Below are 248,356 nucleotides of genomic sequence, written 5' to 3' on the forward strand. Positions count from 1 at the left end.
TCTGCAATTTGGAAATCTATGACAATGACCCAGAACACTTTTATAGGGACAGGCAGAATAGAGCACAGCTGAGCAAATATAAAAGAAGTCTATGAATTCATAAACAATAACATTAACATTTTGTACCAGTAGAGTGAGTACATAATCTTAACGGGGAATGTTGGCAGAGACCTTGGGGAGTGTATGCTCAGCCTGGATAAGGCTGTGGAGAATTTGCAAACTTTTTTTTTTTTAATTAAACAGCATGCAGCGTAGCCGACTGACCAAATAAATCCAACTTTCCCACACCATCACTTGAACCTGCTTTGGAGATTCGAAATTTCCCCAGGAAGTCAGGTCTTATGGAGCATTTGCAGAATGTATTAGTTATTCTGCTGGTTAATGGCAAAAGCTCTAGTAGTTCTAAACCCTTTCAAATTAAAGGAATAAAACTAATTTCCATCCTTATAAGCAGTTAATAAGAAATATTATCTATAGAGCACTCCACGGTGTAGTAAGTGCCTTTTTCTGAATCTCTCTTTTGAAATTCACGACAGGGAAGTTGTATCTATCAATCAACCATAGTAATCTAGTGCTGGTATGTGGCAAGTTCAGTGTTCTATTACTATATATAGAATCTTGTGATTGTCACTGACCTCAGCAAGTTTACAATACATGTAAGAAGGAAGGTTGTAAATGTTTGATAGATACTTGGAGAAGTGAAAATGAAGGAAGTATCAGGACCAGTTGGAGAAACCTCAACCAAGAAGAAATATAATTAAAACTGGGAAGGATACTAGGGCTGCAGCAAAGAAGTAAGGGCAGATGAGAGGTGGGTAGGGAAGCCCATAGCAAGGCAAGATTATGTTAATGTGGAAAATTATAAAGCAGTTTTTAAAAAGTTAAAGCACCCAGCACAGGGCCTTAACAATAAGAATTCCTAAAGACAAAAATTAAAAAGAAGCTGGGCCTTAACTATGCAGAGAACCTTCCCCAATCTTATGATCAGATAGTCAACACTTCTTTTGTGGACGACAGAAGTTTCTTCCCCAGTACTTCACCAAAAGAGGACTATCAGCACATTCTCCTAATCTGTGAATTGACAAATTTCTAATGTTCTTTAGTCTATGAAAAAAGAGGCCACTGAAACATTTTAAATAGGCATATGAAAGTAGTGTTTAAGGAAAATTAGTATGGTTCTAATAGGTGACTTAGAGTGATAGGAGAATGATCTGAAAATATAACTACTAGACCTTGGGTGCATCATCCAGGTAAAGGAAATGTGACCCATTAAGGAAGTTTCCAGTAAGAAGGAGAAAAAAAATGTAAATTGATACAAAGTAAATTTTAAAATAAGAGGGATAAAATCATATTAAAAACGGGAAGAAAATTATTTTACTCTATGATTTAAAAACAGACAAACGATGAGAAAACATGTTAGTGACATAAATGGAGGTAAGAGCCAAGGAGGTTAAGAAGAAAAGAGAACTTTTTGTCAGATAATATCTTTCATCTCCTCTGAGGTGAAGAACAGCAGTTAGTTTTTTAGACTGTTACTGGAGAAAAAAAAAAAAAAAGATTTCCTCTCAAAGAAGACAAATGCCCAGATTGACAAATGTCTTGATTGCAGATAGGTACTAGGGAAATCAGAATGACACAATTTGATGAAAGAAGGGATGGGGCATGAAGCTACTGCCCTGCTCCCCAGAAGGAACATTCCTGAATCCCTAAGTGTTAATATTAAGTATGTCTGTTTACACAACGCTGTGGCTATTACCTCCATCTCCACACTCACCAATATAGCCTCTTTTCTAGTCAAGGAAGAAGAAAACATTGCAATTCACAGATCAGAGATATGAGGACAAGTGTTTGAAAGGGTTTTACAAAAGCTTTTGGCACGTTTTCCAGATGATTATTATCTAGTGGCCCTAGTAAAAATTAATACTAGCATTGAGATAATATGTACTGCATATGAATTCCTTTTGTCAGGGAGAGGATGAACACAGTTATTTGCACCCTGGTTTTCATACCACGGTACTCTTCTATGCAAATATTTTTAAAAGTAAATTTATTAAAAATATATTTTTTTAAAAAACTACAGCTTTAAAAAAAAAAAGTTGCATTGTTCTCAATGCTCCCGTCACTATGTTCAATTCGAATTTTCTGAATAAAATAGAGATGGTTAACAGATAACATGTCTTAACCTCATGTGTTCCTTGATATTTACTTTGGTCCCAAAGCAAAACATAAAAGTGGATTCACAGCCTTGTGTCAATATGTAGCTCAAGCGTTCTTAAATTCTCCTAACTTCCACCGCCACCTGCACTAGAGCTTGCCCCAGGATGGACTACGCTTCCCAAGAGCACACGCCCGTCAATCACACGAAGTGTATTGTGGTAATTGTAGTACTGGGAAAAATTTTCTCCCAGCCTTTGACTCACTCTCTGATTTAAGAGCTACCAATTAGCTGGGGCCATGTCGGTGAGGCCGTGGTCCAACCAGGAAAGCTGGTGTGGGAGCTTCGGACAATGATTGGCCAATAGATGACCTCAGGGCGGGAGCAATGAGGAAGGCGGGGCGAACACAGCGATTGGGAGAGAAATCCGCGACCGCGATCAGGGATTGGCTGCGCTCAGGGTCAGGGAGGCCTGGGAAGGGGCGGAGAAAGAAAGCTAGAGCAGGAAGAGCAGTGGCGAGGCGGCGGCCGCTGAGTCCGTGGTGGCAGAGGTGAAGGCGACAGCTCCAGGGGTTGGCAGCGGTCGCGAGAACAGGATGCAGGTCCGGGTCGGGCTGACGCTAATGCTCTGTGCGGTGCTACTGGGCTCGGCCTTGGCGTCCTCGGGTCAGTATATTTCCCCGCGGCCTGAAGGCCGGAGCCGCCGCCCCCCCGTCCTCGGTCGGTGGTCAGGGCCCTGGGGGCTCAGGGACCAGGGCTCCGCTGTCTCTAATCACACTCAGTACAGGACTGTCACTCGCTCTAACCTTGGGCTTCGGTTAGCCTGGATATTGTGGGTGTTTAGGGAGCCGGAGGAGGGGAGAAAAAGAAGGGGCGGTTACACTGCCCACACCTCTTTCTCAACGTAACAAACTTTACGTGGCTTCTCACTGATAAGGAATTGACTCTATCGGAATGAATCCCCACAGCTGGCTTAGACCCCCAACATGACCCCGGCCGGGGCTTCCTCGACCCTTGTGGAGCCTGGAACCCTCCGTTTAGGTTTTGTAATTGACACACCTGGAGCTGTCACTTTGGGCAGAGCAGGGTCCAACAGCACTGGGTAGGGGTTGACAGTGGTTTGGTGCGTTTGCCTAACACCTGAGGTGGTCCTTAGTCTATATCTTTTTTAAAACAGAGACTTAACGATGTAACTGTAGCCACTCTCCAACCCGCTTTTTGAAACCTTCCTGAGAAAGTGGTGACCTCTGTCAGTGTCTCCGAGTTGCCCCATGTTTGTTGACAGCGATTTTTATCACTTTGGGGGAAGACTTGATCCTCATAAACTGAACAGCAAATAGTTGCACCCTTTTATATAGATACAGAAATTCATGGGCTTTTGAATTTATTTTCAGTTATCTAATTTATGCTCTGGTTTTTAAAATTGTTTCCTTTTTGATGTTTTGGTTTGCTTACATCAGAAAACTTCTCTTGTGGGAATGTTGATTTTAAAAAACATGATATTCTAAGTGTTGATAAACAATTAGTATAGGAAACCTGGAATTTTAATCAGTGTCAGTGAACAAGATAGCTGGTCTGTGGCTTTAAATTTTTTTTGGAACAAGACAGAATATAAATGTCAACTCCCATTAATTCAACAGAAGATTTCCCAGCTGGTTATTCAGATCCCCAAATTATCTGCCCTAGTTGTAAATCGATGCCATAACATCATCCTGCTTCTAAAATAAGAGACCTCAACCAAAATTCTATCTATGATATGATTTGAGATACCATTTTAAAAGTAAGAACCATATGCACACTACTTCACTGCCAGCATACTTTGAGGTCCATTCTACTCCAGTTGTAGTAATGGTCTGTGTTCATACCAAGTCTTTTAAGACTATATAGTACATAACTCTTGAAGCACCTCTAGCAGTTGTTTGATCAAAAAAGTAAGTAAGTGAGTTTAATGGGTAAAGTAACTGATGGACTGCTTTCAACAGAATTTCTCTTAGGTTTTGTTAAGAATTTGGTTTTAGGTCTGGAATAGGTCAAGTATTTGTACAGAAATATGGTCTGTAAGTGATTCTTCACACTAGAGTTTGAGAACTGCACTAATTAAAGACATACATCTCTCTGAATTCAGTTTTTAGAGTTAAAGAAAATTAAAGCATTCAAATTGCCCTATGTTTTCTTTTGACTTTGTTTCATATGCACAGAGCTCCATGTCAGTGGAGATGATATTTGAAGATCAACAATTGGGTCTCTGGGAATGTTATAATAAAACACTGTTGACACTGAAGTGTTAACTTTGGGTGTATTGGTGTAAGTAAAGGTTCAGGAAATGTCTATGTTTGGGCTGGGGATGTAGCTCAGTTGGTAGAGTGTTTGCCTCACATGCACAAAGCCCTGGGTTCAATTCCCAGCACTGCAAAAAAAGAAATGGCTGTTTTGATTTCCATCATTGTGAAAGCTGTGCCAAAACATTTCCCTGGTAAAGGCAAAATCTTAGCTGAGACTAAAATAATATAAATAACCAAGTAAAAGTTAATAAAGACCAGTTGGCCCTTCCTATCAACAAATTCCAGCAGATTTAGCCAACTAAAGATGGAAAATATTTGGAGGAAAGTGTTTGTATTGAGCATGTACAAGCTTTTTTTCCTTGTCATTGTCTTCTAAATAATGTAACAACTACTTACTTAGCATTTCCATTCTACTAGGTATTATAAGTAAGAAAGGGTGTAAGTTATATACAAATACTATGTACTTTTATAAAGGGACTTTTAGCATCCTCAGCTTTTGTTGTCCCGGGGTTTGTGGGTGGAGATTCCTGGAATGAACCCTCCATATAAAACAAGAGACAACTGTGTTGTACTAATTAGTGTAAATATAATAAAACGTGATATAAAGTTTTATAAATTAAGTGCTTAGATTTTTCAGTTGGCTTTTTCATTCATTAAAGTGCTTGTTTTATACAGAATTTCAGCCTAGTTGTAAGAGTTTAGAATTAAAGCTTTGCTCCTGTATAAAAACCAGTTTTGGGGTAGTAGCTTTAACGGAAATGTTAATTGTTACCCAGGAAGAGTTGCATTTATAACCAGGTAAAATAAAGTTAGCCAACAAAGAAGATCTTGATCCTATTAATAAAGACATAGAAATATGATACTTACATTAGAAAAGCTTCCTTTCCCTGTGAATAAATAAAGAGGATTAAAAAGTTTTTTCTGAAGATATAAGTGAAAAGGTATAATGTTTCTCATTTAGAAATACATGCTTTCTTGGGGCTAGAGGTATAGTTCAGTGGCAGAGGATGTGCTTAGCACACAGGAGCCCTGGGTTCAGTCCCTAGCGTAGCACGCACATACACACACACACACACACACACACAAAAAAAAAAAAAAACTTTATTTTTTGCAGAAAGATGCAAACAATATTTATTTATGATGTACAGTGTTACAGAGTCTTTTAAATTAGATCCACTGCCAGGTATTTCAGATAATAGTTATATTAATACCATAAATTCAGAGAGTAAATTTTAAGAAGGATATTGAATTTCATGGCTTTCATTTCTTAGAACATGCAAATGAACAAGACAGATGGTGTCATCCATTCCCTTTTGACAGATTGAGAAAATGGAGGCTGAGCAAACTTTTGACACTCAACCATGTCTGTCCAAATTAACTAAGTGATGAAGCCAGTGTCACACTTAGTTTTTAAGAGGCCTCAGCTTTGGGGGAATTCAGAATCAAGAATATCCCAGGATGTGTACAGATCCTAAGCAAAGTGACAGAGCAGAAGACAAGGGTATCGGTTCTCTTTTCACTAAACTTTGTATAATTGCTTTTCCTTAAAAAGTATCCTGATACTTTGTGGCTTTGTTAGCTGGTATAATGAATATTGATCTTTTTTAAAGGAAAATGTACAGTTAATGAAATAGTGTGAACAATTGTATTTTCGATATGATACTGGTAAATGAGAAATCCATAGCTCTTTATTGAATCCTTTCACATTTTGTTACTTGATGTCTGTATTCTGATTTAAAGAAAAAAAGTCCTATTTACTTTTTGTTTATAGATTACTCCAGTGTTTTTCATCTTTAGCTGCTTGTTACATATGGGAGTGCTTAGGGCATAAACAGCTCTTTAAAAAATATATTATGTGAATGTAAATATCAGTTTGAAAGAGAAAATAGCTTATGCTTTTACATGGCTACCTGAAGTAGGCTTTCCTAGTTTAGTAACTGAGAAAGTTCTTTTATTTATCAGCAATCTTAGTGTGTATTCCTAGTTTGTAAAGAGAGAGGAAAAGAGAAGCATGATGCAATTCACATGAAATAACCCTGATGTCACGGTCGGGTCATGTCTCTTAGAGTTCAGAAACACATTTTGCTCCTGTAACGCCTAACAGTTTGTAGTTCTACAAATGTGTATGTCCTTAAATTTACTTATAGGTGTCTACATTACTTACCTATTGGCTACCTTTTTGACCTGTTGTGACAAGGTACTAGATTCAGTAATTAGTAGAGTTCCGTCTAATCCAGAGTTTCAGTCTTTGGGATGTATCATACACATTTGCACACCTAATGACTTCTCTTGATACATTAACTACATAATACATCTATGCTTAACTACATCTACACATACAACTCTGATATAATTAATAATAGAAATGAACTTTTCATTTATCTAAAGATTTGCTGAGGATGGAACTTGAACCATCTGTTAGAACTTGGCTTAAGGTTATATTTGGAAAGAAGTTAGCAGGAAGGATAATTGTTAATTGACATCACTACCTAAATGTTAAGTGCACTGTGGGACCAACATGCCATACCTTTCTCCCACCTGCCAAAATCCAAACATATGAGGAAAGTAAAGTAAGTGAATATGAATACTAGCTATAATTTAAATGTTTTTGGATTTGAGACACTTTCATAGTCAGAAGTAGACTGGTTTTCTCAGATATTCAAAACAAATGAGTAATTGTAAAATAGAGTTGTAAATTTTTGCATGATTTGATTATATTTCTTTAAGTTAGCTTTAATGACAATACAGTTCAAAACATGTTTTTGTTACAGTTGTAACTTACAAATAATATTTAAAATAGAACTATTTGAAGTAAAGAAAACAACTAAATTTTCCAGTAAAAATCAAATGGTCTCAGAGCATCTACTGGTTAATTCCTCCTATCTTATGGAGCAGAAAATACTGAATCTTACTTCTACATAAAATAAGGTAATCTTAAGAACAAGAAGGAAAACCTAGAGATCATCCGACAGTTTTGTGTTTGTTTTTTTTAAAACTGGCAGTGAATGCAAAGATCAAATATTTGCTTCTGGATATTGAGTTATTTCATGTGTTTATATAAGACCAGGAAAAAGAATAACAAGCAGCCAGAATAACAATAGTGCTGGGAAACACAGAAAGAATAAAAGGAAAATTATGTAATCTGACATAACCAAAGCAATGTGGATGAATTTGGAAGAAAGGTGTAATTGGTGTCTGGATTCATTATTTATTTAGTATAAGCTGTCAAGTTTCTTAATAAATAGCTCTCATGTGGGTCAGTATACAAATAATACAATACTACTTTTTATATCTATCTGGTTATCTCTTCAGTGAAGTAAAACAAATTTTAACATATTTGGCAACTCTACTGATGATGATGATGATAATGATGATGATGATGATGATAATGACGACAATGACCATGACGACGATTTCCCATTCTTGGCAGTATTAGCAAACAGTTAAATGTTGATTAACACTAAAATAAGCCAATGTAACTCCAGATCCTGAGCAGAGAACAGAATAAATAGAAGACTAGAATATGAAATTGGATATTTATATTTATGAACTGAATAACTCATTCTCAGTAACAGACTATTTACAGAAATTGGATGGAATGTAAAGAATCTGGGGTTTGTTCATTTTGACTGGAATACAGTTGGTTTTCCTACCTGGAGAAAGAAAGAAGTTACCCCCTCAACCTGTTTTTTTCTTTTCACTCAATATTTTGAGACCAGATGCTGAATACAACCAATTTTAAAATAATTGTTTGTTTTATCAAATGTTTTATTTTAATAATATTTGTAATTTCCCAACAGAAAAGATGACCAATTGTATTAAAATTTCTTTACAGATGAAGAAGGCAGCCAGGAAGAATCCTTGGATTCCAAGGTGTGTACTAAAATTTGCACAGGCCAGTATTTACTGCACAATTTAAAAGCGTGGAATTATGTACTTTACCGAGGATATGAAATCTGTGTCTTTTGAGTAAAAGAATTGAATTAAAAAGAAAAGAAAAAGATAGGCAATATCAATATTAGTTATAACTCTTCTAGGGTTAAAGAAAAATCACTGACCTACAAGAGAGTATAGTTGATATTTTCATTAAGAATGTTAGCTAGGGGGCTGGGGTTGTGGCTCAGCAGAGAGCTTGTCTTAGCACACGCAAGGGCCTTGGTTCTATCCTCAGCACCACATAAAAATAAATAAAATAAAGGTATTGTGTCCAACTACAACTAAAAAATAAATATTAAAAAAAAAAGAATGTTGTCTATTGCCGGGCGTGGTGGTGCACACCTGTAATCCCAGAGGCTCAGGGGGCTGAGACAGGAAGATTATGAGTTCAAAGCCAGCCTCAGGAGTGACGAGGCACTAAGCAACTCTGTGAGATCTGTAAATAAAATACAAAATAGCGCTGGGGATGTGGCTCAGTGGCTGAATGCCCCAGTTCAATTTCCAGTACCAAGAAAAAGAATGTTGGCTATTAACTGTAATTTCTACTTGAACATTTGGAGTGTGTATCGGAGAAGCTTAAGGGGGTAATATTTTTGTTGCTTAATTAGAAATTGGTTTTAGTCCGGGGGGGGGGGGGGTCTTTGAGTTTTGAGGACTGAACTTTTGCCCTTTGTTTCCACTTACATGACTTTTCAAAGAAAAATGAGTTTATGCACTTATTGATTGTTTAAATGAGTAAAACTGATTCTTACATGTCCAAGGAGGACACTGTATGAGCTCTAATCTCTAGAAGAAATGTAGATAAAAACAGAAAATTTTAATACAGTGTTACCATAGAGTAAGTATAATATATGATGAGAACATGTAGAGGGATAACCTAAGCCGGACTTTTGGAATTAAGAAAAGCTTCCTGGGAAAAGTAGCATCTGAGTTGAAATTCAAAAAAAAGAATGAGTCAAGCAAGTGATGAAGGCATGTCATGAACACCAGCCAGAGCCTATAGGGATGAGCTGAAGGAGACATAGCTGGGTTTGCAAAAGTGAAGGAAGGCTAGAGGGAGTCTTGGTTCTGTTGATAACTAAAAACACTTTATATTCTCAGAATTCTTTGCCATCAGATGAGTCAGTAAAGGACCATACCACCACAGGCAGAGTAGTTGCTGGTCAGATATTTCTTGATTCAGAAGAATCAGAATTGGAATCCCATATTCAAGAAGAGGAAGACAGCCTCAAGAACCAGGAGGGGGAAAGTGTCACAGAAGAAATCAGCTTTCTAGAATCTCCAAATCCAGAAAACAAGGATCATGAAGAGCCAAAGAAAGTACGGAAACCAGGTAGTCGGGATGTTTTTTTTTTTTTTTTTTGCTTTTGCTTGATTTCGGAAAGAGATAACTAAAGTTTTAAAATTAGTGAGTGTAGAAAAGTGCTGAAGAAGTCTGATTTTGTTAATTATTAACCGTATGTAAAAGTATAGTTTTATGGCATTTTCTAGATTTTAATACATTATTCACTTAACAGATTTGACCTATGTTACATGAACTGAATTCAATAGAGGAAATTCTATATGATTTATATTTATATTCTAAAATTTATTTTTGTATACCAAAAATAATAATTTAAAACTATCAGGGTGGAACACAAAATAGAATAGAGAACTGTCTATCATGCTACATCAACTTTTTTCAGAATTGTTAGAATAACTAGGTAATTTGTATTAGATATTTATAACTCTCCAGTTTAAGCTTTTATAAACATGTAAACTACAGTCTGCTTTTTTCTCCTTTTTGACCCTTCCTTTAAATTTAAAATTTTCTTTGTGTGAGCTAAAGCCTATTCTTCTAAAAAAATTTTCTGCTTTGCCTTATCCTTCCAGCCTTCTGTCATTTAGTTTATTATTTCAGAAATCACCACCATAGCCATTTATTATTTCATTGTTAACCACTCTCAGGAACTGATCTAGATTTGAACTTTTAAAAATTTAAATTCATTTTTTTATCTACAAATGTACCTACTCATGAATAGAAAAACCATCTTTAAAAAAATTTAAAATATTTTAATTCCATCAACTAGAAATAACAGCTATTAACATTTTGAAGCATACACTTATGGGTTGTTTTTTATAGTTATATGAATACTTTTTAAGAAAACTAAATTTGGGGCTTGGGTCGTAGTTCAGTGGTAGAGCATTCACCTAGCACATGGAAGACCATGGGTTCAAACCTCAGCACCACATAAAAATAAATAAAATGAAAGATATTGTGTCCATCAACAACTAAAAAAAGAAAACTAAATTTTGCTAAAATGTATATACTATATTATGGCCTGCAATTTGTACTTAACTGCTTGCCATGAACATTTTCCCATGTTATTAGTCATTTACAATTGGATGGTTAATAGCTATAAAAAAATATAAATTTACCGTAGCTTAGAAATAGGTTGTGTACTGTGAGATCATTTTAAATTTATCTTTGTGCATATCATAGTCTTAGAATCTTTTTTTTTTTTTTTTGTACTGAGGATTGAACCCAGGGTTGCCCTACCATTGAACTATATCACCAGTCCTTTTATTTTGAGACAGGGTCTCACTAAGTTGCCCAGGCTGGCCTTAAACTTGGAATTCTCCTGCCTCAGCCTCCTGAATAGCTGGGATTTAGGTGTGTGCTACCACACTAGGCTTTCTTAGAATTTTTAAAAATAAATTTTGCCGGGTTAAATGTAAATCAAGAAAATATATATGATACATAATTACTTTTCAAAAAAAGAGAATCCTGTTCACTTCCTTTGAGACTAACATTTTTCTCATACCTCAACCAAATATGAATTACTATTTTAAACTTGTGCCAAGTATTAGTTTAATTCATTTCTTTTTATTTTTTATTACGAAAAGTTTTAAATACTCACAGAAGTGGAGGGTATAATGACCCCTTCATACCTATCTGTCGCCCAGCTTCAGCGTCTGTCAACATTCTGCTGCTCTAGTTTCATCTTTTCACCCCATGTACCCTTGCATTTTTTTTCTTTTCTAGAGAATTTTAAAGCAGATTCCACATGTTCTTTTACTGTTGTATGTATCTCTAAAAGTAAGATTTTTTTCTAACAAAACCATAAAATTAGTTTTTATCCTTTATCACCTAATACCCAGACTGTTCAATTTTCCCACTTGTTTCAGATGTTTTCTTATAATTGATTTGTTTGAATCGGTATCCAGACTAAGAGCTTAAGTTTCTCATAATCTGTAACAGTCTCCTGCCCTTCTTTTTAAGTGTCATTTTATTTGTTAAAAAAAATAGTGTCTTTTATGCTATATAATTTTCCACATTATGGTTCTAGCATGTTGTATCCTTGTATTGTTATTTTAGTTTATTCTACTATTTGCTATATATTCTAAAAACTGTGAGTTAGCTCTAGAAGCTTGGATATGTTTGGTTCTGCTTTTTATTACACGTATACTGCATTACATTGGGAGGCATATAATAGTATCTAATTATTCCACTTTTAGTGATATAAGTTTCATCAGTGAGATCAGTTGGCATTAGCTTGATCTAGCCATACCACATTTTCTCTGACCTTTTGCCTAGAAGGCCACCATTTGTATTTGTTTTCTGGATCCTGTCTTTCATTTTGGGTTACAAAGCAATGATACTCTCTACCATTCCTTCTGGATTTGTTACTTGGGATTCTTTTATAGAGAACTTTCCCTTTTCAGGTAATTGGGGCCAGCAGGATAAATTGTTGATTATTTTTCCCTTGAAATGTTTTCAAGTAATAATTTGATTCCCTCCAACAGAGACCAAAGATGTGTGTTTTTTTTTTTCTTTTTGTTTCATTTTTATATTGTTTGTTGCTTTGCCTTGTTTTTGAGCATTGTCGGGGACATAGGGGAAAACAGATAATAAAAAACAAAGTGTGTTTTTCTATACTCATTAAACACTTCTCATACCAGATATGTGGGAATATTTCTGCACATATCAAGCAGGCATTTGACATCATCTGGGTGTCCTCTCGTTTAACTCAGTCTACCTGGAGCTAGCATCAGATCCCACAGATTGAGAGCTGAGTCCATAAGAGTATTTCCCTCCTCCCACTTCACGTGCCAGTTGCAAGCCTTAAGTTGTTGTGCCTGAGCTGATTAGCAGTCGTAAACTGGAATTCCCATGATCTCCTCTTTGGGTTCAGGTAATTTACTAGAGCAGCTGAAAGAATGCATAAAAACACATTTACCCATTTATCATAAAGGATCTTATAAAGGATATGGATGAAGAGCACAAATAGACATGATGCAAAAAGTGAGTTATAAAAGAAAACACAGCTTTCCTACCCTCTCTAGGTGTGCTCTCCACTAGGAACTTATGTGTGTTCAACAATCCAGAAGGTTTCAGAACTCAGTCTTTTGAGGTTTTTGTTGAAGATTCTTTATGTAAGCATGGGTGATAACTCATTTTCCACTATTTATGTATAGCTCAATCTTCAGCCCCTCTGAAGGGTGGGACTTAAAATTCTAACCCTCTAATCACATGGTTCCCCTGGCAATAAGCTCTCATAACTGTCCAGGAGCCCCCAAGCCTCCATTCATCTCTTTAGCATACAGAAGATACTTTATCAATCCAGAGATTCTGAGGGTTTTAGGAACTGTGTGATGAAACTGAGAGGATTGCCAAACATACATTTCAAAATATCACAAGGATCATTACAAATTCATAGATTTTTATGTATTTATGTTTCACCATATTATAGTCATTCTTTTTGTTGCTCAAATCATCCTATGTTTGGCCTTTGGAAACCCTTTTAAATTTATTCCTTCGTTCTTTTGACTTTCATAACTTTTTTCACAAATTTTTAACTTTCTTAACTTTTTTTCAGGCAGGCCAAGAAGTCTCCAACTCATCTTAATACATTTCCAAACCCAGAAATTAATATCAGTGTTTCTCCAAGGAACCTGAGTTATTTTCATGAGTTATATTCCACAGTTTAGGCCTCAAAAGATGTGTATGACCACTAAGTTTTGGTAGATAGTGTTAGGAAATATTCACACTAATACTTCCAATTCAAATTAAACATTATTGGTGAGATGATGCAAAGGGTTGGGTTGACAAATTGAACTGAGAACAGTAAGAGCTCTTATCTTTGAATATTTTCAAAAAAGATAATTGTCACAAGACAGTCAAAGCAAAGAGAAGTTCATGACTGCCAGAGCTGTGCCCATATGCTTTCTTGTCTCGATTTAGGATGAGCTGTGGCCCAGGTTTTAACATATAAGACCTCTAAGTGATGCATGTGGAATATCATTTCTACAAAAGGGCTGTTTTAATCATGAGACATTTGTAGTATGTTCTTGATAATTGTGTAATTTTTTACATTTTCTGGGTAGTCATGCCTGTAGTATACCTCCCAGGTTTATGCATAATAAGCAATCTAGACAGACCAAATCTATCTTGCTAAAACATTCAGTAAGTAAGCATTGTTCCTGTAATACTTCTAATGTGCTTGCCAGAATGTCTCTCATTAGCATGTTTCTAAGGTAATTTGATCAAGTCATCTCTATTTCTTGAGCCAGTAAGAGGACAGAACAGATTGCAGAACTAACACTAGCTTTTCTGTCATTCCAGACCTCTATTTGTTTCCTTTTATGTTTGTGTTAGTTTTTGTTGATGCTGGAATTCTTAGTACCTGATGACATTAATGTTATATTGCTTTGTCCTAATCTATATGTATGTATAGTTTCAAAATAACAGCAACAACCTTACCACTGACCATGGGCTACTGAAAGCAGTCTGAGATTTCTTTATATTTTTTTGTCCTTAGTACATGTTTTAGTAGGGATTTATAAGTATTTTAAAATCACTTGAGTAATTCTCTGTTATACGAACAACTTGACAAATGTTTAAATGTGTTTTCATTTGTTTTAGTCTTCATTAATGACAGAGATTCATTTTTAATTTCTTCTTAGTATATGAAAAGGCTTATATTCTTTTTAAAAAAAATTTTTAGTTGTAGTTGAACACAATACATTTATTTATTTATTTTTATGTGGTGCTGAGGATTGAACCCAGTGTCTTGCACATGCTAGGCGAGAGCTGTACCACTGAGCTACAACCCCAGCCCAAGGCTTTTATTCATATATATATATATATATATATATATATATATATATATATATATATATATATAATAGATTATTTATGCATGGCTTTGTTTGTATGCAATTCAGAATGCTTTAGAATTGGGTTATATGACAATTACTTCTAAACTTACTGTTTTTGTCAACCTCATTTATGTTGCTGCCATTATTAAGCTTCCTGAAACCCAAGTTTGACCTTTTACAATCAGTCATAACCTCTCCATCTGCCTTATGAGATGAAGTGCAACTCCTTAGCATGATTCACAGAGTCTTCAAAGTCTGATATATCAGCTGCCTTCTGTAACCTCATCTGCAGCTCTTTCCCCAAACATCCTTTCTCAACGGGACTAAACCCCTCACTGTTCCTTACCTACACCCTTCAGTTTATGCCTTTGGCCTTTTTTCAGGTTCTCTCCCCTGTGCTTAAAATGCCTTCCTCACTCCTTAAACAAATCCATCTACCAAATTTCTGCTCATCCTTAAAGATAAACTTATATTTCCCCTTTCTAAAATAGTTCCTGAACTACCAAGGGATGATTGAAGAGTTTCTGGATATGAGAGCTTCCTGTCTGGCCTCCCTGCTTTCACTCTTTCAGATCCCTGACTGCAGCTGCACTGATCCTTCTTTCTGCTCAAAAACCTCCCATGGCTTCCTGTCATACGCAGAATCCAAACTTACCTTTACTACCTTTACATGATAAGACCCTTCCTCTGTCCAGCTTTACTTGCATGACTCCAGCCACACTTGCCTTTTTACTGTTTCTTGAACATCTTACACTTATTTTCAACTGTATTAGAGATCCCTAAGACCACAGCCCCAGACTCAGTAATTCACAATAAAGACTCAAAGTACTCAGTGTGTAGTTGTAGTCACAGCTGTGATTTGTTACAGGAAAAGAAACAAGATCAGCCAAGGAAAAGGTGCATAGGGTGAAGTCTGGGAAAAACTGGATGCAAGCTTTCAAGAGTCCTCTCCCAGTAGAATCACACAGGATGTGCTTAATTTCCCCAGCAAAAGTTGCAGTAACACATGTTAGATATTTTCTATCAGGGAAGCTCATTGGAGATCCAGTACCTGGAGTTTTTCTTGAGGACAAGTTAAATTGGCACCTTCTACCTGGCATATGCCAAAAATTTCGGACTCTCAGAAGGAAAGCAGGTGTTCAGCATAAGCCTTACTGTTTGTACAGTTTGGATGAGCCATTCTTATCAATTAGAATGGTGGGAACTCACCAGAATTCTAATTTCACAGATTAGAAGGGCAACCTTTATAAGCAAGCCTTTTCAAGGATAAAAGTTTAGACCTGGTACTTTAACTCTTCTCTGCCTGGTCTGCCCCTTGGTCACTGACCAAGGTGTCTTTACAGCAAACTTATTCTCAGTAAGTCCCAGGCAGTAGTGAGGCCAACCCTCTGTATTGATTTCAGTTATGCCCTTTAGTCCTCTACTTAGCTGCCTAAGTCCTATACTTAGCCAGTTGAAACAAATCCTATTAATTGTAATATGTCTATCTTAGAAAGCCAGATGGCTTCCTCCTCAAGTTTCTGTATTAATCCTTCTTTAACCTGTCCCAGAGCATCAGTTCAGGCACAGCATGACTGGTAGCCAGTGAGGTGAGGCTGACCTGAAAGTCTTCCAAGACTGAGGCAGTGTTATGAGTTCAGTCCCACAGGGTACCTGTGTTAACCCTGGAAACAATGAGTTTACAATTGTTGGGCACCTCAAGCAAGACATACATTAGGCTACAATGTGGCTTCCCACCATGGGCAGCTTATCCTAGGTTTCCTACTCCAGCCCAAATAATTAGTCCAGTCCCTGGTTTCACAGGGACTGCCAGTAGATTCCACTTGTTTTGCTGTGACCTAATTTATCTAACTCATGAGTCTCAACCACAGCTGCATATTTTCTGCATGAAAAGTGCAAGAGCTGGGCCACCTTCTATTTTTCATAGTCAGCCCTGTCAGGTATAATCATAGATTCCACAGTGTGAATTCAGTCACTTTCCCAACAGCTTGGAAAGACACACAGAGTTTTCCTTTAGGAAGCAGTAGAAACTTCTGGAATAGTTTTGAAAAACAAAAATCACAAATGCTATCTTACCTCCTTCTTGATTCCCCAGATCAGGGGTTTCAGTTTATATTCCTCAGTTGTTACAAAATCAGTGTTTCTATTAAGAGATCATAATTTACATTTTTTCAGTCTTCCCCTAATCTCATCCATAACTTTTGTCAGAGAAGCAGGTGTACTAGAGGGTCAAAAACATCTTCAGAGAAAAGCATTTTTATACAATGTCTCCAGAAAGTTGATGTTCAGAAATTTTTTAAAGCAAAATTTTGAATTTTCAAAACATTCAGAATAGGTTTACATCATATCCTCACACCCCTTTCATCCTTATCATTTATCCAAGGATCAGCCTAGAAAAGAACAGTTCCTTTCAAAGGACAACCATACTTAACAAATCAGATTTCATGGAAGTGTGTGGAACAGGAAGGAGTGAGGGAAGCCGTGTTGGGTGTTAGTCCATTTTTGTAACTTCAGCTAATAAGGAAAGCAAATACAAGAGTCAGCAACAGTGAGACATGCTTTGAGAGGGAGTCAGATTGACCTCTTCAGAGTAGAGGATTTCTGTAATGGACATTCTCCCAACTTGGAACTTTTGGCAGTAATCACATGTTCAGAAAGCCATCAGTCTCCGTATCAGAAATACCTAGCCAATCTGCAGCTGAATTTCAACAGGTCCCTTCAGAGAACAAGCTTTTTCTGTGGGCATTTTTATATGACTCAGACAGTCCTGCCAAGCAAAAAGAGAAGTGTCCTGAATGAACAGGGTTGCAGATTCTGAGTTCTGTTCATTGAGCCTTTGCTTGCATTCAGCTCATCCTGAGGCTGATAGCTTACACCAGGCAGTTTAGGTCAGGTTTTAGATCTGGAAATTAAGGTCAATAAATTCAGGATTCAAAAAAAAGCCAACTTTTCTTCAGTCGTAACAGAGGTGAAATGCTCCAGAGCCAGGAAGTTCAGTTGATAAGCAAGGCTTTTCTGGGCTCCTTTGTCTAGTCAATCTTTTTTTTTAATATTTATTTTTTAGTTGGACACAATATCTCTATTTTATTTATTTATTTTTATGTGGTGCTGAGGATCAAACCCAGGGCCTCGCACATGCTAGGCGAATGCTCTACCACTGAGCCACAACCACAGCCCCTGTCTAGTCAATCTTAAAGAGTCCAAATTGTCCCACTCAAAAATATACTCATCAGGCTGGAAAATCATCAGCCTTTAAACATCATACATCAGCTCTCACCAGAATTCATCAGGAAATTAAAACCAGTTTTTGAAAACTCCAAAAGTATATCATTTATAGAGCATCTCTTCTTCTTGTTATCTCCCTATTTCCAGACACTTCAATAAGGAAAAATCCAAATTCCATAGCAGAATGATCAGCTACAGAGACTATTCTGTTTCTAGTACTCAGAGCTTAATAACACAGCCACTGATGGCAGAAAGCAAGGAATTTATGTCCCACTGACACATTTCTTTTTTGTCACTTCCCTTGAGGATTCCTCTAGTATTTATGAAATCATAAATGTTTAACATTTTAATTTTTATCTTATATCCAGATATATAAACCATTAAAAATATCCATTTTTTCCCTTATACAGTTTACTCAACCTCTCAGTAGTCACTTCAGCATTTGCTACCTTAACCTTATAGCTGCCAGAGACAGGCTGCAGTGCAGTGGAGGGAGGGAGGCTACAACAGCAACAGCAGCAGCTAGGCTGGAAAAAGCTGCTGGAGTGTTTCCTCCTCCCACTTTCCCCAACCCCACCCCTGTTTAACTAAAATTTTGCTTCAGCCTTGCACTTGATGTTTCTCCCCCTACTAAAAGAGAAGAATGCAAATTTTTAACATTTAGGCTTACCCTGGGGAACTTTAGGGTCCTTTTTCCTCCATTGGAGGGAAGATAAAAACCAAAGACATCACACATCACCTGGGCTACTCTGCTTTTCCCCTCAGTTTAACTGTGGGGCTGTGGGGCCGTGGGGCCAATAGCAGCCAAAGCAAACCAACCTTTCTGAAGTTGGTTCTATCATTTTCAGATCCCACACGTACTTTTACCTCTGATAACAGCCAGCCACTCAGCTACAACCTCGTATCATAGTTGACTCTAGCCGCCTGGACACTGGAGAATCATTACATGCCATCCTTTATCCTTCCTCTTTCAAAACATACTTTCACCATAGTTCAGTGAGTCTGGGTCATGATCAAATCCCACTTCTGTTGGCAGCTGTGCCCTTGGGTTCCCAAGACCATCCCAAGATTTGATAATATGTTAAAAGGAAATAGGATATGATTATTATTGGGTTTTTTTTTTGTTCCACGTTATTTTTTATTTTTTTATTTGTTCTTTCTAGATATATAAGACAGAAGAGTGTATTTTAACATATTACACATACATGTAATATAACTTCCCATTCTTGTGGTTGTACATGATGTGGAGTTAAACTGGTCATGTATTCACATAGGAAAGTTATGTCCAATTCATTCTACTGTCTTTTGATTATGATTTATTATAGTAAAAGTATGCAAAGAAAAATCAGCATAGGAAAAAGATACATGAGGCAAAAACAGGTATGAACATAAACTGCACATTTATACAAGCAATTTAGGCACAGTAAGTAACTTTCATAAGTTAGAATGGTAGGAACTCTCCCAAATTCTTAAATTCCCAGACACCATCCAAGGGCCTACCATATAAGCAGGCCTTTCAAAGGATAATAGACCTCTGTGTTAGCTATTTTCATAACAATTAACATTTGTTAATTCCTCAAGAATTTGTATTTGTTAATCCTCAAGAGAGGATTGATTACATTGTGATATTCCCTGCTATAGAGTACTTGTAGCCATTTTAAAAAGAACATGGTTGGTTACAAATACAGTTCATCAATCAGAGGCAGAAATCAAGATTTATTTGGCTTGCAAAAACAAAGCTCCCTAAGCAGGCAATAGGTAGATGGTTAGGGGCTTTTGCCTTCAGGAGGTCCAGCTCTTTCTTTCTCCCCTGTTCAGCCTCCTTAGTAGATTGACTTCATCCCCATGTTTATTCCACATGGTCAGTCCTAATAGTAGCTGCACCTATAGGTCCTAGATCCTTAGGAATGCCTGAATTAGAAAAGCAAAAGCCCTGCAGAACCACTAGTAGAACTCTGCCATATCTGTCCTTTCGGTCTCTGGAAGAATGTCAGTGATAAAGTAAGTAAAAACATCATATTGTAAAACAATTCCCTGCTATATTTGGACCTGGAATGTCCCACAAAAAGCAATGCAACAATATTCAGAGGTGAAAAGATTGGATTGTAAGGGCTCTGGCTTCATCAGTGAATTAATCCATTTGATGGATTAATCATTTGAATGGACTTACTGGGAAATGAAGAAAATGATAGGGAGGCGGGAGCAAGAAGTAGGTCACTCGGGTTTTGGCCTTAGGGACTGCATCAGTCTCTAGTGTCCCCTGCCCCCACTTCGTAGCTGCCATGAACTGATACAGCTTTCCTCTCCCATGCCCTTTCGTCATGATATTTCTTCAGTGAAGTTGGCACCATTAACTGGGACCTTTGACACTATAAGCCAAAATAAGTCTTACCTCCTCCAAGTTGTTCATGTCAGGTATTTTGGTCACAGCAGCAAAAAGCTGATAAACACATTCACTTAGTATGATCCTGTATTATTAGAGTTCTGTAGAGAAACAGAACCACAGGCAGTCTGCTAACAAATCTCTTGTTCAGGAGAGGTTGGTCTTTGTTCTAATTAGTACTTATTGATTAGCTAAGGTTGACCCACATTATAGAGGGTAATCTACTTTACTCAGAGTCCACCAATTTAAATATTTTCTCATTGAGCACAGGATGCACACCTGTAATCCAGGGTCTTGGGGGCTGAGGCAGGACAAGTGCAAGTATGAGGACAACTTCAGCCCTAAGCAACTTAGCAAGACTTTGTCTTAAAAAAAAAAAAAAAAAGGCTGGGGATATAGCTCTATGGCAAAGTACCCCTGGATTAAATCCTTAGTACCACAAAGTATTAAAATGAAATGTTAATCACACCCAAGTGTCACCTTCCAGAAACATTGAGAATAATATTTGACCAAATATCTGGGCATCATGATTTGATTCATTAAGACACAAAATAAAACATCACAGATCCTTTATATGAAAAAAAGGCCCTTTTTTTTTTCGTGTTAAAAACATAAAAACACAAAAATTTCTTTTCTGTTAACTATCCTTACCTGTGGAGAAAAAGAATTTGAAGTGGTAGATAAAGATGACTGATTTTTCTTTCATTTGTGCTATTTCTGCTATCCTTTAATAAAGCCTTCCACTCACCACTCTACACTTTAATTTGGTACACATTTCTGTTTGGATTATCTCCTAAAATAAACACATTATAGTTTTAAAAACTAAAAAAAAGAATAATTAAATAGAATAACCAGCATCATGAAATATTTCAGTGGCACAAAGGGAACTGAGTTTAAATTTAACTAAATCGGGTTCCAAAGGAAGCAAGTTGGTTGAGTAACAGAATGGCATTGTTACCGCTGTTTACCAGTGGCAAGAAGCAATAATGCTGAAGTATAATACCAGAGAAGCACGCCAAGGCAAGTGTAGAGTGGAAAGTGGAAGCTTTATTAAAGGACAGCAGCAAAGACCTCCCTGGAGGAAGAAGGGGACCCAAAAGGCTGTAAATCCATGGAAGGGGGAGGTCTTCTCTTTTTTATAGCTAAGGTCTTCTTTTAGTCCTCCCACATTCCTGTCCTTTGTTTCCCTCAATCCTGCAGTGATTGAGGGAAGGCCAAAAGGTGGGAGATAGGTGGACTGGAGGAGTAATCTGTGCAGGAAGGGTCTGGGGTGGTTTGATGAGTGTCTCTCTGTTTGCTGGGAGCTGCTACTTTCAGTTCCTTAGGATGGGTTTGGGCCTTGGGGACATTAACATTTCAATTTCCCCATTGCTGTTCTGGTTTCCTGAACTCCATTCGATAATGGTCTCCATTTTCTTTATCTTAACTGGATATTAGACCTGATTTACCTAACTACACTAACTACCTATCTTTAAATCTGGCTTCAGCATGTCTACCTTTTGCTTAGTAGGGATGGCAGGGAAAGAATGACCTTTCACCTAATAAGCAAAAAAAAAGGTAGAAGAGAAGGGAAGCATAGACTGGGCCTGCAGTGGGTCCAGGCTTTAATAGAAAAGACTTTGACTATTGTTTCTTTTGTTTGCTTTTATAAGAAATTATTTGTGCAAGAAAACTCTTTTAGAAAATCATTCTTAGGGAAAACCAAGGCATGCTCACTCCCACCAGGGCCTTTGAAATTTAAATTACCTGTCAAGCCATTGTGTAGAGAACCTCATTGTTCTTAAATAACATTCCCCCCCCCCCCCACCGAACAAGTTTTGGGCCAGTACTTGTTTCTGTTTCAACTTTTAAATGATCAGTTTCTTTTCATACAGAGTTGAGGTTTTTATGAACTCTGATGTTTTGTTCATACTCCACATCATAGTTCATTTTTCTACTGAAAAATACATTTTCATCTATAAAGCAATGACTCCCTTAATGTAGCGTGTTTGTTTACAAATATAGTTTTTCAACTGTGTTTAGCAGTTCACAACTTTACAGGCAAAGTAATCTGCTTGTAACATTGGTATTTCCCCCTAAGTATTACTAGGACAGATTCCCAGGCAACAATAATACTGCTTCATTTGGCCTAGACCATTTGCTTTATTTTCATTCATTCATTCATTTATTTTTAAATTTTTTACATTGAAAGATAATATTGTATGCTTTGTTATGTATAACAATGTTTTGAAGTACCCATAACATTGTGAAATGGTTAAATCTAGCCAATTTTTAACCAGGGCTTTGCCTCACATTGTCATTTTTATGGTAAGAGCACACATCCCTCAAACATTTTTCAAAATAATAATATATCATTGATCATAGTCTTCTTGATGTACTTTGTACATCATATACAATAGATTTCTTGAAATTTATCCTCCTATCTAACTATAATTATATATCCTTTGACCTTCCCCCCACCACCCCAATCACAACCACCCTGGCCTCTTGCAGCCACCATTCATTCTTCTCTCTACTTAAGAGATCAGCATTTTAGATTCCACAGGAGTGAGATCATGCTGCCCCATTTACTTTAAATCAAGTATGACAACTGTGATTTCCCTTAAATCATCTACACAGGTGTTTTGTTTCAGTACTCTGGGGATGTGTGTGTGTGTATGAGATGATCAGTTTGTTGATGGAGCTTTTATCTTGATGTTTTAATAAAATTGGTAAACACTTACAATTGTCTTGAGATTTGTAACTTTTAACACAAACTGTTTTTCAGTTATATTTGACTACAAATACATTTGAATTAGATGCTACTGACTACTATGTTTTCAAAAAATTATATATAATTTAAATATATACATACATACACACACACACACACACACACACACACATATATATATTAGTTGTGGACACAATACATTTATTTTTATGTGGTGCTGAGGATCAAGCCTCATGTGTGCTAGGTGAGTGCTCTACTACTGAGCCACAACCACAGCCCCACTACTATGTTTTAATGAACGAGATTGCCTCAAATAAGCAGCATGAATAGTTCATTTTCTTCTATTTAACAGAACACTGATCTAAACTTATAGATACAATATTAATCTTTAATAACACTGTAAATGTTCTCAAAGTGGGAACTTTGCAAAGTAAATTTCTTGTGTTTATTCATATAGATCAAATTAACTTTTAGGGTTTGGCTTTGTTTTGATTTTACAATAAAAAATGAGGACAGGGTATGTTTATATTTCCCAGACATTTAATTCAATATATATAACAGCAGTCTAGCCACATTTGTATTTTTCTCTCAAAACTATTTCCTTCAGCATTCAAACATGCTATATTTTACATTAAAATAAAAAGCCTGTACCCTTCCAGGTACCACCCTATTTCTCTACTCCCTTGATAGCATAATTTCTTGAGAGAGTGGTCTGTAATCACTGATTTCACTTCCTGTATTCCTATTCTCTAATCCAGTTCTAAGAGTCCCCTCCCAGACCACTAAATCATCCCTTCACCAGTCACGTTGTAATTGGTGGATACCTGGTCATTTCTTGGTCCTCATCTTAGTAATGCCTCACCACTATTTGTTCCCATCTCTGAAGATGCTTTCTTTACTTAGCTGCTGATTCCTTTATCTGCCTAATATTGAAACATGAGACTCGGGATTCAGCCTTCTGTCCTTGTACCTGTCTACACTACTCTCTTGTTATCTTTAATTCCCTCAGTGTTGATAATACCCACATTTCTATTTAGGGCTGTGCCAAAGTTGATGTGACCAATCTCCTCTATCAGTAGACCTTTGAGTTTTTTGTTTTGTTTTTTTAAGGTTAATTTTTTAAATTGAATTGATGATTCATTTAACAGTGGAGTTTTATGAATGCTTCTATGTTGTGGAATTTCTTTTCTTTTTATTTATTCTTTCTAGATGCATGTGACAGTAGAGTATATTTTAACATACTATATATACATAGAATAAGAATAACTTGTTTCAATTAGGATCCCATTATTATTGTTGTATAAGATGTGGAGTTACATTGGTTGTGTATTCATATATAAGGATAGGAAAAATTCTGTCTTTTCTGTTCTCATCCTCCTACCCTTCCCTTTATTTCCTTTTGTCTGGTTCAATGAATTTCTAATTTTCTATTCAGTCTTATATTTTTAAAATTACAATACTGTACAGATCTCTCTTACATATAATCTCTTTGAATACTTGTGGGAGCTTTCTGTAAGTAAGGATCCTAAAAGTAGGAAAACTGCATCTAAAGATATGAATCTTTTAAATCCTAAAAAGTATGACTAACTGTCCCTTCTAGAGAAGTTGTGCTAATTTATGTACCTGCCAGCAATGTGAATAAACTTATATATTTAGCTGGACAACTGAGTGTTTTCAGTTTTGTTTTGTTTTTGTTTTTTGTTGTTACTGTTTTACTTTTTAAGCTTGCTTGCTTGCTTGCTTTTGATACTGGGGATTGAACCCTGGAGAGCTTAACCACTGAAGCGCATCACTAGCCTTTTTTTTTTTCAGTGATGAGACAGGGTGTCACTGAGTGCTCTGGGCCTTACTAAGTTGTTGAGGCTGGCTTTCAACTTGCAATACTCCTGTCTCAGTCTCCCAATTTGCTGAGATTACAGGTGTGAACCACCATTCCTGTGCACAGGAATACCATCTTGAATAATTTTAATTGAATTTGCAAGAGCAGATTTCTACTAGTTTAAATATAAAGCAATACAATAATTTCTTATGTGCCACAAATTAAGGATCTTACTCTTAATTTTAATATTTAATTTATTTCTTATTATTGATTTTATTATTTTTTAAATACATGACAACATGGAATACATTATAATCCTTATTACACATATAGAGCACAATTTTTTGTATCTCTGTATATAAAGTATGTTCACTTCAATTTATGCCATGATACATGTACTTTTTTTGTATTACAATTCTTAATACACATATATACCACAATTTTTCATATCTCTGTTTGTGTAAAAGGTATGTTGACACCCAATTCAAGTTTTCATATGTGTACTTTGTATAATGATAACCATCACATTCCACCATCCTTGCTAATCCCCTTCCCCCAGAATCTTACTCTTAATGTTAAATAGATTGTCATTATCATAGACCCAAAATATGATTTCTTATCTAGAAAATCTGAAGTTTTACACAAAACTACAGAACTTACTTAATGACATATTTTCTCCTTTCATTTTAAGTGTCAGATTTGGTTGCTAGCCATCACTATTTTAAATTGCATAGATAACCAACTTCGTCATACCAAAAGAGTGAATACCTTGTTTCTAAAACTGATAATTATTCTTGTACAGGTTTTTAAAAGAATAGCTTTGAAATCATTGCAAACTCACTCCATGGAAAAAAATTAATAGTGAAATTAACACTATTGTGAAGAATTTTTACTTGAGATAAGTGATTTGAAATTAGGACATCCCAGTCAGTAACTTCAAAATTTTTAAGACAAGTTTAAAAATTTTTAAGCTGCATGTAGTGGCACATGCCTGTAAGGTCAGCCTGGGCAACTTAGCAAGACCCTGTTTCAAAATAAAATTTTAAAAGGACTAGTGATATTGTTCATTAGTAGGGTACCCCATAACCCTGGGTTCAATCCCCAGTACCACACACACAAAAAAAAAGTAGTAACAGTTTCCATATTGTAATTTTGCTTGGAGAATTAGCTTAGAGACTCAACATTCTCTTTCTAGTAATTTGCTAATAAACACATTATTTTAACAACTTTCAGTTTTGATTATATTGAAGCAGGTGCATCCTGGAGGTTCTTCCTGCTTCAGCTAGTGATGAATCAGCAGTAGGCTAAAAACTATTGTTGCCAAAATCTTTTTGTCTAATTTTTGCTGTACAGTTTTATCACATGAAATAATTATTTCATACAAAAGTATAAGCTTGGTGAACTAGAATTTCTATAATAAGCTATTTGTTTTTAAGACAAAATTTTCTATTATAGAAAAAAATAAATGTTCTTTTAAACCATCATATGCTATTTGATTTGAAATTCAGTTTACAAGCTGCAGTTCTATAGATTCTGTCTTTCCAAAGCAGATTTGGATCTAGTAGCAATGCATAGGAATGCCCTTTTCAGAAATCTGTATTCAGAATGACTTCTCACAGATTGTTGCTAAAGGATAGTTTGCCTGTTCATTCCATTAGAGATAATTTCTTTAAAACATGGACAGATCAAAAGTGAAGAAGTAATTTGCCTCTGGTCAGTGATTACTAGGATGATGAATGACATCTGCATGGTGGTAAACCATTTGAAATTCATTTTATGTTTCATAATTTACTGAACATATTTTTTAAATTACTATGTTAGGACATGCTCTTTTTTACACTAGAAAGGAAAGAGGGATGCTTTCCAACCTTTCAGAGGGAGAGTGCCAAGAATAACAATAGCAGCTATGTGATCTCTTGAATTCTTATTACCTTAAATGAGAGGCATCATGTAAAAAATTTAGTGGGAGCTAGATTATGGTTTAAAAAAAAAAAAAAAGCTCTGAACATATGGTAAGTGCTCTACCAAAATGTTGTGGGATCACTGACAAGTATGTGAGTGATTAACTTGCATTGGGGAGCATTTTCCTTGTATACTTTTATATTATTAAAGAAATTTTCATGATACTCAGAAAAAAAGGAGTTCTACTGAGCAGTGGAATTGTTTTCAGTTGTATTTTGCCTAATTTTTGCTCACTTGTTGGGCAGGAGTTTTATGGCACACTTTTCTAAGGTTTTATCTCAAAAGTTTAAGCTAGATCTAAATGTGAGTTGTCAGCTAATTATGCTCATTGTGTTGACTCAACCTCAGGTCCTAATCAAAATCAGCACTGGTCTATTATGTTCCCCTTTACCATTCATATATCATGTATCTTCACCTTCAGATTCTAAGAACTGAAAGCAACAGTATTGAATCCATGAATACCAAAATTGTAGTTCATGTTTTGATTTTATTTCTTTTCTAGCCTTGACTGCCATTGAAGGCACAGCACATGGGGAGCCTTGCCATTTCCCTTTTCTTTTCCTGGATAAAGAATATGAAGAATGTACATCAGATGGAAGGGAAGATGGCAGACTATGGTGTGCAACAACCTATGACTACAAGACAGATGAGAAGTGGGGCTTTTGTGAAAGTAAGTATTGCTCAACAGGAGGCATGTGCACATTGCTTTATGTTTAGGGCAACATCTTGAAGGCCTGTCTGTAGCTATTCTTTTCCACCTTGGTGAGAAATGGCCAGCTGACCTGTTACAGCCTTAATGAATGGACTTCAGAACTAGAAGCATATGCTGCCTTTATTTTCAGACTACCACTCAGAAAGCTGATTACAGTCATGTCTTATGAAAAGGTTTTTAGTTTGTGTGCACAGGTAGTTCCATAAATACTTCAGGTAGGTTGCTGCATTAATAAACACAAAACATTTTTGGCAATAAAGGAAATAGACTGTTATGATGACAGTTAATAGTGATTAGAAGAAAACTAATGCCTTTTAAATATTTTGAGTGGAGTATTCTCTGCCAAGATAACATTTGACAAATATAGTGTATTAATCATACTAAGTATAAATAAATGTTATTATAAAGGGGCCAACCTCTACAGGCAAGCTATGTTTTCAGAAGAACTTTCTAATAGAAAATCTTGAGCAGAATCACTTTTAATACCAAGTAACATTTTTAGCATAATGATTCTGATATAATATTTGTGTATTCCTAGGAAACAACATCAAATATAGTGCATCTTTGGGTATAGACCAGTATGACTGGGAACTCCAGTTTAATACATCAGATTTTTCTATAGTACAAGAATTAATTTCTGGGGCTGGAGATGTGGCTCTAGCAGTATCGCACTCGCCTGGCATGCGTGCGGCCTGGGTTCGATCCTCAGCCCCACATACAAAGATGTTGTGTCCGCCGAAAATTAAAAAATAAATATTTTTTTAAAAAAAGAATTAATTTCTATTTGTTTAAATATCTTAATGAAGTATATGTCTTGATGATCTCTATTTTACAGTAACAAAATAATTTTTGAAAATTGTAATTTAACAATTCTGTGATTTTCAGTGTTTTAGTAGAGAATATGAAAAAAATTAAGGAACTTGAACATTAAATTTGGATCTGTATTTAATAAAAATCTAATTTTTCTAATTTTTCTTATGTATTTAAATACTTGTCTTTATAAAATATAGATTTCAGATAAGGCCTATTATCCTTTGACTACAACAGCTTTTTTTTTTTTTTTTTTTAGTTGTAGATGGACACAAGACCTTTATTTATTTTTATGTATACTAAGGATCCAACCAAGTGCCTCATACATGCAGGGCAAGCACTCTGCCACTGAGTCATAATCCCAGCCCACAACAACAGCTTTTTTTTTTTGACAAGTGTTGTTATCTAGTATCTTTTTGTTTTTATTTTAGCTGGCCTTGGAATATAATCTGAAATCTTTGTGGAGTTATTTATAAAATGTCAGCATTAATAACAGAATGTACACTTGAAAAGCAGCTTAGTAATGCTTTCTCTAAAAGAAAGTGATTTTTCAATGGATTTTGTAGTTTTTAAGTCATGTCAGTAAAGTCCACTCATACTTAAAACTAGTAAAAGATCATTTGTTGTGTTTGTATGACCTTCCCAAAGAAATAATAAATTCCTATATTTGATAAATAATTTGTATAGCATTAAAATCCATTTAAATGCATGTGACATTTTATTTTAGCTGAAGAAGAGGCTGCTAAGAGACGGCAAATGCAGGAAGCAGAAACCATGTATCTGACTGGAATGAAAATCCTCAACGGAAGCAATAAAAAAAGCCAAAAACGAGAGTAGGTAGCACTGTCAAGTTCATTTTTCTCCAGGAAAGCTATAATTGAGAAAAGTAGCCAAGTGCTTTTTTATAAAAACTGTATTGCCAGAGACCGAGATTTCATATGTTCCCAGAAAATGACATGATTCATACACATTCATATTATGACTTTTATCAGATTTTAGTTTGTTTATATAAAAAGATTTTTAAGTATTGATCAAAGGAATGAACAATGAGAAAAGTGGAAATAACTGACTAAGGTTGTAAATAGTTTCTAAGAACCAAGAGTGCATATAATATTCAGGATTCAACATGACTTAAAACTAACAAAAGGAATTGTCATCAGGTATATTGTTTGTTTTTTGGTTTTGCTTTGGAATTTTCAACTGCAGTTAAATAATTTGCATTTTGAAAGAATATAAAAGAAGTAATTACATACTAACATTTTTGCTTTTCATTTTTGCTGATTGTTGTAGCCTGTGCAGAGTCAAAAAGAAAATTGCAATAGCTATTATTGTATTATTTATTGAACATTATCACATTACAATTCTTATTGCAAACTTTTGTAATAGATGTTTTAATAGACGTTTCTATAATTATTGTTAGTGTAACTAGACTATTCCAAGATACTCGGGTAATAGGGAGAACTGGTACCTTGTCAAAATATCCAGAAAGTTTTCTACATATATAAATAGCATGATTTATTAGAAATAATATCAGAAAATTTTGTATCATAAAATGACATTATTTATACTTCATTTTAATAGATTTTGTAAAAAAAACTTTTAATAGCAGTTCCCAAACACTGCTAATTTGTTTTTTACTTGCTTATATTTAAAGAGCATATAGGTATCTTCAAAAGGCAGCAAGTATGAACCATACCAAGGCCTTGGAGAGAGTGTCATATGCTCTTTTGTTTGGTGATCACATAACACAGAATATCCAGGCAGCTAGAGAAATGTTTGAAAAGCTGACTGAGGAAGGCTCTCCCAAAGGACAAACTGTGAGTGCACTTTCAATGAAGAATCTCTCTGCACACAGCACTTGTTAATTTTAACAATAGTTTACCCTCTATACCCTGATGTTTTTTAACAAGACTGAAAGATAACTTTAAATACAAGTTTTTTGGCAGATTATTTCACCTAACTTATGTATTACTTTTCCTTAGAGTGAGAACACTTATGATTAGTAAAGGTGTTTTTAAGATTACATCTTGCCACAATGACATTTGTAGTTTTTCCAAATTAGGTCTCAGAGAATGAAACATATAGGTTATTCTTTTCATCTGAAACTACTTACCCTTGCATTTTCACCAAAGTTACAAAACTGAGAAAGTAACATTACTTATGTACCACCAAGACCAGAGCATACTGTGTTAGAAGTAGGGACAGTTTATGCAGAATGTCCTACATCTGCATCTTAATAATGTTCTTTTATTTCTGCATCCCCTATATTTCCTATAAATTGGATATTATAGCTAAAGGCTGATTAATTCAAGTAAAATGTTTTTGGCTAAACTACATTGTAGAGGATGTTCTATATTCAGATTGCATTACATCAGTTGATAATATGTGTTAATGTTATCAATTAAAACATTAGTAATGCTAAGATTAACATCTGGGTTTAGAAGTCCATCACAGTTATTTAAACGTCTTTTTAACTCAGATTTATGCAACTTTGGGATTTGTCTAAAGATAAACCAAAATGTCTAATCACAGAATAAGTCTTATTTCAGACTATTTAAACAATAACAGGAAACGTAATCATTATTTTCTATATATCTTAATACCTAATGCATCTGTAGCTCTTTCTAATTCTCAGTTTTAGTTTTAAAAAGGTTATATTTTGATTTTTCCCCTTTGTTTCAAAGCTTTTTTTCCCTTTATTAAACTAGTTTTTATAATATCATACATATATTACATATATTCTGTCTTTAGAGGCATTCTGTTCTCAAGAATGGTTTTACTTATAAAGCAACATTTTACTCTAATAATTGAACCCTACAATGACACAACAGTTTATACATTGCAAAGCATTCTTTCCATGGTAAATTCTAGGTGATGCAACTTGCAAAGCTCCGAAATCATAGTGGCTTGACACTACCAAGAGTTGTTTCTTGCTCACACCATGTTTGATAGAACTCCTACTTGCATCACTCTTCCAAATGATGACTCCTGGTCATAGGCTATTTCCATCCTGTAGTTTCACCATCAGGATCATGGGTTTCCAAGCCATCATGAAGGAGAAAGAGATGGGAGAATCTCTGGAATGCTTTTAAGGGCCAGTCCTAAAAATAGTTTCTATTCCTTCATGCCATGTCCCAGGTCCTACCTAACTATACAAGAGGCTGGAAAATATAGAGGAGCTTATGGATTTTGATGAGCAGTAGCATTCCCTGCCGCACTTGCATTATAACTTTCATATCATGAAGGATGATCCATAGAAGGCAAAGAGTAGAACTTTACCAATGCATTGTGTTTTGTGGTTTTTCTTAGAAAATGGTAATATACTCTACCATTGCAGAGTGACCTTTCTCCATTGACCCTTTGCTGTCTTTTTATTCCTAGGATAGTTTTATCTTGGTAATCCCTTGTCCATGTTCATAGAATGTCTCACTCCATAGAGAGAGATGTATGTTGATGTAACAACATGAACGTTGTTTTGTCTTCATGATGGCTCTTCATGAAGAAGAAGGAGAATCATATTTAACTGTGTTTGGCTTTGGTTTTCTAGTTTATATTTTATTAAATTGTCTTTAATATTCAGACTAAATTCTGACTTGTTTAAAGTTCCATTGAATTGTGTCATTTAAAATCCTGAATACAAGCTGGACACAATGGTGCATGCCTGTAATCCCAGCATCTTGAGAGGCTGAGGCAGGAATGTTGTGAGTTCAAAGCCAGCCTCAGCAATAGCAAGGCACTAAGCAACTCAGTGAGACCCTGTCTCCAAGTGAAATACAAAATAGGCCTGGGGATGTGGCTCAGGGGCACTCATCCTGTAGCTTCACCATTAGGATCATGGGTTTCCGAGCCATCCTGAAGGGGAAAGAGATGAGAAAATCTCTGGAATGCTTTTAAGGGCCAATCCTAAAAACATCCCCAGCCCTATTTTGTATTTTACTTGGAGACAGGGTCTCACTGAGTTGTTTACTGCCTTGCTATTGCTGAGGCTGGCTTTGAACTCTCCACATTCCTGCCTCATTTTTAACCAAAAAAAAAAAACCTGAATACGTATCTGAGGCTCTTTAATTTCATTTTTATGAATACTTGCATTCAATTTGTTTAGCATTTAAAGACTCTTGCATTTTTTCATAGTGCATAGAATTGTGTCTGTCTTGGATAAGTTTTCACCAAAGAAAGAATTCTTATTTTCATCATTTTATTTCAGGCTCTTGGCTTTCTCTATGCCTCTGGACTTGGTGTTAATTCAAGTCAGGCAAAGGTAACACTATTTAACTTAAACTTATTGTATATTATAATTTGAAGTGAATAAACATATGCCTATATTCAGTCAAGTGTTATTTTTGTTCTTTCATAGGCTCTTGTATATTATACATTCGGTGCTCTTGGTGGCAATCTAATAGCCCACATGGTTTTGGTAAGTAATGACTTCAGTAGAAGGCTAGTAGTGGTTTACAGTGGCCACAACTTTTCCATCCTTCAAGACTGAGATTTACTTAAAACCGTATATTCTGTTAAATATCCTTCACTTTCTTGTTAATGAAGATAACAAATTTAATCTCCATATGGATGAAAATTTGTCTGAGTTGGAATTGTCAGAGTAATTTTTAGATTGGTTTATTGTAGATTTTACATTTAATTTGACCAAGGATTTACTGTACAAAGAACAGTGTCAAATAAAAGACTTAAGAGTATCTCATTGTGTTACCAGAAAGCATTGGTCACTTAAATGACTTAGTGGTAAATATATAATCTTTACACCAAATTCTTTTTCTGCTCAGATGCTTAATCTGCCTTCAACTATAAACTGACTTTAAGTCATATGACTTCATTTTTTTTCTTTTTGTAGTTGTAGATGGACAGAATGCCTTTATTTTATTTGTATATGGTGCTAAGGATTGAACCCACTGCCTTACATATGCTAGGCAGGCGCTCTGACGCTGAGCTACACAGCCTCATCCCTCATATGACTTCTTACGCATGTTACTGTGTTTCAAATGAAGATCAGTTAACTCTTGCAGGAATGTAAAGGATTGAATAAGTGGAAATGAGAGTGAAAGTAGGGAAAGGATCTAGAGACTTGGTCATTTATGGGATATGAGACTTAACAAAAAAGGAAAATGTAGTTTCCTAGCAAACTGGATAGATCCTAGATCATTTTACCTGTGTGTATTCAAAACTATTTAACTGTTTATTGGGATTCCAAATATGAATAATGTATAGTGCTTACCCTGAACAAGCTTTTAATCTAAAAAGGGAGACATAAGGAGGCATTACAGTACTCTACACTGAATGTGAGAGAACACTGGTGTTGAAAGGGAACAGGATTTACAGAGATATTTCTGAGGAAAGAATCAAAGTGTTTTTGCTTTTATGGATTTTTTTTAGTAACATTTGTATTAAATAAATGGAAGAAGCAAAAGGCCACCCATGCAGTGATGCAGTAAATACAGAGGGATAACAACCAGAGAAAAAGTGGCATTTGCAAGGGAATGTAAGCACATAAGCTGTGCGGGAAAATGGGAATCATATAAAAACTGTGCCTAGGAGCTTCTTGTTCTGTTATAGAGCTAAACTGCTAAAGGAAATAAAGTGGAAAACAAAGGTGATGCTCTAACTTTCTGAACATTTCTAATTTCAATCATGTTTTTTTCATTTGTGTAGTCTATAGTAACATTTATTTCTCTAACAGTAGTTGAAAAGGTCCTTTCTGGTGAATTTTCAAGAAACATGAAACATTAAATTTTTTGTATAGCAAATATATGTTAAATATTTTATAGAAACATTTAAAACATTAACTATATACATGTTATTATACAGTAATGCCCTAATGATAAAATTAAATAAGATTAAATTGGTTCTAAGAAATTTTCTCTTATGATTTAAGTGCACACATAAAGTTCATGGCATTTATTTTGATTGCTGTAGGGACTTTATTGCATAGTTCCTAACTATAGTGTGCTTGTTGGAGTTGCTAAATAAAGGACCTTAGAACAAACAAAGCTAAGCACACTCAGAATGTACTTTGATCAAAAGACAGCAGAATTACATTCTGAGTGTGCTTAGCTTTGTTTGTTCCAAGAAAAATGTCACTGAATCATTTGAAACTTCTGTCCTCTCACTTAAAGGTGTCTTTCAGGGTTACAGGTACTGGGCTGGCATTGGAGTCCTCCAGAGTTGTGAATCTGCACTGACCCATTATCGTCTTGTTGCAAATCATGGTAGCTATTTTTTTTCCTTTCACCTTCCAGGAAAAAAAAAAAAATTAAATTTAAATACATTTATTTTTATTGTAGTATTTGAAATTTCATGAATGGCTGTTTTAAGTAAATTCATTCTTAAACCTAGTTGATTGAGAAATATTTCTTAAGAATTTTGCTTTGGCTTCTACTTTTTAAATATTTTGTGGGGGAAATAGGTCTGATTTATTAATTGATGACTATTTTGTAATGTGTAGACCGCTATAGAAACAGTTTCTTTAAAATCATGTTTGGCAACTGGAATCCTTCTGACTTTCCTTTCTGTTCTTACTTTGTCCTCCTATTTCAGTTGCTAGTGATATCTCACTAACAGGAGGCTCTGTGGTACAGAGAATACGGCTACCTGATGAAGTAGAAAACCCAGGAATGAACAGTGGAATGTTAGAAGAAGATTTGATTCAGTATTACCAGTTCCTAGCTGAAAAAGGTGATGTACAAGCACAGGTATGTGTTTATACATCTCATGGAATATCTGATTAATATTTTAATATGGGGAGGAGAGGCAAGCATTTACTTCTATAAGTAGCGTTCTCATCACTCTGAGCAGTTACTTGCTACGTATTCGAGTCACATAAGGAACATTAAAAGAAATACTAAGGGTCCCACACTATGGAAAGATTTCATTTGGGTTTATCTAGGATGGGGCCTAGGCGTTGATAGGTTCCTAAAAGCTGGCCATATGACTTGCCCCGTGCCCCACAGTGGGAAATCACTGCTTGAATGGAGCAGCATTGACCCTGATGATGAGGCTTTTATTGGAATCAATAAGAACAAACACTGTCAGTTTCCCTAAACAAGAAGTCTCCAGAAGCTCTATAGAGCTATTTACTATTTATTTATGCTTCATGGGGGTTTTATTTATTTATTTATTTATTTATTTGTCAGTGAACCTTTAATTAATTTATTTATTTATTTATATGTGGTGCTGAGACTTGAACCCAGTGCCTCACACAGGCCAGGCAAGTGCTCTATCACTGAGCCACAACCCAGCCCTCATGGTTTATTTTGATGATAGTAAAATAAAAAGAACTTCAGCATCTTTTACCTATTACAGTTGTAGTTATTTCTGATTTAGAACATATAGAAATAAGTAGTAGATGCTTATTAAGAACAATTAGTTTAAGGCTAATGGAAGGAAGTCTTAAGTTGCTTAAGTTGTTAAAAAAAGAAAGAAAAAACTATAGTGAAAAATAGATCCAAATCTTAGCTCATGGAAATTGCTACAAAATTATCTTGTCTGATTAAGCACCTTTCTTTAAAAATGATATATTTTAGCTTAAATTTTCTGTTATATTTATCTTTATTTTCCATGTTTCCATGTTTACTTTCCCTCTTGGTTTGAGTGTTGTTTGCTGTTGTATCTCTTCCCCTCCACTAGCATGGTAGTTGGACATCCTTTGGGCACTCTTCCATCCTAAGCATGTAACTTGCATCCTAAGCACTTTTAACCATTGGCTAGGACACCACCAAATTCTTATAGCACTCTGTGTTTATATTATATATATTTTTAAATTCACAAGGTATTGTTTTATACAGTTCATATCAATTTAAATGTATTCATACATTTGCCTTTTCATTGCATTTTATTTATTATTGTATCTCTGAACTTCACAGATATTTGCTCTACTTAGCTGGAAATCACCCTTTATTGCCTTTTAGCATGTTCACTGGGGATAAAATTAAGTTTTAATCTGTCTGCAAATACCTTTATTTCACTCCCACTTCAGAAGGATACTTTGTAATTTAAAGAGTAACTTTTAGCTCTTAGAAAATTTAGGTTGATAATTAATATATAAATAGCAAATTAGATAATGATGTGAATTATTAGATAATTATATTTTTTATTAATTTTAGAGTAATATCAGGATTTAAGACTAAATGTGTAGTTTTTGGTTTTGTTTTCTTTTGGGTTTTTTTGTACTAGGGATTGAACCCGGGGTGCTCTACTACTGAGCTACACCCTCAGTTTATTTATTTATTTGTTTGTTTGTTTGTTTATTTATTTATTTATTTTGAGGCAGGGTCTCAATAAATTGCCTTAAATTTGAAAATCATCCTGCCTCAGCCTCCCTTTAGCTGGGATTACAGGTGTGCACTGCTATGCCCAGCTTAAATGTCTAGTTTTTTGAGTTAGGAACAGAAGCTTTTTAATCACCAAATAGTTTCTGGTTGGTCTGATGTTGATAAATTATATGCTAGTTGCTACCACCTGCTTTTGCCTTGTTTTCACTGATTTTCAGGTTGGTCTGGGACAACTGCATCTGCATGGAGGGCGTGGAGTAGAACAAAATCATCAGGTAACTACCCTGTTCCTGTGGCTTTACACCTCACCTTGTATCAAGAAATCATGCTCCAGAAGTATTTTTTGCTAGTCAGTGCCAATATCAAGTTTGTGTCATTTAAATACGTATCATAAATAAGCTTTCAGGATCTACCTAATCCCTGAGGAAGCAAAATAATAAAAATGTAAATATGCCTCAGTAGCTGTGGGATTGGAGATAAGATTGCTTGTAGAGAATGTAAAATAAGAACAGAGTAAAAAATGAGCCCTGAAAAATTTAAATGTTTAAAAGGTCAACTGATAGGGGCTGGAGCTGGAGCTCAATGGCAGAGTACTTGCCTAGTACATCTGAGGCACTAGGTTCAATTCTTAGCATCACAAAAAAAATAAATGAATGAAGTAAAGTCATTCTGTCCATCTACAATTACAAAAAAAAAATTTAAGTCAGCTGATAGAATAAAAATCAACAAAGAAGACTTAGATGGCACAGGTAGAGAGTTAGGAAGAAAACCAGGAGAGTGGCATCTTGTAAGCCAAGCTAAAAGAGTGTTTCAAAACAGGAAGGAGAATGTGTGGACTATGCCAAATGCTACAAAGAGGTGGAATAAGATGAGGGGAAATTTTTATTGGTAATAATGTGAAGATCATTGGTGGCTTATAGGCTTTCTTTCTGAAGTACCATGGATGGAAGGCAATTAAAACTGATTGTAGAATGAATTAGAGTGCCTATAGACAATTAATTTGAGAAGCTTGGCTATGAAGCAAAATGGCTACCAGGAGAAAAATTGGAGACCTGAAAGATGCATCTTATGTGCTTGGGGTTGATTTGAAGGGGAAAGGATCAGAAAGAGGGTTAGAGTAAATCAGCAAGAGAGAGAAGGAATAATCAGTGCTACAAGGTCCTTGACAAAGATGGACAGTATAGTTGACAGTGGTGATGAGGGATTTCTACAGATGCCAGTATGTTTAGTTATAATTTTAGGTAGTATCTGGAATTTTTCTCTAAATAGTACAAAAGGAAATTATATTTCTTTAAAGAACTATGAAAATACACTCCATACCTTGTAAAGACCTCTTAGGTTATCAGTAGTGAGGTAGATAAATAAGTGAGCTTCAGTCAGGTGTTTTTAGGTAGGCTATTTACAAACATTACCAGTAAATAACACAAGTCTTCTTGGGTCTGAAGTTTAAGGAACACAAGAAATTTCTTGTAGCTATAATTATAAAGTGATTTAAAGATAAATAATACCTTGATGTAGCTATCAGGTGAAATAAAACTTCTGGATGCACAGATTTTCATTTTGATATATTGAAAACTAGGTGTTCTTGCTCTTAAAGCCACAGTGATATAACAAATTTTGTTTGTTTTAGTGTTCCTGAAATAATATGCTTTGGCTAAAATAGATTCTATTAAAAACTAATTATTTTCATAAATTCTTATCTCACAGAGAGCATTTGACTACTTCAATTTAGCAGCTAATGCTGGCAATTCACATGCTATGGCCTTCTTGGGAAAGGTACTGTACATTCTGTGAATTTGTTATGTAACAGTAAGAGGTGTTTGCATAGTAAACACATACTATATTCAGGAACTACTATTTACCAAAAATAAATTGGAAATAAATTCTCCAATATAAATAAATAAACTGTCCAGTGCTGAGGGTGTTGTATCTTAAGATAAGTGCTATTCTGAGGCCTTTTCTTAGGCAGCTTAAACATCCTGTATCATTTGTTCATCAGTATGTTAATTCCATGTTGAAATTAGCTATCATTATCAGAGCACCTACTTTGTGTTTCTTATGTGAAACAATAGGGAATTTATCCTTTATCCATACATTTTTGCTAAGACCATCACAGTTTCCTGTTGGCCTTCATGCTGAGACAGAGTTTGTTGGAATTTATCTGCAGGCCTTTTGATTATCTTAAGTATGACAGTCATGACCCACCTGTCAATTGAGTTCCTTTTTTCAGCAAGGCAACATTTTTATCTAAAGACTTAATAATTGATTCCATGTCATGAGCTGTATCAAAACTTTTATTATTTTGAAAATTAACACACTATAAACTAATGGGTATTTTCAGTGGAACCAAATCTAAAGTAAGGAAGTTCAGATAGACTGTATCACAAAGACTTTTACAGATAGGAAGATCTCAGCAGCCACATGATCACAACTAGTTAATTGAGGCCTGGAAAGTTCATATTTAAATATTCCAACATTGTAGCATAGAAATTGGTATTTCTCCAACTGTTTTTGTTAGGCATTTAAGAACTTGTCACTCTCTAGCCCTTTTGGCTCTTGCTCTGAATTACTAATTAACCCTTTCTCAAAAAAGGAAAAAAAAATCCTTTATTTGTTATTTTCTTAATGTTTACATGGATAAAAAACATCCTTGGCCATTCTGTTTTCCTTTCTCTTGGCTTTTTATTCTGTTCCATATATGATTTTTAATGGTTAGTGTATTAAAACTTTTTAAATAACCTTCTAGTTATTTCTTGAATGCTGAACAAAGACCCATCATTTAGCTTATCCATGGGAAGCAATGGGTGAGGAGAGGGAGGAGTAGACACTACTGACAATCTCCTTGTCCTTGTTCAGTCACTCATCTTATCCCAAAGGTTCAGCGTCCCTGAGTAGAATGAGAAGGAAGATTCACCTAAACGTTAAAAGATTTCTTCTCTTGAGATGGATCTTTGAGCAGATGTTATATATTCATATTCATAGATAAATCATAAATTTGATATGACACCAAATATACAAAAATATTAAAATGTTAGCACGTAAGAGTTCGCATTTAATTCTAGTATCTTATAGGGGATTCTAAACTTTGTGAAGAGATTTTATGTGACCTAATAGAAACCAAAGTGAGATAAGAGAGAATTATAATTGAGAGAGGGTGTTTTAGTCAGCTTTTTCACCACTGTGACTAAAAGACCCACCAGAACAATTGTAGAGGAGGAAAGGTTTCAGAGGTCTTGCCCATAGAAGGCTAACTTCATTCCTCCAGGCTCGAGGTAAGGCTGAACATCATGGTGGGAGCATGTGACAGAGGGAAACAGCTCACATGGTGATCACAAAACAGAGAGAGAGAGTCTTCATTCTCCAGATACAAAATATATGCCCCATAGCCAAGCCCCCAATGAACCACTTCCTCCAGCCACACCCCATCTGCCTCCAGTTACCACTCAAGTTAATCCCATTAGGGATTAGTTCACAGATTAGGTTAAGGCTATAACCCGATAATTTCTTCTCCAAACCTTCTTGCATTGTCTGACATGTGAGATTTTGGGGAGACACCTTACATACAAACCATAACAGAGGGTTATAGCTCTAAATAAAAACTGGGGTATGTTTTCCAGATGTATTCAGAAGGAAGTGATATTGTACCTCAGAGTAATGAGACAGCTCTTCACTACTTTAAGAAAGCTGCTGACATGGTAAGATTTAATGATTTTTGTTTTAAAACGTGTGCTATATTGTTAATGTTTAATAAATAAGTTTATTATATTGAAGGATTAATCATAACTATTCATGCCAAAAGTTGATTAAAAGTGCCTAGGTCAGTATAATTCAAAGACAAAGCCTTCCCAATAAGAAGTAATTTTTAATATTTTAATATTTAACTATATTGTTAAATATTGATTCTATTTAAGTTTCTTTGAGAAGTTTTCCTGATCAGGGAAATCTTGATTATTCACATTGGAATTGGGAGTTATATAATCTACCTTATTTGTACTGCAACTTGAAGTTTAAAAACTTACATAATTGGATTCATTTGGTAATCATAATACATAGATTAAGCTTTCTTTAACCCAAGGAAAACTGCGCATGAATACCTGAGACCCTAGGTGCCTCTGGCATACACATTTCCTTCTCTGTCAACTGCATGCCACTCTACTAGATGTCAATTGAGTGCTTCCCAGAGGAGCACTGTGACTCCTTTTTTAAGATGTCTTTTATTGCTGTAGGTTCTGGGTGGATTCTAGATTATTGTCCTTTGAGTCTCAAAACCATGATTAAGTTAGTTCCATGACATATTGTTATTATATGATATTCTTTCTTTTTGTGGTGCTGGGGATTGAATTCAGGGCCTTGTGTATACTAGGCAAGTGCTCTACCACTCAGCTACATCCCCAGTATTATATGACTGTTGACTCTACCCTATGACATCATCCTTCTTTATGGGGTAAAAAGTTGGTGATGAAAAACTACCACAAACGTGTGACCTTTTAGCTGGGTGCAGTGGCACATGCCTATAATCCCAGTGGCTCATGAGGCTGAGACAGGAGGTTTTCGAGTTCAAAGCCAGCCTCAGCAGTGGTGAGGCACTAAGCAACTCACACCCTGTCTCCAAATAAAATACAAAATAGTGCTGGAGACGTGGCTCAGTGGTCGAGTGTCCCTGAGTTCAATCCCCAGTACCCAAAAAAAAAAGAGACCTTTTAATTCTGAATGATTTTTTTCCTTTGTAAGCAAATTATTGATAGTCCCCAAATATCTAAAAGTCAGCCTTATGATTAGTCTGATGAGAGGGAGAAAGATTGTTTCGAAATGAAAACTGTTAAGACATGTTTTGAATGTGCTTGAAAATAATTTATTTTATAGTTATTTATTCTTGCCTATTTTTAGTGAATTCTTTTTGCTTTTGTCTGATTTCTCTCCTTTGCAGGGCAACCCAGTTGGACAGAGTGGTCTTGGAATGGCCTATCTCTATGGGAGAGGTGTTCAAGTTGTAAGTGTTCTATCTGGCATTCTGACTTTAATAAGCAGTCAGCTGATAACGGAAATATTTCTTAACTAGCCCAGTCAGCCCATGTAAGACTGTTCCATGGTAACCAGATCTCAGCCTTCCTTTTCTTTTTGTCGCTGAATTTGGCTCACACCCCAGCTTGACTATCTTCTGAGCATGGCTTCATCTCTGACACTGTCTTAAGGGGCGAAGTGTTTCATTCTTCATCTCTGCTCTCTACCCTACTCACTTTTCCCATTTCTGCAGGACTTAGGCCTCCCCCTTATCATTTTCTTTACTTAAATCTAAAAACACGCCTAAGTCTCTTGTTTTGGAGAGGGAAAACTCCTCATTCTGCCTTTTGCTCCTTCTACCTACCACCTCTCCTTTGCAAATAATGAATTTTACTAAACTACTACCATCACTCTTCAATCTTTTTGATTTATTTCTGGTTTTTAATTTGAATTACTTTCTCTATTGATTGACTATTCTTTTAGTGTAGTTCCTTCCTTTGCAGGTTTTCACTTTTATTTTTCATTTCTTCATGAAATATCTTTATTGAGTATATTTTGTAATGCAGACTTTCTAGTTGTGATTTCTTTTAACTTTTGTTCATCATAAAAGGTTTTTATTTCATCATCAATTCTGAAGTTTAATTTTGCTGGGTATAGTATTCTAGACTGGCATCCATTTTCTTTTAGAGCTTAGTATATATTCTTCCAAGACCTCCTATCTTTGAGGGTCTGGGTTGAGAGATCAGCTGAGATCTGAATTGGTTTACTTCTAAACATTATATGTCGTTTTTCTCTGGCAGCCTTTAAAACTCTATCCTTATTCAGTGTGTTAGGCATTTTCATAATAATGTGCCTTGGTGTGAGTCTGTTGTGATTTTGTATATTTGTGGTCCTAAGCCTCCTGTATTTGATTTTCTATTTCCTTCTTTAGGTTTGGGAAATTTTCTGATATTATTTCATTGAAGAGATTGTGCATTCCTTTCATTTACACCTCTGAGTCTTTATCCCAATAAATGTTAAATTTGGTCTTTTTGGATTATCCTGTATTTCTTATAAGTTCTGTTCATGGTCTCTTAACATCTTTTCTCCATGATCAAATTTGTTTTCTTTTTTTTTTTTATTGGTTGTTCACAACATTACACAGCTCTTGATGTATCATATTTCATAAATTAGATTCAAGTGGGTTATGAACTCCCAATTTTTACCCCAAATGCAGATTGCAGAATCACGTCGGTTACACATCCACAATTTTACATGATGCCCTATTAGTAACTGTTGTATTCTGCTACTTTTCCTATCCTCTACTATTCCCCCTCCTCTCCCCTCCCATCTTCTCTCTCTACCCCATCTACTGTAATTCATTACTCTCCTTGTTTATTTTCCCATTCCCCTCACAGCCTCTTATATGTAATTTTGTATAGCAATGAGGGTCTCCCTTCATTTCCATGCAATTTCCCTTTTCTCTCCCTTTCTCTCCCATCTCATGTCTCTGTTTAATGTTAATCTTTTCTTCCTGCTCTTCCTCCCTGCTCTGTTCTTAATTGCTCTCATTATATCAAAGAAGACATTTGGTATTTGTTTTTTAGGGATTGGCTAGCTTCACTAAGCATAATCTGCTCTAGTGCCATCCATTTCCCTGCATATTCCATGATTTTGTCATTTTTTAGTGCTGCGTAATACTCCATGGTGTATAAATGCCACATTTTTTTTATCCATTCATCTATTGAAGGGCATCTGGGTTGGTTCCACAGCCTAGCTATTGTGAATTGTGCTGCTATGAACATCGATGTCGCAGTATCCCTGTAGTACGCTCTTTTAAGGTCTCAGGGAATAGTCCGAGAAGGGCAATAGCTGGGTCAAATGGTGGTTCCATTCCCAGCTTTCCCAGGAATCTCCATACTGCTTTCCAAATTGGCAGCACCAATTTGCAGTCCCACCAGCAATGTACAAGAGTACCCTTTTCCCCTCATCCTCGCCAGCACTTGTTGTTTGACTTCATAATGGCTGCCAATCTTACTGGAGTGAGATGGTATCTTAGGGTAGTTTTGATTTGCATTTCTCTGACTGCTAGCGATGGTGAGCATTTTTTCATGTACTTGTTGATTGATTGTATATCCTCCTCTGAGAAGTGTCTGTTCAGGTCCTTGGCCCATTTGTTTATTGGGTTATTTGTTATCTTATTGTCTAATTTTTTGAGTTCTTTGTATACTCTGGATATTAGGGCTCTATCTGAAGTGTGGGGAGTAAAAATTTGTTCCCAGGATGTAGGCTCCCTATTTACCTCTCTTATTGTTTCCCTTGCTGAGAAAAAACTTTTTAGTTTAAGTAAGTCCCATTTGTTGATTCTTGTTATTAACTCTTGTGCTATTCGTGTCCTTTTAAGGAATTTGGAGCCCGACCCCACAATATGTAGATCGGCGCCAACTTTTTCTTCTATCAGACACAGAGTCTCTGATTTGATATCAAGCTCCTTGATCCATTTTGAGTTAACTTTTGTGCATGGAGAGAGGAGGGGATTCAGTTTCATTTTGTTGCATATGGATTTCCAGTTTTCCCAACACCATTTGTTGAAGATGCTATCCTTCCTCCATTGCATGCTTTTAGCCCCTTTATCAAATATAAGATAGTTGTAACTTTGTGGATTAGTCTCTGTGTCCTCTATTCTGTACCATTGGTCCACCCGCCTGTTTTGGTACCAGTACCATGCTGGTTTTGTTACTATTTCTCTGTAATATAGTTTGAAATCGGTATATCACTATACCGCCTGATTCACATTTCCTGCTTAGAATTGCTTTTGCTATTCTGGGTCTTTTATTTTTCCATATGAATTTCATGATTGCTTTATCTATTTCTACAAGAAATGCCATTGGGATTTTAATTGGCATTGCATTAAACCTATAGAGAACTTTTGGTAATATCGCCATTTTGATGATGTTATTCTGCCTATCCATAAACAGGGTATATTTTTCCGTCTTCTAAGATCTTCTTCTACTTCTCTCTTTAAGGTTCTCTAGTTTTCATTGTATAAATCTTTCACGTCTTTTGTTAGGTTGATTCCCAAGTTTTTTTTTTTTTTTTTTGAGGATATTGTGAATGGAGTGTTTTTCCTCATTTCCGTTTCAGAAGATTTGTCGCTGATATACAGAAATGCCTTTGATTTATGCGTGTTGATTTTATATCCTGCCACTTTGCTGAATTCATTTATTAGTTCTAGTAGTTTTTTTGTAGACTCTTTTGGGTCTTCTAGGTATAGAATCATGTCATCCGAAAATAGTGATAATTTAAGTTCTTCTTTTCCTATTTTTATGCCTTTAATTTCTTTCGTCTGTCTAATTGCTCTGGCCAGTGTTTCGAGAACTATATTGAATAGAAGTGGTGATAGAGGGCACCCCTGTCTTGTTCCAGATTTTAGAGGGAATGCCTTCAGTTTTTCTCCATTCAGAATGATGCTAGCCTGAGGCTTAGCATAGGTAGCTTTTACAATGTCGAGGTAAGTTCCTGTTATCCCTAGTTTTTCTAATGTTTTGAACATAAACGGATGCTGTACTTTGTCTAATGCTTTTTCTGCATTTATCAAGATGATCATATGGTTCTTATCTTTGAGTCTATTGATGTGGTGAATAACATTTATTGATTTCCGTATATTGAGCCATCCTTGCATTCCAGGGATGAATCCCACTTGATCATGGTGCAAAATTTTTTTGATGTGCCTTTGTATCCAATTCGCCAGAATTTTATTGAGGATTTTTGCATCTAGGTTCATCAGAGATATTGGTCTGTAGTTTTCTTTCTTTGAGGTGTCTTTGTCTGGTTTCGGAATCAGGGTGATGTTGGCCTCATAGAATGAATTTGGAAGAGCTCCCTCTTTTTCTATTTCCTGAAATAACTTGAAAAGTATTGGTATTAATTCTTCATTAAAGGTTTTGTAGAACTCCGCTGTATACCCATCCGGTCCTGGGCTTTTCTTGGTTGGTAGTCTTTTGATTGCTTCTTCTATTTCATCGATTGATATTGGTCTGTTCAAATTGTGTGTATTCTCCTGACTCAGTCTCGGCAAATCATATGACTTAAGAAATTTATCGATGTCTTCACTATCTTCTATTTTATTGGAATATAGGTTTTCAAAATAATTTCTAATTGTCTTCTGTATTTCTGTAGCATCTGTTGTGATATTGCCTTTTTCATCCCATATGTTAGTAATTTGAGTTCTCTCTCTTCTTCTCTTTGTTAGCATGGCTAAGGGTCTGTCAATCTTGTTTATTTTTTCGAAGAACCAACCTTTAGTTTTGTTAATTTTTTCAATAGTTTCTTTTGTTTCATTTTCATTGATTTCTGCTCTGATTTTAATTATTTCTTGCCTTCTGATACATTTGCTGTTGTTTTGCTCTTCCTTTTCTAGGGCTTTGAGATGAAGTGTGAGCTCATTTATTTCTTGGTTTTTCCTTTTTTTGAGGAATGACCTCCAGGTGATGAATTTCCCTCTTAAAACTGCTTTCATTGTGTCCCATAGATTCCGATATGTTGTGTCTGTATTTTCATTTATCTCTAAGAATTTTTTGATTTCCTCCTTTATGTCTTCTGTAACCCATTGATCATTCAGTAACATATTGTTCATTTTCTATGTGATGTAGGATTTTTCCTTCCTTCTTTTATCATTGATTTCCAGTTTCATTTCATTATGATCAGATAAAATGCATGGTATTATCTCCACCCCTTTATATTTACTGAGGGTTGCCGTAAGGCATAATATATGGTCTATTTTTGAGAAGGAACCATGTGCTGCTGAGAAAAAAGTATATCCACTTGATGATGGTTGATATATTCTATATATGTCAGTTAAGTCTAGGTTATTGATTGTGATATTGAGGTCAATAGTTTCTTTATTCAACTTTTGTTTGGAGGATCTGTCCAATGGTGAGAGAGGTGTGTTGAAGTCACCCGTAATTATTGTGTTGTGGTCTATTTGATTCTTGAACTTGAGGAGAATTTGTTTTATGAACGTCGCAGCACCATTATTTGGTGCATAAATATTGATAATTGTTATGTGTTGTTGGTGAATGTTTCCTTTTAACAGTATATAATTTCCTTCTTTATCCCTTTTGATTAACTTAGTCTTGAAGTCGATTTTATTCGATATGAGGATGCCCACCCCTGCTTGCTTACGAGGACCGTGTGCGTGGTATATTTTTTCCCAACCTTTCACCTTCAGCCTCTGTATGTCTTTTCCAATCAGATGTGTCTCCTGGAGACAGCATATTGTTGGATTTGTTTTTTTAATCCATGTTACCAGCCTATGTCGCTTTATTGGAGAGTTTAAGCCATTAATTTTTAGAGTTACTATTGATATATGGTTTGTACTTCCAACCATGTTTGATTATTTATCTTTTTTTTTTTTTCTAATTTAGTTTGTTTCTCCATGATTAGCTTTCCCCTCTTCCTCTGTCTTTACCGAGGCACTTCCCACTGATGGTTTTGGTTATTGTTTTTCATTTCTTCCTTGTGTAGTATTTTGCTCAAGATGCTTTGCAGTGCTGGTTTTCTGGCTGCAAATTCTTTTTGCTTTTGTTCATCATGAAAGACTTTTATTTCGTTGTCATACCTGAAGCTTAATTTTGCTGGATACAGAATTCTTGGTTGGCATCCATTGTCTTTCAGTGTTTGAAATATGTTGTTCCAGGATCTTCTTGCTTTTAGCGTCTGTGATGAAAAATACGTTGTTAACCTTATTGGTTTACCCCTGAATGTAATCTGCCTCCTTTCTCTTGTAGCTTTTAATATTTTCTCTTTGTTTTGTGTATTGGATATCTTCATAACAATGTGTCTTGGCATTGGTCTACTGTGATTTTGGGTGCTCGGTGTCCTGTATGCATCTACAATTTGTATATTCGTTTCCTTTTTTATTTCTGGAAAGTTTTCTGTAATTATTTCATTCAGCAGGTTACTCATTCCCTTGGTTTGAATCTCTGTGCCTTCCTCTATCCCGATGACTCTTAAATTTGGGTTTTTTTATGTTATCCCATATCTCTTGGATGTTTTTCTCGTGATTTTTAACCAGCCTTTCTGAGTTGGCTAGACTCTTTTCAAGATGATATATTTTGTCTTCATTATCTGACATTCTGGCTTCTACTTGCTCCACTCTGTTAGTGATACTCTCATTTGAGTTTTTAATTTGGTTTATAATTTCTTTCATTTCTAGAATTATTGTTTGATTTTTTTTATAATCTCTATCTCCTGATAAAGATGCTTAACTTCTTCTTTTATCTGTTTATGTAATTCAGTTTCAATGTATTCTTTCACTGTTTGAATTTGCTGTCTTGTATCCTCTTTAAGGTTCCATTCCATCTGTCCAAGGTATTCCTTTAGTTCCTTATATGACCATTTTTCTGATGGCTCTAGGTCCTCCTGAATATTTAGGCTGTCCTGCATTGTTTGTACTCCTTTTCTTCCTTGCTTTTTCATGCTGCTCATGTTACTTCTTGTTCTGTTTGACTGCTGAGTTACTGTTTACTCCTATAAATTTATTTGATGCTTGGGAGGAAGGGTATTGGAAGGGAAGGGAAGAAGTCACTAAAGAGAATGAGAGTAAGCCGGTAGAATTCAAGGAAGGGGGAATAAGAGAATTGAAAAGACAAAAGAAAAAAGGATAGAAAAGAAAAAAAATTTTTTTGAAAAAATAATAATAAAAATTAAAATTTAAATTAAAAAAAATAAAATATAAAAATTTTAAAAAAAAATTTAAAAAACGACAAAAAATGAAAATAAAAACAAAAAACCCCAAATTAAAAAAAACAACAAAAAATTAATAAATGCAGTCTTAGAGTTTGATTAACTTCTCTTCCAGTAGGTGGAGCTGTGCCCACTGGGTCAAGCTTCTCCTCTCAATAGGTGGGAACCAATCACTGTGCAGCAGCTCTTCCTCCCAGACTGGGCGGGTCTCCAATCCTGAGTGCCTAGGGTCTTCTCTTGTGTCTAGTCGCTTCCCCACTTTCCCTCAAGCCAGGCCCCACTCACCGGTGACGCTCACCACAATACTGGCTACACGCCAGGTCTGCTGGTCCTGGGAGCTCTGTTTTCATGAACGCCTGGGCACACTCTTCCTGTTTGCCTCCCTCAGACCCTAAGTTTGTAGAGCTTGGGGCTGAGAACCCCCAGCGAATTTGCTTGCCCTCCGGTAGCCACGCCCCCAGTAGCTGGTGCAAGGGACCCCAGTTGTCAGCACTGGTGGGAGCGGTAGCCAGGAGTTCCGTGCCGCGAGTCCCTCTCCACTCCTGATACCCTTGGTCTGGCTATCGAGCTCACGGGAGATCTGGGAGGGGCCCTTAAGGTTTCCCCGCTGTGTGGAGAGGGAAGGCTAGGGGATTACACACCTGTTGCTGCTGGTTTCAATGAATTTATCTCCTCCGCCGCGTTTTGGTGATGTCAGTTCTCTGCCATGGTGGTATCCCATGCAAATAGTGACAGTTAGTTCCCTTTGCCGGGTGACCAATGCAACGGGTGGGTCCTGTCTGTCTCTCCCAAGCCCCGTTTCAATCCTGTGGCCACTGCCTATGCAGGCTCGGTTGGCATTAACCACCGTAGGATCAGAAGGGCCGACAAGTTGTTTCGGCAGGATCGTTAGTGCTGAGTCACAGTGGTTTGGCTGTGAGAAGCAGGCGCACGAGAGCTTGAATGCAGCCGATCCCAGCTCGGTGTGTGTTCTGAGAGGCCCAGACTGTTCGCCCCAGATCCACGTCAGCTCTGCATTGCCTAGTGATCCTGAGCAAATAGCATTTAGACAGTTTACGACTCCCTATGCCCGCACAGCTGAAGAGGTCAGAGATTTGATCTCTCCGCGCTCGCTGCCATATTACTACCTAGGCATTTTTCATCAAATTTGTTTTCAAGATTGTATATTTTGTCTTCATTGCCTGAAACTCTTGTCTGTTGGTGAGATATTCAACTGAATTTTTTTTTGTTGTTGTTACTGGGAATTGAACTCGGGCATTCTACCACTGAGCCACATTCCCAGCCCTATTTTATATTTTATTTAGAGCCAGTGTCTCACTGAGTTACTTAGTGCCTTGCTGCTTTGAACTCACAATCCTCCTGTCTCAGCCTCCTGAGCCACTGGGATTACAGGCATATGCCACCGCACCCTGCTCAATTGAATCATTAATTTACTTTATTGATTTCTCCCTTTTGAGGATTCTACTTGATTTTTTTTTGTTTTTCCTTTTTTTTTTCAGAATCTCTCTTTATTGAAGTGATCTTTGACTTCCTATGTTTTCCCTCTGATTTCACTCCTTATACTGTCCTTTACTTGACAAATCAGTTTAATTATGTACATTCTAAACTCGTGCTCTGTCATTTCTTCCACTGTAGAGTCTATGGATTCTATTATTGGAATATCTTGGTTTGTTTGAGGCAGTTTGTTCCCTTGCTTTTTCATGTTGTTCATGTGTCTACCCATCTAACAGTGTGGATCTAAGGCAGTCAGGTTTCTACCCTGTGGACTTACAGTGTACCTAAAATTTTCCAGTACCTCAATGTTTAGGGGGAGACAAATAATAATAACAACCAATGCAAACAATATACAAAATTAAACCAAATAATTCCTAATATGACATCTATAATGTTAATTATCACAATAAACAGAAATGATATGATCAGTTATTACCTACAATAAAAACAGCAAGTTGGCAAAATGGTTTACAGTTTCAAATGGTGGACAAGAGAACAGAAGTGATATAGAATGTGATGATTATTAGGGAGGAAGAGAGAAGATAGAAGTGAAAAATAAAGGACAAGTGAAAGAGAACAATAGAGATTGGCTGTTAGTAGAAGAAAAGAGAGAATCAAGGGAAATAGGTAAGAAAATATATAAAGTAAAAATATTTTTAAAAATAAAAGTAAAAGAATACAAAACTTAAATACACTAATCAAACATCCTAGTTCTCAAAGAACTAATCCATGGAAAACAACTGGCTTCACAAATGCTAGAAATGAGAAGAAAATCCGAATATGTATAAATGTCCATGTACTATAAATGTCACAAACAGATGAAAGAAAAAAAAAATCTTGATGAAAAGTTAAAAGAATTCTTTCCACTGGAATTGAAAAGATTCTCAGCTTCTCTTCTCAGCAGTTTTAGGTAGGGTCATCTGGACCGCCATGCTCCACCATCTGGATTGCTGGAGTGAGAGGGGTAATCCCATAAGTAGAATTCCTGGAGGCAGGGTTTAGGTTTACATGGACTTAAGGCTCTTTGCAGAGTGCCAGTTGGTCTGGAGATTTTTAAATCAGCACACCTCCAACGCCCAGTACGTGCTTCTCCACACTGAAGACTATACCCCAAGGAATCTCCCCTGGGTTCCACTCATGTGGTGGGAGTGTGCGAACCTCACATTTTCAAACTGTATATCCTGCACCCACCTTTCCGAGTTTCCGGCCAAATAGATGAGTCTATTCTCCCAGCCTGTTCTACAAGCAGCAGAATGGAGGGGTAGGGGTAGAGGTGCGTGGGTTGCCACAATCAGTTGTCCCCTGTGTAAACCTCTTTCCACATTTGATGTTCTCCTGTTCACTGAAGCACACTTTATGATGTGCAGTGTGTTTACTGGGCCTGTATTTTGAGCCAAACTCAGGTTTGCCAGGTATTGGCTTTCTTAGCTACTGGCCCCCATGCCTCAGCTGCAAAATGCTTCCTTCCTTTATCCTCCACACACTGTCTGGAGAGAAGGTGGCTTCTTTACCACACAAAGATATTGTGCAACATACCTGTGGAGCAGTGTCCTTGATCTTTAAATGCTCTGTACCCAGACGTGCCTCAGACCTCCCAAAAATGTAGGTTTCTTTAATTCTCTTATCCCTCCACTTTGCTCACAGAGGGACCACCCTGGCTGGTGCTTTTGGCCCGACCATTGCAGCAGCTCTGCTTCTGGAGATTTCTGTCTTATTTTATTATATCCAACCTCCTGAGTCCCAGATCTGCTTTGAACATCCAGTTTTCCAGTGAAGTCCCTCCACCCCCTGCTTTTTTTGTTTGTTTGTTTTTGGTTTACCCACCTTGCAGAGAAGCTGCTTTATTGGTTTCATGCCACAGAGGAGCCAGGAAAGCAACCTCCTGTATCAAGAGTGATTATTTCTTACTTCCTGGTCTGGCATTCTTCTAGTATTCATGCTTTCTGAGAGCAAATATACAAATGTTTCACAAAAACTCTATTTTTTACAGTCCTAAATCTTAATCCAACTCTGTGACTTGAAGTATCTATGTATTATTAAAAAAAAAAAATTAGAAGGTCTTCCTTTTAATGACTCTTCAAAGTTAGGTTTTTTTATTTGCTCATTCCTTACAGTGAATGAATCACCTATATTCTGAGTGTATCAGCCTTTTGAGCTTTTTATAATTTGACATCTTTTTCTGCAGAATTATGATCTGGCACTGAAGTATTTCCAGAAAGCTGCTGAACAAGGCTGGGTGGATGGGCAACTGCAACTTGGTTCTATGTACTATAGTAAGTCGTAACATTGAAATTTATCATGAATACACCAAGATCTAAACTAACCTATTTTTCACTAGATGGCAGTATGATATGGAAATGGGAACTACACAATTCTGGCTAATTAATGTTCTCCCAATTCAATTATTTGTGCATTTTATTTTTCATTGTAAAATTATTTTAATGAATATTAATCTATATTAGCCAGGTTCACATATTTATATTTAGAAAATATAAATATTTATAAATATAATAATAAGGTATATTAATAATATAATAAATATTTATATTTAGCAAATATGTTATTCTGGTTAATGTAGATTAATATATATTAACATATGACCCTTTTTTTTGGTTGAACCCAGGGGTGCTTAGCCACTGAGCCACATCCCCAGCCCCTTCCCCTTCTTGCTGAGTTGCTTAGTTCTCACTAAGTTGCTAAGGCTGGCTTTGAACCCATGATCTTCCTGAACATAGGACTTTCATTAGAGTTTATTCTTCATAGGGAAGGCTTCTCTGACACTTTAACTAAATCTTATTTAAGAGTCATGTGATTTTTTTTTTCTTACAGATGGCATTGGAGTCAAGAGGGATTATAAACAGGCCTTGAAATACTTTAATTTAGCTTCTCAAGGAGGCCACATCCTGGCTTTCTATAACCTAGCACAGATGCATGCCAGCGGCACAGGTGTAATGCGATCATGTCACACTGCAGTGGAGGTAAGGGATTTTCTAACAATTTGTATGGAGGAAATTATTGGCCCAATAGGAAGGCCTACCATTTTAGTTCTTGTTTCCCTTGCATGATTGTTTTTCTACAGTACAAAAAGACTCAGCCTATTAGCATTGATATACTGAGGGAAGACCCTGGGGATCCATGTGTAACTATTGTACCTATTTAGTTTGTCTGTTCTTATTAACATCAGTGTTTGTAAGAGCAGATGTTAGTGTGTGGTATCTCTCACCTCAAATAGCATCTGATAGCATCAGAAAAAAAAAAGTATTGTTGAATAAATACTCCAAAGGGGAATGCTAATATCTCTTAATTGGAAATTTTCCTCTTCAGCGCTCTGAAATGCTATGAAACTTCAAAGTGACATTGATAAATGCTTAGCAAAGTTTCTAAATCTTTCTGTGCTTTAGTGTCTTCACTTGTAAAAGAGGGCTTCTAAAAGGACTTACCTCATAGGATGGCCCTTCATCAACCTCTTAGGAGGAATAAATATGTTAATATCCATAGTATATGTAAATCATTAGAACATCACCTGTTCAGAGTAATGGTATATAATGTTCTTATTTTTATAAGCCTGTTTTTCTCTTAAGGGTAGATGAAGGTGAGCTACTAGAGATTCAAAGAGCAAATTTAACAATCAGTTGTAGTCAGGGTACAGAGTTATTTTTTGGCATGTTATTTTTCTTCTTTCCTCTTCTAGTTGTTTAAGAATGTATGTGAACGAGGCCGTTGGTCTGAGAGGCTTATGATTGCCTATAACAGCTATAAAGATGGTGACTACAATGCTGCAGTGGTCCAGTACCTCCTGCTGGCCGAACAAGGCTATGAAGTGGCACAAAGCAATGCAGCCTTCATTCTTGATCAGAGTAAGGTTAATTTTACTCCTGCCTCAGGCCTAAATGCATTCAATATCTTCTTAAAATAAAGCAAGTAATAAAACACTGGATTTTCCCAACATTAGATCCCCAGAACTGGCTCAGTAATTAGTCTCATTATCCGTATTATAAATAGAACATGTTTCAGGAAGTTTTGACATCCAGAATTCACTGGCTTATTTGAACTCAGTGCGTTTATTCCAATACTTATTTAATCTAGTACGTATTGTTGTGGGGAGGTTGCTCAGAAAACACACCAATTCCCAGTTTTGTTCAAATTGAAGAGTCTTTATTTAGCCAGCCGGCCAGGGACTGACCCCCACAGGACCTAATACTGTCTGTGTAAGGAACAGCCCTGAGCCTGAGCATTTTAGGATATTTAAAGGCAAAACTGCAAAAACCACATCCAGGTTTACGTAGGTGCAAGCAAGCAGGTACAGAAGCTGAATTAGGCAGTTAGTGAGACAATGCAATGGGTACATTGATATTTCCCATGAGACTTTCCAGGTTGGCATAGCAGCAAGCAAGCAAAAGGGAAGTGAGTCAAAATGACCCTAGTTCAGTACGAGTTAGAGAATGGTTACTAATGTCTAGACAATCACAATCTCTGACAATCAATCTCTGGTACATTGCCCAAGAAAAATGGAAACCAGAGAGAACAATTTTACATTGTATAAGAATTGTTACTTTATGTTGCCAAGTATGTTATGCTAGGTAACTCTTAATGGGTACAGAGGCGGGGCTTTCCCATGGGAGAAGCATTTCTTACATGATATGGACTCTCAGGATAAAATGGAGTCTGTTTGGTCATTGCCCATATAGCCTGGCCCATAACACTTACCATGCTCTGTGTATTCACCCTAGATGCAAATGAAGCATGAACGTCTAGTGCCTTTTCTTAAATGCCTGATTCGTATTTCACTTCTTGTTCTGTAGGAGAGGCAACCATTGTTGGTGAGAATGAAACTTATCCCAGAGCTTTACTACATTGGAACAGGGCTGCCTCTCAAGGTAAGTGATAAATTCTAGGGCATACATTTCACCCAGTGACTTCTCTATTGATTTTCATCTCCCATGAACATTAAATCAGCTCATTCATCACCTTAAAATTAAGCAGAGATACTAACTGTGGCTTCACTTATTTGCATCAGGATCAGTATTTATTCTCAATCGTAGTTCTAGTGCCAGGATTTGTAAGTGGAATTGTAAAGTCTCTGTATTGGACATTTCCATCCTGCTGTGGTTCACTTTTGGTTTCTAATTTTAGGCTAGTTTATTGTATAAAATGAGATTTGAATAAAATTCATAATAGAATATCATCCTGAAACTCATAGAGACTAACTTTTCCCCACTCTTTTTCTTTTGAATATTTGTTTCTCATACATAAATCTGCTCAAAATTATCTGCCTGTTTCTTCTCCAGGCCTAAACAATGGTCATGCTAAACCATTTTTAAAATTTAAATGACAGGATAAAATAGGGCATGAAGATTTAAGAGGAGTGTTAGTGAAATAGAATACTAGCCAACTTGTTTCACCTCTCCCTATTACAAAACATTGTACAGAAAAGCTGCACTTCTAGCTTAAATTTTTACTGACTTGATAGCTTGACTAAAGGCTTTTTTCCACAGTTTGTATACTACAAATTAAAATTCTTTGTCTTATATAAGCATGTTAATGAAGGAGAAATAAATTGATCTGTCTTAAACATACTTTTATTTACTGGCAGTTTTACATTTAACTTTTGTTTAAGGATATACCGTGGCTAGAATTAAGCTTGGAGACTACCATTTCTATGGATTTGGCACGGATGTAGATTATGAGACTGCATTTATTCATTATCGTCTAGCTTCTGAGCAGCAACACAGTGCACAAGCTATGTTTAATCTGGGATATATGCATGAGAAAGGACTAGGCATTAAACAGGTGAGTGGCTTCAAAACATCTTTGAGTAATGTAATTATGATAAGGGGAAACACCTGTATTTGTTGGACACTAGGCTTTCTGTGAAATTCCATCAGATTTTAGGCTAGTAAGTTATGAGACCGATTTCTAATATTTCAAAGACTGCCTTTGACACTCTCATCTTCCAGCAAACACATATTAAGACCTATACTGTTATATTTAGAATATTAAAGTAAAGGTAGATTCATGACTCACAATCAGTGCTGCCTGGGTTATTACTCCTTCACAAAAAACTCTCTTTAATCAAATTCTGTTATTTCTAAATTATTTTGAAATGAATTAAAACTTTTCCTACTGATAAAATTACTGCTGCTTCTTACACCTTTCTCGTGAAATCTAACACTCTCTAGAACTATGGTATTAGCATTTTTGTCTATATCCTCTCAAAAGGACTTTGAAAAACTATACTTCTTATACGTTTTTAAGTTTGCTTTTAAATTTTTCTTAAGTTTCAAAAGGGTATAAATTACAGCCATTTTAAATATTAAAATAAATACTCTTGAAATAAAATAAATTCTTGAATATCCAGTAGACTCTAAATTTCAAAATAGATACCCAGTGATCCCAGTGTTGATTTTTTTTAAAAAATATACAAGCGAGTTCTTTAATTACAAATTATATTTTTCTTATCTCCCTAAATGTATATTTTTAGCCCTTGCTTTCATATATAGAATTACATACTAATGTTATATTTTTAGTGATTTGGTCTTTAACTGGTCACCTTGTCATACATATCTGAAATAGTATATAAATTTATTTTTAATTTTATTTTGTATGATCTGGGTTAAGAAAATTTGTAAGATGTTACTAGTCACAGTTGACTAGTTATTAATCTGTTATTAATCAAATAAATAAAATAATTATAAAATTTTACTCTTTTGAGTGTTTTTAAAATCAGTTTACATATAATTGAGACTAGCACTAATTCTTTTTATTTTTCTAAATGTAAATGTTTTAAAGTTATCTTAATATTTACCTTGTTCACATAAATAAGTCTGTAGGAATGGGAACCGTTTTATTACAACAGAGTCACTTAATTCTTTAAACTGCTTTCAAGTGGTATACCAAAAATCAGAGTGATCTCTGATTAAAAATTATTTTTTTGCTCTATCCATGACAACTTTGATTAGGAACCCCCTTCATTAATGTTGAAAAGAAAGAATTAGAAACCAGAGACTGGCAAAAAAGAATGTGTTTCCTGATCCCTGGAGGCATTCATTTTCTTGGTTTTTTAAAAGAGTACTGAAAAAGCTTTGCCAGTATTTATAAAATGATTTTATTATACCCTTACTCTGTCACATAGGGGTATTTTGTTGACCTAATATCTTTAAGGATTGAGGGAAAGTTGTTAATTTCATTTTGCTAAGTTATCTTAATATTACAATTTTATTACTATTAAACATTTAAATGTAGTATTATCAGAACTCTGGAGTGCAGACTCAGTGCTTTGTTTCCAGAAGATCTGTTCCATGCAACACATCAGAGAAGCCTCTCTGCCTTGTTAACAGTCAACCTAGTCATACTTGGTTTTTATCAGAAAAACAGACTTAATTTTTTTAATTCAAATAAAGTTTGCTATGTGTTTAATGATCACATATAAATCATGCTTTTGTGGGATATATTTAGCAATAATCTGTTTTTATAATAGATTATAAAACAGGAAAATTAACATACTCTTCTCAGTTTAATTTCTAATATGATATATAGCTAATATTATAAATTCTTATGAATAAAGAATATATATTCTTGTTTGGGGCTGTAGCTCAGTGGTAGAGTGCTTGCCTGGCACCTGTGAGGCACTGAGTTGATCTATAACACCACATAAAAATAAATAAACAAATAAATAAAATAAATGTAAAAAAAAAAGGAATATATATCCTTTCAGTGAGAGTGAGGGAAGGGAACTTAGGTTCAGATTTTGATAATAACTAGCCTATACAAAACTCATAATAATTCCATTACTTTTTGTAATCAAAATTATGTTTTCCTATTTTTTATCTTTTTTTAAAATGAAAGAAATATCCATATTGCTAAGTGTTAATCAGTCCAGCAAGTAGTATAGCTAGGAAAATGTTAAGTATTAAATAATGAGTTAGCTACAGCTAGAAAAAAATTAGTTAAGATGTGATTTTAAAAATTGAGTCATCCTCAGAGTCTATGTTATTACATAACATTTGATCTGTTATCTTGAAAAATACAGCAGTCTAAAAAAAATTTTCACGTTTTGTTTGGGTTTTGGAGATCCACTCTAGGGCTTCATGCAAGCTAAGCATGAGCTTTGCCTCAGAGTTACACCCCTACCCCTGAGTTCATTTTTTTTGTTGTTTTTGGGGGGATACCAGGGATTGAATTCAAGGGTACTCGATCACTGAGCCACATCACAACCCTATTTTTGTATTTTATTTAGAGACAGGGTCTCACTGAGTTGCTTAGTGCTTCACTTTTACTGAGGCTGGCTTTGAACTTATGATCCTCCTGCCTCAGCCCTCTGAGCCACTAGGATTACAAGCGTGCACCACTGCGCCTGGCTAATTACTATATTTTTTTTAAAAAATCAGAGGCACTAACCATAGTGTTACTGTTATTTGAAGGTAGTGTTCTTTTTAACTAATGACACACCCCAGGACAAGAATAAGGAACAGCTAAAGGTAAATGCTTATATTTAAATATATGAGAGGGGAATTATTTTTCATATATAGCCTTTTTTTTCTCCATCTCATGAAATTCTTTCCTAAGAGTTTGGTAGTTTTTGACAATAGTCAGGGCATGGAAAAGGTTAGATTTTTTTGAAGTGCAAAATATCACAACTCCCACTATCCCCTTTTCCTATATATCTAAATTCTCAACACTGCATCCTGGGTCAAAATTAATATTGATTTGTTTTACCCTTCACAGAAATATGTCTAAAACAAGATGCCCTGCAATGGGTTCATAATTAGTCCATGTAGGAGCCTTCTCTAAAACCAGTATTTCAGGATTTCTCTTTATGTGGTGACCCTGAAGTTTTTATGCCACTGGGCAGAGCACATGAGAAAGAGGTGAGGTAGGAGAAGGGTGTGCCTTTCTTTGCAAAGTGGAGAGAGGTTGCCATACACACAGGCCAATTCCCAAGCATGTACTTGATCAGAGACAGCCCATATGTCAGTTCAGGAACTTAAAAAATAGAGGTCTTGGGGCTGGGGTTGTGGCTTAGCAGTAGAGCACTCGACTAGCATGTGTGGGGCCCAGGGTTCGATCCTCAGCACCACATAAAAATAAATAAAATAAAGATATTGTGTCCAACTAAAAAAAATAAATATTAAAAAAAAAAAAAAAACAGAGGTCTTTAACAGTGTGCATATATGGAGAGAGGAGGATGTTCCTCCCAATCTGGGGTCCCTGCTATCTTCACGTTGTTAACTCCATGCCTTCTCCAATAAAACAAGCCAATCAGGTGTGGCTTAAAAAAAAAAAGAGGGGCTAGGGATGTGGCTCAAGCAGTAGTGTGCTCACCTGGCATGCGCGGGGCGCTGGGTTTGATCCTCAGCACCACATAAAAATGAAGATGTGTCCATCGAAAACTAAAAAATAAATATTAAAAATAATTCTCTCTCTCTCTCTTTCTTTCTCTCTCTCTCTCTCTCTCTCTCTCTCTCTCTCTCTTAAAAAAAAAAAAAGAATGTCATTTATACCTTCTTTAAAAAAAAAAAAAAAATAGACCTTTAACATTGCCCACACAAGTACCTCTTGGAAAATCTTGAGTGTGAACTGGAGATTTGAAATGAAATCAGAGTTGCTTACACCAAGTGAAGTTTTAAGTAGGAAAAAACATCTTGAAATCTAGACGGTGTCCTTTGAATTCTCCAGGTTAACATATTTTGTTATTATATGTTATATAATATATGTTAACATATTATACACAGATACATGGCTATAGCCAGCATATCACAACTCCCACTATCCCCTTTTCCTATATATCTAAATTCTCAAATAGGATGTTACTTTGGTGGAAAATAAGCAAAGTTTTCTAAATTTTAATTAAGTTTTTCAATATGATGCAGTTAGATAATTAAATTTTACCCAGTAAAGCTGGGTTTTGGTTTTTTTTTTTTTTTCCTTTAGATAAGGGAAATTTGTTTTAGTTGAAGTAAAACAAATTTTCCTAATGTATAAACTAAATATAAACAATTTCACTTATTTTAACAAGAAATAAGTTTGGGTTTGTTACCTGTATTATAGGATATTCACCTTGCAAAACGCTTTTATGACATGGCAGCCGAAGCCAGCCCTGATGCCCAAGTTCCAGTCTTCTTAGCACTCTGTAAATTGGGCGTTGTCTATTTCTTGCAGTACATACGGGAAACAAATGTAAGTGGTTCGTGTCTCTTTTAATTAAGATATAAATGATATCACTTTCTTGGTCCTGGAGGTTTGTTAAAAAGTTGGGAGGCATAGGGAGGAGTATTGTATGTTGGATCTCATTTCCAGCTCTGCCTAGGTAAAGTACCACGGGACCTCATCAGATGAGGGTCAGATGTAGACATGAAGCAGTAACAGTTTTCATGTAGCATTTTACAGGGGTTCCTAATGTTAAAGCATTTTTCTTTGATATAGGTGTTTTCCAGTTTAGGGAAAAGAGACTTAACGGCAGTTTGAAACAGTAATTAAACTAAATTCAGTAAACATTAAATGAGCTGACTTCCTGGGAAGGACTTGAACCAGTTCCTTTAAAAAAATAAAGTGCAGGGTTGAGAAGAACCTGAGAATCTGTACAACCTCTTGTATCTCAGATTCTTCCAAAAGTGAAACATATGTTAAAAATGCCACCAAAATTTTTTCTCCCTAAAAATAGCTTGAATTATTTAAACAGGCTAGCAGTAGAATCTAAACAGAAGATGGGTTACCTATTCTCTTCAAAGCTACCTACTTTAATTAATGATATTTGCGTGTAGGTGCTTTTGGGTTCTGTCAGTTTTAAATTTTGCTCATAGTACCAATAGTTCCTAATAGCAAATTACAGAATTTAACTCTGAATCCCAAGATGTTGAGACTCCTTTTTTAAAACAAAGGCCATTTAACTTTAGTTCATTGAGTACCCTAAAAGAATGATGTTTCAACCTTCTGTTAATGTCTTTCAAAATAGTTTGATATAGCATTTTGGCCTCAGATTTAAGATCGGCTCCCCACCCCATTACACAGATAGAGATGCAGTCCATGCTGCTCTAGCAGCAATAAAGAGAAATGGATTTCTCCCTTTTGCCACTCTGCTGAGGTCCTCCACACATAGGGCTCCAGAGCACTTAACATGTTAGATTCTATTCTCCAGGTCATTTAAATATGCGTAATATCAGTTGCTATAATTGCTTTGATGAACCAGAGTATGTTATATACTCTGCCAATTGAAATGATCTTTTTCCTTTAGTTGAAAAGCCCACTAATTCTCTCAGGACTAATTCAGACTCTTGTCTCCCACAGTTCTCATCCCTAAGTATGGTCTAGGATTTGATATTGCAGTATGCCCTAATCAGTATATTATATGTGCTGCTTTTAATATAGAAATATAAAGACAAGTAAATATCCCATAATGCTACCACCCAGATATCCCAACTTAAAAAAAAAAAAAAAGTACAAGAGTAATCAGTGTTAAGGGACAAAGTCAAATAGGGCAGAAAAGCACAAAATCTTTATTTCAAGCCCCTTTTCAGTTGTTTCTTATAATTTTTTTCCAGAAAAATTTAGCACCTATACCTACAAATATGCATTATGGAGATCTTATAAATGTAATGTTGTTAAAATAAAGAATAGATCCCATATTTAGTAGTTTGGGGGTTAGTAGTAGTCAGAAAATATCAGGAATAACTTCTCAAATGTGACAACTAAATCTCATAGACTAAGAACAAAACTGTTAGTTCAAATTCATGGGTGAATTTTAGTTAAAGCCTAACAGAAAGCATTATCTATTCAGTTATTAGGTATTGAATTCTTGTAGTCTTCAGATACATGAAAGGTAGTGGAAACAACTCAGCTGTCACTGGAACGACTCTTCAGCCAGGATGCCAGCATCACAGAGAGGTTACAGACAACCAAGATGCTCATGTTTCCCCCTGTTCCTTTATTGTGCCAGTGTTTCTTTTAACGTTTCCTGTGGAAGATAGTTGGAAATTGGTACATTAAATTACCAATAGAAAAAAAGTCCTCTTAGACATTGTACATAGCCAACTCTTACAATATCCTAATTCCTGAGACATATTATTGTGAGCATCCGTTGAAGGCTTTTAAAACCTTTCTTTTTAAACACATTGAAAAAGCAGTTAATTTAATTCAGTGTATATCTCTAATTTGTGGTGTAATTTTCACAGTTCCTTGCCTGGCATTGGAGTGATAATGATTTTTTCATTATTTTCATTAAGATTCGTGACATGTTCACCCAACTCGATATGGACCAGCTCTTGGGACCCGAGTGGGATCTTTACCTCATGACCATCATTGCATTGCTATTGGGAACAGTTATAGCTTACAGGCAGAGGCAGCACCAAGACATGCCTGTGCCCAGAGCTCCAGGGCCACGACCAGCTGCACCCCAGCAGGAGGGGCCACAAGAGCAGCAGCAACCACAGTAACAGCCGCCACATCCAGCCTTGACCAGTGAAAACTAAGGAACTTGTTTGCTGAGAACACTTACATTTGATATAGAACTTGGGATCAGTGGCCACTTCCTGGAAGAGGCACAAGGAAGCATTGAATTCCTAAAGCTGCTTAGAATCCGATGCCTTTATTTTCAGGGATAAGTAACTTAACTAAGTTGAATGTTTGTTTCAGTGCCATATGGAATAACAACTCAGTGGCTTTTCACTTTTATTTTCTTTTTTTCTGAAACATATGAGACACTCAGAGTAATTTCTGCTGCGTTCAGCTATTTATGTCAAATCCTTTAGGTCATTCTTTCAATGTGCATAAGTTCTTATATCAAACATCTTTGTCTTGTGCATTGACACTAAAAACTGATCAGTGTAAAAAGGAAAACTCATATATTTAAAAGTCTGAAAGTAAACTTACCTTTTAAGTAAGTTAAAAAAAAAAGTCTTCAAAGTATTTTGGAACTACAGTAACTGAGAAATTTTTACCACACCACATGCAAGTATACATATGCCTCATATTTTTTATTTTAAAAGGGAAGGTTGGGAAGTTTCTTATAGGTGATTGTCATAATTCACACCATGCTGTTGTCCTTCAAAAACTGAAAGGTTTTGTTAAAGAGTTCTATGTGAACATCAACCCTTTGTAATAGAATATATGTAAAACTCTGTGAACTGACTTATTGCACTAACGTGAATTTTCCCCACCTACTCAGTGTAATTCACTTGCTTGTTTTGAGTGTACAGAGCCTTGACCCAGAAGCCAGAGGTTGGACTAGCTGGGAGAAATTGGAAAGCAACATTAAAGAAATTTGGATCAATACCAAGATCATAGACATACTTTCCCCAAAGTTGAAGTATTTGTTCCCAGGTTTTATTTTAAAATACTTTACATTTTTTACCGCTCAAAGAAGATATCAGCATCTTGAATTCTTCAAATATGAAATAGCATTGTCAGGATATGGCATACAGTAACTGCCCTACACTCAGAGAACTGAAGATGGATTAAGCACAGTGACAAAGCCAAGGCCTGTATGGACTACTGTGTATGTTCAGGTGGCTTTTATTTCTTACAGTTTTATGTTACGGTAAAAAGTTAACCATTTGCTTAACTGTCATATTTACCACCCTCTTACTGTTAATGTTAGGAAATTCAAGGCTACTACACTTCATGGTTACCTAGTTAAATAGATGGAGAAAAACAAAAATAACAAAAAAAAAATGAGGACTTCGTGTAATCTCTCATATGAAAGAATTAAACCAAATTTGAATTTTGTTTTATGGGTAAATGGTGGAATTTGTCATCCATTATCTATTCTGAGCCTACATTAGTAAGTGAGCAGTCCACTGATGTCAATCTTTATATATTAACTCTTGGACTGTTTTCCTATAATCCCCCATCTGCCAGAAAACTTGAAGAGTTTGTTTCTTGTAGAGTTATAATGCTTTGGTTGTTGAAGTTGGGATTGTATTTAGAATTAGATTTGATTAGTCTATAATGAACATGAAGGATTTAAATGTGAAGTTATATACTTTTTTGTGTGCTTAGAATATTAAGGGAAACCTGGTAAGCAAGCTTTCCTCCCAGATATTTGCTTCCAAATTTGAAGAGGTGGTCACAGAGAGGACCATACATATAAAAGCGTATCTGTAAGAGGTACAGAATGTTGCCCTCAAAAGTGTAATGTTGCTTTGGGCTGCTCTTATAAATATAGAGACCCGCTTAGTCTCTTGCACTTAGAAATTCGAGTGCAGGTGGTACACTTTGTCAAGGTCTTCATTGCTCCCTCTGCCCACTTCAGAATAAGTGTAATCTATGTAGCAGCCCCACACACTTCTAACTTTAGGAGGCACTGTTTTAATTTAGAAGCTGAAGAAGCTGGGCATGAAGGTACATGCCTGTAGTCCCAGCTACTCTGAAGGCTGAAGCAACAGCCTGGGCAACATAGTAAGACCCCCGCTCAAAAGAAAAGAGTTGTTGAAAAACCCTGTAAGATAACTTACCAACTTCCAGATTTTTCTTACGCTATCCGTCTAATTTCTTCTTGGATTACATTTTTTTTAAATCTGTCTTTACTTCCCTCCATTAGTATATGGAGAAAACATTTCTTAAACAGCATGCACTTGGGCTGGATGGGAAAGTGAAGTCTTATTCTTCATGTAATAATAGACTTCCTGTTAGTTTACTCCTTGCTGTGTCCTTTTTTATTATTAATACTGCAAATATCCTTTCCTTAGTTTGCTTCTATCTCTTGTTTTACCCTGGGCCACTTGCTTTCAGAAATTTGAATGGTAAAATAACTCAGTTCTTATGGCTTCTTTTAAAGGCTGTCTCAAAATACTTTGCTTCCTTTTTCTTTTTGTTCATGGGACATGGTACCTAAGCAAATAGGGATTGGGTTTGGTTTTCTCCTAAAAATAATGCACAATACTTATGTAATCAAATGGCATCCATTTGAATAAAGTGACAATAACGAAAGCTAGTTAATGTCAGTGACATTAAACTAACTCCAGGATTCAGGAGTTTTAATGTTAGAATTTAGACTTACCAGATAGAGTGTGGCTTCATTTCTCCACGGTAGCCCACCTCTCCTGATACCTTTTGTAGTCTGTCTTTCAGCCTTCGAAGGTGATGACATTAGCGCTCTATTTAGCATCGCTTCTCTTGTGCATATGCTTTGTTGGTTAGCCAATGGTTTCAAAGTCTTGAAACCATCCATTCTATTTTATTTTGCAAAGGTGGCACTGGTGGTGGGCGGGGGGGGTTCCAAATTTTTTCCTTTTTGTGTTTGAAGTTTTTTCTGTTTTCTGGGTGAGGCTTACTTTAGTTTTGATTAATAGTCAATGGCACAGAAAACGTAAATCAGAATTCATTATTTAGTATTTAAATCAGATTAACTTTATGAATCATTAATCTTGATGTTCTTGAGGATTTGTTACCCTTTTGCATATAAGGTAAATTTCTGGGACTTTTACCACTAAACTGTTTTGTCTCTGTACCATTGGGAAGCTTTAGAAACTTCCACCAGTAATCTGGTGATGATTTGATGGTTGATTTATTTAAGGAGCCTCCAGGAAACCTGATTACTTTATATATAGAATTTCATTCATTTTTGCCTCTTTTCTCTGCTCTTCATATTTGTTCTTCAAACCATCGTTTTGGAAGTATGCATGCTGGCCTGTAGATGAAAACCACAATTCTTCATGTGTATAGCATGTGTACTAATGTCTAACTACATCTGCAAAAACTTCCTCTACAGAGGTTTGGACTAACATTTCACATACACATTTCAAAAACAAGATGCTTCAGGTACATCACCCATTTACCTGCCAAGAAGACCAGGGCTAATTTTGCTCCAGTGACAGCTGGTATTTGTTTTGAAAGTGAACTAGTATATATTACACAATATTTGGAACAGAGTATGCAAAAAATAATCGGAGCAAAAGAAAACTTCTATTTTTATGCAGACTTTTTCATCAGTCATTGCTCAAATATGAGTGAAAATATGCAATTAGCGAATGCCATATTTTCTGAGGCACTACCTGGTTTTTAAATGTGTAGTATTCATTGAAAAGAAGCTAAATGTATCCACCCACTTGGTATTTTAAGAAAATTTAAAATGACCCCAAATAACAATATTTGTATCTTAAGATGACTGTTTGCACAAGTAAAAAGTCTGATTTTGTACACAAGAAGGATCCCTTGGTTATGTGCAGTGAGCCATCTCACATGTACTGTTTTTACTAATTTGGATTGACCTACAAGATAACACTATTTCTCTTTCATTTAAAAAAAAAATGTTGATACGATCCAAGTAACCACTATAAATATTTAGAAGAGGAAGTTTAAAAAGACCATGCTGGCATTGTGAAGGAATACCATGGTAGACTTTTTTTGTGTGTGAATTTATTTTGTATTTAATGAAATGCAGTATAAAAACTGGTGACGTGTAATATAATTGTGTAAACAGAAACCCTGTTAATAGAGAGATGTACAGATTCGTTTTATACTGTATCTTGAAACTTGTGAAATAAAGATTCCACCTCTGGTTTTCCTGTACCCTGTAGTGTACTGCCACAAAGCACCATTCCAGCCACTCCTCTTTTAACCTGAATGATCCAACTTTTTAAGGAAAGTTTTTAGAAATTTAGAAACTTCTGTAAAACATTTGGTGGGGGCTGGGGGGGTGCATTTTTAATCCGTCTTTCATTTTCAGCTCCTAAGAAGATCTGAGTAAAAAGGAAATGGAAAATGAAGCAATATTAAACTGGGAGTGAGCTTTGTACACAAAATGCAAGTCATGGACTGGAATGTAACTCGGCAATAGAGTGTTTGCCCAGCATCATGCATGAGGACCTGGCCTCAAATCCCAGCAGTACGGAAAAAAAAGGAGGGGAGGGATTAGGAATGGATTACAATTTTGGCCCTCACCTTCATAGCAGCCAACTCAAGTGGCCAAGGCAAAATGTTCCAGCTTAGAAGATTCAGGTCCTTGGATAAAAAGTCTGGATAATGCAAATTGTGGCAAGTTGGATCTCAAATTTTCACTTCAAGGAGCACAGCCAGCCTGCCCCAGATGACCTGGGGTAAAATGGAAGTGATGGAGATGCTGGACATGAGAGGTGTACCGACAGCAGTTTGGCAGTTCAGCCTGCAGTTGGGTATGATGCCTACTTACCACTTAGCCCTTTTCTGAGGAGTTGTTAAAAATGCAGTGCTCAATCTTCGTTGAAAGAAACTTGATGAGAAATAGTCTCTTTAACTTCCTTTGTACTACTCATTTAGATTGCCTATACCAGCTTTGAGATTAGCTTATACTAAATTACAACATATACTTAAATGATATAAAAGTAAAATTTTAAAAGGTAAATTCTGTAGTAGAAACTATGAAAAGCAGAAGAAGGAATTTTTTTAGTTTCTGGATATTTTCCATGAGTAAGCAAATGAAAATAAAATGAAGTTTACTCTCCAGTTTAAAAGTGTCACAGTGTCAGGAATCTTTCACACTTATAGTGACTTCTGTCACTGCCTAAAAGCCATCAGATTGAACAAGCTTATAATTGGATACTGAAAATTCTAAGCCTGATTTTCCTTAGAGGTTCAATTCTTCTTTGGATTAAATTCTTTTAAACCTCAGCTAGTGTTAATTCTTAATTGTATACTCAATTGCATTTCTAAAAGCCCTACATGTTTTTTCTCATGTAAATTGAGTAGCTCCTCCTACTTTAGCTGACTTTCAGAACATTCATGTAAATATTTGTTGTTGCCCAATCCAGTCTCCTTTTATCTTCTTGCTACCGCTAGAACTTTGTTGAAGTTAGCCTCTCAGGATTGGAAATGATTTTTCATGTGCCTTGTAAATCTCTCTAAGTAAGGGTTCTGACTTTGAAAATGAAGATTTCACTGAGTTTTACATGATTCAAGATTTAAATGTGAACAGAAACCTCCTTTCTTGGAAACCAGATTTATTTCAGGACGTGAAAAGCACAGCTGTGAGTTTCAGAGTTTGTCCATCTGTGTTTCCCCACTCTTCCCCCATGGCCTTGCCCTTAGTATGCTTTTCTTTTAGGAACTTTTTTTTACAACTTATTTATTGTTTATTCTAATGTATTATATATGACAGCATAATCCATTACAATTCATTAGTATGCTTTTCTAAGGAAATTTTGATTAATTAAACTTTTTTCCCCTAAATAAAATCTTAAATAAATAGGCTAATCCTGATTGTGTGTGTGCATGTACCCATGATGGTGAAGAGTGGAGGGAACTTTCTAGTTTTGTTCCCTTTATGCACTAGTGTAAAATTTACTTGAATTTTTCCAACCTACACATATATGTTCTTTTAACATCTTAAGTCACACATGGAAATTTATTGAAGGACCGAGAGAGGTAAGAACAGTACAGTATTTCCCTGTAGTACTTTGTTGTTTTTTTTTTTTTTTTCCAGTGCTAGGGATTGAATCCATGGCCTTGCAGATGCTAGGTAGTCACTCCACTGTTGAGCTAAACCCTCAGCTAGCTTAGTAGCCCCATTTTGATTCAAGTATGTGCTATAAGTGGAACTGTCCACACCAGAACTGTTAAGAGCAACCTTTATTTTTTCAAAAGCAGAGAAAGGGGTCATTAAAGACAAGTTTGTATAATTGGTATCTGTATTTGATCACTCATTTCAGACTTAAAAGAAATTAAAGTCTCATAACAAAATTGATATTTTTTGTGTACTCAGGTTAGCTAAAGCACAGAAGAATCAACTAGATCTCACCAAACACAATATAAGAAGTTCTGAATAGGACATTGTCTTATAGCAGTGAAATAGAGGAAATGCCTAGAACAGACTTGAAATCCTAACTTTAATGGCAGAAAAAGTAATTGCAACTCCTTTGCCTATTACCATTATTAGGGGCTTTTTAATTGTGTCACCATGCCTGGACAAGAGTCGTGATAAATGGGACAGATGCGTAAGATACAGATCCAAATACAACCTCCACAGGCTACAGTGGAGTCCTGCATTTCCAGCTGCTGCTCCTGTGACGTTTGATCTTAAGAGACTGGTGATCACTCCTAACCCCACTAAATGGCCCACAAAAGTAAAGAAGGGAATCGTAAGGGGAAAAAAAGCCCTGGGCTGAGTGACGTGGGTAGCTTAGGCAAACTGTCCACTTCATATGGTTCTCAGAGGCAGTGTGAGTCTGGGTACACAGGGTGGTCATTAAGGCCCTAGCCAGTCGCAGAAGGTCTTACGTGCTAGAAGTAATTGAATTGACTTTTTTCACTAACACCAGACTTAACAGGCCTTTATGGTGGAAATAACAAATTTGCTGTCCTAAAATCGTTAACTCCAGACAATTTACAGGCCAAGTTTCCCTTCATGTGAAAAAGGTTGATCTTTAATTTATTACCTAAGGTTTTTTCCTTGCCCTTTATCAGCCTTTATTATACTCTAGACACTATGTTCAAGGCACTAAAATGTAAAGTGAATTTAAAGATGAGCATGAATGAAAGAATAAATTGAAAGAGGCTCTTATCCTCTGGGTCATCTTCACCACTGACTAAACACAACATCTGATGGGCACTAAGTGCTTTACATGCATTATTGAATTGAAAGCTACTCCTTGATGTCAGCACAGTTCATGTCATTCCCACTTAATAAATGAAGAAGCAAGTTCAGAGAGGCTAAGCAACTTGCACAAGATCACACAGCTAGTGTTAGTCATAAAACTGAAATTTAAATAAAAGACTATCTTGACTATAAATCCCTCATTCTTAACCTATGAGGCTCTTCTATTGTCCTTAATACAGAGTGGTAAGGTTTCTAATGGAGGTCCAAACAATGCCATGGGGAAAGAGCAATAGCGAAACGTAAATGGGGCACATTTTGTGTCCACTTGTCCATGCTGGCAGGCTGTTCTACTTTTACCATGCACTTCTAAAGCAGTGTCTGCAGGTATTCTGCGCAGCTATGCAATTTTAAAGGTAAAAATCCATCTGAAGCAAGAGAGGTGCACCCTGACTAGCATGGGGTGAGGAGCCATGTGACCTGAACCTAAACCTGTTTTTCCAAAACAGCTCCCACACTGAGGTGTCTGGGATGGGATGGGGTAGCCAGAACAGACTGGCTGGCTGCTTTTTGTGCAGCTGTCTCAAGGCCGGTGAGATTGCCTCCAAGCTAGCATCCCAAAAAATCCAGGTGGAGAACCCAGCCTCGGAAATCTCAAATATCATTTCCACTGCATCAATCTGTCACTCAGACCAGCTCAGATTCAAAGGGTGCCCTATGGGAGAGCAACAGACTCCATCTCCCTGTGGACGATCAGCCACAGAGGACAAGGAGGAAGAATCTGGGAGATGAGGCTGCCACCATCACCAGTCCATTTTCCTCTGTGGCATCAGCAGCCTTGGTAGTTCATGACTTGGTCATGGAGATGTCAGTGTTCGACTTGCTTCGAGATAACTTCTCTGTATGTAACCGGTGCTATGAATTGGAAGGCAGGAGTGCCACAGTGAATCGGACTTCAGCCCCATCCTCGAGGACTTCCTAAACAGTGGCTTGGAGGAGCTTTTCAAGACCAAGGCTTTTTCCCTGATTTCAACATTTAGGAGTTTCTAATGTCACTTACCAACCCAGATTGTCTACAGATTTAGAACTAGACCTCCCACATCCATTTTCCTGAAATAGCTGAACTAGTGAAAAATAATTAATGGAGCTAATGGGGGGGGTGTGGTTTATGCAGTGTTAACCGTACGAGTCTTCCAACTGCTCCTGCCCTAAGGCGTGCCATGCCTCTTTTCCCCACATCTGCCCTCTGGCCAGGTTCACTCTCCTCCCCCAGGTCTCTGTTCAGACTTGCCTGTGCCTGCAGTAAATCAGATCCATCTGTTATTCACCCCTCTGTTTTTTCTTTATAACCCTTCTTATCATTATTTACAATATTTGTTTAATCTTGGTCTCCCTGTTGGTAAATCCCAAGAGGACAGGCACCAGTCTGTCCTATTCAGCAGTGTGTGTCCAGAGTTTGGCAGAATGCCCAACACACATTTTAATTTGATTAATGTTTGAATTAGCAGATGGACTTTCCAGTAGAAATCACATTATGAAAGATGGTGAAGCCTTCAGAGTCAGCTCTTGCGAAATCCTGCTAAATACAAATGTACTTCAAGTGTTTAGATAGTATTGTGTGACTTGGCCGTTTAATGTAGGATCTTTCCACTCCCTGCCTGGTTCTCTCTACTGCAAGCAAGCAGGAGAAATCCTTTCTCAGAAAACAGCTCAAAGGAGGGAGAGGAAACCCAATGCATCTGGCAGGTGCTTTCACCCCTTCTGGGAGAAGGAGGAGCCTTGTTCCAGAAATAGGGGCAGAAGGGCATGACATTGAATTTGGCCATTGAAGTGCCAAAGACCTTTGCAAATTGAAAAGCGAGAAAAACACTTGAGTACTTAAACCACTGTTGAAAAGAAACCAAGACAACCTCTGCCCTCTTAGCTACATGTGGCAATCTCCCTCAATACTGCCTGAATGCTTACTGCTCCCAAACATTTATACCAGGAAAAAGGCCCGGGGGGGGGGGGGGGGGGGGGGGGGGGGCTGCTGCATTAGCACTGGGTGTGCACATACTTACACAGGACATGAGCCTTTCCAACACAACTTCCTTCGCCCAGGAAGTGGATGCTGTCATGAGATCAAACCAAGAAAAAACTCAGGAGGAATAAGTTGGAGGATTTGCTTAGGTTTTCTAAAGTCTTACCCAGTAATGATATTCTGGCTAAAATACCATAAAAAAAAAAACCTGAAAATTAACAAGTGTTCAATATATTTTCATTACTGAAAGTGTCTCACTCCTATCTTAGGATTTTGTGATTGGAGAAACTACCCAGCTCTTTTCATTCTATTTTGTTCTCTCAACTGGTTTTGTTTATATAAGGAGAAGGGCAGAGTACAGAACTGAATCCACAACCCACGCAGTCTCCTCTTACTCTGTCTAGCATTATTTCAAACAAGGGTAAACAATAAATTGCCCTGGGTTCTAGTATAGATGCTCTACACTCATGTGTGTGTGTGTGTGTGTGTGTGTGTGTGTGTGTGTGTGTGTGTGTTGACTCTCAGCCTCTTGGCTCACAGGGCTACTCAATTTAAAGGTAAATGTGGCTCCTCTGAAAAGTGTGGCTGTAGTTTCCAGAATATCCTCAAGAGGGCACCAAAGGGCTAGAGCTGAGAAAGGAGCTAGAAAAACTTTTCCAGAACTTTTTTTAGAAAGACTTTTTTCTGGGGATAGATGAAATCTGAGGGTCACGTGCTCCTAGCTTCCCACAACAAAACTAGACACATCATCTGGATCTCTATTTAACATCATCCCACTGGACGCATTATCTGGATCTCTATTTAACATCATTAATGCTTCCTCATTGCATCTCATGAGGACCAATGCTGGCTGACAGCAACCTGACAAGTCATTTTGTCAGTCCAATTGTGTGCAAGGACATGAGAAACAGATCCACAGGCTTTGTAGCTGCTCCCACAGGGAGCTTCCCAGACCCCCTCGAGGTTCTCCCACATTCCAGTGTTGCTCCTTCCATACTCGTGAGAGGGAGAGTTCCATGTGGAAAGTGTCACCAAAAGAGTCTCCAGCTGAAAGTAACTCAGAGGTGGGTCCCTAGGGGCAGGAGGAGCGTCTGTTATGGGAAGTGACCCCATTCTTCCAGGAAGAATCTCCAAAGTGCTTGTGCTGTTGTAGTTTGCATTGCCTTCACTAGTGCGGTAACAATTTTCCCTGTATTAGAAGTCACGCATTTCTCTTTCTGCATGCTGTTAGTCAGGTTTGCTCATTTTTCCTATTAGATTATTGCTTCTTGTTGATTTCTATGAACTTTTATACCTTCAGGAAATTGACCTCTTGCTTGAAATTAACTGCCAGGAAAAATTTGCTTTTGGGGGAGGTAGGAGATATTAGGATTAAATTTGGGGGTGCTTAACCACTGAGCCACATCCCCATCCCCTTTTTGTATTTTAGAGACACGGTCTTACTGAGTTGCTTAGTGCCTTGCTAAGTTGCTGAGGCTGGCTTTGAACTCGAAGTCCTCCTGCCTCAGCCTCCCCAGCCGCTGGGATTACATGTGCAACACTGCGCCTGGCTGACATTGGCTTTTTCACTTTGATCATGCTGAGTTTTGTCTTGCATACTTTTTTGTTTTTGTTTTTGTTATATAATCATATGTCTCAATCTTTTCCTTTATGGCCTCTGGGACTTTTGTCTTTTTAAATGTATGTTTCCAAAAAAGGAAAAGATGGAAAATAGGAAGAAAAAAAGATAGAAAATAGGAAGGTGGACTGGGGCTGGACATGGTGCCCTGGGTAGGCTAATAATCTTTATTTATTTAAATGTATTTAGAAAACAGGGAGAAAGAGGACACAGGGCTCACCTTCCTTAGGATGCCACTGACTCCTGAAGCAAGCTCCTTGGAGTCCTCTCTCCACCTTCCAGTCACATGCCATTCCCTGAGAGGGCTCTTGTACATGCAGCTTTGTTCATCTGGTTGCATTTCAAAGATCATTTGGGCACTTTGCCACCCAGGGATGGAGAGCTATGAAGACCAGGGCCTCACACAAACTGGGCAAGGTCTCTAGCACTGAACCCTCATCTGACAGTCCCTGCCTCTCCCGCTCCGAGTGTGTCTTCTCTCTCACCTACTCTCCTCCTGATGAACAATAGAAACTATCTTCAGTCAGACACAGGAAGCTGGTTCAACCCCATGAAGGTTGGCAATGGTTTTGAAGGAAGCAAACAAGCTTAATGGATTGCTAAAGGAAACAGCTGGGTGTGGTGAGGGAAAGAGCTTCCTCCAGTCCTCCTAAGAGCAGAGGACATGCCGAGCCATATGTGACCCCCACATATCTTCTGTAGATAAAATGTTTGGCATTAACCGGCCCTCAACTGGAGAAGGACACACAATGATTTTTAAATGACTCTGCTTTCATCGTTACCCCCTTCATTCCTCTTTTTCTCCAAAGATATTAATTGTAATTACATATGAGAGAGGTGCAGAGTTATTCTAAAGTGTTATTGGTGTCAAATGAGTTCATAAGGGGCGATTAAGAAGTAGACTTACTAAATGACAACACAAGTGAGAATGTTTTTAAACTATTAAGAGAACACAATTCAAATGTTTCCGAGTAAGTTAAGAAAGAGGCATTCCTTGGAGGCTAAGCACAACTATTCATTCCATGTCCCACTTCATACACAGAGCAGATTCTCAGAGCGGTTCTGAGTTCCCATGCTTCTAAGAAGATGGCCTTTCCTGGCCCAGACCCCGGCAGTCTCGAGACTAGGATTCCAGGAGCTCTCCAACAGTCACTACAATTTCTGCTTGTTACAAGCCTCGCAGTTTTGCTTCCACATCCATGTGCACAGTTCTGGGGGACATGTCATACCAGTTCTAACCTATTCATAGCTCGGAATCCACCCCTGGGACACTGAGGACTGGACTAACGGAATGTTCTGTTCCTCTCTTTTCCATTGTTCACATCCTGAAGGAACACTTTATATGCTTTTTCCCTAATTCCAACTCCCTCCCCAGGAAATTTTAATACCACAGATATATCTGGTCATGTACTTTATGCATATCTGTGCATTACAAATAAAAAGATTTCTTTGCCCTCACCAGGAACTCGTTTTCACCCTTGGGGGAACAATATGGCCTCTGTTGAGCATGGTGCAAGAGATGCTGCTGCTGCAGTACCTTTTTTTTTTTTTTTTGGTACCAGAGATTGAATCCAAAGGCACTTAACCATTGGACCATACCCCCAACCCTTTTTTGTGTTTTATTTAGAGACAAAGTCTCACCGAGTTGCTAAGTGCCTCGCTAAGTTGCTCAGACTGACTTTGTACTCCCGATCCTCCTGCCTCAGCCTCGAGAGCCTCTGGGATTACAGGCATGCACCACTGTGCCCAGCATCTACAGCCCTCTTGTAATAGCAAAAGATTAGAAAATGATTTAAATGTCAATCAAAGGGACCAGTTTCATAAAGCATGCTACACCCAAGGAATACAATGATGTGTAGACTCCAAAAGGAAGAACTCCTCCTATGCACTGATATGATGAGATCAAAATATGCAAGAAAAAAGAACAATGTTTACAAAATGGTGTCCTTTTATAAAAGGGCAAAGAAGAATGGTTAAACTCGTTTGCATGTGCCTAAATTATCATGTATGGAATGAGTGACCTTGGTGTGCTTACAGGAAAGAAAACTGGATAACAACAGGGCAGAAACAGAAGATAAAATTCTGACTGAGTCCTCTGAACCATGGGTTTGTGTTAAAAGTTCAACATCTATATTTAAAGATAGCATTGATGCCTTTGGGTGTGTCTTTTTAAAATGTTAGCCTTGCAAAATTAGTAGTGTTCCCCCTTGATATGGCCAATCAAAGGATTCTCTTGTTGGTTGGATTTAAGAATCTGGTAGTACATGTCTTTTGGCTTCTGTTATCCATTTCTACAATCTTGGAGTAGGGTCTTTGCACCTTGGGGTTTTCCAAAACACCTTCCAAATGAGCTGAGCTCCAAATGAAATTTCCCTAACTCTCCATTTGTAATTTCTCTGCTCAAACACAAGAGTTAATTCCTACAGAGCCACATGTTGATTTTCCACACTACAGATTATACAATTTTCCACCCCTGCCACAGTAACTTTATCTTTGGGCAAGGAGTCATTGCCTGATTTGATGAACATTCTGAAGCCAAAATTTCCTCCAGATATTCCTGCCATTAATAATTCGTTTTTTACACACGCAGAATCATAAGCCATTAAGGAGCTCTTTTTTTAAAGAAAATATTTATTTATGTATCTTTTGTCTTGGGCAGATACATTAGTTTGTTTTTATGTGGTGCCGAGGATCGAACCCAGTGCCTCATGCATGCTAGGCGAGCACTCTACCCCTGAGCCATCACCCCAGCCCCGCTAAGGAGCTCTTTACACAGGGAATTTCTGTCATTAATGTTGTCACCCAGTTGGATGGTACTGTGCATTCTGCTGAAGGTTCAGGGAGGCTCCTATCTGAACTTAGTCATCAGTTTACCATGGGTGAGCATTGGCCAAGTGCTGACAATGGACTCGTGAACTGGGGTCTGGTACTATCACTGGCAACAAAACAAGGCTTAGTCTCAAAGCAATGGTCAGGACTTTTTGGTAATAATTAAATTGTAAATACTAATGGGCAAAAAAGGAAAGTCATTGATATTTTCTTCATAGGATGAAGATTCACTGTGGGTATGCTGTGCTGCAGCGATTATTAATAGCTGAGTGGCTGAAATGCAGGAGACAGGGTTTCTAGTTTTCTAGCTTGAATAGGTGCCAGTTTAAGCCTATTTCACTTCCTCAACAGGGTCTTTATCTAATAGCTTTTGCCAAAATCCTTAGAGATGATCAAATTGTAGTATAAAGGGTTTTATTTTAAGGGGGATTGGGGATTGAACCTAGTACAATAGTCTACCACTAAACTATACCCCCAGCCCTTTATTTAAAATTTTATTTTATTTTGAGGCAAGGTCTCACTATGTTGCCCAGGCTGGCCTTGAACTTGCCATCCTCCTGTCTCGGCTTCCTATGTAGCTGGGGCTATAGGCCTATGCCACTGTGCCCGACAGTTTGAGATATTTAAAAGACAATTTTTGTCAAATTATAGGGATGTGTCACTTAAAGTTGGGATATGTTCCAAAAAATGCATCATTAGGTGACTTTGTCATCATGCAAACATCATAGAGTACACTTTCACAAACCTGATAGAATCAGTCAATCACTCAACGTGGTCTTAGATGCCATCAAGAGACATGAAAAACAGAAGATTTACAAGGCTGAAGTTGGAATAATATGGCATATTGTTTTACAGTACATTTTTCATAAGTAAAAGGAATATACACTTTAAAATAATGATCAATAGTATAGTAAATGCATAAACCAGTAACAGTCCTTGCATTGTCATTAGCAAGTGTGATGTATACTGTACTTAACTCTGTGTGCTGTAGACTACCTGACGGGTAGCATAGTGAATTTGTTAATTCCTGCATCACCACAGACACATGAAGAATGTGTTTTGGTACACTGTTAGAGGGCTACAGCATCACCAGGCAATAGGAATTTTCTGCTCCATAAAATCTTCCAGGCCACAGTGATATACTCGGTTCACTGTTGGCCAAAATGTTTCACAGTGCATGATGACTGTAGTTGATGGTCATTCCACTCTCTGCAAAAAGAGAAATCAGTTATACACTTGGCAATTGAAGTCTTCCATTCCTTTGGTGTTTATGAAAATGTGTTTAAAATTCCAAATTGGATCAGCATTCAGTAAAAAGGTAAAATGCTATCTTTTCAATTTATTCTGAATATGAGGAAAACAGTTTTTGTTTGTTTTGTTTTTTTCTCACAAGATGGGGAGTTGGTGTCGGAATCACACAAAGAATTGTGGTTCAAGCAGACAGCTCCAGTGATTTAGCTAACCAACATCCCTAACTCAGCTATTAGAGAGGAAGCTGCACATCCTGTCACTATTTAAAATTCAAATCTTAGGCCCACCCTAAGCCAGGGCAGGGCAGGGCACTTGATTGACAGCCTCACTAAAACTGTGGGCATTGCAGGAGGAAAAGAGAATTAAGGAGCTGAAGCCCAAAGAAAGAGAAAGGGGATTCAAAGCAGTCAAAATTCATAGGTTCAGGCTGGGGATATAGCACAATTGGTAGAGTGCTTGCCTTGCATGCACAAGGCCCTGGTTCAACACACACACACACACACACACACACACACACACACACACAAAGTCCCATTACAAACACCATATTTATTTTGTGCTCTATCTTTTTTTTTTTTTGAAACATTTATTTTTCAGTTTTCAGCGGACACAACATCTTTGTTTGTATGTGGTGCTGAGGATGGAACTCGGGCCACATGGATGCCAGGCGAGCGAGCTACAGCTTGAGCCACATCCCCAGCCCATTTTGTGCTCTATCTTATACCCTTTTATTCGATCAGGGATACTCATTCAAGAACCCAGAAAGTCCAGAGCTATAAATGAGGGAAATCAAGTCTTTTCCTAGAGGAGCTGACTATCTAGCTGAAGACCAAATACACTAACAAACACACCAGCCTGTAAACATAAGAGACTGAGATCTAATCAAGTACAATCAAAAGCACTTAGCAAAAAAAAATAAAAGGCATATGTGAATCCAAACCGTGGGTCTCTTCCTGATTTCTCTATCTAAGATAGAAGAATGTGTTGCATTTATTCTCAATTTTTCCAGTAGGAGAATACTTTTTAAATTTCAGGAACCTCCATGCTACAGTTGTTACATTGTAATATGTTCCGTTAATCAACAAGGAAGGACCACAAAAGCATTTGCCATCCCCTCGCAATAATCTTAAAGTCCACCAGGGAGCGTCAGTGCAATATTTTTACCCTCTTGTCTAACTACCATTTTGTGTATGGGACTGCTAATAATTCACCTAACTTGTTGATAGTTCTCCCTCAACCACTAATGATGGAGGGATAGACTTTGAATAGCCATATTGGTAATATCTATGGGCTCAAAGAGAAGTACCAACTTTGGAATCTGAAGATCTGGTTCCAATTCTGCTTCTGTGTTTGCTGGCTGAGTGATGATAGTCACTGATTTCAAGTTGTGATAATGGGCACAGTAATAACCATGCCCTGCCATTCTTATGCTGCAACCCCCAAGCCTCCATGAGTGTCCACAAAGAAGCCACTTCACCTTCCCTGAGTCTTTGTCCAGAACTCCCCTTTCTGTACCCTCCCTACCTCCCAACTCATTCCTCCAGTGCCCCAGCTCTGCAGGCAGAGATCAGAGCCCCAATCTGGAACAATGGGAGGGACCCAGGGCATAATTCAAGGTGGGTAAAGAAGTTTCTTAGTGAGCAGTTAACAATAAGGATAAGTGCTCCTTTGGGAAGCAGACCATAGATGTCCCACAATTGTTTGTTTCTTGTTCCTTATAAATATCCTCCAAGTAAAATAAAAGGTCCAGATCTTCACTGTCTGCTACAAGAGTCACCCAGTCTATGTGGCTACTGAACACTTAAAATGTCACCAGTTCAAGTTGAGCATGCTGCAAGTGTAAAATTCATACCAGTTTTCAAGATTTAACATGAAAAATAGGTGTAGAATATTGTCTTCGTGTGTTCTGGCTGCTATAACAAAGTACCATCAACTGGGTGGCTTATAAACAATCGAAATTGATTTGTCTCAGTTCTGAAGGGTGGGAAGGACAAAATTGAAGCCCCAGCAGATTCTGAGGCTGGTGAAGGCCCACTTTTTGGTTCAGAGGTGGTGTCTTATCTCTGCATCCTCCTGTGATAAAAGGGATGAGAGGGATGTGTCTCAGGCCTCTGTTACAATAGCACTAATCCTATTCATGAGGGCTCCAACCCCTTGACCTAATCCCTGCCCCCTTCCAAAACCAATTGTGACCTTGGTGATTAGGTTTCAACATATGACTTTGGAGCCAGTGTCATGCCTGTAATCCCAGCAACTCAGGAGGCAGAAGCAAAAAGATCAAACATTTGAATCAGCCTCAACAATTTAGCAAGGTCCCATCTCAAAATTGTAGAAATTTTTAAAAGCAAGAGCTGGAGCTGGAGCTGGAGCTCAGTGCTACAGCACCCCTGGGTTCAATCTCCAGTATGGCAAAATACGAAAACAAAAACTTATGATTATGTCAGGGTACAAATATTCAAACAATAGTAAATTATTTTTGGTATGCATGGTACTGGGATCTTAATTCACAGATGCCCAACCACTCTGCTATGCTTCTTTTTGATCTTTATCTTGAGACAAGGTCTCACTGAGTTTCTAAGGCTAGCCCCTGAATTTGTAATCCTCCTGCTCAGTCTCCCAAGTTGCTGGAATTATAGGCTTTGGCCACTGGATGCCAGGCAATATTTTTATTAATAATTTTTATTTGATTATGTTGAAATAATATTTTATATCAGATTAAGTAAAATATATTATTAAAATTAATATGGCTGCTGAACATTTCAAATGATATATGTGGCTCATATTTTTATTGGATATTACAGGTCTTTACTATATAGGTTTTAAGTTTCTGTCTTGGAGCCAAGGCTGTAGCTCAGTGGTAGAGCATGCGCTTAGCATGTTCAAGTCCCCTGGGATCAATTCCCAGCACTACCACCACACACACAAAAAAGTTTGCATCTCTCTCTCCCTCTCTCTCCTTTTCTCTCTCTTATGAGAGATGAACAACCATTGAAAAGGCAAGGCATTTTCCCTAAGGATCACCTAAGATATTTATAAAAAGTAAAAAGATTTCTAACAACCCCTGCCCCCACTCCCACCCCCACATACACCTTGAGAAATTCTCATTCAGCAGATCTGAGGTGAGACTTGTCAATGTCTAAGTTTGCAAAATGCCCCTAAGATTCTGGTTTTCAGAGAAGTTTGAGAGATACTAAATAATTGAAAAAATATGTAACTATATGGAAATGATATCCAAGATAGCAACTGAAATAATATTCCATGATGCATTTTTGTTGATAAGACATAATGACATATGTATGTATGTATGTGTAGAAATACACATATGCATATTTGTGTAGAAAAAGTTCTGGAAGGATGCTAGCTCAGCTGCTCTTGCCTCTGGGAAGTCTAAGGGGAAGAAAAGGTGCACTTTCCATTTTTACTTGCATATTTAAGGGTTTGCTTACACATATTTAAGGGAGGATTTGTGATTTCATCAGTTCCCAAGGGTTTGGGGGAGGGTGAGCAGGGCTGTCATTTTCACTCACAGCCAGGGCCACCAGCCCAGAGGCAATACCTCAGTACAGGGCTGGAACCATGGTCCCTCTCAGGAGCCCCAGTCAGCCTGCAGCTCCTCCCTCTACAGTCCCTGATGCAGGGGGAGCCCCGACTTGGGAAGAAAGCTTTCCAGATCATGGCTTGGCCAGCCACATAGCCAGAACTATGAGGTCACCCAGCACAGCTGCAAACTATTTCAAGGAAACAGGTGGTGTCTCTGACCTCTTCCAGGCTGGGAGTTTGCTGGGAGAGGCCTCTTTCAATGGTGTCCTGGAAGGCCAGCCACAGAGGCCTCTGGGGCTGGGAAAGGGAAGCTCAGGGTAACAGGGTATCCTCAGGGGACGGTAGATAGTACTTGCTCCAAAACCCAAGTCTCAACCCTGGCTGCACATTCATTCACTGGGAAAGCTTTGGAAATGCTGGGCTGGAACTATAACACCAGAGGAATAGGATCACTTTCTGAGCCCAGGCCCAGGCATCAGCATTTTTGACAGCTCCCAAGAGATTTAAAAGTGCAGTCATAGTTAAGCCCTCCCATCTAACCTCTGCAACCTAAGTCCGGGGACCCTCAGCCTTACCTGGAAGCTTGTTGGAAATGCAAAATCTCAGGCTTCACCCTAGCCCTAGAGAATCAGGATCTGTGTTCCAACAAGATCCCCCGATTTTCCTGCGCTTTGGGAATTGAAAACACTGCTGCTTTAGCCACTGGGGGTGGGGATGAACACACTGGCTCTGTGCTGGGGGCTTGCAGACCGGGTAAAATGCTAGCTAGATCCTTCACTTCTCTGAGATGCATTTGCCTTATCCATATAATGAAGATAATAAAACTTTCCTCTTAAATTATTGTTTGATGATGCCCCTGGAGCACTTAATCCTTAGCACTCAGTGAATGTGAGCTCCTATTTTGAGAGGATCATTACTGTGTGTAATCCTGAAACACAACCTGTTCAGTTGGCCAGCCTGGTATGAGCCTGTACTGGCCATGTTTCTCATCTGGGTGGCCCCCTACCCCATCTTGCCAGCTTCAAATGTCTTTTCTCTTCAGGGGCTTATACATGGGGATCAGAAAGTCCATGGCTGGATCCACACTGTCTCCAATTCAAAAGCTGTTTTTCCTGTTGAAATCATGTGATTACTCCATCGTTAGGAAAAGAAAAACAATAAAAGGGTGTAGGTTCTCGTAATTGCTGTGGAAGCTGCAAATGTGGAGTGTTTCTGTGCCAGCTGGAGAGAAGGGCTTGTGGTTGGGATGTGCCAAGTCCCTGCCTCCCAGGCTTCTTGGTTGCAGTTCAATTCTGGATTGAGAGTCAGAGAAGCTGTGTAGGCGGCCTCGTGACAATTTGGGGATGGTCCACTGATAACGATGAGCATTGGACAAGAGCTTTCTCCAACAATAATACTTTTATAAAAAGCTCTTTTTATTTACATTGCAAACATTAAGCATTTTCCAATCCTAAGCATTCCACTACTATCTTGATTCATCATCAAAGTAACCCTTCTGAGGCTAGAATGAGCTCATTTTGTAGGCAAGAAATAGGCTCAGAGGTGTTTGAGTCCAGGGTTAAATAGCTGTGGAGTGACAGAATTGGGATTCATGCAGAGTCCACAGTCCATTCTGGACCATTCTATTGTATTGGACTGTTCTCAACCCAGGAATACCTGGCTTTAGAGAAACTTCCTAGTTAAATATTGAATTGTTTATGCAATGTTGTGCTTTTTCCTCTTAGTGTTGAGAGGGGCACTAAGTTACTCTCTGTTCCTTTGTCGCCTGAGAGAGAGGATATTAATCCACTAAGAACTACTGTTTTGTATTTTATACACTATAATAGGTTAAAATCATCTCCCTTACTTCCTTCCACCTTTTCATTCAACAATCATTTACTGAGGATGTCAGAAATGGATGAGTAAAAAGGAGAGATGTATCTTGTTGTGAGGGACAGGAGTGTGTCAGAATGAATCCTGGCTGCAGGGGAGTGGAAAAATACTTTGTGGTTTTATAGAGCATAAAGGAATTTCAGGCAAAGGCACAAAGCTGGCTTTTATCTCCCTGCTCTTTTTTATTTGTTTATTTTCAATCACTAAAATACGGACTCCTCGAAATAACATTTAATTGGGATTTTTCAGAGTGGACTTGGTTTTAATATCATTACTATGGTTTTAGTTGTTATGGTGGTGCTGGGAATTGAATCCAGAGCCTTGCACATGCTGGCAAGTGCTATACATTTAACTATACCTGCAGTCCCCAAACTTGATTTTGAATTTCAAATGAGTTCAAAATAATGATTTTATAGCATCTAACAATTCTCATCACCACACACCAAGCACTGTCCTAAACACTTAATTAACTCACTCAGTGCTATTTTTGTGTCTCCTTACCATGTTTCAAGTTGCCCAGTAAATGTCTTCATTCCTTCTATCCACAGCACCCAGGACTGTTGTGGCACTAAGTAAGAGCTCAAGCAGAATTTATGTAACAAATGAACCCTGCCATGGGAATACCATGTTATGGAGAATACCTAGAAAATCTAGAAAATCATTGCATTCTATATTATATTAGTTTCAAGTTCAACAAAAGTTCACAGAAGGGAAATACCAACACGAGCCAAAGATGTATTGAAAGACTTAAGGATGTTACAAGTCTTGAGTTGGAAATAAGAAATCTAAATATGGATTCTTCAACATTACTTCAGCATCTTAGCAGCAAGATTTCCCACTTGGAAGAATAATGGGTGGTGGGTGTTGGAGGGAAGGAATTAGGTCCTTGTAAGGGATTTCTTCTGTCCCATCTACCTCCTAACCTCAATACCAACCTTTTTGATTTGGGCTGACATTATCTATAATCTTAGCATGTCCCACAAAGTGACTATGCCATAAATATTTGTGGAGTGACAGAACTTTGTCATAAAGACAAAACTAAACCCTGAATTATAGACTGACATTCATTAAGAATTCATAGAAAGGAGAAGGATGGGTGTGGTAACCTCTTACTGAAGGATTTCTAGTAGATACAGAGTTCGCTGGGCTGTGGGACATAAAAACACAGGTTCTCCCTCTCCCATGCCCCCTAATGTTTTTCCAATTTGCCAGTTAAAGTAGCCCTAGTCCTCTAGAACAGCTAACACTACAGTGCCATTATTGATGGCCATTAGCCACATGTGGCTATTCAAATTTTGATACAACTTTAAATTCATTTTTTTCAAGTTTTGCAACTAACCATATTTCAATGTCCAATAGCCACACGTGTCTAGTAGCTGCCATATTGAATACCTCAGATGAAGAATATTGCCATCACCATAGACTGTTCCGTTGAACAACACAGATCTAGGGAGTAAATCTACTCTGAACTGCTGAAGGTGCAAGTATGAGAGTGAAAGAGACATATTTAACTGCTTTTCACAGATGAAGCAAAATTCCTCCACCTTCTATACTTTTAGCTATCATACCTAAGTACTTAATTAGCACTTTCCCAGTAACAGTTCCTACACTCTCAGGTTGTAGGCTGTGTAGATTTTGTTTTTTCCAATCCAGTGGTTTTTAGTATATTCACAAATTTATGTAACTATAACCATTATCTCTACTTACAGAACATTTTCATCACCTCAAAAGGAAACCTTGTTTCCATTAAGCAGTTACTCTCCATTAAGCAGTTACTTTGCCTTTTTCCTATCCCTAGCAAATCACTAACTGGCTTTCTGTCTTTATGGATTTACCTATTCTAGACATTTCAGATAAAAGGAATTATATACACATCGTGTCCTTTTGTTTCTGGCTTCTTTTACTTAGCATAATGCTTTTAAGATTCATCTACATGGTAGCATGTATCAATCAGAACTTTATTAGTTTTATGACCCGCATGGTTTGGATGTGAGGTGTCCCCCAAAAGCTCATGTGTGAGGCAGTGCAAGAAGGTTCAGAGGAGAAAGGATTGGGTTAAGAGGCTTAACCCAATCAATGATTTAATCCCCTGATAGGAATTAACTGAGTGGTAATTTAAGTGGTAGGGTGTGGCTGGAGGAGGTGGGAATGGAGGCGTGACTCTGGTGTTTTGTATCGAAAGTAACAATCTCTCTGTGCTTCTTGATCACCAATGATGTGAGCTGCTTCTCTCTGCCATACTCTCTGCCAGGATGTTTATCCTCAACTCAGGCCCGGAGAAATGGAGCCAGCCTTCAACGGATTAAGACCTCTGAAACCGTGAGCCCTCAAATAAACTCTTCCTCCTCCACAGGTCCTTTAGTCACAACAGTGAAAAAGCTGACTAAAACAATGACTGAGTAATATTCCACTATATCAGTTCATGTTTTTTTTTCTTTGCATTTTTCAGCTATTATGAGTAACTATGTAATAAATATTCATGTACAAGTTTTTGAGTGGGCATATGTTTCCACTTCTCTTGGATATATACCTAGGAGTCAGAATTTCTGGGTTATATGATAACTCTAAGTTTAACTTTTTGAGGAACTGCCAAACAGTTTTGTGAATCAGCTATAGCATCTCATCTTGTGTACATATAAGAAATATCTCATTTTTCTCTTTTCTTGAATGTGTTTTACATACAGGAACAACCTACTCATAGTATTCATAGTTGGATTGAATGGATGATCATCTACATCAAACATCCATCTACTCTGGAACTGGTGGATGTCCTGTTGAAGACTGGGATAGGGGTGTAGGCCTAGTCTCCTTAGTGCCTGTCAGGTTACCTTATTAGCCTGCCAAGAATTTTAGTCTATAATTCATGTTTACTGAGTACCTGCTGTGTTCCACTTACTAGCCAAGGTGTTGGGGATTCATTGCTAAGTCATGCACAGTTCTGTAGTTGAAAAGATGGTCATATAAGAGCAGATCTCTAGAATTCTGTTGCTCAGTGCCTGGGATAGTTAGTGAAGGCTTGGGTTAGGGGTTATCAAAAGAAGAAATGTAATGCAGGAGGCAGAACTAAATAAAGAATTTTTTTTTAGATAAGGCAGTGGATAGACCTAAATACATGCAGTTCCTGCCCATACGAACATTCCAGAGGTTTGTCTTGGGAATCCACGTTGTTCTTTCACTCATCATCCTTGGACTGAGCTTAGTGCAATGCAACTGAATTGAGCAGTGTGCCACATCGTTATGGGGCAGTCTCATTCTCTGGCTGAAACAAGCTGTCTGTTCTCCTTTGGAATGATGGCATGATCAATTCAAATGGAACTTCTGCTTTAGCAAAAGCCACAGCAATGAGTCCAGGAGCAAAGGCATACACCTGTAATCCCAGCTACTTGGAAGGCTGAGGAAGGAGGATCCACAAGTCCAGGGCAGCCTGGACAACTTAGTAAGACCCTGTCTCTAGTAAAAAATAAAAAAGGGCTGGGGATACAAATGTAGAGTGACCCTGGGTTCAATCCCCAGTAAAAAGAAAGAAAAAAAGAAAACCTCACAACTATGAAAAGTCAGCAACTAGAATTATGTATTCCTGGTTTGATGTCTTCTTGTGCTTCTGACACTGGCAGAGGGATGCATGTGAAAGGATTGTCCTCATATGGCCTCCACCTTGTTATGCTCTGGTGTTCCAACTAGGTGAGGCTCAACCCATTGCCTAGTTGATTCATCTTTTCAATACAAATGAATCAATTGTTTGTTCATTGATATAAACTAGAGAAAATGGAATTCGAGGGTCTTGGGCTGCTCAAAGTACATGACTTTTAAGCTCATCCTAAGGTAGAAGACAAGACTTTCAGACTAGGGCAAGCTGGTTTTCACTTGAGTCTTTAAGTGCTTGTCTACCAATCCAAAATTTCCACTCACAAGTTCTATTAGCATAGAATAGAACTAGGAAGAAATACCTGCAGAAAAATGATTTCATATGCTGTGTTATTTACTTCTACTTATTGCCTATAGGTGTTCAGAGGGGATGCCTTTCAGAGTGGCAGAACAAAGGCCTGGTGACATAGCAGTTGGATTTATTTTTTAGAAGGATTCAGTTCAAATGGGTGAAAATCTTGGGATTTTCAGGGGAAGAGACTGGAAGATGGGAACAATGATCATCCCTCACACTCCCTTTCTGGACCAGTTGTGCCTCTCCAAACAGTATGGAGTGACTGTTGTTGTCTTTCAGATGAAAATCTCTCTATGCTCATACCTAGAGTCACTTGTCTACATGCCTCACAGTACATAAGGACGTCCTTAGAAAGCTGTTTCCTGTATTTCTTATAATAATATACACTTGGAACGGTTCCTATCAAATAATATGCACCACGAAAATATTATAGGTAATTATTATAAATCAGCTTAATTTCCCTAGCTATTAAATTCCTTGTAAATGAAAATCTCACCATCTTGCTCTTTTACTTCTCCCCACAGCACCTATCAGTGTTCTTAATAATTTGTCGACATGGTTAGGACTTTGGACAAGTGGCTTCCCTTTTCCGAGCTCCAGTAGGAATACATAGAGATTGTGTGTAGATTTTAATCCAAGTCCACAAACACTATTTGGCGCCCACTGTTTACAAGCTACTGCCCTGAAACCTACGCCCTATGCCCGGTAAAAATTATCAAAAATGAACATGAAGTCAAGCCTCAAGTGGGAATGAGGCCAGGGGACCAATAATACTGGTACCTTGGAAGTCCCCAATCCCCCAGCCTCCCAGGGGTGTGGGTGGTCCTCCAAGGCAATACCATTTGCCCTCCACTTCTATTTTATTCGAAGCGACACTTTTCGGTGTTTAGCCGCCCCGTTCGGCCCAAAGGGGACAAGAACCGATTTTCAGCGTCCGGACCCGGGCCCCGAGGCGCGGTAGGAACGTGAGGCGGCAGCGCAGGAGGCTCGCGGAGCAGATCCCAGCGGTGCCCGGTGGGTCCCACCGCCCAGCTCCCGAACTGCCCAATCACGGCGCAGCTTGGGCGCGCGCCCCAACCAATCAGGAGCGGCGGGAGCGGCGCCGGGAGCCGGCGGGCGCCCAGCACGCCCGAGAGTCGGGAGCCGGCGGCTGCTCTGCGGCGAGGAGCGACTGTGGCGAGAGCCTTGCGGCTGGCTGGGTCCCTGGACCCCACTAGCCGGCTCTGCGGCGGCCGCCCGTCAATCGACGTTCGAGACCCTGCGGACGGCGTCTCAGGTAACTGCCCCTCCCCGCGGCGGCGGCACCGGCGCTCGAGAGAAAGGGGCCCCGCAGGTGGAGCGGGCAGGGGGCGGCCGGCCGCGAGGTCCTAGCGCCGCAGTGCTGCTCCGCACATCCCGAGTGCCTTGAGCCACCGCCAGGCGAGATACTTCCCCAAGCCGCGGGCGTCCGGGAGTGAGAGGGGCTTAGGTGAGTCGGCCTGAGGTGGGCGGGGGCGGGCGTAGGGGGAAGACCCCTGTGACCTCCGCAGCCTACACAGCACTTGTTGCCAAGGTGTCTTCCCTGGAGACCCAGGTCGTCCAGGACAGCTTCACTGGCCAGAGTGGGGAGGCGACAACAGGTGTCTCTGGGCCCGGTGCCTCTTCCCCCAAACCCCCCCACCCCAGGCCTGGAATCCCAGCCTTGGCGTTCCGCCTCACCTTCGGGGTGTCGGGAGACTGGACCCCAGCCTGGCCCCTCAGGCACGCTGCCCGCTGGACAGCGCCCAGAGGCCTCCTGGACCCGGGGCTTTGGATGGAGTTTCCTGCGCGCGTTGCCAAGCAATTTGCCGGACACCGCCTCTGGCTGAGATGAAGAGAGTTGGAGATGAGACGTACGTGTGTGTGTGTGTGTGTGTGTGTGTGTGTGTGTGTGTGTGTGTGTATGCGCGCTCTGGTGCAACCCCTACTGAAAGGAGCTGCCTGAGGGCTATGAGTGAATCATTAACTATAGTGTTATGCAGCTACTGGCCCCTGCCCACCTCTCTCTCTTCCTCCCTCTCCTTTTCACTCTTTCCCTCTCCCCTTTATGTCCTGTGCCTCGCTCTCCTAATTTATAAAGTGGCGATACGGATTAAACTTGCTTTGAGGATTATAGGAGCCAATGTCTGAAAAACAGAGCAGAGAGCCAGCACTTAGCATTTACTGAGTGCTTTATTGTATGAAGTGGATAGACTTTTAAAAAGTAAATCAGATGTGTCCAAACTGGCCCAACAACCATTTAGATCTCTGAGTAGCTTTCTATACTTGAAAGGAAAAAAATGCTATTATTAGTGTTACTGATGATATCATTTAATGGTAATATATCCTTTGGAGGAGAATATTAAAAAAAAAAAAACCCTCCTCCATTGTGATGTTGAGACAAATGGCCTCCAACTAGAAACCAAAGCTTTGTAACCCTTGAAAAAATTAGTATGAATATTATATGAAAAAAGAAATCCCTATAGTTTGTTAAATGCTCATATTTCATTAGTATGGCTGATTAGGGGTGAGATATTTTTAGGTTTTTGTACTTCCTAATGTTCCCCGAACAAATAAGTAGAGTTAAAATGAGTGAAAGAATAACAAAAGAAAAGCACCACACAACAAAATGCCAGCATCTCTTAGAAACTTGAAATTGCAGTTGTTACTCTCAGGCATTTAATCCTGCATCTGACCTGGGGGGTCTAGTCCAGTCTTTTGCCATGGTTTCATTTTCCTTTCCTTGTTTAATCTGAAGATTAAATATTTGACCCCCTTCATTTTTTAAAAAACTAAAATATCAATATGTAGCAGACTTCCTTGGAGTTCTACCCTGTGACAAACCCATAAGGACCATCCTAAAGGTTCTTTAGGGTGATGGTATTTGCATCTGCCTGCCTTTTCACACTTCCCTAACCATGCAGCCTGGGACCTGGTTGTAGACAAAATGCTCCATTTCTTGTACAGTGTCATTTCTATGTGTCTTAGAATATATACATCAACTTAGAGAAAGAGAGGTCAGGAGATCAGAAACTCACTTCTAGAGAGATGCAAACTTATAAGTCTCAAATTAATGTAACAGGTTTTTTTTTTTTTTTTCCAATTGTTTACTAGGAGACTTTTACTCTACTCTGAAAACTCACTGCTGGGGATGGAGAGAGGTATATGGCATAGGACAAGACTACCAAGTTCAGAGCCAGACCCCACCTGTGAAAATTCAGGCTCTGACTGAGGCTGGGAAACTTGAACAAAATGCTTCATTTCTTAGAGCCAAAAATCTCTTTGCTCTGTCAAGTGAAGACTCTCATTTATTCTTATTTTAGTGGATCCTAAGTATAGTGTTAATAGATGGGAAGCCTAGTTCTGGGGACATAGTTACTGATCTGTAGCATCTAAAGGAGGTTTTGAAAGTGAGAGTAATCAGTTACACCTAGGCAAGATAAAGTCCTGATTGAGAGGTACTGAGTGTCAAATGATGAGCAAGTCTTTTGTGAAACTAGGGCTGCAGTGGAATTGGAAAGGATAGAGTAGAAGAGAGAAGACATCCAGAAAGAGGAATGACCAAAATATCCATGGTCAGCTTAGGCTAAAGAACAAATAACCCCCAAAGATCCGCATGTCCAGAGTAGGTCAATTTTAGTTCTGTCCTCATCTATTTTTATTTAGGGACCCACTGAACTTATAAAACAGCCTCTCTCTGGGACAATGCTAATCTCATTATGGCAAAGGAAAAGAGAGAAAGTGACAGAACAAAACTATGACACTTCAAGTCTGCTCAGAAGTGGCAGCTGTCCCTTCAGCTCTCATGCCGTTGGCCAAGGTCAATCACATGGTCAAGCCCAATGTCAGAGGTATGAGGAAGTGTAAGCTTCCTGCAGATAGCAAAAATGTGACAGAGTATGTGGGAAGGTACAGAAGGAAACAAGGTCAGGGAAGTGGCCCAGCAGCAGATAATGAAGGACTTTGGGTTGTGTGCCAGGGGCTTGGGCCTTTCTATGGGTAGGGAGCAGTGACTGAAGGGTTTTAAATTGGGATTTGATAGGGTCAGGGTTTCCCACTGAGCATACATCTCTAGTGGCAATATGGAGAGAAGATTGATATAGGTGAGATGAAAGGGAAGGGATGGTGAAAGTCTGAATGAATATAGTGGCCTTGAATCTCTCACTGTCTTTCTTTATGTGAAAGGAAATTCCATTACTAGAAAATTTCCATTTTCACTTGAGTGGCTTATCTTCTTTATAAGTCCTCTCCTAAAAGGTGCATGCTCTCAATCTTAAGTTATCTTGAAAATCATTTAAAGCAGCAGTTCTCAGATTTTAGTGTGCATCAGAATCAGGGAAGGTTTGAGAAAAATAGATTGCTGATCCCGTCGTCCCATCACAGAGTTTCTTCACTGATCAGTTTGGGTGGAGCCTGAGAATTAGCATTTCTGACCAGTGCTTAGGTGATACTGATGCTGCTGGTCCAATGACCACACTTTGAAAACCACTGAAGGTAGAAAATAAGATGTGGTTGAGAGAAAGACCCAAATGAAAGGGTCCCAATGGAAGGAAGAAAAAGGCTGGAAGGTTCTAGCATTCTCCATGTAGCAATTTTGCTCAATGTTGGCTCTGTCCATTAGCAGTGGGGTCTGTAAAAGTGACTGAGTCTCTAGATTTATATTAAATTGCAAATGCAGTTCTTCTAGTGAGGAAACAAATCATAGCAATAACAAAAAAAGCTCAGATTCAGAGAAGTAAGCAGTATCCAAGTGCTGGTTTGTCCCCTCCCTCTGTAATTCTGCCCAACCTCTCCATCCTATCATTGAGCACACACCCTTTAGTGTGGCTCCAGACCTCTTACTCAAGCCTGTCCACATATCCCAATCCTGGTCTCTCATGCTTCTTGTCATCCCAGTCATAATTTCTTCTGGAACTGAGTTGCCTATTGGGTGGACACTTGGCTGACTTTTAATACAGTCCAACCAAGAAATTGCTTGTGTCACTTGAGGTAACCTTTATGAATAAACATCTGTCCTGTGTGGTCATGCAAATTGTAGTCCATTCCCTCCACTCCCTAGACAAATTACTCCCTGTGAACCCAAGATCAACCCATCCCAAATCATTTGGCTTATTCTAATAGGTGGAGCAAGCACAACAATTCTAACTGACTCATCACTCCTACAATGAAAGAGCATTTAAAAAATGGTTGTTAAGGAAGAAATATGTTAAGGGGTGTATATGATGTAGGAAATAAAATACAACAAGGGTTTCTTTTCTTTTATTTTTTTTTGTTATATTTTTTCTCAATGACGAAAGTTTGAATTCTACCTAGGGCCCAGATAGAAGTAGTGTGTCCATCCAAAAGGCAGCATGTGGAGGCATTGAATACTTCCAGGGTCAACACTTAAGTGCTTGCTTGAGGGTTAGAATATTTGTTTCAAGGTGAGATGAGTACAAAATGGTCCACTGGAGTGTAGATAGAAAAACTAGACTCTATGCATATTCATTTTGTCTAAAATAATAAATATCATGGTAGGTTCAAAATGTAAAATGAAATGAGATTTGAGAAGACCCTTGTTCTAATTGAGATTTGACAGATAAATCACACCTTGAAAGTGTTTTTTTGAAACAGGAGATTTTTCTGTCTCAGGAGGGTTCTGGGTATCTCCAGAGGTGGATGAAAAAGTTTAGAATCAGACTTCTGTCCTGGAGACCTAAGGCCAACTGTTTGCCTCTCCAGGTAATTCTGAAAAGCCATTACCTCTCCTCTTTCAGGCTTGGCCTCTGTAAGCTCTATAAAGAATTGTAGCAGGTTTTTAGAATACTTGGCTTAAAGTTTCAAAATATGCAACAAATAAAACCCTAGACCTAAAAAGAGTGAGAGCAATAAAAGAAACTAGCCAAGCTGGGTACAATGGTGCATGCCTATAATCCCAATGATTCAGGAGGCCAAGACAGGAGGATTGCAAGTTTGGGGCCAGCCTCAGCAAATTAGAGAGGCCTTCTGTAACTTAGCAACATCCTGTCTCAAAAAAGAAAATTTAAGGGGCTGAGGCTGTGGCTCAGGGGTAGAACACTTGCCTGGCGTGCATGAGGCACTGGGTTCGATCCTTAGCACCACATAAAAATTAAAATAAAGGTATTGTGTCCACCTACAACTAAAAAATACATATTAAAAAAAAAGAAAATTTAAAAGAGGACTGGGGATGTAGCTCAGTGGTAAAGTACTCCTGGGTTAAATCCCTAGTACCCCTCTCCCGAGAGAGAGAGAGAGAGAGAGAGAGAGAGAGAGAGAGAGAGAGAGAGAGAGAGAAACTAGCCAGAAGGGCAGGAGGGTTGCAAGTTTGAGGCCAGCCTTAGCAACTTAAAGAGTCCCTAAGCAACTTTAGTGAGACCCTGTCTGTGAATATAAAATAAAACAACAAAAATGGCTGGTGATGTAGCTCAGTGGTAGAGCACCCCTGGGTTCAATCCCCAGTTTAAAAAAGAAAAAAGAAAAAGAAATTGTCACTATCTCTAATTCAAAAGAAAGTATCACTGTCCCCCCATATATCACTGTATAACATTTATTCAGCAGTTTAGTATGTAAGAAATGTAAAAATAAGATCACTAGTTAAATACTATCCTCTCTTTATGCTGTCTCTAGCAATAGCCCTTTGCTACTGGCCTGGTAAAACCTTTGGAAGGTAGTTCATGTGAATGGGCATTGACCATCTTCCGAGTGTGGGACCCTGAGGAACAAGTTCTGAGGAACTCAGAAGTGTAATGCTCAGTCTTCTGACATAGCTTCTGTTCTGAGAGTGAAACAACATAATATTTGTGCAAAACCATTAATAGTTAAACAACAACAGTAGGCAAGTAATCAAAGAGAGTACCAAGTGCTGTAAATTCAGACAGGAAATCATTTGGAGGTTGTGCTGGGCTGGGAAGGTCCATAAAGGTTGTACTGGGCTGAATGCAGAAATAGGATTTAGCTAGGTAGAAGCACTAGTTTTGTAGGGAATAGATCTAAGTGAACTGAGGTTCTTCATTGGGGGGCAATCCTGTTTCAGGTTCACTGACAGTGTATCTGGAGTAAAAGAATCAATTAGGATAGGAGAAGGGAAGTTTGAGCTAATTACTTCTTAAAGTCTTCCCCCACTTGATTGCCACTTGACCATGGAATCTGAATGTTCTTGCATATAACAGTTTGTATAACCTCCTAACACATTAAGATTATTCATTAGTAGATGAGTGATATTGGATTCTGATTTCCTCTTAACATGTTCATTTTATTAATAGGAAAGCATTTTGAAGATAAGGATGTCAAACCTGTTTATAAATAAAATTTAATCCTACCATAAACTGTGTCATACTGGCAGATGATCAGTCTCTCTACATTTCCAAAGTAACCCAGAAAGGTCAAGTGACTTATTTAAAGTCATGCAGGAATCCTCTGGCATTTCCATGTTAACTGATGCCATCTCCTTTGACATTTGGGTAGTGTCTAGTGTAAGTTGTTTTACAGATCTCCATAAGAAGGGTGAGAAGAAGAACTTAGGACCCTGACATCTAGTTGGGATCTTTCCAGGTAGCATTATATTCCATGGAAAAACTATAACCCCAAAAGTTCTCATTAATTTTAAATTGAAAGATCATTACACTTTCTCTTTTAGACTCAATTCTGGTGCTCACTAAAACAAGGTATGGTTTTAGTGCTGTGGGTCTATGTACACACATCACCTGAATGAAATGACATTAAGTATTTTTCAGACCAAATGCCAACCAGTATAGCAGGCAGGCCTATCAGTTGCTTTCAATCTGCCTGAATTTTGAAATGAGACACCAGTTTGATAGACCCCCTTTACCAGTTTGATTGAATCCTCTGTTGACTACCTTTTGAAGTTAGCTAATTGATTTTTAAAAATTAGATGCTTTAAATAAAAGTAGATTTTGTTTTACTGTTTGCTGTGGAAACTGAGTGTATTTGTCTTTTTTTCTGACTTAAGCTTTTTTTTTTTTTTTTTTTTTTTTTTTTTTTTTTTTTGAGGTGGAGGGTACTGGGGATTGAATTCAGAGATACTCAAATACTGAGTTGCTTAGCACCTCGCCGCCATTGCTGAAGCTGGCTTTGAACTCAAGATCCTCTTGCCGCAGCCTCCCTCCAGAGTCACTGGGATTATAGGCATCGCCACCGCTCCTGGCTCTGACTTAAGCTTTTAAAAGAGAAGAATCATAATATTGTGATTAAGTAGATAAGGCTGTGGTGATCCATAGACAGTGAATTTATTAGCATATATATTGCTTAAATGTTAAATTTCATTCTTTGTTTTGCATTTCCCTCCACTTCTAACTTTGAGCACTTGAAGGGTGTGGGAAACAGTTATCAAAATCACTATCAGTTGCTTCATTCATTGAGTATTACTAAGTGGTTAGGTCCTCTGCCACATCATCTCATGTTTTTTGCACCTCAGTTCACTAAGGTCAGGAATGGTGGTATCTCATTTTGCAGATGAGACTATATCTGAGATTAAGTAATTTATCAGAGATGCTGTGCTTTGAATCTACCTCTGTTAATCTCTTAGGTTTGATCTCGGTCACTATAGAATTTGGAAACAAAAGGAGAAGTGCTCTAAAGAGGTAATGGTGGGGCTTGGGTTGTGGCTTAGTGGTAGAGTACTCGTCTAGCATGTGTGAGGCACAGGGTTTGATCCTCAGCACCACATAAAAAATAAATAAATATGGGGCTGGGGTTGTGGCTCAGTGGCAGAGTCCTTGCTTTGCACATGTGAGGCACTGAGTTTGATCCTCAGCACCACATAAAAATGAATAAACAAAATAAAGATATTGTGTCCATGTGTAGCTAAAAAAAATTTAAATAAATAATATAAAGGTATTGTGTCCATCTACAACTAAAAGAATATTAAAATAATTAATATTCCCAGTGGCTTTGGAGGCCAAGGCAGGAGGATTGAGAGTTCAAAGCGAGCCTCAGCAACAGCATGATGCTAAGCAACTCTGTGAGATCCTTCTCTAAATAAAATACAAAAATAGGGCTGGGGATGTGGCTCAGTGGTTGTGCTCCTGAGTTCAATCCCCAGTATCAAAAAAAAGAAAGTTAATAGGGGCTACCTGTCCACTCTGTCCTCACCCTTGGAGATTCTGTTGGAGGGAAACTGCCCTTATTTTAGGGCTGTTGGTTCACGCAATCAGTAGGTTAGTAGAAGCACACTTCTTTCTCTTATTTCCTCTTCCTTTATCATTTTTGTCATAGAGCAACCTTTAAAAAGAGAGATGAGAGAGCAGTGATCTATTTGAGTAAATGCATTATGACTCTCAGTCACTCACCAACCTAACTAGCTTGGGCAGTGGTGTTGTCTACAAAAGCCAGGCTCTGTATTTGCTGACTTCTCCAGCTGTGCCATCTGTCAGAATCAGGGATCCTGGAGCTCACATACTCTGCTGCTGGTTGATCCCTGAGCAGGCCTTGGGGATACAGTTCTGAAGAGTCAGAATTATTTGCTGTCATGTATCATATATGCTCTGTCTGGATCACAGCACAATGCTCATGGGAGCAGGGATTTTTTTTTTTTAATACTTTGTAGTTGTAGATGGACAGAATGACTTTATTTTATTTGCTCATGTGGTGCTAAGGATTGAACGCAGTACCTCACACATGCTAGGCAAGTGCTCTGCCACTGAGCTACAGCCCCAGCCCAGGAGCAGGGATTTTGGTCCCCTGTAATTTGGTTATCTTTTACCTATGAAAAAAGATCAGGCACTTTACAGGGATGGGTCCTAGCCATAAAAAAAAAGTAGATAAAAGTGTAGGTTCATTTATGCATATATATCTCTACTTACAGGGGAAAAAATAGGGAAAAAATGTGTGTCTCATGGGTAGAGCATGGTGAAATGGTTAAGAGAATAGACTTGGGAATCAGCTGTCCAAGTTTGAATGATGAAATCTTGGGTAAGTTATTTAACCTCCCTATCAGTTTTTTCTCTCTATAAAAGAAATAACAGAACCTGTTACATAGACTTATTATAAAGACTACAGGAGTTATTTAACTAAATGAGTTGTAAAGGACTTTGACATAAGCATCTGGCAGCTAGGGAGTGTTACATAAGTGTATATCAAATAATACATGAAAATAAAGTGATAAGTGAATATCACAGTGTGTAGGTCAGACAACACCATAATAGATGCAGCCACGTGAGTGACTTTATAGGGGTACTCATGATGAATCATGTGCAAGTGAAATCCAGGTGTACCAGGGCAATTAGCCGTTTTAAAGAATCACATCAGACATATGATTGTAAATTGCCTTTTTGTAAAATAAACCTGGGAGAAACCCTGCAAGAAGGGAGAGAGAAGGCAAGAGTGGTTTACTTGATGTTTTGGGCCAGGAGTACTGGAAAGATAGAGCTGTCATCATCTTGGATAGGGAAGGCTTTTGCTGCAGTCATTTTGGGAGAGAGAGTAGTTGGTCAATATTGGATATGTTAAGTTTGACAGGCTTCTTAGACATTTACATGAAGATGGGCATCAGGCAGAGTCAGGTAAGAATTCAAGGCAAGAATTCATCTTTGGGGTGGACTCAGGCTTACAGATGGGACCTATAGCTGTGAAGGAATGAAAATAGTTGATTGAGGAGTGGCATTTGAGCTCCAGTGGAAAAGTCAAGCTGGCTTTAGTTCTCTAGTTGCCCTTTCTTTCACTTTGCTAGGATAAAATGCAATGTGGCCCTTTGGGATGTTGGCATTTTCTTAGTATAGTTATCTTTTGAACCCTATAATGCTGTGGTTAAATACATGGACTTTAAAGTTAATATAATAAGAGTAGCTACCATTTGATGTCTTATTAGCTTTGTACCTTTGGGCAGGTTACTTAGCCTTCAAGACTCAGTTTCCTTACCTGTGAGATGGGAACTGGTATTAAAAAATTTAGTGCACAGGTCTGAGGGCTCCCTAAGTGCTACATTAAAGTGATGAATCTGTTCTTCCTTTATTCATTATAAAATTCTCTCAACATGTTGGAATTGAGGAACAGTGACAACTTACACATTTTTAAAGCCCTTTGAATTTTCCTGGAGATGAAAACCATATTTTAATTTAACTCATACTGCTACCATTTTTCTTCTATTTATTCAAATAAAAAGGGGAGGTCAGGGAGATACTGCAATAAGTTCTGCACACAAGTCCGGCACTTAGGTTTCCTTCATATTTGAAACACTACATCCAAAGATCAACTGTGGCCCATTTTTGTGGCAGTTGCTACATGAATCACAGCTGCAGGAGCATTCAGAGATCTGAAAGCCAAAACATGGGTAGGAAAGGGATATCCCTGGTAATGACAGTGTTTTGATATTATATCCATTAACTTCATGCCTGCTCTTTGCCACCATGAGCCATGTAAGAAATTACTTACTTTCTTCTAATTAATACACTAGCTGATTTTCCCTATAATTTTAGATTCGAGTTTTGTGGTTGATTGGAAAATGCATTTAAACCACTTTGTTTCAGAATAATATTATTTGGATTCTATTTTTTAGAAAGTTTCCTTCTCTAATATGTATATGTAAATAAGAATTCAGGGATAGGGAGAATCACATTCTGAAGTCTTGTCTCTCTATTCCCTAATTATTGTGTCTGCTGTGTTTGTACTTATAGTTGATATACTTTGAATTTGTGGCTTTTCTGTTTTGCAAGAGTTACTGTCAGTGAGACGGCCACCAAAAGAAAAACTACTATTAGTGGTGGCAGGACCAAATACATGTAATGGTGTGGTTTGTTTCTAAATCCTAACAGAGTTTCAGAGAGACTTTTCCCAGATGGCATGGGTGATGTGAGGACTGAAAGAAGAAAACATTAGAAACATCAAAGTAGGAAAAAAAATTAATAGGAAAAACCTTCTAGTGATTAAGTTTTTCTTTCTGGTCTTTCAGGTTGAGGAAGTAAAAGAATAGGCATCAATGATGGGAAATTTCCATCAACTTGGAAAGAACAATAGAATAAATAATTCTTTGCCACTAAGGTACAAGCTTAGGGAGTCACAAGGTCATTGGATCCTGCCCCATTTGTCTGTGGTGACAGCCTCTCCTGCCCCCACCAGGAACACCTTATCTTAAACAATGGAAGTGTCCCTGGGAAGTTGAAGTGCACAGAAATGGAATTTTTACAAATTATATAATTTTAGAAGTATACCAGTGGTTGTGCTTTTCTATGTTTCCCAGATTTTCTTTAGTGAAAATGTATTCTTTTTATAAGAAAACTATATAGAAATTAGAAAAATGAATAGGAAAAAGGAAAAAAAAAACTATGTGGGGATGGGTGAGTCGTCACCATTTAAAGGTGCCCATTTGCTCACATTTCATAATGTGAGAGCTCTTTTGTCCCAATTGGGACATTTCTTAACATATCTACTCTCTAATTTACAATTATTTTAAAAAGGATGGAATATTAATAGTGCATTTCATATATCAAAACCCAGGCCCTGCTCTTCTGGAGCCAGCCCTCAGTCAACAGATATTTATTCAGCTCTCACGTCGTGCCAAGCCCACCCAGTGTGTCCCAGTTCATCGCGTCTGTCCTTGGCAGTTGGAGACACCCACGTGCCCCTGCCTTCAGTCAGCAGACAAGAACTTGGGATGTGTCTTGTTTGTGAGAGGGTTGGTTCACGAGGATAACGTTGCAGTCAGCCCAGCCCATGCACAGCTGCAGCCCAGAAGGCCAACTGCTGCAGCCTGAGCTTTAGTGTTTGGATGGGTTGTTTTGGTTCTATGACTGTGTGTCTGGTTTGTTGGGGGAAGAGGGAGGAGGGAGGGGAAGGATTCTCAGAAAAGGAAAGGCGATATCCTCCACATTAATGAAAACGGAAATAAGGAATTATCAGTTCAGGGTCAGTAGAAGCCACAGTGCCTGGCTTCCTTCTATTCTCCTCTCGAATGCTTTTGGTTTTGAAAAGTCTGAAAGTGACTTGAGCTAGATAAATTGTTCTGGGGTGGGAGCTTTTAACAGGGAGTCCATAGATCCCTAGGGGGTTTTTGTATGGACTTTGTGAAGCACCTTAAATTGCAAATGATGTTACATGTATATCACTTTTCCAGACACAAGAGTCTGTGGCTGGGCTGGGGTTGTGGCTCAGTGATACATCACTCCCTCTCATGTGTGAGGCACTGGGTTCAATCCTCAGCACCACATAAGATAAATAAATAATTGTCCATCTACAACTAAAAAAATACTTTAAAAAGGAGTCTGTGGCTTAAATTAAAACTCAAAGAGATGCAGAGAGCTATAATTAAAAAAAAAAGGAAGGAAGGAGGGTAGAAAGGAAGGAAAGGAGGAAAAGAATCAGTTCCAGGGAGAGGCCTTCAAGTTTGCATTATTTAACTTAGTCTTGGTCCTAACTAGATCACTGTTCCTCGTGAGGGACACATACATGTAGTAGAAGTAGCAGTGCAAGTGTGTGAAGCACCTTGGCACACCCATAGAAACCTGTCCTATAGAAGGTAAAGGAGGTGCACTTTTTCAAATGCTGGAAAGGCGGAGACACAGAAATCTCCAACCCCTGTGATCCTCATGCCTCCTGCTTACCCCTCTCTTAATTCAGTATTGTTCTTGTGCTCCCTTAATTCAGTATTACCTAAAGCTCAACGAGTTGGAGTGAACACAGATATCTCTTTTACTTGATCTTCCTCTGAGTTGTAAGAGAACCGTGTTTTTTCACCACAATGTTGAAGTTGAATTTGACCCAGGCCTCAAAAAAGGTGATAAGAGAATTCCCAAGTAGTTGCTTATCCTGTGCCTGATACACAAATATTAACCTTCCCTAAGGTTCCAGCCTTGATTTTTATTTTACTCATATTATTCTCTAGGTGACTTAATTGAAACTCCCTTTTTTTCTGTGACCTCTTACATTGAATTAGCAATGCTCATCTTTCTTCTGAGCTCTAGACCTGCCTATTTAACAGGACCCATAGACACCTCAATGATTGTTGTATAGGCCCATCAAATGCTCTGGATTTAACACTGAACTCATCCCATCACTACCACTCTTGAATTGTTCTTCCTTCTAAGTTCTTGTCATGATGAATAGTACAAAATTCATCCAGTTTTCCAAGGGTCTTATTTATTCACCTACCATGTAATTACTTCTTCAATCTAAATGAGCCCCAAAGAGACTTTATCCTCATATCTTGTTGATCTTACATCTTAAATAGCTGTAAAAACATTTCTCTATCCCTCATCTTGCAGTGCCTGATGACCATAATTACAAGCTCATTTTCCTACCTTCTAATTCATCTTCCTCATTGCTTCCAGAATGATCTCTAAATGTAAAGCAAATCATGTTTAGTTGATCTCTATTGCCAGTTCAGTTGTTTAGTTGGACTCCTTGCCTCTGTGATGAAACAACCTTCTTAGCCCAGCCTACAAGGCTCTGCTTGACCTGTCTCCTTCTGGTCTTTTCTGCCTCTTGCCTGATAGCTCTTCTTCTGGCTCATTGCTTCATCACACTGAATTACTTGTGGTTCAGAAAAATGACATGCTTTCATTTGTCTCTTAGGCTTAGTGTGAGCCTATTAAATTTTAATGCAGCTGTTTTGAGTGGGGGCCTTATAAGAAACTATTACACTTCAGATTTCTAAGACATGTACAAAACAGATACCTTAGGCCATCTCTGTATCATCTATTCCTAACATTAAGGCTGAATCTTAGGGCTTCTATGAACTCCAGCCTCCTTTCTGAGCCTCAGCTTCCCTTCATACCATGTCTTACTCTTATCTACAGATAAGATAAGACATGGTATTTCATCCCTGATACATACTTCAGGGGTTGGAGTCAGTAGATGATGTTTTAATATGGGATTAGGCAGAAGATCTGGAGATGGACCTAAGGATCGGGAATATCTGTTATATACGTTTGCATAGGAAACAGTGATTTTGCCTGTTATCATGACTGTTTAAATATGGCTTAGTAAAATGACACCTTTTTAAAAAAACATCTATTTAGTTGTAGATGAACATACAATATCTTTATTTTTATGTGGTGCTGAGGATGGAACCCAGTGCCTCACACTTTTGAGGCAAGCACTTTACCACTGAGCTACAGCCCTAGCCCCAAAATCACACCTTTTAATTGACTATATTGTATTATTATGTTTGTTCTTATGGATACCATACTGCCAGTTTGAAATGCTGGGTCTTAGACTCCTCTATCCCTAGAATTTCACTAGATAATATCTACAGCAGGAGATATTAAACAAATGCCTATTCAATGAATGAAGAAATGAATGGGTGATGTTCTGTCACAGTCAGAATTCTAATAACCTGTAGAAACTCTGTGAGCACAAATAATGGCAAGTCCAGCAAGACCTATTAGGTCATCTCTTCTATTTTTTGTGCATGTGAGATTGCATGCCTTTATGGATTTCTATCCATATATAAGCCTCCTATATTGGCTGCCCCTTAGGTACCCTATCTCCAACCCTCTTAGCCCCACCAACTCTGTACTGACATGGTGACCAACTTTGCTGGTCTGAACCATTCAGCCACCTGAGACTACTGCTAAGGGACCTCCTACCATTTCTGGGTTCAGATGAAGCAACACACTGAAAGGTGTGGAATCTGTCCTCCCTGTCTAATCCAGCAGGAGCCAGAAGATGTACCCCAACATTGGGGAAGTTGGGTCACTATTTGGTGAACTCTGACCAAAGGGGAACAAAAACAGATGGGAGCTGCCAAATACATTTCCTCTCCTAGCACCAATGGAAGGTTTTGAGATGCAGAGTCCCTAATACCCTTTCTTAGATGACCAGGCAACAAGCTATGTTTTATGTGAAGCCATGGCCAGCTAGTCCCACTCCATCTTGTATTTGCTTTCCGTGCTTTGTTACTCTTTTCCCCTCACTCTGGCTTCCCTGGAATTGCTGTAAGGTACTGGCATTAGAAGCATGGCCTTAAGCTGTTTTCTAAGGAATCTGGTCTAAGACATATTCATCCCACCACCATTTTCCTGGAAAAACAGACTAGTGAAGGTAGAAGAAGAGGAAGGGACACCATTAATTAGGAAGTTTCTAGTGCTTGAATCCAGTGGGACTTAGATGGGAGTCAGATTTTACTCATTCGTCTCCTGTCATTCCTTATTTTTGCAGCAGTGAGTGGCATTGGCCACCCTCATTTAGGTGAATTGGGCAGGTGGGTCCATTAGTATTAAAAGATCTTTAGGAACCTGTGAACTGCTCCCTTTGCAGATTGGCTACCTATTCCATGATTTCCTATTTTTAAAAGTCTAATTTTAAATAAGTCAAATTTATTTAATTTTAAATGGGAGTGAGCCAGTGGAATATCATACAGCCATGAAAATGGATCATTATGAGATCTATGATATTATTCTATAAATCTTAGCTCTTCTGCTTAGTCTTTGTGTGAGTTTGAGAAAATTGGCCCATCTAAACCTCAGTTACCTCTCATGTAAGATGAACATTAATTAGCATTTTATCTCATGGAGCTGTTATGAAATGCATGAGTGTTTTATCTCATTGAGCTGTTGTGAAGATTAGATAATGCATGTAAAGCCCTCAGCACTCAAAAGATATTAGTTTTAGTTATTAGTATCCTCTTTTTAAAGTACAGTTTGTGAATGATGTGTTAATCCCTGTCTGTATAGAAAATAGATTTAGGGTGATTATTTTGTAGTCCTTAGAGGTTTTATATTGGGATATCAAAAAATATTTTCTTGATCTGGAAACTTTTTCTAGGTAATGAAATTCATAGGCCCACTTTTAATCTTGCCAAAACAGGTGGGAAAGCATAATTTAAAAAAAGTTTCCATTGAAACAGCGTTTGCCTTTTAAGTATTTTAAGTATTTTCCATCTTCTAGATATTTTCAAGACCTTTGCAAGCAAGCTTATGTCAACCTAATAAATTTATAGAAACTAAAGCAGAAAGTTTTACAGTTTTGCTATGGCTGCATTCAGAGAAGTATGACCTAGAAGATTTGAGGAATAGCCTCTTGCCCCTGGCCTCAGGCGAGTTTCAGTTATCTGAAAGTAGAAAAGTGCTTCCTCTGTAGAATCATGTAATGAGGTTAACGGAGTGTACACTGGTAGTTTTTTTTTTTTTAACTTTCTTTTATAAAGTTGTATTGAGTCACTAAACTTTAAACTATAATCGTGGTTTATTATTAACTCCTTGCAATCAAGCTTCCAGGTCAGCTGTTCAACTTTATTCCAGCAATGCTTGTTGCTCTTCTCTGTGTCACCAGTGCTGAGCATTGGAAACATGACTAGGAAGGGCATGTCCCATCCCTCATGGAGCCAACACTCCTGTGACTCTAGAGTCAGGAATGACCCTCTGAGCCCCTTTATGTCTCTCAGCAGTATATACTAGAGAAACCTACCTTCTGAAAACCTCTCTCTGCCTCCATGACTTTGGAAGCCTCTGGTTTTTCTGTTTCTCTCACTGTCTGGCTGTCACTTGAGGCTCCCTTTTTTCCAAGTCCCCTTCCATGTATAGGCATGCTTCGAGAATGAGTCAGCTTCTTTGTCTATCTTTTTACTTCCCACAATGATAACTTATTTATTCCCTTGGTTTCAAATACCATCTTTCATGGATGACTTTAAAAATCTTAACTTTTTACACCTAATTTTTCTGTGGGTGCCAAATCTACACTTTTTCTAACTGCTTTTTTGTTTCACAAACCTTGAATCTCAACGCGTCCCAGATAAAACTCATTTCCCTCTTCACTTCCATTTAATTGTCTTTATGGGGCCACTCCTAATTTCTTTAAAATATGTACTGGGACATTCTCTGCCCTCAATTCAGCTGCTAATGGCACTATGTTCTTCTAATCACTCAAGCTTAATTGCAATTTCTTATCATTGTTGTTCCTTTTGTTCTGTTGAATATAGAATAACCCAAGGATTCCTATAGATATAAGCATTTTGTGTATTTTCATCTTGTGCCCAAAGTTTTCTCTGCACATTCATCATTTTCCTGCTTTTTCCAACATGTGGATGTGATGTGCAGGGCTGCTGGCTTATACATCTCCAGGGCAGAGTTTAGGTAAGGGAGTGTAGTTCACATTGGATCTGTCTGAATGGCGCCACTTGGAGTTGTGCAGTGAAGGATGGAGCATTGGTGAGGGCATCTGCGATGCTGGAGGCCTGAGTGGCAGGAAAAGCATGCAGGGGAGGTGGATCTACCCAGGAGGAAAGTTTCATATCTACAGAAGCAGAAAGGATGGAGAAATCGTTTTTCTCTCTGTCATCTACCTGGAGGAATAAAGCTCTGTGTTTTTCTAGACAATCCATGTTGAGATAACTTCACTGGAGAATAAGTCACCACACTTGGGATTTGTGGCCTGGAGCTATTTTCCTCTAACCCTTGTTATTCTAAAACGAAGGTCTGTGATCTTGCAGCTGTATGATAAATAAAGATAATTTTACACTCTCATGTCATAAATGGACTTCTTTGGACATGATTTCCATATATCCCAAAGAAGTTGGTGATGCCTCTGGACACACTGCTGTCCATTGTTGACTGAAATGGGTGGTTTGGGCATACTAGCAATGAGCCACTTTGAGCACAACAGCAATGCCTGCTGTTCAGGGCCTGGGAAAAGCCATGTAGGCAGGCTGTCCCTTCAGCTGCACAGGCTGTGTTGTACCTACCCAATGGCACTGCTTACAGAGATGTCCCTGTGAATGGGGCCTCAATATCGCCCACTGTGGTAGGACTGCCTCCCAACCTTCTCTCCCAGCTCATTTCCAGGCCAACAGTGCCTTGCGTCAGGCTGGCCTAGCTGTGTCCTGTCTCATTACTGTCTCTCACAACTACTTCCTTTTTCACCCAAATTTCTAAGGTCTCCCCTTTCCTTCCACTTTCACTTCCTGAATACCATTACCACAGGAATGAAATCATCAAGTTCTTACTCTTTCTTTACCAAGCTAACTCCCACTCATCCTTTTCTAGTAGAAATAGCAATGGTAATGTCTACTATCAATTTAGCACTTGTTATTCATTATACCAAAGCCTTACATTGTAGCATCTTTTTTTCATCCTACAGGAATCTCTGAGGTAGATACTAATATATAAAACTCAGGCTTAGAGAACTAAAGAATTATCACCAAGAATATTTTCTCCTATATTTACTGAGTTCTTTGGCAGCACTTTTATTTATTTATTCTCAACTCTGGGATTCAAGGCATCTCGTGGAGAAAAGCTCCCTTTCAAATGCTTCTGTTTCCATGGACCAGATATAGAGTGGTCTGGGACCTCATCTGGATATCCCCCTTCATAAGGTCAACTGAGTGATACCCATGGTTACAGTTAACAGCCAGAGGACTTAGCCCGTATGCCTGAAGAGCTTGTGCTCTGAATCAATGTGCTATGTGTCCTCCTAAGATCCAGTTTGATGCAGAGTCTTCCATGAGGCCCCCATGAGCTCCCCACACCTCAGACCTGAGACCTTTGGTCATCCTCTGAAATAAACTGCCTCTCAGAGGTGGTGGAGAGAGCCCGATGTTCATTGCTTTTTCTGAGATTTGCAGCATATTATAAAAACTGAAGTTTCAAGACAAGATTAGAAAAATATTATGATCTGTTTTGGTATGTTTCCACTTAACCAAATTGAACCTTTAATGTATATTCACACATACAAAACCCACAATGTAGTGCAATTTTGTTAGACACAAGGTAACTACAAGAGTTACAAGAGATAAACATTGAGCTCTATGCAGAGCGGTCTGGTATTATGACATGAGTTAAGGTTGTAGGAGTCACATCTTCTTTCAGTCCTTCCAGTGTGATATTTGAAATCCTTCATGGTGTAAGGCTATTGGCTAATCAGCCTTCCTGGAGTCTATATTTATTTCTGGATCCCTAACATCTAGTATAGGGTTAGAGCTTGGTACATTGGAGGCTCCTAATCTGTGTTAGATGAATAAATGAGTTCAAGAATTGTCTGTGAGTAGCCTTAGAAGTCAGGAAGATTTCGGTTGGAATCCCAGAACTATCATTTACTACTTTATGGACTTGAAAGTTCACAGCAAGTTTTTTTAACATCTCTGACCTCAGTTTGTCATCTCTAAAATGGTGATATTATTAACAATATTAAAAATAATTCACCATGCTTTAAATGGTGCTGATAACGCCAAGGTCGAGGGTTCGATCCCTGTACAGGCCACCAAACGCCACAGTCTGGCTGGGCACAATTCAGGAGCCACTTGTCAAAAGAAACGAACTTTATTTTTAGAACCACACAGGCCAAACAAAACAGCTCCTCAGGAAAAACCCTCAGAGCCCAACTGCCACCACCGGCTTCCCACAAGCCTCTCTCACAACCACCAGCCTCTCCACCTCCCACCATCCTCCTGCTCTTGAGGCCGATTGGCTGGGTTGTGTGGGCGGAGCCAAAAGTCCCCCAATGAGCAGCTCCATGGTCTGAAAGGGCAGGGAAACAGCCCAATGAGCATCACCGCAGAGGAGCCAATCAGCTAGATGTTGATGACCTACCTCCTAAAGTTGGTGAGAGGAACAAAAGAGATAACATATACCATTTTATGAGATTGCAAAAGTGAGCCTGCATATGAATAGTGCTTGGATCCAGGGTGGGGATGGTGGGAGACAGGTCATGGGCATCATTGTCAACAAGATTTCCCTTCCTTGTGCCTCTGCCCACCTCATAGCCACAAAGAAGGAGGGCTCCAAAGCACTTGACTTTGTTTTTAGGGACAAAGCCTCTTTCTACATTCTGCCACTTGATAGACAACAATGTGCAGTCCTTTCTTTTTAATAGTATGCTGCATTCTGCTAAGCATTCTTACCCACATTATGTCATTTAATAATTACCAGAATTTAAAAATTGCCTGTAGTTTTAGGAAATTCCTGCTCTTGTTGTAACATGCCTGGCACCTGCCCATCTCCCAGTGGCACAGTTATTGCCAAGGGTATTTTCTCTTATTCACTGAGTTCTTTGGCAGCACTTGTATTTTTTTCAACTCTGGGATTAAAGACATCGCATGGAGAAAAGCCCCATTTCAAATACTTTTCTTTCCAAGTGGCCAGATACAGAGTGGTCTGGGACTTCACCTGGATAATCCCCCTTCTTAAGTCAACTGAGTAATAACCTTAATTGCATCTGTAGAGTCCTTTTTGTCATACATATTCATAGGAGTAATACCAAGATGTGAAGATCATGGATCATCTTAGAATCTGCTTGCCATGATTTATCTCTCCCATTTTTTCCCATTAGAGTTGTATCTAATTGCAATAGCTTAAACAACCAAAAATATATGTATGTACACACACACACACACACATACACACACACACACACTTTGCTAAGTTTCTTGTAAAGCTACACAGTTATGTGCAGGAAATATGGCTACCAATTACCAACAGAACCCTGTAGACTCATAGGAAACTGACAGTCTAATAATATTAGAACATCCACAGTGATAAACTCATGGCTCTAAAATATAGATGAGAAGAAATCCACATCAACTCGTTATCTTCATACAGATGAAATCTAGTATCCTTATTACAAAAATATGAAACTGAGGTAAGCTAAGAGGAATTTGCCAAGATGGAGTAAGCCAGTATTTTCTTAAGAGTTCAAGAGACTAAAAGTGTTCTGCACATTTTAAAGTCTGACCTCTTATCAGGGTCATTCACTAATGTGACACACTGTTCAGGTGCCTGGGGATGTCATTCAAGGTCACTTCCTCAGGAATGCATCAAAGATCAGAGGCTATGCGTAACCTGTTTTTCAAGTGAAGTGTGACTTTTAACTGGGCCTTGGAATGTGGGGCAGTGGAATTGTTGGATAGCACAGCCATAAAGGTTGGTTATTTGAAGAAAAATTACACAATAGTGTATTTTGTAACTATAACATTGGGATGCACATGCACTTATTTATGTAGGTGTTATGTATATGTGAACACATTCATGAACACACACAATATGAATTTAGAAATAGAAAAGACACCTGTGGGTAGGGGACTATGATATATATGATTGAAAAAATAAGTGGGGATTTATTTCATAGACTCACGTGTAGTTATTCCCTACAGTTGATGTGTGCTATTTGTTCCATTTGGAGTTCTTCCTCAGATGTCTTTAATTTGAAGCTGAGATATTCATTTTTTTTCCTTCAATTTCTGTTGAAAATTGGAAGGAGAGTGGTCAATCTCCTTTTCTCCCCTCAAGAATGAAAGATTTAAATGAAAGAATGAAAGGAAAAAAAGGTTGAAATATGAAAAGTAAACAACCAGTGTCAGCAAACTCTATTATATTTCTTTTAAGAGCATTAAGGTGCCTGTCAATGAAAATGTGTGTGTGTGTGTGTGTGTTCTCCAAGGAACTTTGTTTAGGTTTTATTAATGAAAAATATTCTATCATAAAGGAATATCCTTAATCTGATTCAGGTCTTTCTCATAGGGTCATGGGGCCTTCTAGCCTTCTGTTTACTCTAAGAACTTATGAAGCGAGCAGTATGGTTACTTTAGCTTCCTGATTAAACTTTTGTGGTTTTTGTAACCCACTATGACAGAGATCTCCAAGTATAAAACTATGCCTAATATCATTTTGTATTGTACTACTCATAATTCTGGTACACAGTAGATGCTCAATGAGTTAATAGAATATCTAGCTTTAGAAGAAAAGTCTAAAAATACACAGAATCCATGTGGTCTTATTTTTCCTTCCTTCCTGGTTTACCTTTGGACCTTTAGATGTTTGTTCTTGACAAGGAAAAAATTGAGGCCTGACTTGGGGGTTTAGAATTGGTACCAAGATGCAGTTTAAAATGTTTCTTAATTGGGTAGTGTTTGCCAGTAGCCTCAAATCCAACAAGTCAATACCAAGATTTTCAAAGAAGCTATCTAGCTAATTACATATGTAAAAATAGGGAAAGGGGAAGATGGCCAGAGATTTATATGACTTCTTTTGGATCACTAGCCAAGCAAGCATATTTTATATTTCATAGTGTAGCTAACCTAATAAAGTAAAACATTGTCCCAACTCTGGAGGGACAGAGTTAATCCACATGGCTATATAAAACTCTCCTATTATTCTTGTGATTTATAAAAGTTTTGGAAATTGTTAGTTAATTTCTAGTACATTAATATAAAATTACCTTTATTTAGGTTATCAGGACTAGTCACTTTAAAAAATTGAACAGAAGTCAGGAATTATTGTTTTTTTGGAGGGGACTTCCAATTCTGGCTCTAACTGGCAACAAACTGGCCCTTCTGCAGTAAATAACCACAAAATGTCCACATGTATGAGGCAGCTATTTTCAGGCATTCGTCAACAGGCGGTACAAGATTTACATCCTAAGGGAAGGAAAACTTATGAAGTGAGCCCCACCAACCATTACCTTGGCTCTCTTCCAGGGGAGAGTTTTCTGACTCTAGTGTAATTAGCTGGAGTCTAAACTGAGTATAGCAGTCTTGTTGAGCTAAGGAAATAGAGATTCAGGTCTGGGGCCATTGAAACAGCTGGAATCTGCAGAATAGTGTCTTTCTCTGGTGTTGCTCTAACAAAAGGCCTGATGCTAGGTAATGTATAAAGAAGAGTTTTTTTGGCTTACGATCTGGTGGCTGAAGGTTCTAGAAAGCATGGCACTGGTGTCCTGGCAAAGGTCCATGGCTGTATTAAAACATGGCAGAGAAGAGGAAAGGAAATCATTGTGACCAGAGGGGATAATGACATGTGGAAACCTTAATTTATAACAACCTGCTCATATGAGATGGTATTAATCCATTCATGAGGGTGGAGCCTGGGACCTTATTACCTTCCACTAGGTTCCACCCCCTAAAGCTACCACCACCTCAGCACTGCCACTCTGGGGACCAGGCTTCTAGCACATGTGTAACAAACTTTTTCTAATCATATCGGGGTACTAAACAGAAGAGAGGTGCATGGGGAAGGAGAGAGGGAAGCAGAAGTGTGTCTGGGTATACTGGGAGAATCCTTGGCAGTGCTGGAGCGTGTACATCTATAGACTAAAACCATATAAAGCTTACTAAAGGAGGCGGCTCCAAGACTAAGAAGATTACAGTGTACATAAAGCCAAAGTAGAAAGACCTTACACTTTATTAACATCCTGAGCATCCAGCCAAGATACAGAAAGTCTGTGTCTTAGGGGTGAGGGCCATGCTCTCAAGCAGGGCTTATAAATTTTTTTAATATAAAAAATCCAGTAGTAATAATAATAATAATAAATATCATTATTAATTATTCAGTAATTATTCTAGGCTCTGTGAGCCATACAATATTTGTCAAAAATACTCAGCCATGGAAAGTAAAAACGTCCACAGATAATATTTAAGTTAATGTGTGTGACAGTGTGCCAATATAACTTTATTTATAAAAAAGGTAGAGGGCCTGACCTAGGCTGCAGCTGCAATTTGTCAACCATTGCTCTGGAGTAAGACTTGTATTCAATCCATGTAACAAAGCCTAGAATCAAATCCTGCAGAGGATCTGATTGAGTTTGGAGGTTGAATCTTCTAGCAATTAGAGGGGCCTAGGAAACAAATTCATCCAACAAAGACCAAGCCTGTACAAGCTCAAGGTAAAAGCCAGTAGTCAAATTACATGCTAAAACAAAAATAGACAGTTTTCAGAGGAAAAAAAAATCAAATCCAGAATGTCATCAGTGTATCATTAACAATTATTAGGTATACAAAGAAATAGGAAAATGTTACCTATAGTTAAGAAAGAAAATGTTCAATAGAAACTGATCCTAAATGGCTTAGTTGTTAGATTTAGAAAAACCTTTAGAGCAACTATTTTAAATATGTTAAAAGAACTAAAGGAAAATATTGTCACAGAGAGTGAATTTCCAGGGCATCTCAGCAGAGAGTAGAAACTGTAAAGAATTAAATGAAAATTCTGGAATGGAAAAGTTGAGTAAGATGAAAAATTCACAGGTTGAACTTATGGGACAAAGGAAATGACAGAAGAGTCAGTGAATTTGAGACCAAATCAATATAAGTGATGGAGATTTTCTGAGTGTCTGCTGTACTTCAATGAAAAGTTTAAAAATATTACCGAAGAAATGGGAAAAGGGGAAGAAACTCTTGTTTGAAGTAGTGACCCTTTTTGTCAAATGTAATGAAAAAAATTGACATAATCCAAGAAACTCCACAGATTTATGATTTGTAAGAAAGCCACATCTAGATACACCATAGTCTATTGCTAAAAACTAAAGAAAAAATTTTGAGAGCAATTAGAGAAAAAAGATACATTATATGCATGGAGAATTACAACCAGCTCCTCATTGAAAATATTCAGACTGAAAGATAAATCACTGAGGGAAATATTCTGTCTAGTGAGACATAGCTTCAAAAATAGCTATGAAATGAAGAATGGATTGCTCTAGAGCAAAGCTTTCCAACAAAATATAGTATAAGCCACAAACATTTTATTTTAAAATTTTTAGTCATTTTACTTTTAAATGAAATTTTAACAATGTATTTTATATAACTCAATACATCCAATATATCATTTTGACATGTAATCAACACAAAAATTATTAGACATTCTACACATTTTTATATTTCTTGGAATCTGATGTGCATTTTACCTTTAAGAACAACTTAGTTTGGACTAGCCACTTTCCAATAGTCCCTGTGTTTAGTGGCTACTAAATTGGAATTGAATAGCATAATTTTAGATTTAAAAAAAGGGAAGTAAACATGTTGCCCTATATCCAGATTCTCTCCCAAACTATTTTATACCTAGTGTTGAAATAAATCTTCCCAGGGGCCAGGGTTGTGTCTCAGTGGTAGAGTGCTTGCCTAACATGTGTGAGGTACTGGATTCAATCCCAGGCACCATGTGAAAATAAATAAATAAAGGTATTTAAAAAAAAAAAGAAATAAATCTTCCTAAAATATTTTCTATTTCAGAAGACTCAGAGATGCCTTCTTGGTAAACAAGTTAATTAACTAATTAATTCAATCATTGATACTCAACAAGTATTTACTAAATGCCATACCCTCTGTTCTAGGAGTTAGAGACAGCAAGAAAAAGGTACAGTCTCTTTCCTCTCTGGCTAGTTAACATGTTAATCACATTAGCAGTTTTGTTTTAATTTGGTATGTGAGTATAGGTTAAGATACTATCAGTATATAGAACAAATGAGGAATTAGTGCAAGTTGAGGGCATTATATATCACAGTTCTTGGTTCCAAACAACAGAAATCACCTTGGCTAATATAAGAAGGAAAGGAATCTATTGAAGGAATCGGAGAGCTCATTGAATTAGTGGACAACTGTGAAACTTGACTTGAAAAATAGGTACCAAAGAATCTTTCCAACAGTGGACAGAGTCAGAGTCACACCTCCAGGTCTGATTAGGATGCTGCACTTGGTGCCATCATCACTGAATTGGATTGTGACTGCCTCTGGGCTTGCACCAAATGTCCATTGCTTGCACACTGCTCTTGAATGCATGCAAGGCCTTTGCACCATTTAGTATTTCTTCAAGAGTCTAACAGCCATTGAAATGAATAATTTGTCATGAGGGATGGAAGAGAGCATTTTTTTCCTCTTAAAAAAAAGGAAGGCTTTTTTTTTTTTTAATTTTGAGTGGCCAAAAAAATAGCTAACATGTCCACCATAAAGTCTTCACAGCAAAAGAATCTGTCTTCTCTTTCATTTAATTCAGTGATTTCCACTTGGTGTCAAAGCTTGTTGAACGAAACCCAAGACAACAAGTGAGCTAAGACTTGAAGGTGATTCGGAGCTCATGAAATAAAAGTGGAGAGAACACTTAATAGCATATTTAATTGATAAATATATGAATACATGGTTGAAGAGGATAATGTATATGAAATAAAAGTTTTTGGAGAAAAATAATTGTTTATCTAAAATGCAGGGTTTACACGGGGAGGTAATGGCAGGAGATTAGAGATGTAGATAGGGAAGAATCACAGAGTGCCTGCATCAAGGGGCAGTATTTATTAGCCCCTAACGTGTCCCAGGTGCTCTGTTCAATGCTAAGGGTATATCCATAGATAAAGCTGGTATGCCTCTCCTATCAGGAGCCTTTGTTTATTTCTCATATCACTTTATCCTGTGAGGAACCATCAAGGAGTTTTTAAGTAGACCATGGCATGGCCATATTCAAGTTTTAAGAAGACCACTCAAGCGTAATAGGTGGGTAACAGGATAGTGAGATTGAAGGTAGGGAGACAGGTAAGAGACTGGTAACTGGATGAGAGACCAAGAGGGCTGCACCCAGGCATCAGCAGTGGTAATGGAAAGGGTAGTTTCTAGAACAAACTCAACTTTGAAATCTAGAGCTGTCACGGTTCTAAGCTCTCTTTGTCCCATAAGCCTGATACCACTTTAACTCTTCAGATAAACAGGACATAACTCAGTTGGGTAGCCATGCCCTTCCTGTGCCCTTATTCTAAATGACGTTGCCCCTCTGCTTTCACTCAGAGCCCTCCTTTCCAGTTTAAGGTGCAGCTCAAGACCATCTACTGCTGAGGCCCTGAGGAGCCTCTGAATGCCCTTCCTCTCTGCTGTTGCACTTTGATGGATAACCCATCTGAATAGGTCAGAAAGCAGGGGTTATTATTTTATGTCACTGTCACATTTCCCTGCAGTTGACTATAAGCTACCTAAAGGTGTATTGCTCTTCCTAGCACCCTTAGAATCTAGAGCAAGTCCAGAACAGAGTGCCCAGTACCTCTTCCTGATAATATCAGTCCCTGATTTTGTAGAACACACCAGAGGGACCTTCCCAGCTGATAACATTCATCTCCAGGCTCTTACCCAGCAATGTTAATGTCCCCTACTCATTCTTCTTGAGTCAGTCTTTCTACTTCTAAACCTTGAGCATCTCCTCATTTCCCATTGAATCTGTACCTCTGTTCCCATCATACTGACCCAGAAACAATCCTTACTGAGGTATGATGGTTAACTTTGTCTCATGCTGATCCTCTTTCCCAGACATTCTTGCTCATCCTTTCTGGTGGTCTAAAACTAAGGACATCCTTCAAATCCAAGAAACCTGCTCAGCCTCTTAGAATTCCAGTCCTCAAAGATTCCCTATGGCTAAACTGTCATAGAACTTGCAGTGTGTCCCTCAGCAGGCAGTTATTCCCAGACTTGGGTTTGTCATTGTGTTTCTTCATCTCCCAACTGGCTTGTGAGCTACTCAAGGGTCACCATTCTCCAAGGGCATCTGGTGCACGTCCATATATTCAGGGGTCATGAATGTATTTTATAGGGTTGACATAACACAAATCTACTTTGATGACTTAAATCTTATCAGAAAATTTTATTGTCCACCTCCCAATTTTCAGTGGTAAGCAGTGCTGAGAAAGAAGTATCTCTTTGGAGTGGTAAGCTTAAAACTTCAGTGAAATTTCTAGCGTCTTTTCGATGGCATTGCTGCTGATTCTGAGTCACTATTCATTTGTGGTGACTCTAAGCCTCCCATTATGATTCACATTCTAAAAATGGGGTAAGGTTTTTACTGAGAAACTAATCCTAGTCTGAATATAGCCTCACAATTATTGGGTTTCTCTGTGGATTTTGAGCTGCAAGCATAGACCTTCTAAAGGTTTAATGTCTTAGGGTTTATTAAATATTCCATGGTAAATGCTCAGAATCCACTTCATGGGATTATGCGCGGGATCCTATAATAAAAGTCCTTCTTGTGACTACATATTATTTATAACTGCCCCATGTCTGACCTGTGACAAGTTAAGTAAGGGTAGATAGATCTTTGGGGCTCTTTTTCATTCATACCTTCTGTGATGTTCCTCAACCAGAATGTATCTTGGCAATAAAGAGGAAGTTTCAGAATTGGCCTTCTGGGCCCTATAACTAAGTACTTGACTCCACTTGCCATCTAGGAGAACTGCTTTTACAGTAACTACACAGGGAAATCATTAAATATGTAAGTGACAGAAATGAGGTGGTTTCCTTACACCTGCATTCTAGTCCTAAGACTTCCACTAAGGAGTTGTGCAGCCTTGGGTGATACATTTAACAACAGCAGTGATAGTTATAGCTAACATTTACAAAGGGTTTGGAATGGGGCCTGGTGCAGAGTCTGCCCTCTGTAAGGACACATGCTGTTATTATCATTGTCATTGTTACAGAGGGCTTATTATATCCAGTAACAAGTACTTGGTATACATGATCTCACTTAATATTTAGAATTATGAAGTGAGTTTTGTTATTCTTACTATATAGGGGTGAACTGAAGCTTAAAGAGGTTTATTTATGAATTCAAGACTATACAGGTCTCAAATCCAGACAGGCTCTCTTCCTATCCCATGTTCTCACAATCTCTGTGGTTATACCTAATTTCCTTGAACCTCAGTTTTCTCATCAGTGAAGCTTAGGAGCTGCACTATTGATCTTTAAGACCCCCCAGATTTTAAAATTCCTAGGTATTTTCCCAGTACCTTTACCTTTTGCTTCTTTCTTCCTATCCCCTCCCCCACCTCACTCATCCATGGATTTTGCTATGTTCATCATCACGGGATCAGCAGGATGTTTTCCCCACTGAGTTATGAAGCTGCATGTGTCAGCACATGGGCTTGTTTTGTGGCTTTCTTTTAGAGAGGGTGGGGTGGGAGATATGGTTTACATGCTGCTGCTGTTGTGGGGAGAGGAATCTGACTCTTCATATTTGCTGTCTTGTCTTGGCCTATAGCCATAACCACATTGAGTGACACTAATGTTTGACAGGGCTCAAAAAAAAAAAAAAAATTTATAGGCAGAAGCTCATGGATATCAGCTCTTTTGAGTATGGGCTCTGCAGTGCTCTCTGGTAAGATCTGGTTTAGGAGATGTGCACTCCCAAGGCAGTTTGAATATGTCCTGTCCTGTGACTGGTAAGGATCTCACGAAAGGACTTGGATAGAGATTTCTGGGTGTTCCATCCTCTGTATACCTTGGGTATTCTGGCAGATTTCCACATAAGGAGTTTCCCAGGCTATTCATTGTTATTGGTGTTTGTATTTTAGTGGGTGATAGTCTCTATACATTCTGTAGTACTTTTTTTTGTGGCTTATAACCCAAAGGTTCAAGTGTTTTGGCATCCAAAGACCAACCTGCATTAAAGGGTTATGCCCATCCCCTCCTAGCTTGATGCTTATTGTGACTCCTACTTGATTATTCTTTATGTGGTATTTTATTATGGAGAAAAAGAGTTACTTAATCACTCTCCTGAGGAATTCTTCCACTTAGAAAAAGCATCTTAGGAATCTTAGGACATCAAATAAGGGTTTGAGAACACTAAAAATGTTGAATAAATAACTTAATTTCTCTGACCAGATTTCTTCTTCTGTAAAAGAATTATAGTATCACCTGTCCTACTCAGCTGAAATGGCTATTAAATCAAATTAAGGATGGCCTGAAAATGTGTTTCTGAAAGTTATAAATTTTATAGAAAATTAATTGTTTTAGGATGTATAAAACAAAACTGTTTTAATCATAAAAGGCAAAAGCTATTAAATGTTTCTATTTTGATTTTGCCCAGTGTAGGTTATTTGTTGAAGATAATAATGTAAAATTTCCTCAGCTTTTCTTGTTTTTGTATGCCAGTGGAAGGTTATGAGTTATGTCTTTCTAGAAACTATCTGAATATTGTGAGTGTTCAGTTAGTAAGAACTGATTTTGCTCAATATAGTAGCTCTTTTGTGGAAGCACATTAATTTTGCATTAATTCCTATTTTATTAATTCATCATTAGATCAAGAGCTAGGTTCAAGTTGTTAAAAGACATTAACAGCATAAACAAAATTATAAGCCAGTTAACTGTGCTTCTGTATACATAGAACATAATTGCAATGTAAATAAAGACTTGACATTTATGTGCTAATTCAAATTGGCCTAGCTTGAAACTGTATTTCTTTAATTCATATTTTTCGCTAAAGCAAATATTCCCTATCCTCTTACTCCAAATGGATGAGATAATTCCATTTCAATTTTTCTTGATTGATAAACCATGCTTGGAGGTACCATCTGGAGATTGTTGTTGGGTTTCTGCCAAAGATTTAAATCAGGCTTGCAAAAAGTTACCTGCCTAAGGCAAGAAACTGCACTGATTTAATAGAAAAGAACATGCTTTTATTTTACCATCTGGTAAAATAAAGTGAAAACACTTTGAAAAGTTTTAATATTTGCTTTACCATGATAGCACTATATTATAGATAATATTTCTGAAATGTAAAGATTGCGGAAATTAGGGACCCTAGTTACCAAAATTTGATCAGTCAGATGATCAGAAGTCTGATATGAAGGTTTATCCAGAGATCTTGATGCTAATGGCAAATGTTTCATCATAATAAAGGCAAGACAGGAGTAGAGAAAAATATGGCAAGTTATAAACTATCTCATAATTTCTCATGGGCAGGGCTGAAAGTCCTAGGCCTGTTCGGATTTGGTAAAATGTGATGATTATCCTTTATCATTTGCTTTTTGTTTTTTTGTTTGTTTTACAGATATCTGCTTGGCAGATTAATCAAAGGCAAGAAAGGCTAATCTATGTTCTGAGAACTTCCCCCAGCAAGACCCCTGTTACAGACTGTAGGCCAAGTTGACCGTGCTGCCATATATCCCTCCACCCAGATATTATTCTAGGGTCCACCAGTGTGAAGATGACCAGTGCCTTCCTAGCATGACGACCTTGGACCACGTAATTGCTACGCATCAGTCAGAGTGGGTCTCCTTCAATGAAGAGCCACTTTTTCCTGTCCCTTCTGAGGGTAAGGAATGCTTTCATTTCCTAATGTGACAAGATTGGTGAAGAACCATGCCTGCTTGTTATATTTTCTACTTGGTCATTCTTTGAAAAAGGATCTTAACAACGAAGAAAGTCTACTTTAGTCACCTTCCCAAGATGTGTGAATTTTTAAATTTATAAGTCTAGAGATGCATCTAAGTAACCTTAGGGCCTAGAAAAGAGCCTGGAAATACCAAAGGTATTGGTTCTTAAGGAACATAAACTTTATCTTTACAAAGTACTTCACTATTAGCCTTTTTGGCGCTTACTCCCACCAGCAGTTTGGGTTTTCTGAATTTTTAACGTGAAGCTGTTAAAAGTGACTGGCTCCAGAGCCATATTGCTTGAGTTCAAATCCTGGCTTCATCATAGATAAGTGGTATACCCTTGGGAAATTTATTTATTTAACCTCTCTGTTCAGTTTCATTATCTGCCTAAGAGGGTAATGGTGGTATCTGCTTGGGAAGGTTGAATGAGAATCAAACAAATTAACATACATAAAATGCTTAGAATAGTGCCTGGCACATAGAAAGAGCTCAGCATGGCCATCTCTGGTCACGATAAAGGTGATTATAGTGTCTTTTAGGGAACTAATGCTCAGGAATGAAGGCCAAGGCAGAATCCAGGGAATATTTATAGAGCCATGCCAGTTGGTCCTGTTCCACAGCTGCCATTGCCAGCTGAAATCATCCGACCTTCATTTATAACACCTGGAAAATATGAATCTACAGTGCCACCCAAGGTGATACCCATATGGCTACTGAGTCCTTGAAATATGGCGAATCTGAATTGAAATGTTCTGAAGGTAAAAAGTACCTAACTTGCATTTTGAACACCTAATTTTAAAAAAAGTGAAATATCTCATCAACAGTTTTTATATTGATTACATGTTGAAATTATATATTTCCAATATACTGGGTTGAAATGCATATTATTAAAAATGGCTTCTTGGGCCAGGCATGGTGGCACATGCCTGTAATTCCAGTGGCTTGGGAGGCTGAGGCAGGAGGATTAATAGTTCAAAGCCAGCCTCAGCAACAGTAAGGTGCTAAGCAACTCATTGAGACCCTATTTTAAAATAAAATACAAAATAGGGGGTGGGAATGTGGCTCAGTGGTTGAGTGCCTCTGAATTCAATTCCTGGTACCCCACCACCACCACCACAAAAAAAAAAAAAAAAAAAAAAAAAGTTTCTTGGTCTAGGGATTTAGTTTAGTGGTAAAGATGTGCTTTGCATGAAAAAGACATTGGGTTCAATGGCTCACTTTTATTACTATGGCTCATCTCTTATTACTATTAGGTAGTTCTACTCTAAAGACTTTGGTTATATGCAGGTTGCCAATTTATTTGGCTAGTGATATGAAAAAGGATTTTATGTTAATTCTATGCTTTTTAAAAATTTTCATGTAAGTAGCTGGGTATGTGGTGCATACCTGTAATTCTAGTGACCCAAGATGCTGAGGCATAAGATTGCAGGTTTGAGGCCAGATCAGCAAGTTAAAAGGCCCTAAGCAACTTAGTAAGACCCTGTCTTAAAATTTAAAAGTTTCAAAAAGGTCTGGGGATGTAGCTCTGTGGTAAAACACACCTGGGATCAATCTCCATTACAAAAACAAAACAAAACAAAAAAATTCATGTGCTAAAAATTGGTGGGTTTTGGCATAAATTTGATGAATTTTAGCACATATGTAAATATATCCACCATCATATGCAGTATATGGTTCTTTTATTTAAAAAAAAAACCCGCAAACATTCTAAGTGTATTACACATTCCAGGACCAATAAAGTGATACAAAGCTACAGGAAGAGCCTCGGTATCATATTCACATAGTCATTAGTGCAGAGTTTGCACCTGTTGCATGAAGACATGCATAGCTTGGACTACACAGTTTGAAATTTGTATTTAAATATTTTTGGTCTGAAGAAAAGTACTACTGTTCAGACACAGTCTCCAGAAGCTTCTGTTGCCTTTCATTTGTTCCATTCAACTTAGTTATATTTCTTATTTGACTTCTCTAAGTATTTTAATTTGTAATCCTCAAGCCCTGGAGTACATACTGAGATAAAAATAGTGAATAAGATTCCACTTCTTAACCTGTATAGAAACTGACTGGGGACATGCTAATATAGTTTTTACAATTACTGGAGAAACAGTTATTTAGCATAGGGATGGATCAGAATGACTGTTTCATCTTCCCACCCACTATAATGGTAAGTCCCATGGTCATCCTTTGCCCATCCTTAGTGTTTGCCTCTGTAAGACAGTTCTGATGACTGTACTTCCTCACATAGCAGTATCTGGTATCTCTTTCAGGGGGCACTGAAGAACACCTCCCAGTACTGTCATCTTCTTCAGACCAGTCTGAGACTTCCTCTGGGGAGAACCATGTGGTGGATGGAGCCTCCCAGGACCTTTCCCACTCAGAGCAGGATGATTCCTCTGAAAAGATGGGTCTCATCTCTGAAGTGGCCTCTCCTCCCGAGAGCCCCGAGCAGCCCTCACTTGACCTGGCCTCAGCCATCAGCAACTGGGTTCAATTTGAAGATGACACACCCTGGGCCAGCACCTCACCATCTCCCAAAGAAACAGGTGGGGAAGGCAGGAAGAAAAGGTCTGCCTTGGTATGTGCTCAGTAGGATGCTTTTCTGTGGGAAGTATTTAGGGCTGCCAGGATTCTATTTTATTTGCTCCAGCATAGGAGAAAGTAGACAGAGATCTCATATGGTTTAATTATATAGTGGTTTTTTTCCCAATATTTTCCCAGTTGTAATGGACATAATATCTTTATTTTATTTATTTATTTTCATGTGATGCTGAGGATCAAACCCAGTGCCCCACATGTGCAAGGCAGGTGCTCTACCACTGAGCTACAGCCCCATACACACAAAAGAATTTACATGTTCTGGGCATTTTCAGCCTTTTACCCTTGTCCTTGGCTGTTGACTTGTCTTTAGAAGAATACATGTATTTTTAAAACTATTAGGAATTGGAATTATTTATGTATCTAAATTGTAATTTCCTTATGCATACAAATGAATGTCTCTCAAAGAGTAGATCACTAACCATGTCTTGTAGAGTCCCCAGTGAGATTAGTTGAACATGGAGATTCTCATATCTCAGACTACTGAATGGATTCCAGATCTTCAGGAGTGAAGATGGTTGAAACTAGTAAAGCACTGATTTTGTGGCATTTAAATGGCTAGAAGCTGTACTGAGAAACTCAGAGAAGCCAGTTGTTAGTTCCCTTTCTGGCAGCCTGGCTATTTATTGTTGTCATATACTGAAACATCAAAGGTGATTGGATAACTTTTGAGTCTATATTAGTTTCTACTTGCTGCTATAATAATGTATCACAAACATAGTAGCTTAAACAACATGAGACTATATGATTTTAAAATTCTGTGTCCTGAGTGCCCTGGGGTGTTGTCAAGACTGCATTCCTTTCTGAAGGCTCTAAGGGCAAATCTATAACTTGGCCCTTTACAGCTTCCAGAGGCTGCCTACATTTTTTGACATGTGACCACCCTCTTTGTCTCCAAATCCAGGCATGTAGCATCTCTCTGTCTTACAAAATGACATCTTTTTTTAAAAATATTTTTTAATTGTTGATGTACCTTTATTTTTTTATTTATTTATATGTGGTGCCAAGGATCGAACCTAGTGCCTCACATATGTTAGGCAAGCACTCTGCCACTGAGCCACAACCCCAGCTCACAAAATGACATCTTTTTTGCCTCTCTCTTCCATTCTGAAGGACCCTCTGAAAAGATGGGTCTCATCTCTGAAGTGGCCTCTCCTCCCGAGAGCCCCGAGCAGCCCTCACTTGACCTGGCCTCAGCCATCAGCAACTGGGTTCAATTTGAAGACGACACACCCTGGGCCAGCACCTCACCATCTCCTAAAGAAACAGGTGGGGGAGGCAGAAAGAAAAGTTCTATCTTGGTATTCTTTGTCCCACAAGAATAATTTCCTCATTTTTCTGTTTGTAAGGCAATGTTTTCTGGTTTAACTTTATACAAATTATTTGTTTTTCAAATATATTTTCAACACCAATAAAATGATTTTTAAGAAGATATAAAACATGGTTCAACCATATAATAAACATTTCAATTTTTACATAATAATTTGCACCTTTATGTATACTTTTCATATGTAAGTGTGAGCTTTTCAGTGAATTATTGTGCTACTCAAAGGAGCATGGATGATGTGACAGGTCCAACAGGCTTCCACTCTGGCTGGGGAGGGTGGAAAAGACCCTTTTTGACTATCTAACATTGCTAAGGCACTGATCTAAGCATTTTTACATGCAGTGGAAAGTTATTGAACTCTGGTACTATGGTTTGAATGTTTTGTCTCTCTAAATTTGTTGAAATCAAATCCCCAATATGTTGATATTAAAAGGAGGGAAGACTTTGGGAGGTGAATAGGTCATGAGGATGGAATCCTTGTGATTGGGAGTAGTGCCTTTATAAAAGATACTTGAAGGAGCTGTCCCCACATTTGACAACATAGTGTTTGTCCTTTGTGCTATATGAGGGCACAACTAAAATTAAGGAATGGGTCCTCACCAAACCCTGAATCTGTTAGTGCCTTGATCTCAGACTTCCCAGTTTCTAGAATGGTGAGCAATAAATTTCTATTGTTCATAAATTTCCCAGTCTAAGGCATTTTGTTATGGCAGCAGAAACAGACTAAGAAAATAGTAATGAATAAGTACAGAAGTATATATTTTTTTATTTTTAACAGGATACTTTTTTTTTTCAGTACTGGAGATTAAACCCAGAGCTTTGCATAAGCTAGGCAAGTGCCCTACCACTGAGCAACATCCCAGATCTTTTATTTTGTTACTGTTGTTTTATTTTGAGACAGAGCCTCACTGAGTTGCCCAGGCTGAACTTAAACTCACAGTCCTTCTGCCTTGGCTTCCCAAGTAGCTAGGATTGCAGGCATGTGCCACCATGCCCAGCTAATAAGATATATTTATTGAATACTTACTCTCTTAGGCACCATGATAAATACTTTAACTCTGTCATCTCATATATTCTTTATAGTAATCATACGAAAAATAGACAAAAAATAGGTAATTCATTGTATGAATTACCCATATACAGTTTTCCAGTACCTTAGCAATGGTCAATCAGATGGCTTTCAATGTTTTTTGGGGGGGAGAGGGGGTGCTAGAAATGGAATCCAGGGACACATACATGCTATGCAGGTGCTCTACCACTGAGCCACACCCCCAGTCCCAGCTTTTATGAATTATATTCATAATACGAATTATATTCATATTTCTATGAGGAGACTGAAACAGGTAGTGGTTTGAGAATGTGCCCAACGTTGTGCACTAGGAAGCAGCAGAAGAGAGCTCCATTAACTGACCCCAGAATCTTGGAACAGCATAGGGTGTGCTGTGTAATTTGTGCCTTTCTCTTCCTTTTGTTGCTGCTCTAGAGCCTTCTGCTCCTTTCTTACAGGGGAGGTGAGGCCAGGCATAGGAGGCGAAAGGTAGGTGGAATTGTGTTTCTCCACTTGCCCTAAAATAGCCATACCTTTAGGTCACTGATTATATTCATAGCATTCAGATTTTTTACATTTTTTTCATATCTTACCTTTAGCCTCATCAAAGATTTTGTGGTTGCTCAAAACTGTTTATATATCAGATGGGTCAGTTTGCTTCTCTTCCCCATTTGTTATTGTAAAACTAATTTGGGGGTAAGTCTTAATTACGTTGCCCCCATCTAAGGATTCTATCCTATTTACAATGGTTTTAATGTATTGGTAAAACTTTATTCTTTAAGGCTACAGTTGCCTATTGACCCCAGGGACTTGCCAAGGGGTCTGTATGGTCAAAATTATTTTCATAGTAATTCTAAGATTTTATTTGCCCTTTTTACTGCATTGGCATTTGCATTGATGGTACAGAAGTAATGGTGAGTTAAATTTCTGGCCTTTATGTACTCATAATAAAGAAAACCCTTCAATTTCACTTAACAATATACTTGATGAAGTAGTACAAAGTATTAATTTTATTGAATCTTGATTCTTCAGTATATCTTTTTTAATATCCTTTGTGATATATTGGAAAATAAACAAAACACTTTTGCTCCATAACAAAGTGTAGTGGTTATTTGAAGGGTGCTTATCTTGTAAAAATTGGAGTATAAATTGTTTTTTAAAAATTTAATCATTTAAAAATGAGAATTATTTAAAATTATTTTTAAAAATTAAAACAATGCAAAAATATACTCAATGAAAACAATATCCATATTTTAAAGACAAGATCCAGTTAATACTTGCATGACTCTGATACACTAATCCTGGTTCATTCTAGTAAAACTTTATTTATAAAAATAGGTGATTAACCATTTGACTATAGTTTGCTGCTTTGATTTTTTGAAATTATTACATTAGAGTATTAGTTTATGACTGAGTTTTTTGCATCCCCTTAAATTTTGTACCCAAGGCAAGTGTATCACTTGTTTTACCCTAATCCCAGCCCTGAAGTGTTCTAAAGATATGATATTTATTAGTATTGCTAGAAAAAAAATCAAGAAATGACAACTTTCAAATGCATGAAAGCATAATTTTGGCTTGAAAATTGCTCAGACATTAATATCCATCTTTTTCATGTATGAAAAGTTCACTCAACCTTGCCTTAGGAGCCTGTAGGATGATTTGCCAGCAGACTTGATTCCTGATGAGTAGGCAAACAGCATGAATAAGCTTGGTGTAGGACTAGCCCTGCAAGCAGACACACACACACACATACACACTTTTTCTCACACACGCAGTGCTTCTAACCTGTAAGTCTAAGAACCACAGAGGATTCTGCAACAGAAGAGTAGTTTAAAAAAAAAAAAAAGGAAATAAATTTAAGAGTCAAATCCTAAATCTCTTGCTAGTATCCAGTTTGACTCATTAGTGAACCTACTAAATAAAAGGCTGCAGAATATATTCCTTTTACTCAAACTCCCTAGATTTCCTCCCTTAGGGTATGTTTAACAATAAGGAAGAGTGGTTGGTAGAACTGAAACCAAGTGATAAGCAGAAGAAGCTAGGCCTTTAGTCCACTCAACATGGATAATGTGACATTGCTCAGGTTAGACAATTGTTCTATTCTGAAGGTTGTTAGGCAGCTCAGACTTTAATTTGAATCTGAAACATCTGGATACATGTGCTGTGTCAATAATACCACATATATAACTATAGTAATTACACAGAAATAACCCTGATGTGCAGCAAATATCCTCCTCCTGATAGACATCTTGAGACTTCTTGCACACACTACTATATGCCCTGTTCATTGGCTGTGTTTAATTTTGAGATATGATAGGCTGAATAACAGTACCAAAAGACATTAGGTCCTAGTTCCTGGAACCTAAAAATCTTATTTGGAAAAAGGGTCTTTGCAGATGTGATTAAGGATTCTGAGATGGGGAGATGATCCTGGGTTATCTGTGGGGTCGCTAAATACAAATATGTGCATTTTTATAAAAGAGTGCCAGAGGGAGCTTTTGCCCACACAGAGAAGACAATGTGAAGGTAGAACTTAAAGATTTGAAGATGTTGGTCTTAAAGATTAGAGTGATAAAGCCATAGTCAAGGAATACCAGGAGCTACCAGAAACTGGAAGAGGCAAGGAATAAATTTTCCCCTGAGCCTCTGGAGGGAATATGGATCTGCTGACATTTTGATTTTGGCAAAGGGATTCTGATTTCAGATTTCTGGCCTTCAGAACCATGAGAAAATAAATTAGTTGTTGTAAGTTATCAAGGAAACTAATGCACTGTTTCTAAATTTTTTTTTTTGTTGTTGCTTTGGTGTGTGTGTGTGTGTGTGTGTGTGTGTGTGTGTGTGTGTGTGTGTTGGGGTTTGAACTCAGGAGTGCTTTACCATCCTCTGTCCTTTTTATTTCTTTATTTTGAGATAGGGTCTCACCAAGTTGCTGAGGCTGCAATCTTCCTGCCTTGGCATCCTGAATTGCTGGGATTACAGGCACAGGAACCCAACCTCTAGATTATTATTCTTTTTTTTTCCAATTATAAATTCTTAAAGTGGAACCATTTGCATAAGGCTGAAAAATAAGTCAGTGTGGGCCAGAGGGCATCTCTAATAGCACGGCCATTTGTTAAGTTCTATGCTTGCCACTATGCTTTATCTCTAAGCCTTACAACCCTTTATAATTTGTTCATTGAATCACTGCATATTAAGTCCTTATTCTCTGCAGTTTTGCTAGGTGTGGGTATTCAAAGACATATTTACTGCTCAGAATATAACAAACATTGAGCTTCTTCCTGAGTCCTCGAGTAGGAAACAACCTGTGCCCTCATGATTTCTTCCATCTGCTTCTAGTTGATAGTCAACTGCATGTCTTTTCATGCATGTCTTTCTACCACAACATGTCTTTTTGTTGTTAATGTTTTTCATTTCATGGTAGCTGAGAATTTGGAACTAGCACTGAAAAAGCAAAGGAAGAGGTAGTTGTTGAAAGAATTGCATGCCTGAGAGTTTCATTTTTATAGCCAGATCCATCTATTGTCTTTTCTTGTGAAAAATTAAATCAGAACTCAAAGCACTTTTCCTTGTTAGTTATCATTTACTTTTGGAGCTTCCTCAAAGCTCCTACTCAAATTTTCCCTAAACTAGTGGTGCCTACTTAGAAATCACAGAAAGGTGCCCAATTTACATAAGATATGTGGCCATCTCGTGCTGTTTAGTCTAATCTGACAACAACAACAAAAAAATGATTTGTGCATCAATTTATGACTTATCTACTACCCCTATCAAATACTGTTCTTTATTCATTAATTTCCATAAGTCAGGTCCTGGATCTTTTTGGTGCCACAGTTGCATTTTTTGTGTATCAAGCAAACTTTTTTAGTATGGATAACTCAGAAGTGAAATGGAATTGGGACAAGAGAAATGTTAGACATGCTGTGTTTAAACATGAAAGTGATTTGAAATCTTCATTGTAAGTGTGGGCTATATAGGTTTGTCTCCATGCATGCAGGAGATGAAATTCAGCCAGAGAAAGTAATTCTTGGCCTCAGCTACCTTCCTAATCACACCAGTATCGCCACAGCAAACTGATTTCTATAATAGATAATTGCAATTTTCAGTTTCTTCCATTCCCTTGTCTTATTTGCTTCTGTTGAGTAACCAGACTTTCAAATCAAATACTCTGGAGTCAGAAGAAAAGAAAGGGATGTTTTTCCTGGTTCCGTGACATGCAGTATGCCTGTGGATTTCCACTTCTATGAGAAGGTTGAGATCTTGTCCTGAGGGAAATGTGAGAGGGAGGAAGAGAAGTGGGACTGATAGTACTGTTTTATCCTTGATTTGTGGAAGGAAAAGTTTAGCTAGCTATTTCATACCTGAATATCCTGATTTGCAAAGAAAGTTGGGTAACACAGGGTATTACATACAAAGGAGTGGCCATGTGGAGAAATCATATCTGGGATACTTCTTTCCTTCCCTCACTTTTTTTCACTCTTTGAAGTTTGGCAAATAAAGAGCAAAGAAAAAAAACCCAACTAAACAAACAAACACAAAAGAATATATCTTTTAAGCTGTTCTACCTAAGAATAAAGCCAAGGAAGCATTGGATTTCAGCCTGGAATGGGAATGTACTATTTGTCCTAATTAAAATGCAAGGAGGCTGTAGGCACAGTGGAATCAGGGACAAAGAGACTGTCATTAGTGGCACAGCTTTTAGTTTTATGGCATTTAAATGGCCAGAAGTTGCACTGAGGAGTTTAGAGAAGCCAGGGAATTGTTAGTCCCCACCTTGGTGACCTGGCTACTTATTTTATTGTGCACTGACACATAATAAGGATGATTGGATAACTAGGAGCAACCATTAGTGGGGAAAACAACTCCAGAAATACTTAAATCCATCAAAGGAACAACTTTCTTTTGGACTTTAACTAGGGCAGGATTTGGAGTGAATTAGTGCCATCGTGATTGGTCTAGGGAAAAGAAGGTACACGATGATATTTAGAAATATATGATTAAAATAAAGTGAGAGCAACAAAAATCTTTTTTATAACCACACTTATGGGAAGGAGAGCTGCATCAATTCTTTGGACTTGAGGATAGTGGGAATAAGGGGTCAAATAAAATTATGCTCTTTAAATTTGTTGTGAATATTGTTTACTCTAAATCCCTTAAATATGGCAGAGGACAAATATAGGGTTCATCTCTTTGACTTAATAAGGCGATTTTGAGTTGGGCCATGTTGGTTAATGTTCTCTTCAAAGGATTTTTATTTAGACTTTAAGTATAAAATACTTAAACTTTCACACTTAAATTAACCACAAGAACATTGTTCACATTTCAGTTTGAAAATGCCATACTATGCAGGGTAATACAGTGAAAAATATAAAAAAATTTGACTGAAAATTCCTTTGCTACACCCTGGGCTAGATGCAGAGATATTCTGCTAGATAATGTGTAGAATCAAAGAGTAAAACAAACAAGTGAACTCTGGCAAATCTGTTCAAACTCAATTGAATCTTACTGTTGGCTAAAGAAATATTTTTGAAAAAGTAACCTAAATTAACTGTTTGTTTGTTTGTTTTTTCCCCCACATTGGGTCCTTTAGAAATAGTGATCCTGACTTTTCCTAGAGGAAAAAAAGTTTTATTAATTTATATAAGGCCTCCTCTACCTCTAAAATGTCACTGTGCATCAGGAAGAATGTTGTGGTCAGCTTACCTGTAACCTAAAATGGTTATAAAGATTCTTGCTAGGCAAAGATTTAGGATATGATATGTTTACAAATGCCTGCAGACAACTTAAAAGAGCAAAGTTCATCCTCAAAACTAAGAAGGAAAAAAAAGGGCACTAAATTAAGGTTTCCTATTCACTCATCATGTTATGCACTGATCTTCTTCCACAGACATGGCAATTTTTCGGCAAGGCCAAGGCTGAATTGGACCCATTATGCAGATACTGCAGGATGTGCATAATTACAAATATAAAAAACCTTTCATTTCCAGAGTACTTGTCCCATAGCCCAAGCAAAATACTAGTATTCCCTTGTGCTTCAAACTTCTTCCTTAAAAGCTTGGGCTAAGGCTTTCCCATTGTGTCTGGGGAAGCTAATTATCTGGGCAAGAGAAAGAACCACTTGTTTGGAGGAGGATCAGAAATGACATCAGCCGTGTAAGAGGAAGGCAAGGGTGACAACTGAGAGATTTCATCCCAAAGATTAGCCCAGTGGTTCATTTCTGTTATGTTGTTCATTCTGGCTACTGGGGGTGGGTGGTGGGTGGGGGGTGTCTTAAGATCCCAACCTTTGAGTGAATATGTAGACCAGGCCTTTTACATTTTGCATGCATATGTATTTCCCTCCTCAACAGAGGCAGTCTTATTTCTTTTAATACCTTGAATTGTTCTGTGCTTCTAAATGACATTTCTAGAGGATATACCCAGGAATAAATTTCAGCAGAGCCTTTCCTCTCTGCTGGTCTCCACTCTGCTCTTACCACTCTGCCTCTCTTATTGTTCCGGACAAGTTCATTGCTGCTCTTGCTATTTTTTCTGCCCTGAGGATTCTTCCTTCACATTTTCATTCAGAATTTGGTGCAAGTGTTGCTTCCTCAAGGAGATCCAGAACATTCTATGCCCATTTGTCAGCTTTTTCATGCTTTAAATTTTTTCACAGCCTGTGTCTCTAACTGAATTTGATCTTATATTAACTATTTTGCCTACTCATTAGGAGGAACTTATTCAGGGAGGAACTTCATTTCTCTGATTTACTCTCTGTGTTAGAATATGGTGTGTGGAACATAGTATGTGCTTACTTAATATGTGTTGACTCAGTGAATGAAAAGACGAAAAATCTATTGTAGAATACCTAAGTGACCCTCATTGGTGGTATAAATGACCATTAGGCAGACCCTGACTTCCTCTGTGAAATCATTTTTTTTTAAAGAGAATAGACAAGGAAACCAGGCCAGCCTCTTACTCGTCATGCCCTTTCTTATTAACTATTATTATCAGTTTATAATTTCCCATTGTTAAAGACTCAATACCTATATACAAATAAACACCCACATGCTATGCATATTGTTTTAGTTAGCTTTTTCATTGCTGTGACCAAAAGACCTAAAAAGACCAACATAAGAGGAAGAAAAGTTTATTTGAGGCCCACATTTTCAGAGGTCTTAGTGCATAGATGGCTGATTTCATTGTCCTGGGCTTATCACTTCATGGTGAAAGTGTGTGGAGGAGGAAAGTGGCTGGGGACATGGCTATCTGAAAGCAGAGATGGCTGTGCTTACCAGGGACAAAATATGTATAGCCCAAAGGCATGCTCCCCAGTGACCCACCTCCTCCAGCCACACTCTGCCTGCCTATGTCACCACCCTATTAATCCATTGAAGTGGAATTAATGTACTGATTAATTTATAGCTCTCATAATCCAATCATTTCACCTTTAAACTTTCTTGCATTGTCTCACATATAAGCATTGCGGAGACACCTCATGCCTAAACCATAGCACATACATGTACCACACACATATACATATACTTTAACATATATATTTAAACATATATAGCATATGCATATAACATACACACAGACATACATATCCAAATATTCACATAACATACATTTTTACCTGGGAGACTACATTTTTAAAAAGCACACTTAAAATGGTCTGCTATATTTTTGTTTTATTTAAAGGCACTATCATGCCGTGGGAGAGGGGAAGTGCTCTCAAAGTAAAATTTTCCAGTTTTCTAAGAGGAACTTAAAATTTTAACTTCAGTATTTTCCTCTTCCAGGAAATGTTCCAGCTCACCCAGGGAGGCTTTGTGGCCTATCTTAATATGCAATGTGGAACATAAAACACAATAAACTACCCAAGCATGCATCAATTAACTAGGGCATTCATGCAAAAAATATTTAGGTGCTGGGAATACAATTATGAAAAAGCTGGATACAGTTCCTGTGTTGAGGTTACCTAAACAGTTGGGCAATCTGTTACTGATGAAGCCTTCTGGGAGTGAACAAGAGCTCCTCTGAACCAGTACTGGGGACAGCTGCTTCATATGGCCAACTATGAAATAGCAGGAGAGCCACAAATGAAGAATGGAATTAGATCTGTTTTATATTCACTGATCGGGACCTTCACAGCACTGAAAAAAAAATCATCTAGTCTAGTGATTAGACAGCAAAATAAAAATAAAGGACATAACATCAAAACATATGTAAGTATTTAGCATTTTAATCTACCCAGGATCCCAAAGGAGAAAAAGAGAAAAATATTGTATTAGCTGACAGTTTATAACCTTACTTATTTTACTAGTGTTGCACTGTGTGATAGTGCCTGTTCAAGTCACTGTGAGTACAGCTGAATTTTCTTGCCTCATGAAGCACACATTCAGCTGGGGGAGCCATGCAAGAAACACCATAAAGGTAGATGTAGAGTAAGTGTGGTAGGTAATGTGATGAGTGGAAAGGAGGGAAAAGTGAGGCAGAAGAACAGAATGTGGTGAGGAGGTTGTGATTTTTTTTTTTTTAATAAGGCAGGGATTTACTTCTCAAGAAGAAAATATGAGTGAAGACCTGAGGGAAGAGAAGAAGTGAGTGAACCTAGCAGAGTTTAGGGAGGCACCTTTTATACAGGTCCCTTTTAAGCAGGAATAGCAGGTGAAAAGCACTGGAGGTGGTTTTGTTTGTGATCTGTGACTGAAGCAGAGTGAATGGTGATGTGGGGGAGGTGAGGCCTGAAGGTTAAGCAGCCCGAAGCGCCTGGGTCCTTGGAGGGCAGGTGAAGGCTTTGAGTTTTATTATGGCTAAAGTGGGAGCCATTGGAAGGTTTTAAACAAGGCATTCATGATCCAACTTCAGTTTGTTTGTTTGTCTGTCTTTGCAATGATGGGAATTAAACCCAGGGACCACTGAGCTATAAAAAAAATTTTTTTTTTTTAATTGCTAAGGCTGTACTCAAACTTGAAATCATCCGGAGTAGCTGGGATTATGGGCCTGAACCACTGTGCCCAGCCCAACTTCAGTTGAACTTTATTAAGGCTGTGTTCCTTGCTGTAGTATAGTAGCTGAAAATGGTATGGTTAAGAATCGACTGAGAGGAAGATTGATGTGTAACCACGAAGGTCTGGGTAGGAAGCCAGTGCGTTGATCCAGGCTAGGGAAGATGGTGGCTTGGTTCAGGGTGGTAGCTTGGAGATAGCTGGACATGATTTGTAATCCAAATAAAATTTTTGAAAGTAGAAGTAACAGAACTTGTGGGTCAAATATGAAAAGAATTGAGGATAACACAGTGGTTTCATTCTGATTGCTGAAAGGATAAAAAGGACTGGTTTGGCAGGAATAATAGTAACTTAGTTTTGAACATGTGAAGTTAGAGATCTAAATGGAGATTTCAAATAGATGAAGACATACGGCCTATCTGGAAATGATAACTATCACCATTTAACCCATTTTGAATAATTCTTTTGTCCCAAGCACTTTTACCCAAGGGCTTTATTAGTATTAACTTAATCCCCTAATGAAGTTTGTGCTCTTAGTCCCATTTTACAGGTGAGAAAATAGAGAAGCAGATTAATTAAGTAATTTGACCCCAGCTTCAGGTCGGAATCTATCCTGTGAGCCTGGCAATCTGGATTTAGGGCCCTTTAAGTTTCATAGGAAAGAAGAAGAGGCAGATTTTGATCTTCCTTTTGCTTTATTCTTTCTTGGGTGGATGTGATTATAAAGCATAGTGATGGCAGCAACCCACTGCTGTCTGGCTCAGGCATCAAAGGTCTGGCCCCTGGGAGAAGAGCCAGATCCAGGCTCAATAAAGATGCTTTTTCTCTCATTTCAACTAAGCTTATGGCCTAAGGACATTACTAAGAATCTAAAGAAAATAACTCATCCAAGATTTTGAAGCCATCAAGAAAGCGTATTAGACCAAAGGAGGACAGTTTATGAGCTATAGGAACTTTGCCTGTCCCCATCACATTATTCCTAGTTTCTCTTTGAAGAAGAACAAGTATGAAGAGCCAATGTGAAAATAATTAGAATAACTTCCTTTTTGACTAATCAGTCTTTTTTTGATATGTGGTTTTAATGAGTTTCAGTTGCTATTAAATATTTACAAAAATATTTAAAATGTATATTAAATTATAAAGAACAACACCTAGTTTTTAGGATATTGTCATCACACAGAAGTCCCCCTGGATTGCATTCCTGTCTTCATCATACCCTTTTTCCTCTCCCCTGTATCACCACCTTCCTGAGCTTCATGATAACAACTACGTTGCTTTTTTTCTTTTTTTTTTTTTTGACAGCTTACTACCTACATGTGCATCAAGAATGATATAACTTAATTTAGGCTGGTGTTGAACTTTGAATAAATGAAATAATGCTGTAGTTATTATTTTGTGATTTGCTCCTTTAACACATTATTTGTGATCTTTGCCCATGTCATTACCTGTAGTTGTAATTCCTTTAGTTTTTGCTGCTCTGTATCCTGCTACGTTAATAAATTAATCATATACCTTGATTAATTTATCCATGTTGTTCTTTTATTGATGGACATTTGGGTTGATTCCACTTACTGACAGTTAAGAATATGCTTTAATGAGAATTTTTGTTTTGTTTCATTTTTCCCTGAGTGTTTTAACCTATATCCTATTGAACATGTGCAAGTGTTTTTTTCATACAAAAAAGTAGGAGGGGAATTGCTGCATTGTGGGATGTATTCATCATCAAGTTCATCAGATAATACCAAATCATTTTCAAAAGCAGTTCCTATTTATTCTCCTACTGACTATATCTGTGGTTCCATTTCCCTGCCTAGGTTTGGGACTGTGATGCTTCTTTTGTCAGAAGGAGGAAGAAAGGAAGGAGAAAGAATACATTTTCATGGATTTCTTTTCAGTTACTATGCTTGAGATACCTTGGGATTTCACATTTGACAAGTAAAATCTTTTACAAGTTCTGGGAAATTCTCAGCCAGTATTTTTTCAATTTTTGCCCCTCTCCTATTTTCTTCTTTTAGGAGCCCAGATTAGATATCAATGAGAGAAGGTCAGTCTTCCCTCCATGTTTTTATCCCTCTCTCATTTTTTCATTATTTTTTAAGGAATTTTTTTATTATTCTTTCTTTTTCTCTCTCATATTTTCATCCTTGGTCTTTGTTTTTTTTTTCTTTTTTATTGTTGGTAGTTCAAAACATTACACAGTTCTTAATATATCATATTTCACAGTTTGATTCAAGTGGGTTATGAACTCCCATTTTTACCCCGTAAACAGATTGCTGTATCACATCAGTTACACTTCCATTGATTTACATATTGCCATTCTAGTGTCTGATGTATTCAGCTGTCTATCCTATTCTCTACTATCCCCCCTCCCCTCCCCTCCCCTCCCCTCTTCTCTCTCTACCCCCTCTACTGTAAATCATTTCTTCCACTTGTATTATTCTTCTCTTACCCCTCCTTTCCTCTTATATGTAATTTTGTATAACCCTGAGGATCAACTTCCATTTTCATGCAATTTCCCTTCTCTCTCCCTTTCCCTCCCACCTCTCATCCCTGTTTAATGTTAATCTTCTTCTCTAGCTCTTCGTCCCTACCCTGTCCTTAGTTACTCCCTTTATATCAATGAGGTCATTTGACATTTGTTTTTTAAGGATTGGCTAGCTTCACTTAGCATAATCTGCTCTAATGCCATCCATTTCCCTCCAAATTCTATGATTTTGTCATTTCTTAATGCAGAGTAATACTCCATTGTGTATAAATGCCACATTTTTTTTATCCATTCATCTATTGAAGGGCATCTAGGCTGGTTCCACAATCTTGCTATCGTGAATTGTGCTGCTATGAACATCGATGTAGCAGTGTCCCTGTAACATGCTCTTATTAGGTCTTTAGGGAATAGACCGAGAAGGGGAATAGCTGGGTCAAATAGTGGTTCCATTCCCAGCTTTCCAAGAAATCTCCATACTGCTTTCCAAATTGGCTGCACCACTTTGCAGTCCCACCAACAATGAACAAGTGTACCCTTTTCCCCGCATCCTCACCAGCACTTGTTGTTGTTGGACTTCCTAATGGCTGCCAATCTTACTGGAGTGAGATGGTATCTTAGGGTGGTTTTGATTTGCATTTCTCTGACTGCTAGAGATGGTGAGCATTTTTTCATGTACTTGTTGATTGATTGTATGTCCTCCTCTGAGAAGTGTCTGTTCAGGTCCTTGGCCCATTTGTTGATTGGGTTATTTGTTATCTTATTGTCTAATTTTTTGAGTTCTTTGTATACTCTGGATATTAGGGCTCTATCTGAAGTGTGAGGAGTAAAGATTTGTTCCCAGGATGTAGGCTCCCTATTTACCTCTCTTATTGTTTCTTTTGCTGAGAAAAAACTTTTTAGTTTAAGTAAGTCCCATTTGTTGATTCTAGTTGTTAACTCTTGCGCTATGGGTGTCCTATTGAGGAATTTGGAGCCCGACCCCACAGTATGTAGATCATAGCCAATTTCTTCTATCAGATGCCATGTCTCTGATTTAATATCAAGCTCCTTGATCCATTTTGAGTTAACTTTTGTGCATGGTGAGAGAAAGGGATTCAATTTCATTTTGTTGCATATGGATTTCCAGTTTTCCCAGCACCATTTGTTGAAGATGCTATCCTTCCTCCATTGCATGCTTTTAGCCCCTTTATCAAATATAAGATAGTTGTAATTTTATGGATTGGTTTCTGTGTCCTCTATTCTGTACCATTGGTCCACCCGCCTGTTTTGGTACCAGTACCATGCTGTTTTTGTTACAATTGCTCTATAGTATAGTTTGAAGTCTGGTATCGCTATCCCGCCTGATTCACACTTCCTGCTTAGCATTGTTTTTGCTATTCTGGGTCTTTTATTTTTCCATATGAATTTCATGATTGTTTTATCTATTTCTACAAGAAATGCTGTTGGGATTTTGATTGGCATTGCATTGAACTTATAGAGAACTTTTGGTAATATCGCCATTTTGATGATGTTAGTTCTGCCTATCCATGAACAGGGTATATTTTTCCATCTTCTAAGGTCTTCTTCTATATCTCTCTTTAGGGTTCTGTAGTTTTCATTGAATAAGTCTTTCACCTCTTTTGTTAGGTTGATTCCCAAGTATTTTATTTTTTTTGAGAATATTGTGAATGGAGTGGTTGTCCTCATTTCCATTTCAGAGGATTTGTCGCTGATATACAGGAATGCCTTTGATTTATGCGTATTGATTTTATATCCTGCCACTTTGCTGAATTCATTTATTAGCTCTAATAGTTTCTTTGTAGACCCTTTTGGTTCTGCTAGGTATAGAATCATGTCATCTGCAAATAGTGATAATTTAAGTTCTTCTTTTCCTATTTTTATGCCTTTAATTTCTTTCGACTGTCTAATTGCTCTGGCTAGTGTTTTGAGAACTATGTTGAACAGAAGTGGTGAGAGAGGGCATCCCTGTCTTGTTCCAGATTTTAGAGGGAATGCCTTCAATTTTTCTCCATTCAGAAAGATGCTAGCCTGAGGCTTAGCATAGATTGCTTTTACAATGTTGAGGTATGCTCCTGTTATCCCTAGTTTTTTGAGAGTTTTGAACATAAAGGGATGCTGTACTTTGCCGCAAACTGCCCGGCCCCGGGCCGGCTGAGTCCCGCTCCTGCTGCCGAGCACTGCCTGCGGCACCCCTGCTGAGCGATCCCCTGCTGAGCTGTCAGTGCACACGGGCTTGCAATCTTGCAACCCGGTTGGGCACAAAAACACAAGCCAGTCAAACTGAGACAAAGTTTTATTTAGAGAGAGGCCGTGTGCGTCCCCTAACAGGTGGGTCCGCCACGTGTGTGTTCTACCTGAGCCGGGGGGGTTTCCCCTTCCCCCGGAACACCCTCCTACCATCCTTTCCCAACCAATGGGAACTCTCCCATTACAAGAGTGACATGAGTAACCTGAGTCCTGAAAATGGGCCCAGCTAGACAGCATGAGTCCAATTACCATATGAATGTGAATTGCTGGCTGGCAGTCAATAAAATCCAAAGGTGCCTGTATCAATATTTTTGCTGTGGCTCCTAACAGTACTTTGTCGAATGCTTTTTCCGCATCTATCAAGATGATCATATGGTTCTCATTTTTAAGTCTATTGATGTGGTGAATAACATTTATTGATTTCCGTATATTGAACCAGCCTTGCATACCAGGGATGAATCCTACTTGATCATGGTGCACAATTTTTTTGATATGTTTTTGTATCCGATTTGCCAGAATTTTATTGAGGATTTTTGCATCTAGGTTCATTAGAGATATTGGTCTGTAGTTTTCTTTCTTTGAAGTGTCTTTGTCTGGTTTCGGAATCAGGGTGATGTTGGCCTCGTAGAATGAATTTGGAAGTTCTCCTTCTTTTTCTATTTCCTGAAATAGCTTGAAAAGTATTGGTATTAGTTTCTCTTTAAAGGTTTTGTAAAACTCTGCTGTATACCCATCCGGTCCTGGGCTTTTCTTAGATGGTAATCTTTTGATGGTTTCTTCTATTTCCTCTATTGTTATTGGTCTGTTTAGGTTGTCTATATCCTCCTGACTCAATCTGGGCAGATTATATGACTTAAGAAATTTATCGATGCCTTCACTATCTTCTATTTTATTGGAGTATAAGGATTCAAAATAATTTCTGATTATCTTCTGTATTTCTGAAGTGTCTGTTGTGATATTGCCTCCTTCATCCCGTATGCTAGTAATTTGAGTTCTCTCTCTTCTTCTCTTCGTTAGCATTGCTAAGGGTCTGTTGATTTTATTTATTTTTTCAAAGAACCAACTTTTAGTTTTGTCAATTTTTTCAATTGTTTCTTTTGTTTCGATTTCATTAATTTCAGCTCTGATTTTAATTATTTCTTGCGTTCTACTTCTTTTGCTGTTGTTTTGCTCTTCTTTTTCTAGGATTTTGAGATGAAGTATGCGATCATTTATTTGTTGGTTTTTTCTTTTTTTAAGGAATGCACTCCAAGCAATGAATTTTCCTCTTAGAACTGCTTTCAATGTGTCCCATAGATTCCAATATGTTGTGTCTGTGTTTTCGTTTAACTCTTAAGAATTTTTTAATTTCCTCCTTGATGTCTTCTAAAACCCATTGATCATTCAGTAACCTATTGTTCATTCTCCAAGTGATGCATGATTTTTCCTTCCTTCTTTTATCGTTGATTTTCAGTTTCATTACATTATGATCAGATAAGATGCATGGTATTATCTCTACTCCTTTATATTGTCTAAGAGTTTCCCTGTGACATAATATATGATCTATTTTTGAGAAGAATCCATGTGCTGCTGAGAAAAAAGTGTAACTGCTTGATGTTGGGTGGTATATTCTATATATGTCAATTAAGTCTAGGTTGTTAATTGTGTTATTGAGTTCTATAGTTTCCTTGTTCAACTTTTGTTTGGAAGATCTGTCCAGTGGTGAGAGAGGTGTGTTGAAGTCTCCCATGATTATTGTATGGTGGTCTATTAGACTCTTGAACTTGAGAAGAGTTTGCTTGATGAACATAGCAGCACTATTGTTTGGGTCATATATATTTATGATTGTTATGTCTTGTTGGTGTATGGTTCCCTTGAGCAGTATGTAGTGTCCCTCTTTATCCCTTTTGATTAACTTTGGCTTGAAATCTATTTTATTTGATATGAGTATGGACACTCCTGCTTGTTTCCGCAGTCCATATGAGTGATATGATTTTTCCCAACCTTTCACCTTCAGTCTATGTATATCTTTTCCTATCAAATGTGTCTCTTGTAGGCAGCATATTGTTGGGTCTTGTTTTGTGATCCATTCAACTAGCCTGTGTCACTTAATTGGTGAGTTTAAGCCATTAACATTTAGGGTTATTATTGAGATATGGTTTGTTCTTCCAGCCATGTTTGTTTATTAATGTTACTAAACCTGATTTGTTTTCCTCTTTGATTATTTTCCTCCCTTTACTGTCCTACCTCCCACTGTTGGTTTTCATTGTTATTTTCCATTTCCTCTTCCTGTAATGTTTTGCCAAGGATTTTTTGAAGAGATGGTTTTCTAGCTGCAAATTCTTTTACCTTTTGTTTATCGTGGAAGGTTTTAATTTCATCTTCCATCCTGAAGCTTAATTTCGCTGGATACCACGATTCTTGGTTGGAACCCATTTTCTTTCAGTGTTTGAAATATGTTATTCCAGGATCTTCTAGCTTTCAGAGTCTGTGTTGAAAGATCAGCTGTTATCCTGATTGGTTTACCCCTAAATGTAATCTGCTTCCTTTCTCTTGTAGCTTTTAAAATTCTCTCCTTATTCTGTATGTTGGGGCATCTTCATTATAATGTGTCTAGGTGTGGATCTCTTATGGTTTTGCACGTTCGGCGTCCTGTAGGCTTCTAGGATTTGGGATTCTGTCTCATTCTTCAAGTCTGGGAAGTTTTCTCGTATTATTTCATTGAATAGATTGTTTATTCCTTTGGTTTGGAGCTCTGTGTCTTCCTGTATCCCAAAGACTCTTAAGTTTGGTCTTTTAATATTATCCCATAATTCTTGGATGTTCTGCTCATGGTTTCTTAGCAGACTTGCTGAGCTGTCTATGTTCTTTTCAAGTTGAAATACTTTGTCTTCATTGTCTGATGTTCTATCTTCTAAGTGATCTACTCTGCTGGTAGTATTCTCAATTGAGTTTTTAAGTTGGTTTATTGCTTCCTGCATTTCTAGGATTTCTATTTGTTTGTTTTTTATTACCTCTAACTCCCTGTGAAATTGATCTTTTACTTCCTGGATTTGTTTATGTAGTTCCTTATCAAAGTGATCTTTCATTGTCTGATTTTGCTGTCTCATGTCTTCCTTGAGACTCCAGATCATCTGAAGCATGTATATCCTGAATTCTTTGTCTGACATTCCATCTGTTGCAGCTATTACCTCTTCTAGAGTTGAGTTGACCTGCATTGCTTGTGGTCCTTTCTTTCCTTGTCTTTTCATACTGCTCGCGTTTCTTTCTGCTTGGTGAAAGTGTTGTGTTTTTGAAAATTTCCCTCTATTTATTTATATTGCTCTTGTATAGTTGAAAAAACTCCCTTGCAGGGCAGGTAGTGGCTGTGATCCTCCTCCAGTTGGAGTTATCTGTCTACCACGCTGGCAGACGCTCTGCCGGTCCGTCGCAGGTCCGCCTACCTTGTAGGCGCAGGCGGCGGCTCTGTCACTCCGCAGGTTGCTGGGCCTGACCTGCCGGTGGGGTGGGTCGCAGGTCCGCCTACCTCGCAGTTTCGGGGGGAGGGGGCGGCTCCGCCCCTCAGTAGGCCCCTGGGCCTGATCTGCCGGTGGTCAGAGTTCCCCCTAACTTGCAGGCACGGAGGGAGGTGGCGGCTCCGCCCCTCAGCAGGCCCCTGGGCCTGATATGCCGGTGGTCAGAGTTCCGCCTAACTTGCAGGCACGGGGGGAGGGGGCAGGCCTGCCCCTCAGCAGGCCGCTGGGCCTGATCTGCTGGTGGTCAGAGTTCCGCCTAACTTGCAGGCAAGGAGGGAAGGGGCGGCTCCGCCCCTCAGCAGGCCGCTGGGCCTGATGTCCCGGTGGTCAGAGTTCCGCCTAACTTGCAGGCATGGAGGGAGGGGGCGGCTCCGCCCCTCAGCAGGCCGCTCCATCCTTGGTCTTTGTTGTCCATTCAGTTTTGTGATTATGGTAGCATAGTTTTTCTTCTCCGGAGATTCATTTAGTTCTTTTTGAATTCTCCATGTTCCTTTTTCATATTCTTAATTTCTTGTTTCCTGAAACTTCTTAAACATAGTTATATTTTCTGCTTAATAATTCTAGTGTCTGAATTATTTTCGAGTCTGATTCTGTCTATGCCCTGCTTCCAATACCTGGCTTGCCCCTCCCTGTTCATGGCAACTTTATTTCTTATGTATTTAGTGATTTATTATTTATATTTACCAGGTGCACATTACTTAGGGACATTCTGCCTGAGAAGCCTGGTTTAAAGATATCTTCCTCCAGAAAGGACTAATATATGCTTTTCTTGAGAAACTGAGGCCACTATTAACTGAAATATTTCAGCTAAAGTCTCAGACTGGAGGATTTTCAGGCCACAAAAGCAGTTCTAAATGCAAAATCTTTGTGGGGACAGGTGATAATATTTTTTTTCTCCCTACCCTGGACCCAAACCTAAGGCAGACCATTTTCTTTGCTATCTCCAGCAGGAGAGTGCAAGTTATTCCTAATTTATTCATTCAGTCTGTTGGGAATTCTCATTTATGCATCACATCATCTGTTAGATTTCCATCCTGTATTGGCCCTGGTTTTTTTCTCCTTCACCTTCTTCACATGAGACTTAAAATACTCAGATTTGGGGCTGGGGTTGTGACTCAGTGGTAGAGTGCTTGCCTGGCACATGTGAGGCACTGGGTTCAATTCTCAGCACCATATTAAAAAATAAATAAAAGTATTGTATCCATCTATAATTAAAAAATATTTTTAAAAATACTCAGACTCAAGGGTCTCTGGTTTATTCACAATCCTCAGGGTGCATGTGAAAAATCAGGTTGTATGCTCTGCTTATGTTTCTGTTTCCACCTTTTACTTAGCCTTTTTTAATTCTTTGCTCTCTTGCTAGCCCTGTGATATGTTTTAAATAATATTATTGCATTTTGACTAATATTTAAAATTTTCCCTTGGGTATAGGTCATAGGGGGTTTGTTTGTTTGTTTGGTTTTGGGGTTTTGGTACTGGGGGTTTTTGGTACTAATTGTTGTTTTGGTTTTCTGGCTAGGAGAAGTGACTGCATCTCCTGGACAGTTTCTTAACCTCTGAATTTTTTTTCCCTCTGTATGAAATAAGACTATATCCTGCTTCTCAGAATTGATAGATGAAGCTACCAGGAGCACTGTACCACTAAGTTACACTTCCAGTCCTTTTTTATTTTTATCTTGAGACAGAGTCTTGCTAAATTGCAGAGTTTGGCCTCAATCTTATTATCCTCCTGCCTCAGCCTCCAGAGTTTGCTGTGATTAAGACATCTACCACTACCTACTAATATAGACTATTATAGAATGATTTACAGTGCTTCTACAAACATGACCAACAAATATTGAGTGCCTGATATTATTCTAGAAATGGGAGTATAGAAGTAAATAAACATCCCGGTTTCCTAAGGAGCTTGAGTTCAAATATGGAAGGCATGTTGGTCAGTAATGACTCTAAGGGAAATAAAGCAGAGAAAGGGACCTTGCATCTTTGGAGACAACAGCTCAAGAATTTGAAAAGGAGGTGACATTTTTAAAGAAAAGAAGATGTGAACTATGAATCCTCCAGAGAAAAGATATGAATGTTTTATAAATGCCTAAGAAAATAATGAATGCAAATTCTTCCTTATGTTATACCATGTCAGAAGTATTGCTGTTTGTTCTTTTTTTTTTTTCTGGTAAATCATTACCTTCTCTTTGTGTTTCTTAATCTAATTGTTGTTTTGGTTTTCTGGCTAAGAGAAGTGACTGCATCTCTTGGAGAGTTTTTTAACCTCTGAATTTTTTTTCCCTCTGTATGAAATAAGACTATTTCCTGCTTCTCAGAATTGATAGATGAAGCTACCTAAAATTTGTGAAAGGTCTGACCTTTGAATGGCTACTCAATAAATGGTAGTTTCCTTCATTTTTGTTCCTTTCTAGTTCACATTCTTTTCAGCACTCTATGGTAAATTTGTAGTGATTATTCTTAAGCAGCACCATGGAGAAAGCATGTGGTAGGTAGTTAACTGAGGACAATTAAGAGAATTAGAAAGTTTGATATAAAGAGAAAGAAAACACACAAAACAGTTTTTGAAGTGGTTTTGAAAGGCTGACTTGGTATTCTGGGATAAGGAGATAAAGCCTAGTTCTATGCATTTTTCCCTTAAAGATATTTTTTGCTGTATCACAGCAGGCCCAGTAAATCTCCATTTTAATATTTAACAGTCTGCAGAGTCTTTAGTTATTGTCAAACTCAAACCAAGCATAGGCATATCACATACGTGTACAAATATGGTTTCATATCTATTCTTTTTTAAATTAATTTTTGTTTTTTAGTTGTTGATAGATCTTTATTTTATTTATTTATACACGGTGCTGAGATTCAAACCCAGTGCCTTACACATGCCAGGCAAGTGCACTACCACTGAGCCCCAGCCCCTGCCCCTCATATCTACTCTTATTCATTAACCCAAACTTGCTCTAATTTTCCAATGTCAGTTGGTGAGCTTTTTTGAGATTATTGGTGTGCCACTAAAAATAAATGAAATGTAAGGAAATGGTGAAACTGTAAGACTTGTGTATATTGGGCTTAGATGAAGCTGAAATCTAAATTTAGAAATAAAATTAGATCCTAGAGTAACTCATACTCCTATGAGATTTTCTTTCATTCAAGTGTCCGGAGACCTGAGTTTTAGTGCTGATTTTGATAGCGTCTCTTCGTGGGGTCAAAGTCAGTTTTCCCTATCTGTATCATAAGAAATTCTTCCTGTATTTCTTACCTTATATGGCTATTAAGATTTCAAAGGATCTAAGTGACAGCAAAGCAAGACAAGCACTAATGATAAACAAAGGACAGCTATTCATATTGTATCCTCTTGGCTTTTGGTCTGTTTTCAGCCCTCCCATTGACCATGCCCTGCTGGACATGTCCTTCTTTTGACTCCTTGAGGAGATGCCCTCTGACCTCCGAGAGCAGCTGGACAACCCACTCTGAAGACACTAGCAGTCCTAGCATTGGCCCTTCGCACACAGACCTGCAACTTGTCAATGCTGAGGAGCAGACAAGTGGCAGAGCTTCTGGGGCTGACTCAACTGGTAAGCTAGAGCTCCAAGCACTTTGCAAATCATTTAACATTCCCAGGTCCTCTTTAAGGGCCTCTTTAATCTCTACAACCAGCCTTGTTTGCAGAATGAGTTCAGGGGTAGTCATCTAGTCAAAAAGCTAGCATCCAGAGTGGTTTGAAATTACACTAGGAAAATGTATAAACAGATTGACTGATTGGTTGGCTGATTATTCATTTTGGGAAACCATTTGACAGCATATCTTAATGTGTTATTTTCTTTCGGCTTGGTATAAGCACCATTTCTGTCGATTTATTTTCTCCTTGGATTACTAAAGTGTGTGATATGCACAAGGCTGAATCTTTCATCCTACCACCCACGCGTCTTGCTTCTTCAGCAGCAGAGAGGTGAATTTAAGTGAAGAGAAGAAATGTTAAGTTAAGCAGAATGAAGATCAGGACTCAGCCACTGTATTTAAGGATACACATCATTTTGCAGTTAAATGCTTATTCTGTTGTCTTATAATCGGCCTCTATGTTGGTATGTGATGTCCCATGGGCTCATTTATTAAACTTTCCAGGAGGCATAAGATAAAATGCTGATTGTATTTGCATGTAGAATATGGACCTGCCAACAAGCATTGCATTATGGGTGAGACTTGGAATGGTATTGGAAAGATATGTGTTCTTTGTTCTTGGTTATTTGGCCCAAAGGATTGTTTTCCTCTGAAAGTGATAAAGAGTTACTGCTAGTTACTGTGTTGAAGAAGTTATACTTATGTCAACAAAATTTGTTTTTCCTTTTCAAAAATATTGTTTAGGAGTAGTTCTTCAGATCATTTTTTAAAATTTGCATAACATTTGCCCTCATGCTGTGTACTCTTGGGTTCTAAAAATATTAAAAATGATCCTTCTTGTAGACTAAAGGGTTCAGACAGGATTTTTTTGGTATTTGATAAAATTACAGAGTATCCTAGTTCATCACAGGCTGTCTTCACAAACACAGTTCTTTACAGCATTTTGTCTTCACGGATACTTCTTCAATTCTTGTAAATCTGAAACATGACTTATAAGGATTATAAGCCCACAACCTCCTTTCTACTGTGGGGACCAGATACTGGACTGGAAGGCCCTGGTACTGACTGAGACTGTTAGGAAGATGGGCTTAAGCATACATCTTTATTCTTGTTGCTCTTGTTACCCTCAGCCTCCTTTCCAAGGCTTCCTGGGGAGGAAGTATACATATTGGTTTAGAGTGTCTGATTCCAGAGTCAGACTCAGGTTTAAGTCCTGGTTCTGCAGTATACCAGCTGTGTAGCCTGGGGCAACTTCCTTACTCACCCCCTCCCTCCTCCCCCCCCTCATACTAGGCTGTATCCCTAGGTACAACCCAGCCCAAGATCCTTACTATTTTTATGACTCAGTTTCCTCCTCTGAAAAATGGGTATAATAATAGTATGTACCTTACTGGAGTTGTTCTCAACTCCAGTAAGACAATTTGATGCCTGACACAGAATTATAATGATGTCACTTCTTCCCTTTTCTGCTGCAGGGTTCTTATTGCTTTGGAAAAATGCAAAATGGACCCCTCACTGAGGAAAAAGTGAGAACCTCTAAGTTCAGACTCCTTTTTTCATTGGCCTCTATACTTTCTCATTAGATGAAGTTTGCTTTAACTCTTGGAGGTTTAAGTGATAAAAATCAATGTCCTAGCCTCAATCTGATGACCACCTCCTTTTCCTCCTCCTTCTCATCATCATCAAACCCAGGATATGAGTTCGTTTAACCACTGAGCTATAACCCAAACCTTGAACTGGACATTATTAACCTGTCTCCAAAGTTTTAAATTATTTTTAGTAACTCCCTTTTCTAAAGTTCATATCAAGAAAACCTCTTGCCTGGTCCCTGTTATTTTGGTCAGGGTCCTGGCAGGAAGCATATGGTGCCCTCAAAAGGGTTATTTGGAGAGGATTTAATGAAGAGAATGCTTACAGAGGAAGAAGAGTTGGAATCAACAAAGAGCCAACCTGGTTTCTCCCTGGCTACACAGTGTGTAAGGATAATGGCTAGACAGATGCTTTGTTCATCATCTCTGTGTAGAAAGGCATTCTGATGCCCCAGGTGAGCCTGTTTCCCTTCGCCTCTGTTGGTTGGTAGTGGGCTTCAGTGAACTGAGGTGCACCTTCTTCTCTGTCATCTGTGCAAGAGTTCTGCTGGGATTTGGCAGCTCTATAGGACATTCTGATGCCCAGCATGGTTGTGGAGGAAAAGACTCTGATCAGCCTACACTTTGTTCTCATTTTCTCACCAAGGGTGTAATTAGAGGAGGAAGGTAAACAAATCCCCTCACTTTGGTTAGAGTGTGGTATGGAGCTGAAGAGTCGTGTGGATGTTTGCTCTGGGGTTCTGCTCCACAGGACAAACAAATGGCAGGAAAATAGGAATGGGTAAGATTCCCCAAAACACTCTCTTCTCTCTCACCCATCTCCGCAGTTTCCCTTGGCCTAGATGAGATAGGTACAACCCTGTCATCTTTATAAGTCACAGTAGCTATGTAATGCCACTGGGTTTACATGGGTTTATAAACAGTAAGAGGATCAAGGAAGTAAAAACAAGCCTCTGTCTTTGAAGTCCATTCGAACCAGGGAAGGAAAAAAAACATTTAAATATTTGCAATAGCACAAACTGCTGTTGAGTGCTAGGCTTTGGTTTGAGTTTTCTTTTACATATAAGAAAAGTGTAGATTTAAGTGTGGGATTAGAATGTGCAGATATATGCAAACTGAGGAGTGTCAAGACTGAATGAAGCACATAGCAGATGTTTTAATGATTGTTGAATGGATCCTTGGATGAACAGTAAGAGATTGCAGGTAGAAAGAGTCATCTGAATCCCAGACTTTTGTATCTCATTCATATTTAAGAGTCTAGTATTCTCCAAAGTATATCCCATGAAGAGGCCCAAGAAAAACCAGGATGTTGGGGGGCCTATGTGTTAGGTCTTGCTGTGCTCCCTATGTTGGAGATAACATACATTAGCTTATTAGGGATTTTGAAAAAGTCCTGAAATGATTTTCATGAATTATGTATATAATTTACTTATGTATGTGTGTGTCTATATAGTTATATATTGTATATACTTGTGTGTATGTGTGTGTGTATTTAGTTTACTACTTGGTCAGATCTCAATGTACAGAAACTCAAACACATAAATTGGTAAATTATACTTGGAATTACATGCCTTTGCTAAAGTGTTGGAAAAACAGAAAACTCGGGGGGGGGAATTTAAAGAGCATACCTGGGCTACTTAGCTTTATAAAGTTAGCTCCCACTTTGACCCATGCTCTGCTGAACCTCTTGGCCTCTTAATTTTTTTTTTTTAATTGTAGATCCCACAAACCTAAGACTACATTTTGCCAAACTTACTTTGTATGTAAAACCTCATGGACTTTAAAACAAATTTAGACCAGATGTTCTTGTTTCATTCTCATATAGCTGATTGTGGAATTCTGCTAGAGCAGTAGGTTATTCCTAGAGATTTCAGACTCATGTTTTCCTCAGATATAAGCATTTATATCAGGTAGGGAGGTGTGGACTAAAACCCCCAAGTTTTGTGATAATGACTTGTTAGCTGCTCAGGAAATTTCTCATTATTTGTTCACCCACCCTGAGGCAGGGCTGCCTGTCTCTTTACAGCATGATTCTGTTACCTGCTTTGTTCTAATCCTGGCAGAGCTTGAATTAGAATCAGTGGCCCAGATTCACAGGTAAATAGTGCTTATCATATTCGTGATGGATTTACAGGGAACTTCTGTTGGCACGTCTGCATTTTCTGATTTTTTTTTTAACTTTGAATATACTTTTCTTGGAAGAAAAGACAAATCAATAGTTTTTTTAAAAAAAATTCTTCCCTCTAGCTGCAAATTTCTGAAATACTTATATTCTTTTTGAACAATATGGAAGAGCAGCATAATACATTTTTTAAAACAAATTAGATCTTTCATGAACAAATACAAATTTTGGCCTCATTTCTTTTCCTGTATATTCTTGTGTCCATTAGTTGTGCATTTTGGATTTTAATCAGTATTAAAAAACAAAAACATTCTAATGGTTGCTTTCTTTGAAAGTTTCTCCATAGAGGTTTGGAAGTTCCTCAGAATACAAATGTTTACTGAGTTCCTACCATATAACAGTCACTGAAAATGAGAAGAAAAGTAAGTTATGTGGTATTTTCCTATGAAGACCTGATTGCCAATAAACAGATTATTTGCCATTAAAAGGATTTCTATATATAATTTTTAAAATTGTATCTAATAATACCATATCTCTATGTGCCAGGAATGTACTAAAACTTTATACATATATTATCTCAATCTTCACAATCTTGAAAAATTACTTTTCATTTTATGGATGCAGAAACAACAGCAAAGTCATAGCTAGAAAAAGGTAGAGTTGGGATTCAGTCAAAGTCTCCCTCAGCTCACCCTGCCCTGTGCCTGGTGTGCTGTGGACAGCTGGTATCTTCAGATACAGGGAGTTGTGGGAAGGAATTATTGCAGAGCCTTTCACAGGCCTGGTGCTGCTTCCTTGGCACTTCCCAGGAGCTACATGCAAACTTCCCTTTGTCCTTCACTGAACCATGAAGGAACCATGTCCATTTTATATCCCCAGCACACTGCCTAGCAGAGTGAAATGACACAGTAGATCTTTGTCGGATAAATCAATTGTTCTGATATAGGGCTAGAGAGCCTTCATTCCCAAACCTATCCTCTAAGTACGTAAACTTAAGTGTGTTTGCTCATTGAAAAGTAATTTTATGACTGGAAGAATGAAAAGAGAACAAGTAGGGATTAGTATGTTTTCAAGTATTAGACTTTTATCTAGGAATTCCCATTCATTTTGTTTTTCCTGATCTCAGTTGGACTTTAAGTTTTGTTTTGTTTTGCCTTGAAGATCAGTGTATGTGGATATGTATGGTGGGCAGTTGAAGGACTGTTGCCTAAGTTTGGATAACTCACACTCTTCCTCTCCTATACATTCTTTGACCAGAGTAGCTACATTTTACTTCCCTGTTTATTCACCTCAGAGAATGCAACGAAAATGAGTTGGGGAAAGTTTACCATGATATTAAAATTGTTTCTTCTTATTGGGACCACATGAGTGGAGGAAAATCAAGAAAGAGCTTCAGCGTTTCAGATGCTGTCTTCCAAACACATGGTCTAAGATACATATTTTGGATTCCCTTAATAAAATCCTTTGGTTCCTAACCAGGGGTTTTGTAAGTCACTTTTAGAATTGCTCATGCACTAATCTTGAAGAGGAGGTGACAACTGTAATACCTGTTTGATTACTTCTGTGATGTTCTTCTTGTTGCTGCAATCCTCTTTTATGGATGAAGACAAACATTGTTCAAAGTCACACTAGTTAAGAAACAAAATAAAGATGAACACCCAGGCTCATCGATATTGTGCAGCTCTGCCCCTCCTGCGTCTGGGCTCCCTGGAAGGACCGCTTTTCTGACCCAATTCTACAGGGCCACCTTTCAGATGCTGTGTCTTTCAGTTACAAGCAGGTGATCAAAACTAGGTATTTGGAACCACCTAGAATCCAGAGGGGCCATGGACTTGAATGATTGACATGTTCATTGTTTCTAACTCTAAGAAAGTTAGTATACTGAGCATTTCCTTTAGTTATGGATATGGGCAATACACCATAGTAGAATTATCAGTGCCCTCCACTTAGTCACCAACAAAGATCACAGATATATCCATAACATATTTTAGTAGTGACAAATATCTCAAACTATCACTCATCTTTTATCATTGCTACTTTAAAATTATAGTAGTTATTGGCAATATTAATGGTTGTATAAAGGTAGTATTAACACACTAGTACTAATGTGTTAATAAAGAAGTGCACGTATTATTATATCAAAAATTCATGAAATTGTTTTTTAATGTTGGGAAAGTATTTTAGTATAAACAGTTTTGGTTTTTTTTTTAAGTCCTATGTCCTCATTTGTGCACTTAATACACTGTCTTGAGAAGGAGGCTGTGGGACTTATTAGACTGACAAAGAGTCTGTGGCACAAAAATAGTTAAGAACTCCTGCTTTGATGACCCTCTGATACTCTCACAGTGAAGCACAGACTGTGATTTTACACTAATCGATTCACTCGTGATACAGATGAGGATCTACTTGGACCAACCACTGGTCTAGGACTGTGTAATGATGAACAAGATAGACATGACACTGGCCTTCAAACATCTTGCAGTCTCATGGGGGCTCTGAATGTATCTGAGGGTAGGTAAAGACAACTGGAGAATACTGACAGGTTCTTTGATAGGACAAGTTGAGTGAGTTGTATGATGTGCAGTTGGAGGATTGCTGCCCTAGTTTGGATAACTCACACTCTCCCTCTTGTATACATTCTTTGACCACAGAGTAGCTACATTAAGGTGGAATGTAGCTTTGCAGTGCATCTGGAAATGCAGACAAGTGCTCTTCGCAAGGTTATAAATGTCAACAACATACTAGCCCTTCTTAGTGGCAGCATCAGAATTTTGGTTGTTTTCTATGAATTTGTTGTTTGACTTTTCCTTAGTCGTACTTGGAATGCTATGTGTAGTATTTTTCCATGACTGCCATAGCAAAGTACTACGGCTTGGAGGCTTAAACAACAGAAAGGCATCTTCTCACAATTCTGTGCCTGGAAATCCAAGATCAAAGTGTTGGAAAGTTTGGTTTCTTCCAAGGCCTGGCTTCTTGGCTTGCAGCTGGCCAGTCTTCCTGTGGTCTTCATATGATCTTCCCTGTGTGTCTGTGGCCTTATGTCCTCTCTGTAAAAAGGCAGTTTTACTGGATTATGGGGGCACCATACTGACTTGATTTTAACACCTTTAAGTACTTTATCACCAGACATAGTCACATTTTGAGGTCTATTTACTTGGAGGGGTTAGTTAGGTTTCAACAGATGAATTTGGGGGGATATAGTTCAATCCATAACACTATGTAGACAAAACTTAAAGTCTCCTTCCATCCCTGCCAAAGATGGCCAGATTGGCACTGTAAGCCCATTCTGTATAGTATTTCTGCAGCATCAGAAGCAATACCCCTTGCCATAGAAATGGAATTTTGTATCTGATACTCCATTTATAGCCACTTCCCACAAATGCAGTAAGGAAAAAGAGTTGTTGTTGACCAATGAATTCTTCAACCAGCCTTTTCACCCACTTATCTACAAAATGATTTGGTGTTTCACCAAGGAGCTAGTTTATCCTGCTGGACTCTTTGGCTTACATGCCAATTCAAAACTAAATATGTTAGTTCACAAAAGAAAAAATTCAAAGAAGCCATATAAAATGATTAATCCCAATAATTAGGCAAGCAGATTAAACAGTAATGTCTATTGTCTTGGTAAAGTTGAATGATTGAAAATATTTAGAGTTGATCTTGTAGAGATGTGAATTCACATGCAAGGATAATGGAAAAACATTTCTAGAGGGCATTCTATAAATCTGTGTAGGTTTAAATGTCATATTGTAACTATTAGTTTATCCCAAGGAAATAATTAGACACATGCTTATGTGTGCAGTGTAGCACTGTTAATATTAACAAAAGCAAAGAAAGCCCAGCTGTCAAACCAAATAGCAAAAAATTATAATGCATTCTTATCATGGAATGCTATGTAGTCATGGAAGATATCCCAATTATATTGCTCATTGACAAGGAGGATTGTTGAATAGAATGTGTAATTGCTTTGCTATATTAGCTTTTGTATAGTTTTGCTGTTTTAGCATGTGTACGTGTGGGTGTCTCTAAAATATATAGAAAAAAGTTTGATAGGCTCAAAATTGCTAATAATGGTTATCTTGAGGATGTAATATAGAACTGTTATTCCTTAGTGCATTTATTTCTATAGGCTATGAATTATTTATAACCATAGATTAAAAATCAGAAAAATAATAATCAGAAATTATTTAGAAATGAAATTAAATATGTTATTGAAGGTTATTTTACAATATCTTTTGTGATAAATGTGTTGGTGTGTTTGGAGGCTGATCTATTTAATTGGGAGGTGGAGGCTGGCCTTTTTGCTCTTGGAATATTTCTCTTTTCTGTGTAAAAAAGCCATGTGCTTATGTTTAACTTTTCATTGGCACAATGCTAGTTCTTATTCTTTGTCAGAAGCTGATATAACATAATGTAAAGCCATCATCTTCACAGTTTGACAAACCAGGGTTTAAAACCAGTTCTAAGCTGGGCACAATGATGTATGCCTATAATTCTAGCAACTCTGGAGGCTGAGGTAGGAGGATCACAAGTTCATGGCCAGCCAAGGCAACTTGGCTCAGTAACAGCAAGACCCTGGTCTCAGAAGTGCTGAAAATGTGGCTCAGTGATAAAGCACCTCTGGCTTCTTCTACCTCTTGTACCAAGTCATTTAACTTCAGTGACCTTTAGTTTCCTCAACTGTAGAATGAAAATAATAATAATAATAATGTAGATTTTTTTAAGAATTTAGTAAGATCAGACTCATGAAATTCCTGGAACATAACAAGTAGTAGCTTTTATGAGGATAGCATTATAATGTGCTTTTCAGAATTCTTCATATTTTGAAGCCAGGACTTAGTGGAAAGAAATTTTTTGAAAGTTGCAGGAAAACAGCTAAATCTATCTAGAAAGTTTTCTTTTATGCTCTTGCCTAGTTTTTTTTATAAACCATCTTTACCTAAGGGTGGTTTCTTTTATTCTTTCAGTTCTCATGACTCAGGGTGGGTTCATCCAACATGCTTTGTGAAATAGCTGGTATCTCTGTCATTTTGCAGCAGAACTGGATCCAGAAGCTTTTCTGAGAAGAGTTGGAAGGAAGGGGAGGGCAGAGGAAGGAGGGCTAGGTGGAGAAGGGAGCACCCTAGGTCTGCTTGCTTGTGCAGTCTTTCCTCCCCTTCTCAGGACTGACTTGTTTGCACAAATTTGTTGCCTCCAGCAACACATCAGTTTGAGCTGGAATGATCCCTAGAGACTTACCGCCTTTTCTTTTGCCTCATTATTTTCCTCTTCCCACAGGATGTTGGAATTGAGGGGCATTTTCCACCTTGGAGAATTTCATTCCAATTCCCTCACCTTTCATTGAGTGTTTGCCATGTGCAAGGCACTATGGCATTTCAATGCATTTCTAAAGCAATCAATTACAATTTTTATTTTCAGCTCTTGGACTCTGTCCTTCTTAAAACCTCAGTCCTGGTTATTAAGCAATGAAGATTATATACTGGTAAAAATATTCTCAATCCCTCCCTGTGACATAGACCGACCCTCTTAAAATAGAATGATATTCTTGCTCCATTGACATCAGGCTTTGCCATGTGACTTGCTTTGCAGTCACTGAAATGAAAGTGGAAGTGTCCCTCCCAGCACAAATATCCATGTGTTCCCTCTTCTATGTCAGAGCCATCCATTACTGCCCCACATATCTGCCACCCTCAGACCCCGGCTGGGACTCTTCTCTGGTGTCTTTCTGTTTTCACGTGTCCTCATGCCCAATTTCTAGTACCCAGACCAGGAACCACTTCTCCTTGCACTGTGATGTTTCTGGGTGAACTCCAAGGATTCTAAAGAATTCAGAATTCTATTCAGCCTCTGGGTTGTCAAGAACACATGCTGACCAAAGAGGATAGGACATTCTTCATTTAACAGTTTTTAGCTTAGTGTATAGCTTTACATACTTACACACATGTTCTGTGAACCTGCATCTGGACTCTTTTCAAAAGCTTCCTCAATTTGAGTGGTGGGTAGGAAGCAGGAATGCAGAAGTCAGGGCCTGACCACTCCTCATTGCCAGAAAGACTGGAAAATGTGGTATAGCTCTGTACCCTGAAAGAAAATGCAAATATTCATGAGATATCTGTGTTACAGAAGTTTTTCAAACTTGTAGTGCTTAATTCCCTGATTAGAGTCTCTTATTTAAGATCTATAGAAGTACTGTTTTTACACAGGTTTGAAACATATTGATGAGTTTTGACACATGAGCTCATCTTTATATTCAAGATAATGAGCATAGACACACACACACACACTCTCACACGAGTTGCTTTGTCTATTTGTGATCCTTTCCTCTTGTCTGTAATCCCTCCCCAAGTACCCACTATCTGCTTTCTGTCACTACAAATTAGTTTACATTTTCAAGAATTTTATATAAATGGAATCATAAAGTAGGTTCTCTAATTTATCTGACTTTTTTTTACTCAACACAATTATTGAGCATCTCATTGATTTTATTTTATCAATAATCCATTCCTTTCTATTGATGAGTAGAATTCCATCATATTGTTATGGCACAGTGTTTTATCTTATTTAAAGACAAAAACAAAAAAGAAAGTAACTTTTCAATGTTTAAGTAATGGGTAAATCATTTCTTCTTGATACTTTGCTGTATAATCTGAAAAAGCTAAAAATAAAAATGTTCAAACTGTATTGGACAGGCCAGAAAGAACAGCCCAGAATATCTCCCACTTAACCCTATCAAAAAAAAAAAAAATTGGACTAGACTGAGCAGGAGCTGTGCTTTTCTTGGCTTTGAACTTTAAATTGGATAGACTATTAATCAAGTACTGGCCACTTAATATAGACCAAGCCTTCTGTCCTGGGGGCTTGAGAATACAGGACAAACAAGGTGGTTCATTTGTGGTTGAGAGGTCTTCATTGCCTTTTGCTGGTCCCTGGCCCCTGAAGTGCAATTTTCACTGACAGGCTAATCCCAGCACAGCACATCTCTGGCCATATCCCTGCTATGTTGGTAAGCCTACAATGACTTCCTCTGCCTAAACTCTGATCTTCTTTCTCTGACATTCATGTCTCACTCTGAGGTTTAACTTTTCCTAGCCTCAATTTCTCATCTGTAAAATGGAGTATTTGGGGATGACTATTTCTTAAGTGAGATAATACAAAGTACCTAGTATAATGCCTGGTAGATATTCAGAAATTAGGGTTTTCTTTCCTTCTGCCCTTTTTCAACCACTTCCCACTGTCAAATGTGTTCTCCATTCAAACTAAACTCTTTTGTTTCCCATGCCCACATCCTCCCTTTGGACCTTGGTATATAGTATTCCTTGCTGTGGGTCCAAATGCTGTCCCTCAGTCAGGGTTCAGCTCAAAAACTATCACTTCAGGGAGCTGGCCTTGATTTCTTATCATGGCCCCATAAGGAATAGGAAAGACCAAGCAGCTTCTTATATTCTTATTCTCAGTACATAATGCTTCACCTCTGGCCACCAGAATGTGTGGCTATTTATTCTCTACTTCTTTACTCTCCTTTGTTTTTTCTCCATTGCATTTAACCTCCTTGACATTGTTTGTTTCTGATTGTCTGTCTTGCCCTTATGAACTCAATGTGCATGGAGACTTTCTGCTTCCATTGGCCTATCTCTAGTGCCTGACACATATGAGATGCTTAGTAATCATTTGGAAAATTAGTGAATATTCACTATCACTTCATACTGTAATATATGAGATATTCCTAGAGGAGAAAAACAGTATCAGTGTCTGATTTATTGTTCAATTGCCTCAAACACATTGTTCATAATAGTATACAGAAAATACTTGACTGGAAGACAGGTCAACCGTGAAGAACAAATTTCCCATGGTTTATATAACTCAACTTTAGTTCCTAGTCACTTTAAATACTTTTGCAAACATTGTCTCTTCACAATTTAATATTCCAGTTAGAACCTTGCAACTAGGACAAGGAACTTTGGAAGGTTTTTACTATTTCTCCCACAGCCACCTTCTTTCCTGCCCTACTATAGTCCCTACCCTTTTCTCAACCCATCTTCTCCCTCATTTTGTTGCTGGTCATTCATTTGCAGTAAAACCCCTTTGCTTTGGCTTGCATTCATTCACTCACTCCAGTCCGAACCACCTTATATCTTTTAAACCCTGTTGACAGTAGGCTTCACTCTCCCACTCAACAGCAGTCTGCCCTTGGGAAGTTATGCATCCCCTCCAAGCCTTTTTCTTCATCTGGAATGTGATGGTCAGTGATTCCACTCTGCCTAACTACATCACAGGTTTTATTGAGAAATTAAATGAGGTATGAAATGTCAAGGAAACTTATCAACCACGACCATTAACAGTCAGTTGCAGGTATTATTTGAAATTACCCTTTCTCTACTATTCTATAGTATGCCAAGCTTTGAGTCTCATTTTCACCTAGAATGTCTTTCTCAGTAATCTGGTTTTTTGGCGTCTGACTCAGCCTAGACCTGAAGGGCTTTTTCTCTTTCAGCACTTGTACCAATGGCCTTAGAATTTGATTCCTTGACCTACTGCCATACTCCTTTGTTCAGTTTTTAATCCTAACTACCAGACACTCATAACCTCTGGACTGCTGGGCTCTACTCAAAAAAAAACAAAAGATCTTAAATTAGTCCTATTGCCTGTTCAAGAACTTTGCTCCTTTCTTGAGAAGGTCTTAATTAAAGCTTATACTAGGACTTCTTCCCCTAACTTTTCTTTCTCCACAACCCCCCCCCCCCCACTTCTTCCTTTTTTTCTCCCAAAGGCTTAGGCAGAGGGGTATTATTTAGGGAGAATGTAGGCAATCTCAAGAGTGAGAAGCAGTCCTGTCTTGGGCTGGGGAGTCCAATATTTAAAGAAAGGCTGCATCAGGGGCAGGACTGGAGCTAGAGTAGAACTGCATAATTCTGTGCCAGTTTTAGTTTTCCCTGTGCTTGCATATTTCCCTCATTTTTCAAGGGCATGGGCCAAGGACACGTTACTCAAGATTTACAACTGTGCTTTCTTCCATCTTAATGGCTTTGGGCGTTTCCTTTAAGATTCAGTATTTCTCTCTCTTTATTCTAAATCCCCATCTTATTCTCCACCCATCACCTGAGACTTTGATCCCTTAATCTTAAGGGTTGGTGAGGGTTGAAGATCCATCTTCTATGGCTGCTTCAGACTGGCAAGAGGCCATGACTTTGCCTAGTTAGGAATCAAAAGTCTCGTCCTTCTTTAAAAAGACACTGGTCTCAGTTGCAGGGATGGGTTGAAATGCTTATGTTGCCATCCTCTTAACATGTAATTGTTTTAAACAAAGTTGATGTCTCTGATGCACCATGGTGGGCTCCAAGAGATATCACATGAGAAGAGATGTCTCCTGAGACGTTCCAAGAGTTCCCAGAGGAGAGCGGGGGCTCAGCTCTGGACCAGTGGAGTTCTTAGCATATGTGCTGAAAGCTGACAAAGGCATAGACGGATTTATTTAGGAAGGTAGGTACACATTCAATGGAGAATGCAGGCTGTCTCTAGAGTGAGAAGCCCCCTACCTTTTCTTCTTTCTTGTTCTTTCTCTCTTCTTTTTCCTCTTCCCATGACTACACAGAGTGTCTTGAAGAATTTCTTGGTCAGTGTTTATACAGAGAATGGGTCACCATTTTTAATGTTGACCTTTGTAACTAGAACTGCCAGCAAGTCTTCAGTTGAAAATAGCCAGCTCCCTGTGATGGATGCCTGGCTACTGTAGAACATTTCTTGCCCATCCACCTTGCTGTCTCCCAGGCTTCCTTCTGCCTTGTTTTTGCCTTAAGGCTGTCAGGGGTTCCTTGTTCATCTTAATTGTAGAGGTAACTACAAGCAAAGTATTCAAGCCCCTAAAAAGGACACATTCCTTTTTTTTTCCCCAGGTGCCCAGAATGGATGTTTTTGAGACAAGTGGCTAAGAACTGGAGATAGAGAAAGAGGACAGTGTGAAGTGCTTGCTTGGCCTCCAGAATATTGGGAGGAGGTTGTTGTCACTGTTTTAGAGATTTTAGAAGCTTCGCCAAGATATATTCTCCCTGTCTTTGTCTGTTTGTCTGTCTGTCTGTCTGTCTCTCTCTCTCTCTCTCTCTGTCTCTGTCTCTGTCTCTCTTTCAAACTGGGGATTGAACCCAGAGATACTTTAGCACTGAGCTACATTCCCATCCCTTTTTTATTTTAAGACAGTGTCTTGCTCAATTGCTGAGGCTAGCCTCCAACTTGTTATCCTCCTACCTCAGTCTGCTGAGTTGCTGGGATAACAGGCATGCACCATCACATCTGGAAGGATTATCATCTCTTAATGATTCAAGACTGGATGGCAAACTTTTAGTACATTATCTACTTCCTCTGTTTCGAAAACTTCATAGTGTATGGTGGGACTTAAATTGTGTCCTAATATTAAGTAAAGAAGAGGAAAAACCAGTTAAGAAAGACAAAATGAACAGTCTTTCAATCAGTCTAATATTTTACTTCTCCTTTATGGAGCTTCTTAGACTAAGTACTTCAAGCAGAGAGGAAGAGGGTATTGGATTTGGCCAATTAATAAGGCCCTGCTAGTGACACAGGGACCTAGAGAAGGCTGGTTGGAATCCCACCTGGCTTTTTAGTATGACAGTCACATCTGGCCTTATTGCCATGCTAAACCTTGACACCCATTTGAATTGGGGTTTGCTTAAGAATCATGTGAGCTGTGTGGTAATCATGTGTGGTATCTCTCTCACTCATGAGCTTCTTGGTTTTAGAAGAAAAACTTTGTACAGACATTTATATCCCTCTGCTTCCAAGAAGGAAAGGGAAGCAGTTTTAGAACAGGTGTACAAACCTAAATCTTTACACAGAAATCTGAATGTCACTTGTCATAACAGGTGATCCCTTCTCTGATTTTTGAATGGCTAAGGTGAAAAAATGTAACTATAGAATGTGTTTAAAGCTAGAAAACCATGTTGATGTCAACCAAGTAGCTCATTACAATAGGGAAGGAACTCAGCATCATCAGGGCTAAGATAGGTTTATGTCCCAGGTGAAGCTTGATGTTACTTGATGTTACCATTCTCATCTCCTAACTTGACCACTACCTGCTTGAGTTGAACACTGTTTTCCCTCCCTACTAGATATCTGACACTTAGCATAAAACTCTTAACTATTTTGAGCTTTAGTTTCTTCATCTACAAAATCATAACAGTAGGAGTAATGATTTCTTGGGATTGTTGTAAAGATATAATAAAAATGTATTTAGAGATTTTAGAATCATTATTGATATAATAAATGTATTTAATGGATATCAGTTCTTCCAATGAAATAACAATTATTGTAGTTATTATTATTATCCTTCTCTTGGATTCATAAAAAACAAATTCAGTCTTTTTTCCATTTGATAATTATGTCTTCCCTCTTAGAAAATAGCTAAACATCCTCAGTCCCACAGTCTATTTATGAACTTCATTTTATAAAGAAAACAGGTTGTAGAAGATGATGAAATGTTCAAGAAACTTAGGGAGGTTTAATATAATCCAGGTGATTTAGAGAACTCAACAGTAAAATATTTTTAATATTGAAGTAATGATGAATACTCCCCAGAATCCCAATCTCCCAAAGAGAGTTTTTTAAGAGTATCAGTCTAACAAGAAAATGGTTAGTTTTTCTTTGCTGTATTCAAAAATATTACTTGTTTATGACTTACATGAGGTAATTATATCTTTTAATGTCATTTGTATGATAGAATCTTGGACATTTTAGAGTATGAATGTGACTTTTTTTTTTCAGAATTCTTCCAAACCTGCAAAGCATGCTGGATACACTCATCATTATTAGGTGAATATGCCTTTCACCCAGGCCAGGGCGAAGGACCTGACCTAATCAGGGAGCCGTGACTCCATCCCTCCTCAGCGATGACATTGAGGACTTCCCTGAGCCTGGGAAAAACCCAGTTGTCTACTCTAGAGGGTTATAACCCAGTAAATATGTTTATGACCCATTTTATTGCCGTCTTCTGGCATTAAAGGAGGATCCATTCTCTTTAGAAATCAGTCCCTCTCAGTCAGCTGTGGAATTTGTTTCCTGGGAAGATGACAGGCCAGATCTTCATTAAACTGTAAAGGAATGGGGGAGGGGTGCACGTGCCCTTCCCACAGTGGCTGGCAGCAGTTAGGCCAGGATGTGTGGGCTCCTTGGAGCCTTTTGTTTGGTTTCAATGGCTCTAACCTCAATTAGCTGCTTTGCTTGGAGAGAAGAAAAAATGAAGCTTTTAACCACAGTTCAGCAGTTTCAGTGTAGTTCTCTTTTTTTCTCCCCTCTGTCCTTGACTGGATTTAAACATAGAAATCATCTTTGTGGAGTGATTTGAAGGTCTCTGGTTGAATTTCTTTGTTTATATTGGTGGGCAGTAGATAAAGGTATGGGAAAATTAACAATTTTGCTTGATGCTTTCTGTGGCTTTCTCCTCTCCCTCTCAATAGTGTCAGGCTATGGTAATACAGAGAGGCCATGCTGGAGTCACCTTGACATGGGACCCAGTCTTGGTTATGTCTTTTCTAGGCAGTCTGCCAGCCAGTCAAGTACTATCTTGTAGGGCCCGAATGGAATAAATGAAAGAGCAAAGTCAAAGAACTTAGCACATAATACTCGCATCCACATTTTCAAAGACTAATGGGACTGAAATCTCCTTGTTGCTACCAGCAAGTACCCAAAACATCTGTGGCAGTCGTGAAGCAAGTAGAATAAATTCTAGAAGCCATTGAGAAAGGCTGATTTTTAATCTCTGTGTATGAAAAGATTTAGTTGCTTTAGCCATGAGGTGTTGTCACATGCCAGTGCACACACACACACACCTGTGTTCCAGGTGCTTTTGACTCACAGCTGGATTTCTTAGATCTGCCTGCATGCTTTGCCCTGTCTTGATAGCACCCTTAGAGAGGAACCAATAGGAAACGACTAAGCAGATTGCAAATGTTAAGAAGTCTTACCAGCCTCTTTCACTTCCTTCCTTGCCCTAACATAATCATTAGGCTGCTTGTTATGTCTAGTTTTCCAGAAAGGTGGAGAGAATTCTATTGCAGAGTCCTATATGTAGAGCCAGCTAATCCTGGAGCATTGGTGGGCTTTGGAGTAGATATTAACAGATGGGTGAAAGGAGGTAATTCCTGTTCTGGGGGAGCTAAGCTGGGAAAATAAAACTAGCCATAGTTTTAGCCACTAATTAAGTGCTGACTAAATCATGTGCTACTGACCCAATGTTACAGTTCCTTGTTGGTGAGAGTAAATTTGAATGTGAACTCTGACCCCCTCAGTACCCAATGCTCTGTCTCACTGAATGATTGAGCAATATTATAAAAAATATGTATTTTTAATGAATACATGGGCAGCTTTTCACACTTAAAAATTATGTTTTAATTTTAAAACATTTCATTATAATTATAAAACCTTATTATAGCATTCAAAGACACTTTAAGAGGAAAAAGAGCGAGAGAAACCCAGTATCTCTAATCCCACAGTCCTAATATACATCATTTGTTAAAGACTGAAGCTCATTCCTAGTCTCTTCAGTGTTCAGCTCAGTGCCTGGCACACAAAAGGTATTCAATGAATGTGAATGCCCACCACTACTACTTACTCTTGCACGTATCCAGACAGTGGCTTTGTCAAAGGCGCCAATCCAGCACCACTCACATGCTAAATTCTTGACTGCATTATTGTGTTGAATGCTTCTCACAGTGCTGAGGGGGTGGTGATGTGCTGAAGCTCAGTGTAGTCAGTAAGTAACTAGGGGAGCACTTAGGAGCATCTCGCTTCACAGTCTGTAGATGTTTCCATTAGACCACAGAACCTTTCTGAGATACAATGAGGGCAGAGCAGAAGATGCCCAGGATAGAATGCTCCCCCCGCCAGGCCTGACAGTGTTAATGCTCCCCTTTCCTCACTTGAAAGAAGATGAAAGCTGCTTAACTCCACAGAAAGCCTTCTCATCTGCAAGGTGTCAGTGCCAACAAGTTCTGAGGCTTTTGCCCACCTGCTTTTCAGGTAGAACAGGCTTTCCTGTTGGTACTCGTACAGCTTTGAAGTTGATCGTGGGCCCAGGTGAGTAAGACAGATTAAAGCTGATTCAGGTTTCCCTGTCTAGGATTTCCCCCACCCCTTCTCTCTTTCCTACTAAATAGTTCAAACCACAGGTAGACTGATTGAGCCATACTTTTGGTCTAAGTTCACTGGATGTTTTAATTTACTAGAGCTTTTTTAACAACGTATCACAAACTGCGTGACTTGAAACAACAGAAATTTATTCTCTCATAGTCCTAAAGACTCAATATCCAAAATCAACATTCAGTAAGATATCAGGTGGTTGTTGGCAATCCTTGGCACTCCTTGACTTATGGTGACATAACTCCATTCTCTGCTCCATCTTCACATGACCATCTTTCCTATAGTCTTTATGTCTCTTATTGTAAAGGAAACCAGTGATTAGACTTAGGGCCCACTCTAATCCTGTATGACCTTAACTTGATTATATCAGTAAAGACCCTGTTTCCAAATAAGGTCACATTAACAGGTTCTGGGAGTTAGGACTGCAACCTGTCTTTTGGGGGACTCATTTCAATCTACTATACTAGGTGTGCTAGTCAGCTTTCAGTCACTATCATGAAATATCTGAGATAGTCAACTTATAAAGAGAAAAGGTTTATTTTGGCTCAGTTTTAGAATTTCTACTTCATGATAGTTGACCCTGTTGCTTTGAGCCTGTATAAGGTAGTACATGATGGTGGGAATGTGTGTCAGTGCAGAACAATTTTTCTCAGAGCCAGGAAGCAAAAAAGAAAAAAGAAGTGGGGCCCAGGGTCCCAAGATCCCCTTCAAGGGCATGCCTCAATGATTTAAAGACCCCCTACTAGATCCTTCCACTGTACTACCTCCCAGTGGTGCCTTTATGGAGACCAAGCCTTCAACACATGAACTTTTAGGTATCATTTATCTAAGCAATGGCACACTAGGTGATTCCTTTATGCAACTCAGGCTAAGTCAGAGATCATAGCAAATACTAATACATTTTTCTTTTAGAGAACATTGATGTCTTCTCAATCTCTAATGATACAGTTGAGTTGATCTTGCTCCGCCCTCTTGCCCTGGCCCCATGGGTTACCAACACTACGTATTTGCAAATTAGCCAGCTGCAGTAATTGAACCTGGGAGCAGATAATGTGCTTTTCTCTCTCTACGTCCAATTAAATATAAATTCATTAATAGTGATGATGTTCACTTTTATATGCCCAGCATCTTGAAATATTAAAACCATCAATAGACCAGGCATGATGGCACACGCCTGTAATCTCAGTGGGAGCGGAGGCTGAGGCAGGAGGATCACAAGTTCAAAGCCAGCCTCAGCAACAGCAAGGTGCTAAGCAACTCAGTGAGACCCTGTCTCTAAATAAAATACAAAATAGGGCTGGGGATGTGGCTCAGAGTTTGAGTACCCCTGAATTCAATCCCCAGTACCAAAACAAAACAAAAGAAACAAAAAACCATCATTGGCTTGAAACAAGGTAAAACCAGTGATCCCTTTACTTATTTGATAACATTTATTGAGCAACTGCTTTTGTGAAAATTCAAGAAAAAATATGTAACTTCAGTTTATTGATCATCTATTTTTTGAGCCTGAAACATGCTCTTTACCTATTTTTTCTTGAATTTTCACAAAAGTTAAAAGGTAGGCATTATTACCCCCATTTTATGGATAAGAAATCTGAGAGTAAGATTAAAAGCCTTGACCAAAGTCATAGAGCTCACAAGTAGTAAAATCAGTGAATTTGAATGATGTGGCATGGACTAGTCCTTCTCCACCATTTGAAAGTTTCTATTATCTAATATCCATGTGCATTATATTATTATACCAAAGTGATGTATTCATACATCATTAATATCTTTATACCAAAAGATATTAATGATGTATGTAGATAGAGCGAACAGTATAATAGATATTAATGATGTATGTAGATAGAGGGAACAACTTGTCATAGGCAAAATCAGAATTGGAAAATATCTTTCATTTTTAAATAGTAATAGTATCCCAGTTTACAAATGAGGAAGTAATGGAAGAAAATCACTGTTTTCCAACTCCTGTGAAGCACTACTGAACATTGATTCTCAGTGGTGGTTAAGCATACAAAACCCAGAGCTAATTAAGTATCACTTACTCCTGATGGCAGTATACAAGACTATCAACTAACTAGGCAATCCAAAAGTCAAATCTGAATTTGATAAAGTCTCTAGAACTAATTATGAAGTGACAGGAAATACAGGGAACAAAGGAACATGTTAATCATGCCATCAGCAAAATGTGGATTTGGGGATAATCTATATGGCAAAGCAGCAGGTTCCTTAGCAAATAAATTGCAAGGGAAAAATAAAGATGGAAGAAGAAATTTCAGACTTAAAAAGACAATACCTGTCAACTAATTGCAGAATCTACTTGAAGTGCAAATAAATTTTGGAGACATTTAGAGGAATTTAATGCACATGGATATTCGATAATATAAAGTAGTTATAGTTCATATTTAGATGTAATAATATTTTGATTCTGTTTAAAATTAGGATACATGTCTTTTAGAGAAACATGCAGAAATGTTTGTGGATGAAATAAGAATAATACTGAGAAGTTGCTTCAAAATAATCCAAAATGATTATGGATACAGGTAAAGCAAGCTTTGAATAAATTAATAATCATTGATACTGGTGATATGTGAGGTTTTGCTGCACATTTTTCTCGACTTTTATGTACATTTGAAATTTTCCATAGCCAAAAGTTAAAAAAAAAGTTTTGTATGTATTCTAAAAGGAAGTAGTTCAAAAGTTCTGATAATACGAGAGGAATGGAGGAAAAGGTCAGTGTTCACAGGAAAACAAACTGGTCCCATTTCCCAGTTGAATTGTGCTCACTAGCTAGTTAGTGTTCTGATGGACCTACTCTGGAAACATCAGCCAAGTAGAACATGTGCTGTGGAGTCAAGAACAACAGAAGCAAGTTGGTTCCTCTCTGGAAGCAACTATCATCTCCACTGTCATCATCAGAGCACCAGAAGCAGTGATGGTTAGGACCCAACATTTGAGCAGTATTCTGCAGTGTGCAAGATGTCTTACATGTTTTTCAGCTCACCTTCAATCAGAGCCTTATGAGTCAGATAATATTTTCCTCACCTGAGACCAGGAATCTGGAACTCTTCCATGTAACTTGACCAGAGCATAGGTAGCAGAACTGGAGTTCCAATGTTATCTTCATCTTCATTATATGTTTGCTGTTTTTTTCCTATTGACTGTAGAGCAGCCAAAACAAGCATTTATGTCTTTTAAAAGTTGCCTATTTTAGCACAGGCTATACTATTTATTCCACATGTAGATTTCTTTCAGGATAGACATTTAACCATCACATGTAATTGATAAGAAACAACTCATACCTTGTTAGTGGTGATCCCATTGAACATGAAGATTATTCAGATTTAGAGGAACAAATACCTAACTAGTCAACAAGTTTCTACACATTATTCTAGGCACTGTGCTGAAAGCATAATCTAATATTGTGTTGGGAGTCAAAGTGGGAGAAGAGAAGATATTAGTTTCTCTCTCTCTTTTTTTCAACTCTTAGAGCAAAATACATGGTGTCTTCTCACTTGTAATCATCTTAACCCATTTAGTCCCAAGATTTCAATTCTGAGAATATTTTAATAAAATTGACAGTGCATAGGGTAGAAATCATGGTCTAGAACTTATAGATATTATGTTAATATTATACTATACTATAGTTATATTCTTATGTGTGTATACATATATATGACATACTATATATATATTATATACTAAAGTTTTATAGGTGTTCCATATCTGAGATTATAGGACAAAATGGGTTAAAGCAGTATAAGTTACCCTTCTTCCTCTGTGCTCTATGTTTGCCCCTCTGTAATTTACTACACTTGCAAGGCTTTCTTTACTTAGGAAGGTAGATAGGGAGAAAAAAAAAAAGAGAGAGAGAGAGAGAAAGAGGGAGAAATAGAATCCGGCAGAGGATCAGGTCAATGCAGTGTGCTGCAAAGCAAACTGAGGTCCTGAGTGCTCTCCCAAACCACTGGAAATGCTTACCTATCTATATTAGGGGAATGAAGTCTGGTAGGCTTATTTTGAAGTCCTCTGGTTTTTATAGGGAAATTCATTGAAAAAATAAGAAGGTATTGATTCATATTATCCACGGACAATTTTTCTGAGAAATGAATCAGTCAAATCATTTCTTTTAATGACCTTTTAAAATTCTGTGGAGACAGGCAGGAAAGCTATATCTAGTTAAATATGTATTTCTTGTTCTAACTTGTACATTAAAAATACTTCAAATTTGTGATATAATATGTTCTATGTATATGATAGGATTTGTGTTAGAGTCCCTTATGTAATAAGGTGTCAAATGTATGCACATTTTAGAATTATTTCATTACTGACTTAGAGAAGACCCACATAATCTTAGATATTGTAATCTTGGATATTATTTCTTTCATCAGTAAAAAGGAAGGGTTGTACAAGCTTCTCCAAATCTCTGTTGTGAAATATCATTTTACTATTTCATGATTATGAGAATTATTGTATCTGTTTTTAAAAGATTTTATTGATCCTGGCTAGAATTTATAGGAATCCAAAGTGAGGTCTTAGAACAGAACCCCAATTACAACATTGTTTCTCAGGGAAAATGGGATCCACTTTATAGTGCTGCTTGGAGGACCACACTGTGCCAAAGATCAGGGTTGCTAGTGCTATGCTTACTTCATAAAAATAGCAACCTTTGGTGTGTACTGGATACATGCTTTTAACAAGTTCCCTCACTCTGTAAAATGGGGAAAAACAGCAGCAGCTTCATTGAGTTGTTGAGGATAAGTAAGGTGTAATAGGTCAATACATAGAAAACATTATGAAAAGTGCCTGGCACAGAGTGCTCAGTAAGTGTTGGCTGAGATTGTGGCATTATTAACACCATTGCTACTGAGCTTCCCGATGATCCGTGAGGAGGCCATAGTGTCCTCTACCTTCTGTATGTGAGCATAAAGCGCGGACATTCCACAACTAGAGCTGGAATGAGAGCCATGCATTTCCACCCTGAGTCATGAAACTTACAATGACCCAAGTAGGAGAACCTTTTATAAAGCAGTAACTCCATTATTTTAGGACTACCTTTTATTTTTCTTGGCTCTAACTTGCCAAGAGCAATTCTATATGCTGATATGGAAAATCTCAAATATGTCATTAAGTTTTCAAAAGTGCGAAATAGCATAACATGGGTATACTTTAATCCTGGGTATGTTATTTTAAAAAGGGTATTCACATATGCTTTATATGCATAAAAATGTCTGAACCAGACACAGAAGAAATCACTAACAGTGGGTTCCTCTGGAGAATGGGGACTGGTTGTTAGGGAAAATGGAGAGATTTTTACTTTTTATTTTATGCTCTTATATACTATTTGAATTTTTAAAAAATAATTTTTATAAATTTAACTTTTTTTTAAAAGGGGAAGAAAAATTTAATAACCCATCTCCATAATTCTATAATATACTATTTTCCCAACTCTTGAAAGATGCCTTCCTGTCAAGCAAAAAAAAAGAAGAAAATAAACTTTGGAAAAAGATACATAGCATACTAAGTCCCCAAGATTGGAGGATCAAAATATATTTTAGTTCATTAAAGGTTATGAATGGCTACAGAAGAGAATCTAGGGTTTTGTTTTTTTTTTTTTTTACTTTTATTACACTTACTACTATCCCATGAAATTCTGTCATATAGCATTAACAGTTTTGGAAAAGCTATAGAAATTTCAGGAAAGGTGACCAGGCCTTAGGTCAACTGCAAGTGGAGGAAAGGTATTGGTTTGTTTAGAAATGGTGGGAAATATCCCTGGTTCTTGAATTCAGGCAAACCTGGGTCCAAATCCCAGGTCTTCCATTCCCTGGGTCTCATAAGCCCAGTTGCCCGACTTCTGGGTGTCAGTGTGCTCACAGGTGAAGAATAATACCTCCCTCATAGAGGCATTTTAGGATTAAATGAGGTAAGTGTCTGGTCTGTACAGGGCACTAGTATTTGCTGCCTGCTGTTCGTCCTCAGCTTCATCTACCTCATGTTACTGCTGCTGCCTGTGTTCATGAATACACATGCTTACCCAAGCAGGAAAATTACTAAAGCACCCCTCATTTATGGAAGCCTTCATTTCAGGTTTTATCTATGGCCAGGCTGTCAGGTAGCAAGTTCTAGCTTTTCCCATGTCCATATCTGACATCTCCATTTACAGATTCCTTTTTCAAGAATGTGTCTTTGGTCCAAGGCAAAGTTCACAGACTCTGGGAGATTGTTGAGAATCCTGTTTCTCTAAAGTTGAGTTAAAAAAGTTAAACTCTAGAAATGCTTTCTGAAATGTCATCCAGGTTTGCTCCCTCCAGGCTTTTCCAGGCCTCCACCCCAGGGTAACCAATCACTCTCCTGTGAATGTCAGTGTTAATTCTCTAACACAGCAAAAACAGTTTTCAGGTTTAAATTTAAAGATGTGTGTGATAAAACATTACCTTTTCAAAGTAACTTTTGCATTATACAGTTGAAAATAATCACCCAAGTGTTACCTGCTTCCCTTCAGTGCCCGGGCAGAGAGAGCTTAAAGTTCAGGAAGTAATAACAAAAGGAATCAGAAGCAGATCTCAGGAACAGCCTCTGAAGACTCTCCCTGTCTGCGCCTGGCCTCTCCCTCCTCCTGGGTGTGTCTGCCCGGGAAGGCCAGTGAGTAACCTGCACATTTTTTTTTTTTCAACTTGGCCCTTCCCACCCAGACGAGAACACTGAGTGGCAGCCAGGCAGGCAGACGGCAAGGAGCCCTGTTCAAGCATGCAAGGAGCACACCTCCACCAGTACCCACGTCTTGGACCCCTGGCCACCACCCCACGCCAGAAGGAGCCCCGGAGAGGAATCTCCAGGGTCCTCTGCTCCCAATGGTAAGGGCTTCCAGCTGCAGGACTGCTTCATTCACTATTTGCTTTATTGTTGGCTTTTCTTTTTTATTGTGTTTGGACAGGAGAGTTTCTGCAAGGATTGAAGGTGTTTGATTTGGTTGGTTAGTTCTTGGTGGTCCCAAAACAAAGAAATGTCTTTTTCCAGTGAGGTTATTAGAACTTGTAACCTGATAGCCTGCCTTGGAACAAAACTTAACAGATAATTACCTTTGATTGGTATAACTTACCCTTTTGGTCCTACAGGGGAAAAAAGCTACTTTGCTTACCAATTAGGTTTTGAGGAAGAAAAAGTGCTAAGGATTGTGGGTATTTTAATACATGGGCAACTCTAATTGAAATGTAGCTTAATTCTTACCAGAGCTTTAAAATAAACCAACATGACATTTTGTTCAAAACAAAACAAGCTAACAAAACCTGTTCAAAGATTTCAATGTAGAATAAGAGATGTCAGAGCTGGAGTTTGAAAAGTATTAAAAGATTAGTTGTTCTAATGAAATGCAAGTGAACTTGGAAGTATTGATTAAGATACCACAGGCGGAAGCCTCTGGTGCTCACGGGAGAGAAATGTCTGATGTTCAATGTGGGATCAAGTGGTATTTGAGAGAGAAAACAGAGATCTTTGTGTAGTGTGTTGAGAATTCCTTGAAGGGAAGGCAAATGGAGGAGGTTTTCTGTGCAGGGCTGATGCCAAGGTCTTCTACCCGATTGCTGTGGATGAGAGGGTAACTCAGAGTAATCAAGTGTCGTATTGTTAACAGACCCCTGTGTTTTTAGTGTTTATTCTAAAGACAAGCCACAGATTGCAACTGGCATGTGAAGGAATAAACTGCTGCCTCTGGTTCCTGACCTAGTCAAAAAATTAATACCTGGGAAGAACTCAAGAAAAATGTTGTAGGCAAGATAAGGCTATGTGTAAAATTAATTTCATTCAAATATTGTAGATATTTGAGACAGCCCTCTTAACAGCCATGAAGAATTACCTCCCAATTATGAATGTAAAGATACTTCGTTAAGAGGGTTTATAGTTTATAAGAGAGTGAAATAGGAAACTGCAGTAGGAATTTCCCAAACCAGAGGCACTGCTGTGACACATGTGGATGTTTGTGCCCAGGTGTCTCTGCAAATGCAGTGCAGGTTCATTCTTGGCACCTCCGGGCAAGCAACTTAGGTATTCTCTTTAAGGAGTAACCTGTACCTAACATATCTAGGTTTTTGGAGCAGCAGTGAACAACAGCTAAAAAATAATGTTCTAAGAAGGCATACCTAAACTTTATGGCATGTAAGAAGAACACAAAGTTATCTAAGTGTGAATGTTGGAGGGCATAGAGGCCCAGACAGGGTGAAAAATCTCTCTTCTAAGTTTATGAAGACTACAGTATGTGTTTTGCTGTGAGAATCACTGTGATTATCACTGCTCCTATGGTACTAACATCAAGTTTGCTTCCTTATTGCTTTCGATTCCCCTTGCCTAATTAAAAGCAGAGATTTATTAGCAACCAGTTGGCTAGTGTGTTAGAAGATGATCCGAGTATGCCACTCATTTTGAGACCAAGTAAGCAAGAAGTGAAGGTAGGAACCATTATGATGATTTTTCTGTAGAGTCATGTTTTAAAGTTGTGACTTTCCAGTTATAATTGAAAAGCAAATATACACACTACTAAGCCTCCCATAGAGTTAACAGCACTGATAGCTATTCTGGTTCTCAGGTATTTGCATATTGCATACAACATACTATAGTATAAAAATGTCACCATTACTACCAAACCTGCTTCTCTCCCATATCCAATGTTCAGGAACACAATAGAGTTTAGAAGAGTGTGGGCAATGAATCTTCCCACTGAGGCCTATTCCACATGTTTTCAGAATTTTTTGGCTTTCTTCATAAACCAAATTGATATTGCAATGTCTGCTTGAATCTGGCTTTTCTGAGGCACCTTTACGGTTAATTTAGCATCTTTATGATGAATTTTTAGGCATCTTTATGATGAATTTTTTTACTTCATTGTGTTTTGTATCTACTCTTATTGCTTAGTCTACCAACCAGACTGTAAACTGGATATACAGGAACCAGAGTATGCACTCAGGACAGCTTTGTCTTTGAGCAGGGTATACTTTCTCCTTCCCTCTTGAGAAATTTCCTTCAAAGAGCCTCAGGCACTACCTAGCCTTTGGCCAACTCTACCATCCTGTGTCTCTGGTTTCTGGAGCTATTTTCTCTTCTACCCCCTGCTGTTCCATGCCTCATAAGTAGGTGTTTGAAGACTTTGGCTCTAACCAAAAGGTCAAGGTTTATTCTAAAATAAAGCAACACCTTTGTTATAGAGATGCTGTAAACTACTGCTACATCTCAGTCAGGCTATATATACCTTGGGGCCTAGATTAGGAAAAATAGTTGTGGATTCTGGTTGTTTCCTAAGTGGTAATGGTCAGGGAAATGGAGAGAAGTGAAAGGAGAAAGAAAGAAGAGTGCTTAGTCAGCAGCCCCAGGCGGAAATTATAATTAGCATCAAACTGTAGTCTCCATTAAGCTCTGGTTTCCTGCTTCTCTGTTTGCTGGTCTTATGTGTTATCTTCTCCCTGTAATATTTCTTCTTGTGCTTTGGTGTTCCTCATGTTAATGCCATGCACTTCTTCAGAGGATGTAGCCCTGATGATCATTCTCACAGTCACTTAGGATGTGACTACAGGCACATCCTAAGTCACAGAAATTTGTCCTGAACAGATCCTCAAAAGATTAGCATGTCATCTACATCTTCAAGTACCCCAAAGATGATGCTGAGAATATATAGGTTGCTTTTGCTTTAGTTTGAGAAAGAGATCTTGAGGATTTAGTAAGATGAAATCAAAGAGCTAGAATGAAGAATGTCAGATGAAGTTTTAATATGAGGACTTTATGTCTTTTTGAGATGAAAGTGAAAACTTTGGCCCTCACTTAGAAATCTCATTTGGCTAGAGGTTATATTTTTCTCTTATTATACTGTATAATATAGATTGATTTGCAAAAATTATCCCAATTATTCTCTTCTTTTAATCTATTCCCTTGCAACATGACTTTCTGGCTCCTCTTATCAAGTGGTAAAGTCTGTTTCCCCAGCCACTGAATCTTGGCTTGGCTTTATTACTTGTTTTGACCAGGAGAATGTGCAGAAGTAATGTTAGTCCCCAGTCTCAGTTTGAAGGCAGCCTCTCATACTTCTGCTTATTCTCCTGGAATCCAAGTCAGTCATCATGTAGAAACTCCTGGGCACTCTTGCTGTGACCCAGAGATCCTGTCACCCAATTGACAGTGATTCTATATTAGACATGGAAATGAGGAAATCCTAAACCAGCCAGCTGTCCTCAGACACTTGAATGGGTCCAGCAGAGATCAGAAAAACCTATCCAGATCTAAAGACTCATGAGCAATAACACTTATTGTTTTAAGCTGCTGAGTTTGGAGTGGTTTGTTAAGCTAATCATGACTGATACATTTGGTGATCTGGATCCTGGTACCTTGTGTTCACTGTTGGGTCTATTAATGTCAAACACTTAGTTTAACACAGCAGAAAAGATTAAATCAGTGGATGAAGAGGTTCTATTAAATGAGGGGAAGGTCCTCAGTTCTTATGATTGTCAGCATTATTTTGAGGTGTTTTTTAATAACAGAGGCCTAGGCCTTGTACTAGAATATTCCGTCAGATATCTGTAGATGGAGTCAAGGAATTTGTAATTTACAAAGGCCTGGTGATTGGCCAGAATTAAAAACTAATAATGCAGTGGTTTGTCCATTCTTTGGATTACTAAAAGATGCAATGATCCAGTTCACCCAGTATTTAAGCAAATAACACTCAGTTGATTTAGGGGTTCTTACTGACCTATATACTTTCAGCCATAGAAATAAACTTTATTATTCCTCTGTATAAAAGCACATTAATCCTGATAATGGTTGGAAACATCATAGGTGAAGGAAGACCTATGGCTAGAATTATGTATCATTTACCATTGTATCCCCTGGAGCTTAGAACATGGCATGGACTCATGAATAAATTTTGGTTATTGGGAAGGTAATGGAACTCTGTTTTGAGGACTTCACAGTCTAATAAGAAAACTATTAGAGATTTATTACTTATTATGTATTAAGAAAACAAAGCAAATGATATTTTAACCCCAAAACTACATTTATTGCCTGTAGTTGTATCTGTGTGTGTATCTATTGTTGCTATGATAATACTGCATTACAAACAACTAGAAAATATCAGTGGCATCAACAATGTTCATTTCTTAACCCTTGTGTCTGCAGGTTGAAGGGGAAAATTGGTTTGTTCTTATCTGGCTCAGATGGGGGTGGCTTCTTCTGTTTCCCTTGTCCTAGCCCCAGCACCAGCTACTAGCTTGTCATGTTCTGGTGATGGAAGGGGTAAGAGCACAAGCCACCCATGCAAGCTCATTACAAGCTTTTGATTATGTCATAAATCCATTAACATCATATTGGTCAAAGCAAGTCACATAGCCAAGTCCAATATCAAAGGGCAGGGAAACATTAATTTTTTTAGCAAGATGAATGACAAAATCTTGTTGGGTCAAAGGAAATGGTTTCAGAAGGGGTGAATAAATAGGACTACTGAAGTATTCTCCCCTTTTCTGGGGGAGGGGTCTAGGAAGGAGTTGTACCTTTTCCTTCTTTGGAAGGATCATGGAGTCATAGTTGGATCCTAGAAGAACCAAGAGGCAGAAAAGAGTCCATCTTCTAGAGCCACCTGCTTCTTATGATGTGGAAGTGAACATTGGATTCATTGCTACTCTGATTGATCTGATGGAATTTCAAAGGGAAGGGAATGCCTGAAGGTAACTCAAGTTTGATGTTTTCAGATGCCATTGGAATTCCTGTAGAATGCCTCTTTTCCATTCCACCCCATCCTCCAAAATGTAAAGGTCGTGGGTCCTTGGCTTTGGCTGTTCCCTATCCAGTTCCAGGAGGGCTATTACTTGGGTGGAGTTATTACTTCAGATCAAATGACATCCCTTTGTTATGGTCTCCTCTTTTTCAAATGAAAGGTAATCAGTTTCCATCCTTTCTGAACCTTGGACCCTTTCGCAAACCCAAAATTGCAGCAGTTTGGGTGAACATCCTCTCCTAAAGGCCCATCTTGCCCTGTCTGCAGGTGGCCTGAGCTTTTTTCTCTTGTTGAGATGGGAAAACAGCAACCTAACATATGATTGATATTTTCAAAAATTCTCCAGTGTAGAAATAATGTTTTATGGTATCAAAGATTAAGAATAATAATGGAGCACTTTATTTCAGGCCACGGATGTATACACTTTACTATTGATCATTCTGTGCCTTTGGATCTCCATGGTGTTTTCTGAGGAAACTAAGGTATGAAGGATTATGTAATCTAAGAACACATCTGTGGCCAGCTGAGATTAGCAACCTATCTTCTTGCATTTTCAGCTTTTGCTTGAAATTTGATTGATGCTGTCTTGTTTCACAGAAAGCTTAGGAGGATATCCTTACCTTCTGAGTTTATCCTCCTAGGAAACTCACCTTCCAGTATTTGTCTGTGGAAACAAGGAAGTTTAGCAAGGAGCTATTCCACATCAGAGATTTCTACACCACAGTTTTAAGTAAGCAGGATTATAGGTCATTTCTAAATTGTATTTCCTGGAATTTCTTCATTACCGCCTTGATCTGAATTAGGCAGGGGACTATTTAAAAAGTCCTCCCAAGTCCTTGTGACTGTGTTGCTTTTGTGTATTATCTGAGCCATTACCTGCATTTCTGTTGCCTGGTGACTATAAATGAGGGATGCAAGCTCACATTCAGCAATTTTTGCAATGGTTCTCTGACAGAATGTTATTTCTATTTTATGTAAAAAATACTAATTTAATTTAAACAACTAATTTAAACTAATGCCTTATGCTAGTCATGATAGGATCAAAGCAGGCATTTCTAGTAGTATTTTTTTTTTTTGTCAAATTAATACATGCAAACAATCAAGTAACTGCAGTGGCTCAGAATATATAGGGTCTGCTACAATTAATGGATAAACTGGTTACCTTGAATGTTTCCTTGCTGGTGACTTCTTTGTTGGGTACCTCATAACTCCTATATACACTGATGCTGCATAATATATTGTTATTTAAGTAATAATTTTATTAAATTATTACTCATCCTTGTTTACCAATGAAAATCTGGAAGCCAGCATAAATATATAGACACTGAATGAACCCAAAAATGAGTGAATGCTAAGAGGACTACATCCAACTTCTAAGAAAAATTTGTTCTTCCCAGGTATTTCTGCCAGAGAAAGGGCAGTGAAGGGTTAAAGTTCTTTACAGGAGCTGGAGGGATTTGGCAGAGCCGCTTGAATCACATTCTTTCTGCTACTATAGCAACAGGTTGAGAATTCTGCCAGCATTGTCGCCTGCCTACACAGAAATGCCCAAGTGCAGGCGACTTCATTGTCTGGGGGACAACTGTTTTTTCTATGATGTTTCAATGAAGCAGTTTCTTTGCGGAAACAAAGAGGTTAATACAAAGCTGGGGCTAAGAATCATGGAAAGGCAGAGAGGGATCTTGTTTTGATTAGAGTGACATTTGCAATCTTTTGTCCTTGGAGAGGTGTGAGGTGGGGGAAGGAATTGAGGTTTAATCTGTAGTCAACAGAATGTTCTCCCTTTTTAAGGAGGCATCTCTTCTGAGAGATGGCCCCTGGCCACATTTGGAAAACTTTCTCTTCCTATTATTGCTAACAAATACAGTGTTTTAGTCAAAGTTCTTGCATTATTGTTCTTGTGCTCTTCTAAGTTTGGAGATGCAAGATTGGACCAGAATGTATTCTTTTCCTCAGCATTTATCAGACTTTCTAACCAGTGTTATGCCTGGGTTATTTACTGAGAAGAAAAGCTAACCAAGGATGAGAAATGTTTTGTTTGTTTGTTTGTTTTCCTTTTTTTTTCCCTCTTTTACTTTGTGAAACAGTATAGTAAAATGAAGAAAGGAAACGGGAAATGGGAAAGTTACTTAAATAGCATTAAGTTTCCAGTAGGCTTCACAAAGCCCTGGAAAGCTGTGCTGCTTGCCTCTCCCTAACTTGTAGCCACACTTAAAAATGCTCAGACTATTATTCATTGTTGCTGTTGCTTAGCTCTGTGAGAGACAAGGAAGGTGTAGGTGTGGTCATAATTAGAGTTTAAGGCTAATTGTAGTTCTTGTGGGAACTAGTAGATGAAATCAGTAGACTTTATTACTTTGGATTAGTTGATCATATTACCACTACCATTATCAATTCTACAACTCATTTTTATTTTGCATGCAGATGGAGAAATCTGTCTGGTTCATCTTTGTTCCTGGTTTACAAATACATTCTGGACCAAAAAAGAAAAAGAAAAAAAATTGAACATATTAAATCTTTCTTCAGAAGCTGCCCTGGGTTTTATTATTAAAAGTTTAAGTCTAAAAATCTTTTATTCTCAGCCCACTGCATACCATTTATAGATATGGGATAAGTCCTTCATTAGAGTCTGATCATTAAAACCTTGTAGTCTCAGGTATCTACTGAAGCTGCCATTCTTGTGCCTTGTAGTCAAAAGGGTGTTGGACTAAGAGCCGGAAGCCTGGGAGTCTAGTCTAGCCAGGAGTGGGCTTGGGCTGCTCATCTGGGGATTTTAACTCTATTATATATAAAATGAAAGGCTCAAAGGAGATTTCCAGGATTTTCCCCAGATCTCTCCCCACATAAAAAAGGGCACTCCTGTTTGTTGGTTTGTTTTTACTTTACTGAAATCTTACAAGTTGCAAAGCCCTGGAAAGCTGTACTGCTTGCATCTCCCTAACTTGTAGCCACACTTGGATCTCTGCTTCAACATTGCTTAGGGCAGCCTCCCCTGACTCCCAGGCTATTTCAGGACTCCAGGTCTCTGTTCCTTATATGCTTGTTCTTTCTTTCACCACATATACTACAGTTTGAAATAATCTATTTCATGTTTTTAATTCCATTTTCTATCTCACCATGAGACTGAGGACTGAGTCAAGCATCCATCTGTTTTGTTCTCCCTTGTGTCTGTAGGCAGTGTTGGTTGGATAACTGAAGGTGCAGTGAAAGGCTTTATGGGGGTCCAGTGATTGTATCACAACCTCTGCCCACAGGATCTTTTTTCTTTTTTCCTTTTCTGTTTCTTTTTGGTACTGGGGATTGAACCCAGGGGCACTTTACAATGTTAGGGAACAGACAAACACGAATGGTGGAAACACAAGGTTAAAGAGAACGATTCCATAAAATGGGTCTACTGTACTGACCCCAACATGCTTTCTTTGCCAAAGGGCAACTTACCTGGTGGAAGTGGAGAGGATATGTCACATTCCTGAGCAAACAACCTGTCATTTGCAAGGAAATGCAGGCAGGAAATACCTGTGATAAGAGGAACCCAAGTTACTTTGAAGGGAGAGACATTTGTGATATTTTTCACAGACCAGATTCTGGAAGATAAGGAAAATACCTCCCAACCATAAAACCTGTAAAAATGATTAAGAATACAATTAGAACCAGTCAGCATGGGCCAAGGTGACCTAGAGTTGTCATGGCAATGGGGACTCAAAAGTCTGATGTCACCCTGACATCAATCAAAAGTCAAGAAGTGAATGTGGGCAGGACTCTCTGGAAACTTCTCTGGGACCTCCCAAACTAGAGTGCAGGAGAGGCATATTGTCCCTTTCCTCTCTGAGAGGACCCACTCTCTCCCCCCTTTTTCTATCCTGTCTATAAACTCATTCCTATTACTTTGAGTGACATGTCTAAAACTTTCTGACTTGGTCACAAGAATCAGGGTTTAAAGGGCAAATCTTTGCATTGCCTATTTCTCGAAAGGCCCCACCCAGCTCTGTAACACCTAGTCCCTTTTTAAAATTTTTGAGATAGAGTCTCACTAAGTTGCAGAGGCTTGCCTCAAACTTTCTATCCTTGTGCCTCAGCCTCCTTAGTTGCTGGGATTGCAGTCATGTGCCACCATGCCCAGCCCACAAGGATCTTAAGATTTTGTCTGTTTTTCTTCCTTTAATTCCACCTAAAATATTCAGACCTTCAGACCTAAAATATTGTATAGTATAGAGAATTCAAAGAAAAAACTCTGGGTTCTTATCTACTGATCTAATCATTAGATAAAGTTTCATTTTCCTTGATTGGACTTATAAGTCTATTAAGACAGAAACTGTGAAAGGAGGACAGGCCTTGAGATTATATAGAATGTACAGAATATAGGTTTTATAGAATAGAAGTGGCAGAAACAAAAGAAAGAGGAAGAAAAGGCTGAAAACCAAGGGGCTCTGCCTTTTTAATTAATTTGCCTGGAAGGTCTTTATAGTTTTGCTAGGTTTTACAAGCAAGGACAGAATTCTTAGCATCAATGTTGAGTAATGGTATAAAGCATTTGCTACGAAAAGATGATTACATAAACAAGAAAATCTAACTGAACTGAACTTCAGAAATCATTCTGCTTTGGATAAAAAGGTTATTTTTTATTTTGAAAAGAATTGTCAGGTTTGTATAAACCAGTTCAGTGTCATCAATATAGGAAAATGCACCCTGAAACTGGAGCTAGCCATTACATCCATACACTTATACAGTGAGTAGCAATTTTTATTCTAAGCAGCAAGCCTAAGTCTAGATCCCAGGAGGGAAGAGTGAGAATTCCTTAGGTTGGAAGTGTAATGGATATTCATCAGCCAGGAACAGGAGGTTTTTGGGAGAAGTTGATTGAATTAAAAGATCGAACTTCTTTTGGCCTCACTTAGTTTGCAATTTGTAGAGGAAATGGCTTAGGGGAGTTTTACTAAGTGAATTAAGTTTCCCATACAAAGCATAAAATATGTAGCTTCAGGAAACCAAAGCAGCTTCCATTTATCTTGAGAGTCTGATGTCAGGTGAGATATCTAAGTTCAACTTTAATGGCAAAGGACAATTTTCTCTACACAATTGTTTCTGGTTCCTTTTCTTATTAACACCCACAGACACAGAGGGTGATTATAGCTGCCTTTAGGCTTCATAAACTGGGACTAAGCTCATTAAACCCAGCCAGATTCTTTCCTTCCCAGAGCCATTTCAGCAAGGAGAGAACGAATAAAACAATCACATAATCTCTTTTCTTTCTGGAGAGGGAGTAATTTTAGCCAAGAATGCAAGGTGTACCTTGTGAAGTTTATACCTACACAGCACAAATGCCACACATACATATGCATGCATGTCTGTCCTGCTTGTTCACTTACTTAGGCAGAGATGGTATGGGTTGCCATATTGGCCCAAGACCAGGAAAGAATTGTGTTGGGTTGACCAGTAGCCAAACCATAAGACAAATATGTCTCCCTGAGCAATATGGCTGTTCTTTCATTTACAGAAACACAAAACAAAAGTAACATGGGAGTGTAGGGCTTTCCTACCTGATGTCCCCTGGCTAGTTCAAGGGGTCTGCTCTATATAAAGCACTCCCTGGATTTTCTGGGAATCTGCTTTCTTCTGGACCTGTTGGGAAAATGAACAAACAAACAAATATATAGCTTTAATGAAATTCTTTGCAAAGCAAATCCCATTTTTTTTCAGTGGCAAACCCTCTTTTAAATCTCAGCTCTGCCACTTCCTAACTGTACAACTAAACGGGTATGTTATTTAACCTCTCTGTGCCTCATGGTCTTCATCTCTATATGGAGTTCATATTAATATTTCCACCAGAGGATTTTTTTTTGAAGCAAATAAGGTCATCTAAGAGTTTTTTGTTTTTCCACAATGCCTGGCACATACTATGAATTTTAAAATTGGTTTTGTTTTTAATAGATACCCATTGGAGATAGTGCACCTTTTCTGTTTCACCCTTTTCAAATTAGAAACACCCCCTTCCACTTGGTACTGTTGTGGAAGTGGGTTCCATTGGGGCATGGAGATGAGGAAAAGGGGCAAGCACAGCAGAGGTGGTTGAGCAGGAACAAGGGTGATGGATACCTGTGCCCCACATTCTTCTCCTCCTTCCTTCTGTAGCTCTTTCCGGTATGTCACTCTGTTCTTAGGTGGTACTATTATGGTTCTAGGAAGAGTCTAAGCCCTATAGCTCAGTGTTGCACACATATTTGGAGTCAAATTGGTAAGAAAATTATTTTTATTCAAAGCCAGCTTTGAAGGAAGATTTCTTTCAAAAATTCCATCTTCAGAAAACTCTAGGGCAAAGAAAGCTTTTAAAAGAGAAGAAGAGTCAAAAGTCAGGAATGTACCTATGCAGATTTAATTTTTTTTTTGCTAGGCAGGCTGGGGCCTGGGGAGTCTCCATTCTCAGCTTACTTAGCATCCATCAGACTGGTAAGGTGAGGGGCAGCCCTTTACTCTAAGCTTGAGGAAGCTGTCCTCAATGTCAGGGGGCCTCATATTCACTCTGTTCAATACTGCTTCTTTACCTGTTGATGCTAGATACAATTATAGGTGCCATACAAAAAGAAATATAAATTCAGTTCCACCTTCTAGGAGTGAATCTAAGTTCCAGGCTTACTTTCACCTGCTCTTCAAGTCCTTTATGTATATTGGCTGTTCAGCTAAAATCCCAAACCAAAGCTATCATTGACACACACTGAGCACTCAGGAGAGATCAGTGGTAACCACTGTCTTCAGTATGAAATACAAAGAGGTAGTCATAGAAACATTTGGCACATTGAATAAAATACATTTTAAAAAAGTCAGGAGTTTGAGCATCAAAAATTAGCAGATCGAGTGTCAAATTTCCTGAGCCTTCCATCCTCTAAGAACTTTCAAGATTGCAAGGAAGGGATATGAATCATTGGACCTGGAAAGAGGGTACAAGGGAGAAGAAACAAGAGCTTTCTTGTCCATCTCTGCTGAGAAAGAACCATCTCTACAGTACAGCTAAGTAGATGGCCAGGGCCCTGAGCTTCTGTAGTCTTAGTTTCCTGACTCATAAACTAAGGACAATGTTGAAGTAGTAAATGACATAATGTATATAAAGCACATGGCATTAGGGCCTGGCATTTAGTAGGTGCCCATAAATATTAGTCACAATTAGATCATGAATAATTCCTGGATATGCAGCTATTGGGAAGCCAATAAGAGTTCTCAATTCTTTGTAGCTTAACCCTTACTTCTGCCCATCGCCCACATGTTGACTGCAGCAAATGGGGAGGAGCTGCCACTTATGTAGCCCATGTGTCTGCTAGTTACAGTTAGTCTTGACTGTTTATAGGTGGAAATTAAATGACCATCATGAGGGTTCACAGGTACTTTCTTGCCATAGATGGTGCAAGAGAAAAGTAGGCCTCAGAAGGTACATGTGAGATGGTGATAACTGCAGAATGGTGGTGGTGGTGGTGGTGGTGTGTGTGTGTGTGTGTGTGTGTGTGTTTATGTTTATGTTTATGTTTAACATGAATTCATATTTTATTTTTTTCATTCATTTGCATCTTATCAAAAGTGGTATAATATTCTTAATTCTTTCTGGCCAAACTAGAGTGGCATACATGGTTGTCTTTCACAATAAAGAGGAGAAGAATGGATATGAATTTTAGAAATATGGATATGAATTTGTCCTATCTTTAAAATAGGATCATCTAACCCAGCCCTCTCACTTTAAAATGTAGAAACTGAGACCTGTAGGTATTAAATGAATTCTTTAGGTAGCAGAATAACAGGTCTTCCAGCCCTCATACAGGTTCCTGCATACATGGTCTCTTGGCCTGTTGTTTTTTCAAAGTCACCAGGACATAAAACAATTTTAGAGCCATTGTTTTGAAATGTAATGGTAGACATCTGTGTGGAGAATTCTCAAATAAGATACACCACCTTTGGCCCAGTCGCTTCCTGTCTTTATCCCATTATCCCTGACTCTCCATGGGAAATGCATGCCTTTAATTAAGTAAAATTTTAAAGAATATATAAATAAACAAGAAGGTATAGAAAAAATATTTGGAGAAAATGTGCACTCAAAATATAATAGCTGGGCTTGGGTTGTGGCTCAGTGGCAGAGAGCTTGCTTAGCACATGTGAGGCATTGTGTTCGATCCTCAGCACTACATAAAAATAAATAAATAAAACAAAGGTATTGTGTCCATCTACAACTACAAGTATTTTTAAAAATATATAATAGCCAATGATCAAATCAAGAGTTAGCAAATTCTAGAATTATCCAGAGAAGTCTAAATTTTTCTCTCAATTATAGATTATCTTTTTAATAGCTTAGATTCAATATTTCACATCTCCTTTGTTTAAAATTACTAATAATGATGATTATAGCTGTTTTCTTTTAAGCAACCATTATAAGCCAGTATAATAAATGCTTTTCGTGAGATCTCATTTAATTTGCATGGTAAGGTGAGGTACAGATATGATTTCCCTCATTCTATTGATAAAGGCATTTGTTATGAAGGAGACCCACCAGTGTAAAGGATTCTAGACAAGACAATAAAATAAACTCTTTTTTTTTTTTTTTACTAAGTATTGTAAAGGGGATACTTTTGAGAGAGAATGGATCCTCTCAGAAGGAGAAGGATGATGTGCCCTTCCTGCCCTCCAGTTTTTTTTTTTTTAACCTTTATTTTGTTTGTTTATTTTTATGTGGTGCTGAGGATCTAACCCAGTGTCAAACATGTGAGGTAAGCACTCTACCGCTGAGCCACAACCCCAGCCTGCCTTCCAATTTTATTGGGGGTCCCGGGCAACTTTCCAGGGAGTCTTGCCCAAGGATAATTGATTTTTGACTGACAACAGGATGACTTCAGAAGTTATATGTCCACCGTACATGGTAAAGATTCAAGGCAACTCTGGGTCACTTTGGTCCGTGCTGACCAGTTCTAATTGGCTAGTGGGAATTATCTTTATCTTACTGAATTTTAGAATCTGGTTTGTGTACGAATCACAGAACCTTTCCCCTTGCCCCCTCCCCTAGGATAATTTGTGTTTTTATCTCAACATTTTGGGCCTGCATATCCCTGTGGATAATAGGTGCTTTGCTGAGGAATGCAACATATCCTATTGACTTAACCCAGGCAGGGTTGCAGGTAAATTCCTTTTAAAAGAAAAAGTAGGGGACAGAACTATGGGCTCAGCTTATAGAATTGTCCCCTTAACCTTATGTTCCTACTGCTCACATCCACATATTCCCTGTCAAACTGAGGCTCAGGGTCAAAATACCTGATCTGGGGTGGAGGGGAATTTGAAAACCTATTTCTGTCCCTACAGAAGTAAGACAGAGCAAGTTTTAGGGGAAGATTGTTAATCTAGTTGCTAAACTATAGGAGGGGCTCCTGTCAGAAGCCCATCCTGTTCAACCTTGCTAGCAATACCCAGCAGCAAGCACTTCTGAATGTGGAAGACATAGACTGTTAAAGCCCACTAGCACAGAAAGGCATCTGTCCCCAATCCTTCCAACAACCCCTCAGAGTATATGTCTATGGATAAAACCACATCCTTTGGGTGAATCTGGTTGTCCATTGAGAATTTGTTTCCTCCATCAGTTCTCTCATTTTTTCTTGCAGAAAAAGTCATACTCTCTTTACTACCCTCCCACACCCACCTGTGAGTGGCCAGGGACAGGTACAAGAGTTGCTACATAAGTGGCTAGGCCTTGTCAGACACCGAGAGGTACACCTGTGAGTAAATGCCCCACTATCGCACAGGGCTCACAGTCCTTTTAAAAATTATTTCTAGGGCTGGGGATGTGGCTCAAGCAGTAGCGCACTCGCCTGGCATGCGTGTGGCCGGGGTTCGATCCTCAGCACCACATACAAAGATGTTGTGTCCGCCGAAAACTAAAAAATAAATATTAAAAAATTCTCTCTAAAATAAATAAATAAATAAATAAAGATTATTTCTAGGACTGGGCTCAATTGCATAAATCCAGAGAGTGTTAAGTCTTAACAATGACTAATGACAGTACTTAAAATTTGTAAATTTCTGCTTGGGAAGTCCTTTCAGAAGCAATTTATATTCAAAGACAAAAGTAATTCTTTCTTATCTTTTATCATAATACTAGAAGCTAAAGATATAATAGCTTTAAATTCATTATCCCATTTATCGACCATACTCATTAGGAAATTAAATGTCAGCCAGGCTGTTTCGTTCAAAGATTACATACCATCAGGAGTCAGTAGGACCCAGATTTCCCTATCTCTGAAGCCCATGCTCTTACATGCTACATTATACAGTACCCCCCCCACACACACACCTTTTTTTTTTTTGGTTCCAGAACCGTTGAATCCAGAGGTACTGTACCACTCAGTCGCAGCCCCAGCCCCAGCCCCAGCCCCAGCCCCAGCCCCAGCCCCAGCCCTTTTTATTTTTTATTTTGAGACAGGATCTCACTAAGTTGTGGAGGCTAAACTTGAACTTGAGCTCCTCCTGCCTTAGCCTCCTGGGTCACTAGGATTGTGTGCACCAGCTTGTACTGTCCCTTTTTAGAAAAAAAAGAAAGTAAATTTATACTCTGAGTTTTGATTGTTTTGAAAAGTTTCACCAGTCAACTTCAAGGAGTGAAGATTTGCCACCAGTTAGGTTATGTTGAAGGTTAACATTGCCCCTTCTGAAAGCACTTCCAAAAGATGCAGTACAGAAATACCTAATGTGATAATTGCATCAGTATGCATAGCTCACTAGCTTAGACTTATTTGGAAGTATATCTGCTTATTGTTTTTCACTCTCTCTTGTTGCCCTATGCTCCTATTTTGAAACATGGAAGGTCTAAGAGAGTGATCACCAAGATGACACCCCCAACACCCAGTTACAGCAGTCAGGGTTTCTGTATGTGCCTCCTTTATCCTTGCCAGGATAAATTTGACATTTAGAATGTGCATTCTTTAATATTCCACCCAAATTATTGTTTCTCTTTCATTGAAATAATCGGTGATTTTTATTAGAGCAACAAGCTAAAATTTAGCTAGTAATTATCATGTTTAGGCATAACTGCAGCGCTCCCTTTGGTGCTAATTGGTTAAAGGGTTAATGTTCTATTGTACTTTTTTATGTCTGCTATATTGGAAGATGCCTAGTTTTAGTTAGATTTCCCCTTCATTTCCCTAAGAGTCAAGGTAGACCCATCTTTGGAGATGACTTGTTTAAAGTCATGCTGTGATCATGAACTGATGAGGACTTAGTTCCTTGAAAGTGAAATTTCTTGTTTAGGTGGTGTGACTGATCACACAGGCTATCAGGGCTTGATGCCCTAGGTAAAAATAGAGAACATCAAAATGAAAAGAGTGAATTACGGAATCAGTAAGGATTCTTTGGTTAAAACAACAAAAATAAACTTTGCCTAATTAGAAAATTTAAAAGGAGAGTTTGTTGGAAAGATTTGGTGGGTCGTGCTCGCAAGAATTGAAGGGAAAGCTGAAAAATCTAGCTGAAGAGCCAGACTCAGAATAGGCGGGAGCCAGGCCCTCTGGCAAGGACTTGCAGATGCTTTCTTCTGGGTGCCACATCTTGATGAATGAGCAACATGCATTGTCAGTTTGCTTCACTTTCTAAAGGGTCATTTTTAAGGGATAGAACTTTTCAGTGATTGGACTTAGCATTTGGCTTAGGAGAGCAAGAACCTTGATGGACCACCCCACCAGTTAGTATCTCTAAGGAGATGCCTCTTAAATAAGACCTTGAAAACACTAACCATAAAGGAAAAAAAACAACTGATGAATTAGATCAGATTAAATTTAAAATGCCTGTTAAGCAAAGCCATCAATAAGAAAGTTAAAGGCAAGCCACAGCATAGGAGGAGATATTTACAGTAGATACTCTTAACAAATACTCATTTCCAGAATGTATAAAGAATTTCTATGAATCAAGGAGAACACAGCAGACACAGGACAAAAGTCATGAAAAGGCTCATCACAAAAACCTCTTCACAAAAATCTTTTCACAAAGGAGGTTATAAACATATGAAAAGTGCACAACTTAATTAGACATTAGTGAAAGTCAATTAAATGCACCATATGACACACTACAGACCCATCATCAGCTAAAATCTAAATGACAGGTAAAGATGTAGAGCCACCAGAATGCTGTGGTTCACTGAGTAGCAGTGTAAATTAATACTGAGTAGCAGTGTAAATTAATACTATTAATTTGCAAATGATGGCAGCTCAGTTCTGCTCCTGGGTATCCCAAATAAATGTGTACACACATGTACCAAAAGGCACATACAGGAATGTTCACAGAGATGCTAGCTATAATCACCAAATCCAGAAACTACCAAATGACCTAAGTAATACAAGGGATAAATTACTTCACATTCCCACAATTGAATACAATACAGAAATGTAAATTAGCACACTGCATGCAACACCACAAATGAATCTCACAAATATCAAGAGAACAGACTGTATTATTTCATTTATAAAAGTTCAAAAAAAAAAAAAGTGAACTAACAAGTGGTCTTAGGAGTCTGGACAATGATTACCCTGAGGGGAGGGACAGTTCATGAGTAGAATTGGACAAATGTGGTCTTCTACAGTGCTGGCTGTGTCCTGTCTTTTGATCTGTTGAATTTCCTAGTGTCTTCACATTGTCAAAATTCATTGAACTTTAAACACAAGATTTATGTTCTTTTCCATGTGCTTTATACTTTAATAAGAAGTTTACAGAAAGGGAAATAATGAGAGAAAGGCTAAAATAACAGTGGTTGGGTGTGAATCCTGACTCCATCCCTCCTTGTATGTGTGATGCTGGGTAAGTTACTGAGCTTCTTTGTGCCTGTTTTTTCATCTGTTAAAGGGAGATAATGGGAATACTATCTCATAGGGTCACTGGAAGAATTAAATGAGAAAATACATGTAAAGTGCTTAAAACAGTGTCTGGTATAAAGTAAGTAGAAAATAACTCTTAGGTAGAGTATTATTATATTGTGTCATAACTGCTCCATGTGAGAACTGCTTGGGGAATTAAGGAAATGCATGTTGAACATCCCTAATCTGAATATCTGAAAACTGAAATGCTCCAGAATCCAAAATTTTTTGAGCTGTCATGCACTCCTGCAATCCAAACTATTCAGGAGGCTAGGAGCAGAGGATTGCAAGGTTGAAGCCAACCTCAGCAACTTAGTGAGACCCTGTCTTAAAATAAAAAGTAAAAAGGACTGGAGATGCAGTTCATGGGTAAAGTACCCTGTGTTCAATCCCCAGTATGAGGGGGAAGAAAAAAAGAATTTTTTGAGTACTGACATGACACCACAAGTGGAAAATTTCACAAATGACCTCATGTCCCAATTATTAAACATGCTGAATAAAATAATCTCTGGTTATATGTATAAGATATATGAATTTTGTGTTTAGACTTTGATCATACCCCCAAGATTCCTTGTTATGTGTCTGCAGATATTCTAAAGTCTGAAAAAATACACAATATGAAACATTTCTGGGCCCAAGCATTTTAGATAAGGAATGCTCACCCTATATAAAACCCAGGCCTTAAGATTATAAGTAGAAAAAGAAATGTAAAAAGAACAAACAGTTGACTCTATAAGAGAATATCAATAAATTCCAAATGAGTAATACAGATAAGAAAAAAGAATTAAACAGAAGAAGCAATTACCATAGGTTAGAGTGTTCTGGGCCAAGCTCACAGAGTTGTTAGAAGTCAAAATAGTGGTTCTTGGTGGGAGGAGTGGCTGGAAGGAAGTGCTTATCTGGGCTGGCTGTGTGAATGTGCTCAGTTGTAAACGTTCATGGCACCAGCCTCTTGGAACATGTACACCTTCCTCTGTGTGTATTCTCCTTCCAGTAGATGAAGAGAGTGCTGGTCTATAACCTGGTGGATTTTTAACAGCAGACAAGTTACTTAAGCTCTCTGAATTTTATTTTCCTTACCTACAGGCTGTAAAACCTTCCATAGGATTGTAAATAAATGTATTAATAAATACATTTATAAATCAATGTATGTTGAACACCTTGTTCAGGATGGGATGATGAAATATTTTATGCACCTGATCAGCAAACTGGGTTAGAGGGCAACAAGCAGAACCAGACTTTTCCTGTTAAGATTTGGAACTTCTCTTTGGGGTTCATTGCTTTGTTTGAGGAATGGCCTTTTGTGTTGTTATTGTGAATGGACTTGTCACAGTGTGTCATGTGGTGGTGCAGTGACTCAACCAATGGGGCAAAGGACATTTCTGCTTCTCCAAGCCATGGCTTGACACTTGTCCCCACACCACCACTGTTGATTTCCTTTTCCTGTGTTTGCTAACAGTCACGCCTGCAAGTGAGCACAGCACCTGGTTTGGGTATGTACTAAATAAATATTTACTGAGTGCCTGTTAAGTGCCAGGTGCTCCCAAAGGACATATAATGAGGACTAAAAACAGGGTAAAAAGTGAAATAATACAAACATTGAAGAATTTGCCTTCAAATAGCTTACAGTCTAGTAACAGGGTACACATGTTTCTTCTGAAAGCTACTTCCTTTCCTTTTCTTTTGCCTTATCCTCCACTGAGTATATATTACCTCATATTCTTATTCTAATTCATACTAATTCTGTGTGTTTCTGTGTCCCTGTGACATACATTCACACTCACTGAACTGCATTCCATATAAACAGGTTAAAAACCATTTAACATGGTATCTAGCCAACAAAAGCAATCAATTTATGTATATTTTCTCCTTACTCCCTATCTTCCTGCAAAACTACTGAAGACAGTGCATTATGTTAATTATAATAACAGAAACAACCATTGATTAGGTTCTGTTCTATCCAATGTACTCTGCTAGGCACTTGTCTGCGTTATCTATATCTGTCACATCTGCCCTCCTACAGGGCATAGTTATCCAATTTTATAGGTGAGGGACCTGAGGCTTAGAGAGTTTAATTCATTTTGCTAACAGACTATTCACCCACAGACAGTGCAAGCCATCCCCCTCTCCATGTATCATGATCCTCATAGAGCTGATCAGAGTATTTGCTCTGATTAAACAATGTAATAATACCCTTCTGTGTCAGTTTGTCAGCCAAACAAAGCCTTGTAGATGGCAGAAGTTGACACCGTGGTCACTCTCTTATTTTAATGATTCTAGTTTGACTGTAAATGTCAGGAGTCTATCAACCTTACAAACAAATTCTGAGCTCTTATTTTAGAAATGCCTTCTTCATATTCAGCAGCACTAACCTGGTACACCATCAGAAGGGATACTGAACCTATGTCATTATCTATATTAAAATCTTGGATGCAGATAAGCCTCCAGTTTCTGCAGGAAGAGCCAGTGTATATTGAGAAAGTTCTGCCATTTCGGTCCTACCTTACTGGACTGTCTCTCTCAGATTAATTTAATGGTTATTACTAGTCTCTGTTCTAGAAACTTACAGACAGGTATCTGATGCAGATTAAGGTGAGCATTGCTTCGAGCTAGGCACAGAGCAGACAGCTGATAAGGTGCATGCTTCTGGATGGTTATTCACAAGAAGGCATAGACTAATGTGGCTACTGCTCTCACTGGTCTTAAGGTTGCATTCTGGCCTCTAGTAGTTCACATGAGAATGAACTACTCAGATTGAGACAACTAGTTCCTTCTTCCACAGGGTATGTGTTGGGGCTTAAGTCACATTCAAGTGAGGAGGGAGATCAAAAGTTAGCAAATCACCTTGACTTTAAAATGTAGTATCATGGCTTTCAGCCTCAGAAACTTAATACTTTTGTTTTGAGAGGCTAAACTTTCTGAAAATTGACAGAAATTTACATTAGGAGATACTTGCTGTCAATATAACTAGTACCAGTTTTTTGTTTAAAAATAAAAAAGAACAACAAATTGACTTTCTTCTGCATGGTTTTAGATCTTTATAGGCATTTTTCCCCAGCTTTCACAAGAAGCTTTCAAGTCATTGGATAATTATTTGCATTTCACAAATGTGGACACTGAGCTGGCATTTCAACCAGGTGTAAACCTTGAGCACTTTCCACAATACCCAGTGCCTTCAGGTATTCTGTCTACCAAAATGAACTGTCAGCTCCTTTGCCAGTTTGGCTTCAGCTATCTGAGGCAAAATTAACAGTCATTTCCTTTTTTGAGTTCACATGGCATTTTTTATATACCTTGTAAGAGCACTTCATGTTGTGCTCTAATTGATTTAACTCTATTGATTATTTATTAGCCTGTGTCCTCTGCTACACTCTGAATTTCTTAAAGGCAGTGTCAGTGTCATGTTCCTTGTTTACATATGGTATGTCAGTACTTGGCTGTGTTGCATAGTGGAAGGACTGGGACTGGGTTAAATATTGTGTCTATTTTTGGAAATTACATTCTTGGCAGAAGACACACTGCCTGGTAGCAAATAGTACATGTTCAACAAATATTGAATGATTATAATCTTAGATTCTATTATTTTTCCTCTGTGAATATTTTTTATTATTAAAACTGAAAACAGTCTACTTTAAGGGTTGGTGTGAGATTAATGAATCAAACCACAGTAAATGATGTTGAATAGAAACTTTTGTGATTCAGATAGTGGTCTTGAGATTCATCAGGTTGTTGCATGTATAAATAGTTCATTTATTTTTATTGCTATGGTAATATTCTATGATAAGAATCTGTTCTAATCTGCTTGCCCATTCTCCTACTAATATATATTTGGAGCATGTCCAGTTTTTCACTATTATGAATGAAGCTACTGTGAACATTCTTGAGCAAGTCTCTTTGGGACATATTTTTTATTTTTTGTGCATAAACATAAGAGTAGAATGGCTGGGTTGAAAGGTAGATGAGTGATTACATTTATTAGAGGGTGCCTAATCATCTTTTAAAGTGAACTTACCATTCTGTACATTTACTAACAATGTATGAGAATTCTACTTGCTCCATATCTTTGTTTACATTTGATATTATGCTTCCTAATTTTAGCCATTTTAGGAAGTGCATAGGATCTCTTTATACCTTTATTTGTATTTACCTGTTGAGCTCTTTTTTTTTTTTTTTTTAATATGCTCTCTGGCCTTCAGATAGCTTCTTTTTGTCCTTTAGTTGATTTGTGGAAGATTTTTTTTTTTAATGCATTGTGGATACAAGTCTTTTTCATTGGCTTGCCTTTTAACTTTTTAAATATTATCTTGATAATTTGATGAAGGGAAATTTATACTTTTTTGTCTTTTATGGTTGGTACTTATTGTATCCTAAGAAATTTTGCCTCCCCTAAAGTTCATGAATATAATTTTCTGTCCTCCTCCTGCAGAAGCTTTCTGATTTTAGCTTTTTAATAGATCTCTGAGTCCTAAGAATAATTTTCACATATATAGAGAAAAAATGGTTAAGTCTGTATTTTTTTATATGGATATCCAGTTGCTCCAGCACTTCATTGAAAAGAATTTTTCCTTCCTCATTGATTTCATGACACCTTTGTCAAAACTCAAGTGCTGTATATATATGATCTATTTCTAGACTCTCCATTCTTTTCCATAACTTGTTTTTCCTGTGATACTATTTAATTACTACAAGTATATAGTAAATCTGGAAATTTGGTAAAGTAGGTCCACCAACATTTTTAATCTTCGAGAATGTCTTGCCAGGTGCAATGGCACACCCCTGTAATCCCAAAGGCTCGAGAGGCTAAGGCAGTAGGAATGCAGGTTCAAAGCCAGTGCTGGCAACTCAGCAAGGTCCTAAGAAACTTAGCAAGAAAGACCATATCTTAAAATAAAAATTAAAAAGTCAGGGGAAGTGGTTCAATGGTAAAGTGCCCCTGGGTTCAATCCCTGTACCAAAAAAAGGCCATTATTAATGTTTTAATACCAAATTGTAAAATTGTATGAATTCTATACATTGGTTTCAGAAACTTTTTCATCTTAACAATATTGAGTTTTGAAATCCATGAATATGAAAGCTCTTCATTTACTTAGACCTTCTGTAATTTTTCTTGGTAATGTTTTATAGTTTTCAGTGTAAAGGTCTTATACATCTTTTATTAACTTTACTTTTATATGTTTGACATTTTGTTCTGTTATAAATCATATTTTTTAAATGTTTATTTTCATTTGTTAATATTTTAGTATAAAGTTAAGTTTCAAATAGTGACTTTGTATCTTGAGACCTTAATATATTTACTTATTAGTTTTATAATTTTATTGATATTTTGGGACTTGGTGAGCACACAGGTCTCCTGTGAACAAAGTTTTACCTCTTTCTTTTGCTTTTTATTCCTTTTCCTTGCCTTGTTGCAATGTCTAAGGACTCTCATACAACACTGAATACAAATTGTGAAGAACACATTCAATATTTAATCATGTTAGCTGGGGTTTATGTACATGCCTTTTATAAAACTGAAGAAATTCTCTTTCATTCTTAATATCTGAGAATTTTTATCATTAATAGGCATTAAATTTTATCAGATAACTTTTTCTCCATTTTAGGGGATGATCTTAGAGTATGTTGATGTGCAACACATTCATTCTGTGTAATTTCCATATCATGTTTCTATAACATTCCCAGGGGTGCAAAGGAATTGCCTTAAAGGCCAGAAGTTCAGGCATGTATTTTATTTTTTTTAATATTTTTTTTGAGTTGTAGTTGGACACAACACCTTTATTTCACTTATTTATTTTTATGTGGTGCTGAGGATCGAACCCAGGATCTTGCTCGTGTGGGGCGCTCTACCCCTGAGCCACAACCCCAGCCCCCTCAGGCATGTATTTTAAAGAGACTACCATCATCTAGTACCATAAGCAGTTTGGTGTCACCTGAGCCCCGTGGGAGCCCTACAGAGAATTCGTGAATACTTTGAGCTATTGTTATTTTCAGCTTCTCCTTTATCAGCTTTGTTTATAGCCCAGATGTTTTTCATTTTGGTGGTAAAAGTACTTTTTATTTCTTTCCTGTGTCCACATTTTCTAAATGTTCTTCAGTGTCATGGATTAATTGTATTGTTTTAAAATTTAAAAACATCTATTTAATTAATTAGATTACAGATTAATAGACCTCAGATCCATTTCTAGTAAATCTTTCTAAAATTATTTTTGAGTCGCCTGATTCTTTCATCATTGAATGCTAGAAGGTGCTCTGTCCCAATTACATCTTCCTCGGTGAAACTCTTAGTGCAGGTATGCTCAACAGACTTTTCTGTGGCTTCTCTTCTCTAGGAACTACTGTCCAGAGTAGTAAAATAAACAACAGAACATGCCTGTGTATAGTGTGATCAAGGTATAGATTAGGGATCTGAACCCTGCTTGAGAGTTTAGTGTAGGTCCAGGGTGACTTTGCTCAGAGGAAACTCTTCATAAGCTTGGCATGCAGTTGAGGCTTCAGAGACCTGATGTTGGAAGAACCCTCCCCTAGTCTGTACTGTGGATGGCACATGGAATAGGGACCACAGATAGGCTATTATTTCCATCTGCTTTGCTTTATTTTGGTGGAAGAGGAAGTTGTTATCTGGAGCACCACAAATCCTTGATAGTTATTTCCTCTTTCCATAAGAGAAGTGTCACTTGTCAGCTATCTGTTAAAGTAGGCTCCATCACTGGAGTTACAGAATCCTCCAAGCAGCTATTCTAAGTCACTGTCTTGTCAAAATAACCACTATTTCCCATTTTCCCCATCCCACCCCCATTACAGAATCCTGGATAGAGGGGATATTTTCTGTTCTTTCTCAATATTTCAGGTGCATAGCAATGCATGTCAGTTATCTGCATTTCTTTATATTGATTGTTACATTTAGAAACTTATCCTAAGCAAAAAAATGAAGTAAAACAAAACAAACAAACAAGCAAATGAATGAACAAGGGCCTGCTTATTTTTCATTGTAATAACGAAAGTAGCTTTGGTTGTAGAGCATGCATTATTTTACAAATGGCATTCATGTGTCCCCTTTGGTCTTTATAACCATTTTGTGGTATAGGAAAAATTATTATTCTCTTTAAAGTGTGGAAACTGAGACTGAGTAATAGAGAAATTTGTTCATGCTCAGCCAGTTTGAATGACATTGAGCTGCAGACCCAGTGCTGCAGTATACCAGACTAAGGTGTTGCAAACAGATATATTATACTCAGATGCTAGGTCGTGCACTTACTAGCTTTGTGACTTTGATCAATCACCTACCCACTATGCCTTAGTGTCCCCATTGTTAAAATAGGGGTAATGAATGATAGGACCTACCTCATTGAGGTGTTTAGGATCAAGTGAGATTTTTTCGGCACAGCTCCAGATAGAGCACCTGGCAAACAGCAGTGGCATGGCTGAATATTGTGAGTAGGGTTGTCTTGGAGGTTTGGTGGCTTATCACTATTCCACCTATCTCTCCTACCCTGAGGTCTGTACTTCAGAAGGCTCTAGAGTGCTCCAGGCATGCTCCAGAAGGTACCAGAGGCTCTAAAGATTAGAGAATCTAATCCCAAATTAAATTCTTTGAAGAAAAACTCACAGCACAAAAACCTCTTTCCCTGGTCAGTTTCCCCCTCCTTCTGAAATCATGTGTGTTTATCTCTTATATACCCCTTGATATTCTTAATTTAATTTTTAGTTTCTATTTATTTGTGTGTGTGTGTGTGTGTGTGTGTGTGTCTGTGTGTGTGTCTCCGTGTGTGTATGGTGTTAGGAATTGAACCCAGGGTCTTGCACATACTAGGCAAACACACTACCACTGACTAAATCCCCAGCCTGACACTCTAAATTTTATTTTATTTTATTTTATTTTTTTTTTAAATATTTTTGAAGTCTGTAGAGGAGACTCTTTTTTTTTTAATATTTATTTATTTTTAGTTCTTGGCGGACACAACATCTTTGTTTGTTTGTGGTGCTGAGGATCGAACCCGGGCCGCACGCATGCCAGGCGAGCGCGCTACCGCTTGAGCCACATCCCCAGCCCCAGACACTCTAAATTTTAATCAGAAATCTTCACAAGATTTTTGATAAGGTAGTTCCATTCTTTCTTTCTAAATATTTTAGGAACTGTTTCTTCTTTGTTTGATAGCAGACTTCATCAAATTCATGCTAACTATAGTGTCTGCTCTCGAAGAAAGTATAGAAATTCCCATGTTAGAGCTGGGGTTTAGCTCAGTAATACAGCACATGCTTAGCATGCACAAGACCCCGGGTGCAAGCCCCAGTACCAAAAAAAGAAAAAGAAATTCCCATGCCAAATAGTGTATATTCTTGTAAAAGCATACCTCTGTATTTTGTGTTATGCATTCTAACTAAGGTTCTTACTTATTTGCACATTTATGTCCATGCTTGAATTCTCACATGCAGAGAATAGAAGGTGACATAACCACATCCACCAATCTGCTGTGTGTCTGGCTGCAAAGAAGATTTCACCTGATCCCCTGGAAAGGCCCTCAACATAGGCTACAAAAGCTACTGTTTTTGAAGAGTAGAAGGAATCATGTTTGTCAACATTTCATGATGTATTACAGCTGGGCAAGAAGCTTTAGATTTGAAAGTAGCAGCCCTGATCCCATTGCCTCATCTCTGTCTACTGAAGTCTCTGGCTTTAAATGTCAACAAGAATCAAATTTACTTTATGAATCAAATCATCATCATTAGTGATCCAGTATCACACTTTATTACTTCCCACATATCCTGAATGTTCCCATGAAGATGGCCAAACACTGCATCTGCATACTAGGATTAATGTTTCAATACTATTCCCTCCAAATTTTTTCAGCAAATGTAATGCACAAACCAACAACTTGATTAGAAACTACCAACAGCTGCTTGTACTTGTGCTTTCTTCATACTTCTTGCTTTTAATGCTATTCCATGAAAATTCTCAATCTAGGATATTAAGCAAAAAATTTAGCTCTAAAACTCCTGATACAATAATCCCTATAAATATGTGTTTATGAATATGTACGTACCAAGTAGACAGCTTGAAGGAAATATAATATGGTGACATGGATCATCACAGGATTTAGATGGCTTTAACTATCTATATGCCCTTCTGTCCCTTTACCATTTCTTCCTTACAAATCAAGAAATTTAACTTTGTGATATTTTGGAATTTGATGGCTGGAACATGTATAAAACCAATATGCTTTGAAATGGATTCACATATGAGTACATGAAATTCAATGTAATGAATCCCTTAGTTATTCCCACCTGAAGCAACAGACACTTAACCCTGTGGTCCTAGGGACAGATGGCATCTTAGTTTATTAGTAACAAAATACCTTAGACTGTTTAAGTTATAAACAACAGAAATTTATTTCTCACAGTTTTGGAATCTGAGAAATCCAAATCAAGATACCTGCAGGTTCAGTGTCTGGTGAGGACCTGCTCTTCACTTCTAAGATGGAACCTTAGAAGTTTTGGTCCTTACATGGTAAAAAGGACAAAAGGGCAAAAGGGCCTACCTAGTTCCCCAAAGCCCTTTTATGAGGGCAATTCCACACAACTTCATTGCCTCCAAAAAGGGGCCCACATCTAAATAATGTTATATTGGGTTTTAGATTCTAACCTACAAATTTCATATATATTCAAAATAAATATATATTTATATATATTAAATATATTCAAACCATTAGGAGATAGGTAGCAGGTAAATCATGTGGCTTCTGAAAGTTCAGGATGTATATAGACATAGATGTAGATAGTGCCTTTCCTACTTTCCCTATTCTCTAGTTAGTTGATTTTATTCCCTTCCTCCGAAACACTTATGGTGTCCTGGAGTCTATTGTAAAGGCCATGACCTCTTTAATCTGATATATAACTAAACCTCGCATCACAGATCCACAGTTGGTATAGACAAGTTTCAGTGTAATATGTCTACAAATAAATCTTTATGCTAAGAGTACCTTCATATATCACTAAAATGTGTTCACTTAGTTCTAAACCACTCAAACAGAATGAGGAATATAGACTCATTTGGAACATAAAACTACTTCAGTATCTCAATAATAATTATAGACCTAACTATACGTTGATTGAGCACTGTTGAATGTTGAGATACATGTTCATGTGTTCTTTTATATTTCTTCCAAATAATTCTGTGGACTAGAGCAGAAATGATGATTATTCCATATTATAGTGAGGAAATTGGTACAAGGCTTTCGGTAGAGCTGAGACTAGACACAAAACCTTCTGTTCCATGGTTAATAATGCCAAGTATCTCTCTCCAAAGTCTTCTCCCACGGGCATGTGGATTCTAGAGAATTATTATATTCTATAATAATATCAAATACTATATAATGTTTGCTAAATACACATCATATACATGAATTCAGGTCTTATACCAACTTAAGAGAGAAATACTTTCATTATTTCCATTTTACAGTTGAGGAAACTGATGCCTGGTGCTTTTAAGTAACTTACTCAAGGTCACAGAGCTAGTGGGTAGAGTAGGCTGGATATAAATAAGAGTGGACTCTGTTCTTCTTGACTGCCTGGCCACACAGTCAGGTCCATCTGCTTCCCACATGTTTATACCATGTCCCAGACCAGAGGTGGCAGTTTTCTCAGTAAGAGTCTTATAACTCCTTCCCTCTAAACTTAAGAGTTTGAAATATTGCTTTTGTATTACTTAAGCAGTAATAACACTGTTCTATCTCCTTGTGGAAAGAATGAGAGAGAACAGAGAGGAGCAATAAAACAAATATTTTTTTTTCTCAATGGTCATATACAGGATCTTTTCATCTATCTCTTGACTGGTTGCTAAGGAGCTTGCAAGCAACAAAAGTCATTAACTTTAAGCAAAAGGAATTTATTCTAAGGACATGGTAGCTTGCAGAATCAAAAGAAAAGCTAAATACTCAGGCTTTGAGAAGTTGGTGTATCTGCTTTTACTGTGTTACAAACCACCCCAAAATTTAGTGGCTTGAGCAGACAATCATTAGTTTAGCTTCTGATTCTGTAAATCAGCAATCTGGATAGGACATGTGCATCCCCAAACTGCACTAGGCTCAGCTGATCTCCTCAGGGACTCATTTATGGGTTTGCATTCAAGTTGCCTACTCAGCTACCATGTCTTGATTTTCTTCCATGTGAACACTCATCCCCTGGAAGACCACTCACATGATAGTTTCAGGGTTCCGAGTGCATTTAAAAAAAGCAAACCCCAGTGCACAAGCACTTTTCAAATTTTTGCTTGCAATATATGAATTTCATCTTAACTAAAGCAAATCATATGACCAAAATCAGAGTCAGTGCGGGGGGGGGGGGGGACTGCCCGAAAGCACAGAGATGGAAGAATCTATAGCCATTTTTAGTATCTCCAACACATGGCAGGAACCCAGGCAGCTTTAGCTCAAAGTAATATGAACTAATATGGGGCCTCTTTAGGGTTCCTCCATCTGAGTAACTTAGTTCCCACATTTCTCTTTCTTTGAATGAATCTATTCAAGATTTCCAAAGAGAATCTGACTTATTTTGATGGATCAAAGTCTATGCATCATGGATGGGACACCATGGTTGACAATTCATGAAGACTTGATTGAGAAGGAAGAGTCCCCAAAGGATAGTTAATGAAGCTGTAACCCAAAGTGGTGGGGAGGGATGCAGATCAAGTAATACAGTATTCCTTCCTTTCATTTCATTCTCTGTATTGTCTTTGTCCTTCCCCTCTGAACCATGTGGGTTGACCTTTTCTCATAAGTATTTATTGAAAGTAAAAGTAACAATCTCAGTCTGGTACTTGAACAATAAACAATTTTAATCATTTACTTAAGAGATACTTTCTATTGTAGGCATAGGCATTCCCCCACCTTTCTTTTTTTTTGTTTTTGGTTGGGGGGAGTACCACTGAGCCACATTCCCAGCCCTTTAAATTTTTTTTTTTTTCATTTTGAATCCGGGTCTTGCTAAGTTACTTAGGCCTTAAGTTACTTAGGTTACTAAGTTGCTGAGGCTGGCTTTGAACTTGGGATTCTCCTGCCTCAGCCTCCTGAGCCTATAGCATTACAGGCAGGTGCTACTGCACCCAGCCTCTCTTCTTATATTGCTGTGTATTCACTGGACACTGTGTGTATACCCCCAAAAAGGATGTGAAAAACTGGTGTTCTGATGTGAAGTCACATAATCCATATCCCCAACAGCAACCACAATAGCTATTTGTTTAGGTCAATTTCATAATTCTGGCTAATTAGAAGGTTGGTTTTAAAACTTTTTAGAAAACAAGTAAGAATAGTGATGAAGTCCACTTTAATTAGATTCCAGCAATAGGGAAAGCCTGAATAGGCTGTTAGCATTGAGGGGTTTTTGTAGTGGTTGGGGGGGTGGTGGTATTTGATTCAATTACCTAATAATAGAAGAGTGAAGGAAATAAGAGATCTTTCTTATTGCAAAAATACTATTCTTATTATCAATTTATTTTTAAATTACAAGTATAATAGGCACTTTAGTTATTGTTATATAACATATTTAAAAGATGGGTTAGAAAGTGAACAAATTTTTTTTTTAGAAAGAGAGCAAAGGTAGAAGTTTCAAAATATTTTCTTCCCATATTCCAGTGGATCGTCCCACTGTCTAGACTACTAATTTATCTATCTATTTATTTGTTTATTTTTGTGTCAGGGATTGAACCCAGTGTTGCTTAACCACTGAGCCACATACCCAGCCCTTTTTATTTTGAGATATGGTCTTGCTAAGTTGATTTGGGCCTCGCTAAGTTGCAGAGACTGGCTTTGAATTTATAATCCTTCTGCCTCGGCCTCCAGAGCCCCTGGGATTACAGGCAGCACCACCATGCCCAGCCCTATTAAAAATATCTTTTATCTACCCTTCTTACAAAGGCAACTCTAGTACCAAAGGGAAAATAGAAAATTGGGTGTTTAGTCCTATCCAAAGTGTATCAGTGACTTAACAATTCCTTTATGGAATGGATTTTCATACTTCTTGTTATATTCACAGTGACGTTTCGAACACATATGTCTATGTGCCTAAAGTTTGTCTCCCTCAAGCTTTTAAGGGTTCCTCTCTGCAATAATTATGGAAAGTCTTGGACTCACTGAATCATAACGTGAGGCAAATATATCATTTTCTTTCTTCATCCCCATTTCCCTTCTATTTTTCCTTCTTTCTTTCCTTCTTCCATGATCATATTGATAATAATATAACTTAAAGGCAATCTCCTTTCCCACTTCCTTCTCTCTGTTTTGCTTTCTTAAGAATTCTGAAGTGTGTGTGTGTGTGTGTGTGTGTGTGTGTGTTTTGTTTTGTTTTTGTTTTCATTTTTAGTACTGGGGCTTGAACTCAGGGTTACTCAACTACTGAGCCACATCCCCAGCCCTATTTTGTATTTTATTTAGAGACTAGGTCTCACTGAGTTGCTTATGCTTAGTGCCTCATTTTTGCTGAGGCTGATCCCCCTGCCTCAACCTCCCAAACTTCCGGGAACACAGGCATATACCACTGCTCCTGGCTCTTACTATAATAAGTAATATTTATTGAGTGCTCTTAAGCAATGTCCATTAATGACCTCATTGAACTTTAGAATAACCCTTGAAGTGAATAATGTTAGTTCCCTACAGAGTTGAGAAATACTGAAGTTTAGGGAGGATTAAATAATGTGCCCAAGAGCCCACAGTTTTCATGTGGCAGGTCTGGGCCTTTTTGACTCTAGAGCCCAAGCTTTGCCCTCTACTATCTGTAGTGGCCCAAACAGGCAGTGGAGGCCATCATGGGTTCAGGAGTCAATTGAATGTTAGCACAAGCTATGTTTAAGCTAGTCTTTCTCTTGTGAGCCTTGTGTCCATTCAGGAGACACTTCTGTATGTATGGTGAACAGTGCATGTTATAGCAAGTAAGGAAAATTGAAAGACTAACATCTGGAAATAGCTTTTTACTGTGTTTGCCCATGGATTACCTTATGAGGTCTTCAGAAAAATATGAGAGGTTCAGGAGTGCACCTAGATCTCTGCTGCTTGGAGAAATCTATTCTACTATGAATTAGTTGTTTTTCTGTTTTTCTAAGCTATTATCTTAAATTGATATGTTTATAGTTTTATGAACTGCATGTATCACTAGTCTGTAGAAATGTTTCCTTTGATCTTGGTAACTAAAAGAGAGTTGAACAAATTCTAAAATGAAATCAAATGACCAAATTCAAACTCAATTGAAAAGAAGTGGATTATTGCATACTCAAGCTAGTTGGTTATTTTGTTGTTATTGTTATTGCTGGAAAATCTACACAAAGAGAAATGAACTTTGATAATATAGGTGAAAGAATTTTTAGAGGTCCTTTCAGCTTACAGGAATTTGCCCCTAATCTTCCTATTGATAATCCCAATCAGACTTCTTGAATTTCTTCAAGAAACTATTTTATGGCTGAGAAAATAAATGGAAGACAGTCAGATTTGGTAGAGATTTAGTCAGAACATCTATTCCTGTCCTCATCCCCAACACACACGAGCACAGATTTGTAATAATATGTGAGAAGTCCCGACCATTCTCTGCCCTTACCACCCAGCCCCCTGATCAAATTTAAAGAATTAGCTTTGAAGCAGGAATTGGTGTCCAAATGATCAGACTTTGAATCTGATCTGCAGTAGAATGGCATGACTGTATAACTGCTCTAGAACTGTGAAGGGAAAGATACGTCTGTGTGTGCTTAAAGTTAGCAGGGTGAGACTTGGAAGCAGGTGGGACTGGTGACTCCCAATTCCCACTCAAAGAATAAGTAGAGGGGCTAGGGTTGTGGCTTAGCAGTAGAGTGCTCGCCTTGCACATGCGAGACCCTGGGTTTGATCCTCAGCACCACATAAAAATAAATAAGTGAAATAAAGGTATTGTGTCCAACTATAACTAAAAAATAAATATTTTTTAAAAAAGAAGAAGAAGTAGAGGTGGGCCCATTCCCAGAGGCAGCTAGTCCATGGCTCACACTATAAAAGTAAGACTTCCAAGTTTTTATATAAAGAGAATGATGAATACCAGCTCTGCAGGGGCAGACACTGATTGATAGGACACTAGTGCTGGTTCAGTGTAAACCTGTCTATTAAAGAGAGCTGTGAGGGATCTAACAGAGATATTGGTGAGACAAACCTCTTGGTTAATTTCATTTGGCCAGCTTAACATCCTCTCTAAAGCATAGCTTGGTTTTCTGTTACTCACCAGCATATCAAGGATGATAATCAAGGACGATAATCAAGCTCCCGGATGTTCCTTTGTAAGTCCGGTCTTTTTCTCTGTACCCTAACTACTGTAGTTAAGTGAGGTAAATATAGTGTGGTGTGTCTTTACTTTCCTTAACACTTCCAGGATCTGGGAATCATCTTACAATTGCCTGAAACCTAATTTTACATTCTGGCCCAAGAGGGATGAGGCTCTTAGAAGTTGATATCCCTGACCAAATGAAACATCATAGTTCAATCCCTATTTACCCTACTTTTAGGGTATAGTTCTTCTCTGAAGTCCAGGAACTTGACTGTTCACCTAGCTTTCAGGGGTCCAGAGGTTCCTTGAAGCTTATATCCAGGGTCATTTCTGGGGTGAGTGAGACTTCTGTGGCAGAAGTGCTGGCAGTGAATGTCACCTGTCCTGGTTGCAGTAAGAGCCTGGGCACTGTAGTTCTACTATGCTTCTGGGGACTTGCCCTTGCTCCACCAGGAAGTACTTTTCCTGGATCCCAGCCCTAGGACCTTCTGGTCTTGAGAACTGTGCTTAAATCAGTCAGGGTAGAGACCTCTTTTTTCCCTTGCTCTTACTATATGTTCTCCCTTACAGTGACTGCTGGATACTACTACTCTTTTTTTAAAAAAAACTCCTGAATCAAAAAGGGCTTTTCTACTTCTTTTCATACCATGGAAGAGTTTGATTGTCCTTCACTCCTTCAAGGATCCAAAGGCTCTTTTTTTTTTTTTTTAAAGAGAGAGAGAGAATTTTTTTAATATTTATTTTTTAGTTTTCGGGGGACACAACATCTTTGTATGTGGTGCTGAGGATCGAACCTGGGCGGCACGCATGCCAGGCAAGCGCACTACTGCTTGAGCCACATCCCCAGCCCCAGGCTCTTTGAGGCTTATGAATTTCCTGGGTTGTTGCTGGGTGTATGCCCAAATGGTTATCATACCCTCTGGCTCTCTTTTTTATCATAGTGCGAAGCATACTTTATACAAGTGAGAGGCTCCCTTGATAAGGTCCAGATGATTAACTCCCTCTCTTACCTATACACAGTTACACAGTAGGGGGTGACGTCTCCTAACCTTTTGCCCAAAATTTCTCTATATAAATAGATGTTAATCCTTGTTTAATTAATGTCTTTTCCCCATTGAACAAAGCTCCTTAGAAGTTGTGTATCAAGATAACTCTTACCAATCTCAAAGGTAATAGGAAAAATTAAACAGATTTTAGCTTAATGAATAAGCATTAAGGAGATAACTGAGTTAATGAAAATTAAAAGCAGGGCTTGATTTATAATCTCACCTTGGGCAGTTTTCTTAAAATCTCTAAACGTTAGTCTTCTCAGCAAAATGAAAGGTCAAGTTTTACTGTTTCTAAAATCTTTTTAAGTCCTAAAATTCTATGTTCCTCTTTTCGCTTTACAGATTACTCTATTAAATATTTAATGTGTGCTGTGTATCTGGGGCTGATTATACAGTTTTAAGTATATTCTCCTATATAACAGCGACTGCTATTTCATGTTGAGAAACCTGTACTAATCTAAGAACATTTGTTTATACCACTTCCAATAGATTTCAGCGACCATCTCTAAGTAAGTTTTCTGCATTTTTTGTTGCATTAATAAATTAGATTAACAAGTGGGGGAAAAGAAAATGTCAAAATTTTGCTGTGTTCAAACTACAAAGACTACTAGCCTTTCTCACCCCATGGCCACCATAGTTCTTGCTTGTCCTTCAGTTTGGGTCCCTTTGATTACCATTGTAATTTACTTCATTTTCTTATGATCTTTTGGGAACTTAAGATAGATTGTAGTCTAACATTAAAAGAAGCAACCATTCCTCTTTAGTTTGCATCAGTGAAGACACTAGAAATCTCTTAGGTACTGGAAAATTTCCCTGTGATGGGTAATGAAAACCTAGTCTTTATACATGGCTTTGTTTGGCAGCAGCCCAACTCTTACTAAAAGCAATTTGGAGGTAACAAGTGGAAGGAATAGTAATTAAATAATGCTGGATTTTTGGTTTTGGTTTTATTTTAATAAGTCAATAAAATGGAATTATGGATAATAATTAACTTTGTATTTAAGATAATTAGCCTTGATTATAAATGTGCCAGTCTTTTGTTCTCCCTCATTGTTTACCATACTGGCTACTCTAATTGTAATCATCTTAGGAAATATTTCACTGCTGCTTTCTTAAAACAGACAGTAGCTAAACTGTTTGTTTCCTTTCTTTAAGGTTAATTAGTAATAAAGGTACATTTTTAACTTCATTTCTTTATTTTGTGAGCAACACAGCATTGTTTTAAATGCTTAAGATTTAAATGTTTAAAATTGTTTTTTAAAAGAAAGGATGCTGATTTAAAATTTAAAAAATTTTGTTGGTACATTATGATTATACATCCTAGTGGGATTCATTATGCCATATTTATACATGCACATAACATAAAATGATCAATATCATTCTCTAGTACCTTCCTTTTCCCTCCCTAAACACCTTCCCTGATCCACTTGTGCTTACCCTGAGACATTTGTTTTCAACACAAAGCATTATGAAACATTATAGTCCAGTGCTTTCTAACACATATATGCTTTGTGTAATGAAATGTATTATTCTAGTAGTAGTAGTGGTAAGAGCAGCTCACATCTACTGAAATGTTATTATTTGCCTTTCAGGTATGATTTTATATTTTCCTAAATTAGGAAAATATGAAATGGTAAAATCAGATGGCAAAACTGAGACAGAGAAATTAAAATCGTATCCAAAGTCATATATTAAGTAAATCTTTTTTTTTTTTTCCTGTTTGTACTAGGGATAGAGTCCACAGGCACTTTACCATTAAGCTATATCCCTAGCTCTTTTTAAAAATTTTTTTGAGGCAAGATCTCCCTAAGTTGCAGTGGCTGACCTTGAACTTGGAATCCTTCTGCCTCCACCTCCCAAAATGCTGGAATTATAGCCATGTGCTACCATGCCCAGCTATACAGCTAGTAAACTGCTAATACATGACTGAAATCAAGGCAATTCAGCTTCTAGGTTCTTGTTATTATTTACTCAAAAGTAAATACTTGACTCAAAAGTATAGCATGGTCAGCTTCCACGTGAATAAACATGCATCAAGAGCATTGTCTCACCAGGCACAGTAGGACATGCCTATAATCCCAGCTCCTGGGGAGGCTGAGGCAGGAGGATTGAAAATTTGAGGTCTGCCTCAGTAATTTAGCAAAACCCTTTTTCAGAAAACAAATTAAAAGGGCTGGAGATGTAGCTTATTGGTGGAGTTCACCTGGGTTTAATCCACAGAACCACAAACAGAGAGAGAGAGAGAGAGAGAGAGAGAGAGAGAGAGAGAGAGAGGGAGGGAGGGAGGGAGGGGTGGGGGGGTGCATTGTCTCTCAATGGCAACACAGGATCCCTAAGGGTATAACAATTTATAAAACAGTCTTTATTTTAGGTATATAATACCATACCTGGCTCAAATTCTCAATTTCAGAAATTTGACCTGCAACCTCAAACTTTATGTTGTTCACAGTTTTTTAGTGATCCAAATGTTACTTTGATAAATATCATCTATATACAGTGTTGCATTCTTTTTTATTTTCTTAAATTCCTATAAGATTCTTGAGTCACTGTTTTTGAAAACTTTAGACAAATTTTGGAATTGCCTTTCAGAAGAATGTAAATTTCTTCAACTGTCTAAATCTCTGATACTAGGACAATTGTATTTCATTGTTTCATAAGGTTAAATTCTTTTTCTCCTCTTAGTTATTAGATAGTTATATTTCTTTATGTAAATTATCTGTTCATTTTCCTTATCCTACTTATTTGTGAAGGTATATTCATTTTTATTAAGGACACACACTCATTATATATTATGGTCATGAATTTTTTATCACACATAATGCAAATATTTACCAACAGAAGTTTTACATACAGATAAATTATCTATTTATATGTAAAAGTCCAAAGAATATTCTCTAATAAAAAGGGACTCAAGAAATATAATTCAGTCTTTGTAAAAGCAATCAAAGCTGTCTCTCAGTCAAGTGAAAAATGGAGCAAAATTAAGTCACAGTAGAGAAATCAGTGTCAATAAGGGATGATTTTTGAAATTAACTCTTGGCAGTCTTTGGTTGCACCTCAAGAAATGCTTTATTTTATGTGAACCAAAACAATTCCTGCTTTTCATCTATATAAGTATGTAATGTTATTGAGAAATTTTTTCTTTAAATGTGATGTTGTGAAAAAGCAAATTCTTGATTTCTTTCTTTCTTTTTTTTTCTTTTCTCTTTCTTTCTTTCTTTCCTTTTTGGAGTTACCGAGGATTGAACCCAAGGTGCCCTACCACTGAGCTCCATCCCCAGTCCTTTATTTTTTATTTTGAGACAGGGTTTTACTAAGTTGCTGAGGCTGGCCTTGAACTTGGGATCCTATTGCCTTAGCCTCCCAAGTTCCTTGGATTTTAGGCATGCAACACTATGCCTGGCTCAAATTCTCAATTTCAGAAATTTGACCTATGTTTCACTCTTAACTAAAAGATAGGTTTTTAAAACCATTGTAATTATGGAACATGAAACCGCCAAAGGAGAGAGAAAAACTTTCCAATGTTTTTCAATGGCCATCAAAGAGAAAATAAAATCTCTAGAAATTAATTTAATTCAAAAAAATCCTTTATAATTTAAAGACATTTCATTTATGAGTCTAATGCATCAAAAAAGTCTAGAACTTGATGTGATTTTAAATAACTTGATTTGAAAGGGAATTTATTGTAAGAAAATTATATTTAAGTAGAGACAAAGACCTTCCCCCCCCCTTTTTTTTGGCTCAGAAGGAGATGAGAAATGCCTTTTCAGGGACAAGATTACCAGCACAGGGGAACCCTTTGGCAGGAGGATAAATGGCTTTGGCAGAAGGCTGCCCTCCCAAAGAAAAAGACTTCAGCTTATTCTAAACCAGGGTGTGGTGATGCATTCCAGGCACAAGCGATACCCCTGCTAGTGAGGTGGGCCAGGCAGGTGCTGCTTGGAAATACAAGCAGAATTTCAAAATTCTCTCTCCTTTGTGGTGGAAACACAAACTTCTGGAAGTTTGCAGAGCTGCCTCATTAGAAACGGTGAGTTTTGAGATCCACCCCTTGTTCTCTAGGGAGGATAAGTTACTTTTCCTAGGAAGTAATTATGTTAGTAAAATATTACTAAGGCTTACAATGTTTTCCTTAGCCTCCATTACAAAATAAGTTATTAATAATATTAATAATCAATAAACACATTAAATGTAAATACTATAAACCCAGGTTATTTTTTGATACTTTCCCTTCATTTGCCAAAAAATAAACCATTTGTACATCCACAAAACTGAATTTGAAGGAGATTCTCATCTTTAATTTTAAAATGCTTTGAAATCCTTTTGTAGTGCTGCACGTACAGAAAATACCATGCACTCATTGTATGGAATAGGTGTGGTTTATGTGTATGCATATGTATGTATTCAGCCTACCTTTTCTAAATGACATTTCTAATTAAGGAAATTGCTATCTGTTTGAATACAGTTCTGGCAGGATGGTGACAAGCCAGCCATCCCATCCGTGTGTAATTACATGTGCAATTATGTGTGGTGTTGCTGATTTGGAGTGCTTGGATGTGATATGCATAAAGTCTTAGCAAGGCCATCAGAAATCCCAATCTTTGTGTATCCTTTTCCCTTTGATTCTGAATGAATAGCAATAGAAATAGTGGGTGGGGTGGTGGCAGAGATCCCTATACACATTCCTCCAGATATGGAAAATGAAAGAGCTACTCCAAAGCAAAGTTTCTTTTTACATTAAATCAACAAACCTTTACTGAGTATTTGCTACATGCCAGATGTTCATCAAAATCAGCTCCTTCTTGCTAAAGGTCTTGTTGTTCTCCTCCCTTCCCACAATCTCTGCAGACACAGTCCTTATTGTGTTAAGGTCTGGATCATTGCCTCATTAAGACTCCCTGCCCTGTGTACCCACTTCCTTGAGGGACTTGCTAGGTGGAGCTTTATTGGTAATAATCTGCTTATCATCCAATAAATAAGCCCCAAGATGGACATTTTAGAGAAAAAAAGAAGAGATTATATTATGAATATTTCTTATTCATTATAACCTGTGAAAATTTTAATGACTAGGTATTTATTATTCTATGTGTGCCTCAATTTCTTAATGTTCATCCCGCTTGTTGGATGTTTAAAATCTTTCCTTTCATTTCTTCCTAATAATGATAAAATGGACATCTCTGTTCTTCAAACTTGATTCCCAACCTGATTTATTTCTTAAGGGTAGAATTACTAAGTCATAGTTTGTGAACATTTCTAAGATCCTTAATTATCTCACCAGACTACTTTTCAGTGTGTTTGTTGAAATTTAATCTCATTGGATGTGCATTTAGTGTTCCTCTCATGCCATCCTAACCCTCATTGAAAAATGAAAACTTTGAAAATCTTCACTGATTATTTTTTGTTTAATTTTTGTTTTTCTTATTACTAGTGAGACAATATTTTTCATGTGCTTATTAGACATTTTTAGCTTCTCTTTCATGAATTCTATGTTTATGTCATTTGCCCATATTTCTGTTGGAGTTTGTGTTTTTCTTATTCAATTGTATGAACTTACTACATACATATTGATGATGTTAACATTTTGTCTTTTTTATCATATTTGGGCTAGAATTCTTCCAAGTATATTATTTGTAGTCATATTATCACTGACAGAAATGAACTTTTTAAAAAATGAGGTCAGTTTATATTGTTTTGTATAGAAGGTAGTTTTTAATGCTTAAAAATTAAGAATATACACCTTAGAGATAAGTGTAGAAAACATCCATTTCAGAGCTTGGTCCTACCAGTTAATGCTTCTGATATTACCATTATATTCTTAACTTCATGTAAGGTGGTGTGCTCATTACAAAATTATGAGACCAAGCGTTTGAGACAAGGTATTGAGCTGCTTTTGAACTGACTGGATTCAAGATAAAATTCTAGCATTCCCTCCTTCACCTACTTCAATTTTCTATAACTCCACAGGACCTGAATGGCAGCCCTCATATGGTCTCTTTTTCCTTTTAGATAATTCTTCCTTACTTCAGGAAGATGAGGAGGTAGAGATGGAGGCCATCAGTTGGCAAACCAGCAGTCCAGCTATGAACGGGCACCCTACCCCTCCAGTGACCTCTGCTCGTTTCCCCAGCTGGGTCACTTTTGATGACAATGAAATTAGCCTCCCTTCTCTACCAGTCACCTCTCCTCTGAAGCCAGATATACCATCTATTACATCTGTGGGCCCAGATGCACCTTTTAACTCCACTGGGTCAGTTAAGAGGGATCGTCCCAAGAGCACTTTGATGAACTTTTCCAAACTTCAGAAGTTAGACATTTCCTCCTTAAACCATCCACCTTTCATACCTGAGGCACCACCTTGGAGGGCAACCAATCCTTTCTTGAATGAGACTTTACAGGATATACAGCCCTCTCCTATCAACCCTTTCAGTGCTTTCTTTGAGGAACAGGAGAGGCATTCCCAAAACAGTTCCATTTCCAGTACCACAGGCAAAAGCCAAAGAGATTCACTCATCGTCATCTACCAGGATGCCATCAGTTTTGATGATTCAAGCAAAAGTCAATCACACTCTGATGCTGTTGAAAAACTTAAACAGCTCCACATAGATGATCCTGATCATTTTGGCAGCACAACACTACCTGATGATGACCCAGTAGCCTGGATTGAGCTAGATGCTCACCCACCTGGGCCAGCTCTGTCCCAGCCCAGGGATGGGTGGCCAATGATGCTGAGGATCCCGGAGAAGAAAAATATCATGTCCTCCAGGCACTGGGGACCAATCTACATCAAACTAACAGAGAGTGGTTACCTGCAGCTCTACTATGAGCAGGGCCTAGAAAAACCATTCCGTGAGTTCAAGTTGGAGATGTACCATGAGGTTTCCGAACCCCGGCTTCAAAACTATGATGAGAATGGTAGGATCCACAGCCTACGTATTGACCGAGTCAGCTACAAGGAAAAGAAGAAATACCAACCCAAACCTGCTGTGGCTCACACAGCAGAGAGGGAACAAGTGATTAAGCTGGGTACCACCAGTTATGATGATTTCCTGAGCTTCATCCGTGCGGTTCAGGACCGTCTCATGGATCTGCCGGTGTTATCAATGGACCTGAGCACAGTTGGTCTGAACTACCTCGAAGAGGAGATCACAGTGGATGTCAAAGACGAATTCTCTGGCATTGTGAGCAAAGGAGACAACCAGATTCTCCAGCAACACGTCTTAACACGAATCCACATTTTGAGTTTTCTCTCTGGGCTTGCGGAGTGCCGCTTGGGCCTCAATGACGTCCTTGTGAAAGGAAATGAAATCGTTTCCCGGCAGGACATCATGCCCACCACGACCACAAAGTGGATTAAGCTCCATGAATGCCGTTTTCATGGGTGTGTGGATGAGGATGTGTTCAGTAGCTCTCGGGTTATTCTCTTCAACCCTTTGGATGCGTGCCGGTTTGAGCTCATGCGGTTCAGGACAGTGTTTGCAGAGAAGTCCTTGCCTTTCACGCTCAGGACCGCAGCCAGTATCAACGGGGCAGAGGTGGAGGTGCAAAGCTGGCTGAGGATGTCATCCGGTTTCTCCTCTAACCGTGACCCTCTCACCCAGGTTCCCTGTGAGAATGTAATGGTGCGTTACCCAGTGCCCAGTGAGTGGGTGAAAAACTTCCGCAGGGAAAGTGTCCTTGGGGAAAAGTCTCTGAAAGCCAAAGTGAATCGGGGGGCAAGTTTTGGCTCAACTAGTGTCTCTGGTTCTGAGCCCGTCATGAGAGTAACACTGGGAACTGCCAAGTATGAGCATGCCTTCAACGCCATCGTGTGGAGGATAAACCGGCTGCCTGACAAAAACTCAGGTAGGTCAGGGTTTCTCTTCTGTGGAAATGCCCATATGCTCCCTGAAAGCTGGGATCACCTTCCATATCTTCTTCCTGTATCAAGTGCTTGCTTTTGTTGTGTGGTGGGAATGGTAATGGATGGGGAGGGGCACCAGAATAATTGAAATATTTGTGCAAAGTAACAAGCATGGTGACCTAGTTCACTCCATCTTTTCAGCTCCTTGTTATCATAAATCTTCCATAAAAATATGTATTACTCTGCTCAGCTAAGCCGATAAGCAGCTTTCCAAGGAAGCTTCTGAATGTTTATTCTTTTGGGACTCATTAAAGTATTAACTGTGGTGTTAAAAGCAGTCCATTTCCAGGTCCTACCTTGGAAGGCTTCTGGGTTCTAAAGAGGCATCTTTCTAGCTGTGCCTTGGATGTAGGTGAAAGGGCCAGTTTGTGGCCAATGATAATTACACATGAAAAGTTAAATTTTTGAGCTTCACTCTGTGAAGCCTGTCAGTCAAAATATCTCAAACTCAAAGTCTGGCTCTGGGACTTTGGGATGGGCAAGAAGGGAAGTGGGCTTCCAATCAGACTGAAGATCCAGCCAGAGCATAAAGGTCAAAATGGTCCAAATTTCATCAGGCACGAAGTAAATCAAGGAATGTTTTATTTAAACAAACAGAAAGCATACCAACCCTAGCTGGCCTGCTCCCAGCTGTGGGGGATGCTCTTGTGCTTGATTGAGCCCAGAAGGCAATTACTTTCCTTGTTGGTCCAGAGAGATTTAGTGACATGACAAAACAAGGCAGCAATCAAACCAGCTCTAATAGCTTTCTTTCTTAGAGTAGGCCTGGGTGACCCCAGTGGCAGGAACAAGCTCGTGATCCCATGAGCCTTCAAACCATTCTCTTCTTGTTTATAATAAATTGTGCCCATCTGTTATAAAAAGTGGATTTGCTAGTGGAGCAAAAAGAATAAGCTTTGGGAAAACTCCTGATTGATATATGTAGCTATGCTTTCATCCATTTTCACAATTAACTCCTAACTGTGTATTCAGAGTATTCCTCTCCTGGTCAGCAGGTGGAGTGGCTATGTTACCATATCCTAGGTGCAATATGACATGATAGCAAGAAGCAGTACTGTCTGGAAACTCCCCAGGCAGCCCAGAGAGCTGGCGCACACCAGGCACTCTGTGTCAGACACTGGGTGTAGCAGTGCAATCTGATGAGACAATAGGGCCTCTGTTGTTTGAGGCTGGGTTTGCTACCCTCTATTCCTAAATTGACAGAATTTCTAAAACAAGGTCTTCCTCTCTATGCTTGCTTCTTCACTTCTTTTGAAGTCAACACTGTGTTCTCCTGGTGAATACTCTGCAATTTCTATGTCAGCTGTAGACTCGCAACTTTCCAGGGAAGTAAAAACACTGAATCCCCCCATGCCACAAAAGCCCTGGGGGAAGAGAGCACTGTGGAATTACTGCACTTCCAAGCTGGAAGGGACCATGGGGAACTCAGCCAAACCTCTTCATTCTACAGATGAGAAATTAAGGCCCTGGAGGTGGTGTGACTCATCTAAAGTCTCACAACCACATCCAGGGCTCTTTTGTCAATACCACAGTCCCCACTTACATTGCAATAGATGAAGCCAAACAGACACAAACTTGAAATAATTTCTGTTACAAGAACAGAGATTTGCAGTTTTCTTAATGCATACAAGCATATCTCAAAGTGATTTAAAATATTTAAAAGTACTGTATAAGAGTTTTTTTTTAAAGATTGAGAGAGAGAGAGAATGTTAATATTTATTTTTTAGTTTTTGGCGGACACAACATCTTTGTTTGTATGTGGTGCTGAGGATTAAACCCGGGCCGCACGCATGCCAGGCGAGCGCGCTACTGCTTGAGCCACATCCCCAGCCCTAAGGGTTTTGATTATAAGCAACAAACACTGACCTTCAGAGAAGAAGAGGGAGGGAGGAATGAAAGAAATAAGGAAGGAAGGAGAAAAGGAAGGAAGGAAGAAAAGAAAGAGACAGGCTGGATGAATATGAATAGTTCAGAGAAATGAAGAAAAGTTTGAACAGACATCAGAAAAGGCAGCTCTGGAATAGCCCTCGTAACTAGTGGATTTCTCCTCAGGGTGCAGCCACTGGGACAAATGGTCACCACCATTTTCTGTCTCATTGCCAAGTGGATCCAGGCGAGGCGTGTCCAGAGCATTTTGACTCATCTAAGCATCAAGCTGATATTCAGCAGCAGGGAAGATTATTTCTCAAAAGAAGAGAAAAAAAAAGATTGCTACCAGAAAAAGGTGGAAATGGACACAGGACAGGGACAAAGCAATATAGGTCTTCAGCAAACATTTTTCTTAATGCTTCCCAGTGGAAAATATTCAGTAGCTCAAGGCCAAGTAAATGCAGCAAGTATGTTACTAGTTTACTAGAACCTTATTTGTGGGAGATTTTTAACATACAGGACAGCATAAGGATATTTAAAGATGTTCCTTACCTAAACCCCTGACCCCATGCTTTTTCTGTCATGGCTCTATAATATTTTTAGTAGTGACCCCCAATAGAGACTTCTTGTACTACTTCTGGCCCATGGTGTGTTTCTGAACCCATTCAGGAAATTAATAGTACTCTCTTCTGGAAACGAGCTGTATACGATCTATGCCCTGACCAGACTGCAATTTCCTACCGTAACTGGAAATCACTGTGCCCAGCCCTTGCCCTCTTATCCTATGCTCCATCCATGAAACAAGAAAACTGATGATGATCTATTAGTAATAGCCCCTTTTCCTGAATTCTTCTATCTAGGTGTTAGTCTTGGCAAATCGCCTTTTAAGTTTTGGGTTTTTTTTTTTTTTTTAATGACTTGCACCTCCATTTACAAGGGCCCAGCAGAAGTCAAAAGGCCCAGCTGGCTGGGAGGCCTGAACCTCTCCACACACACTCCCACCTACCTTGGCCCTGCTTCTGCATCCCACAGTTGGCGTGGCAGGCAGACTATAGGCAGCATGGGCCAGCAAGTGTGCAGCCACTGTGGGCTTGTTCTCTTCTTAGCCCCCAGGAAACCATGTAGCTGCTTTTGAATTCCATACTGCTTCCAACCAGCAGGGCCCAGCCAAGTGCACAAACCCAGCTAAATGTTCCAAGGATTCCTCCCACCGAAATCTCAGCGTTTTTTTCTTAATCTTAGGAGATGCTGGAATAAGTCCTGCTTACTCCACAGGTCTCACAAGAGGAAATAAAGCATTCTATCCTACATAGGTAACTTTGCTGGAATTCTAGTTCTCTTTAGATCAGGTAAAGATAAAACAATTCCAATAAGAATAAAGCCTTTTGGGGGGGAAAAACTGAAATTTAATGTTATATTTTCTCATTTTCATCAAGGAAAATAACATAATGTGTAGGCTTTTTTTTTTAAGCTCATTACTGTGAATTAAACTATACCAGTTTTCAAATTACACTTAAGTGTCCACCAGCCTCACACATCTAATAATGGAGGCGAGGAATCTAGGAAAAGATGTTGCCTTCAGAGTTTGCTGTGAAAGGAGGGAGTCACTTTTGTAAAAGAAATGAGTTTTCAGTATTCCAACAACATGCAAATAAAGGTAAATTAGATAAAAGCAGTTAATCAAGTTCTTAGTAAGAGACTCTTTCTATGTATGTTGTATTTTCTAATTCTATAGCAGCATATTGAGAAGAATTTAGGGCATAATTTGGAGTCAAAGTCAGATCTGCGTTTGATTCTCAGCTCTACTACTTAATTCGGTGTGACCTCAGGCAATGAATTTAACCTTCTCAGAGAAACCCAATTTTTCTCATCTGTAAAATAGGGCTAATACCTAGCTCATTCAGAATGAAATTAAGATAAGTCTTTTTTAAATGTTCAGCACAGTATCAAGTCTGTAACAAATGTCAATGAATGATAGCTATATAATTACATCTGTGGTACACAATTAAGAAGATATATGTAGATTCACTTTCAAATAATCTAATTTCTACAATTACATGTATCTTATTTAAATTCCTTTCCTAAAAACCAGTGCAGAATTTTCAGTTAATTTCCCAAAGTCTTACTTACTTACAAGTTACCATTGAATTATGTTACATTTGTGAAACAGCAAAACAAATACTTCACTCTGTAATGTTTTCCTTGGAGAGTAGGTGTGTACCTTCTTACTTTCTGAGTTTGAAAGTCCTACCCAGCCCAGTAAAAAAAGGGGGGAGGGAATTGTTTACTCAGGGACAATGGATAACTAAGGAGATGTTTCAATTACACCATTAAGTCAACTAGAAAGCTCAGGCACTTTCTAGCCATGACCTTGGACAGCTCACTTTGTTTCTTGGTCTGTAAAGTGAGGATGATATTATGACTTCAAGGGTTTTGTTATGAAGATTGAGTGAGAATACCTGTGGAAAGCACTTAGCCTCCTGCAGGCACAGGGCATTCAACAATCTTTTCCTCCTGGGCTGGGGATGTGGCTCAAGCGGTAGCGCACTCGCCTGTCATGCATGTGGCCTGGGTTCTATCCTCAGCACCACATACAAGATGTTGTGTCCGCCGAAAACTAAAAAATAAATATTAAAAAAATTATCACTAAAAAAAAAAAAATCATTTCCTGCTGTGCTTGAAGAATGACAGGAAGCTTGGAGGGTTAAAGTCACAGAACTAAGCTCTAATTTTTCTTCCCCCCCCCAAGTCTAATAATAATTCTCAAACAAAAATCCTTAAATGCCATCCAAGTATAATTACATATAGACTTATAGAATTGGAGCAGCAAGGGGCTGTGCCTGGCATACACCAGCCCACCCTTTTGTTATCCCTTCCATCTCTCCCCACTTTACAGTTGAGGAATTGAGACCTGGGGAGAACAAAAGACTTGGGTGTGGACTCTATGCCACTTGCATTGCAGCTGGAAGCCAATGCATGGTATTCTGATGTGGATCAGTTATTCTGAGGCGTGTACCACACTTTCCCTAATACATGTGTGCTGTCCATAAGGCTTTTGTCACTTACATATGTCATTCACCCACAGAAATATGTTAAAAGCCTTTTTGAAAATATGAAATGCTATTAAGAAAAGTCAACTCATCCTTCAAAGGAAAGCAATGATTTTGCTCCAGGTGGCTGACATTGATGTTTTACTATGTGCTAAGTGCTGATCCCTTTTACTCTATTCTTTGAATCTACAGCCCTTTTTAGTTTGTACTGCATCCACATATCACCCTGATCTAAGCAGGCAGAGTGGTCTGTTTCTCAGGCTGTGGGTTTTATTGATAGGATACTGGGCAGTGGTCATTAGACAATGTTTTATCAAATGGTCTAAGGCATACAGAGCCTGCTGCAGCAAATCCTCCACTTAACACTGGACCATCTGTAAGACTGCCAGGTGCCCAGCCTACTGGTCTCCTTTGTTACTGAGGTAGCTCTTTTGACCTTTTTAAAATTTTTTAAATTCATCCCCCAAAGAACCTGACCTGGATTCTTTCTTTCATAGCTTCTGGTCACCCACACTGTTTCTTTTGCCACCTTGAACTTGGTTCTGACCGGGAAGTGCCTTCCAGATTTGCCAGTCATGTGGATGTTGAGTTCAACATGCCCACAACTTCTGCCTCCAAAGCCGCTGTGAGATCCATCTCCGTGGAAGATAAGACTGATGTCAGGAAGTGGGTCAATTATTCCGCACATTACAGCTACAAGGTAGCCTTGGGAAGGGTCTGCCTGATGTTTGCAAGTCCATCTCTTCACACTACTACCCTCCCCCTCCTTAATCCTTTTAGCAATGCTTACTGTTGTGCAGAGTATGCTCTTAGCATTCTAGAGGAAGTACACATACATAGCTGTGGATGAGTCTGCTCTGATTTTAATGAATAATCTCTTGTGAGCAAGACAAAGGTTGAAAAAAAAAAAATGAAGGGGCTGTTTACAGAGGAGAATGCAATGTCTCTGTCCTTGTGAATAACAGCAGTAGAAAGAACAGAGGGCCTGGTGTGGTAGTGCACACTTGTAATCCTCCCAGTGGCTTGGAAAGCTGAGACAGGTTCAAAACCAGCCTCAGCAACTTAGCAAGACCCGGTCTCAAAATAAAAAATAAAAAGGGCTGGGAATGTCCTCAGTGGTTAAGTGCCTCTGGATTCAATCTCTGGTACCAAGAAAAGAAGAAAAAGAAAAAAAGAACAGTGGGTGTAAATTTATTATTACTCATTTGTAATATACTTTTTTGCAAAATAGTGAATGTGGAAGCAGAAGGGAGTTATCAGGAACTTGTCTAACCCTAAACACATTTCATCAGCATGAGTTGATGAAGTGGATCAAAACAAATTTAAGACACATATGCCTGGGCACTGAGCTGTTACAATACAGCAAATTTCTACAATGGTATTAGGATCCGGGCTATGGAAGGAGTAATAAAAATTGTTGTTTTAAACAAGGATTTTGCAAAGTGGTTTAATAATTTCCTATTCACAATGATACCCTTACATTTATATGGTGATTTATGATTCCTCTGTTTCCTTAGTTGTGTGGTCTAAAACAAAAAGAACAAATACTCCATCTTGTGGCCAGGAAAAAAATAGCATTTTCCTCAAGCATGACCCTGTGCTGTCTTGAATCATTACCCTCCAAATGGAGCGGTATACTCAGAGAAGCAACGTTAATTATGAAATTCCTGAGCTTAAGGGATTCCCTGCCTGACTTATCAAAGGCTTCATTTGAAGTGTGATATTTTCAAGTGGAGATTTATTTATTGGACCCTTTGTAATGACAGCATATTTTGCAGAAGATATGGTAGAACTGTAAACACTTCACTACTTCTAGTTTGGAGGCTTTTAAAGTGGTAAAATATTTGGAAAGGTTTAAAGAATCAGTTACAAAGGAATTTATTTATTTGATAAACATTCATCAATTGCCTCCTGTTTTTCTATATTATTAGATAAAATGGTGAACAAGAGCTTGCCCCTGTCCTGTGGAGCCCGTGGAACAGTGGAGCCAGACTAGTGTACGAGATAAAGTAGAAATATTCATAGGGGAAGCACAAAAGTCTGCTTAATGAGTCCAGAACAGAGGCAACCTTTGAGTAACTATACATGACAAACAATAAGAATTTTTCAGGTAATCCATGAGGAAGAGGGAATATCAGATCATGTGAAGAACATATGCAAAGTGAAAGTCATGATGATGCACTAGGGCCAGTAGCTCCAACATGAATAACCTGACATTAGTACAATTACAAGGAATCCTAAAAGACACTACCAAGATTCTTTTTAGTTTTTGCGCCCTTCCTTCTTTCCTTCTTTCCTTCCTTCCCTCCTTTCTTTCTTGTTATTGTTTTGTTTTGATGTTTTCTCCAATTTTTATTTTGGCAGGTGGAAATTGAACAAAAAAAGAGTTTGAAGCCAGACTTTGAAGGAGATGAAGTAGAAAATCCCAAGGAGTGTGGGATACAGTGACAAAGCCTTCAGTGAGGAACCTGATCCAAGAGTCATGACAGGGTGTCTTCCTGAATAGCTGAGGTTTAAGTCAATACCTGCTGTGGCCACTCCATGCTGGGAACAGTCCATCAGATCTTCTCATTTACAGTCACCTGTATTTTAGCAGGAACCCTGAGGTGGCTGCTGTGGAGAGAGGCTTGTTGAGTCTGACCATACCTGAAGCACACGGTTCATCTGACTTTTGGAGCTTACTGTGTAATTGAGCCTCCTTGTCTTTTTTCTGCTTATATCAGAGCACTGGCTTATGGTTTTTTGTGACTGTTAGTCTGTAAAAGAACCTCCAACATCAGTGTTGGCATGATTTCTTTCTGATGTTCATCTGCCACTCATGAATTTCTGAAAAAAGTAAAAAAGCAGTCTTAAGAATTCATATCTGTCACCAGGCACAGTGACACATACCTATAATCCCAGTGACTCAGGAGGCTGAGAAAGGAGGATCACAAGTTCGAGGCCAGCGTCATCCATTTAGTGAAGCCCTCAGCAACTTAGTGATACCCGTCTTAAAAAATAGAAAGTGTTAGGGATATGGCTCAGTAGTGAAGTACCCCCTGGATCAATCCCTAGTTTCAAAAAAAAAAATTTTTTTTTTTTTTTTTTTTTTTTTAGTATCTGTCACTTCACTCCTCTAGAAAAGGTTCAGAAAAGATTCACAACAAATTTCTTCTTTGGGTCGGCTAGACCTCTCATAGAAATCTCCATTCTTCAAATGTTAACACTATGCAACAGAAATTTTTCAGATTTCCTCCTGGTTCTAGATTGTTTAGATTGAAACACTTTTTCCATTTCTCTGAGATTTCAGTCACAGGATTTGCTGTCCTAAATTACAATAGACAATAGGAAAAGGCCTATTAGGATATATTTTTATTCTGTGATTGGACCTACATTCTGCAAATGGATTGGACTAGATTTACATTCTGTTGAAGGGAAAGCAAAATTGAACGTATTTCCTTTCTCCTCATTCTGACGAGAAGGGACATTAAATTTAAGATTATATACATATCGGGAGACACTTTCAATATCATTAAATTCCCAAATTCACACTGAAAAATACAGGCCACTTCTGATTCCTGAAGCAACACACACACGCACGCACGCACTCACGCACGCACACACACACACGCACGCATGCACACTCTATACCTCAGGCAGTTGTCAGGGGCATTTGGGAGTTCTTTTTATACCTCGTAGCCAAAATACTGTTACATGGCTCTTCAGCTCACTTAATAGGAGATTTAAGCTGAAAAGATAATTTTAAAGATTGAATGAGCTTTCCCACAAAATTCAGAGTTCGATAATCACAGTATTATAATAGATCAAAAATGCAGAAAACTGTAGGGTAAGGGTGGGGAAAAGCCATATTTATCAATGTTGTGAACATTAAATCCTGATTCTAAGAGTCAGGACACTCTGCCTTCTTTTCCTGCTTATCTTTGTTTCTTATTTGTACCTTGGTGTTTTCTCTCATGAAGAATGGAGTGAGGGGACAGAAAGTACACTTTTATCAGCTTTGTACATAATAGAGAAATAAATAATATCTCCAGTTTTGGAATGACCAATTTCAGGACTAATTTATTCAATGAATATTCATTGAATTCTAACTATGTACTGATAATAGGTTATAAAAATTGTTACAATATTTTGAAGTATCTAAGCACAGGAGTGAATCTATAAAAGAATGAGTTGGATAGGCATTAATGAGAACCCCTCTTTCTGAGTTTTTAAAATGCAACCCTTTAAGTATAGAGTAGAATACCATGTGAATGTGTGTGTTTGTGTGTGTGTTCATAAACAAGGTCATTGGGAAGACATTTCTGTAGCCATTCATGTAAAATATTTTCTTAGGGAAATGATAGTTCAGTTTTGAATTGGGAGAATACTGTAGCTATTCACAAAACTAATGCATTCAACCTATGTCAAATGAAGTTTAGAAAGTTCTACAAGATGTATTGTTAGTACACATCTGGATGGAGGGTTGGGTTCAATTATATATACTGTATTTTAAGAGAGACATTAATAACTTGATTGTCCACAAGCAGGTGATCAGGGTTGTGCAGAGTCTGATTATATAAGAAATAGGGGACTAGCTACCCTGAGGAACAGAAGATATAGCTGGGAAGGGAGTACAGAGAAGGAAGGAATATTATAATAGCTGCCTCAAATTTTCTGTTGATCTATAAAAAGAGGAAATAGATTTGTTTTGTGTAGCTTCAGAGGGCAAAAATAAGAATGAAGAGGAACTTTAAAGATGTCTGCTTTAATATAAGAAAGAATTCTCTAAGAAAAGTTGTTCTAAAGAGGAATAAACTCAAGTGTAAAATTTCCTGTTGCTGCCTATGCCCAAAGGTTACAATAACCACCTATCCTGGGTGCTATGAAAGGGACTCTCACATTTAGATTTGGGTTCGATGATTGCCAAGATCCCTTCTAAATAGTCTCAATAGGAATAAGTCTCTAATTCCAGTGATCTTTTCCTTCTTACATATTAACATGTTCTTTAGAATATAGCAGAGCCCCCAAAGGGCTTTGTCAAGGGATTTCAAAGCACATCCTTTCCCTGGTTGTACTAAAGGAACTTAAGATTCCTAAGGAGTCTGCTTGGGTTGGAGAGTTGGCAAGATGAATAAGAGCATCCTCACCCCTTCCTTACCAAGCTGAGCACTGTGTCCAGATCCCTGCCTCCCTGCTATCAGAGCATGCAGATTGCTTGATGGATCTCAGCCCTATCCCCTTGGCTAATTCTCATGCCTTCTTGCTTTCACCTGGACTGTGATTTCTAACCAAAAGTTGGGAAATCCCTTCCATGCTTTCTACATTCAAGCCAGCCAATTATTACTAATTTTTAAAAACCTACTACCTTGATTTCATCAAATTTGTTTTGCCTCTGATTAAAATCAGAGGGAACTGATTATGGGTAACATTTCAGGGGTTGGGAGAGTCAATACAATATATTTTTACTGTTTTACTAATAACTTCCATAAACACAGCTGGGCAGATTACCTTTTTGATGTGCAAATTGTTTGTCACTGTGGACCTGGTTGGTTTGTTTGTTTGTTTGTTTGTTTGTTTGTTTTGTGTGTGTAGGGAGTTACCAAAAAAATCCTGGTCTATTATCAAAAATGTGAAAATATTAAAAGTGAATTTATTTTACCAATACATAGTGTTACAATAGAACATAAATTAGATGTCACATGACATCAATAGCTGTACTTGCTTTCTAGGGCTTGCTTTTCAACTACACAGTAAAAGAGGGCACAAAATGTATTCATTATGATATGTCAAAGTGGGGAGACCATTCAACCCCCTTTGGTTGCTCTTATAGACATAGTAGTTATTCCTTATCAAAAGTTTGCACTTTGTTCATATTAAATATCACCTGGACAGTTGTATTGTGCTTTTTTACTTTCTGTTTGGTTCTTCTTTTATTCTCTACCTTCCTGAATTATTATTAGGGCTCCTAATCCTTGAGAACATTTTTTAATTTAAAATATTTTTTGTTTGAAATGAGACTAATTTTTATTCAAATCCTGTGGTTAGAGTGAAAGTTTATTTCCCTAGAAACTCAAGTTCCTAAGAAATGTGATGTTGAAGACAAGGAGCACATCTTATTCTTTTTGTTTCCAATAACTAGCACAAAGCTTGGAATTTAATAAGGTTCAGCCATCTTAAATCTTTATTGATAGGGCAAACATATTCATGAAATAAAAGGAAGTTATTCGATATTTAATAAATGTTTGTCAATAGAAAACTTCCCCTGAAACTCTAAGGGTACCATCAAATACTCATATTAAAGCAAACAAGCAGCTTTTATTTTCTGGAGGATTTAAATAATTTTTCTTGCCAGGCGCGGTGGTGCATGCCTGTAATCTCAGCGGCTTGGGAGGCTGAGGCAGGAGGATCATGAGTTCAAAGCTAGTAAAAACAAAGCAAAAAAAGTGAGGTGCTAAGCAACTTGGTAAGACCCTGTCTCTGATAAAATACAAAATAGGGCTGGAGATGTGGCTCAGTGAGTGCCGTGAGTGCCCAAGTTCAATCCCCAGTCCAAAAAAATAATTATTATTTTTCTTTTATTCTTGCCTTGAAAGTCAACTAATAAGAACTGTTGGCACTTAAACATTTCTTGTGCTACCGAATTTGAACTTAAATGTACCATATTCATACTGAGAAACATTTGTATGCCCCAAAGTGCAAAGGCAAGATGTGCTGCCTATAGCCAGATTGATTCAGTTTTGGTGCTGCACCTCAGCTCTATGGGCCCAGACCTTGCCCATTAGAATGGCCAAAGCAGAAGAAAGCATTTGATGGGAGTGCACAGCCAGTCTCAGTGTGCCAGGTCTTTGTTCTCCCCAACATTAACCACAACTGGGGTTACTGTCACCACAGTGATAAAGGTCTGAAAAGGCTGAAACTTGCCAGATGAAATCTTGATAAAAGTAATAATTTGATTGATGGAAAAGTAGAAAATATGCTATTTTTTTTTCTTACAGCCTTGGGAATTACTAAACTGGTGTGAGTAGGAAGCACTACCACCCAGCCTACATAGATACATTCTCCCTGTTGGAATTGGTAATTTTTAACTCAAGAATTATTATAAGTTATTTTCAGCATATCCAGAGTTTAGATTATGTGAAGAATGCAATCCAACAGGGATTTTTAACAAAACCAACAAAAATAAAAATTTTAAAAATTATCTGGTAAACAAAGTGTCTGAACACTACACTACCAAATCCCCTCCAAACCATGACAATTCTGTATGTAAAATCAAGACATTCTCACCAAGTTTCTAAAGGTGTTTTCTAAACATTAGCAATGCCTAAATGCCCTACAAATCACCAATTCTTAATTATGTTTTTTTGTAAATGAGACTGACTTTGAGTATTATGATTCATATTTATATACTTTAAGAATTAAAAGTGAAGGAGATGTAAGGCAACCGTAAATGTAGAGAACAAATGTATCTATTAGTAACATTTTCCCATGTGTTAACTGCAGCAAAAATGTGGAATTTTTACATTTCTTTTAGAGTGCCTTAGCAAATCTGCTTCGGAAAATCTAGTCCTATGTTTTGAGAATTGAAAAAGAAAAATGTATCACTCCACTTAAAATTCCAGCCTATAGGGGCTGGGGATATGGCTCAAGCGGTAGCGCGCTCGCCTGGCATGCGTGCGGCCCGGGTTCGATCCTCAGCACCACATACCAACAAAGATGTTGTGTCCACCGAGAACTAAAAAATAAATATTTAAAAAAATTCTCTCTCTCTCTCTCTCTCTCTCTCTCTCTCTCTCTCTCTCTCTCTCTCTCACACACACTCTCTTAAAAAAAAAATTCCAGCCTATAAAGGCAGAAACCTTTCATAATAATATGTTTGGCAGTACCTAGACAAAGGCAAGTAACAACTGGATATAATAAAAAGTTATAAAAGAACAGGCTAAAGAAAATAGTATCTCAATATGAAAAAATATAAAAAGAGATGGAGAATATAGCTTTGGACAATAACCCTCAAAATACTTAACTAGAGGCCTTCTCTTAAAGCTAAAAGTAAGCTGTAGGAAAAAAGATTGCAAGGCAGGGATAAATAAAAGAATCATTCAGATCAAGAGGTATTTGTCCAGTGTCTACTCTGGTCAGGGTGCTCTGTTAGCAGCCAAACACAAGGACACTGAGGATTATTTATATAAAGTTGTTAGTAGGTGTGTGCCATGATGGCTTTATTAAGGGAAAAATTGGCATTTGTATGAATCTCTAGAACATTGTCATGGAGACAATCACTATGTTAATTGACTTGTTATTTTGTCAGTTGGACTTCAGTTTCTAATAAAGGAGAGGACTGGACTAATTGTTCAGATTCTTTCCATCTCTAGTTTTATGAGTTACCTTACAAAATATCCTTTAGTGCCAATTTTTGTGTGAAAGTTCCATGCCAATAATACTTCATATATTCTTACAAACCAAGAATTTGAATTTTGAGGACTGAGAAAATCAACTGCTTCATCTTTCTTTATTTTCATGTCTCTACCCTTCACCATCAGCCGGGAAGATGGAAACACAGGAAACCCTGCAATTATCTATTTTTTAGTTGCCTTTAAAACACCAAAGAGGGTGGTGAAGACTACTGGGAATGCTGCTCTGGAAGCTCCATGGGGTACTACCCCTCCAAGCAGTGGTGTGAGTGTGAAGAGAAGCAGACAGTTCTCCAAAATGGACATTAGGATCCCGGTATGACTTCAAGCAGATGTAGCTCGAATCCTCCAAGGTACTGAGGATGTCGGGATAATCCTTGACTTATAACCTACATGACCTTTATACAAAAACTGCAGGACTTGAGGGAGGAAAGTGTACTCAGTCAACAGTCTGGGACTATTTGTAAGTTACAGTAAAACCAGAGAGAAGGGGATAGTCCCCTGACACACACCTCCTTTCTCTCAGTAACATAAAAATGTACTTTAAAATTTTTAAAAACATGTACAAGCTATGAAATATAGCTTTTCTCGTGTGGTATTTGTGGCTTGACTATGATTTTAGTTTCTTTTCTGGTTGTGCTTAATGTCAGATGTAATGGATGAATTCCAACTGCACTGAGCAAGGAATTCCAGCATCCTCTTCCTGTTCACTCCTTTGTTCTGCCTCAGTTCTAGTTGTGGACACTGTCCAGCAACATGGGGACCTAAGCCTTAAACATCGTTACTTGCCTCCATGTGCTGTAGGATGGCCAACTTAGAGGTATTCCACTGGTTCCAGGAAAGCAGATTTGCATTCATCTCTCAATAGGAGCCTGTTGGGCTTAAGGGTTTTAAAGAATGGGGTGAGAGAAGGGAATAACGTGAACTCCTCTGACCCTCAGCCAGCGTGCATTTAATCTTCATGTCCACTTGCCAACAGAATCTGAAAACTTTGCCACCTTCAAGAGATAAGTCAGAATTAATGTTTTAGCCAGAGGTAACAGAGGGGTGCTGCTCTTTGCCCTTCTTTTTTGTAATGTCCATAGTGAATTTCAATGTGCCAGGGTGGATGAACCCAGGATCCAGTGAATAATTCAGCCCCTTCAACCTTATACTTTCCTTCTTCATCCATCCTCAATCAGTGTGACTTCTTGCATTGTTGTGGTTAATTTTATGTAAAACCAGTTTACTTTTAAAAACGTGCCTATGTAATAATAAAGTCTACACACTGGCCATCTCTGTAGAGGTGAGGTTTTATTTTAGTTCTGCTTATTACAATCTGTAATGCCTTTTTTTGAGCTTTGAAAATGAACTGTTAATAAAAGTTTTTAAACAAAGTGTCTCACTGTGCAATGTTTAATGAGGATTGGCATAAGGAAGAGTAAATGTGTATTAATAAGGCCCATCACCTAATTCAGATGGTTAGTAGTTATCAGCCAATAAGTTAGCAAGGGGCCCATTAATTATTCTCATCCAATTTGTCATGTATATAATTTGCGATATTATTTATCGAATTCCTATTTTGTGCCCAATACTGTGAGAAAACAAATGAAAAATGATATAATCCTTAAGAAGTACATACATAATAAGAAATGTAAAGGGGTACATAAATAATAAATTCACATTATGTTCCTGGCATATTGTCAGTGCTCAAAAAGTAATTTTCAGTCGAGATGAATCCTAATTACAAATGTCAACATAAACTCAGAAGGAAGACAACTGGTATAGACTAGAATATTTAAAATTTTCACAGGAAGGATAGCTTTTAGGTGAGACCTGAAGTGAGGTAGATGTTTGGCTCAGTGGCAAGAGGAAGGGAACCTAGGGGTGGCAAGAGGCAGGAACAAAAATGGTATGTTGGGTTAGCAGATCAGCTTGATCTGAGTGATGGTTAGGCTGAGCCATAGTAGTAGAGCCTGCCTCCAGCCCCAAATTGGACTCAATATAGTAAAAGCTATGAAGCCATTTTGGAGTCCCACCAATGAAGCATCATTCTAGAAAGACAAGTTTTTCAACAACAACCAGTCAACAACATGCTAGGTATTTTGGACTATGGGAAATATTAAAAGCAAGGAAAATAAAGTGGGTTTTTTTGTTTGTTTGCTTGTTTGGGAGTGAAAGCAAAAAATAAACTGAGCTTTGCGTTTAATTCACATTGACAAAGGACATTTTATTGCAAAGTAAAAGCACCTACTAGAGGAGAACTCACACCAGTTCAGTGGCCCTCTGCTGTCTACAGATCTCTGTCCTGAACAAAACACAGAACTGTATAGCCTAATCTGTATAAAATTGGAGCTAGAAACTGATATCAGGTGCACAGAAGGGTAAACAGTCAAAGATCATAACTTTTGCTTAAGTTGGGAATCTGTCAAAAATATTCTACTTATTCTATTGTCCCGGAGAACTCCTTGTTTAGGTTCCACACCATCATAAGAATTAGCCTTGTGGGGCTGCCCTTTCCTTTAATATTCTGATAGAATACTCAAGTAACAAGCCAAACATGCTCACCAGATTTGGGTAGAAAGAATTGAGAATGAGAGGAAGTGAAGATGACATGTAATTGTCTTTAGGGTCATCTGCCATTCTTGTTGCAAACTCCTCCCAGTTCCTTCATCACCTCGGTGTAATACCTCTCTGTTTCAACTTCCTCTCTTTCCAAGACACAATATTAGCTAAAACTCTTGTAATGCTTGTACTCTGGGGTAACCACTGGTACAGGATTTTATGTGTATTATTTAACAAAAGTATCCCCCTCTCTCCATTCCTCAAGGCACTAATAATTCCAGGCGGGTGGATATAACAGATGTTTACCAAATGTTAGCCATTGATGATTATCTATAGTATAAAAAATAGCAAAGAACTTACAACTGAATATCAGACATTCCTGCTCCATTGGCCAAGCCCACAGAGGGAATTCCTTATTAAACATCTTTCCCCTTTGCCCCTAACACGCATAGATAGGCTAACTCCTCAAGTCCCCAAACCACTGTCTGACTGCCAAGGGAAAACTGGAAACTCTTCTTAAAAGTCCTTCTTTAATGGGAATTAAGTTCTAATCTTCAAAATCATGTAAATAGCCTAAAATAAAGTAGAACTAAGGATCAGTCTTTTTTGATGATAGTTGCTCTATGACCCTCAATTAATTTTTCAATTTCTTCCATGAGGATTCTAAAAGAGTCATCACCAACCAAGATCCCAAGCCATCTGAACAGTGTGTTCCAGTCATGGTTAGTGTGAGGAAGTCATTAAAATGAGTCGTATAATTCTTCTCTCAGTTTTACCAACATGAATCAAGTGTTTCAGACTTGACAGCATTTTTCATCTCCTTCAGAGTGTGATGGCAGACCAAATAAATTGAAGTGGAAGTAAAATAAGTCTCCACTCTACCTCACCTTATTATGCAAAGCAGTTTTAGCTCCATTCCATCTCATCCTGTCATAGACTGACCCAATTGAAGTATCTTTCCAAAAAAAAAAGTCTATATTAGATCTCCACAAAAGAACTAACAACAAAAATCACCAATTTTTTCCCTTTAGAGGTCTCAAAAGCTACAGATAAAATTTTCAGAAAAACTAAGGTCAAAAATACCTGTACTACTTTTCTCCCATAACAGAGTCCAGGTCAACATATAGGAACAGGGTAGATAGAATCTATTCACTATTCATCTGGAGCAAACCACAGTGATCAGGGAATTTAGCCCCCATCCCCTTCTCCTCCCTTCTTCTCTCCCCTCTTTTTTTTCTCTTCTTTTATTTCTCACTAACCAAGAATAAAGTCCTGGGCTGGGGATGTGGCTCAAGTGGTAGCGCGCTCGCCTGGCATGCGTGCGGCCCAGGTTCGATCCTAAGCAACTAAAAAATAAATATTAAAATTCTCTCTCTCTCTCTCTAAAAAAAAAAAATAATAATAAAGTCCTGCTTAATCTAATGATAGTACCAGAGAAAGGAACATATCTTAGAGATCTGAAATAGTCTTTAGTTATTTCTGTCCACATTGACCTCTTTTCGTCCAAACTCCTGTTTTGTATTGTGTCTACTGTTAGGTCCCTAGACATTAGTTACTCCATTTTGGTTCTGGGACTCAGAACCAAAACTTATAAACTGCCAAGAAAAAGAAACTTAAGATACTCTGTTCCCACCGCCCCCCCCCCCCCATCCAAGGTCTCTACGTAGAAAAATTTGTTGATACCCAGCCACCTACACCCAAGGTCAATTCTAGCCTGCTCCACCCAAGGTCATTTCCAGCTTGCTCTTGTTCCTTGTTAAAAAGGAAAAAAACAAATAAAAACAAAAAAACTCCTCTATTCAAGTGACTGCCTGCTTTGTCTTGCAGAGGGGCAGCCTGGCAGACACTCTCTGTCAATAAACCTTTGCTTGAACTCAGAAATGGATATTTGTGCCAGCTACCCTAACATCCACTGACTCCCCCCGCCCCCTGCTGGGGATTGATCTCAGGCTTGCTAGGTAAGTGCTCTATCACTGTACCACTGAGCTACATCCCCCGCCACTATATGCTGCCTTTTAATGTTTTATATTTATTAGTTTGCCATACTCATTAAAAAGCAACAGTCAAGAGAATTGGCTTTCTTAGTATATGACAAAACTTACCAAAAATAATAATGACTCAGCAGAAACAAATCAACATGCAATTGAAAATGACCAAAATTTACTCTGAATTCAAATATTACTTTTTTGTAATATCCCTTGAAATCAATCCCTCTTCTATCAAGGAAACTGCAGTCTGTGATGTCTTCTTTCCACTACTGCTTTTCTCTCTTTGCAACTCTGAAGTTATTGTCATCAGTAATGCTGCAAGCATGTTTAATTCTCCTGATGCCAGGCAGTAAAAAATTCATCCCCTTTAACTCATTTAATACTTTGATAAAGATACTGAGAAAAAACTGAAATTTTTTTCCTCTCCTGTTCTATCAGCATAATACTCCTGACACCAACTCTAGAAACAGAAAAAGTCAAAAGCAAAGTATTTTTATCTACTGTCTATTTTGGACAGGAGATGTGTGAGAGTTTTTTCCCATGTATTATGCAATTCTGCAGAATCCTCTAATTCAACTCAATTTTGATACTATCTGGAGATAACACCAGATCCCACTGAATCTGGTTGAGTTGATCCTATAAATAAATAGTCTACTAGAAACCCAGTGTTTAAATTTTTTGATTTTTTTTGGGGGGGGCTGCTAAAATACCAAATACAAACAAATACAAAACGGTAACCCAGTATTTTTTGATTTTAAAATTATGAACTTAGGGCTCGGAATGTAGTTCAATAGTAGAGCATGTGGCTAGAACATGCAAAGCCCCAGTACTGAAAAAAAAAATACATATATGAATTTAAGGAGTTCCCAAGATATCAGTCTGTGCTCAGTTTGGGAAAAGCTAACATGAAAATATAGATGATTTATCAAGAAAAACATTAAAAATAATAAAAATCTGTATAACTAAGGAAAAATAAGAGCAAACCCAGGACATTTCACAAAGGTAAACATTCACTTCTAATGAATGAGATTACATTTTTCTATCTACGTCTTTGAGCCCTTTTCTTAAAATTTCCAGTGATGAGATTCCTATGTGCAGCTGGACTACACTTCAGTTGGGGAATGTTCTCTGTGGCAAGTCAGCACAGTCAAATGGAGCATGGAGTGTGGAAGGCAAGGTTTTTCCCACCTCCCAAACCCAACCTCTTTATGCCCTGAAACGTTCTTTTTATAAACTGGTGCTTCAATAATGGCAACACCAATTCACTTTCCCAGAAATGTGCTGCCCCTAGAATCCTAGCTCAGAGAAGAAGGAATTCTGTCTATCAGTAACAGATATATACACAATTCTCTAGTCTTCAGGATACAAAATCAATATATGAAAACCAGTAACTTTCCCAAACACCAATAATAAATCTGCTGAGAAAAAAAATCAGGAAATCAATCCTATTCATAATAGCCTCAAAAATTAAACAAAATATCTAGAAATAAATGTAACTAGAAGGTGAAAGACTTCTACAATGAAAATTATGGAACACTGAAGAAAGAAATTGAGGAAGTTACTAGAAGATGGCAATACCTTCTATGTTCATGGATAGGCAGAATTAATTGTTAAACTGGCCATATCACCAAAGCAATCTGCAGATTCAAAACACTCACCATTGAAATACCAATAACATTCTTCACAGAACTGAGAAAAAAAGTCCTGAAATTCATTTGAACGAATAATAATAATAAAAACAAAACAGCCAAAGCAATTCTAAGCACAAAAAGCAATGCTAGAGGCATAATACCTGCCTTCAAATTATACTAGAACTATAGTAACAAAAACTGCATTGTATGCATTATATATAAAAACAGAAACATAGAAGAGAATATAAGATACAGAAACAAATCTATACATCTATAGTCAGCTGATCCTTGGCAAAGGCACAAAAAACAAGTATTGGAGAAAAGACAGGCTTTTAAACACATGGTTCTGGGAAAACTGGTTATCCATAGGTAGAAGACCAAGACTAGATTCTTGTATCTCACCCTGCACAAAATCAACTCAAAATAGATCAAAGGCCTAGGATTTAGACCAAAAACTATGCAACTCCTACAAGAACACGTAGGGTTGTTATGCCAACATATAGGCATGAGTAATGACTTCCTCAGTAGTATCACTAAAGCTCAGGAAATAATACCAAGAATTGTAGATGGAATGGCATTGAATTTAAAAATCTTGTGCACAGCAAGGGAAACAATTAAGAATGTGAAGAGAAAACCCACAGAATAGGAGAAAAATTTGGTAGCTACTTTTTTGATGGAGGATTAATATTCAGAATATGTAAACAACTGAAAGCCACCCCCCAAAATAACCACATCAATAAGTAGGCAAATTAACTAAACAGATAAATGGCTGACAAATACATGAAAAAAATGTTCCATATCCTTAGTATTCAGAGAAATGCAAATCTCACTTTCATCTCACTCTAGTTATAATGGCAACCATTAAAAATACAAACAATAATAAATGCTGGAGAGGATGTAGAGAAAAGGAAAACTTCTACATTGTTTGTGGGATTGTAGATTAGTACAACCACTATAGAAATCAGTATGGAGGTTCCTCAAAAGACAAGGAATGGAACCATTATATGACCCAGATATACCACTCCTCGGCCATTATCCTAAAGAATTAAAGTCACCATACTATAGCGATACATTCATACCCATGTTTACAACATCACAGTTTACAATAGCCGAATAATGTAATCAGCCTAGATGTCTCTCAATGGATGAATGAATAAAGGAAATGTGAAAATGTGATGTATGATACATGATAAAGTTTTATTCATCCATAAAGAAGAATGAAATTATGCAATTTGCAGGGAAATGGATGAAATCTGAGAGCTTTATATTAAGCAAAATAAAACAAATTTAGAAAGTCAAGGATCACGTTTTATCGCGTATGTGGAAGTTAGAAAGGAAAAAGGGCAAAAATCAGGATGGATATCATGAAAACAGAAGAGGAATCAGTAAAATAGAGAAAAGGGATTGAGGGAGGGAGAAGAGGAGGGAAAGAATAAATGTTGGGGAATGCTGTTGACCAAATTATACTGCTATGTCATAGTGCATATACAAATATGTAACAAGAGATCCCACTCTTGCTAAGAGTGGTGGTGCACGCCTATAATCCCAGAAGTTTGGGAGGCTGAGGCAGGAGGATCTTGAATTCAAAGCCACCTCAGCAATTTAGTGAGGCCCTAAGTAACTCAGTGAGGCCCTGTCTCGAAATAAAATACAAAAAAGAAAAAAAGGGCTGGGGATGTGACTCAGTGGTTAAGTGCCCCTGGATTCACTCCTCAGTACCAAAACAGAAAAAAAAATCCCACGTTTATGTATAGTTATAATACACTAATAAAAATATGAAATTCTCTAGGTCTTGACAGTAAAAGTTTCAAGTACATGTTTCTGATTAGAAGGACTTTTCATGTCCCCTGAGAGATGTGGCAATACTACCTCCAAAAGTTGGCCCTGGCAACAATAAGCATCATCATCATGGTATTTTGTTGACTTCATTCTACCCAGTCTCTCCTCTTAATATTTTGTTTCTACTGATTTAAACATAAGACATACATACATATTTTCCATGATCAATTTCACATGTTTAACATTGAACCTATACATTCCTTGGTTAGCCCGGAGTGCCTCCCTCTACATTACCCAACAATAACAGCAGCGGTGGCTAGCTATCTGCTATGTGTTTTCTCTACATTACTTTGCTTAATCCTGAAAGGAAAGTGAACACAACACTTAGAGCGACCAAGAGATCTTTATTGCAGCAGTGCAAAAGAAAGAGAGAGAGAGAGAGAGAGAGAGAGAGAGAGAGAGAGAGAGAGAGAGAACAAAAAGAAAGCAAAAGCAAGAGAAGAAAGAGAGATCAAGAGCAAGAGCAAGAGAGAGGGGCCCCGCAGGAGGGAGTTTTTATAGCCAAAATCTGATGGGGTCTCTGGGTCTGCAAGCTGCCTTGTTAGTGTACAGTGATTGGATGATACAGTAGTGTCATCTTCTGCCTTCAGGCAGATGGGGCAGGGGCTAGATGTGGGTTTCCGTTGTACCAGATGGGTGGGGGTCGAGTGTTCAGCCTTGAGTGGGGTTGAGTGTTCAGACTTGATGCAAACAGGTGATAAAGGACCAGATAAAGGGGTTTGAGTGCATGAGTTACCCTGCAGCTAACATTCATTCAGCCTGCCCTGCAGACAGCTTAATTCAGCCTGCCCTGCACCTAACATTCCTCCCTTTTTTGTTTTTCTAAGTGACATGGGGACGGTGAAAAATTGTCTGGCTACTTCCAGGGGGCGGCGTGGGGCCTACCTGGGAGAGTGGGAGAATGTTCAGGGGACAGTCTTGGGAATACCAGGGTGGCTAGAGATAACATCCAGTGGCTATAGACAGTTATCTCATAAGGGACAAAGTCCATAAAGGTTCCTTGAAGCCATAGGTTGTCAACCATTCCTGAGCAAAGGTATCAGTCATTGGTCCTGTTGGAGGGACTCTAGGAAATATGGGAGGTGGTGTGGTTGAATCCAGTTAATGTGAAGGGTAACTGAGAGTGGGTGGTGTCATCCTGGTGCCATATCCCTTGGATGTAGAAGCACCATCCGTGGGTTGGGATAAAAGCTTTTTAAGGCAGGAGACGTGGTATCAGGGAGGGTGGCTCAAAAGCTTGGCTGCTGTTGGGCTAGAAAGTATGACTGTATGGGGTCCTGTCCAGTGAGGTTCCAATGATTGAGGATGCAGTTCCCAAAATAAGACTGCATCACCCAGTTGAAGAGTTGCTGGTTGTGCTGGGATTGGGGGAATGAATGGCACAGGAAGGCACTGGTCTGCGTGTTCCCTTAAGAGTTTACGTAGAAGTGTGAGATAGGACAGGTAGGACACAATGGGAGGAGGAGTGATTGGAAAGCTTTGTTTGGTTAAGCAAGGGCACCCACAGAGTTGCTCAAAGGGGCTAAGGCCTGAGGAAGCTCTAGGGGCTGCCTGAATTCAGGTGAGGGCCAACAGCAGGAGATGGGGCCAGGACAGCCTGAGTTCAATTGCAAGTTTAGTGAGATGATCCTTAAGAATGCCGTTAGGCCTCTCAACTTTACCCGAGGATTCGGGTTGGTGGGAGATGTGGAACCTCCAAGTGATGCTGAGGCCTTTGGAGACTAGTTGAACAACCTGAGAAGTGAAGGCTGGACCACTGTCTGACTGGATGGAGGGGGAAGTCCGAACCTGGGAATCATCTGCTCGATGAGGATGGAGGCAATGGTGTCAGCAGTTTCCCTGGATGTAGGGAAGGCATCTATCCAACCTGAAAAAGTAAGTAAGTAGGTAGTGGAGATTTTTGTGCCTAGGCACATGAGTGAAGTCTATCTGCCAGTCTTCGCCTGGCTGGTGGCTCCTCATCTGATGCACGAGGAGTTTAGGTTTGTTGCTTCCTTCTGGGGATTCTGTAGAGCAGACAGAACAAGCGAAGTGAACCTGCTGGAGAGTAGTTCTCATTCCTAGGAAGTAAAAGAGGAGTTGTAAAAACTGGAAAAGGGGTTAGGGAGGGTTTTAGATGGAGGCAGAGTTTCTGGAGCTGGAGGTGTTGGTCATGAGTCGTAGGTCTCCATCTTGGGTATCAGGGGCGGTAGTCTTAAAGAAGTGGTTGATTGACTGACTGGTTGGTGAATCTGTGTATCTGACCTTGCAGGAACTTCTGTAGGCAGTTTAACAGACATGGTCCTATTAGGAGAAACATAAAGAGGACTAACAGGGTTCCTGCCAGAGGGAGGAGCCAAGGCCATCTTGACTGAACATTCCCTATGGAGACTGTTGGCCTAGTTGCTGTCTCCTCTTTTCTAGCTATTCTTGTCCTTCATTACTTCCAATAATGACTGTATTTTGGTTTAACTGTTTTTGTTAGGTGTTTAAGATCAAGCTGGTCAAAATTGACTTTGTTTCTATCTACTGTTAAGAGTCAGCCGAGTTCCCATAGGGATCACTCGTGGGGGAACTTGAGAGCAGCTTCTTAGTTCTGCTAGTGCCATTTGCACTAGGATGGGTCCAGGTCTTGCTTGACCATGTGGCTTCCCTAGGAAGCATCAGGGATGTCTCCTTTCTCCAATGACCTTCCTATTCACAGCAAGTGCACTGATTGGCTTTTCATTCTCCAGTGGTCTCATTAATCTCCCTGATCGGGAGGTTATGTGGTTTAGAGTTGCAAAGCTCTTTAAAGAAGTTCCCTGTTCCCTAGATTCAGACTGACTCAGAGGGCCAGAGCCAAATATTGGTTTTCTTGGCCCTTTTAATTTATTTTTAATTTTAAGTCTTGATCTTAAACATCTAGCAAGTCAGTCTCACCAGTCTTAAAATAAGGGTACTGGGCTTTAGCTGAAGGCTGGCCTTCTTTGGAGTCATTCTGACATGTAGTAAGATGGGAGGCAGAGCCTTATCTCAGGTGAGGCAGGGCTCTTTATAAATCTTTGGCAAAGTGTTCTAGTATTGAAGTTGATCTTTGTTTCTTAAATATCATTTTATAAAATTAACATATATTGTTGCTTGAGGTCACATGAATATTAGCTAACACAATCTGATATTACATTTAAATTGTACCCCAGTGTATAGAACTTTATATTAATCTTACTGATAATAGGTCCAGTTATAGAACATTAAATGATATAAATAAATCTCCACTGTTATTTTTATAAGCCTAAAATTACCATGCAAACTTTTGGAGAACATCAGCTTGGTATAATTCTCTTCTAAAGCTTCTACCTTAAAGACTTATATACCTGGAAAATAGGAACACATTTAATATATAAAGAAGAGTAATAGTACCACAATTACATTGATGTTTTTATATTAATCAAGTTTAACTCTTAAAGAAATAAAATATTACAATATTGCAAAATAAAAGTTGTTGTTTAACCATAGCTGTATAATCCTTAATTCCTTCAAGATTACTTGCTCAAAAAACTTACATGTATAACCAACTTACACAGACCTTCTTTATCACTTACTTAAACCCTCTTATTTACTTAATCATTTAGACTTTCTGATCCAGAAACACCTTCTTTCCCTTCCATTAAATCCATACCTAGAACCTTCTCTTTCCCATCTGTTAACTCCTTCTTTATTCACACTTTGAAACAATCCTTGTAAATGTCTGAATTTAGGCAAATTATTCCACTTTAAAAGAGATATTGTGTTATTTCGAGTACACAATTAATCACATCTGTTTACCACTTCGTGAAAACATATACAGTGTTTGAGTATATAGAATTATACTGTTGTAGGGATGAACAAGGCAAGGCACCTAAGACAGTACTGAAGACAGGGAAACAGTTTTATTTGGTTGCAGCCAGCTTCAGAGGGCACAGCTTCTGCTGTAATCAATTAATCCCCTGAACCCTGAGTTCAGGTAATTTCAGAATTTTATATCCAACATGTAAGGGGAGGGGCTCAGAAGTTCACAGTCTGCAGAAGTTCACAAAAAGCAGTTTTTTTTCCCCTGTTCTGGGCAAGTTAACCCTTCAAGGACACCTGAGAATGGGAGAGCTTTTTCTTCCCTTTCTTTCCTCCCTCTGCCAGCTGTTACCATGGAGCCCCGTTGGTAACTTCCCTTATCTTAGAAATGTAGACAACACTGTGAAACCCAGCTCAAGGCCTTATTTACTTATTTCTACAAACTACTATACTGGATGAATGTTTGTGAAAAACTAGTAAGGGGGTGTCTAGCTTTTGGAGTGCTGATTTTTCCCAGTGGCCAAGTAAAACAGGGCAACATGAAAAGAGGAAATTTATCTACATTAAACTTCTTATTTGTAGAGACTCTTTTTGCTGACAGTCCTAAAATCAACCATGGTGAAGATTCTGGAGAAGGTCAGTTAAGACCTTTCTGTGGGCTGGGTAGAAAGGGGGAAGACGAAAGGTGGGGCTGAGAGCAGCTCAAGTGGATCTGAGAATGAGGAAGGAGATGAAAAAGAATAATGGGAAAGAGGTTTGGGATTTTCCCTAGCAAGGAAAACCTGAGCAATAGAACAGGCAGAGCAGAGGGGAGGAAGGGAGCGAATATCCCCAAAAGCCTATAAGGGATTTTAAATTCTTAGTAACCTGTTTTCAGGTTACTTTAAAGGCCATTTTCACCAGAACCTGGATAGGGGTCCGGGGGCTCCCCTCAGCTAGTTTGAGCTTTGGGTTAGCTGGTAAGAGGGCCTGGTGGGACCAGGTGTGGGCACTGACAGGAGCAGAGAGGAGTGAGTGGGGGAAGGGATAACTTCAGTACCTGTTAACTCAGCAAGGGGGCAACGGTTCGAGGAAGGGCAGTAGTTTGGGTTTTTGACCTAGTAGTTGGAGGGAAGAAAGCAGGTTGTTGAGGCGGGGGTGACAGTTGAGGGGCTGGGGCAGAAGGTTGAGCGTGAGGACCTATTTGAGCCGGACAATAGGGTGGAGGTTCATCAGCAGTGTCAAAAGTAGTGGATGAGCTTGTAGGAGGGGAAGATTGGGGATCAGTGGTTGGGTGGGGGGGTGGTGTACAAGCTAGAAGAATTTGTAGAGGTTTGCAAGAGGTACAGAGAGCAGGATTGGATTAGAGCAAGAAGAAAGCTTGGATATAGGGGTTCTTTACCCATTTTTTTCAAACGCTCACAGTAATTGTAAAGATCCCTTAGAATGGAGGGATCCAGAGACCCAAAAGGGGGCCATTTGCTTTGATTGTCTAGGGACAAGTGGGCCAATCCTGGGTGTTATATTTGATCAATGTGGGGGGTTTGATGTCTGGTGTCAAGGAGAGGGTTTTGAGCTTGTCTAAGAGGCACTATAAGGGAGAGTCGAACGGCAGAAAGGATGCATTATCCATGTCGCAAAAGTAATATAAGGGAGAGAGAAGGGGATGCAAATGTAGTATAAGGGAGGGGGAAGAAACTGATTTATTGGCAAAAGGGGCGTCCCCACTAGAGCCCAAAATCAGGAGAGCCTAGTGGCAAGTTCGAGCTGCAGAGATTGGTCATCACCGAATCCTGACAGTCGAGGCTCCTGTCCTGGACAGGGCCGTAGCCATGGGAGACCTTGGCCAAGGCTTTTCGGGACCCCTCCTGGAGAGGCCGGAGACTCCCAGGGCCAGAAAGAGGAGAGAGAGAGGAAGGGGAAGAGAGAGGAAGGGGAGGGTAAGCGAATCTCTAGCAGCCGAGTCTTAAAGGTGCGAGGACAAGGACTTTAGGAGAGCCACCGAAACTGTGAAGGTCTGGGTGGGGTGTGATGTTCAGTTCTCTGTTATGTGTTCCCGGAGGTTACACAGTCCTTTGATAGTGACTTACAAAGCCTATGCTGGGGAAGGGGAAGGGAAATAATTTTGAGTCTGAGAGTCGAATCTGCCCAAGGAAGGAGTCCCTGAGGGCTACTGTGCCCTTAAAGGCTGTGGTGGGGTGTTTTCCTCCCCGCAGGTGGGTGAAGAGGTTTGCAATCAACCAAATCCTGGGGACACCACCATTGGGTTTAGGACTCCAGGGAGGGGAAACTCACCAATCGAAGGCCAGTGTTGAATGTAGTTCTGACAGTCGAGAAAATGGGTTCAGGTCATCTGGTGAGTGGCACTTCTGAAGGAAGAGGGACCCAAAGGTGGGTTTTAACCCCCTTCCCGAGTTTCGGCACCAATGAAAGGAAAGTGACCACAACATTCGGAGTGACCAAGAGATCTTTATTGCAGCAGTGCAAAAGAAGAAAAAAGAGAGAGAGAGAAAGAGAAGAAAGAGAGAGCAAAAGCAAGGGAAGAAAGAGAGAGCAAGAGCAAGAGAGAGGGGCCTGGCAGGAGGGAGTTTTTATAGCCAAAATCTGATGGGGTCTCTGGGTGTGCAAGCTGCCTTGTTGGTGTACAGTGATTGGATCATAGAGTAGTGTCATCTTATGCCTTTAGGCATACGGGGCAGAGGCTAGAGGTGGGTTTCTGTTGCACCAAACTGGTGGGGGTCGAGTGTTCAGCCTTGAGTGGGGTTGAGTGTTCAGATTTGATGCAAACAGGTGATAAAGGACCAGACAGAGGGGAGTTTGAGTGTGTGGGTTACCCTGCAGCTAACATTCGTTCAGCCTGCCCTGCGGACAACAAATCCTAACGACAACCTTATGAAGTAGATACTATTACTGCCCTCCTTTTACAGTTTAAAACCCTGAAGCACAGAGAGGTCAGTTAATTTTCCCAGGAGTAATAAAACTAATAGTTGGCAGAACCTGTCTGACTCCAGTTCAAGCTCTTATCTATTAATCTGGCCACCTACAGGAAGTTGTAGGTGGGTTAGCTGCATTCCCAGTGACAGCAATAATAACGAGTATCTTCAGAGTACCCTGTCGGCTCAAGAATAATCAATATAATAGTCATTTAGGAAATGTTTTAAGTCCCCACTCTGCATTCTATGAGGTTCAAGGGACAAAGGTGAATGAGATATGGTCTGAACACTACAGAAATACCCAGTTCAGAGGACACTTTTTTTTAACTTATTTTTTTAGTTATAGATTCACACAATATCTTTATTTTTTTATGTGGTGCTGAGGATCAAATCCAGTGCCTCAAGCTTGCTAGGTGAGTACTCTCTGAGCCACAACCCCAGTCCCCAGAGGGCAGTTTTTATACTGAATATACCAACAGGGCCAAGCGTGGCATGTTTTATCCCTTTGTTTGAATTACAAAAGGGTATCCCACTTTCTGGAGTGATAGTCCCATACCAAATAATATAGAATACTACAGTAGCTGGATCTTACCTCCATCTTCTCAGAAGAGTTCCTTCTATGCTGTGTGAAAAACTAAACAATAGTATGTAGCATCTCCAGTTCTATAGTTCATGCCCAAATTACAGCTTGTAGAAAAAAATACACACACACACACACACACATGCATACACACACACACACACACACACACACATATATATATACATATATACATTTATATACATATATAAAATTTTTTAAGTTTTGGTTTTTATTTTTTGCAGTGCTGGGAATTAAACCCAGGGAATTTCTCATGCTAAGTAACTACTTTACCACTAAGCCAGACCCCAGCCCTGGAAACCTATTTGTTAAAAGATAGGTCTGAGAGTATCAGAATCCTAGAATTTACAAAACCACAAATTCGTTTGTAAGAAAATACAGGAGTAGTAGCTGAATATTTTAATATTTCATATTAATCATGAAGCTAGGGGAAAGTGATATGTATATCATAAACAGGGACTTGTGGAAATGTTACTAAGATTGGCTTTTGGAGGCTGTTCCATGCTTACACATTCCAGCCAGGAACACTTCACATGTGCTCATAAAGCTGCATTTGTCGTGAGCGTACAGGCCATGTCCGTCAATCCCTGATACCATCTTCCATGACAAAGACACTAAACATTTAGGGCACTCCCACGGTTATAAAATAGTCTTAATGATTAACATGGCATCACTTAATGATAACATGGCATCACTCTTACCCTCAAAATGAAGTACGCTCAGGAAGACAATGTATAATGCAAGACATATATGATATGTGCCAAGTATATGGTGCTGAAATATGGATTTTAGAAATTAAGGGAGGGAAACAGGTGACTTGTTACATTCAGGAGAAAGAGAGAAAGGGAGTGTGTTTTGAGCCAGTTCTTGAAGGGCACTCCAAAGAGAAAGCAGGCAGTGGGAAGGGCAGCTAGTATGTTCCAAACAAGAGGAACGATGTGATGTAAGTAAGGGAGGCAACACTCAGGGCAAATAGTGGATTTAAAGATTATCAGTAATAGTAGCTGGACACAGTGGCCTTTGCCTGTCATTCAGCACTCGGGAGACTGAGGCGGGAGGATTCAGGAATTTGAGACCAGCCTGGGCATCAGGGTAAGACCCCATCTCAGAAAAAGGAAGGAAGGAAAGGTGGAGGAGGGAAAGGGAGAAGAGGGAGAGAAAATCAGTGTATCTGTCTGATGAGAACAGCAGACATAATAACAATGGTTGACTATGGTAAGCTCTATTTTCCCAAAATGAATACAAGAAAGAGTAATATTCTCAGTCCCACATGCTCTTCCAGAACCTTCTAGGTCACATCAAATGTCGATGTCTCTTTCCTACCTCTTAATCTGGGTCGTTTCCATAAGACCAACCAGGAGAGTACAGAGGAAGTGATATTTGTGACTTCCAAGGCTAGGTCATTTAAGGATACAGCTTCTGCCCAGCTCTCTCTCTCAGGACTTTTCACCTTCCAATCCCTGACACCATCATCAACAACAAAAACAATAAACATTTAGGGCACTTTGAACCCAGTCACCATGTTTGAGGGAGCCTTGGCCACATAGGCCACATGTAGGTGTTTCAGTTCACAGCCCCAGCTAAGGTGTCAGCTGACAATAGAACCAACCAAGACACAGAAGTACATTAACCTTCAAGTGATTCCAGCCCTCAAGACTTTGCTCTTCCAGCTGAGGCACCAGATGTCATAGATAGCCATCCCTGCTATTCCCTATCCAAATTCCCACCCCACATAATATCTGAACATAATAACCAGTTGTTTCAGGACAAAAATTTTGGGAGCAATCGGTGACATAGACAAAGTAACTGGGCAGTAACATTAATTGAATAATTAACACATAATACTATGTTTGATTCTTTATATCTTATATCAGTCATGTCTATGCAACAAACCACTCCAAACCTCAGTAGCTTTAAAAATAGTGTTTGGTTTTTTTTCGTATTATAGTTCACATATTTGTGAGTATTACTGAGGTTGCTGGCCAAGGCTAGTCTCACTTGTATGTTTCAGTGTTGGCTAGGAGATCTGCTCAAGGATGGATTTGGCTAGGGTGTGTGAGCTTAGACCTGCTCTGGGTTTCTCATCCACCTTTTAGAGCAAACAGGCTTGACAGGATGTCATTTTTCATACAGAAGCAGAAGCACAAGAATGACAATGGAAAAATAGAATTCTTCTTGAGGCCCAGACTTAAAAAATGGCACAGCACCACTTCTGCCACATTCCACAGGACAAACCAAGTCATCTGGCTAAACCCAGATTAAAGAGGTAAGAAAACATATTCCACCTATCTAGTATTCTACAAAGTCATAGACAAAGAGCACACACACAGGAAGGGGGAAAGAACTGGCCATTAATTCAATCTATCACATATTTAGTCTTCATAAGCATCAAATAAGTATCATTATTATTCCCATTTTTCTTATAAATAATTCATCCAAGAGCGCAGCACCCTCTCCCACCTCTTCCCTAGTCCCCAGAACATTTTCTGTGTCTGTCTCAGAGACTTGTGATCTGTTTTCAATACTCTTTTTCTATAAGATTCTCTAAGCTTGCCTTTCTCTCATTGCCCTGCCTGAATCCAGTTGTCCCCTAAGAATCCTGCTTGCCCTGCAGTCCCCTCAAAGAGATGCCCTTTTTTTTTATTATATGATATCTTTCTGGATTCAAAGAGAAGAGATAAGATCGGTATCCTCCCCATTCCCTGTTATAGCTACATAAATTTTTCTCCTTCCTTCCAATTGTAGATCCAGGATTACATTACCAGACACTTCAGCACCAAATATTGTCATCCCATTGACCTCCAAGTCTTCCCTCATTTGATGAAGATTTTAGCAGCTGGCTCTCTATTTTCCTTCATCCCCACCCTGTCAGCCTTTGTGATATGTAATCAAACTAATAATGAGTGTGGGGAGGTGGTGATGTGGATCAAGGTGTTTGATTGACTCCTGGGTTGTGGTGGGCTTGTGTGGGAACCCCCTGTACAAGGTGGCCCAGTTGCTAGGGTGATGCCAGCCTGAGAAAACTGTGCAAAGGCTGAGTTAAGACACTAGGTCCCATGGATAGAGGATTCTGAGGATAGCAAGATAACCATAATGCCTCGTCAGCACGGTGACCTTCAAGCCTGCCTGCTTTGCAGAAATTTTCCCACAAATAACCTTCTGATTATAAAACCTATCTAATAAACACGTGGAGGGCTGAGGATGTGGCTCAAGCGGTAGTGCTCTCGCCTGGTGTGTGTGCAGCCTGGGTTCGATCCTCAGCACCACATACAAACGAAGATGTTGTGTCCCCCGAGAACTAAGAAAAAATAAATAAATGTTAAAATTCTCTCTCTCTCTCTGTCCCCCTCTCTCACTTTCTCTTTAAAAAATAAATAAATAAATAAATAAACATGTGGATCTAGCTCTGAGTCACTGTTCTCAACCAGAGATCAGTTTCCCACTTGATCCCACTCTTCTCTCTTAATGTTTGTGTGTCTTTCTTCATTGCTCATCACCCCTCCATGGTATCTGAATTCACAGTGGTGCAGGTTGCCACAAATGAGGACACTTAGTTCCTTGGCCTCCTCAACTCCGATGATTTTTTCTTTCTCTCACTTCAGCTGCCCATTCCTGTGGTCATACCTTGACCGATAATTATAGTACTTGTTCCAAGAACCCCACTTTCTGACCACCATCCCTTTCAAGTGGTCTCCTCTAACACCTCAATGTTTTATTATTTCATAACAATTTCCGATTCAATTAGTCTCTTCTTTTCTTCATTATCACCCATGGGAAGTTAAAAGAAATTCTCATTTATCCCCTGAGGTTCAACAGTCTATTATCATGGTACCTCCTTGAGGTCAGGGAACAATGACCCAGGAGCTGCTCACATCACATCTCACAACACATTGGATCAAACTAAATCACAAATGCAGAGAGGTTCAAAAAGTCTTTTTACTAGTTAAGATCAGTGCTGTGGTCTGAACTTATCCCCTGAAATTCACACTTTGGAAATTTAATCCCCAGTGCAACAGTGTTAGGAAACGGCAAGTTCTGGGAGGTTTTTATGTCATGAGGGTTCTGGTCTCAAGAACAGATGACCCTAATAAAGGGGCTTACAGGAAGCAATTCACCTTTTCTGTCCCTTCTACTATGTGAGGGCACAGCCTTGCTCCCTGCTGGAGAATGTGATAAAAAGGTGCCAACCTGAAAGTAAAGACCAAGCTCTCACCAGGTACTGAACTTTCTGGTGCGTTGATCTTGGACTATCAGCCTCCACAACTAGAAGAAATAAGATTCTATTCTTGATAAATCACCCAGACTCAAGTATTTTGTTATAGCAGCACAAATGGACTAAGAAAACCAGCTAAAATCTGGGGCAGTCTATTATTAAAGAAAAAGGAAATATGAATGTTTTGGAGGATGTTTAACCACATTAGTTAAGCTCAAAATATCACATATTCTATTTCTCCCCACAAATATCTGACTGAGACCAAAGCAAAGCAGGTGACCATGATGATGCATCCTTAAATATAAAATGAATAATTTCTTGTAATGTCTATTTTGTACCTTCTCTTTTCTCAAAACTCCAACAACCTCTTACCATTCCTTATACTAAACTCTCACATATTAATTGTCCTTTGTGCTTTTCATTTTTAAAAAAAATGAAAACAATCATAGGAACTTTCTTCTCCTGACACTGCAAAATCTGCCAACCTAGCTACTTATTCCCAGCATGAAGTCTAACTTTCTTTGCATTCTTCTCTCCTTTTACAGTACACAGAAGCCCCCTATTCCTAGCAAAGGCAAATATCTTGTCGTAGGCTTGGGACTTTGAGTCTTTCTCAAAGAAAAATACAAAAATAAGCAATGTATCCTGTACCACGTGTTTTGCTTTTCTGTTGGATTATTCTCATCAGCTTGGAAATGGTCTCTAATAAATCCTACCTTCACAAAAGCACTTGAGAAGAGGGCAGAGTAGGAAGCACTTGGAATCTGTCTCCCAGCGTTGACAACAACTGCACTGGCAGAATCTGCATTATGTAACTACTTTGGAACTCTGGGGCCTATTGAAGGCTTGAGATTTCAGGGAAAGGCTTAGATGGTAAATTGCAGTTGATTTTGGTCATTTTCAGCTCCTAGTGCAGTAAGTTTTCCACCCCCACCCGCTCCCTGGGCCCTTTGGCAGGCAGCCATGCACTTCCAGGAGCAGCTCATAGGAGCTCATAGGAGTAAGGGTATGGCAAAAAGGACACTGTCCTCTAAATATCAGGGATGGGTGCTCCCATCACTGACTGCTGTCTCTGCAAGGGTTCAAACAGGCAACGGCCATATTGTTGCAACGTCACCCTCCTGTGAGCTCTTCCCCCTCAGCTGAAGTAACTTCCAGAGGATTAAAAGAACCTGTGCCTTCCTTGGCTGCCTTCATTTCTCTTTTTCCCTTTTTGGGAGCTAGACGTTAAAGACTAAGGCATTCAAAATCAATCGCATATATAGAGGAAATTAGAAAGTCATTATGCATGCCCAGGGAAAGGCACACACTCAGAAAAGACCTGAAAGGACCTTGATACCTTGCTCAGACAGCAAACTCCAGGAAGAAGGAGACTCTGATTTCTAGAGTAAACATATTAATAGATTCAAATGTCCAGTTTTCAACAAAAGAAATCACAGGGCATACAAAGAAACAGGAGAGTATGACCAATACAAAGGAAAACAGTTAACAGAGACAGTCCCTGAAGCCAGGTGCAGTGGCTCATGCCTGTAATCCCAGTGACTGAAGTCCTGAGGCAGGAGAATTGCAAAGACCAGCCTCAACAATTTATCGAGACCCTGTCTCAAAATAAAATAAAATAAAATAAAATAAAATAAAAAGGAATGGAGATTTAGCTCAGTGGTAAAGTGACCGTGGGTTCAATCTCCAGTACAAAAAAAAAAAAAAAAGAAAGAAAGAAAATAAAGAAAAAAATAGAGGAAAGTGTGGATAAGTCAAGAAAATAATGTACATCCAAAATGGAAATATTAATAAACAGAAAATCTAAAAAGAAACCAACAAGATATTCTGGAGCCTAAAAGTACAACAGAGGGCTGGGGCTGTAGCTTACCGGTAAAACGTTTACCTAGCACACGTGAGGCACTGGGTTCAATCCTCAGCATCAAATAAAAATAAATAAATATAATAAAGATATTCATCTACAACTAAAAAATATTTTTAAAAAACATAACAGAAATGAAAAACCTACCAGAGGGATTTGAAGGCAGATTTGGGCATGCAGAAGAGTAGGTGAACTTAAAAATAGGACAATAAAAATTATGAAGTATAAGGAACAGAAAGAAAAAGGACTGAATAAAATTGAACAGAGCCTATGGGATCTAGAAGATTCCATCAAGCAGACCAATGTATGCACTGTAGGAGTTTCAGAATCAGTAGAAATCAATAAAGGAGCAGAGAGAATATTTGAAGAAACAATGGCTGAGAGATACGAATATAAACATCTAACAAACTCCCAGTAGGATCAACTGAAAGAGACCCATGCCAAGACATTACAATCAAAATGTCAAGAGTCAAAGAGAGAATCTGAAAGCAACAAGAGAGAAAAGCAATTCATCCCATTATAAGAGGTAATAAGATTATCAGCAGACTTCTCAACTTTTGAAGCCAAAAGGCAGTGGGGCTGGTACATTTAATTGCTAAGGGGAGTGGTCTTGGGTGCCTGGTGGGGTTCTATCAAGAAGCCTATGTTTGACAAAACTGACTTCCAGAAGTGAGGAAGAAATTAAGACATTCCTAACGTCCCTAACTTTTGTTTACCGAGCTTTTGTTATCATTATATATTCCCTGCAAGAGAAGGATATAAGCAGTAAATCAGACATATGAAGAAGGCCAGGCATGGTGGAACATGCTTGTAATCCCAGTAGTTCGGGAGGCTGAGGCAGGAGGATCACACATTCAAAGCCAGCTTCAGCAACTTAGTGAGGCCCTAAGCAATTTAGCAAGACCCTATCTCAAAAAAAAAAAAAAAATAAGAATGATCTCCATAAGTAAGTACATGGTAAACACAAAAGCTAGTTTTGAAGACATTATGTTAAATGAAATAAACCAAGCAAAGAAAGACAAATACCACGTGATCTCACTTATATGTGGAATCTAAAACAGTTGAACTCATAAAAGCAGAGACTGGAATGATATTTACCTGGGGCTTGGGAGTGGGATGGTTTTTTTGGTGGTGTTGCTGCAAAACAATCAAAATGTGTAAGTTAATTAGTCAACAATATATATTTCAAAATAGAATATTTATATAAATATGTGCAATTTGATTTGTCAATTAAAATAAGTAAATAAAAATTTAAAGCTAATATTATTATAACAATCTTTTGTACCTTTACATTCTGTTTTCTCTATGATTTGAGAGATTAATATATTAAAAAGAATTATTAGGTCCTAACTAATGCAACAGGCAAGGAAAGGAAATAAAAGGTATACAAATTGGTAAGGAAGAAATAAAATTGTCTTTGTAGATGACATGATTATCTATGTAGAAAATTTGAAATAATTGATTAAAAAAAAACTTCAGAAATTAATCTGAAATTATAGTTCGGTTGTAGAATACCAGGTTAATATACAAGAGTCAATCACTTTCATATATACCACAAACAATAGAATTTGAAATTAAAAACACAATACCATGCACATTAACACCCAAACATGAAATACTTAGGCATAAATTTAACAAAATATATATAAGATCTATACATGTAAGCTACAGAACTTTAATGAAAGCAATGAAATAACTAAATAAACTGAGAGAGATTCCATGTTCATGGATAGGAAGACTCAATGTTTTTAAGATAGCAGATGTCTTCCTAACCTGATCTATAGAGTAAGTGCATTCCAAATCAAAATCCTACCAAGGTACTTTGTGAATATAAACAAACTGATCCTAAAGTTTATATGGAGAGGCAAACATCAAAACAAACAAACCGAAAACCAAAATAGTCAACAAAATATTGAAATAGAAGAACAAAGTTGAGAAACTAACATTATCCAACTTCAAGACGTACTAAAAAGCTACAGTAATGAAGGCAATATGCTATTGGAAGAAGAACAGAACAATAAAATAAAACGGATAGTCCAGAAGTAGACCGACATAATATAGTCAGCTGATCTTTAAGAAAGGGTAGAGAGGAAAGCAATAAAATGAAGCAAAGATAGTCTTTTCAACAAATGGTGGTGAAACAATGACATGCACATTTTAAAAAAGGAGGGAAAGAAAGGGGGGGATCATGAACTGAAATCAAATTTCATGCATACATGACTTTGTCAGTATAAACCCAACCACTGTTTGTAACTTATATAAAGCTCTAAGAAAAAAAGAAAGCTTGCTCTAAGAAAAAAAGGAACTAGATACAGGTTTTACACTTCACACCCTTAATAAGAATTAACTCAAAATGAATCACAGGCCTAAATGTAAAATTCAATACCATAAAACTCAAAGATAATGTCCGAGAAAATCAATATGACCTTGGGTTTGATTACTTTTTAGTTGCAATAATAATGGCACAATTCATAAAAGAAAGAATGGATGACCAAGATTTATTTAAAATAAAAACTATTCTCTATAAAAAGACACTATTTAGAAAATGAAAGACAAATTGGAAGAAAAAATGTATAGAAGACATCAGATAAAGCTTGATATCTAATATATGCAAACAATTCTTAAAACTCCACAATAAGAATACAGACAACTGGTTTTAAAATTGAGCCAAACACTTAAAGAAACACCATCCATCATAGAAGATATGCAGATGGAAAATAATCATATGAAAGACATGCTCCACACCATCTTTGTTCAGGGAAATGCATATTAAAACAACAATGAAGTACCACTCTAACTCTGTTAAGAATAGCCAAAATCCAGAACATTGACAAGAGTAGTAACGATGAGGATGAGGAACAACAGAAACTCCAATTCACTGCTGATGGGAATGCAGGATGGACAGCTGCTTCGTAAGATAGTTTGGCAATTTTTTTTAACAAAATTAAATACATTCTTACCATACAATCATCAATCAATCAAATTCTGATATTTGTCCAAAGGAGTTGAAAATATGTCCACACAAAAACCTGTAAATGGATATCTATTGTAGCTTTATTCCTTATTGTCAAAACTTGGAAGCAACTAAGACTTCCTCTAATAGGTGAATGGATAAGTAAATTGTACTATATCCAAACAGTGGAATATTATTCAGCAGTACAAAGAAATGAGCTATCAAGTCATGTAATGGCATGGAGGAAACAAATTCATTTTACTAAGTTAAAAA

At 38.2% G+C, this 248,356-nt stretch overlaps 2 protein-coding genes and 1 non-coding gene across 13 annotated transcripts; all 3 read left to right on the top strand.

Annotated features, from left to right (window-relative positions):
• Positions 1–2,656: 2,656 nt before the first annotated feature.
• On the top strand, positions 2,657–66,141 carry Sel1l (SEL1L adaptor subunit of SYVN1 ubiquitin ligase). The gene is made up of 21 exons (XM_026400619.2): positions 2,657–2,821; positions 8,273–8,310; positions 9,475–9,706; positions 27,119–27,286; positions 28,866–28,971; positions 29,793–29,955; positions 32,343–32,396; positions 32,493–32,552; positions 34,275–34,356; positions 34,685–34,839; positions 36,636–36,692; positions 38,125–38,193; positions 40,035–40,112; positions 41,345–41,407; positions 51,824–51,911; positions 52,468–52,616; positions 53,330–53,495; positions 54,441–54,515; positions 55,256–55,428; positions 59,686–59,814; positions 61,857–66,141. Exons 1-21 carry the CDS (start codon positions 2,752–2,754, stop codon positions 62,064–62,066), a joined length of 2,385 nt encoding a protein of 794 aa, XP_026256404.1. The 5' UTR covers positions 2,657–2,751; the 3' UTR covers positions 62,067–66,141.
• On the top strand, positions 4,495–4,568 carry Trnav-cac (transfer RNA valine (anticodon CAC)). Its single transcript has one exon. It is a non-coding gene; the product is annotated as a tRNA-Val (tRNA).
• Positions 66,142–87,333: 21,192 nt separating the features above from the next.
• Ston2 (stonin 2) lies at positions 87,334–241,208 on the top strand. 11 transcript variants are annotated; one of them, XR_003301998.2, is made up of 10 exons: positions 87,334–87,485; positions 117,649–117,912; positions 120,244–120,519; positions 121,685–121,840; positions 143,531–143,728; positions 168,320–168,481; positions 208,556–210,391; positions 215,866–216,068; positions 217,733–218,053; positions 241,190–241,208. XR_003301998.2 is itself a non-coding variant. In XM_026402432.2 (9 exons), exons 2-9 carry the CDS (start codon positions 117,825–117,827, stop codon positions 217,814–217,816), a joined length of 3,003 nt encoding a protein of 1,000 aa, XP_026258217.1. In that variant the 5' UTR covers positions 87,334–87,485; positions 117,649–117,824; the 3' UTR covers positions 217,817–222,892. The 11 variants fall into 11 exon arrangements, 9 of the variants coding, with proteins under 9 accessions (XP_026258217.1, XP_026258253.1, XP_077656219.1 ...); XR_003301997.2 differs by lacking the exon at positions 241,190–241,208 and adding an exon at positions 223,885–225,125; XM_026402432.2 differs by lacking the exon at positions 241,190–241,208 and having other exon boundaries at positions 217,733–222,892.
• Positions 241,209–248,356: the final 7,148 nt, after the last annotated feature.

Source organism: Urocitellus parryii, chromosome 6, assembly GCF_045843805.1.
Source record: "Urocitellus parryii isolate mUroPar1 chromosome 6, mUroPar1.hap1, whole genome shotgun sequence".
NCBI classification, from domain to species: domain Eukaryota; kingdom Metazoa; phylum Chordata; class Mammalia; order Rodentia; family Sciuridae; genus Urocitellus; species Urocitellus parryii.

Bases quoted from the DNA above. Each gene is read 5' to 3' on its own strand.
- Ston2 (XM_026402432.2), top strand. From the start codon at position 117,825: ATGACGACCTTGGACCACGTAATTGCTACGCATCAGTCAGAGTGGGTC. The intron at 117,913-120,243 runs GTAAGGAATGCT...TATCTCTTTCAG, and splicing joins TTTTCCTGTCCCTTCTGAGG to GGGGCACTGAAGAACACCTC. The intron at 120,520-121,684 runs GTGGGGAAGGCA...TCCATTCTGAAG, and splicing joins ACCATCTCCCAAAGAAACAG to GACCCTCTGAAAAGATGGGT.
- Sel1l (XM_026400619.2), top strand. From the start codon at position 2,752: ATGCAGGTCCGGGTCGGGCTGACGCTAATGCTCTGTGCGGTGCTACTG. The intron at 32,553-34,274 runs GTAAGTAATGAC...GGTGTCTTTCAG, and splicing joins TAATAGCCCACATGGTTTTG to GGTTACAGGTACTGGGCTGG. The intron at 40,113-41,344 runs GTAAGATTTAAT...TCTCCTTTGCAG, and splicing joins TTAAGAAAGCTGCTGACATG to GGCAACCCAGTTGGACAGAG.